Source organism: Zootoca vivipara, chromosome 7 (genome assembly GCF_963506605.1).
Source record: "Zootoca vivipara chromosome 7, rZooViv1.1, whole genome shotgun sequence".
Classification (NCBI taxonomy): Eukaryota; Metazoa; Chordata; class Lepidosauria; order Squamata; family Lacertidae; genus Zootoca; species Zootoca vivipara.
Window position 1 is genome coordinate 91,405,372 of NC_083282.1, and position 288,358 is coordinate 91,693,729.

The window sequence follows — 288,358 nt, forward strand, 5'->3', positions numbered from 1 at the left end:
TTATTGCTGATTCGTTCTAAGACAACAAATATCAGTAATCATTTTGCCTTTCTCCACTTCAATATTCCAGCCCTCCCACCGTGTCCTGCTCCCGACCAGCGTACATTACCGGGGATGCTGAAACAGCTTTTAACCCTGGGTAAAAATAAACTCAGATTTTTGCAGGGAAGGTCTGAGACGGGTTGAATGGGGGGAAATGAGCTCTTGCAGCATGGGCATACACAGGATCAAAACTAGGGGGGGGCACGCCAGCCACGCCCCCCACCCCAGCCACCCGATTGGCTGGCTGGCGATGACGTGGCTGGGATCCCCCAGGAGGCGTGGTCAATGTCCACACACCCCCAGAGGGGAGGGGGCCATTTCCAGCCATTGCCGAGGCGGCACACGGAGCCACCCACGCTTGTGCTTCTGCCTCGCCCGCTCCTTTACCGGCAGCGGTGACTAAAACAAGGCAGCGGCAGCGAAGCTGCCTCCGCCGAGAGAAACCTGGACCTGGACCTGGGCTAACTTCAGCCCACACTCCTTCAAGTCACAGCGAGCACAGCATAGAAAGTGCTGCCCCACAATGCTCCGCGGCACCTCATTTGCAAATGAAGTGCCGCAGAGCATTGTGGGGCAGCACTTTCTGTGCTTTGCTCGCTGTGACTTGAAGGAGCGTGGGCTGAAGTTAGCCCAGGTCCAGGTCCAGGTCCAGGTTTCCCTCGACGGAAGCAGCTTCGCTGCCGCCGTTTCGCTTCAGCCGAGCAGGCTGAGGCGGAGCACAGCTGGCAGCGTCCCTGCCTGTCGTGCTGTGCTCTCCCTTCTTTGCTTCGGGGGGGGGGCAGCTGCCCCCTGCCCCATGCTGGGTACGCCCATGTCTTGCAGCATGCATGGTGTGATGAGATTCTGGACGATGCTCTCTTTGGCTCAGCACTTCCCCTGCCACATTCCTCTCCTTGTCTCTTGTGCTGTTCTTTTGTGTGTACTGGGTTGCTTTGGGTATATTTTGCTCTCGAGTTTTCAAGGATCAATAAAGCACTTGGCTTGCCCAGCAACCGGCTTTGTTCTTTCTCCCCTTGTTCTCCTTCTCCATGATGAATAAAAAGGAAATATATCTGTGGCCTTGGATGATCTGTTCTTTACCCACTAGAAATGAACAAAGTGTTCCTGTGTGTTGATGGGGGTGTTTGTGGGTTGGTGGGAAGGAGTACTTTCTGTGCCAAGATTTGGAGGCACTCAGTGGCCCCTTCTTAACCTGGAACATCCAGGACATGTGCCGCCTCCACAGCTGGCAATGCTTCTTCTGAACACCGACTGCTGGAAACCACAGGAGGGGAGAGAGTGCTATTGTGCTCAGGCCTTGTTTGTGAGCACAAGGGCGCCCACAGGCTGGCCACTGTGAGAACAGGATGCTGGCCGAGATGGGCCACTGGCCTGATCCAACTCTTCTTATGTTCGTAAAGGTAAAGGGACCCCTGACCGTTAGGTCCAGTCGCGGACGACTCTGGGGTTGGCCGAGGGAGCTGGCGTACAGCTTCCGGGTCATGTGGCCAGCATGATTAAGCCACTTCTGGCGAACCAGAGCAGCGCACGGAAACGCCGTTTACCCTCCCGCTGGAGTGGTACCTATTTATCTACTTGCTTATCTACTTTGATGTGCTTTCGAACAGCTAGGTTGGCAGGAGCAGGGACCGAGCAATGGGAGCTCACCCCGTCATGGGGATTTGAGCAGACGACCTTCCAATCGGCAAGCCCTAGGCTCTGTGGTTTAACCCACAGCATCACCCGCGTCCCTTTCTTAAGTTCTTAGGACATGCAAAATAAGGCTATGTACACATGACCATTTACTCTGGCTCTGGCACACTCCCACGACTGGTGTCTGAAGCCACGTAAGCGCACATGACATTAGCAGCAATCAATACGTATCTTGTAGCTTCTTGAGAAATGCTGCTATTCAGTGCTATTATTTCTAGAAAAAGAGGGGCTGGAACTCGCTATGAATGCCTCCCTTGTTCTCTTAGAATGGCGATGTCACCCACCTGAGAAGGGCTGGAACCCACCTGGAAGGTGCTGGGACTGAGTTCCTTCTGGGGAAAAAGCCCTGCTCCTATTTGATACGTTTCCCCTCAAACCAGTTTCCATCCAATTTGAAAACATAATAATAATAATAATAATAATAATAATAATAATAATAATAATACTTTATTATTTGTACCCTGCCCATCTGGCTGGGTTTCCCCAGCCAATCTGGGCAGCTTCCAACAAATATTAAAAATACATAAAAATGTCACACATTAAAAACTTCCCTAAACAAGCTCATGTGTGCGCAGTCCAGACAGCTGCCATGCATGCACAACTAAGAGCACATGTGCAGATGGCTGCTTCATTGAACTGAGAGTTCAGCACAGGGAAGCAAATCAGGTGATGAGCATGGGGCGAAGCTATCCCCCCCCCCCGGTGGTCTGTACAGCTATGCAAAGCTACAAGTTGAAATGCAGTGGGTTGGGGAAATGACCTCACTGCATTTCAGGTCATTGAGACGCACATCACCTAAGAATTTTCGTCTTGCCCCTTGCCCTCTTAGGTGGTCGATGCAAAGTGTCTGTATGCTGTTTCCCCAGCAAGTTCCAGAGCTTGTTGGGCAGAAGGCAGGGAGACAAACAGTAGGTGGCGCCAGAGAGCCAATGGCAGGAAGAGCCACCTAATTCTGGTTTTGCCCCCATCCTTTTTCCTGCCAGAGTTCGACAAGGTGTTACTTATAAGGAGGAAGATGACGGGAGGCGTTACTCCTTGGAGGCAGGCAGGTGGGGGCTGGGAGAGGGCAGATCATAGAATCATAGAATGATAGAGTTGGAAGGAACCACGAGGATCATCTAGTCCAGCCGCCTGCAATGCAGGAATCTTTTGCCCAATGTGGGGCTCAAACTCCCGAACATGAGATCAAGAGTCTTGCGCTCTACTGACTGAGCTATCCAGGATGGGTTTGAGGTTGGTGGGGTAGTGCCCCATTTGCCCCGATGGGAAGCCTCCATTGCTTGCATGACTGAAATGAATCAGGTTTGCACAGGGATTTCTTTTAAGCAAGCACCCCCCCCCTCCTGCAACCTCATGCATGGGATATGAAGCCCTATCTCATACCAGCTGTGGAGGAGCTGGTTGAAATGTTCCTGGAATGTATATCACACCAGGCTGCAGGTGCTTGCAATGTGCGAGAGTTTTGCATAATTCAACCCTCCCTCGCATTAAAACACATGCATCGCTTGCAGATTGGATACCAAATGACAGGCAGAGGCATTCTAGTGCAACCTTTCCCAATATGCCAGGAAGCATTCGATGCTCCCTGCTGGAGAGCAGCTGCCTGTCAGTGTAGACAACACTGAGCTAAATGGACCACCAGTCTGGCTCGGTGCAAGGCAGCTTCCTACATTCTGAAGACTCTCGCCATGCAATCCTGTACATGTCTACTCTCACAAGTAAGCCCCACCGAACTCAGTGGGATGTACTCCCGTGTATCTGTGCATAGGCAGTTTCAGAAATCCGTTGCTTTGAAAAGGGCCATCCTTTGCTAGCAAGCTAGAGGGATAAATTGTCCAAGGCTGAGGGTAGGAATGAATCATGTGTGGCCGTGGCTGGGAAGCTGGTCTCCTGCTTCTATTCCCAGCCTTCCCCATGACTCACTGCATGTAAAGCTCACACTTTGCAAAAGGCCTGGCCTACGCAGGCCCCTTCATGCCCTCAAGCCATCTCCATGGGGATGAGGTTCGCCCCACAGTGAGCCTAAGTGAGCTACTTAGCCTGCCCTCCCATTCACCCCATGTGTCATTGCTGCCCAGCTGCAAGCGCTGGGACATATAACACAGAGCACCGTGCTCTGGGGGAAGACAAATGCCTCTGCCGCAGAAGCGTGAAGAGGAATGAACAAGGGTGTGTGTGGTTGCTTTATAGATTAACGAGGCTCAAATCCAATTGTGCACAAAGTCTCGGTTCTCAACCGGCTCAGCAATAACGAGGTGGGGTTTTATTTCGGTATTGAGAAGGAGTGTTAGGGTGCAGGCTGCAAAGTTTAGTCAATTAATCAGCTAGACTAATTGACCCTTTTTGGTCGATTCAAAAGGTGCTCTTGATTATTTAGACAGCAGAGTACTTAAAAAAAGAGAGTAAAATGACCAATTAACTATAATATAGGTACCTACAAAAACATGGCCATGGATCTGTCTTTGGACTAGGAGAGGTCTTCCTCTTCCTCCTCTTCCTCTGACGGAATCTGTCTTCCATGAACATAGGCAACTCTTTAGGTCCATCTAGCCCAGGACTCTAGTGCTGTGCCGAACACTTCAGTCACCTTCTTTTCAACCATTCTCCATCAGTTGATGAAAAAAGAAAATGCATTTAAAAATTGTCAAAGGGAAGAAAAAATGTTGGTGAAATTGTCATGGGTTTGTGTGCTTTCTTTAACTTCTGAGATGGCTGAGAATTTTTGTGAGGATTCCCCCCCCCCTGTTCTATAGATATTATCTCTAGTTGTTTGCATTCTGCAGCCTTCCCAGGTGCCATGATGTCATGGGCTGCACTTTCTTTCACTCTGCAAATCATCTCCCCGGTGGTCTGCATTCTACAGCCTTCCTGGGTGCCTGCTCTTCCTGTGAAAGCCCCATGTTGTCATGGGCCAGGCTTGCCTTCATTCTGCAATTCATCTCCACTGATTCTTGTGCTTCACTTAAAGCCCAGAGGAAGATGTCACGTTGAGGCAATTCCTCCTATGACTTCTATTCAGATCAGGAAGAGTGGGCACCTGGGGAGGCTGCAGAGTGCTGAGGAAATGTTTCGTGGAATGGAAAACACCCACCCACACCCACACACCCCACTACATTGGCCACCTTGTAATATTAAGGGAAACTCAACCCTGAAGGGGACGACAGAGGACAAGATGGTTGGACAGTGTTCTCGAAGCTACGAACATGAGTTTGACCAAACTGCGGGAGGCAGTGCAAGACAGGAGTGCCTGGCGTGCTCTGGTCCATGGGGTCATGAAGAGTCGGACACGACTAAACGACTAAACAACAACAACAACCCTGCACACAGCAAATTCAAAATAAATTCAGAAGCACCCTGAGAATGAGGGAGAAAAGCAGAAGCCTCTTTTGCAGGAGAAGCGAACTTGTGAGAAGCTGGATGGAAGGTTTTGCCGCCACATTATCTTCTGATGGGGAGAAGCTCTTCTTGGTCTCCAGCAGAGAGATATATTTTTCTAACTGGAGGATTGACTGTGGTGCTGTTTGCATGAAGATGCAACATTATACAATGGTCCTGTCCTGGCTAAAAATTAGCCGCTGTTTCTTTAATGCAAAAGGAACTGAGTCAGCATGAGTCAGAGGCCTACAATCAATCGGCAAAGCCTGCAAGGACTCCTGCAACCTTTCACCTAAGTGTACTGTACCTGTATATATAGAGTGGTCAATGTTAGTGTTGGGTGTGGGTGGGTTGGTGCATAGCTGCCAAGTTATCCCTTTTTTAAAGGGATTTCCCCTTATGCTGAATAGGCTTCCTCGCGAGAAAAGGGAAAACTTGGCAGCTATGGGTTGGTGATAGCTGGGAGTGTTGATGTGTGTACAGTTGGCCGGTTGCTTTGCGGATAAAGACTTTTAAGAATAAAAGCAGAAAATACTCTGCAAGGACACTCTTCTCGCCAACAAGGGTCCGAGGACCAGGCTGAGGAGACAAAGGAAGTCGGAACCTTTTCCTTTTCATAACTGACAGGTCCTTCCCATTCCAAGAGGGCGCTTGCTGTGATGCATGCATATGTCACCCAAAGGCCAAAGAATGATATGCCTTTTGCCATTTTTACCCTTCAGAATAGCTGCTTTTATTCTTGTTCAGCTTTGATTAGTTTGGCGAATCAACTGAAACTCATTTGATAAATTGACTAAGATTTCTGCAATGGTTTGACAGCCCCAGTACCGGTATGAATTTCAGCCTGCCAAGAGGCAACATTGATGGGCAATGAACCAAGAACATTGGGTCATGGAAATGATTATGTGTGTATGTAATTCAAGGAGGGTGAAATTTGATCTATTAGCAGGATGCTTTAAACCCTAACAGACTGTATCACATAAATAATAGCAGCCTGACAATTACCATAGTCAAAGGGTGAAAGGGAATCACCATTCTCAAAACGCCATGGATATGTTCCAGGGAATCACAGCCAACTGTGTTGCCACCCAGCGGATGTCCCCAAATGTATTGAGTAGGAGGATCTGTAGCCAAAATCACAAATGCATGATTGCTAGATAGTTACAGACATGGGACTCCATGATGTCATATCCTTTAGTCTAAACTTTTGTGGTGGGAAGGAAAGCAATAGAAGCTTAATCTCTATTTCCTTCTGTCACTACACACTATTTTCCTACCTGCAGTGGAGGAATACAGTAAATATATTTGTTCTCCTCCAGAGAACAATCTCCATTTTGAACTGGACTATGTATCTTTGTAACATTTAAGGACTATTGCCTGCCTGATTTTCATCACTGTAACTGTTGAATCCTGGCAAGACTTGGGATGTGAGTAATACTTGTATTTTTCATATTTACTTTTGAATCTGAGAGTGATTTCTTTGTAAAGAGGGAGACATAAAAAGGGAGAAGATAGTCTGAGTCTGCCTAAATTATCATGGGATATAATTGTTCTAGAACACGGGTGTCAAACTCAAGGCCCAGGGGCCAAATCCAGCCCGCCAGACCTCGTCATGTGGCCCGCCGAGCGCCCCAGCCAGCAGGACCCAGCAGCGGGACCTTGCTGCTGAAGCGCCGCGCCGACAAAGCGCCGACAAACAGCTGGGGGCTGGGGGGGTAGAAAGGCGGCCGGAGCAGCGCTGCGTGGAGCGCCCCGAGCCACAGCAGGAGAAGGAAGAGGCAGTGTGAGGGACAGGGGATATCGCGAAGTCCCTCCCCTCCTGAGTTCAAGCCCATCCCCGAGCACAGGGGAAAGCAGAGGGAGCTCCGATTCCAGTGAGGAAGCAGGAAGTCGTGTCCGAGGCTCAGGCAAGGTAGCGGAGCCAGGGTCCCAGGTGGGACAGGAAGGGGCAAATAAGGGGGGGAGACCCATCCCCCCAACTCCGGAATTGCGCAGAAAGAGGAGAGGAAAGAGGATGGGTCTACCAAGGCTTTTGTGCTGGAGAAAGACGCGCCAAAAGCCATTCGGAGGTTCTGAACCCGACTGAACACATAGCTCCGTGTAAATAGTAATGACTTCAGCACTGTAAATACGCAGCACCAATAAAAGAATAAAATGCAGAGCTGTGTAGAGTTGTTACTCTGAAGTAGCCCGCTCCGGCCCCTGTGACAGCAACCTCCGAATCTTTTTTTTTTGGGCTACTTTGGAGTTGCCGGGATGAGTGCGTCAGAGGCGGAGAAATGGCGGCAGATCGCGGAGAAAGCCCAACAGGACCTGCAGCAACTGGCGCTGCAGGCACAGGGGGAATTAAAGGCAGCTAAAGAAGAAACCAAGAAGGTCCAGGAGGACCGGCTACAACTTGCGGAACAGGTGAGAGCGCTTCAGGAAAAAGAGCAGCAATTAAGGGCGGTGGCGGTAGAGCTCCAAAACAAGTTGGATGCCGAGAAAAACAAGGCGGGAGGGGCCCCCCAACTCCAAGTGCTGCCAGGAAGGAGAGCGGGGACCCTAGTAAGCAAGTTCAATGGAGACCCGAGGGAATATCATGGCTTTGAGACTGAGATCGTGTATGCTCTTGAGCTGCACCACGATGAGTTCCCTGATGATGAGCACAGGGTAGCGTTTATTGTGGAACACCTTACAGGGGCAGCCAGGGAGTGGCTAAGACCGTTAATCACGACAAAAAATCCTTGCATGAAGAATGTCAAACTATTTCTAGAGGCTTTAAAAACTATGTATGCGTCAGATAGCCATATGGACCAGACTAAGGAGGAACTGCATAATTTAAGGCAAAGAACAATGACAGTTCGCGAATATTGGGCGAGATTCACCATGCTAGTGCACAGACTGGGGTGGGAACTGCACTCGCCTCCGATGGAAGCAGCGTTCTACCTGGGGTTGAATGAGGATGTGAAAGATGAGCTCTCAAGAGGTCCAAAGCCCAGTAATATGGATCAGCTGAGCAAAGCGGCTCTGGCGGTGGGGGTGAGACAGGAATCCCAGTGGAACGACAAGCAAGCAACGCGCGCAAAGCGGGCTTGGTTCCCACGGTCGCAGGAGAAGCCACTCCCCCAACAGCCATCTCACGCCATGCCAGGGGCCAGCCAGGACCAGGAACCCATGCAAATTGATAGCGCGCGCGCGCGGGCTTTTCAAACCCCAGCGGCGACAAGACGCAAGGAGGGAAGGGGCGGGAATTGCTTTCTCTGCAACTCCCCCCAGCATCTCGTCAGAGACTGCCCACATCGCAGGGAGTGGCAAGGAAAGGCGGGAACGGTTGTGCCCTCCCCCACTGAAGCAGCACCACAGCAGGGAAACGGGAAAGCCTGGTTGCAGGAGACAAGGGGCAGCAGCCAGGCGCAGTCAGCAGACAACAGCCCCAGCCCGCCCACCCGCACAGCGAGGAGCAGAGCCAGCCCACCCCTCCCAGAGCAGGAGTGGTTCTAGAAGTCACGCTAACGCTCCCAAATGGCTATCCCCTGACGGTCCTCGCCTTAATTGACAGTGGTGCCTCAGCCAACTTCTTCTCGAGAAACTTTGCAGAAGAGCACCAGATCCAGCTTCTGCAGTTGGACTTTCCCCTGCACGTAGCCACCATTGATGGCAGGGAGTTGCTGGGAGGGGCCATCACTCATCAACCCCCCCCCATGAGAATGACGGTGGGAAGGCACTCAGAGACACTGGCTTTCAACGTCACAACCATCTCAGACCCCCCCATCGTCTTGGGCATGAGCTGGCTGGTGCGCCACGACCCCTCCATCAGTTGGCACCAGAGATGCATCACGTTTGGGTCGGACTTTTGTCTGGAACATTGCATGCAGCACCAACCAGGGGAGGGGCCTCCAATAGCCACGGTGGCCTTCAGATTGGCACTACCAGAGGGCATGAGGGTGCATCCAGTGTTTCATAGATCGCTGCTGTCGCCGTACAGGGCAAGCAGCAGGCTCCGAGACAGCGACCAAACCCCCGAGGGAGGGGGGGGGAGAGGGAAGGCAGGGAGCAACTCAATGAGGCCACGGCCATCCTGGATTCACGGAGAGGGGTGGGGGGCCTGGAGTACCTCATGGCATGGGAGGACGCCCCGCCATCCCAAAATGAGTGGGTCCCAGCCTCTCAGATACAGGAGGAATTCTTGGTGGAAGAATTTCACGCCCTCTTTCCCCACAGACCCAAGCCCTGGCACATGGAAAGGGAGGGGGAGGGGGAGAGGGAGGAAGTACTGGAGAGCAGTTCACCATGGGGATGGGAAGCGGAGTTTGAGGAACCAGAGGAAGAAGTATGGGCGTCGCCGAGATCCACTCAGTCAGAGGAAGAAGCAGACTGGCAGCACATTTTTACCCCTACCAGCTCTGACGCCACGGACTTTTTGGGATTCCAGTCCTCCCAGGCGGAAGGGGGGGGGGCTTGCAGGACTGGGGGGAGGTGTTCACACCAACGGGCTCGGAAAGTACTGAGTTTTTAGGCTTCCAGTCGTCACCGACACCCGGGGGGGACCTGGGGAGGGGAGAAGGGGAGCTTGGGAGGGGGGTGGATGTGAGGGACAGGGGATATCGCGAAGTCCCTCCCCTCCTGAGTTCAAGCCCATCCCCGAGCACAGGGGAAAGCAGAGAGAGTTCCGATTCCAGTGGGGAAGCAGGAAGTCGTGTCCGAGGCTCAGGCAAGGTAGCGGAGCCAGGGTCCCAGGTGGGACAGGAAGGGGCAAATAAGGGGGGGAGACCCATCCCCCCAACTCCGGAATTACGCAGAAAGAGGAGAGGAAAGAGGATGGGTCTACCAAGGCTTTTGTGCTGGAGAAAGACGCGCCAAAAGCCATTCGGAGGTTCTGAACCCGACTGAACACATAGCTCCGTGTAAATAGTAATGACTTCAGCACTGTAAATACGCAGCACCAATAAAAGAATAAAATGCAGAGCTGTGTAGAGTCGTTACTCTGAAGTAGCCCGCTCCGGCCCCTGTGACAGGCAGCTTGCCGGGTCAGAGCCCAGCAGTGCTGCATGGAGAGTCCCGAGCCTCTGCGATGCAGCAGTGCTCCGTAGCACTTTGAATCCTCCTCCTCCTGCCACGGCTCGGCGCCTGGAAACGGCTGCTGCTGCTGCTGAAGCCCAGACAAAGCACCCAGCAGCGCCGCGTGGAGGAGGATTCAAAGTGCTACAGAGCACTGCTGCATCCCAGAGGCTCGGGACTCTCCGCACGGTGCTGCCGGGCACCGACCCGACAAGCCTCCTCCTCCTCCTCTTGCCTCACCTCGTCCTCCTCCTGCTGAGGCTCAGCCTCATGAACGTGAGCTCAGCAGCGGCTCAGCCTCATGAACGTGCAACTCTGAGGCTTTACGCACGTCTGCTAAAACGGACACCTGCTGCCTCACGCTGCACGGGAAATGCTTTTTGCTCCTGGGTCCCTTCGCGCTCTTTTCTGGCACTGAATCAAGGCGGCGACCCCCCCTTCCCTTTCTTTCTTCCTCTCTCTCGATCTTATTCTTTCTTTCCCTCTCCTTCCTTCCTTCTTTATCTCTGTCTTCTCTCCGTATTTCTTTTTCTTTCCTTCTTTATTCCCTTCCTTCTTTCCTACTCTTCTTTCTCTCCCCTCTTTCCTTCCTCTCTCCCTCCTGCTCCCTCTTTCCTTCCTTCCTTCCTTCCTTCCTTCCTTCCTTCCTTCCTTCCTTCCTTCCTTCCTTCCTTCCTCTCCCTCATTCTTATTCTTTCTTTCCCTCTCTACTTCCTTCCTTCTTTCTCCCTTTCCGTCTTCTCTCCCTCTTTCTTTTTCTTTCCTTCTTTATTCCCTTCCTTCTTTCCTACTCTTCTTTCTCTCCCCTTTCCTTCCTTCCTTCCTCTCTCCCTCCCATTCCCTCTTTCCTTCCTTCCTTCCTTCCTTCCTTCCTTCCTTCCTTCCTTCCTTCCTTCCTTCCTTCCTTCCTTCCGTCCTTCCCATCTTTCTTCCTCTCCCTCATTCTTATTCTTTCTTTCCCTCTCTACTTCCTTCCTTCTTTCTCCCTTTCCGTCTTCTCTCCCTCTTTCTTTTTCTTTCCTTCTCTCCCCTCTTTCCTTCCTCTCTCTCTCCTGCTCCCTCTTTTCTTTCTTTCTTTCTTTCTTTCTTTCTTTCTTTCTTTCTTTCTTTCTTTCTTTCTTTCTTTCTTTCTTTCTTTCTTTCTTCCTTCCTTCCTTCCTTCCTTCCTTCCTTCCTTCCTTCCTTCCTTCCTTCCTTCCTTTCGTCCTTCCCATCTTTCTTCCTCTCCCTCATTCTTATTCTTTCTTTCCCTCTCTACTTCCTTCCTTCTTTCTCCCTTTCCGTCTTTTCTCCCTCTTTCTTTTTCTTTCCTTCTTTATTCCCTTCCTTATTTCCTACTCTTCTTTCTCTCCCCTCTTTCCTTCCTTCCTTCCTCTCTCCCTCCCACTCCCTCTTTTCTTCCTTCCTTCCTTCCTTCCTTCCTTCCTCCCCTCCTCTCCCCTCCCTCTCCCTCTCCTTAGAAACATAGGATGCTGCTTTATACTTCTGGCCCTTAAACCCTGGAACCAGGAGAGCAGCTCCAGTGAGTCAACCTCAGCCAGTCCCTTTGGTGAAGGGTGGTGGCTCACTGGCAGAACATCTGTCCTGCATGCAGAAGGACCCCAGCATCTCCAGGTACCAGTAGCTCTGCAAAGGTCCTGCATGAAACCCTAGCGAGCCTCCACCACCCAGTGCAGTTACCAAAAATCATTTTTCAATAAATTGTACAATAATTGTACATTTGAATATCTACTTGCCATTATTCTGACTATGTTTCTGCTTTCAGAGCTAGTTATTACTTACATTATTACAAAAAAGTAATAATTGAATGCAGTTACAATAATTTATGATAATAAAGAGTGGACACATAGTCCTACAAATACAACCGGCCCTTTGAGGGTGACCAAACTGCTGATGCGGCCCCCGATGAATTTGAGTTTGACACCCCTGTTCTAGAAGGTTATGCAAACTTTGTCCTAATAGCTTCTAGAGATAAGCTGTGCATGGATGGTGATTTTTAACTCTGCTGAAATATATATTTGCATTCTCACACAAGTGAGAAAGAGGAAGGATAATTACTAAAGAATATATCCTCTCTTACTCATCAAAATCCATCCTGCACTGGGAATACGTACTATATGTTCCCCAGTACAGTCATACCTCGGGTTACGTACAGTTCAGGTTGCGTATTTTTTGGGTTATGTACTGCGCAAACCCGGAATTGTTTATTTCCGGGTTCGCCGTTTGCATGCACAGAAGCGTTCTGCGCAGTTCTGCGCATGCGCAGAAGCGCGTTTTCGCGATTTTCCGGGTTATGTACTTTTCGGGTTACGTGCCACACCTCGGAACGAATCAGGTACGTAACCCAAGGTACCACTATATTCGGAGTACTGTGAGACTGCAGAATACTGTGAGCTGGGCAGCCAAGTCAAGCACAAAGCATTCTTAAGATTAAGAGTTGCCAACTGATTTAAGCAGGCCTTGTTCCTGCGGCTTTAACAGCAGTTCCATCTGCAGGCATGGGTGGGCGCGCATACTTAACTCCATGCTGTGAAAAACTTAATTTGCTGGTTTCTGCAGATCCAGTTGCTGTTCAGGTCATAAGAGCTGGTCAGGCTACTGTTGTTTTTCCTGATGAGTTGGGGAAAGGAAGACTTTTCTAACCCAGACATAAATGGTCTTTCTTACATAGGAATAGAGCTGCCTTTTAGCAGGTCTGCCTAAGACACTGGGCTAGATCAGGCATCCCCAAACTGCGGCCCTCCAGATGTTTTGGCCTACAACTCCCATGATTCCTAGCTAAGAGGACCAGTGGTCAGGGATGATGGGAATTGTAGTCCAAAACATCTGGAGGGCCGAAGTCTGGGGGTGTCTGGGCTAGATCCTGATCTCTCCTGCACCTCATGGGTAAAATTTGACAGAAGGCAGCACTTGCCAATTGCTTTGCACTGGTTCCAGTCCTACTTAGATGGTTGTTTCCAGAGGGTGATGTTGGTGAATGCTCTTTCGCCCCTTGGAGCCTTCAAAACGGCTGGGGCAGAGGGGGATGCACTGGGACAACCAATCTCAGTGATCACGGGTCGGAGGAGGAGTTACGCTAAGACCAGACCATGTCACTACCAAGGAGGCAGGTTTAGTCGTTGTTTGAAGACTATCCCTGCCTCCGGGTCTGGTCTTGACCAGATGGATACTGGAATCAAGGGAAACCCACATGACTTGAAGGTGCTGCTGTGCAATGCCAGGTCAATGATTCATAAAAACACCGCCATCCATTGGCTCCCAATACGTTTCCAAGCACAATTCAAAGTGTTGGTGCTGACCTTCAAAGCCCTAAATGGCCTCGGTCCAGTATACCTGAAGGAGCATCTCCACCTTCATCATTCAGCCCAGATACTGAGATCCAGCGCCGAGGGCCTTCTGGCAGTTCCCTCGCTGCGAGAAGCCAAGTTACAGGGAACCAGGCAGAGGGCCTTCTTGGTAGTGGCACCCACCCTGTGGAATGCCCTCCCACCAAATGTCAAAGAGAAAAACATCTACCAGACTTTTAGAAGACATCTGAAGGCAGCCCTGTTTAGGGAAGCTTTTTAATGTTTAACAGACCATTGTATTTTAATATTTTGTTGGAAGCTGCTCAGAGTGGCTGGGGAAACCCAGCCAGATGGGCGGGGTATACACAATAAATTATTATTATTATTATTATTATTCATTGGGGTTCGATTTTATCCCCCATGCTGTTTAACATCTACTGTACATGAAACCACTGAGTGGGGTCATCCAGAGTTTTGGAGCACATTGTCAGCCATATGCTGATGACACACAGCTCTACTCTACAGAGCAATGGATTCAAACTACAAGAAAGAAGATTCCACCTAAACATTAGGAAGAACTTCCTGACAGTAAGAGCTGTTCGACAGTGGAATTTGCTGCCAAGGAGAGTGGTGGAGTCTCCTTCTTTGGAGGTCTTTAAGCAGATGCTTGACAGGAATGCTTTGATGGTGTTTTCTGCTTGGCAGGGGATTGGACTGGATGGCCCTTGTGGTCTCTTCCAACTCTAGGATTCTACTACTGCAGGTGTGGCAGTGGGAGTGCTGGGCCAGTGTCTTGCCTCGGCAATGGACTGGATGAGAGCCAACAAACTGAAGCCCAATCCAGATAAGTCTGAGGCACTGTTAGTGGGTGGTTCTCTGGACCGGATAGCTGGCAGTTGGCCTGCTCTTGGCAGGCTTACATACCCTCTGAAGGAGCGGGTACACAGCTTGGGGCTATTTCTGGAGCCATTGCTGTCACTTGAGGCTCAGGCGACATCGGTGGTGCGGAGTACCTTTCATCAGCTTTGGCTGGTGGCCCAGCAGTGCCCCTACCTGCACTAATATGGGATGGGGACAGGGAAGAATAACATTCCCTTGCTGCCTTGCCCAGCAAAAGCATGTGCTAAATTTCTTCTATGCAGTGATCTAAAGGCGGAGCTGCCTCTTTCGTAGCACACCTGGGTGTGGGAGGCTCTCCACTCAACAGAAAACTGGGGTTCTAGAGCACTGGCTTCAGGTCAGTAGTTATGGTTACAACTCTGAGAGTTTCCAGTGGGAGTTATTTTTTATCCACATCTTCGACGGCTCACCGAAGCCTCCATCTCAAGGTCATTCCCCTAATGGGGAGAAGATTCATCCTTCTCCTCTGGCAACCTTCCGATTCAGAGACAACAGCAGGCAAACAACAAACAGTTACTATGGTGACAGTTGAAAATTTATTTCCAGCTGGTGCAAATCTTAAAAGGTGGGGGAAGTTGGCGCCAGGACTTCGAGGGAACTGGAGCTACAAACTCATCGCCTTTGAGGTGGGTAGGGTGGCTTGCCCCAGCCTGCTGTTCTTCAGGTGTTTTGGACCACATCTCCCATCACCCTTGACCCTACTGGCTAGAACTGATGGAGTTGTTGGTCAAAACATCTGGAGGGCATTAGGTTGGGGGAGTTTGGTGTAGCACAGTGTTTCTTAAAGTTGGGTCTCCAGCTGTTGTTAGACTACAACTCCCATCACCCTTGACCACAGGTCCTTCTAGCTAGGGATGACGGGAGTTGTAGTCCAACAACAGCTGGAGACCCAGCTTTGGGAAGCACTGGTGTGACATGTTCCATAGAATCATAGAGTCGTAGAGTTGGAAGAGACCACAAGGGCCATCCAGTCCAACCCCCTGCCAAGCAGGAAACGCCATCAAAGCATTCTTGACATATGCCTGTCAAGCCTCTGCTTAAAGACCTCCAAAGAAGGAGACTCCACCACACTCCTTGGTAGCAAATTCCACTGCCGAACAGCTCTTACTGTCAGGAAGTTCTTCCTAATGTTTAGGTGGAATCTTCTTTCTTGTAGTTTGAATCCATTGCTCCGTGTCCGCTTCTCTGGAGCAGCAGAAAACAACCTTTCTCCCTCCTTTATATGACTTTATATTTCTCCTTGTTAAAATTCATCTTGTTTGCTTTGGCCCAGTTGTCTAATCTGTTAAGGTCATTTTTAAGTGTGATCCTGTCCTCTGGGGTATTAGCCACCCCTCCCAATTTGGTGTCATCTGCAAACTTTCCAACGCAAAACAGGGCCCTTACTAGGCGAGCCGTGCTAGAATTTGGGGAGGGAAGGTCCGTAGCTTAGCGGTAGAGCACCTGCTTTGCAGGCAGAAGGTCTCAGCCTCGATTCTTGGCTTCTCGAGGTAGGAACAGCCTTTCAGAGGTGCTGCTAGCCAATGTAGATGCTGCTGTACTAGATGGTCCAAAGATGTGACTCATGATTGAAGGAGCTGGGTAGGTTTAGCCTGGAGAAGAGACCAGGGATTGAGCATGGGACCTTCTGCATGAAAAACAGGTGCTCTAGCACTGAGCTATGAGGGAAGGCTGATTTTAGGCTGGTGAGAACTTTGTTTCTCCCACAGTTTCAAGAGGTTCTCTCCCCACCCCCTTAGGGTTTCTTCTGTCCTTTTTTCAATAGGACGGGGACGTGAGTGAGGGGGAAAGCAAGGATGGAATTGCCACAAAGGCAAGGAACCAGAGCAGCGTCGGAAGGGGTGGAGGACCACGGTTCATGCAGAGAGAAGTGATTCTGGGTCTCTCTCCCTCCCTCCCTCTCGCCTCCCATAGCTGGTGCGTGAGCGCCGCCTAGTGGTGGGAAGGCTGAATACAAACAAGCTGAGTGTAAAATCGAAAGCTGACATATATTAAAGGTATCTGATGGGACGCGTGTGGCGCTGTGGGTTAAACCACAGAGCCTAGGGCTTGCTGATCAGAAGGTCGGTGGTTCGAATCCCCACGACAGGGTGAACTCCCATTGTTCGGTCCCTGCTCCTGCCAACCTAGCAGTTTGAAAGCACGTCAAAGTGCAAGTAGATAAATAGGTACCGCTCTGGCGGGAAGGTAAACGGTGTTTCCGTGCGCTGCTCTGGTTTGCCAGAAGCGGCTTAGTCATGCTGGCCACATGACCCGGAAGCTGTACGCCGGCTCCCTCGGCCAGTGAAGCGAGATGAGCGCCGCAACCCCAGCGTCGTCCGCGACTGGACCTAACGGTCAGGGGTCCCTTTACCTTTACCTTTATAACTGATGGGACCACTTCAGACAGCTTTTTTAGTCATTAATGAGAATTTGTGTTCATGGTGGGATCAGGGAAGGTTACACACAAACCCACTTTCAACGTTGCAAATGTTTCGGGGAAGATACTTTGCTTTGTTTCCCATCACAGTGCATGTTGTATAACTTGCACCTGAAATCCTTTTTCTCCTCACCCCCCACTGATGTTCTGCAGCATTTTTTTTGGGGGGGGGTTCCTACTTTTGTTGTGCTCTAATGCAAGTGTCCCTCAAGATGGCATGAATGCAGTAACACTGGGGAAACACTGAAGAAAAATTAATAAAGTGGATTGGTATATGAATGGACCTACCACTAGTACACTGTAACGGCTAAATTAACATGTCGTAGGATAAATCTGCAAAAAGAAAGAAAAATGGCATTGGGGCTGGGAGTCTTCATTTGTGCACGGGGCTGCTCATCTGCTCATTCTCAATAGCTTCACTGGTGCAGGCCCCAGAGGCACCACCAAGAAAATGAAGGGGACAGGAAGTAATCTGCAGGGCCTGTGATCTGCCTTTCTTCAGAAGTTGGGGTACAAACATCTGGATGGGGCCAATGAACGAAAATAAGAAGAGCATCTTCTGGATCAGGGCAATGGCCCATCTAGTCCAGCATCCTCTTCTCTCAGTGGCTGACTAAATGCCTGTGGGATGTGGGTGGCACTGTGGTCTAAACCACCGAGCCTCTTGGGCTTGCCGATCAGAAGGTCAGCGGTTCTAATCCCTCCAACGGAGCGAGCTCCCGTTGCTCTGTCCTAGCTGCTGCCAACCTAGCAGTTCAAAAGCCCGCCAGTGCAAGTAGATAAATAGGTACCGCTGCAGCGGGAAGGTTAAACGGCATTTCCGTGCACTCTGGTTTCCGTCACGGTGTCCCGTTGCACCAGAAGCGGTTTAGTCATGCTGGCCACATGACCCGGAAAGCTGTCTGTGGACAAACGCCAGTTCCTTCGGCCTGAAAGCTAGATGAGTGCCACAACCCCATAATCACCTTTGACTGGACCTAACAGTCCAGGGGTCCTTTTTTCCTGCAGGCACCAGCACTTTTCTCTCCCTGAAGTTTCCAACAATGATATTCCAAAGCATTGTTGTCTCCATTGTTGTCACCATGGCTAGCAGCCTTTGGTAGCCCTGTCTTCCTCCATGAATTTGTCTCCTCCTCATTTAAAGCTATCCAAATTGGTAGCCGTCCCTGCCTCCAGTGGGAGGGAGTTCCACAGTTTAATGATGCGCTGAGTGAAGGAGGTCTTTCCTATATCTTCACATCTGAGGATGTGAAGCCGGGTCAATGAGGCAGAGCACAGCCATCGTGGCGAGGAGCCACTGAGAGCCGTCTCCTCCTTGAAGTTGTCCAATCCTCTTTTAAAGGTAAAGGGACCCCTGACCATTAAGTCCAGTCGTGTCCGACTCTGGGGTTGTGGTGCTCATCTCGCTTTACTGGCCGAGGGAACCGGCGTAGAGTTTCCGGGTCATGTGGCCAGCATGACTAAACTGCTTCTGGCGAACCAGAGCAGCACATGGAAACACTGTTTACCTTCCCGCTGGAGTGGTACCTATTTATCTACTTGCACTTTGACATGCTTTCGAACTGCTAGGTGGGCAGGAGCAGGGACCGAGCAATGGGAGCTCACCCCGTCGTGGGGATTCGAACCGCCGACCTTCCGATCGGCAAACCCTAGGCTCTGTGGTTTAGACCACAGTGCCACCCGCGTCCCAATCCTCTTTTAGATCCATCTAAATTGGCAGTCACCCCTGGCTCCCGGGTAGGTAGAAGTGTCGTTGGCCAATTGGAGTTGCCATTCCACAACATATGGATAGCCACAGGTCCCTCACTCCTGGCGTAGTACATCACCCCAAAGCACTGTTTCAGGATGTCTTGCAACATTGCAGGGATGCTCAGAGCTAGTGGTGGCTACTAGTCACGAAGGCTGTGCTCAGCTGGTGGTAGTAATGATTCTGAACACCAGTTGCTGGAAACCACAGGAGGGGAGAGTTGCTCTTGTGCTCAAATCCTGCCTGTGGGTTTCCCCGCCTGGCTGGCCACTGTGAGAACAGGATGCTGGACTAGATGGGCCACTGGCCTGATCTAGCAACCTCTTATGTTCTTAACTCACCCTGCTTTGAGATCCCATCCCTCAAAGCATCCGATTCCTGAAGCCGCCCTTTAGTTGTATTCTTCTGTCTGCTGGGCAGGGCATGGGCCAATGCCTGTCACCTCCTTTCTATAAGCTATAATCTGACCTCCCAGCATTTGACACCACATGCCCCTCTCCTTCATTTTAAAAGAAGCCAACTCTCAAGTTTTCCTTCAGGTGGGCATGCTTAGAACCTAGATCTAGCTCAGGTGTGCACCTCTAACACCTAGGCTGCCTCACCAAAGTTCGCAAAGTGTTTGTATGTCGATGGACGGCTTGGGGAGTTGCATTTTTGTGGTGCAATTTCATGGATCAAGGTGGTGTTTTTTATAACCAGCATCCTAACCTCCATGCTTGGAGAGACGAAAGGAAGAAGGCTAATCCAGGAGCAGATCCAAAGCATTTAAGACACACTGCAATTGAATTAGTCAATGTGTGGATAAAGAGATCGCGTTGACTCAAGACTAGACAAAGGAATCCTTTGTGCCAGTTCTACCCAACACGGGAGCCGTCAAAGTTAACGGAATCCAAGGTGTTAATAAATTTGTGTGCAAAATACCAGAAATGATTTCAGAAAGCCTCGTTGGCACCACTCTCGCTCTTCTCCTTTGTTCACAGTCCGACAGAAGCAGAATGCAAGCGTTTCAGAGGTTACAAGCCTTTTATTACAACCATGGCCTTTCCGAAGTCCTTTCAGTTCCTCAAACCCTTGATCAGGTTCCCACAGGCTTGTGACATGTGACAGCCTTTGGGGAGATGGGTTAAGGAAGCATGTTATTTCCTTTTCATGCCCAACACGTGCGAATCTGGAAGTTGGGTTGAAATGGCAGCTCTCTGGGACCAGCTTAGAGCTCACCTCCTAGTTTGCTTGGAACAGCAAGCAACTCGCTGGGGAGCTTTTATAGGAAGCCAGGGGATACCACCTGACCTGTCCAGCCTATTAGGATCAGGTTTCCTTGGTGGGTGTGGCTGATCTCCTTGCAATACTCTTCTTTGACTAGAGGTGGGGGTGTGCTACAAGATAGAGCCAGTAGTGGTTGGACCAGGGTTCAAATTGGTGCACTTAGCCTAACCTGCCTCACAGGGGTGGTTGTGGTTGCAAGGATAAGATGGGGTGGTTGAGTACGTATGCCACCTTGAGCTCCTTGGAGGAGAGGTGGAATATAAATGTAATCAACAAATAAACCAAATCCCCTGTGGTCATCAATTCAAGAATGGCCACAATTGAGTCAACACAAGATCTGGCCGAAGGGATTCCCTTATCCTAGCTGTTACCCCATGCCTCCTTGCTTTCTCTTATTCCTGGAAGTCCCATCTAGGACATCTTCACGGTGAACCTTTTCCCCATGATTCACCTCGTCTCCTGGCAGAGCAAGGCCCAGACGGCATCTATGTACGCGTTCAACTCTCATTAGTCTTTCTTGCCACCTCCCACTCCCAGTCTCTGCCTTCTGATGAGTTGTCTTTGCCCACTGTCAAAAATTAGACCCTTAAGCTCCAAGGGGCAGGGACCGGCCTTCACATCGCTAATTACTGAAAGTTGGAAAAGTTGCGTCAGATCGGCTGGCGCCATATGCATAACAAAATATGAAAATAACCTGCAATGCAAAAATCTATCAGTTCATAAGCCAGTAATTATGCAAACAGATGCAATCTACAATTATGTCAAGCTTTTGTATAAGCGCTTTTCAAAAAGACTCAAATCAAAATTGCATATTTTTTTGGGGGGTGGTTGGGTAACCAAGGCACGGCTCCAACTCAAACCACTGTGCATTCCATGACAGCAATGGCTGGTAGTCAAATGATTACGCCGCGCTCTAACACAGCTGTCGCCAAAGTCCATACAATAATAATTAGAATTATTGTTCTTCTCCAGCATGAAGAACAATCTGGGAATTGGACTTTCCATTCCTAATAACAGTCCTGTGTGATTGTAGATTACCTCTTTTGATAATTATTGCTTCATGCTTGGACAGATTATTTTTTTTGCAACACCAGCTATTTTCATATTTAATTGCTGCCTTCAAGTATTTGGGTGGGCCACCAATACTGGACTTTCCTCAAGTGCTAGCTTTCTGTTTTCCCAACAAGAGAGCCGGAGACATCTGATATTTTGCCCAAAAGACCAACCCGCCCGAAGCCAGTTCTATTATCACCACTGACACAGACGCGTGGCTGGTGCAGAACTTTGAATGCTTTTATTACAAAAATATCTTGCAAGCGAAAAACAAAAACAAACAACAAAAAAACCAAACGAACTTAAGGTGCAATTCATACAAACAGTCACCTATAATTTTTTTTAAAACCCACAACAAATATATTCCAATACGGCTTCATTTTTCTTCTTTCTTTCTTTTCCTGGTCCCATTTTCCTCCCTGCAAAACCAGGGCCAAGAGACTAGGCTCAATAGCGTGGTTTCCAGCTTCCCACTATGGGCTAAAGCTCTTGGCATGCCATCTTCCAAGCTATGGTACCACTGAACTTCCACACTTTCCCATCCAACACCGCTGAGGGTGGTGGTGGCAGTGGAGTGTTTGGAAACAGAGGAACCGAGAAGCTGGTATGACATTTCTGCCTTGACTAAGGGCCAAAGTAAATGTCAAGAGAAGCTGTGGAAGCCAAATATGGCAGCCAGAGGTCTTCCTTCCTCCCCATCTTACGAACATCCTGGTGTCATGGCAACCTGCATTTTCCAGCAGCCAATGATGTGAGGAACCACAGACCATCGTGATGTCAGGACAGGTCTTAAGTTGGAGGGGAAGTTACCGAGGGAGAGGAGAGCTATGAACGTGCGACCGCCATTTTGGACAGCGGCTGTTTGCCTCCTGAGCCATTGGCTTTGGCCTCGATGACTGTCTCAACAGCAGACGTCCTTATGCATGTTTTCAAAGCATGGTGTATGGAAGGAGCCAGGAGAATGTGGCTGAAAGGACTTGTCTTCTTTGTGACCTCAGAAGGGTGAGATGCCACCATGGCTTGCTGTTCCCAGAACCGTATCTGCCCAAACCACACTCATATCTCCCCTTTCTCATATTAGCAACACAAGTGGTCTTCCCTACTGGCATTTTTTTAAAAAAATTAAGCGCAATGTCATTAGTGTCCCAAAACTCTTCCCATCGCACATTTATTTTGAGCAAGGGTGAAGGAAACTGTGGACCTTCCGTTGCTGCTGGGCTGCAACTCCCACCAGCCCACTGGCTATATTGGATGGGGCTGATGGGAGATTTGAGTCCAAGTGCATCAGGAGGGTCACAATGATCCCCCATCCCTGCTTTACTGGCCCAAGGAGGAGTTGCTCCCATGTCCCGAAGCGTCATTGTGAACAGGCACCTTTTGGAAAAAGGAGAAGGTGCTCCACTTTGTGTCTCCGCCAGAAGACGCTGGCACATTTTTGAGACATGGGAACTGATAAGAGAGGCCTGCCCTGTGTCTTTTCAATGTGGAACCCATTGGGATTTGCTCATCTCGCTGAAGAATTAGCAAATCGGGCTAAACTCTTCCGAGTTTCGATTGCCTTCATCCTGGATCTCGCAATCCGCTTGGGTCAAACTTAAGGTGTAGGTGGAAGATCTGCAGTGGAGAATTTGGAAGAAGTCACTTCTCCGCAACCCTCGCCTCCTGTTCTTGTCCCCCCCCCACTTCCTTCTATTTCCGCAGAGGGCCAGTTAGTTCCTAAATTGCCTTAGTTTTGTTTTGAAAGGAACACAGAGCCACAAATAAAAGAAAATAAAAACGAGAAGAGGAATTTTGGTTACTGGCAGCAGGAGTCACACAGGGTAGGTTATGGTGGGTCAAGTCACCATGGGGGAGAGAGGACAAGTTTTAAGAGACGCCCCCCTCTCTTCCCCAACACTTTATCCCTTTTTAAACTTTGCTTTTGTGCTTTTCACACTAGTGCTAAGTACACAGTACTACACCCACTTACAAAGAACACACACAAATACTGGTATTTTTTCCTCTTTTTCTTTTAGTTCTAAAAGGAGTAAACAGTTATAATGCTGAACAGTCAACACAGGTGGTACGACGGTGTTTCGGGCAGGGTGGGGTGGGGGCAGCCCTACTTCCCATGGGGGGGGCAGAGAGGTGCTATTCCTTGTACCAAGTGCTCTCCCAACACTGCCCCAAAGGCTCTTTCGGAGAGAACAGTGAGCAAGGCCACCAGAGGGAGGGAGGACAACGGCAAGGAGTCGGCCAAGAAGGAAATACCGAAAGGCAAGAAGAGATTCTCTTGGTATGGCGGGTGGTGAGGTCATGTGGAGAGGGGAGCAATCTGGGCTGCCCAAAGGTATAAACTCTAAACTTGCAATGAGCTGCCTGTTTTAGTGCCTCGTGAGAGGTTTAGCCCCACCCGCTCCCAGTAAGGTGCCCCACAGGGGCATCAGCCTTGCCCAGCTAAGCCACTCTTCCACCACCCACCCCAAACCACCTTTCCTCTCCTCTGTCAACAGTCATTGCCCCAGAATCATTCACTGCTGTTCCCCTGTGGTCCTGGGCTGGGGCCCCACAATGTTTTCTTGGACTACTGCACATTTGTGCACTGTGCAAAACAACAATTATAACGAAACCAAAATGGCCGCAAGAAAAACGAGCCACGGTGGAGCCCAAGCAAAGCAGCAACTTGGGCTTGTGAGTGTGTTTGTGTGAGTGTGTAGTATTAGAGAGTGGCTTTGCAGGAAAGATACGAGCGGATGGAGATCTTCTATGATGGAGAATGGCTGGCTTGGAAGATCTCTCTTCTCCGACCATGCAAGACATCCTACACCCCAAAAGTGGTGGCGGTGGCAAGAATCAGCTTTCAGAAGCAAACACACACACACACACACACACACACACACACACTCACACACCTCTTGCAGGCCTTAGTTCTGTTGTGAAGGTTACTGCCCCTACTTAGCCAAATCTGGGAGAGGTCAGCCAAGGAACCAAGCAGAAAATGGCAGAGACGGTAGCTGACAAGGTTCTTCAATGTGGCTCCGTATTTCCTAAGGCCTATCACAGGGGCTGCAAGACACATCCCAGGTCACCCCTCCCCAATTCTAGACACACATAGGGATGAAATAAAAAAGGCGGATTAAAATAAAAATAAAAATGAGGAGCAGATTGAAACACCTAAAATGCATTCTACAGATTTGGCTTTGCCAGAGATCGGCCCCTGGGGTTAGGCGAGATGGATAGGTTGGCCTGGAAGAAGCCTTCACCAGCCTGCTGCCACCAGATGTGTTTGGACGGCAACCTCCACCAAGCTCAACAGGTGATGGGAGTCATAGTCCGAAACATCATGCGGACACCAGGTTGGCAAATGCTAGCCCAGAACAAGCTGCTGTATCTCCAAGAGGCACTGTCCCGAGACGTACTGTCAGGGGGAGAGGGAGGAAAATACATCTGTGGACTAGAGAGATACAAAGTGAATCAGATGCCATCATGAGCCAAAAAGCAGGCTTCCCCCTCCTCCTCTTCCCAGAGGGACCTGGGGAAGTGGGTGTTTCCTTCTCCTAAGGACCACCAAGTCTTGAGGTGGGTAGTGTCCACTTGCTTAATCCCACCCCACAGAGCTAGCTGGGGCTGCCAACTTGGTTTTGTTCAGCCTCCGTGGGGGAAAGAAAAGCTTCTCAAGGTGGCATCTGGGAGGATTTGGTTGTCCTAGAAGGAAGTGGAGAGAAGGCCTTCAGCTGGCCAAAGCTGAAGAGAGAGGCCCGCCTGCCTCAAAGGGTGACAACTCGCCACTTGCTCCGTGTGACGTGTTTGGATGAATCGAAAGAAGAGAGTTATGGTCCCCGTGATAAAAGCTGTGTTAGATCCTTAGTTGGTCTAGGCACCTCTCGTCCACCTGAGAACCAGGAGATGAAGAGGCGCCATGAACTAGCCCAAGTACCAGGATGCAATTGTGTGTGTAGCACCGATTAGTTTCCTCCTCAACCTTGGCTACGTACATTGAGTTCCACTCAAAGAAACTGCAGGAACTGCTCCTTGGCAGGCAGATCCCACTGCTCTTCAGTTGAGACCCAGTCTGGAGACAAGGCCAAGGATCCAAGCCCAGCAAGGGGGGTCTCCAACAACCCCGCAAGAGGGCCGGCAAGCAGAGAGCCGACGGCGGCAGCCAGAGATCACTTTCCCCGCACCTGTACGCTGGCATATTCTGAGCTGGCTTCCTCTGGCTGCGGGGCGGGTCTCTTGGGGGCTTTGCTTAGGTGGACCATGTCCAAATCTGCATAGGTAACGTTCTCGTCGTTGGGCGCTGGCGGGACAGTCTGGATGCTGGCATATTCAGACTGCTGGCTGATCTCGACCGCCTGCTGCGGGCTTTTCTTGGGCGCCTTTTCGAAGTTCAAGTCTGCATAGGTGACATTGTTGGGATCAGGCTCCTGAGGAGGCAGGAAAGAGAGGGAGAAGTCAGTAAGGAAGCATGAGAGAAGGCCTGCGGGATCATGGGAACCTGCCGCAGCGTCGTTGCAGAGCACCTTGCTTTGCAGGCAGGAAATCTCAGGTCCAAAGACAGAAGCACGGTTTTGGATGATACTCAGCTCTACCTCTCCTTTAAAGGGAACCAGTGGATGCGGTGATTGTCCTGTGTGAGTGTCTAGAGGCAGTTGGAGGACGGATGGCGGCTCGCAGATTGAGGTTGGATCCCAGCAAGACAGGGGACAGGCAGGTGTGCAGGACTCCCTGGCCCTGAATGGGGTAACTGTGCCCCTGAAGGACCAGGTGTGCAGCCTGGGAGTCATTTTGGACTCACAGCTGTCCATGGAGGCACAGGTCAATTCTGTATCCAGGGCAGCTGTCTATCAGCTCCATCTGGTATGAAGGCCGAGACCCTACCTGCCCGCAGACTGTCTCGCCAGAGTGGTGCATACTCTAGTTATCTCCCGCTTGGACTACTGCAATGTGCTCTACGCGGCGCTACCTTTGAAGGTGACCCGGAAACTACAACTAATCCAGAATGTGGCAGCTAGACTGGTGAGTGGGAGTGCCCCCCCCCCAGACTATATAACATCGGTCCTGAAAGATCTACATTGGCTCCCAGTACGTTTCCGAGCACAATTCAAAGTGTTGGTGCTGACCTTTAGAGCCCTAAATGGCCTCGGCCCAGTTTACCTGAAGGAGCGTCTCCACCCCCATTGCTCAGCCCAGACACAGAAATCCACCACCTTTGCAAGTTCCCTCAATGGAAGAAGCGAAGTTACAGGTAACCAGGCAGAGGGCCTTCTCGGCAGTGGCGCCCTCCCTGTGGAACGCCCTCCCACCAGATGTCAAGGAGATAAGTAACTATACCGTACAACCTTTAGAAGACACCCGTAGTCAGTCCTCTGTTGGGAGGTTTTTAATGTTTTGTGATGTTTTTATATGTCTTGGAGGCTGCCCAGAGTGGCTGGGGCAACCCAGTCAGATGGGGAGGGTGCAAGTAATAAAATTATAATTATGATAATTGTTGTTGTTAAATCCCTGGCGTCTCCAAGAAGTGCTGGGAAAGATACCCTTCCTCAAACAGCTGGAGAGCTGCTGCCAATCAGGGAAGGCAATACCAACCTAGATGGACCAAAGGTCTGATTCACAATGCAGCTACTTCCTATCAGGTCAACAAGACCTTCTAGCCTGGCATCCTATTTCTGGCAGTGACCAACCCCAGGAGGAGCGGCTGGCGAGCAGGGTAGACTCTGAAGACCCGTCTTCCTGGCAGCCTAGTTTCTACCATCTACTTGGACGGTGAGACCGGGGCTGGTCCAGGACGTTTTGCTGCTTCATGCGAAACACAAGACGTTGTCTCCCGCCTTGTCCTCCTCTGCATCCAGCCCCCCTGCCACTGCAGCTGCCGCCTTCATGCCTGCCTGTCGCAGTGGCCAGGAGAAGGAAAGAAGGGGCAGGTCAGTGTGGTTCTAGTGCAGCCATGGGAGTGCCAGATGGTTTGTTTCTGAACCACCCTGTCCTTGCTCGCTCAGCATAGCTGTCAGCTTTCGGATTTGAAAATAAGGGATCAGCAGCCTCACTTGTCCCTGCTGCCAGGCCAGGTTCATCTCTATCTGCCTGTGTCTTAATTCAATAGGTGTCAATAACTTTCAATTCAGCAGGTTTATTTGTTTTAATTGCTTAATTGTTTAAGAGTCCGCAAGCTTTAAAAACAACAACAACATTTAACAAACTAATTAATGGAATGGCAAAATTAGTTTCACATCGTCTGATTCAATTTAGACTTTGCAAGCCACAAAGGTCCGTATAGTTAAAGCTATGGTTTTCCCAGTAGTGATGTATGGAAGTGAGAGCTGGACCATAAAGAAAGCTGATCGCCGAAGAATTGATGCTTTTGAATTATGGTGCTGGAGGAGACTCTTGAGAGTCCCATGGACTGCAAGAAGATCAAACCTATCCATTCTGAAGGAAATCAGCTCTGAGTGCTCACTGGAAGGACAGATCCTGAAGCTGAGGCTCCAATACTTTGGCCACCTCATGAGAAGAGAAGAATCCTTGGAAAAGACCTTGATGTTGGGAAAGATGGAGGGCACTAGGAGAAGGGGACGACAGAGGACGAGATGGTTGGACAGTGTTCTTGAAGCTACGAACATGAGTTTGACCAAACTGCGGGAGGCAGTGGAAGACAGGAGTGCCTGGCGTGCTATTGTCCATGGGGTCACAAAGAGTCGGACACGACTAAACGACTAAACAACAACAACAACAACAAGCCACTTTTTAAATATTTAACAAAGCAATTTGCAGAGTGGTGGAATGTGCTTTTCCTTAATCAGAGATGTAGGGGACGGCCTCCCGTTTTAGCCTCCTCCTCCCCTCACAAGCTAGATATCTAGGTGCAGGGATTTCTTCCCCTTTCTCCAAAGGGGCAGCACCACATGCCTGCCGCCCCCCCCGCCCCCCAACCTGTGGACTAAAAATGGTTCAGCTCAGGAACAATTTCACCCACGTGATCTGTTGTTTGTGCAAGACTGGCTCCAAAGGAAAAATAAATAAAAGGAAGCTTATTGGGGATGCTGGGAGATGCGAGAACAGCTGCTATGAATTCAGAATAATAATTAAACACACACACACACACACAGAGAGACAGAGCCGTGTGAGCATTAGACTGGGTTTGGGTTTTTTGGCAGCCTAGATGAAGCTATAGACATCACTTCTCCCTTTGTCCCAAAGGAATGACATCTTCCCGATGCAAAGACAGCTGCGTACGTACGTGAGCAGCTATGAGGTTGGAAGAAAAACAGCCACGCGCAGGGCGGAGGGGGCCTGGTTTGCTCAGCGAAATCGCACAATCGCGCCACACAAAAGGGGGCCTCTAAAAATAAGCCCTCACTCGGCTGCTGTGCAGCTGGGCCTTTTCAGAAGGGAGCGACACTTTGTGATTATTTTGTGAAGGAAACAAACAAGAACGTCAACAACAAAAAAGGCTGGCCGTCAGCAAGTCTTCAAGGGCGGTTGTTACAATCCCTGTTGTAAGGCGGCGGGAGGGAGACTCTGGAGCAAACAAAGCAGGATTCTAGTCCTTATTGTCTAGGGGGTGGGAGCGCAAATGTTGTCGTGGAAGTCCGGGATACAGATGTGGGGACACTGAAGCACAGTTTTCCAGAAAAGAATGACGCAGGGACAAATTCCTGCAAACAAGCCAACGGAGGGATGAAGCTGCCAGAGTCAGAGAAATAATCCACTGAGCCCAATAAAGGTTGTTTCGAGTGGCACCGGGTTCCGGAAGGGGGTTTTACCTGAAATTCTTTAACTGGAAAAGCCACGGATTGAGCTGGGGGCTTTCTGCAAATAAAAACAGGGGCTCTGCCATGGAATGGCAGGCAGGACCTCCTCTCAAACCCTGCTGTTTTGGAAAACCCTTTCCTGATTGTGCTATGGGTTGTTATTGTCGGGATTTTTTTGGGGGGGTGCTATGCTAGTCTGGATGATGCCCTGAGTACCTTCTTTGTCGTGGGGGGTCCTGTACCCAGTGAGGTTAGAATCTGACAAGTGGAGTTTGCTGACCTAGTAAGAGAGGTTTCTTCGTAAGAAAATGACCTTTGCTGGCCACTTATGTGTCGTCATCAGCATCCCAAAAGAATGAGCTGGGTTTCAAGAGTGACAACTGAGTGATGGACAAAGAGGTGTCTTCACCTCACTTAGCTGCCAGGTGGAGACAATGGTGTGTGAACTACTAGGAACAGGCTGGAAGCTGGAGACACAGAGACCTGCTTGCTCTGTGCTGGATCCAAAGCCGTAAGAAACAGGATCTGTTGGGGTGTTAATGTTGCTGGCCCCTCCATCCCACGCTCTGGTTGTATATATGTGTAAATAAATAAATTATTTATACCCTGTCCATCTGGCTGGGTTTACCCAGCCACTCCGGGCGGCTTCCAACAAAATATTTAAATACAATAGTCCTTCAGATATTAAAAGCTTCCCTAAACAGGGCTGCCTTCAGATGTCTTCTAAAAGTCTGGTAGTTGTTTTTTCCTTTGACATCTAGTGGGGGTGGGACATTCCACAGGGTGGGCGGCACTACCGAGAAGGCCCTCTGCCTATTTCCTTGTAACTTTGTTTCTCATAGTGAGGGAATTGCCAGAAGGCGCTCAGCGCTGGACCTCAATGTCCGGGCAGAACGATGGAGGTGGAGACGCTCCTTCATGTATACTGGACCGAAGCCGTTTAGGGCTTTCAAGGTCAGCACCAACATTTTGAATTGTGCCCAGAAACGTACTGGGAGCCAATGTAGGTCTTTCAGGACCGGTGTTATGTAGTCTCGGTGGCCACTCCCAGTCACCAGTCTAGCTGCCGCATTATGGATTAGTTGTAGTTTCCAGGTCACCTTCAAAGGTAGCCCCACGTAGAGCGCATTGCAGTAGTCGAAGCGGGAGATAACTAGAACATGCAGCACTCTGGTGAGACAGTCTGCAGGCAGGTAGGGTCTCAGCCTGCGTACCAGATGGAGCTGATAGACAGCTGCCCTGGTCACAGAATTGACCTGCGTCTCCATGGACAGCTGTGAGTCCAAAATGAGTCCCAGGCTGCGCACCTGGTCCTTCAGGGGCACAGTTACCCTATTCAGGACCAGGGAGTCCTCCACACCTGCCCGCCTCGTGTCCCCCACAAACAGTACTTCTGTCTTGTCAGGATTCAATCTTAATCTGTTAGCCGCCATCCATCCTCCAACTGCCTCCAGACACTCATATGGTAAATAAAACCATATGTCCCAATGACAGTGCAGTCTCCTCCGACCTTCATTCCAAGGACACCAAACCTGGGCAAGCACCCGGAATCCCTGGGTTTCTCACCCCTCAGAGATTGTGTAACATTATTATTGTTTGTGCATCCTTCACCCTAAGGCCTCAGGGCGGGTTACAATCCCACTGCACAAGTAGAAGGCCAATAGAACTTCCTTTCCCTGGTGCGTCCGTCCCTTGCTCAAATCTGCTCTGGGAGGTTGGAGGAACCGTTCCCCAGGGGCAGATTTTTTGGGGGGAGGGAGCAGGGGTGGAGGAGGAGAGGAAGCGAAAACCATTCTGGTGGCACAATGACTTAAATGGGTATAGGAATGGACTCCCTTCAAAGCTGGTGGACTCTCCTTCATTAGAGATTTTTAAACAGCATTCAGACATGGATTCTTCAGCTGAGATTTTTTGCATTGCAGGGAGTTGGACTAGACGAGTCCCTTTAAACCAGGCATCCCCAAACTTCAGCCCTCCAGATGTTTTAGACTACAATTCCTATCTTCCCTGACCACTGGTCCTGTTAGCTAGGGATCATGGGAGTTGTAGGCCAAAACATCTGGAGGGCCGCAGTTTGGGGGTGCCTGCTTTAAACTCTACCACTCTATGATTCTAACCCTATAAGCCCGTGATTGCTATAGCAAAAGGGTGATTGTTTTTGGTGAGCTTTTTGGAAAGTGGATTCAAAGTTTTTAAAAATATGAAACCTTCAGGGAATATTCTCATACCAGCTGGTTCAACATGGAACCCCTGTGCTTGGCAGAGAGTTCTGGCCTTAGTCTCTTGGAGAGTGGACTTCAGAACACACCTAGCACTCCTCCGAGGCTGCGGGAGAAGCAGAGGAATTCGGATTGGTTTACATGTCAATGTGAACCTCCCTAATCTTGCACTTCCTGAAACGGCAAGCACACCGAAAGGCGTCTACCCTGTGAAAGTCGCACTTCTCTCCAAATATTGCGATGCATTCCTCCAACAAAAAAAGCCTGCATAAAGATATTAGGGGGAAAGGGTGTATAAAAATGTCTATCACCAGTTAAGACTGCTTTGCAAAAGTGTGTATGCCAGCAAATTGCCATGCAAAAACGGGCATATTAGGATACAGTGGATGTCATTATCATGCACTATATTATTATGTGCTCTCATATTAGGATAAAGTGCGAATTAGGATAGATTAGAATAAATGAGCACTAAAGAGTTGATGAATTTTAGTGAGGGATTCACTGATGAGGAAATGTGTTTTCCTACAGGCATCTGGTCGCCACTGATCCAGCAGATGCTCGCTCTTTCTTTCTTTCTTTCGTCTGTCTGTCTGTCTGTCTGCCTGTCTTTCGCTCTTAAACTGAATTTAGTACAGTGGTACCTCAGGTTAAGAACTTAATTCGTTTTGGAGGTCGTTCTTAACCTGAAACTGTTCTTAAGCTGAGAAGAAGAAAAAGAAGAAGAAGAAGAGGAGGAGGAGTTTGGATTTGATATCCCGCTTTATCACTACCCGAAGGAGTCTCAAAGCAGCTAACATTCTCCTTTCCCTTCCTCCCCCACAACAAACACTCTGTGAGGTAAGTGAGGCTGAGAGACTTCAGAGAAGTGTGACTAGCCCAAGGTCACCCAGCAGCTGCATGTGGAGGAGCGGAGACGCGAACCCGGTTCCCCAGATTTCGAGTCTACCGCTCTTAACCACTACACCACACTGGTACCACTTTAGCTAATGGGGCCTCCCGCTGCCGCCGCACCACCAGAGCACGATTTCTGTTCTCATCCTGAAGCAAAGTTCTTAACCTGAGGTACTATTTCTGGGTTAGTAGAGTCTGTAACCTGAAACGTCTGTAACCTGAAGCGTCTGTAACCTGAGGTACCACTGTATCAGAAAAGTTACAAAACTGAAATTGACAAATCTGTCCAAAGGGTGATCTAGACGATCAGTGGTCTGGAAACCAAGCCTTATGAGGAACGGTTAAGGGATGTTTAGCCTAGAAAAGAAGAGCCTGATAGCCACCGTTAAATATCTCAAGGGCTGTCACAGGGAACAGGGAGCAAGCTTGTTTTCTCCTGCTCTGGCCCCAAACCAATGGATTCAAGAAAGGAGATTAAACATCAGGAAGAACTTTCTGACAGTAAGAGCTGTTGGACTCTCCTTCAATGGAGCTTTTGAAGCAGAGGTTGGATAGTCACCTGTCCTGGATGCTTTAGTTGAGATTCCTGCATTGCAGGGGGCTGGACTAGATGACCGTTGAGGTCCTTTCCAATCCTACAGTTCTATGAATCTATAATTACCTGCCTTGTCTCTCTGCACCAAAGCTGCCATCTATGCATGTTCTCTAACCTGCTCATGTGCAATGGCTATCTCAAATGGACACGCCTCAGCTTCACTGCGGCTTCGGCTTTTAATCAGATGGAAGTTCATTGGACGGCAAGTGCACCAACCAGAGGCATTTCTCAAGAAACTATAATGGCTAATTTCATGTGTACTTGGCTTCAAACACCAGCAGTTCTAGCACCAGAGTGGGAGCAATAGCTGTGCCATCCTCAACCATTGCCTCCGCTCAACATCTGAAGAAATTTAGAGGAACCTACCTGATTTGCTCCCCCAGAAGCCTTCTCAGATTCATGCAGCCTAAAGAAAAATGGACAAAGAAAGTCAAACAAATCACCAGAGAGTAAAAGGCAAGCCTAACACAGTTGTTTCTTCAACAAAATAAAATAAATGGCGCCACTTCCTGCTTCTCGAGACCTCTACTGAGGCCTCTTGGGCTGAAAAATTCTCCTGCAATTTCCTTCCCAATGGGAATTCTTCCCCCACCTCTCAGTTTGCTCAACGGAGAAGAGGAACCTTGATGTGAGTTTGTAAAATAGCCAGAGGAAGGTTTTGCTAAATGGAGCTGGGAGACACAACCAGCTAGCCACCCAAATTCTAACTGTTGCACTAGTTTGTTAGTTTCCTGTTCAAAGCAGAAGCCCAGACTTACCTCACAGATGTGGGCTCTTTATCTAGAGAAAAGAAGAAGAAAAATCCCGCATAAGATGGAATATATATTTTTACCTGGGTTCCAAGCAATGCCTGTTCCACTATAGATGCAGACCCTGCCAAGTGTGTGTTTGTGTGTATGCGTGGGCTTCTCCCAATCATTTAACAACAGCGACAACAAAACAACCTCCCCCTGCCTGGGTTAAGACTCCCTGTTCTGCTGTGTCTCATAACTCAGAAGGTAATTTTGTGCTTTTTAAAACGCAGCTCTTCTCAATTTCGTAGCTCATGAGCTAGAGCAGATAACCGAGTTTGCCCCATTTTATATTTCGGCCTACCACGTCCCAGTTCTTACTTTGGACCTGGCTTTGTTGCTGCAGCTCTCAGACAAGGTGGGAGGGAACAACCAAGTCGATTCAGGAAGCTTGAAGTCTCTCCATGCTGGTTGTAGAGGTGGAAACCACTCTCTGAGCTCCACGACATAGTGATGGAGAGAGGAGGGAGGCTGAGGAGGTGGTCGGCTGGCTTGGACCACTACTTCTGGGGGTGTATGTGCAAATATTGCTGGTGCTTTAGAACCTATCTGCACTATTGGAGGATGTGATATTGGGTGTAACTCTTTCACACACTGTTTACTAAAATAAAATCTCTCCCACCTTCCACCATGCAAGGAATTATCGCCCAGCAGGAGAAAATAAGAGACAGGTACAAGTAGTGATACCTTTCCCTTGCTGAGAAGGGCTCAGAAGACCACCTGACGAAGCTGAGTGTTGGAAGATCCAGGAGAGATAAAATAATAATAATAATAATAATAATAATAATAATAATAATTTATTATTTATACCCCGCCCATCTGGCCAGGTTCCCCCAGCCACTCTGGGCGGCTTCCAACAAAACAGAAATTCTAAAATACAGAAATCCATCAAACATTAAAATACAGAAATCCATTAAACATTAAAAGCTTCCCTAAACAGGGCTGCCTTGAGATGCCTTCTAAAGGTCTGGTAATTGTTGTTCTCTTTGACCTCTAGTGGGAGGGCATTCCACAGGGTGGGTGCCACTACCGATGAGGCCCTCTGCCTGGTTCCCTGTAACTTGGCTTCTCGTAGTGAGGGAACCGCCAGAAGGCCCTCGGAGCTGGACCTCAGTGTCCGGGCAGAACGATGGAGGTGGAGACGCTCCTTCAGGTATACCGGACCGAGGCCGTTTAGGGCTTTAAAGGTCAACACCAACACATAAAAGGAGATGCTTCATCACATCAGCCCTTTGGCACTTAGTCAAGCTATGAAACTGAGTCTGCCAAGATGATGGCCACCATACTGGCTTTAAAAGAGGATTGTGCTAATTCATGGAGGGCAAGGCTATCAACTTTGCCCAGTATCACAGAGAGTATGACTCTGAAGACCACTTGGTGGGAATCACAGGTGGGGAGAGAACATCCTGCATGTGGGTCTAAGGCTGGCCCCTGTGAGAACCAGATGGTGGACTAGGTTGTCCTTTTGGCCGAACTAGCTGCCAGAACATAAGAATGGCCTGCTGGATCAGGCCAATGGCCCATCTAGTCCAAGATCCTGTTCTCACAGTGGGAAACCAGCAAGCAGGACCCGGGCACAAGAGCTCTCTCCCCTCCTGTGGTTTCCAGCAGCTGGCATTCAGAAGCACCGTTGCCTCCAACTGTGGAGGCAGAGCAGAGCCATCCTGGCTCATAGCCCACAGCCCTCTTCTCTACAGCCCTCTCCTCTCCTCCTGACTATTCCTCTGCCCCAACAGCCCCCTAATATTCTCTGACCGTCAGTCCCTTTCAACCACCACCTTCCTCTGTACATCTGTATCAAACAAAGCCAGGTGACCATAACATGATCTTCAACAGATGCCAGGGTGCCAGTTAACCCAACCACGAGGCCGCCTGCTCCCTCACCTCCCACAGCATCAGGAAGAGCACCTTCACAAGTCTCTCCATCCTCTTTGCCACTAGTTAAATACTCAATAATTAGAACTGCCAGATTCTAACTTTTCCCCCAACACCTTCCTTGCCGACACTTTCAAAAGAAAACCTGTATTTATTTGTATGGGCAACGTACAACTCAGCAAATTCTTATCGGATGCATAGACTCAGAGAGACCTCAAAGTCCAGTTCAGCCACTCAGTGGAATGAACTTGAGCCCACCGCCGATGGGATCACAAGGCCAAGGGTGGCAAGTGCCACGACACAGTGAGCATGTTGTGGGAGCACTTATCAATTGCATAAACTTAAATCTGTGAACTGATCCGACCCCCAGGGGCTCCTCCCCACACTCGCTGCTATGGGTCCCACAACTGCAAGCCATGGCATTGGGGGCAGGGACCCCATGCAGAGCCACCAGTTCATCCAGTTTGTGTGCCTCTATGTACCCTGTGAGTGATCTGAAATGGACCCAATTGACCCAATGGCATTGCAGGGGATTGGACCAGTGGACCCCCTGGGTCCCTTCCAGCTCTCCAATTCTTCAACACAAATGCAACAAATATTCTTTTTACCCTTGTTATGCCTTGCTTGGATGAAGTAGATGATAGTCACCACCAAGACCACCAGGAGGGCGCAAACCACGGCACTGATGATGAAGATTTTCTTCTCATCTGCAAAGAGATTGCATTGATTTAGCTGGCAACTGGCGTCCTGCCCCCTCATCTCCGTAGCTCAGTGGTTTAAAGCATCTGCTTTGAATGCAGAAGGTCCCGGGTTCAATCCCTGACACCATCTCCAAGCAGGGCTGCGAGAGACTCGTGCTGCAAACAGAGCCACTGCCAGTCAGTGTCGACAATACTAAGCTAGAAGGACCAATCCCTTTATTGGGGGTGGGGGAATTACAAACTGCATAATAACAACAACAACTTTGGGGGGGGGTTCATTGGCACCTGTCTGTCTTGAGAAACAATGGAGTTTGCCTCCGGGACTGAAGTCAGACCGTGGCATTAGCAGCACCAAAGTGACCTCTCCGGGGCGCAAGCCTGGGCAGTGTGTATAGAGGTCCTGGGCTGCCCAGATGACAAGACCCCTCTCTCAGCTTCACTGATGGGGTCCAAAGGAAGCAGAGCAAGACACTCAGCACCAGCTTTGCTGCTGGAAGGAGGCGTACAAGGTGCCAATCAACCCGTCTTAGGGACTCCACTCCAGATTTGTGTCGGGTTTACTCCTTGGCCTTTTCTTCTCCCGAAGGCAGGTGTACATAAAACAATATAAAGCCACTTAGCAGCAACGCACAGAGAAAATAAAAGAAATATTGAAAACAAGCACACGTAACTGAATTACGAGTCTGGAAAGCCCTGCTGACACAAAAGAAAAAGGTTTTAGCAGACATCTGGTGGGGTTTTGCAGGGGGGACAGGAGAGGAAGTCTATATAGGAGTATATGAAGCAGCTTTAGACGGAGTCATTTCACTGGTCCCGCCAGGCCTGGACACTCTACATCAAGAGTCCTCCAAACCTTTTGGGCTTAGAGCAGTGTTTCCCAACCTTGTGCCTTCAGCTGTTTTCGGACTACAATTCCCATCATTCCTGACCACTGGTCTTGCTAGCTAGGGATGATGGGAGTTGTAGTCCAAAAACAGCTGGAGGCACAAGGTTGGGAAACACTGGCTTAGAGCCACGGAAGTGTGCAATGGGCACAAAAAAACACATATTTCCCCCACAAAAAAATGCTGGCAATGCTCAGGTCCCCCCTCCAAAACAGGCAGGACACCTGTCCTACAAACAAACAAACAAACAAACAAACAAACAAACAAACAAACAAACCACTGACAGAAAAGCAGCAGCAAAACCCCAAACAGCCCCCCTGAAAGCTAAACAAAATCCTCACTTTTTAAAGCCTTGATCTATCCCAGGTGTGGGGAACCTTTGGCCCCCTAGATGTTTCTGAACTACAACTCCCATCATCCCTGGCCATTGGGGGTGCTTGTTGGGCAGGTGGAAGCTGTAGTTCAGCAACAGGTGGAGGGCCAAAGGTTCCTCACATCTGGTCCACATTCACTGGCAGTGACTGTCCAGGAAGCCCATGACTCTACCAGGAAACGTCGGGGGTTGAAACTTGGATCTATTGCATGCAGAGTGGCTGCTCTTCCTGTAAGCTATAGCTGCTGCCCGTTAGGTGTGAAGAGGTCTCAAGACAAGAAGGACACAGAAGGCAAGAAAACAAGACAAGAAGGACACAGGACAAGACACAGACAGACAAAAATGAGAAATTGAAGTCAACATGGATCGAGGGGCAGAGGACAGGTGAACACCTACCTGGCTCCATACTGACGCTTTCACTTCCTTCATTCGGCACCCTGATGTTCAGCACTGACGTTTCAGTCGCTACAGGCTGAGAGTTTTGCATAACCAGGCAAGTAAATGCAGACTGGTTCCTGTCTTCCGTGGCATTCAGCTTCAGGGAGCTCCTGAGGGTGAATGTCCCATCCGCATTCTGGGCCATGGGCTCAGCCGTTCCTGTTTCACTTAGGCTGCTGTTCAGAGTCAAGGCCAAGGTTGTGTCTTCTGGGTAAAATCCTTCTGCGCTGCAGCTGAAGGTCACCGATTCGTTCAGCAGGACGGGGTTGGCTGGGTTGGCTTCCAGCTTCACTCTGGGTGGAACTGGGTGGACAAAGGCAAAGAAATCAGAACGAGGACCTTAATACCCCCGAGGGGAAGTGCTTGCCAGACTCCAGTCTCCAGGGCTAGAATTGCATTCCTGGTAGATATTCCTGGATATCATCTCATAACACTAGAACTTTGGGGCATCCAGTGAAGCTGAATATTGGAAGATTCAAGACACATAAAAGAAAGTCCTTCTCCACACAGCTTGTAAACTAGGGAATTAATTCCTGCAAGAGGAACGGATGGTCACCAATTTGGATGGCTTGGAAAGGAAATTAGACAAATTTATGGAGCATACGACCACCAATGGCGACAAGCCACAATGACTTTGTTCTCCCTCCCCTCTTGGAGGAAGGAGGTCTCTGAAGAACCAGCTGCTGGGAATCTCAAGTGGGGAGAGGGCTGTTGTCCTCATGCCCAGTTTGTGGGCTTCCCACTGGGGCATCGGGTTGGCCCCTAAGGGAAGAGAATTCTGGATGAGGTGGGTCTTTGGTCTGATCCACCAGTCAGGCTCCCCTTATCGCCTGTGCGGTTTTGATTTGCAGTACATATAAGGGGGAAGGGCTAGATGTTCCTCAAAAGCAACCTCCTAACCCCGCCAGCTCAAAATTTTGTCCTTTGATCCTATTGGGTTGTCTCCAACGTTAGTGCAGACCCACCGAAATTAATGGACATGGGAAAACTTCAGTCCCTTTTATCCATGGGTCTACTCTGAGTTTAGGGCTCCTCTCAGATTTCACTATTAGTTGTTCTTGGTTGGACGCTGGTGGGCATGTGGACTGCGGAGACTGGACAAGCATCAAACACACATCTGATCGCCTTCAAAACTGGTGTGTGGCTGTGTCTTGGCTTCCATCTTAGTAGCAGGAAATGCTTTCCCCCTTTAAATTAATATACCTAAGGGCCAAAGTGAATGCTACTTATGTACCAGTGGCAATTTTTTTCTTGGAGCAATTGAGAGTGAAGCAGCAGCATGGTGGAGGCAGAAGGGGCACCTGCCCCTTGCCCCGCCACCTGCCCCTTCCCATTTGTCCCCCTCCAATGGAGGCTTCTCCAGCAAAGGGACCAGCAGGTGCCTGCATGTAATGTATAAAAAGGTAAAGGTAAAGGGACCCCTGGCCATTAGGTCCAGTCGTGACCGACTCTGGGGTTGCGCGCTCATCTCGTATTATTGGCCGAGGGAGCCAGCGTATAGCTTGCAGGTCATGTGGCCAGCATGACAAAGCAGCTTCTGGCGAACCAGAGCAGCACACGGAAACGCCGCTTACCTTCCCGCTGTAGCGGTCCCTATTTATCTACTTGCACTTTGACGTGCTTTCGAACTGCTAGGTTGGCAGGAGCTGGGACCGAGCAACGGGAGCTCACCCCGTTGCAGGGATTCGAACCGCCGACCTTCTGATCAGCAAGCCCTAGGCTCTGTGGTTTAACCACAGCGCCACCTGCGTCCCCATTACATTATGCATGTAATGTATAGCTTGACTCAAAGTTGCCACCTCTCCTTTAGAGAGAAGGTTCATCTCTGCATGCTGAAGACATGGAGAAATCCCTTTGCCAACAAAGTCCACCAGGAATCATAGAATCATAGAGTTGGAAGAGACCACAAGGGCCATCCAGTCCAACCCCCTGCCAAGCAGGAAACACCAAGTCTCCAAGCCAATCAACTCCAAGTCATTGGTAAGCCAGGCGAACCCATTCATACGTGCTAAAACCCTCCAAGTTATACCTGGATATACTATTCTTAACCCTACCAAGAAGGAAAGCAAATCAAGCCACAAATGAGAAGCTGGATCTTAGCCTTCATGCTGCCCTTTTGTCAAATCTTGCTCAAACTTTTAGTAGACTCTTAAACACCCTTGTTGGATCAGCCTTCGGAAGCATGGTAATGCATTAAAAAATGGTAAAGGACCCCTGACAGTTAAGTCCAGTCGCAGATGACTCTGGGGTTGCGGCGCTCATCTCGCTTTACAGGCCGAGGGAGGCAGCGTTTGTCCGCAGGCAGTTTTTCCGGGTCATGTGGCCAGCATGACTAAGCCGCTTCTGGTGCAACAGAACACTGAAACCAGAGCAGCACACGGAAATGCCGTTTACCTTCCCGCCAGAGCGGTACCTATTTATCTACTTGCACTTGACGTGCTTTCGAACTGCTAGGTTGGCAGGAGGTTGGGACCAAGCAACAGGAGCTCACCCCGTTGTGGGGATTCGAACTGCTGACCTTCTGATTGGCAAGCCCAAGAGTCTCAGTGGTTTAGACCACAGCGCCACCCGCGTCCCTTATGGTAATGCAGAGTGGAGATCAATTCAACTAATAAATTAATGGTAATGCATAGTGGAGATTAATACATTAGTTAAATGGATCTCCTGCCCTTTCTCCCCAAACATCAAGGAGCGTTAAATCCCTCTCCCAATTTCTTCTCCCTGGCATCCCAGATCTGCAGCCCATTCCCCACCCTTGCATGGTAGCAATGCAGCAGGGGAAGCCCTGCTGATCTGCCTTCCGAACACTGAGCACTGCAGCTGCTTCTGGAGAGGGAGAAGCGCAAGGTGCAGGGGGAAAGTGCTGTGGGGCAGCAGGAGTGCTGGATTGGCTCCACCTGGATGAGCCCCATGAGCACTTGCCTTATTCTTTTATATATATATATATATATATTTTGAAATAATTTTTATTTGATTTTACAAGTCTAAAATTACAACACTAAACCATACGTACCCACATTTGTAGATTCCTCCGAATCTCTGGCCTTCCCACCTTCCCCTCCACGGGTCCTATTGTTAACCTTTTCAACTGCATATTATTCAATAATCCATGTTTGATATTACACTCCATTATCTCCATAGTACTTGCTACATTAAAAATGTTATTGTGATCCTGCTAATGTTTTCATCTGCTTACAAGATAAATTATAAATTATTCCCATTCTTCTTTTAAATTTTGGTCTTCTTGGTTCCACAATTGAAGGAACGTTGATGTAGGAGAAGGTTCTGAAGGTTTCAGCTCCCGACCTTCCTGGTTTGTTTTACTCTGATTTATACTGTTTTAATTTGACTTATTTCTTAACCTTTTAGCTTAGTTTTTAGCCTAATGCATCCTACCTAAACCTAAATGTTTTAAAGGAGTCAAAGTTTAAGGAAGTTGTTTTAAACTACTGATTCTCATTTGGATACGAGTCAGAGAAGCACCGAGGCCTTCAGCGTTAATTGGAGAAGAAAGCCTCATATCTTGTGGCTGCTTTTATTTTATCTATGCTTGTCTGCACTCCCTACCATTATCATCCGGCTAAGGAATTGCAGTGAGACTTTTAAAGACTTTTTTAGATTTTTCAATTCTAAGCAAAATAATGGTATCGACCCGGAGTGGTTGTAAAACCTCAAGGTCTTCACCTACTTCCAAGAAAGTGCAAACACCTACTTCCAAGAAAGTGCAAACAAAAATAACTTCTTGCTATCCAAGCAAGGGCAAAGTGGGGGTGACAAGGAAACGGCAGAACCCAGACTCTATCCCCTCCCTCGCCAAGCCTTCTAACAAACATAACGAAGGACCTGCTGTGCAGAGAGAAGATTGCGCAGAGGGAAGTTATACCAAGGGGACAAAGGCAATTGTTACAACTGCTGAGTCATCTCCGAAAGTGAGCCCTAAATCCCGAACACCCCATGAATTACTCCAAGTCCAAAAAATCGAGGAATTAATGTTAAAGCAAATCTCAGAACTGTCCTTGGGAAGTGTTAGTACAACTAAAGATCCTAATCCTCAACTCATTGAGGCAAATGAAGAGGATCTATCAATTATTAAGTGGCTTGTGCTTTTAACTGAGAACATTGAACACATAAAATCCTTTCTCAGTATTTGTACTAAAACTCTTACCATTGTGACAGATACCTGCAAAACTTTCTGGGAAAAATATGGCAGTGTGATCACAGAACCCGTAAGTAATAATAACCCCCCGCCCCCCTTCTGCAAAAATAAACTACTAAAGAAGACAAAAAGAAGCTGCAGGGCTAATGTCCATAAAAGGAGAGTCACTAATGTAAAGAAGAGCAAAAATGTTAAAAACGGTAAGGCAATGAAATATGAAAAAATGGATTTTAAAAAGCTATTTAAACTTCTTGAGAGTCCCTCAAATAGAGTGAACTCTGTGACATCTCCAGTGAAGAAGCCACCCAAGCAAAAGAATACCTTAAACTCTTGCTCAGACCATGCATTGGAACTCTCGGACTCCGCAGTATCTCTACATACACCAAATCCTAAGCAAGATCCCTTGATCCAAGATCCATGGGCCTACGTCTTATCTGCAGACAAACCCAAATTCTACAAGAAGAAAACTCCCTCAGATAATAACTGGAAATTGGTTCTGTCTCAAGACAAGCTTGTTTTATCAAGATACCCTAAGCCTCCAGGATTTCTATCACAAGAGGAACGTAAAGCTCACCTATGGAACCTTTTAAAGGCATATATGCCAGGTATTTTTATCAATCCTACTGACCTAGTTCACGTCGAATATTTATATTTTGATGGCTTTTATGCTAGGGTGGTGGCCTCATTTCGAGACCAGAGATTGGCAAAAACAGTGTACAAATGCAGAGACCGCCTGAAGATAAGTGGCGTAAGAATATCAAGATATTTCAAAAATGAGGCGTCTCCAACACCTCTTTTTCCTTATCTTGCAACTCCTTTAAAAATCCCACAATACAAGATTGACCAACCTGCCATAATTGATATAAATCCTTCAGATGGAAACTCTAATCACCCGACCAACTTGACCATCAAAGAACACCAAAAGATGGACTCCTATGACCCTATGCACGCAACGAATCAAGGAAACGACCTGGATAGTTTTGAAAACAACTTATTATACTCCTACCAAGCTCTCCCTCAAGAAGCCCAGAACGAAATACTCCACAAACTTGATACCCTGTGCTCCTGTCTTATAACCCTAACGAAAGATCAGTTGGGGCCACTTAAGCAAAACCTGCCTGACTGTGTCTCAAAATCTGCTCCTCATCTATACCATCACGAGCTAGATTTGTGGGTTGGAAAACCATCTGCCCCTCTGTGCCAGCAGGTAGATGCAGAGATGAATCCACTCTCCAACAAACCGGAGGTGAAAAGCTCTCCCCAAGCCTCAACCTCCATACAACTTCCCTCCGAGGCAAATATAGCTACTTCATTAGCCTGGGATAAAATGAGAGAACTTAATGAGTCCGAACTGGGTACCTCACATAAAGTGCCTTTCACGGACATGCAGGTATCCAATTGTATTAATCCATTCTCTTCTAATGTGAGTAAGCTGAATATGTCCTCAGATATTATTGCTGAAGACCCGATAGATAATCCTTCTGGCGATGTAAACAAATTTAATGGAAATGTGCTCCCCTTATCGGATTGACCATTAGTATCCCCTAATCAAAGATCTCTCCAAACCTTTTCAATTATGTCTTGGAATGTAGCCGGACTTTTGTGTAAATTAGCTGATTCTGATTTTATAAATTTTCTTACTCTACATGATATAATCTTCTTGCAGGAAACTTGGTCCCTCAAACCTTTAGAAATTCCAAATTTTACCACTTATAATTTACTTGCTACCAAAATCTCAAGGAATGGACGCCCCAAAGCCGGTCTGATCTGTGGTATTAAACAGTCTTCTAACCTTAAATTTAATTATATCAGAAATATTGGGCAGTATGCTCAACTGTTATCATTGTTTAATGCACATAAAGAAATCTTTCTTCTAAATATATATTTCCCTCCCATAGAGTCGGAAGCTAAATCAGATTCTGGTTGGAATACAGTCTCAGAAGAGCTGTATTTAATACGCAGTAAATTCCCCAATGTCCCCCTGATTATAATGGGAGACACCAATGCTCGAATTGGATCAGACAATACAGTTCTCTATAAACGCTATGTCTCAACTTTAGCCGAAGATTCTCCACTTCCACTGAGATTAGGGAGAAATTCGAAAGATAATATTATTAATAAAGCCGGAGGGAAACTTTTACAATTGGTTTTGGAATTTAATCTTACATTTTTGAATGGTTCAATATGGCCTGATATCCCAGGAGAATTTACCTTCTGCTCCAAAAGGGGCAGGAGTGTAATCGATTATTCTCTAGTTTCTGTTGAAATCTTAGATGAAGTTTCCTCTTTTACAGTTGTAACCCGCTCAGAGAGTGACCACTTTCCAATTGTTTTAGAGATGTACAGAAATCCCAGAAACAATGATACCTGTCCTCCTATTAGTGCCGACAAGACTATCTATGCGAAAAGAATTTATATAGGAGATAAAAATAGGGAGGATCTATTAGCAGTATTTGAAAATAACCCAGTTATTTTTGAACCTTTGGCCAACCAAAATCTGATGCCTTTGGCAGACAATGATTACTATTATAATACTATACAGGAATTATTCTCTTCTTTTTTAAATCTTCAACTCAGCAACAAACCTTCAAACAAGTATAACTGGTTTGATAAATATTGTATCAACCATAAGAAAGAACTTAGAACTTGCCTAAAAGAAGCTTCTGTTACCAACTCCCAAGATCTTTGGAAGATCTACTTTGAAATGAAAAATGCTTTTAAGAATATGCTCCTAGAAAAAAAATTCATGTCTGCACAAGCCAAATGGTCCAAAATTGTGGCTGCACTAGAAATTAAAGATTCTAAAACCTTCTGGTCACTTCTCTCAATAAAAACTACTACTGATTTCCCCAATATAAGGGATGAAGCTTGGGTTACGTATTTTAGCTCTGTTTTTTATGATCCTCAAGCTTTTACAAAGAAGAATTTTAAGTCTCCTGCGGCAAGAACCATACAATTTCAAATTACTGAAGAGGAGATGAAAAGGATAATTCTTTCGTTTAAACAGGGAAAATCCCCGGGTATGGACGGCATCTCAATAGACTTGCTGAGACTAAATGTGGAATGGTGGGCCATTAATCTTGTCCCGCTTTTTAACTCTATTTATCATTCAGGCCTTGTACCAAAATCGTGGAATAACTCAATAGTGGTGCCGATCTTTAAAAAAGGCGATAGGAACTGTCAAGAGAACTATAGACCTATTAGTTTGTTACCATGCATAAGCAAAATCTATGCTAAATCCCTGCTTATTAAACTGGAACAATGGATGCTAACCAAAGGTCTGCCTGGTAAGGAACAAGCTGGTTTTAAGGCAGGCTCCTCAACACTTGATCAATGTTTAGTGTTAAGTCATCTTGTAGATAAATATGCCATAAAAAACAAGCGAAGACTCTTTGTGGCATTTGTAGATTTAAAAAGCGCTTTCGATTCAGTCGATCGTAACAAACTGTGGACCAAACTGGAGCACCTTGGTATAGATCCACATCTACTGACACTGATACAAAATTTGCACTCTAATAACCAAATATATGTTAAAGTTACAAAAGATGGTAGACTTGCAGGTCCAATCTTCAACAATCGAGGAGTTAGGCAAGGCTGTGTCCTGGCACCCACTCTATTCAATCTATTCTTATCTGATTTACCATTATTTCTTCAAAATGTAACCTCTCATATTCCTTATTTAAACAATATCCCACTTTTTTATTATTATATGCAGATGATGCAGCAATTATCTCACTTTCTTCTTTGGGTATTAAAAAATTACTTAAGAGCTTTTCAAACTTCTGCTCCCTTAATAATTTAAAAATCAACTATGACAAGACCAAAATTATGCAGTTTACAAAAAGAGGGAACCCAAAAAACTATATAATCAATGGACATCTAATACAGGAAGTGAAGCATTTTAATTATCTGGGGATTGTATTTAAAAATAATATGAACTGGAACACACACATCTGTGTGGCAATAGCTAAGGTTAAAGGGACAGCCCACCATATCAAATCTTATTTCTTTTCTCCTGAAGGAAACAGATACATTCCAGCAGTACTGCAAGTAATTGACATGAAACTTTGTGCCCAACTTTTATATGGCACCCCACTGTGGATTTCAGGTGACCTTAAGATGCTGGATAAATTCCATGCATCCCTTCTGAGGTCATTACTAGGACTCGCAAGTTCTGTAAAATATGAATCAATATGCTGCGAGCTGGGAATATTGTCTTTATCAGCAAGAGCATGGCTGAGGACCATGAAATATTGGATCTTCCTGCATTACAGATCCCTATCCCCTAACTCTCTCCTGTATGATCTTTTAAGTGATAATATAATTTACAATCTATCATTGATTTGTAGGAGAAAATTGAATTCGATAGGGCTTAACTTAGTTGACTTTGAAAATTCTGATCCCAAAGACATCTGGGAAATTATTAGGAAGACTCTTATAGGAAAAAGTGTTCTCTCCATGCTTGAGGTTGCAAAGCACAGCACCTGTTCTCCTCTCCATTTAAATCTCCCTCTGTGCAGAGATTTTCAAAAGGGATACATGACAAATTTGAAAAACCACGAACTGTGTAGGCTGTTTATGCTGGCCAGATTTAATATGTTCCCCTCGATGATGGTGAGAGGAAGATATTTGGGTCTCCCAGAATCAGAGCGTCTCTGCAAATGTAGTAAACAGGAACCTGATACTTTGGAGCATATTTTCTTTTCCTGTGAATTTGGAACTCAGGCCAGAAGACAACTATTAGAGGCCTTGCAACTCAATTGGCTGATTTCCAAACTACCAACCGTTCAGGTCCTACTATCGGACAGGGATGATCAAATTACTACAGCCGTAGCTGAATTTTTGAGTGCTGTCCATGCAGAAAGGCTGGGCCATTACAAAGAGAGTTAGTGCTCCTTAATTGGTAGGTGGTGTGGCAGTGTTTGGTGTAGTATTTATATATATCTATACTCTTCCTGGAGTTAAGGAACTGACTGGGATAAGCCTTGCTCAACTGAGTCTGTATTTTATATAATCTGTATATAAATTTTATGTGATAATGTGTGGTTTGATATGCCTAATAAAGGATATTTTGAACGTTAAAAAATTATTCCCATTCTTCTTTTAAATTTTGGTCTTCTTGGTTCCTGATCTTTCCGGCCAGTTTTGCCATTTTGGCATAATCCAGCAGTTTAGTTTGACATTCTTCTCTGGTAGGGACCTTGCCTTCTTTCCATCTCTGGGCTAGAAACATCCGTGCGGCTGCCTGTTCTTCTATAATGGCAACTAGCTGGCCCGGCCATGCGTTGCTATGGTTTTTTGTGTTAAATGGACCTTTTCCTGTTACATGGACCTTCAGAGTCTCCTTTCAGAGTCCCCTCACCTTACCTGCCCTGTCCCAACCCTGACTCCCCTACTGTAAGTTTCAAGACTCCCCCACCCACGCATGTTCCTGAAAATGTCCCCACCCCCCGCTGCTTTGGCTGACTCAGGGTCCTACCCCCCCCTCATGGCTATGTGTCCCCCCCTTGTTGTGCCTCATCCCTGTGACCCCCACCCCGGTTGTGAAAGTCCCTTTTCTGTTTGTTTTTGCCTGTGGCCTACTGAATGATGTGGCCTACTCAGTTTTCCCTGCTTGGCAATGTCGTGGCCTATTGAAAAAGCTGGGCCTTGTTGCTGCAAAAGGACTGTTTTCAGTTGGTTGCTGTGGAATTTTGTGGTGTCATCTGGCGGCGCAGCTTTGGAGGCGGCAGCGTGCAATCTGCCTTTCTATTGGATGCTGCTGGAGTCTTCAGAGCTTCTGGTGGTGACGTCTAATTTGGGCACCACTTTTTGTGTTTAATCATGATATTAGGTATGAAAGGTGTGGGTTTTTTTGGGGGGGGGAATTATGCCAGATCCCTCCCTGATGGGCAAGGTACGTTGTGGCCAAATTTGTTACATTACGGTTCAGCAGTTACGGAGAAAGGCTGTGAGCTCCGCGCGCGCAATGCCTACATTTTTATATATATATAGAAGATGGCGTCCACCACTCTGGCAATGGTGCCAGAATGGAGTTCCAGTGATTTGTGGCTGAAAAAAAGCTCTGCTTGTTCCCTGCCCCCTCCCTCTCAGGAGCCAGCAGTGAAGTTTGCTGCTCAGAAGGCAGGTGAGAAAAACCATGATACCTCAGCCACCCTATCAAATGCTAGGATCTGCCGCCCCACAGCCAGAGCCCCACCAGTCCCCGTACCTCGTAGGATATCTCCAAGTTGGAAAACCTTCCGCAGGGGACTCGGCAAGGTCTCGTGTTCAATCTGGCAGATGAGCTGGGCCTTCACATCGTCTCTTGCAAGTGGCACCTGCACGGTGCTCAGCATTTGGTAGGAGATGCTGTCTCCTTTTGGCAGGATGGTGGGCTGTGGGGACGTGATCCGGGTGTTGTCTTTCAGCCAAGTGACTTTGATGACTCGGGGGGAGAACCCATCCGAGGTGCAGTTGAAAGTCGCCGAGGTCCCAGATAAGACTCTGCTCGTGGGACCCTTGATAGATGGCTGGGATGGCGTAGCTGCAGGAGGAAGCATCGACACATCACCTGGTGACCCTTGCAGGATAGGACCTGTCAGAGGTTGTTATGGCTACTCTTGAGTAATGACTTTCCACATACTTGTCTTTAACAGAGTCTTTATTGGTGCACGTTATTTACAGTGTAGTGAGCTGTCGGTTTCATGTCCTCTCATTCCGTTTCAGAATCCGGCACTGCCCCTTTTCGCGACTTTGACCAACATAACAGCCTCGGGACAGTGAATCTCCTCCCCTTTCTCCTCCTCCTTAATTCCGGTGCCGGGGGAAAGGGTCTACGCTCCGTCTTTTCCCTGTCCCCCCCCCTTTCCGCCTCTCTCTCTCTTCCCGCCTGTGGAGCAGGGGCTCTCCCATGCTGCCGGAGACCTGGCACTCTCTCTCCGCTTCCTGACTAGCCCCTTCAGACCCCGCGCTTTCATGGCTGCTTGGGGACGAACTGCTCCTGATGAGAGGAGGAGGTTCTCTGTAATCTCTCCCCCTTACAGGACCCGACCCCGACCCTAAGGGAAATCCTTTTCTGGGCCAGCGGGCGCATTTGGAATTTTAAGAGAGTGCCACGGGTGCCAGTCACAAAATGGCTGCCTTGGGGTTTGTGAGTGGCAGAACATGAAACGCCTGCCACATCTAGAGAGAAGAGCAAAATGGTGTGGACACCCCCCTCCCACCATTGGTGGCCCTACATCAGCCACCACTGCGCTTGATCCCAGTGAGAAGCTCTTTGCACTCCTCCCTCTTCCCTCAACTGCCCAGATGATTAATTGACCGACTAGGAAATCAGACCAGGCTGGGACAGAGTCAGGCGGCCCACCTATTCCCTTGGTCCATATTCCTGGCATCCAATGCAATGTGGTTCTGTGTAAAGGGGTGTATTTAATGTGGGAGTAGCCAAGGCAGTGCAAACAGAAACTGAGCAGGAAGAGCCAAAGGTCTTATTGCAGCCTTTTGAGAGAATACTTATCGTGACCTTTCATCATAGCTGCCAAGTCTCCCGTATTCTCCGGGAAATCCCCGTTTTTCCAGCTGTTCTTAGCTGAAAAAACAGATTTTTTTTTGCCCCCCCCCCGGTTTATTCTGGCGCGGTGGCCATTTTGGAACTGGGCGGAGCATGCTCAGAAGCGACTTTTGATGCGGCCCTGCCCAGTTCCAAAATGACTGCAGTGCGACTTCTGGCGCGGCGGCCATTTTGGAACTGGGCAAAGCAGCATCAAAAGTCACTTCTGAGCATGCTCCGCCCAGTTCCAAAATGGCGGCAGCGCTACTTCCGGTCTGCTACTTCCGGCCCGGTCCCTTATTTTTCGGACAGCAACTTGGCAGGTATGACTTTCATGGCACCATAGGAGGTACTGGTTGATTCACTGATGCCTCCAGGTACTGCCTTAATAAATAATAATAATAATAATAATAATAATAATAATAATAATATTTATACTTCGCCCATCTGGCTGGGTTTCCCCAGCCACTCTGGGCAGCTACCAACAAAATATTAAAATACAATAGTCCGTCAAACATTAAAAGCTTCCCCAAACAGGGCTGCCTTCAGATGTCTTCTAATAGTCAAATAGTCGAGAAGGCCCTCCGCCTGGTTCCCTGTAACCTCACTTCTCTCAGTGAGGAACTGCCAGAAGGCCCTCAGCACTGGAGCTCAGTGTCCGGGCTGAATTATGGGGGTAGAGATGCTCCTTCAGGTATACTGGACCGAGCTGTTTAGGTCAGTCACCAACACTTTGAATTGTGCTCGGAAATGATGTATCCTGTGCCACAACCTCTCTGCTCCAGATGAAATGAATAGAGAATAAATTCCATTTCTGCAGCCCAGTCCAAGGGCTCAAGAAGAGTCCTGGATAGCTAGAAAATTCCCAAGTGATTAACTGAGTTGTCCCATTCCCTGGCAGATCAAATATTCCCATCCCTCTCACAACAGGCTCTCCGCATAGCTGAGTTACCAAAGGGGTGAATCTGTACACATTACAGATAAATGCTTATAATGACATCCAGGTTTTCAAAGTATGAAAAAAAGCAGCTTTTGGACCCTGTGGGAGGAGGGAGAAAAGAGATTTTGAGCAGGATATTGCCCAGCATGGAAAGAGTTATGCATCCTTTCTCCTTCCACTGCTCCACTACTCAAACATGTGACCCACAAGGCTATTTTTCACTTTTTAAAAAAGCTCAGAGCCTCATTAGATTCCTTTGCATTTCTACATAACACGGAGCTTCTGGGGTGAGGGGGGGGGGAAGATTGTCCTCCTAGGAAACAAAGAGAAATTGTGGGATACTTACCAATCACAGAAACCTCAGTGCCCCCTCCTGATTTAAATTCTATGTCTTGGGCTCCTGCCCTGTACTTCACACAGTAATAGGTTCCGGCATCCTCAGGTCGGATGTTCCTGATGAGGATGGTGAAGTCTGTTTGTGACCCAGGAACAACCCTGGTCACGTGGGAGGAAAATTGTCCTCTTTCACTGTAAATGGGAGGCTGCCTTCTGTCCAACCCCTTGTGCCATTTCACGCCTCCTGGTGGACCAGATCCGTTTACTGTACACGTCAGAGTGAGGGTCTCTCCTGCTGACACAGACAAGGGTCCTGGGGGCTGCAGAACTTCCAAATCTTGGCCTTTGGCACCTGCAGCAAAAAACAAATTGTTATAGGTTTCCTCTAAAGAGTAGTCACCCTGCTCCTTGTGGCAAATGCCTGGCTCAGGACCTCAATGCCTTAAGGATCGCCTCTTGACATACAAACCGACCCAGATCCTGCACTTGTCATCCAAAGCCCTTCTCTGTGCCCCTCCCTCCCCATGAGGTTTGGAGGGTGGCTATATGAGAATGGGTCTTTCCTGTGGTGGCTCCCCGTCTGTGGAATGCTCTCCCCAGAGAGGCTCGCCTGGTGCCATCATTGTATGTCATAGATTCAAAGAATCATAGAGTTGGAAGGGACCCTGAGGATCTTTTAGTCCAACCTCCTGCATTGCAGGAATATGCAGCTGTCCCTTACGGGGATTGAACCTGCAATCTTGGCATTCTCATCACCGCATTCTGTGTTTAGGTGCCGGATGAAAACATTCCTCTTTACTGGTCTTTGGCCATTAAACAATCCATGGCCTTTTAAAAGTGGAGGACAACTGTCATTATGGTTCCCCCCCCCCGGTGATTATTTTATTGGTGGTGGTGGTGGTTGTTATGCTATGCAAATTAAATTGTTAACATCAGGCATCCCCAAACTTCGGCCCTCCAGATGTTTTGGACTACAATTCTCATCGTCCCCGACCACTGGTCCTGTTTGCTAGGGATCATGGGAGTTGTAGGCCGAAACACCTGGAGGGCTGCAGTTTGGGGGTGCCTGGTTAACATTGTACACCATCCTGGGATTTTCAGATAAAGAGTGGTATATAAATTAAATAAATAAATAGTAAATTAATAATAATAATAATAATAATAATAATAATAATAATAATGCAGTGCTGCTTCCCTTTCTCACTCAGTGCAGCTTTCCAAAAAAGTGCAACTCAAGGGCCAGTTGCCCATTTATTGTGTGTTCCATTCCATAGCATGTAGGAAGATAGAGACCTGGGCCCGCCTGCCCATAGGTGAGGGGAGACTGTGGCCTCAGGGAAACAGCCTCTAGACAGCTAGGATAGGCTGCTCCACTGCACATGCTTGGAGTGGCAAAACATTCTGAGCTGGCCCTGAGCTGCTCCTTCATCCATCAGTGGAGACAGGAGGTGATTGTGGAGCACAAGACTGACAAGGAAAAGAACAGGTCAACGCCACCGATGGGGCTGGATGGATGGCTATGTTCTATCTAGCCCCATAGTCAGAGGGGAGATGCCTCTTAAGACCAGTTGCTGGCAATGATTATTGGGGGAGAGTGCTGTTGCCCTCTGGTCTGGCTTGCAGGCTTCCCATATCGGCATGTGGTTGGCCAGAGTGAGAATCAGGTGTTGAAATAGATGCACCCCCTACGGTCTAATCTAGCAGGACTCAATTCTTGTGTTGCTATGTTATGTTCTAACCATAGCTGTCAAGTCTCCCGTTGAAAAATCCGGGATCAGCAGTGGCGCGGCACCGGAAGTCGCTTCTACGCATGTCTGGACATGAGTAGAAGCGACTTCCGGTGCCGATCTGCCCGATTGCCGGTGCCCAGACATGGGCAGAGCGGCACCCAAAATCGGTTCTGCGCATGTCCAGACATATGCAGAAGGAGCATCCCTGGCAGGTAGGAAATTGGGGGATTTACGGGAAAAATTTGTATTTGGGATAACAGCGGGAAACAGATTAAAATCCGGGGGCAAACGGGAGACTTGGCAGCTATGATTCTAATATGGATATTGGTGAATGAAGCTTGCAGAGTGAGCACACAGCTTGGAAGCTGGCTGTATACTGAATTCTTGCTGTTGAGCACTCTTTAGCCCTAACACAATCTCACTGAGACTTTAAGTATGAAATAGAAGAAATACATTGTGGTTATTAATTAAATCTGTGAATCACACTTTTTTTTTTGCCATGGCAACTCAAAAGTGACTTGCAACACATGCTTAGATGGTAAAGAAATCCTAGTTGTAGCTAAGTTGGAGATGCAAAGAGCCATTTTTGCTCTTTCATCTCTTCAGGAGAGAGACAGACTCCTAAGGTGGGACCGAGAAGGAGGGAGGAACAGCTAAGGAGGTCAGCAACCCTTAGAGGTATCAATCTAACATCAGAAGAAAGGTCAGCCCAGGTTAGAACAGAAATACAGCCTAGGAAGTTTGGAGTCCGTTCTCTCTACTTTCTCCCCATGCAAACCACACCTGCTACAAACTGAGTTGCACCCCAAGACTTCCAACAGATATAGGAACATGAACAACTGGAGTTGCAGACTTTTGTGGCCATCCACTCCACAATAGCTGATCTCTGATTAGTAGTACCTTGGGCAGGTATCTTTCCCATCTCCTGCTGTACAGCTTGACCCTAATTCAAAATGTAGGGGCCCTTTGCTTGCACCGCACATGGTCTCCTACTGAGCAAATATACCCCTCTTTCCCCAGAGAGATGGGCTTGTGTGAAAATTGAGCCCAGGACCTCTCACAGTGAGACTCATATCCATGACACCAACAAGGTGCAATCAGAGCACCAGCAGATGTGTTTTTGAAGGAAGTGAAGCTTCTGGGCCATCTTCAAGGTTGGCCCCATATTGACTGCATGTTAATTATTTAATTGACACTAAAATGCAAAATAACTAAATGTTTATTGCTGAAAAAGGTCCATCTCTGGGGAAACTGCACTGCAGTATTCTAAGGGACTCTGAGCTTTAACTGAGTTGATGATTAACTGGTGTTGTTCTCTGCTAGCTAACACTTGAGTGTTTAACCTTAGGTCAGGCAACAAATGTATTTGGTTGCAAATCTCCCTTTTGAAGGGAGTTGACTTTGAGTCTTTGTTCTCAGACTCTGTGAAAGTGAGGATGAAGCTCTCCAGGCAAACAGCCTCAGGCAGGATGCAGGTTGTGGGCAGAGACAGACCTCTGCTTTTAGGTCTGTTTTGAGTATTTCAAATTTTCTAAGATGCTGAGCCTGTGCTGGACAGCACAAGATGTCATAGAATTATTTGGATGTATGTTTTTGTTTTGAAGTAAACTTTTAATTAAACTTATAGGCCCTGCCAATGCTTTATTTCCAAAAAGAAGTCAGTTTTCATGCGTCCAATCGCTTTAAATTATGCAATATTAACATCTGCTATATTGCAGTACTCTAATATGGAGTGATTAAAGCACACAAATGGCTGAGGCCAGGTCTAGTTGCTTCTAGTAAGTTCAAAAGTGGCCACTTATTCTTCTTATTCATTAAATTTTTAAACCACCCTTCATTCGAATATCACAGGATGGTTTACAACACAAAACACATGCCATAATAACAAATGAAAGCAATACCCCCCCCCCCCACATAGCTTAAAAGGTCATAGATTTTATTATTGCTCATGGTGCAAATGGTAATCTAAATCCGCCCCAATTCTGGGGAACGCAGAAGGGAAGCCATTTCCAGAGTTTGGGTCCCCGTTGCTGATACTTTCCTAAGTGTCAGCAAGGCAGCTCCCTCTGGCTCCTTGCAGAAGTGGCATTCAAACGGATCGTAAAATTGATTCACAGTACCCTCTTTAAAAAATCTGACAGATCCCTCACCACCACAACCTTGAAATGCAAAAGTCTTTCTCAGACGGCTGTACTCACGCAAGCAGTAGGATAAAAGAACCTACAGAAATTGGCCAGGCATTTGAACGGGAGGTTTTTACTTTTCCTTAAGTGACATACAGTAATATGAATTCGAGTTTCACCTGTCAAAAATGCAGCACAAACTCAAGTAACAGCCTAATTTTGTTGCAGCCTGGGTACTTCTTGAAGGCTGCTGGCTGGGGCCTGTTACATGTCTTCGTTCATTCCCCCCACGCCTATCACCAGTCTTTTTTGCTCACTTTACATCCAATATGATAGAAACACACACAAATTACTCCTTGCAATGAAACAATTTTGGATGTTGATTTCTTAAAATGCTCATTTGTGGTTTCTCTCCCCCCCCCACTAAGGACAGACTTCACGAACCAGGTGCTCTCCAGATGTTGGCCAGGGCTGATGCGAGTTGTAGTCCAAAAACATTTGGAGGGCACCAGGTTGGCAATGTTTTAACACGTACTCCGATGCAGGAGAACACAAATGATTTATGCACAGCTGATACAAGCTATTCTGGGCATATTGTTTGGTACAAAAAAAAAAATTGCACACCTTAATTGCAGGTAAGTGTACAATTTTACTGTCTAACACCTCAAGCTTCCTGTTTCCTCACTGTGTAATGGATGTTCATTTTTCACTATTAAGTGGCTTTTTTTGAAACTCATTTTTAAAATAAAAAAAATAAAAAGGAGTCATGTCAGTTTAGCTAATGTGGCAGATATCATCACCTTTCTGGGAGGGAAGGCAGGGGACTGGCAGAAAAAGAAGAGACAGTTGCCTAGAAAATTGATGCAGAAGCCTAGGAAATGTGATATTTTGCTGGCTTTGCCCTGAATACACATCTATACCCTCTAGGCTGTTGCCTAAGTAAAGACGAAGCTGAAATTTCAGAATTTGGGAACCCACCCCACAAAAAGAAGTCTGGTTCCCTTTTGCTCACACATATCTACAATCCAATCTGATGACATTTTTTTTGGGGGGGGGGACGCTAGGCTAGCGGGATGCGAGCTCTCCAGTTTTGTATACACTGAAAGCATAATTGCTTTTACATCCCTTTATATTAAGCTAATTGCTTGGGAGCTAGACAAAAAAAAAATCTATAAAAATAGTTCACAGCTGTCTCCCTAATATTACCACAAGCCAAATCCATAAAGATATGAAACAGAACTAAGGGATATTTCCCCCCTTTTTTCTTTTTTCAAGCAGTTTTCACAGCCAAGAAAAACATGGAATATCTTGAGCCAACTCTGCTAATAGGCAGGGTGTAAATGGAAACAGGAGAAGCTGCAGAGAGACGGCTACAACACTTTCCACTTCCTAATAATAATAATAATAATAATAATTTATTATTTGTACCCCGCCCATCTGGCTGAGTTTCCCCAGCCACTCTGAGCGGCTCCCAATCGAGTGTTAAAAAACAATACAGCATTAAATATTTAAAACTTCCCTAAACAGGGCTGCGTTCAGATGAGGGAACCGCCAGAAGGCCCTCGGCGCTGGATCTCAGTCTCCGGGCTGAACAATGGGGGTGGAGACACTCCTTCAGGTATACTGGAGCGAGGCCGTTTAGGGCTTTAAAGGTCAGCACCAACACTTTGAATTGTGTTCGGAAATGTACTGGGAGACAATGCAGATCTCTCAGAACCGGTGTTATATGGTCCCAGGAGCCACTCCCAGTCACCAGTCTAGCTGCCGCATTCTGGATTAATTGCAGCTTCTGAGTCACCTTCAAAGGTAGCCCCACATAGAGCGCATTGCAGTAGTCCAAGCGGGAGATAACCAGAGCATGCATCACTCTGGCGAGACAGTCCGCGGGCAGGTAGGGTCTCAGCCTGCATACCAGATGAAGCTGGTAGACAGCCGCCCTGGGCACAGAATTGACCTGCACCTCCATGGACAGCTGTGAGTCCAAAATGATTCCCAGGCTGCGCACCTGGTCTTTCAGGGGCACAGTTATCCCATTCAAGACCAGGGAATCCCCCACACCCGCCCGCCCCCTGTCCTCCAAATTTCTGTCTTCTCAGAATTCAACCCCAATCTGTTAGCCGCCATCCATCCTCCAACCGCCTCCAGACACTCACACAGGACATTCACCACCTTCACTGGTTCTGAATTAAAAGAGAGGTAGAGCTGGGTGTCATCTGTATTCCACATAGAGGGTTAAAAAAAAATCTTTACAAGAGGCATAACCATAGCCACAATAACATGTCTGAAAAACCCTGTAGCTATTTCAGAAAAGAGGTAGGAAAAGAGATAGCAGGTCACTACCTACAGCTGTGGAGTGAATATTCAGAAAAGGCCTGGATAGGAGAGGCTTTTACCCATTGGGTGAAAGGCTGGGAGGCCTACAGTAGGTGGCGCCAGACCCAGCAACAGGCAGAGCTGACTAATTCTGGTCCCCATCCCACTCTCCTGCCTGCTGAGTTCTACAAGGGAAGCGATAGCTCAGTTGGAAGAGCACGAGACTCTTACCCTTAGAGTTGTGGGTTTGAACTCCACCCTGGGCATCGCAGGCGGTCGGACTAGACGGCCATCATGGCCCCTTCCAATTCTATGAACACTGCGGCCGAGGGCTCATCTGCGCACAGGCTTAATGTGAGCAGGAAGAGCCTGTTGGGTCACGGCAATCTAGTCCAGCATCCTGTTCTCACAGGGGTCAACCAGATGCAATCCAAGCATGAGAGCCCTCTCCCCTCTTGCGGTTTCCAGCAAGTGGTACTCAGAAGCTTTGCTACCCCCGACTGTGGAGGGCAGAGCATGGCCGTCGTGGCTAGGAGCCAACAATAGTTCTCTCCTCCATGAATCTGTCCACTCCATGTTTAAAGCCATCAAGGTTGATGGCCACCACAGCATCTTGTGGGAGGGAGTTCCATAGTTCAAATATGAGCTGTATGTCGGGAAGGAGGGTGTCTAAGTGAATTAAATACCCTCCTGGCTCTACCACACCAGCTCAACACAAAGAAAGTGCTCCCCCAGTTGGCTCAATGACCAGTACCACTACTTTAGAGCAACAAAAAATTATTTGGAGTAAAACACAAAGCGGGTCCTAAGACTCATTAAGATATAAATTGGAACATGTGTCCCTTGTGCATCCTTTAATTCCCTCTCGCCCATACCATGTTCACCGGCTGTTGTCCCAAACTTTCTCCCTGCTGAATCTTAGATAAGATAAGATAATCTTTATTGTCATTGCCCCCCTGCGGGAACAACGAAATTGCTTGGCTGCTCCATCCACTCAGATAAGGCACATAAATTTAAAATAACTACAAAACATTAGTTAAACAATACAATACGAAATGGCAAGTAAAAATAAGATGGCTTCAAAGTCCAGACTTTCCATTTAAGGCCAAAATTGCTCTAGGGAAGAAACTGTTTTTGAGACGGCTCGTTCTCGCTTTCATTGTTCTGTATCTCCGTCCCGATGGCAGGAGCTCGAAGAAGCGGTAACCAGGATGGAATGGATCTCTTGATATGTCTAGTGCTTTCTTGTGGCACCTGGTGACATAGATTTGTTCTAAGGTGGAGAGTGAGCAGCCAATAATGCTCTTCGCTGTTTTGATAATTCTGCGCAACCCTATCCTATCCTGGGAAGTACAGCTTCTGTACCACACGCATAACCCATAAGTGAGCATGCTCTCAATGGCACAGTGACAAAAGGCAAGCAGCAGCTTTTGTGGAAGATGGTTTTTCCATAGAATTCTCAAGAAGTACAGTCTCTTCTTGAAAAGACCCCACCCTAATCATGAAAATAAAAACAAAACTAATCATTTACTGGCGGCGGCGAGGATTGGAAACCCATGCGTGATGGACCAGAGCTTCCATCACCTTTCATCAATGGCCAAAAACACCTGGAGAGTCACAGACCTCCTGTCCCAGATTTAACATAGGTTGCATGCAACATTAGTCAAACTCACAAGTAGCTCTATGAGGATTAATGAACATAGGGAACATAGGTCATTAACTTCAGAGGTACCTCAGGTTAAGTACTTAATTGGTTCCGGAAGTCCGTACTTAACCTGAAGCAAACTTTCCCACTGAAAGTAATGGAAAGTGGATTAATCCATTCCAGACAATGAAACCCCCCCCAAAAAACCCAGCACTTTAAACATGAATTTTACTGTCTAATGAGACCATTGATCCATAGAATGAAGGCAATAATCAATGTACAGTGGTACCTCAGGTTAAGTACTTAATTGGTTCTGGAAGTCCGTACTTAACCTGAAGCATATTTAACCTGAAGTGAACTTTCCCATTGAAAGTAATGGAAAGTGGATTAATCCGTTCCAGACGGGTCCGCGGAGTACTTAAGTTGAAAGTACTCAACCTGAAGCGTACTTAACCCGAGGTATGACTGTACTCAGGATAAAACGGCTCAGGACCGCAATAACTCCAGGACCGCCTCTCTCCATATAAATCGACCCAGACCGTGAGATCATCTCCTGAGGCCCTTCTTTGTGTGCCTCCTCCTTGAGAGGTTTGGAGGGTGGCAACACAAAAACAGGCCTTTTCTGCAGTGGCTCCCCATTTGTGGAATGCTCTCCCCAGGGAGGCTCGCCTGGTGCCTTCATTATACATTAGGCACCAGGCAAAAACATTCCTCTTTAACCAGGCCATTGGCTAATTGACATCAATGTATTTTTAAATGTTGAAACAAAATAAAAAAATTCCTTCCAGAAGTCCCCAGGCGCTTATGTAGGGAAAGGCGCTTCAGTGTATCTGAAGAAGTGTGCATGCACATGAAAGCTCATACCAAAATAAAAACTTAGTTGGTCTTTAAGGTGCTGCTGGAAGAAATTTTTTAATTTTGTTTCGACTATGTCAGACCAACATGCCTACCTACCTGTAACTATTTTTAAATGTGTTTGTAGAAGGGCGGTTATTGGTTTGGTTTGTTCTTTTTTATTCTTTTTTGTTTATTGAAGAAATTTTAGCATAGTCAAACATCCAAATTGCATTTTACAATTTCAATCCCCCCCCACGACTTTCCCTAACTTCCTTTCCTGGTTTATAACATATTTATTTCTTCTGCTTATACTTTTATATACTTTATGTGCTAAAATTAGAGTTGTATCATTTATCTGATCTTAACATTTTTACTTCATATTTATATTTTCTACTTATGTTTATGCATTGTAAGTGTATTACTCAAATCCTGCAAGTGAGTTCATTTCAATGCATTGTTTCTGAATGTACGTAGTAAAGGGTTCCCAATCTTTTTTAAAGTCATTATTATATTTATCTTTGAGTCTCTCAGTTAACTTTGCCATTTCAACTTTTCTTGCCATTGTTCTTTCGTTGGTATTTCATCGCTTTTCCATCTTTGTGCTAATAGATTACTGGCCACTGTTGTTGCATACATAATTTTTTTTTTTCTTGTCGTTAGGTATATCTTGCCCTAGGTTTGGTTTGTTGTTATCCTTACTTTCATTATGTATTTTTGCATTTCTTTTACATCATAATTTTATGTTGCGAACAGCCCTGAGATCTACAGGTGTGGGGTGGTGTACAAATTTAACAAATAAATAAAACTTAGAAACAACCAAGTGGATTTCAGGCCACACAACCTAGCTGAAGTCAAATCTTTTAAGCTTGGATCTGGAAGTGGGAGGGGTTAAGCACTGCTTAAATCTTCCTCACTGAAACCAATAGGGCTTTAAAATGAGTAACATTTGACCTGAAGCAGCGTCTCCACACCCATCATTCTGCCCGGACACTGAGGTCCAGTACCGAGGGCCTTCTGACAGTTCCCTCGTTGCAAGAAGCCAAGTTGCAGGGAACCAGGCAGAGGGCCTTCTCGGTGGTGGCGCCTGCCCTGTGGAATGCCCTCCCATCAGATGTCAAAGAGAAAAACAGCTACCAGATTTTTAGAAGACATCTGAAGGCAGCCCTGTTTAGGGAGGCTTTTAATGTTTAATTATTTTATTTCATCTTTCTGTTGTAAGCCGCCCAGAGTGGCTGGGGAAACCCAGCCAGATGGGCGGGGTATGAATAATAATAATAATAATAATAATAATAATAATAATAATAATAACAATCTGTTCTCTCTGCAAGCACTGCCAGGACCAATCCTGCTGAAAGCCTGGTATCAACTGGGGCTGCAAAGGGATAGTTTATGCAAGTATTCCTAGCGCAGGAAGAGTAATGCAGGTTATCTACAAAATGCCGGAGGAAATTGACTCATCTGGGGAAATGATGGGATATTCGTTAATTAGGAGTGAGTGGCGCGTCCATTGATCGCCTCCAGGAGATTTCACATGCCTGCGCCTCGTCATTAAGGGACAGTTCCAAAATGGCTAAATGGACCAGAATGCCATAGAGCAGTTGAGTGGCTCACATTTTCAGGGGAGCTAGAGAAAGTTAAATGTGTTTTTCAAAAGGGTGATTGTATATACACATCATGAAATGTATCCTTTGTTTCATTAAATCAATGTGATACACTCATGAGCATCCTGGAAGTCTTCCCCTGGTGAAGATTACACACACACACACACACTGGGCTGGCCATGAGGGGGTGAAGGCGATGACGCTCTCCCACAAAAAGAACAGATTAGACAACTGACCTTAACAGATTAGACAACTGGGCCAAAGCAAACAAGATGAATTTTAACAGGGAGAAATGTAAAGTACTACACTTGGGCAAAAAAAATTGAAAGGCACAAATGCAGGATGGGTGACACCTGGCTTGAGAGCAGTACATGTGAAAATAATCTAGGAGTCTTGGTAGACCACAAACTTGACATGAGTCAACAGTGTGATGCAGCAGCTAAAAAAGCCAATGCAATTCTGGGCTGCATCAATAGGAGTATAGCATCTAGATCAAGGGAAGTAATAGTACCACTGTATTCTGCTCTGGTCAGACCTCACCTGGAGTACTGTGTCCAGTTCTGGGCACCACAGTTCAAGAAGGATACTGACAAGCTGGAACGTGTCCAGAAGAGGGCAACCAAAATGGTCAAAGGCCTGGAAACGATGCCTTATGAGGAATGGCTTAGGGAGCTGGGTATGTTTAGTCTGGAGAAGAGAAGGTTAAGGGGTGATATGATAGCCATGTTCAAATATATAAAAGGATGTCATATAGAGGAGGGAGAAAGGTTGTTTTCTGCTGCTCCAGAGAAGCGGACACAGAGCAATGGATTCAAACTACAAGAAAGAAGATTCCACCTAAACATTAGGAAGAACTTCCTAACAGTAAGAGCTGTTCGACAGTGGAACTTCCTGCCAAGGAGTGTGGTGGAGTCTCCTCCTTTGGAGGTCTTTAAGCGGAGGTTTGACAGCCATCTGACAGGAATGCTTTGATGGTGTTTCCTGCTTGGCAGGGGGTTGGACTGGATGGCCCTTGTGGTCTCTTCCAACTCTATGATTCTAAATCCAGATTCCTTGGGAAAGTGAAGTGGTTTAAATGTGTAGCTGTTGTAATAATAAAAATAAAATAATAATAATAATAATAATAATAATAATAGTAGTAATAATAATATTATTTATACCCCACCCATCTGGCTGGGTTTCTTTATTGTATATTTCTTTATTCCCTGCCCCTTTCCCTGACGGAACCAAGGCAGCTTACAGGTAAAAATGAGAACGACTAAAAACATTGGGGGGGGGGAGAGAACCATTAAAAACAATTAAATACACCTTCTCTCATTTTGTCTCTCCAGGAGGGGATCATCTGGGGAGAAGAGAAGTGGCCAGACAGAGAGGGGCGGGTGCCCATAGCACTACATTAAAGAATCCCCAGTGAGCCCACTGGCCTAAAAAAGATGGCCACCACTGCATTAAAGCATATTTTCTAAGAATATAATTAGTTCTCTAGAGCTTGCTTCTCTCTTGTTATGAACCACTGAACTCTCTCGCTCTGGGTTGAGATTGGCAAATCTGTCCGTTTTGGTTGCTCTCTGTTTCTCATCGCTCCAGGTGCAAATTCTGCAATGAAGTACAATCATTATGAAAATTCACCCGCATTTTAGTGTGGCCTAATGAACATAATTTCGTATGCAGTTTAGTCCAGCGGTGATTGCATGGGATTTCTCCCAATAGAGTGAATTTATTTTTGCTCGATATTTTCACTAATAACTGCATTTTAATGCTACCGTACTTTCTCCCTAAAGTATGCATTTTCATACACACGGGCCAGAAAGCTGCAATGCAAAATTCAGAGAAGTGTGAATTCCAAATTTCACAGTTATGTTTTAGTTCATGTATCAGTTTGAGAAGTGCAGGCTGGGCAATTTCTCACTGAAATGTAAACAAAAACAAATCTCAACCAATCCGTGTTTGTTTGTGTATGCGTGTGTGTGTATCTTTCACAGTGCAAACTTGAGGAACAAATTCCCTAAGCACCAGAGGAACAAAAAAATCCTCTTAGCGGCTCTACGTTTTTGAAGGTTACCTTGCAATTTAGTTTCCAGTGCCTTGGGACAGAAGAAGCTGTGACGTCAAACTCAGTTTGCCATCAAAAACAGAAAGCCCCGCTTCATCCAGTTCTCCCTCTTCTCCCAGGAATGTCTAGTTACCAAAATGCTTGATGATACACCCCCCCTCCCCAGTGTGCATTCTCCTCCTGCCTGCTTCTCTGGCCCAGCAGCAGCAAATAACACAGAGCAGGAAAAGGGAACACAGACTGCGAGGGCTGGGCAGGAGCCTGCAGCCCTCTAGATGTGTGGGGTGTAATCCACTGAGAGCAGTCAAGTACAACATTCCTTGTTTTCCTAGAGTGGACATGCAAGGGAATGTTTGGTCCAGCCAGCTGAAACTTCCTGTTTCTCCTGGCCTTGAGCATCCTTCCTTGCATGTGACTAGTGGGTGGGCGTGACCTTTCCAGACCTTGTAAAGGGGAGATGCTGCTGCGGGTGGGGAGTGATCTGGGGGTGCTGGGTGGTGGCGTACAGCTTCTCCCGATGCAGCAGTGAATGGGGAGCGATCTGGGGGTGCCGGCTGGCTGGAGCGCAACTTCCCTCGATGCTGCTGCGTAAGGGAACCACTCCCTACCTGCATGTGGGAAATGATCTTGGGAGTGTTTCCTGCCCACAGCTGCGTGGGGGGAGAGGCTCAACAACTTTGGGCCATCTCCCCTCATTTTCTTAAAATCGAGTCCCCCCAAAAGGGGTGTGTGTGTGTGCGTTTGTCTAATACCCGGGTGCGTCTAATAGATGGAAAATTAAAGTATTTATTGTGCATTAAATTAGTATACCAGCCTTCATCCAAAGATTCACAATATAAAAATACCAAATGAGAACACAAAAATGCAATAAATAGAAAAACAAACCAATAACCCCTCCGCCACAAAGACCAGGCTCCCATGAGCGGGAAACGTTTCTTCAAATAAAAGAGTTAATTTCATGTACTCCGTGCGATTTATTGCTGGCTGGCTCCCTGACAGAGGGCCCTGTGACAGGCATGGGCGGGGCCAGAACCAAGTGCAAAAACCAGGGCCCCCCTCACACAGATCTCTTTATTGAAGCAAACAAGAGGCAAGGTCACTTTTCAAGGTCACATTTCAGCCACACAAAATCAGTTGAGCAGCTGCAGGAGAAGAGTTTGGATTTGATATCCTGCTTTATCATTACCCTAAGGAGCCCCAAAGTGGCTAACATTCTCCTTTCCCTTCCTCCCCCACAACAAACACTCTGTGAGGTGAGTGGGGCTGAGAGACTTCAGAGAAGTGTGACTAGCCCAAGGTCACCCAGCAGCTGCATGTGGAGAAGAGAAGATGCGAACCCGGTTCCCCAGATTATGAGTCTACCACTCTTAACCACTACACCACACTGGCAGAGAATTCGGCATGGCCTAGGGAGAGTGTTGAGGGCTGGAGGGAGAGGACATATAGAGGAGGGAGAAAGGTTGTTTTCTGCTGCTCCAGAGAAGCGGACACGGAGCAATGGATTCAAACTACAATGGAACCTTGGTTTACGAACACCTCAGGTTACGAATTTTTGGTTTATGAACAATCGTAACCTGGAAGTAAGTAACCCGAGGTTTCCGAGGCCTACGGAGGCCTCCACGGAGGCATGGGAGCGTCCGCAACTGGGATGCAGCCACGGAAGCGCTCTGGTGCCTTCGCGGAGGCCTGGAGAGAGAAAGAGGACGGGCCCGGAGGAGCTGGCCCGGACTGTGCTCCATCGCCCGCCCCTCACTCTGCCCGCGCTGCATTGCTGTTGCCGCCGCTTGCTCCCGCCGCCACCCGAGCACCCCTCGCCTCACTCACCGTAAGGAGAGGCAGCGGCACCCCCCTTCCTAGCCATGGTTGCCCGCCGTCTCCACAACTGCCCCACAGGATGCCCAGCAGGTAGCTTCCCAGCCCCAAAGTTAGGTAAGGAAAATAAATATTAATTTTTTCATCTACAATACTGTCTTAATTATTTTATAGTACAGTACATTGATTATTGCCTTCATTTTATATATCAATGGTCTTGGTAGACGGTAAAAATTGTGTTAAATTTCTGCTTTAGGGGGTGTTTTTCATCGTCTGGAACGGATTAATCCACTTTCCATTACTTTCAATGGGAAAGTTCGCTTCAGTTTAAGTACGCTTCAGTTTATGAACAGACTTCCGGAACCAATTGTGGTTGTAAACAGAGGTACCACTGTACAAGAGAGAAGATTCCACCTCAACATTAGGAAGGACTTCCTGACAGTAAGAGCTGTTCGACAGTGGAATTTGCTGCCAAGGAGAGTGGTGGAGTCTCCTCCTTTGGAGGTCTTTAAGCAGAGGCTTGACAGGCATATGTCAGGAATGCTTTGATGGTGTTTCCTGCTTGGCAGGGCGTTGGACTGGATGGCCCTTGTGGTCTCTTCCAACTCTATGATTCTATGACTGGTGGGTCACATTCAGTGACTGGCCCAGAGGCTCCTTACCCCAGGGTTTGGGTAGGGATTTCTGGTCCTTTCCAGCACCTATGAATCTTTCATAAGAGGAGGGCTGCAGCCTGTCAGACCCGCAATTAAGACAAAATGCATTTCCTGCTCCATTTGGTACACCTGCTCAGGAACTGAGCATCATCAAGAGGCTATAGTAGGAAAGCACGGGAGCTATTTTTAAAGTGACAGAAATCAGTGCATTTAGAATGGAATTTTAATTAAGGCAGCGCTGCAGGTTGCATTCCAATAACACTGGGGGGGGGGAATGATGCCTCCCTGGCCCAGAACAGCAAACTACTATACAAAGCCTCCCGCAATGCGCACGGTTCCCCAAAGGTGTGTGGTTTTGGGGTACTGCTGTGGTCTTTGAGACCTGAAGCACAACCAGGTGTCCCAACTGCACAAAGCCCCTACATGTACGCAATCAGAAACTGGCACACACCGAGCTTTCTTCTCAGAAATGGGCATACCCTCCAAGCGCCCCGATTTTCCAAGGACAGTCCTAGAAGCACAAAAGTCTGATTTGATCCTGGAATAATCAGAATTGCATGAAGCTGTCTCTGAGTGAGAAGTTCCACATGAGGACGAAACATATTGGGGTGAAGTACCACTGTATTCTGCTCTGGTCAGACCTCACCTGGAGTACTGTGTCCAGTTCCGGGCACCACAGTTCAAGAAGGATACTGACAAGCTGGAACGTGTCCAGAAGAGGGCAACCAAAATGGTCAAAGGCCTGGAAACGATGCCTTATGAGGAACGGCTTAGGGAGCTGGGTATGTTTAGCCTGGAGAAGAGAAGGTTAAGGGGTGATATGATAGCCATGTTCAAATATATAAAAGGATGTCATATAGAGGAGGGAGAAAGGTTGTTTTCTGCTGCTCCAGAGAAGCGGATACGGAGCAATGGATTCAAACTTCAAGAAAGAAGATTCCACCTAAACATTAGGAAGAACTTCCTGACAGTAAGAGCTGTTCAGCAGTGGAATTTGCTACCAAGGAGTGTGGTGGAGTCTCCTTCTTTGGAGGTCTTTAAGCAGAGGCTTGACAGGCATATGTCAGGAATGCTTTGATGGTGTTTCCTGCTTGGCAGGGGGTTGGACTGGATGGCCCTTGTGGTCTCTTCCAACTCTATGATTCTAAGTACCACTACACTCGCGAAATGATTCAGGGTGGACTTGTGGAACCTTCTTATTGCAGCACCAAAGAGATGACTCCTGACATCCTGACAAAGCCCCTACCAAAAGAGTGTTTCCAGAATCTACGCGTCAAGCTGGGACTCTGGGTGGTTGATTAACATTCCTACAGTGGACATGTTAGGAGATGTTTTGTATACCACTCAGGAGAAGACTTCCTGTTTCCTCCTGAGCTGGGGCAGACTTGAAGAGGGGGTGGTCTGTTGTACTAGCATGGAGGACCACACGGCCTCCATGTTCTGACCAGTGTGTGTTCTCCATTTTGTATGCTGCTGCTGTGTATTGGCTCCCAATACTTTTCCAAGCACAGTTCAAAGTGTTGGTGTTGACCGTTAAAGCCCTAAATGGCCTCTGCCCACTATACCTGAAGGAGCGTCTCCACCCCCATCGTTCAGCCCAGTCACTGAGGTCCAGCTCCGAGGGCCTTCTGGCAGTTCCCTCCCTGCGAGAAGTGAGGTTACAGGGAACCAGGCACAGGGCCTTCTCGGTGGTGGCGCCCGCCCTGTGGAACGCCCTCCCATCAGATGTCAAGGAAATAAACAACTATACAACCTTTAGAAGACATCTGAAGGCAACCCTGTATAGGGAGCCTTTTAATGTTTAATTATGTTTTTATATTTGTTGGAAGCCACCCAGAGTGGCTTGGGCAACTCAGCCAGATGGGCAGGATATTATTATTATTATTATTATTATTATTATTATTAGTGCAAGCACTGCGGAAGAGCAAAAATGTAGCATAGACAGCCAAGCAAAACCACACTTTCGGCTTGCCAACTTTAACAAAAGTGCCGACTCTGCCGATCTGAGAGGTAGGCTATTGCTGTTGGGGACTGATCTACCATCTCTTTATTTGCTTTTGTTTCTATCTCAAGTGCAGCCAAGTATTTCCTTTCTTCTTGAGGTTTTCCTAAACAACACTAATTGCCAATTAAGTATTGCAAGCACTGAGCTGCTAGATCAAACCAAAGGCCTTGCAAGAGCTCTGCGTGTTTAATTAAGATAAACAAGATAAGCTTTGCCAGAAGATTAGCACTTAAAGCAAAACAAAAGAGTCCAGTAAATATTTCTGTCCCCAGCAATATGAAGCAGCGTAACATTTTTAGCTTTAATATACATCTAAGGATGTGATCTGGAAAAGCTTGTGATCATTAAACTTCTCTTTGCTCAGTGTATTAAGGGCGGGCCAAATGCATGCCTGTGTGGCCTACTTTTAGGTTTTTGCACTAAACTCATCAAGCACTTGAAAATTAGCATAGCAGGAGCTTGTACTGTACTTGGATCACTTAACAGCTGAGAGTCAAAAAGCCAGGACCACTCCATCAGTCCAGCCAACAGAGGGAGTAGTGGCTATTCTGCCTGGCTCAGGCATGTCAACTTCTAGGGGCAGAGCTGTCTTCAGTCCCCTTAATATCTTCTGGCAGGGGACTTGTTGTTGTTGTTTAGTCGTTTAGTCGTGCCCGACTCTTCGTGACCCCATGGACCATAGCACGCCAGGCACTCCTGTCTTGCACTGCCTCCCGCAGTTTGGTCAAACTCATGTTCGTAGCTTCGAGAACACTGTCCAACCATCTCGTCCTCTGTCGTCCCCTTCTCCTAGTGCCCTCCATCTTTCCCAACATCAGGGTCTTTTCCAGGGACTCTTCTCTTCTCATGAGGTGGCCAAAGTATTGGAGCCTCAGCTTCACGATCTGTCCTTCCAGTGAGCACCCAGGGTGCTCCCTGGGCAGGGGACTGAGCCCCCTTAATACTGACAGGGTGTTGGAGGCTGTTTGCAGAGCCGTTTGCAGCGTGGTTCGGTGGCTGGCTCCTCCTGAGAGTGACAGAGGAAGCTGCGCCATGTCTGGCTCTGCCATTGGCCTCCTCCCGATGAGCCGTTGCGCGTGTTTCGTGCACATGTCACACACGTGCAACGTGCGCTTAACGCCGTGCTTGTGCTGTGTGCCGTTCCCCCAATCTTGGGCACAAGGCAGCGCCTCTGGCCTGGCTCAGGGTCACCCAGGGAGCTTTGTTGATGAATCATAGAACTGAAGATTTGGACCCTGAGGAACATCTCGTCCAACCCCTTGCAATGCAGGAATATGCAGCTGCCCCATATGGGGATTGAACCTGCAACTCAAGCCAACTGAGCTATCCTCCCTTATCGAGGAGTGGGCATCCGAACCCTTGTCTCCCAGGTCGTAGTCCAAAACTCTAACGACTATAACAACCAGCTCTCTTTAAGGGTTCTTTACGCCAGATTTGGTCCAGACAGCTGCCACAAATCTCAGAAACTACCCAGACTAGCCTTTTACATTTTCTATAGGAGATGTCTGGAATTGCAGACGCTGTCTGCTAATCATGTCTTTCCAGTCACGTACCAAGCCAGCACTTCTGACTCCACATCTCTGCCGGGCAGAAAATCCTAGCCTTCTCTGCTTCCCACTTCTCGCCTTACAAAGGTGCCTTGCCAGCAATAATTGCTTTTTCTTCCAGCAGTTCCTGCCCACAGGAGTCGCCTCCAAACTTCACTGAGCAACTGCCCTCGAGCTGACAGCCATGATCACCCCCAGATAAAATGAGGCACCCTGGCTTGACATTTAGTTCCTCATCTTTCAGCCAACTCCACAGTAGCGCTGGGGGAGAAATTCAGATCAGTTCACATTGAGATTAGAGTCCATCAAATTCTCACCTTCTGAAACAACATGAGAACCAAAACACAGCCATCCTTCAAAAAATTCGCACTCATCTGAATTTCACTATGAAGTTCTCCAGCCAGCCAATTATCTCTCTAACCGGAGAAAATGTGAGCATAATAATGAATCGAACAAACTCAGCACCTCTGTCCCTGCTTCTTCTGGTCTCCCAGAACCGGAAGAGGCATGAAATGCGAGGAGCAAAGGCAGGGGCGTAGCCAGGATCAAAACTAGGGGGGGGGGAGCCATGGTCGTTCAGGGGCGGGGCCACAAAGTGGGAACGTGGACGGGGCTACAGGGCCAGCTGGCCTGACGACATTGTGGATAGCGGCAGTGGTGGCAGCGGCGGCAGCTGCCACCTTGTGCATCTGGGGCTGGCAGCGGCGGCGGCTACCCTGCTTGGCTGGAGAGGACGGGAGGGTTGGGCAGGCGAGAGGGGGTGACAGGGTGGGCGAGGGCGAGGCAAGGCACAGCCGCAGTCACGATGGCTTCGAGGCGTTGCTGCATATCAGCATAATATTTCAACCATGTTGTGGGTTCAAGTCCCACCTTAGGAAAAAATTCCTGCATTGTAGGGGGTTGGACTAGATGACCCTTGTGGTCCCTTCCGACTACAATTCTATGATTCTATTGATATATTGCCATAGCATATGCATCATTCTGCTTTCTTGAATTGTCCTACTCCTAGGCATAGCAGCCAACTCCTAGAGGCCTAGGTGCCCCTCCCCCCCAATTACTGGTAAATACCGTATTTGAAAGAGTCAACCCCCCCCATTTTGATGGGCTTTCTATGTGGGGCTTATCTGCCCCCCCCCAGTATTTTATTGAGGATGGAAGAGGGAGGGAAGGAAGGAAGAATAGAGAGAGGGATACCTCATATTTGTGGGTGCCTCTGGGTGACGCTGTGATGCTGGAACTCTGCAGCAAGAGGACGGGAGGGTCGGGCAGGCGAGAGGGGGTGGCAGGGCGGGCGAGGGCGAGGGAAGGCACGGCCGCAGTCACGACAGCTCCGAGGCGTTGCTGCATATCAGCATAATATTTCAACCATGCCGTGGGTTCAAGCCCCACCTTGGGGGAAAAATTCCTGCATTGCAGGGGGGTGGACTAGATGACCCTTGTGGTCCCTTCCGACTACAATTCCATGATTCTATTGATATATTACCATAGCATATGCATCATTCTGCTTTCTTGAATTGTCCTAGGCATAGCAGCCAACTCCTAGAGGCCTAGGTGCCTCCCCCCCCCAATTACTGGTAAATACTGTATTTTAAAGAGTCATTCCCCCCCCCCAATGTTGATGGGCTTTCTATGTGGGGCTTATCTGCCCCCCCCCAGTATTTTATTGAGGATGGAAGAGGGAGGAAAGAAGGAAGAAATAGAGAGAGGGATAACTCACATTTGTGGGTGCCTCTGGGTGACGCTGTGATGCTAGAATTCTGCAGCAAGAGGAAGATACCGGTACACCTGTACAGGAGCCTTGTAAGCAGCTTTCTCTCTGCTTGATTTACAGCAAGCACGTCCAACAGGTAGATTGTGATCTACCAGTAGACCACTGGATGTCTGTGGTAGATCACTGCTAGATCACTGGCACCCCTAAAAAAAAGCTCACCCCAAATTTTCCTCCCCCCTAAAAAAAGCTGAACTATGACCTGAAGCCCTAAACAAAAATGGGCCTCCCTCCCTCCTAAAATAAGCTCAACAAGTTTGACCTAAACCCCCCAAAACAGGGCTTCCCTTCCTTAAAAAAACTCAACAGCTTTGACCTGAACCCCCCAAAAGGGGGTAGATCACTCCCAGTTTTTAACTCTGTGAGTAGATCAGAGTCTCTTGGGAGGTGGCCACCCATGATTTACAGTATACAGATGCAGGAGGAGGGGCAGACTGGAACACCACTGTTTTTTATAAACATCACTGTGTCTATCAAAGCTACAGCCCCCCCTTTCTTATTCACTTCCTTTTAGCCCTGCAGGGCCACCTTAGTCAAATTGAATCCTCTGCACCCTCATTAAATCGCCAATAGAACTGTTAATGCGATCCCTGAATGCTCATTAACAACTCCCACTGAATAACAATAGGGTGAATAGGGTGGACCTTGCCTGAAGGGATATTCTGCTCCATTGTCTTAACTGCTTAAGTACCGGTAGCCACTTTGCTTTATTTATTTGATGTGTTTTTATTACAGCTGTGTTCCCGCCCCCCCGCCCCCCGCCGCCCCCAGCAAGTGGAGAGCTGCTCTTGCTAAAGCAAAGCCCTTTCCACTTCAGTTTTTGGAGGGGGAAAGTGCTGGTTATGGTCTGTAAAATACAATAATTTTTTGCTTCTGGGGGGGCAGCTGCCCCCTCCTGCCCCCCCTGTCTACACCCATGAGCAAAGGCACACAGACACAGTCTCTGATTGCTTGGAGAGACCCTGGAGAGGAGGAGATATAGATGGCTGCGAGGAGGCAGAGACCTTTAGCCTTGGCAACTGATCCATGGGGACAAGACCGAATGGAGAGGAGTTCCTGTGCTCATCAGGCCTGGCACTTTTCCAAGCCTGTGCAGATCCTGTTCTCCGATATGCACGGCACGATTTACTGCTGACTCTTACTGTATCAAGGTAGAAGTCACATTCATTGCTCCAGCCTCTTGGGCTTCTGAGCCTTCTCCACCATGACATGTGCATTTGGGAGGGTTGCCTAGAATGGAATGAGGTCTTTGGGCTGAAGTTTTCCCGACCGTGTGGGGTTGTGGTATGGTAAACAAAGTCACCATCACTGCAGGCACTGGCGGAGGAAGAGGAGGGCGGGGGGAGCGCACCGCCCCCCGGCAGCGTGATCCCGGTGGGGTGCCATCGCAGTTCCTCCCCGCCCGTGCTGGGCGCCACACCCCCGCAGGCCACATACCACACCCCCAGGACATGCCCCCTTGGGATGCGCGCCAGCCCTGCCAATGCCTGCTCTCCGACCCCCGGTGCCGGAGCATGAAGCTCCGCCACTGACTGCAGGTGGTTCCTCTCTCAGCATTGCAGGGTCTCTAAGGGACGACATGAACGGCTAAGCGAGCATGAGAGTCTGCTAACCTGCTTTATCAGGAAAGGACATATTGAACCCCTTTTCAAAAATAATAAATAAGATCAATGGTGAGTTGTTTATATTTTTAGTACCTTTTGAACAACCACAATCAGATCTAGATTGATTGAGAGGTTGTCGGAAGGCTGCAGTGCTATAAACAGAGATAGGAGCAAAGGATTCTGGGAGTAACGCCAAGCAGTAGTAGGGACCCTATTGCCTCATCATTCAGGCAATGAGAAAGAAAAGAGAGGAGGTGCAGAAAGAGTCAGATCCAAAAAATGCAAAGAAATGTCGTGAGAGAAAAGAAATGAAGAGCTTGGAGTGGACTGTTATTGATAAAAAACAGCAGAATATGTTGAAGGGAAAGAAGGATAAAGAGAGTGGTGGTTTTTTTTTTTTTTTTTTTGTTTGCTATATATTTAATGTGTACTAGAAGGTTAAGCATAAATGCAACAGAAGTATGCTTTTGAAAACACAAGCATCGCACCAGGATGGGATGCGACTCACTGGTAGTACATGTTTTGCGGCAAACCCAGGTTTGTTGCTGTGTAATGTGTGAAAAGGCCCTTTAAATAATAAACACAGCCTCTGTTTTGACATTTCTCTGGCGCACCATCAAGCTGCTAGAAGAGGCTGCCCATTTGTATCTTCCGGAGGGTTACAAGGTACTTGCTGAAAAATTGCTCCTTGCAGGATTTTAGACTAGACGGCGGCGTTGATTCATTATTAATAAATCAATTAAGCCTGGCTGAAGTCATCATTATTAATGACCTAAAGAACTTTACTCAACACACACACATTCAACCGTTTCTCTTCCCCACCCCCCGAAGCTCTGAATTAAACAAAAGGCTAACAACACTCGGTGATGATTGAAATCCCATTCCTAACCTCTCCTGCGACAATGCCCAGTCGATACTCAGACTGCGGAATATTGCAAAGGACTGGAGAGGCAGGGCTGCAGATCCGTAGTGGCAAAGAAACAAGAGGCTGGGATTCCACCAGACAAAAAAAATATGTAATAATTTTATAAAGCAAGCAAAAAATAAAAACAAAAGACCTTGTAGGGAAACGGGGGCAAAGGACATGCCGAAAGCATCCTGATCTTTTAGCAAGGCACCCGCCAAAGTCTAGGCACATCTCGCTTGATGTATTAATTTTGGCACAACTTGTCAGGTTTGTCATGCCAATGGAATTATTGAATCTGAACTGAGGAAAATTCGTATCGATGTTCTAGCTCAAGGTTATGCACTGAAGTGCCGGCTTGCTGGCTGGTGGGTGCGTGATGCCTGCTCCTTGTTTCCCGAGAGGCTGGCAAAAAAATGTTTGGTTTTGCTTTCAGCGTGTTGTTTTGCTTTTATAAATGGGGCCGACCGGCATTTGGTGTCTATTGGGCCTACAGACCTGCAGACCCCAAATGCCAGTTAGGGCCATGAATATGTTTTGCTGTTGAATGCAGTTATCCAGGCAGAGTTGGGCTTTGTGCCTGGGATCTGTAGCTCAGGCATAGGGCATCTGTTTTGCATGCTGAAGGTCCCGTGTTCAATCCCTGGGGTCTCCAGGTAGCATTAGGAATGTCTACTGCCTGAAATTTTGAATTATGGTGCTGGAGGAGACTCTTGAGAGTCCCATGGACTGCAAGAAGATCAAACCTATCCATTCTTAAGGAAATCAGCCCTGAGTGCGCACTGGAGGGACAGATTGTGAAGCTGAGGCTCCAATACTTTGGCCACCTCATGAGAAGAGAAGAATCCTTGGAAAAGACCCTGATGTTGGGAAAGATTGAGGGCACTAGGAGAAGGGGATGACAGAGGACGAGATGGTTGGACACTGTTCTCGAAGCTACGAACATGAGTTTGACCAAACTGCGGGAGGCAGTGCAAGACAGGAGTGCCTGGCGTGCTGTGGTCCATGGGGTCACGAAGGGTCGGACACGACTAAATGACTAAACAACAACAACAACTGCCTGAAACCTTGTAGAGTCATGGTTGGTTTGTGTAGACCAGGGTTTCTCAAACTTGGGTCTCCAGCTGTTGTTGGACTACAATTCCCATCATCCCTGACCACCGGCCCTGCTAGCTAGGGATGATGGGAGTTGTAGTCCAAAAACACCTGGAGACCCAAGTTTGGGAAACCCTGATGTAGACAATCCTGAGCTATTTGACAAAATGTACGGTATATATCGTTTCATTGGGGGGCGGGCGGACCTCAAAGTGCTCTATAGGCAGATGGACCAATTTGTGTGAGCAGATACGATTCTGCTCCCTATGTTCTAGGCTGGGGAGAACTAAATCCCACTCCACGTACTGAAGAAAAACAGGCCACTGGAAAATTGCACCCTCCGACTCCCAGGAAGAACATCATGGCAAGCGGGAAGTTAGCTGGGCCCCATCCATTCACCTGAGAAAGAGTGCTCTAGAGCAGTGTTTCCCAACCTTGTGCCTCCAGATGTTTTCTCACTACAATTCCCATCATTCCTGACCACTGGTCTTGCTAGCTAGGGATGATGGGAGTTGTAGTCCCAAAACATCTGGAGGCACAAGGTTGGGAAACACTGCTCTAGAGCAGTGTTTCCCAACCTTTGGCCTCCAGCTGTTTTTGGACTACAATTCCCACCATCCCTGACCTTGGTCTTGCTAGCTAGGGATGATGGGTGTTGTAGTCCCAAAACATCTGGAGCAGGCATCCCCAAACTGCGGCCCTCCAGATGTTTTGGCCTACAACTCCCATGATCCCTAGCTAACAGGACCAATGGTCGGGGAAGATGGGAATTGTAGTCCAAAACATCTGGAGGGCCGAAGTTTGGGGATGCCTGATCTGGAGGCACAAGGTTAGGAAACACTGCTCTAGAGAGCTTCCCTGACAAAGACAAAACCAGTTGCCCTGGGACTGCAGGGCAAAAGAAGAGCCTGCTGGATCAGGCCAATGGCCCATCTAGTCCAGTATCCTGTTCTCACAGAGGCCAACCACACGCTTCCACAGAAAACTTGCAAGCAGGACCTGACCACAAGGGGTCAGCCTTCTGTGGCTTGGTTTTCACAAGCATTACTGCCTCGGACCATGGAGGCAGACAATACCTATCAATTGCCTTCTCCTCCACGAATTGCCCCACTCCTCTTTTGAAGCCATCTAATGCAGGAATCCCAATGGAAGCATCCATATAGTTTGCTCTAAGACACAAGTCTGTGGATGATTTACTTCAACATTTTAGCAATGATGGAATGCATTAGAACAGTATCTGTGAAAGTTTTTCTGAAAACATTGGGGGGGGGAGTATGCCACATGCCTCTTTGCTTACCTGTATAATACTTATTTACATACTTATTATTACAGTCTACCCTTCAAGACCAGACAGTCCCGGGGTGGGTAACAAAAATATCAGGTTTCAAATAAGTACAATTAAAATGGTAAAATAAAACCAGAATACTTTAAAACGGTGAAATAAAATCGGAATGCATTAAATACAGAATACATAAAATACATTAAAATTGTAAAATAAAATCAGGAAAAAAACAACCATTATTGGAACAGCGGTACAGAACAATGCAGGAGGAGGGAAGATTTCTGCCCTGGTTAAAAAGGTGTGTCCTGAGCAATTGTCGTTTTATCATCTTAAATTGGGCTCGGTGGGGAAGAAAGGTCTTCATAGCTTTTAGCAGCCTGCATTTGTTTTATTCTGTTTTGCTTTCATTCTGTTTTGCTTTCATTAACCTTTCATCAAGAGACTCCTCTGATCTCCATTATTAATTTCTTAAATTCAAATAAAGATGAAATTGGTTGTATAAACAGATGCCATGCAGTTGTCTGCATACAAGGACTCTGTCATTCACATGCCTAGGACAGTGTTTTTCAACCACTGTTCCGCGGCACACTAGTGTGCCGCGAGATGTTGCCTGGTGTGCCGTGGGAGAATTACTTTATATATAGTCAATATAGGCACAGAGTTAATTTTTTTAACATTTTCTAATGGTGGTGTGCCTCGTGATTTTTTTCATGAAACAAGTGTGCCTTTGCCCAAAAAAGGTTGAAAAACACTGGCCTAGGAGATGTACGGTTAACAGAGCCATTACTACTTCTTTCCTCCCCAATAGCGAATGTCTCAATAGGCAGAGCGCAAATAAAACCATCACCAATAGTGGGGCAACCTGGTTGGTCACTCCACTTTTGCATCCGTTCCTTAATGTTGCTTCCAGATAAGAATAAGAGCCCTGACAGGTCAGTTGAATAGCCTGTCAAGTCCAGCAACCAATCAAATAAAGCAGGACCTGGGTTCAACAGCACTCTCTTCTCCCTAACCAGAAACTGGCCTTCAGAGACATACAGTACTGCCTCCGTTCGGGGTGGTGGTAGTAGGACCAGGGTCCGCAGTGCCTTCCAGTGAGATCTCATGAGATTTCAGGAAGATCTTGGCAGAACTTGCCATGCTCACATGACCCAGGTCTGGGAGGCTTTTCCGGGGGCGGGGCGGGCGGTTAACATGGCACATTCTCATTTTACTTCAAGTGGGTTGCCCCGGGTAGAATGTAGTCGTCATGGTCAGTAGGTATCGGTAGCCTATGTCTCCATGAATTTGTCTAATGCCTCTTCTTGTGGGAACAAAAGGCAGTTCTTCCCAGACTTTTAAGAGGACGGGGCACTCTGCCATACTCAGCATCAAATCATGGAAAAGTATGGTACTCCATTTTTGTTCCTGATTAAACCTGTTGTGCCCAGACACCCATACAGTGAGGAAAGGAGCCTCTGTAGAAATGCAGTCTTCTTGACAAGGCAACCCAACTCTCCTGAGTTTGGGGTGCACTGAGCAGGTAAGCTGGGCTCTTGCTGAAACTGGGAAGGATCCACCTGGCAAACTCTTGACATCTGGGGGTGGTGGCATACCTGCCAAGTTGCTGTCGGAGAAATAAGGGACCGGGCCAGAAGTAGCAGACCGGAAGTAGCGCTGCCGCCATTTTGGAACTGGGCGGAGCATGCTCAGAAGTGACTTTTGATGCTGCTTTGCCCAGTTCCAAAATGGCCACCACGCCAGAAGTCGCACTGCAGCCATTTTGGAACTGGGCAGAGCAGCATCAAAAGTCGCTTCCGAGCATGCTCTGCCCAGTTCCAAAATGGCCGCTGTGCCAGAATAAACCGGGGGAAAACAAAAAAAAATCTGTTTTTTCAGCTAGGAACAGCTGGAAAAACGGGGATTTTCTGGTGAATACGGGAGACTTGGCAGCTATGGGTGGTGGGGGTGGAATAAGCTGGGCTTGAATCCAAGCAAAACAGGGCCCCTGATACCATTTCGAGCACTAATCATGAACGTGCGATATAAAGAACACACGAAGGACACTTGGACTTGAGCGTCTTGGAACGAAGCTGGACACTGTCTGAAAGCTAAAGGAGGCCGAGCCAGAGATGCAACCATTAGTGGTCTTTGCTTCCAGATTCATTCATAATGAAACACGACGGTTCAGCCAGACTGACAAGAGAAAGGTTATATACAACACTCTGGAGAAAAACCATCTCGCTCTGACCTCTGATTAATTGCAAGATCACAAATCATTTCCACAACTTCCCTCAGCTGAATGAGGACAACTATTAGATCATGTTTTCATTCAAAAACAACACCAGGTTGCCCCAGCCTCCACATCCCTTCCGGGCGCCCTCCATTGCACACACACCATTTTAATGGCAATGCTCATCATTACTGAGGTGGCCTGCCCCCCTCAAATATTTTATGCCCCCCCAAAGGAACCTTGTCCCCTAGGAGTTGGCTCCTATGCACTTGTCAATGCCTGAAAGAGTGCAGCGAAGTTGCCTGTCTGATATCAACATGCAGGGAGTTCCAAAGTGAGGTGATGCCACGCTAAAAGATTCAGTTCGTTCAAATTCAGTGGGCATTATGTGGCACCTGTGACTGCCAGTTCCGCAGGTGGACTGACAAATTAGTGTTGCTTATATTTTCTTATAAAGCAAAAGAGAAATGAAATGAATAATAAAACATAAAAATAAAAATGCAACTCTGTTTTATTTTAATAGAAGGGAGGTAACAATATAACGTGTCCAGAAGAGGGCAACCAAAATGGTCAAAGGCCTGGAAACGATGCCTTATGAGGAACGGCTTAGGGAGCTGGGTATGTTTAGCCTGGAGAAGAGAAGGTTAAGGGGTGATATGATAGCCATGTTCAAATATATAAAAGGATGTCATATAGAGGAGGGAGAAAGGTTGTTTTCTGCTGCTCCAGAGAAGCGGACACGGAGCAATGGATTCAAACTTCAAGAAAGAAGATTCCACCTAAACATTAGGAAGAACTTCCTGACAGTAAGAGCTGTTCGGCAGTGGAATTTGCTACCAAGGAGTGTGGTGGAGTCTCCTTCCTTGGAGGTCTTTAAGCAGAGGCTTGACAGGCATATGTCAAGAATGCTTTGATGGTGTTTCCTGCTTGGCAGGGGGTTGGACTGGATGGCCCTCGTGGTCTCTTCCAACTCTATGATTCTATGATTCTAATAATCAGAAAGCCCTGCTTCTCAACCCCTTTCCCTCTAGGCAGCGCCAACCACCCAACGGTCCACGTGAAACACAGAGAGCCAAGGGTGTTGTGCCACCAAGGGGATGGTGAGGGGCAGAGGTGGCACACCGCAGGGTTTCATGCATCTACCGTGCACCCAGGAACCATGGCAACGAGGGCACAGTGATTACATAAAAAAATAAATATTAAATTTGGGCCTTGGCAGACGGTGCGCGCCATAGGCTGTGAGAAAAAAAAAGGGGGGGGAGAAGGAGCTGTCATTTGCTAGCACAGCTGTTCCCTTCCAGGAACGTTCAGGGATAACAAGAGAGAAGCTTCTGTTGCGGCAAAGAAATTAAGAGCTTTCCTCCAACCAGGTTACCGCAGCTTTGAAAAATGCATGGAGCCGTAGTGTATATGTACGGCAGTCACTTTGTACTCAAGGAGTCCGTGGCACCTGGGGACATGGATTATCCAGGCTCTGGGACAGGCATCCCCAAACTGCGGCCCTCCAGATGTTTTGGCCTGCAACTCCCATGATCCCTAGCTAAGAGAACCAGTGGTCAGGGATGATGGGAATTGTAGTCCAAAACATCTGGAGGGCCAAAGCTTGGGGGTGCCTGCTCTGGGACCTGCTGAATTAGGATGCTCAGGGGTTAGGCGAGTCAACTCTCTTTTGGCCAGGCCTGCTCCCATGGGGTTCTGGGAAGAAGAACATGGCGCCAACACTATGGACAGGGCCATCTTAAGCATATCCGGCGCCGTGGTACAAAGATCCCTCCGGTGCACCCCCTTTCCCAGAGTTGACCTTTTTTTAGGACTGGAGAAGGCGGGCAGCGACTGGAGGGTGGCTCCTCTGGCGGAGAAGAGGCGGAGGCTGGACGCAGCGCCTCCTGGCTCAGCTGGCGACTTCGTGCCGCAGTGGCCACGGCAGGCAGCACACCGAGTGAGCGGGCCTGCGCTGAGCGAGCGAGGGCAAGTGCGCCACTCCCGCCAAGCGTCGGCTCAGTTTTTCCCCTTTTAGCCTTCTGGCACCCCACAGAATACGGCGCCTGCAGGCTAAAAGGGGAAAAAACCGAGCTAACGCTCGGCGGGAGTGGTGCACGCACCCTCACTCACTCAGCGCACTCGTTCGGTGTTTCCCGGACTCTCGCCTGGTGCCCTCCAGAACTTGGCGCCCTGGCACCCTGTGCCACTAGCCTCAGTGGGTAAGGTGGGCCTGACTATGGACAGGCAAAGCATGTGGGGGGTGAACGTCCACAGCCAAGTGACATAGTGGTTAGCGTGCTGGAATAATCTGATCCGATACAAAAAGTCATAATAAAACGTAACTTTAATAGTCATCATAAAACGTAACTTCAAAATGTAACGACTTATATCAAATGAAGTAATATTCAATAATCTATTAGAATACAGTAGTACTCATTGACTCTCGAAACATCAGCAAATAATAATTGAACAGAAACTCTTAACAATCACTGTAAATAATTACTCAACTACGACCAATAAAAATAACTACCTCACAGGGTTATTTGGGGGATTAAATGAGATGGGGAGCGAGGAGAGAAACATGTACCCCCCCTTGAGTTCCTGGGAGAAAACCGTGGGGTATAAATAAAATGCACACATTTTTACAGGTCCTCCCCCAATTCTGATGCATGTACTGTAACTGATTTTTGTCTAAATTCATCCTTTCGCTCAGGGAAAGGGAACCTGATCTGACTGGCGGGCTTACCTTCCAAGTTCCGGACTGCAGAATCCGGGACCGGCAGCCATTTTACACCGGAAGTTGCGTCGATGTAACTTCCGGTGTTGCTTTGCCCTTCTATGGCCACCCAAAATGGCCGCCGTCGGCTTCAAAAGTCGCTTGTACGCATGTCAAAAAGTGTGCCGACGCAACTTCCGGTGTCGCTTCGCCCATCTATGGGCACCAAAATGGCCGCCGCCAACACCGGAAGTCACGTCTATGCACTTCCGGACATGCATAGAGGCGACTTTTGAAGTTGGCGGCGGCCATTTTTGGTGCCGATAGAAGGGCAAATCGGAAAGAAAAAAAATGGCCGCCGGCAGGAGAAAATAATGGAGAAAAACGGGTTCCGGTTTCCGCCTGCAGGAATGGCGGACCTGTTTTCCATCTCTCTGACCTTCGTAAGGAATTTGGCGGTTGCTAGGGGAGTAAATGGCAACCCCCTACCCTCTCCGGGGGTTACGGAGAGGGGCCGCTGGCCCGCGATGCCCCCAGACCCACTCCGACTGTTTTTGGAGTGGGGGGAGCTTGGGCTGAGCACTTACGAGGGCCAGGACTCCCAGACGCTAATCTGCATGGCGGGGATTTCCATGGTTAAAGAAGATAATTAGGCTTAAATCTATGGACATACTTCAGAAGGAGGGGAAGAAGCGCTGTTTACTGCTGAGAAATTTATGCTGCTGAGGGAGAGGAGTCAAAGATTGTACAGCATCTGGAAGAAGGATTGATGGGGACGGAGCGATAAGGGAAGTGAGTTTTTATTTATTTTTCTTCATATTGTTGCCTCGTACCTTCCCGGACGCGATGTCCTGGCTTGTTTGGAGTGAAAGAGAAGCAAAAGACTGTGTGAGTTGAACTTTATAACTGTTGTTACTGAGCATATTTTTTAAAGATGTGGAGTTGCCGATGAGAAAAGCCCCCCCCCTAGTCGGACGGAAGGAGTTCTGGACGCGTTCGGAGGATTTATGAGCTGTGACGCACTTTAAATTGGAGCAGCGACCTGAAGCTAAGTTCAGCTATAGGGCAAGGAGATCCATTAATTTACCAAGAGTTTATGGTTTGATGTTTGGGTCTCCTGCCTGGAAAAGCTGTAAATTCTATAATGATCGTAAATCTTCATGGCTATGAGAGAAAACGAAAGTGATTTGAGCTTTTTAAGATGGCGCTGCTTCGTGCTGCTTCGACGCAACAGGGAGCTCCATTAAGAAGATTTATGGGGAGGCTGGACTGATTAACTCACACAGGAGAAAGAACATCTGTGAAACTTTGTTTGATATTTATCTCAGCAGCTGGGAAACAATCGGATGAAAGTGGAAAACATCTATGTGACTGTAAGGGGAAGATCTGGATTATTATGAACTTGGAGGACGATTTGAACTTTAGAAAAAAGACGGCAGTGGACAGTTGCGAGGAATTCCCAATTTCTTGAAGCATGGGAACCCAAATAAAAAATTCTTTAGATGATTTGGCATAACATTCGGTTTGATTGATATATATATGTGTATAATTTGAAATATTGAATGTGATATAATTGGTTTTAATTGGAAAATTAATAAAAATATATATTTTTTTTTTAAAAAAGAAAATAATGGAGAAAAACGGGAGACTAAGTGATACGGGGGACCACCGGGAAAAGGTAAGAAAAAAGGGGTTTTCCCGGGGAAAACGGGAGACTTGGCAGCTATGCTGGCGGGCCAGATCCTTTTTGTTCCTGCACACCTTTTTGTTCCTGCACAAATCTGGCAGGTTGGTGGGGTCAGCTACCTGTCAATCATTTGGCATCACAGTGATGTCAGGTGATGGCTGTTGAGACATCATAGACGCCTGCGTGGTGTTTTGAAGTGTAGTGTAATGGTTAAGAGCAGTAGACTCGTAATCTGGGGAACCGGGTTTGCGTCTCCGCTCCTCCACATGCAGCTGCCGGGTGACCTTGGGCTAGTCACACTTCTCTGAAATCTCTCAGCCCCACCCACCTCACAGAGTGTTTGTTGTGGGGGAGGAAGGGAAAGGAGAATGTTAGCCGCTTTGAGACTCCTTTGGGTAGTGATAAAGCAGGATATCAAATCCAAACTCCTCCTCCTCCTCCTCCTCCTCCTCCTCTTCTTCTTCTTCTTCTTCTTCTTCTTCTTCTTCTTCTTCTTCTTCTTCTTCTTCTTCTTCTTCTTCTTCTTCTTCTTCTATTGGTTGGCAGGTTTGGAATCAAGCCCCGCCCCAGCTGATGGGTGGAAGCATCAAATCTGCTTTCTTGGTTGCACAGCCAATCCAGCTACATCTCTTCCAGCCTCTCACCTGACATTGCATATAATGTCCAGTATGGGATGGGTGGGCGTGAAAGTGTCTCACTGCCCAAATTTCTCCATACTGCCCTATACCTGTATATCTCAGGGCAGTTCAGAGCATAACACCACAACGTATTATTTAAAAAAATAAATCATAAAAACAAAGACTAAAAACAGTGAAAGGCGAGAGCAGATTCATACCTCTCAACAGAATTGCTCTCAAAATGACCTGCCCATTTTGCTTCATAAATCTCATTCTAAAGGGGCTGGAGATTTACTTATACCCGTCTGTAATCCATTCTGGAAGACCACCCGACTTCCGAAATGTCCAAAAAACCGAAGAACGCATTTCCGGAAGCATTTTACGTTTGGAAAACTCAATACTGTGTGGCAAGTTTGGCTTCCGAAAAGTGTTCGAAAACTGAAGCAGTCACTTCTAGGTTTTCGGCATTTGAAGGCCGAAACATTCGGCTTCTGAGATAACCGAAAACCAAGGTACCATTGTATATATATGAGTGTCTGCCTCCCCCTGCTGGTTCTGGGTCTTCATTGTGGTACCCCCTACCTACCCTCTGGAACCGGGTCCCCAAACTAAGGCCCAGGGGCCGGATGCGGCCCAATCGCCTTCTAAATCCGGCCCACGGACGGTCCGGGAATCAGTAGAATGTGTCCTTTTATTTAAAATGTATCTCTGGGTTATTTGTGGGGCCTGCCTGGTGTTTTTACATGAATAGAATGTGTCCTTTTATTTAAAATGCATCTCTGGGTTATTTGTGGGGCATAGGAATTCGTTCATTTTTTTTTTCAAAATATAGTCCGGCCCCCCAAAGATCTGAGGGACAGTGGACCGGCCACCTGCTGAAAAAGTTTGCTGGAATGTCCTACTTTTGAATATTAGACAGGTGTTACCACTTTTTGACCTTCCTCTTCCAACAAGGCTTTTAGCGGTTGAGTTCTTTCCCAGTCTGCCTTGTTTTAAAGAGTTTTCCTTTAACCACCTGCTGTTTGCTGCCCCCAGCCTTCCTTGGGAGGAAGAACAGATCATAAATTTAATAATAAAAACTAATAATTGATAATAAATTGTTGTTGTGCATGCCACCGTTTGCTGGTTTTGCCTCGGGCAGCAAGATCCCTTGGACTGGCCCCGTCTGGCAATTCCTTTAAAAGCTGTTAATAAACCCGACTTGCTACATATGCCAGCCTTTTGTTCTCGACATTTATGGATCACCTTGCTACTCATAGACACAAAGCCGTTGCACGATTATCACGTAAATCAATAACACCATAAAAGCAAACAGATTAGAAAAACGCACCCAATTAAAACAGCAAACCTAAAAACAGAATGAAACAGAAGGACTGAAGGGTAAAAATTGCTTTTGTTAACAGCTTTTTTATGATTAATTATTGTTCATTTATACAGCACCATAAGCTTACATGGCTGCTTTGATGTTTCATGAGTCAACTAAATACATACATGGGTCTCTGTTCACAAGGAACCTACAGTCAGGGATGGAGAAGGAATTTGCTTTGCCCATTTTTATTTTTTTTGCAGTGCATCAACACAGTTTGACATTCCTGAACTCGGTTATGGACCAGAAGGCTCCCAAGAGTGATTCAGGACAAAATAAAGTACTTCTTCACTGCTAAGCTATGGAACTCCCTCCCACATGAGGCAATGGTGGCAACCAACCAAGATGGCTTTAGAAGAAGATCAGATGCATTCATGGAGGAGGAGATTATGGGTGACTACTAGCCAGGATGACTGTGCTCTGCATAATAATAATAATAATAATAATAATAATAATAATAATAATAATATCAATAATATTTTTATTATTTATACCCCGCCCACCTGGCTGGAGGCAGCAATGCTTTTGAATACCAGTTGCTTGAAACCACAGGAGGGGAGAATCGTAGAATTGCAGAGTTGGACGTAGGCACTACACAGATTAACACCCCCCCCCAACTCACATCTCTCTCCCTCACTCTGCACACACCAGTAAAAATTATATATTAAAAAAACCAGTAAAAATTATATTAAAAAAAACCAAGATCATGGCCACTGGTCCCATCACCTCCTGGCAAAAAGAAGGGGAAGAAATGGAGGCAGTGAGAGATTTCACCTTCTTGGGCTCCTTGATCACTGCAGATGGTGACAGCAGCCACAAAATTAAAAGACGCCTGCTTCTTGGGAGAAAAGCAATGACAAACCTAGACAGCATCTTAAAAAGCAGAGACATCACCTTGCCGACAAAGGTCCGTATAGTTAAAGCTATGGTTTTCCCAGTAGTGATGTATGGAAGTGAGAGCTGGACCATAAAGAAGGCTGATTGCCGAAGAATTGATGCTTTTGAATTGTGGTGCTGGAGGAGACTCTTGAGAGTCCCATGGACTGCAAGAAGATCAAACCTATCCATTCTTAAGGAAATCAGCCCTGAGTGCTCCCTGGAAGGACAGATCGTGAAGCTGAGGCTCCAATACTTTGGCCACCTCATGAGAAGAGAAGAATCCTTGGAAAAGACCCTGATGTTGGGAAAGATTGAGGGCACTAGGAGAAGGGGACGGCAGAGGACGAGATGGTTGGACAGTGTTCTCGAGGCTACGAACATGAGTTTCACCAAACTGCGGGAGGCAGTGCAAGACAGGAGTGCCTGGCGTGCTGTGGTCCATGGGGTCACGAAGAGTCGGACACGACTAAACGACTAAACAACAACAACAAATCTCTGGGTGATGTCACTCAGCCAATTTTATGTAAAAAAGCACGAGAGATAAGATAGAACCCCATATTCATGCATACCAAAGGGATGAGCAGCAGCAGATAGAAATTCAAATGAGAGAAGAGTTTGGGTAGCCTAATCATGGAATCGTAGCTGCTGGAAGGAACCTTAAGAGTCATAGAAACATGCAGCTGAACAGCTGGAAGGGACCCTGAGGATCATCTAGTCCAACCCCATGCAATGCCGGAATGTCAGCTAAAGCAGCTATAACCTCTGCTTAAAAGCCTCCAAGGAAGGAGAATCCACAACCTCCCGAGGGAGATCATTCCAATGTCAAAACAGCTCTTACTGTCAGAAAGTTTTTTCCGTATGTTTAGTCAGAATCTCCTTTCTTGTAACTCGAAGCCACTGGTCCATGTCTTACCCTCCAGCGCAGGAGAAAAACAAGCTTGTTCTCATGTGAGAAAACCTCGATATATTTGAAGACTGCTTTCTCCTCTCCGTCTTCTCTTTTCCAGGCTAAACATACCCTGCTCCTTCAACCGCTCTGAAGAAGTGTGCATGCCCACGAAAGCTCATACCAATGACAAACTCAGTCGGTCTCTAAGGTGCTACTGGAAGAATTTTTTGTTGTTGTTGTTCCGCTCCTCAAAATGCTTGGCTTCCTGAGAGTTGTTCTTGTACTCAGATTCTGCTTGTGGGTTTCCCACAGACATCTGGCCAGCCACTGCGAGAAGAGGATGCTGGACTAGGTGGGCCATTCTTATGTTCTTATGATGGTACCCTGTTTCTCATATTTTAAGACATACCCATAAAATACGCCATAGCAGGATTTTTAAGCATTCAAGGAATATAAGCCATACCCCGAAAATAAAACATAGTGATAGGCGCAGCAGCAATGCCGGCCACGGCAGGAGGAGGAGGAAAAAAATAAGACATCCCTTGAAAATAAGCCATAGTGTGTTTTTTTTTGGAGGAAAAAATAAATATAAGACGTGTCTTATAATATGAGAAACACGGTATAGAACAGATTGCTTTCCTGTAACCGCTTTCCTCTAAAGTCCATTGCTGTAACTGGCCTTGTCCATCTTGGATTCCAAAGGGGTATGGCTGCTGAGCTCTACAAGGGCAACTCCAAGACTCAGGAGGAGGGGAAAACTGACAGCAAGGGTCACCCCCTAGACTGGTTGTAAGGAGGTTGATGGGGGGGGCTTGGGGGGAGTATAGCCCAATCGCCCTAATGACCAGTCTCCACTGGGCTGCCTTAAAAGAGGCTGTTATTTGATCACTCTTGAAAAAGCCCACCTGGGACCCCTTAGTTCTGATCAGGCAATTACTGCCCAGATCAAACAAGTACAGTGGTATCTCGGTTCTCAAACGCCGTGGTACTCAAACAACTTGGAACCCAAATGCTGCAAACCCGGAAGTAAGTGTTCTGGTCTGCAAACTTTTTTTTGGAAGCTGAACGTGCTCCGTTTTGAGTGCCACACCTCCATTTTGAGTAATATGCTTCCAATTAGACTGAAAGCATTGCAAGTTTCTTTGGTGGAAACAGATCATCTTCACCATTCCAACTGAGTTCAGCCCTGGTCGCCCTGATGTTTCACTCTGATCAGAATCATAGAATGGTAGAGTTGGAAGGGATTCAAAGGGAATTTAAAGGTACCGCTGACCGTTAGGTCCAGCCGTGGACGACTCTGGGGTTGCGGCACTCATCTTGCTCTATAGGCCGAGGGAGCCAGCGTTTGTCTGCAGACAGCTTCCGGGTCATGTGCCCAGCATGGCTAAGCCACTTCTGGTGAACCAGAGCAGTGCACGGAAATGCCGTTTACCTAATTGCACTTTGATGTGCTTTTGAACTGCTAGGTGGGCAGGAGCAGGGACCAAGCAACGGGAGCTCACCCCGTCGCAGGGATTCGAACTGCCGATCTTCTGATCGGCAAGCCCTAGGCTCAGTGGTTTAGACCACAGCGCCACCTGTGTCCTTTCAAAGGGAATGTAGTCCAGTCCAATTCAGGAATCACAGCTAAAGCATCCAGGACAGATGGCCATCCAACCTCTGTTTAGAAACCTCCAATGAAGGACAGAGGGAGTACAATTCTGCACTTCTTACTCAGTCTCAGGCTTTACATACCATTGACCATATTATCCTCCTGAACTGATCTGGTTTATTATTCTTATTTTTTAAAGAAAACACAGGTTGAGGTGGGGAAAGCACAAGAGATGATCTGCTGAAGGCACCTGCTTTCTGCTGCGGAAGCTAAGAGATGCTCAGGCCTGCAAACTGCCGAGATGGAAAACAACCAACTTGCCTCCTGCAGGAACCACCCTAAATTACCTGGGAGGCATAGCAGAGCTGTGTAAATATGAATGAAAAAGTGAGGCTACCCTCTTTTGCTTGGATGGCTCCATCACTAAAATTACAGCATATAAAGCTGCCTTGCATTGAGACAGCTCAGTAGTCACCCAACACAACTGTTTATTTTGACTGGCATCAGCTGTCCGAGGTCTTAGTTGCAGACTTCCCCCCTAACCCTGCTGAGATATTTTACCTGGAGATGCCAGGAATTGAATTGGAGCCCTTCCACGGATAAAGCAGGTGGTCCAACATTGAGGGTGGTATCCGATAAAGTAGCTCTGCTGGGACAAGGATTCCTGCCTGTGCAGCAGAACTTCTCCTCCCTTTCATCTTCCTGGGTGCCCTCTCCAAATCTGTTCCCGAGGGCTTGCTGAAACCCCCAGAATGGATTTGGAGTGGCAGGAGGAGAGGGAGGCGAAATTCCATTGCACAGCCGAAAGTCCTACTACTCTGTTGGATACAGCCCTGACCGATGCGCAGGTGACTCGAAGCGACTTAATGAAATCAATAAGCCCCACGCCTTCAGCTTTTAGCAAAATCACAGCCCACCTGTAGCTTCTAAAAACAGCAGCAAAAGCCAGCCAGGCTTGTAATTCAAGCACCACTGAGATGCAATACTTTGAATTTGGGAAGTATTTTACAGCCTTTATTTTGTCCAGTCTTAACAACTCTGCGAAACAATGCCACTTTTACCCCCATTTTGAAGAAAAGGCTGACAAGATGTTAATAGCCGTGAATTTCCCACTGTAACAGCAGCAGCAGCAGCAGCAACAACAACAATTTATTATTTATACCCCGCCCATCTGGTTGGGTTTCCCCAGCCACTCTGGGCAGCTTCCAACAAAATATTAAAATACAATAGTCCTTCATATATTAAAAGCTTCCCTAAACAAAGTGTTTTGAATCTAGATCTTTGCTTGCCCTTTGGTCCACAAAGGAACATGTGTACCTGAGGACATGGGGAATCCTGCTGTACCATTAATTACCCTTGCAGACAACCGCAGGGCCTGGAGGGAGTTAGTCAGGCTGTGTATCCACAGCAGTGACCAGAGGAGGAATGACTGCTAGGAGGAGCACAGAGAGAAGAAAAGCCATGGGGCATCTGCAGCAGCACAACTGGATGCCTTCGTCTGCCCCAGCTGCAACGAAACATGTCTCTCCTGTATCGGTCTCTACAGCCACAGCAGGTGCTGTAACTCTCCAACTCTATGACATCTTTATCAATGGCTTGGATGATGGGCTTGAGGGCATCCTGAGCAAGTTTGCAGACGACACCAAATTGGGAGCGGTGGCTAATACCCCAGAGGACAGGATCACACTTCAAAATGACCAACAGATTAGACAACTGGGCCAAAGCAAACAACATGAATTTTAATAAGGAGAAATGTAAGGTACTACACTTGGGCAAAAAAAAATGAAAGGAACGAATACAGGATGGGTGACACCTGGCTTGAGAGCAGTACATGTGAAAAGGATCTAGGAGTCTTGGTAGACCACAGACTTGACATGAGTCAGCAGTGTGATGCAGCAGCTAAAAAAGCCAATGCAATTCTGGGCTGCATCAATAGGAGTATAGCATCTAGATCTAGGGAAGTAATAGTGCCACTGTATTCTGCTCTGGTCAGACCTCACCTGGAGTACTGTGTCCAGTTCTGGGCACCACAGTTCAAGGAGGATACTGACAAGCTGGACCGCTGGACCGTGTCCAGAAGAGGGCAACCAAAATGGTCAAAGGCCAGGAAACGATGCCTTATGAGGAACGGCTTAGGGAGCTGGGTATGTTTAGCCTGGAGAAGAGAAGGTTAAGGGGTGATATGATAGCCATGTTCAAATATATGAAATGATGTCATATGGAGGAGGGATAAAGATTGTTTTCTGCTGCTCCAGAGAAGCGGACACAGAGCAATGGATTCAAACTTCAAGAAAGAAGATTCCACCTAAACATTAGGAAGAACTTCTCCTGACAGTAAGAGCTGTTCGGCAGTGGAATTTGCTACCAAGGAGTGTGGTGGAGTCTCCTTCTTTGGAGGTCTTTAAGCAGAGGCTTGACAGCCATCTGTCAGGAATGCTTTGATGGTGTTTCCTGTTTGGCAGGGGGTTGGACTGGATGACCCCTGTGGTCTCTTCCAACTCTATGATTCTATGATTCTATCATCCCTAAAGACTCACTCTTCCACCGTCTCTCGAGACAGATGCCCACCAATTACCACAGCCCCTTTTCCCACACACCTGGGACCAGGTGCAGGGTTTCCAGTTCTATGGCAAGACTACCAGGTAGACCCCAGATCTGGAGGCTCCAAAATAAGTTAGCAGCCCTAAAACTTGCAGTTTCTATTTGGGCATGGGTTGCAGAGTCTTTTGAAGAAGCTTTGAGGAGGAAGCCTCTTAAAGTTCAACATCAGCACCAGCACAACAGCAGAGTAACTCAGTGATGGGACTTAAAAAAGACCCCCACACCGCACAAACACAAAGAAGCTATAACCAAAGAACCCCAATATTGAAAGCAAAAACTTTTGCATATTCAGAACTTCAAAAGCACAACAGCTTTGAAAAGGTGAGAACCCAAAGTCGTCCTCAAATATACACATTTCAAAGATGAAAACATGCAGGCCGATTTAATTTTGCTAACTCAGAATTCATGAATTCAAAATTTACTCCTTGTGCTTAATTTACTCCCATTATTTATGAAATCTGCAGCAGCCTCTGCCGTTACCCTGCAGGGCACGTTGCTTGATTAGTGAATGCCCTACTTGTCCAATTATTTCCAAATCCAGGTAATTTGGCTCCTGTGAATTTGAAATTTTGATTCACTGTGCACGAATACGGGAGAGGGGGGGGGGAACTGAAATAATTCCAAGTTAATTTCAATTCATATGTCAACGCTGCCTGGAGCTGTGAATATTCATCCAAGCAAAAACAGGTGCTCAGATCTGGGCTGTGGATTTTTTTTGGGGGGGGGGGGAAGCACTGTTTGTTTTTCCTTCAAACACTCCGGCACATGGAGTTTAGCAATAACAAGACTCACTGCCCACGTTTTCGCCTACAGAAGTTCACCCAGAGGGTCATTTGCCCCCCCCTCCCATCACCCACTTGCAACAACAGCGGTATTTTAATTCAATAACATTTGCATAAAACAAATAAATTGCAAAGCAGGAGGGGTGGGGTGGACCATCCTTATTCCGAATAAGCCATAAAGGAAGTGGTAAAATAATGGTGTTCATATCCCCCCCAACCCCACCCCACAAGCCCCTGTTAAAACCTATTTGGAGGACGGACTCCCCGGGAGAGGTACGGATCCTGCTGAATGCATCAATCACTCCAGGCAGCGCAAGTGTGTAGGCAAGGCAGAGTGTACAATGCGTAATGGATTTCAGAGCGTGCTACCCTTCCTCGCTTCCTCCTCTCCATCTGTCAACTGCTTATGGGGGGGAAAGCTGCACAGAGATGGGGGCGGGCAGGGGGGGGTGGAGATGGAGAAATATGCAAAGCCTGGTGGGTGCTGGGGGACACGGACGCTCCTCAGGCAGGAGCGGCGATGCTCTGGTTGACATTATTAAACAGGGTTTGATTTGTAGCAGGAAACCTATGGGGAGATAACGGATCTCGGAGACTCTGGACTCGGAGCGCACTCAAGCGCCATCTCCAAAAGCAGAGGGCTCGCTTCTTCGCAATCTTTCCTCACCATTTTAATTAACTTATTGGAATTGTGAATACACACACACACAGAGAGAGAACGCCGCCGCAGCTTCTTCAACAATGGCAAAGAAATCAACTTTACAGAAACAATGAGAATGCAATAGCATAATTTCATACTGTCCGGGTAGCTGGACACCCAAACAATACCCACTGCGCAATTGCGTTCTTAGCTTGTGAAGATATCCCTTTTCTTCCCTATATCAAGCCCTTCTTTGTGGCAGGGTCTCAAACTCCTCTCATGATGCTTCTAGTCATGGAAGTGTTTGCACAGAGCCATCGAACAAGGAAGCGGGGAGGGGCAGGGGCGGAGGAAGGGGGGTGCGGTGGGGGCGTTCTTCTCCGTGTGTCACCACTGAGGGGGGTGACAAAATGCTGGGTGGCACTCACCATGCATCTCTCCTGGGAGTGACGCAGTGGTTTGAGCGCCCGTAGGCTCCCCACTGCCCAAACGGTCCGCCCGCTGCCTCCCCACCCAGCTGTAGGGCGGCTGAGTGGGTGGAGGCAGGGAGACTCCTCGGAGGCCCCATGGAGCGTCCTGCCCCGGCTGGCCCTGCCCCTGGGCGCAGGGCACGCACGCCGCCCCAGGCGCCCGATCGGTTTGCTCCGCCGCTGGGGAGGGGAACTGCTCAGTGTAGACATTCCACTGCAGGGCAAGGACAGCTTTGCAACCGAAACGGCAGGTTGTATTCTCAGGGCCGGCCCTGCCATGTGGGAAGTTGGAGCAATGCCCACTCTAGGAAGTAGCATGAATGGGGTGCCGAGGCCTGGCTGCAGGATTGAGGGCTTGCAAGAGAGGAGGGAGCAGTGGCTGTGGACTGGCAGCTGTCCAATGCCACTGACTGGGTCACCAGCCTCATGCAGCAGGATCAAACCCCATTACCTTGTTGGTTTCTATGTTGTCCACCTTCCAAAAGCACCACACAAAGCTTTGGGTGTTTCTTATCCATTCATAACACCTTTTGAGTCTCTGACAGGGTGAGTTTTCCTGCTCCTGAGAGGGAGGGCCCAAATGAATGAATTCAAGAAAGGCGATTCTGACTAAACATTATGGAGAACTTTCTGATGGTAATAGCTCTTTGACAGTGGAACAGACTCCCTCGGGAGGTGGGAGGCCGGACTATATTTTGGAAAAAATATGAACGAATTTCTATACCCCACAAATAACCCAGAGATGCATTTTAAATAAAAGGACACATTCTACTCATGTAAAAACACCAGACAGGCCCCACAAATAACCCAGAGATGCATTTTAAATAAAAGGACACATTCTACTCATGTAAAAACACGCTGATTCCTGGACCGTCCGTGGGCCGGATTTATAAGGCGATTGGGCCGCATCCGGCCCCCGGGCCTTAGGTGGGAGACCCTGCTTTAGTTGAAATTCCTGCGTTGCAGTGGGTTGGACTAAATGACCCTGGGGGTCCCTTTTCAATCTCTACAAGTCCATGATTCTATAAAGTGCTTTTCAAGTAGAAGAGGGCAAATGCTTCTTCCCTGTTGCCCCAGATTAGAGTTAATGGGTGGAATCCATCTAAATATTTTATTTATTAACATATATTTACAATGTGAGAACTTGCAAACACAGAAATATCCAAAAATGTAACAAAGAAAAAAATTCATATCCGGAACAGATAACAAATTGGATATTAGAAGTATGTATGCATTGAAATCATAATGTTCTGAGTAATATGAATAGATTTACATTGTCTTGAATCTTATTGCGCCAATAATTTATGATGAAGAAACTCTTTTTTCCCCTAGAAGGAATTGATTGCATCGCTTGGCTTCTCTTTTATCCATAAGCTTTACCATACACACAATATCCCAGATTTTAATTATCCAGTTCTTTAGGAATACTGTCCTCATTTTCTTGCAATGCTTACAAACAGACGCTCGTGCCTCTGTCAAGAAATGCTGAATTAACTCTTTATCCTTTTATAATACCATACTTTCGATATAACCAAATACAGTGCAATCGACACTTAGATGGGGGTGGCATTCCGGGGGATCGCATGTAAAGTCAGAATGACCCCAGAACTACCTCCGCATAAGGGCTGCCATATTTTGGAAAGCAAAAAAAAGGGGGGGGGAAACACATTTGCCGACTTCTCCTTTTAACTGTGGATTGTTATGACGACTCTCATTTTACATACCCATGAAAAAGAGGACATGTCCTGGAAAAAGAGGACATATGGCAATCCAACCCCTACATTTCTGGGGAATCTGTTGGGCGCTCTGGACAGCCTGAGAGTCTCCTGCAAGATATGATGGAGCTCTCTGAAATCCTGCAGGGAACTCCCAGGACCTTTCAGAGCCTGTGTCCAACCTCCAGAGAGCCTGGAAAGCAAGACGGAAGGCTTGAAAAGTTCTTTCCATGCTGGGTTTTCACACTGCTGAAAGAGTTTTTAACCCTCCACATTGCTTACCATGCTCTGGAGACTCTAGCAACATCAAGTACGTTTCCGAGCACAATTCAAAGTGTTGGTGCTGACCTTTAAAGCCCTAAATGGCCTCAGTCCAGTATACCTGAAGGAGCGTCTCCACCCCCATCGTTCTGCCCGGACACTGAGGTCCAGCGCCGAGGGCCTTCTGGCGCTTCTCTCGCTACGAGAAGCCAAGTTACAGGGAACCAGGCAGAGGGCCTTCTCGGTGGTGGCTCCCACCCTGTGGAATGCCCTCCCACCAGAGGTCAAAGAGAACAACAATTACCAGATCTTTAGAAGGCATCTCAAGGCAGCCCTGTTTAGGGAAGCTTTTAATGTTTGATTTCTGTAGTTTAATGTTTTGTTGGAAGCCGCCCAGAGTGGCTCTGGGAACCCGGCCAGATGGGCGGGGTATAAATAATAAATTATTATTATTATTATTATTATTAAGCAAAATTACCTATGTCATTTTAAACTGTATTAAGGCTGTATTCATAGTTTTAGATTTTGATTCATGTGGAAATTGTTTTCCATTTGGTTGTGTATTTTTTGATGTGGTTTATGTATTGCTTGTGACTTTTGTAATTGTGCTAATGCTGTATTGTTTTAATATTCAATTGGGAGCCGCCCAGAGCGGCTGGGGAGACTCAGCCAGATGGGCGGGGTACAAATAAAAATAATAATTATTATTATTATTATTATTATTATTATTATTATCTCAGATGGCCCCTTCGGATGGTTGCTTCTCGCTCCTGCCCCCTTTTGTTTTTTTATTTCTTTTTCAGCCACACACATGGAGCTGCGATCGCGTAAGCAAAATCGGCATAAGTTGTGATCGCACTGTAATGGAATTAAGGGAGCCACAGATCCGCTCCTGAAAGGACATTTGGCAGCAGAAAGCATTATAATAATTGCAAGGTGTCATAAATAAATTGAATGTTCATTAAGGGCCCAAGGTAAACAAACATGCTAAGTACCTAAATCACATGTCTGAAATAGTACAGGAGAATAATAGGGAAGCAACCTTGACTCTTAACCACTCCAAATATTTTCTGTGCAGAAGGAAATCTTGGGGAAAAAACCCATCTTTCTCAATCGTTCTTTTCATTTACAAATGCTTTAAATCCACTCAAAAGGGCACATTTTTGTGTATGAATAGGGGAGATCTTTGACAATGGTTTCAGAAACCAGTGCATTTACCATTTCAAAATAATGGCATAGACTGGCCAGGATAATGCAATCAGAAAGCATTATCAGGTGTCTTGATAAACAGGAGAGAAGCCACACTCTCAAATTTCTGTTGTGGACTACCTTTTTCTGTGATGCTTGTGCGATGTTTTTCAAATCGTGTCGAGACCTGGCAACCCAGGGCCGTCTTAAGCGCCCCTGGCGCTGTGGAGCGACGGATCCCTCCGGCGCCCCCCCCCGCCCCGTTTCCCAGCGCGGTGGGCGTGCGCCGCGCACACCGCGGCTGCCACAGGCGCTGCTGCGCGGTGGGCGGGCAGGCACAGCGCGGTTGCCATGGGCGCAGCTGCGCGGCGGACCGGCCGGCCAGCGGGCAGGCGCAGCTCGCGGCGCCCTCCTGCCGGGCTGGTGCCATGGTGCCCTGCGCCACCCAGCCTGGCCGTAGGGCCGGCCCTGTGACAACCAAACCCTTGTGTTGTGGGTGGGTACGATTGTATAGCCACAACACCCTATTGGTAGGCCCCTTGATGCTGGGTTCAATCTGACCAATGGGACGCTAGCCAAAATGGATCAAGGGACCTATATATGCCTATGCACGTCACCCTGAGCTTTCTCTCTTGGTCAGTGCATCGGGGCACCCGCCCACCTCTCCCTATATTTAGGGTTTCCTGGCTTGACCTTGCTATATGTCGTCGTGTGCCGCCTGTCGTCGGGACAGGGGCACGGCAGGAATTTCCCCCACTTGGCTGATTGGCTGGTGCCATTTGGGTTTCGCCTGCCGTGTAGCAAATCGTCACAACTTGTTCAGGTGATAAAGATGGGGAACGCTCTCGCCATCCCTATGTGAAGGGGTATTCCGTTAAAGGAATCCAGGGACTCAATGCTTTGGTCAACCCTGCGAGGGGTTGTGCCCGTGTCGGAGTCCAGGGGGACATCTGGGTGGTGGACATAGCATGTCCCCAGCTTTCCGCCATTCCAGGTGTTCACCCTAGGCTGACCTATGGTGGTGCCCTGGGTCAGCGCTACCTGCAACGGTGCAGGGAGCTAGTCGAACCCAGAGCCTATGCAACCACTCACTTGCTGTAATCAATAAAGTTGTGGCCTAAATTCTGCCAAAAACCAAACCAAAATTTGAGTCTTGTGTGAATTTCTTTAAGGGGGAGGTTTAAAGGTCTAAACACGCAACAGAAATAAAATAAAGGCCTCTACTGGTTCCTGCCTCCATCCATTCTTCTTTGACCAATCATGGTCTTGGAGGGCTCCCAGTCCCCTGTAAAAGCAACCCCCCAATTTTTTTATAATACCATGCTGGGGTTCCCTGCCACTGAGAGAGTTTTTAAACCCTCCGGCTTGCCTACCAGGCTCTGGGAAGGGCTTATATGGGCTCTGGAGATTCTCACATACTTTGGATAGCTGTTTCCTGCTCTCCTGCCCGTTTTATTTTAAAATTTATTATTCAGCCAAGCGCACACAGGTGTGATCGCGTAAGTAAAATCAATGCAAGTTGTGATTGCACTATAATGGAATTAAGGGAGCCACAGACCCACACATGCAAGGACATTGGGCTCCACAAAGGAAAAACTTCCCACGAGCACACACACCCTCCCCACTTAAATCTGTACTGTGTTTTCCCCAAAACCTTTGGAGCAGATTTGGGGAGGGTAGGGAGGAGGCATGTAAGGAGAGAGAGAGGAGACGTTGCATTGCACAAGTGAAAATCCTCGCACTAGCAGATCTATTTAGCTGGATAACTGCCCAAGTTACAGCAAGATAGATTTCAGCTGACAATATATGTAGCGGCGCCTCCGGAAAGTCTGTGTTTTGCGAAGGGATTGAAGCCCATTCTGGGAAATTTGAGTTCTTGCAATGAAAGACGATTAAAGCGCTTTGCGACCCTCGCACAACAAATCCACTTGAAAACAAGGGGCATACATTTTGCGGTTTAGAAAGCGATGGGGACACGCACTGAACAGTGTGGAATGAACAAATGATTAGCAGGAACACAGTGTGCGCACCTCGTAAGCAGATAAGGATAAGTGCAGGATTAATGCTCACTGCTGTATAACCTCCCCACAAACAAATGATCCAATCTAACTTCCACAAAAGCTTTGTGCAAGCAAATCAGGATGAATGCTCATTACGCAGGTCATTTGGAAAAGTCGCAGGAGTCATTTCTCAACCGTAAGGACTGGATGACAAGGGAACAAAGTGCTATAGCAGGCTCTCACTTGCTGCAGGTGTTTAGAGAGGTTGGACAGCTGAGGATGCACAAGCACTAAATTTGGGGGTTGGACTAGATGGCATTTAGAGTCCCCTCCACTTCTATGATTCCACGAGTCTCCCCCTCATTGGTCCACTGATTAACCCCCAACTAAAAAAGGGGGTGCGGAATCTAATCAAAATCGATGGAGGAAAGTGCTATTGGCAGCTACTAATTCATGATGGACCCAGGTGGCACTGTGGGTTAAACCACAGAGCCTAGGGCTTGCTGATCAGAAGGTCGGCGGTTCGAATCCCTGCAACGGGGTGAGCTCCCGTTGCTTGGTCCCAGCTCCTGCCAACCTAGCAGTTCGAAAGCACGTCAAAATGCAAGTAGATAAATAGGAACCGCTACAGCGGGAAGGTAAACGGCGTTTCCATGTGCTGCTCTGGTTTGCCAGAAGCGGCTTTGTCATGCTGGCCACATGACCTGGAAGCTATACGCCGGCTCCCTCGGCCAATAATGCGAGATGAGCGCGCAACCCCAGAGTCGGTCACGACTGGACCTAATGGTCAGGGGTCCCTTTACCCTTTACCTAATTCATGATGGCAATGTTCTGCCTCCACAGTTGGAGATGGTAAAACTTCTGACACCAGTTGCTGGAAACCACAGGAGGGGAGAGGGCTCCTGTGCTAGAAACCTACTTAAGGGTTTCCCGTATGGCCTTTGCTGGCCATTATGAGAACATTATGAGAAATTTGCTGACCATAAAAATAAGTATTTTTTATCAAGTTGCAGGTGTCGAGTTTATCTGTGATATGAACTGCTCACTTTAGGAAACCTGGAAGGTGAACGGTATAATATTATGTATCTGCCAGTGTGAGAATCTCTCATATTTTTTAGCAGAATCAGGGAGAGAGAAATTGCATGTCACTGAGATTAAGGAGCAAGGGGGGGGTGGGGAATAACACCTCCCCAAACACAAATCCGTGCTCAGCCTCGAGATTGCCAGAAAATTTCATCCCTATTTATTGGAGGCCAGTCCTTGCATGCAAGAGGCAAATGACAGAAAAGGAGTAGTAAGGGGGGGGGGGAGCCTGAGAGGTAGAATTAACTTAAATAGAGTACAGCTTAAACAGCAAGCTGGAGATATCCACCTTGTTATTGGGATTTCACACACCTTTCTGATGATGCCAGGATTTTCTGGCATCTAATTCCCACCGCCGTCACCTGCGTTTCAAAAGGGCAGACGGGGCTGCAACAAGACATTTATGCGCCCAGGGCATACCGGTATGTAAAAATAAAGGAAGAAAAAGCCCTTCCTTTCCCTCTTCCATTTTTTAAAAAATATACCCAAACTGACAATTATCCTTTTTGAACACTGCGTTTCAATTCTGTCCCACATATGAACTTTACAAGATGCTTTGAAAAGTCTATTATTTCAACCATCGGTGACAGGAAAGCAATAAAATAGGACATGGGCAATTCCCCTCACAGTCAGTCAAATGCTCACGCAGCTCCATCACTTCAGCCCTTTCCTGTCCCCCCCCCCCCGCCCCCCAATGAGTCACCCTACTTGAGCTGAAGCTGTCGAGAGACATGCCAGCCCCACCCTGGGGCAGGAGCCCAGATGCCTCGGTTCCAAAAATCCCGAGGCACCGCTAATGCACCTGTTTGTGATTGCATCTATTCACAGGTGACTGAAACGCCATGTCAAGCATTAAACATGAATTTGAAAAACCGATCTCCAAGTGCAGCTCTCGACTGAGCGAGGAGTCACTCTCTAGTGCATGATATGCCACATTAGTGTCACTCGAAAGGGCTGTGCAGGGAGGCAAAGGGGGGGGGGGAAATAAAAAAGGGTTTAAGTTTGGCTTGTGAAAATGCCCACGGGAAGGAAGAGGAAAAGCAAGACAAAGAAAAAACCCTCCCCTCTTTGTCAACAAAGCCCTTCGTGTAGGGTTACCAGACGTCCCCGGTTCCCGGGACTGTCCCCGGATTTGCAAATCTGTCCCCGGACAAATTCTGTCTTCGGAATGTCCCCAGATGTGCAAATCTGTCCCCGGGAAACGTGGCAGCGGCAGACTCAGCAGCCCGGAGTCAGCCTGGTAGCGCAGTTGGCTCTGGCTGGCTTCAGGAGCTGCTTGCTGCCGCCGCCGCCACTGCCAAAGGGGAACCGGGGACCGCGTCTGGCGGTACAGGTCTCCTGCCCCCTTCCCCCTTTGTTTTGACTGATCGGGGGAGTCTTGGGAGTCTTGGGCGGGTGGCCATTGCCCAGTTCTTTTTATAAAAAACTATGCACATTTATGTTTCACAGGGGGCGAAAGAAGGGTTTTGCACCTTGCCTGGCAGAGAAACTGCGCTCCTTGAGCCCCTCCTGGCCAATGGCCACCCACCCATGACTCCCGAGCCTCCCCCAATATGTCAAAACAAAGAGGGGAGGGGGCAGGAGATTGGGGAAGGCTTGGGAGTCACAGGCAGGCGGCGCGCCGTTGCCCAGTTTTTTAAAAAACTGTGCATTTATGTTTCACAGGGTGCAAAAGAAGGGCTTTTATACAATACTAGCTGGCCCTGCACATGTTGCTGTGCGTTAGTCTGTGAAATGCAGGTTAATAGCCCCCTTCAGATCCCCCTGAGCCTCAGAGTCCCCCTGAGTCGAGGCAAGATACTGTGGAGAGGGCAGGTTTCATCCCTGTGTCTCCCCCCACCCAGTTCTGACCCATTACGTATCCCTGCCCCCTATTTGGCCCCCCACCCCACCCCCAGGCAGGCCCCTACCTCCACTTGGCAATGTTGGGCCTTGTTGCTGGAAAAGGCCTGTTTTCAGTTGGTTTGGTCTGGATGGATGGATGTGAGTGGTGGATCTCGTGGTGGAGTTTGTGGGTGTGGTGTAGATTTCACAGGAAGGGAGGGGGTGTACTGTGGGAGGAAATCCACTTGAGGGTGCTGTTTTACTTTGTTAAAAAAAGGTTTGTACCTGCGGAGGTGTGAGTTTTGAGGGATTTTTTTTTCTAACAACGCTCGGGGAGTGGCCTGAATCATTGTGTCAAAATTTCAGGACGATCGGTTAAGCGGTTATGGAGAAAAGTGGATCCCGCACTTTCATGATTTTTACATTTATATATATATATAGATAGATAGATGCATGTGTGCTTGGGCCCAGGCTCTTTTGCCTCACCATCCCCACTACTGACTCCCTGTTGCTACTCAGCTTCCAAAAAAAAAAAAAGAGGGTCCCCTGATTCAGGGCACTTCCTGGAATCAGCCACCACCCTCTTTTGTACCACAAGTCCCAGCTGTGCTGGCCAGGGGCTGATGGAAGTTGTGGTCAAGAGCAGCCGGAAGACAGCGCCGCACCAGGTGAGAGTTGCTTGCCAGAGATTGCACATCAATTCCTGTAAGTGTGGCTTTGTTTAATCTGGAAGCTGCAGTTAGTACAGAATGCTGCGGCATGAGTGCTCACAGGAGTGAGGTCTTGTCAGCATGCAACACCTGGGCTCAGAGATCGGCACTGGTTGCCAATTTGCTACAGGGCAAAGTTCAAAGTGTTACTACGTATTAGTACAGTGGACCCTCAGTTTTCGAACGTAATCCCTTCTGGAAGACCGTTCAACTTTCAAAATGTTCGAAAACCGAGGAGCAAAGGGCGGTCTGCAAATGCAATGGAGAAAATTGAAAAGAAAAGAAAACCGCGGCAGAAGCCGTTCGACTTCCAAGGCGCGTTCAAAAACAAAGCACTTACTTCCGGGTTTTTGGCTTTCAAAAACAAACTTCCAGCCTCAGAGATGTTCGAAAACCGAAGTACCACTGTACATAAAGCCCTTAACAACAGGGGACCAGTTTACCTGAGAGACCGCTTTATCCCATATGTGCCCACTGAACTGCTTCGATTGGCGGAACTGGCACTGCTACAATTGCCACGTAATATCTGTAGTGTGGCAGCACGTGCAGTTTCGAACTCCCTGCCTATTTGTAGGGCTGCCATGTTAGCAGCCTGTGTTCCTTTTCTCTCTGTGTGTATTCCCAATGAACAAATCTCCTTTGAACTTCCAACAGGCCAAGCGCTTGGCTTTCCAGCAGGAAATCAGCTCCTTTGCCATCCCTGCGTTTCTCAACGCCACGCCCCCCCTCCAATGTCCCACTCCTAGCTGACTCACCTTTCAGCACCATTTAGTCCTGCCATTCCTTGAAGTCCAGCCTGTCTCTAGACCAGCTGGCTGGCTTTGGAGATTACACAATATTTTGGAATGGCTGCACAGGGGAACGCGTCTCCAGCATAAGGAGACGTGCTAAGAGGAAGGCACGCTTGGCAAATCCACACCATGATCAACTCCTGCCCAGGAATCAATGTCCCCACTGTGGAAGGACATGTTGGTCCAAAATTGGCCTCCACAGTCACTTATGCACTCATTGTGAAAACCGTGTTTACGGAAGACAATCTTACTCAGCTACGAGGGATCACCAAAGAAGAAGACGACGTAACACAAGTGTGACCTGCAACAAAATGTTGCAGCATGGGAATGCTGCTGCTCCAATATTCCATCCATTCCGTTCCATTCCACTTCCCCAGAGTTTTCTGTTTCCCCTCTCGCTACACTTAGTTGCCATTTCATGTCCACTGAACACACTCAACCCATATTCAACTGTTCTGGAGTCTCCACCCGCTTTTCGATTTTCCTTAAAGTTTTTTTTTAAAACAAAACAAAAAAATTCCTTCCAGTAGAACCTTAGAGACCAACTAGTTTGTTATTGGCATGAGCTTTCGTGCGCATGCACACTTCTTCAGATACACTGAAACAGAAGTCACCAGACCCTTATATATAGTGAGAGGGTGGGGAGGGGTATTACTCAGAAGCGTGGTGGGAATGGGTGATTGGCTGATAGGAGTGGTAAACCTGTTGACGACTGTTAATGACTGCAATTGGTCTTGCAGGAAAAAGCAAGGAGTGAGATGGCTAAAAATATGGCTTTATCATGTATAAATCTGCTAGATTTATGGCTTTATCATGTATAAATCTGCTAGATTTACTCCCATCTGTACATCGCTACAGGTCTTCATATATATAAAATCGGCCAGGCACAGGAACAGTTTTCCCCCTTGTGCCATTAAATTGTTAAATTTGTAGATGTGTAGCTGAAGGGGAGGTCAATTATGGGTGGGTTTCTTTGCTTATTTGTATTGTGAGTGGAACAGTGTGTGTATGTTTACATTGCAATGTAGCCGAAACAAATTCCAAGTATGTTGGAAAATGTACTTCGCCAATAATAAATTATTCTTATTCTTATAATGAGGTAAGAATCCAATGTCTCTATTCAGACCAGGTCTCTCCATGGTTTTAAGTTTGGTAATAAGTTGCAATTCAGCAACTTCTCTTTCCAGTCTATTTCTGAAATTCGTCTGTAATATGACAGCTACTTTGAGATCTTGTATAGAATATCCTGGGAGATTGAAGTGTTCTCCTACTGGTTTCTCTGTCTTGTTTTTTTTTTAAAGTACTTCTGCAAACCTTGTGGTTTCCCCCAAGCCTGCTGACACTTCCCTCTTGTGTGTGGGTTGGTGCCGTTTTGCCTATGTAAGTAATGGTATGCACAGCTGAACACTAGAAATGGAACACAACTAGAAACACAAGATGGAAGGAAGGAGACCTTTGTTTCTGTCTCTCCCGCTCCACCCCACCAGCTACTTCCTATTTTCTTCTCATAATCAATGCTGCGTGCATGGCAAGTAGCACTTAATAGTCATATCTCGCAAAGTAAGATTTGCTTTCTAAAGCCCTTATACGAAAAAGCATAAAAGGCGGAGGGGGGGGGAAACACATGGAGAGGAGGAGGGGGAGTGCGATCAAATGCCCCTCCTCAAATATGCTGCAAAATGTTTTTTAAGTGGTAGGGAAACTAGCACATCTAGATGGTCTGATGTGGCCTAAAGGTAAAGGGTAAAGGGGCCCCTGACCATAAGGTCCAGTCGTGTCCGACTCTGGGGTTGCGGCGCTCATCTCGCTCTATAGGCCGAGGGAGCCAGCGTTTGTCCGCAGACAGCTTCCGGGTCATGTGGCCAGCATGACAAAGCTGCTTCTGGCGAACCAGAGCAGCGCACGGAAACGCCGTTTACCTTCCCGCCGGAGCGGTCCCTATTTATCTACTTGCACTTTGATGTGCTTTCGAACTGCTAGGTGGGCAGGAGCTGGGACCGAGCAACGGGAGCTCACCCCATTGCAGGGATTCGAACCGCCGACCTTCTGATCAGCAAGCCCTGGACTCTGCGCTTTAACCCACAGCACCACCTGGGTCCCTTTTCTGATGTGGCCTAATGTGGCCCAATTTCAGTAATGACAGATTTTTGCACCTGTCTATATAATCCTTCAAAAGCTGTTCCTCCGGAGGCAGCCCAACTGGATCCCATCCCAGTGCTTGCTACCCACAGAATTGGAGTTTGAAACTCCTGCTGTCGAGCCAGAGGTCTTTCCGAGATGCTCCGAGTTATTATGCATCTATGCACTTTCTCCATGGACACAAAGCTGAAATTGCACCACCCGCCACCGCCTTTTCTCTCCAGGCTTCTTTGGTCCAGTAGCAGGGGGGGGGGGAGAATAACAAGGATGGATCTTTGCCGCAGCTTCAGTTATGGGTATAATGTTTCCATTCATGAAACATCAAGCAAAGGGGAAGGAAGTTGCATGAAAGGGAGCCACTAAAGAGGGGTGGAATAAAGCGAAGCTCCTGAGAGATTGCTCGAGACTGCCGGTGTCTTGCAGGAGAGACTGAAGTGCACACTGGAACGTTAGGTTTTCACGATTAAAGGGCCCAGTCCGCTAGCACAGCAAACCCACTTATAAAAGACCCGGAAACTTTAAGAAGTGAGAGATGCCTGAACAATTAACAGCAAGATGTGTGGACACCCGGCAATCAAATCAGGATGAACACCCCGCAAACAAATGCTCAATAAAAACTAGACATAATCTAACCTCCACATATGCTTTGTGCACGCAATTCAGGAGGGATGCTCAAGAAACAGGTCTTGGAATCAGAGAGTTGAAAGAGACTCTCATGATCATGGAATCAGAGAGTTGAAAGAGACCACAACTGTTATCGAGTTCAGACCCCTGCAATGCAGGAATCTTTTGCCCAATGTGGGGCTCGGACCCATAACCCTGAGATTAAAAGTCTCACGCTCTACTGACTGAGCTACTCCAGAGGAGCCCTTGTATAGAAATCATACTGTGGGCCTATCAAGCTTATTACAGTCATACCTTGGTTCTCGAACGCCTTGGTACTCGTACATTTTGGCTCCCGGACGACGAAAACCCAGAAGTAAGTGTTCCAGTTTTTGAACGTTCTTTGGAAGCCGAACATCCGTCACAGCTTCTGCTTGAGTTGCAGGAAGCAGCCAACCGGAAGCTGTGCCTTGGTTTTTGCTTGGTTTTTGAACGGTTCCGGGAATCAAACGGACTCGCGGAACGGATTAAGTTCGACAACCAAGTTACCGCTGTACAGTATTGTCCATACCTGCCAAGTCCTGGACTGCAGAATCCGGGACTGGCAGCTGCGTGACACCGGAAGTTGCATAGACGCAACTTCCAGTGTCGCTTTGCCCATCTATGGGCACAAAAAATGGCCAGCGCTGGCAACGGAAGTTGCATCTATGCATGTCCAGAAGTGCGTAGACGCAACTTCTGGTGTCGCTTAGCCCATCTATGGGCACCAAAAAATGGCCGCCGCCAACACTGGAAGTCGCGTCTACACCCTTCTGGACATGCGTAGATGCGACTTCCGGCGCCGGCCATTTTCGGTGCCCATAGATGGGCAAAGCAGGAAAAAAATGGCCGTCGGCAGGAGAATATAAGGGAGAATAATGGGAGACGAAGTGATACGGGGGACCGCCGGGAAATGGCATGAAAAAAACGGCAGTTTCCCGGGGAAAACGGGGTACTTGGCAGCTATGGTATTGTCTACTGCACAGCTTGGCCTGGTTTCAAGGATTCAGGCAGAGAGGACTTTCCTTGCTCTACTTACCCGAAGGTGCTAAAGAATAAACCTGAAGGCCTTCTTCATCCAAGCTTGCACCTTGCCACTGAACTATAGTCCTTCCCAGCCACAGATTGGATGTGGGGGAGAGAGAAGGAACCTAGGAAATTGCCTTATACTAATTACAGGTAGGTAGCCGTGTTGGTCATCCCGTTACCTCAGTGTTGAAAATGACTTTTTTACATGCAAAGCATGCTCTGTACTACGAGGTAAGCGCCCCTCCTTTTTAAAAACCTAATTGCATATTTGCCTATTTGATAACAGTTTTTATTCAGTCTTGGTTGCAATGGCTCTTGCTTTTCCTGGTGCTAGCTAGCAAGCACCACTAAAGCCTGATGCAACCAAATAATAACAATTATTATTATTATTATTATTATTATTATTATTATTATTATTATTATTATTATTATTACCCCGCCCATCTGGCGTTCCCCCAGCCACTCTGGGTGGCTTCCAACAAAACATTAAAATACAGAAATCCATCATACATTAAAAGCTTCCCTAAACAGGGCTGCCTTGAGATGCCTTCTAAAGATCTGGTCATTGTTGTTCTCTTTGACCTCTGGTGGGAGGGCATTCCACAGGGTGGGTGCCACTACCAAGAAGGCCCTCTGCCTGGTTCCCCTGTAACTTGGCTTCCTGTAGTGAGGGAACCGGCAGAAGGCCCTCAGCGCTGGACCTCAGTGTCTGGGCAGAATGATGGGGGTGGAGACGCTCCTTCAGGTATACTGGACCGAGGCCATTTAGGGCTTTAAAGGTCAGCACCAACACTTTGAATTGTGCTCAGAAACGTACTGGGAGCCAATGTAGGTCTTTCAGGACCGGTGTTATGTGGTCCCGGCGGCCGCTCCCAGCCACCAGTCTAGCTGCCGCATTCTGGATTAGTTGTAGTTTCCGGGTCACCTTCAAAAGTAGCCCCACATAGAGCACATTGCAGTAGTCTAAGCGAGAGTTAACTAGAGCATGCACCACTCTGGTGAGACAGTCCGCGGGCAGGTAGGGTCTCAGCCTGCGTACCAGATGGAGCTGATAGACAGCTGCCCTGGACACAGAATTGACCTGCGCCTCCATGGACAGTTGTGAGTCCAAAATGATTCCCAGGCTGCGCACCTGGTCCTTCCAACCAAACTGCAAGCACATTCAACTTACAGTTCAGAGCACAGCCTTAGTCCGTGGCTCTCGCATCCCATAACAGGAATGTACAAGCATCCTATTTAAGGTGCACAATCAATCTCTAGGCACAAACGACGCCTGTGCAAACGATTATACATGTGTCAACTAAAATCTCTGCACAGATCAACAAATACTTCTTGCTTGCGTACTTGGAAAAATTCACCAGAAGATGGAGCATGGTTTTTTGAAATGAAATCACTCCAGACTACACAATTTCTACTGGGACACATTCCAGAAGCCAGCAAATAGAGATGTGGCCCCTTAAAGAAAGATTTATTGAAGCACAAGTTTTTGTAGGCAACAGTCTACTTTATCAGCACTTTGTCTCGGTGCCTACAGGCAGGCTTACAAACATAATTTTATTTTAGCTGAGTGTTGCTCCTTACATTTTTGAAGGGAAAGGCATTTGCCACCCTTCCCTACAGCTGCAGGAGTGATAAAAGGGGAAGAAGTACCTCCTAAAGAAGGAACAGTCTTCTGGTGAATTGATATAAAAATAAATGTCTAAGAAGGACTAAGAGAAGTGAGGAACTCTCATGTGGTTTCTTGGGCAACACAGGGCCATATGTCTCAAAAAAGGAGGCTGACAAACCCCCTTCGGGTTACACATCCTGTTCTCACAGTGACCAACCAATTGCAGAAACCCACAGTTTAGTTCCAGCTAAGGGTACGGTTGCTGTATTTCAAAAAGTAAAACCAGGACACCCCGGAAGTTGAGTTGTGTTGCTTTTTTACGTAAACGCCAAAAAATGCAAAGATCCAGGGCAAATCGCCACCTTCCAGAAATACGCCCCCCCCCCCGTCGGACGTCACTTCGGCCTTTGAAATCTTGGACATGTGGCAGCCTTATCTAAGGGTGGGTTCCAAACGAAGGGCTTTCTAGCTAACGTTTGAGTCTTTGTTCCTAAAGCTGAACTCAAAACTCGCTCAGATGTACGATGCCAACATATTTTTTTTTAAAAAAATCTTATAGCATTCTGGACTAAGGAAATTTTAGAATCTTTCTCCCAGATTTGTTTAATGTTTCCCTCTCCAAACAATTACAAATATTGTATGGCCACACACTCACACAGATCCCATACCCTCCAACATTCCTTAGATGTAAATAAGGGACATTTCTCTCCCTCCCCCCGAGACTGAACCTCCTTGGGCCCCCCCATTTTTTGTCCACCCCCTGCAGAGCATTTCCCATCAGAAGAAGGGCGAGTGCTGACACAACTACATAAAAAAAGTAAAGGACCCCTGGACAGTTAAGTCCAGTCAAAGGCGACTATGGGGTTGCAGCGCTCATCTCGCTTTCAGGCCAAGGGAGCTGGTGTTTGTCCACAGACAGCTTTCTGGGTCATGTGGCCAGCAGGACTAAACCGCTTCTGGCACAACAGGACACCGTGACGGAAATCAGAGGGCAAGGAAATGCCATTTATCTTCCCGCCGGAGCGGTACCTATTTATCTACTTGCACTGTGTGCTTTCGAACTGCTAGGCGGGCAGGAGCTGGGACAGAGCAACGGGAGCTCACCCCGTCGCGGGGATTCGAACCACCGACCTTCTGATCGGCAAGCCCAAGAGGCTCAGTGCCTTAGACACAGCACCCAAGCGCTGGGGTATAACCGGCATTCTGTGCCTTACTGAAATGAATGGGATTTGTGCAAGTCCTGTTCTTTCCAGTAGACTGTCTTGCACTGCACATTTCTTCTTTCAGTGTTCGTACAGCAGTGACATTTTTTTAAAAAAATAAAACCCCGAAAAACAAATGGCTTCATTATTATGCAAATCTCATGCAACTTATCTTATCTGCCGGATGTATCCTGGTCACGGAATTGGGATTTGCCTGCATGGAATGCTAGGCCCCCGTGAGTTATTTTCTTCTGGCATTAACTGTTCTGTTCAATCAATTCAGCAAGAATCATGCAGATCCCTGCTCCATTAAGAGAGTGAGCGAGCATGTTTCTTCTTGAAGGCAGACCACAGAGGTCGCAATGCGACAGATGTGATGATGTGATCTGGTAGAGGATATCACGGTTTAGCGCTTCGTGCCGATCCTTCAATCACGTCTGGTGCAGAGCAGACTCTGAAGTCCTGGTGTAATGGGTTCGCAATGATCTGCCAACATCACTTAGGGAAGCGCCGCCAGATGCCTCTCAGAAGTGTTGGAGAGCAGCCATCTCTATAGGCTGCTTCCAAATAGGGGAACCCTAGCACCCATAAATCATTGCTCTTGTGCTGTAAGATATATGTAGAACGGTGCTCATCTCGCTTTCAGTCCACAGACAGCTTTCCAGGACATGTGGCCAGCATGGCTAAACCGCTTCTGGTGCAACGGGACATTGTGACGAGTGCCAGAGCGCATGGAAACACTGTTAACCTTCCCGCTGCTGGGGTACCTATTTATCTACTTGCGCTGGTATGCTCTCAAATTGCTAGGTTGGCTGGAGCTGGGACAGAGCAACGGGAGCTCACCCCATCGTGGGGATTCGAACCGCCTGCCTTCTCATCGGCAAGCCCAAGAGGCTCAGTGGTTTAGACCGCAGCGCCACCCGCGTCCCTCATAGTCCCGCAACCTCATAATCACCTTTGACTGGACTTAACTGTCCAGGGGGCCTTTACCTATGAGAACGTCAATTGGACTTCCCACACAAGCAGGGATAGAATCCCTTTTTCTTTATTTTAAACCCGATCTCTGCAGTCCATAATATTGGGCAGGGCCTACCTACTGTACATAGGGAAGAGGGAGGTCCCATTCATCCCAACAGCCATTTGAGTTTCTAAAAGAAACCACACAAGCCTGAATTTCCAAAAGAGTAATTATAGATTTACGTAGTGCTAAACACTTCGTTCTTTTAAACACAGGTCACCCGTTGCTACCTATGAAGCGTCAAAAACACCCACTGTGTTGGATGTTTGCTTTGGACCAGACGTGCTGAATGAGGAATAAACCACCTTGCTAAAATGGCGGAAATGTTAATTTTCTTCATTTTAAAAAAAAGCAAGTTCGCATTTTATAGCTAGCGATAAAGTGTGAATAGCACTGTAACACTGTAAGCAGCATTTTGCTAATATTATTGTGTGTGTTTTCCCTAAAAAAGATACAAGAACTTGTGGACAATGAATGAAGCTTAACATTGGAAGATAACAGGACAATTCTTTTAAAAAGTACTTCTTTGCACAACGCATAGTTAAACCACGGAACTCCCTCCTGCAGGAGGCAGTGATGGCCACGAACTTAGATGGCTTTAAAAGAGGATTGGACAAATTCATCAAGGAGGAGAGGGCTCTCGGTGGCTATGTGATCAAATCCTGTTTTGGGGTTTCCCACGGGGATTTGGTTGGCCACTGTGAGATCAGGATGCTGGACCAAATGGGCCGCTGGCTAGAGCTGGGTGATATGTGGTTTTCAACTTCGTGATATATCACCAGCTAAACACTGCAATAAACCGGTCTTGAAAGACCTACGTTCAGGGCCGTCTCAAGCAGGTCGGGCGCCCTGGCGCTGAGGCGCGGAGATCGGTCCGGCGCCCCTGACCTCACAACGCGCAGCGCGGCTTCCATGCGGCTTTGCCGCACAGCGGCCTGGCGCCCTGGTGCCCCGCGCCACCGGGACTATACCTAGAGCCGGCCCTGCCTACGTTGGTTCCCAGTATGTTTCTGAGCACAATTCAAAGTGTTGGTGCTGACCTCTAGAGCCCTAAATGGCCTCGTCTCAGTATACCTGAAGGAGCGTCTCCACCCCCATCATTCAGCCCGGACACTGAGGTCCAGCGCCGAGGGCCTTCTGGCGGTTCCCTCGCTACGAGAAGCCAAGTTACAGGGAACCAGGCAGAGGGCCTTCTCGGTAGTGGCGCCCGGCCTGTGGAACGCCCTACCACCAGATGTCAAAAAGAAAAATAACTACCAGACTTTTAGAGGACATCTGAAGGCAGCCCTATTTAGGGAAGCTTTTAATGTTTAAGAGATTATTGTATTTTGATATTCTGTTGGCAGCCGCCCAGAGTGGTTGGGGAAACCCAGTCAGATGGGCAGGGTATAAATAATAAATTATTATTATAACTGATATATCACAATGTCTGAAATAAGGATGGAGCTATGAACTGGCTGGCTTCATGGTTTTCCCCACATTGTGATGTTAGCATAACACACAAACACGCAAATCATGATTTGTGATATATTGCCAGGTCAAAAGTTATGAATTCAATATCATTATATGGACATGAAACCGGTTTTGGACGATATATTGCCCAGCCCTAACACACATTATGATTGGTAGACCACCAGTGATCTAATGAGTTTCATTCAGGAAATACATGGCATTTCAGTGGGTTTGTTCTTGAAAATGGGATACGGCCTATCCATCATACTGGGTAGTATTTTAAATTGCATTTTAATTGCCCTTTTCACTGCTTCCTTTATTTCTTACATTGTGTTTCACCGTCTTACAATCTGAACTATGTGGAATGCAATATATAGGAAATATCAGAAGCAATAAAAAAGAATCAAGAAGCATACACAACATCTAGTCCAGCGCATTGCAATCGCTACCACCTACTCGCTGGATCATCACCTTGTTGTGGCGAGTGGGCTTGCATGTTCCTATGACCAGGCCTGTCTTATCCACATCGAGCGCCGTGGCGCAAAGGTCCCGCCGCCCCCCCCAACTCACCGTGGACGCAGAGGAGGGACATGGCATGGGCGGGCTGGGCGCTGAGGGTGGGCAGGGCTCAGGGGCGCTGCAGCGGGTGGGCTGGGCTGCCTGGTTGTCCTCCAGGGCGCCAGCGCCTCCTCCTCCTGTGTGGAGGCCTCTGCTGGGGGGGCGGTGCCGCGCAGCGCCCGGCCTCTTGTCCTCCTCATGCTCCCGACCCGACCCACCAGGCTGAGGCTGGGATTCGAACCCGCGGAGGGCGGGCGGGCAGGAGGCAAGGAGCAGGGTGAGTGGGAGGGTGGCCGGGCTGCCTGGCGCATTGTGCCACCCAGCCTTGCCTTACGGCCGGCCCTGCCTATGACCCTTGTGAGCGAAGCCGTTGGGAATCTCGTACTCCCAGCAGGGTCACCCAAGGCAGTAAGGTAAACCAAAGTGCTGCACCAACAAGTACAAAATAGCCCCTCTGCAGTGCCACAAATCCAACTCAATGGTGTAACGTTGGAAAATGTTGATCACTTCTCTTACCTAGGCAGTTACCTTTCCACAAGGGCCAACACTGATGCAACCCTGCAACAATATCACACTCTGTAGCTACTCTCAGTTACTGTGTACGTAACACAATGCCAAAATCCAGCATCGCCTGAGCTCTGCGAGTGCAGCTTTCTCCCAATTGAAGTGCAGAGTGTTTGAGGACCGGGACATTCGCAGGGAAACCAAAATGCTTGTTTACAAAGCTATTGTACTACCAACCTTACTGTATGCTTGTGAAACATGGACCACTTATAAACGCCATCTCCAACTCATCGAAAGATTCCATCAACGTTGTCTCCGACAAATCTTACACATCACTTGGGAAGACAGGCGAACTAATGCCAGTGTACTGGAAGAAGCAAAGATCACCAGTGTTGAAGCAATGATTCTTCAACATCAACTTCGTAGGACTGGTCATGTTGTATGGATGCCTGATGATCGTCTTCCAAAGCAACTACTCTATTCCAAACTTAAAAATGGAAAGCGTAATGCTGGTGGTCAACAAAAGAGGTTTTAAGACTGTCTCAAGGCAAATATTTTAAAATGTAGTATAAACACTGACAACTGGGAAACACTGGCCTGTGAGCGCTCCAGTTGGAGAACAGCCTTAACCAAAGGTGTCACGGGCTTTGAAGAAACTCGATCTCAGGACGCAAGGGAGAAATGTGCTAAGAGGAAGGCACGCTTGGCAAATCCACACCGTGATCAACTCCCGCATGAAAACCTATGTCCCCACTGTGGAAAGACGTGTGGATCCAGAATTGGCCTCCACAGCCACTTACGGACCCATTGTTAAAACAGTCTTTATGGAAGACAATCTTACTTGGCTACGAGGGATCACCAAAGAAGAGGAGAAGAATCGCTACCAACGTCCGGAAAGAAAACTACTGCTAGAGGACAAGAATCCCAAGACTACATTAAATGTAGCCAAATTCTGTGTGTCTGCAATCAATCGCAGGAAGCAAGTGGTATCCCATAATGATCAAACCCCTAAATGTTAACTACAGGGGGTACGCTAATAATTAATTTTAATTTTTATATTTAAATCCTTGTTATATTCACACTGTCCTTTGTATTTTTGATGTTTTATGATCTGTGATATTGTGCATGTTGATGCTGGTCTGCAACCGTATTAATAAATTCAATTCAATTCAACGTCCGGAAAGAAAACACTGAGACAGGGGTATGCAAACTAAGGCCTTTTAAATCCAGCCCGCGGATGGCCCGGGAATCAGCGTGTTTTGACATGAGTAGAATGTGTCCTTCTATTTAAAATGCATCTCTGGGTTATTTGTAGGGCATAGGAATTTGTTCACCCCCCCCAAATAGTCCAGCCCCCCACAAGGTCTGAGGGACAGTGGACTGCTGAAAAAGTTTGCTGACCCCTGCATTAAGGGGTCTGCCAAGACCCTCTGAAATTCCAAGTGGTCCGTGGGGGCGGACGTTTGGGAACCAGGAGATGATACTAAGTTAGATGGAGCAACCGTCTGATTCAGTATTGAGGCAGATTCCTGAAGCAGGATTCGCCAACACTGGCATGTGCAAAGTGGGAGGTGGGAAGCCGGCATACACAAGCGCACACACATACACATGTCATCAGTGTCACTTGACAGAAGATGACAACACACTGACTAGAGAAGGGTCCTCTATTCAAAACAACCCTTCCCACACCTTGCTCCAGAGTCTGGGGGAGGTATCCTTCACAAGGCATGACAGATCTCAAAGCCAAGCTGTTTCTGGAAGCTGCTTTACATGGGAGTCAAAGCACTTGGACCACCTCTCCCAGTGGTCTCTCTCTCCCCCCCCCCCCGGTAGCAGCTCTTCAGGGCTTTAGGTGAGGACGTTTTCCTGGTCCTGATACAGAGAGATCTTTGGGAGATGCCAGAGATCAGACCAAGGGCACATAGGACATGCTCTGCCCCCGACACCCCCTGCATCACACTCTCAGGAAGAGGTCACTTGGCCATCGTTGGGGACCTGATCCTTTTAACTGAAGATGCTTGGGACCTCTGATGGACAAAGCGAATGTCCTGGTGAGCAAGCCAAGAACTTCCCCACCCCTCCCCCACCCATTAAGACGAGCTCCTCTTTTTGCAGAGTTCTACAAAAATGGAAATCCAAATTCTGTGAGCAGGTTGCAAATTAAACACAGATCTCTCTTAGCTGTCGTGTTCCAATCCTGCCTAATTTAACCAATTTCCAAAATTTACCAGCCCTATATATGTATGTGTGTGTGTGTGTGTCTTGAATCATCTGGCAGAGATTTTGGGAAACGGGAGAATGGCTAAATCAAGACTCACTTTCCAGAGCACCCAAAATAGTCACAGAATATGAAAAAGCAAGGGAGGGTGCATTTATTTATTTGGTGCATTTCTTACCCGCCCTTCAGGGTATGGTACAACAATACAATGAAACAATAAAGCAACAATGATAATATAATAGAATCATAGAATTGGGAAGACTCCCAAGGGCATCTAGTCCAACCCCTGTAAGGCAGGAATTGCTGCTAAAGAATTCCTGACAGATGTCCAACCTGTTTAAAAAGCTCTGAGGAAGGAGACTCCATCACCTTCCGAGTTGCTCTTACGATCAGAAAGTTCTTCCTAATGTTTAGTCTCCTTTCTGGTAACTTGAATCCATTACATTAAAGCTTCGGTTAAAGAATAAACAAGGACAGTAAGAAAAACACCACCATCAGACTTCCATTTCTCTGCAGAAGGAGTTATAAGGTCTTACATAGTCAACACTTGAAGTAAGAGTAGTAAAATCGCAGCCAAGAAGCTCAATATATACCACATTTTTCTGTGTATAAGATGCCCCCATGTATAAGAAGACCCCTAATGTTTTTTAACCCAAAATTAAGTTGTTTAGCTTTTGGGGTGGGGTGGGGCGGGATAGGTCACTTCCACCAATCGCTCACCTGCCTGCCCGCCACTGCTGATCGCTTGCCACAGCCACTGCCAATCACACACCTTGCTGCAGCTGCCAATCGCCTGCCCGCTTGCCGCCACCAACAGCCCACCCGCCCACTTGCCGCAGGCGCCAATCGCCTGCCCAATTGCCACAGCCAATCGCCAGCAGGCCTTGCCACAGCCACCAATCACCCGCCCAATCGCCACTGCCAATCTCCCGCTTGCTGCTGTCATTAATCACATGTCCCTCCTCTGCATTCACTATCCGTGTATAAGATGACACCCAATTTTTACCTATTTTTTTTTTTTAGCAAAAAAAATATACACGGAAAAATACAGTATATGTGACTGATACTTTTTTGGGGAAACTAAACCAATGTCCAGACTTTTAACATTCAAAATCTTTACATGCAGAAACCTATAGTTATAGATGAATTAAAATATAATATTTACAGTCACATGCTGCTCTGAGCATGGGCTTGCAATCTCTTCTTCTAACTTCCAAACAACTGTATTTTCCTCTCTTTCCAGAGCTCAGCACTCAGCCTTCTGTATCTCAGTTAGGCCATGCCTTGCAGCTCCTAGGAGAGATTTCCACTTTCCTCTTCTCCTGCAGCTTTGCTCTGTTTTCAAGCAGAGAAGAAGCGCTCCAACACTCTATTCAACTTAGCAGTGTTCACAGTGGATTCTAAAACACAGTGGATCTTGCTTCACATAAAACCGAGCCTCTCCCTCACTGGATACCTCCCATGTGACCAACACTAGTCGAGCACATGAGAACGTCTAGAGAACTCTACAATTCAGCTACCAACCCATCAGATTTAAGCACACAGTAATACGTCCAAGCATTTACAATTTCAGCAAATTAAATTACTATATTTAACACACCCAGTCAACAAAAAAAGAGAGGTCTGGCAAAGAGGTATGTTTGACCTGCCAATGGAAGGTATACAGTGATGGTGTCAAGTGCATTTCTTGGGGGAAATAGATCCAAAGTCTAGGGGTCTCCAATGAACAGGCCCTATCATATGCCACCACCCTTCAAACTTGATAGGCCAGAGGCACAACCATAAAGTCTAGTTATCTCCCGCTTGGACTACTGCAATGCGCTCTACGTGGGGCTACCCTTGAAGGTGACTCGGAAACTACAACTAATCCAGAATGCGGCAGCTAGACTGGTGACTGGGAGCGGCCGCCAAGACCACATAACACCGGTCTTGAAAGATCTACATTGGCTCCCAGTACGTTTCCGAGCACAATTCAAAGTGTTGGTGCTTACCTTTAAAGCCCTAAATGGCCTCGGTCCAGTATACCTGAAGGAGCGTCTCCACCTCCATCATTCTGCCCGGACACTGAGGTCCAGCACCGAGGGCCTTCTGGCGGTTCCCTCGTTGCGAGATGCCAAGTTGCAGGGAACTAGGCAGAGGGCCTTCTCGGTGGTGGCGCCTGCCCTGTGGAATGCCCTCCCAACAGATGTCAAAGAGGAAAACAACTACCAGACTTTTAGAAGACATCTGAAGGCAGCCCTGTTCAGGGAGGCTTTTAATGTTTAATAGATTATTGTGTTTTATTTTTCTGTTGGAAGCCACCCAGAGTGGCTGGGGAAACCCAGCCAGATGGGCGGGGTATAAATAATAAATTATTAGGTATAAATAATAAATTATTATTATTATTGTTTGCAGCCAAATAATTTGCTTCCTCACTGTTTGCTACATATTGCATCTCCTTAAAGGTGGGTCCCCGAGGATGGTCTATGTGTGCCTGGTTGGTGGGGCACAGGATTTGCACTTGCCATTTAAAGGTCACTGTTCCTGCAGGACTGCACCACGCCAATCAAAAAATGCACATTCCCCATAGCTGATAGACCTCTTTCACCATCATTCGGAGGGAAATGAAGAAAGCTGTTTCTTAGCTTCAAAAAGATCCGGCTGCCATTTACAAAAGCAATTTCTCTCTGTCAATTTACGTAGCTAGCAGCCTAGTACTTACAGAATGTTTTCCCCATTTTGGAGACATATAATCTTGGGTCATTACAGCACAGCCTATAACCCTGGCGGTTCAATGCGTCACATCTTACAAGTGAAACATACCAATCATCTAGAAGTTCAACTTATTTGCAACTGCTTTAAGTGCACGCAGAATTTCAACGGCGGCGAATTTCTTATTTTCCTCAAGCTGAGCACCACTTCTGATGTGCGATCAGGGCTGCGTTATGATTGGCCAGCGGCTCTACTTCCTCCCTTGTGGGTCGGAAGGATGACCTTAATAATTCTACAATTCACAATTCTATGATTCTGTGACTTTCCTTTGGCATCATAGAGGCCAGTCTTGCAGGCCCAAACCAGAATATGCTCCAGCTATTGCGTCATACTGAGGGCAGTTCCCATTTCCTTTCTTTGCCATTGTCTCCATTTTGGGGGGTGTCTCGTTAAAAACTGTTAGTGCGGTCAACTTGCCATTCTTCAGTGTGTCTTCCCAGGGCTCCTGAATCTTATCTCTGAATAGAGGAAGGAGTGTTTGGTGCCCCTAGCACAAATTCATGTCAGTTGAAACACTAAAATACCACACAACATGCAGTCTGCCAATACACATGCTGGCCCTGCACAAATCCACACACATCATTAATGCGCATGCACACTAAAGCAGCGTTTCTCAACCGCTGTTCCGCGGCACACTAGTGTGCCGCGAGACGCTGGCTGGTGTGCCGTGACGTGCGGCGACAAGAAGGGCGATTTTGCAGCTGCAAACTCCACCTCCCTGGGCGTCCTATTTCTTCGCCCCTTCTAGTTTCCACAGACCAATCAGCTTTCATTATTTCCATTTTCCCCATGCCTCACGTGACAGGATCATCCCAGAATCCTTTAGCCAAGATGGCAGCCCCCAGCAGCTAATAGTGCCGCACGTGTGTCTCTTTTTTGGAAAATCGAGCGGACTTCAAGTAGCTACTTTTAAAATATTCAATCTCCATCATTCAAAAGGTAGTTTGTTGCTAATTCACGAAGGCATGAAGACCAAATCGTCCTCTCACAAGTCCGAGAACACGCACAGGGTAAGATACGGGACGGTGGGGTCGGGTGGGGTGGATCAGAAACCCGGATCTTTTAAGAACTCGGCAGCGCTGACCCGCCGGAAAGCAATATTTGGCAAGTGTTTCTTACAGTCATAATTATAATATAGGGCGGCACAGAGTTAATTTTTTAAACTTTTTTAATGGTGGTGTGCCTCGTGATTTTTTTCACGGAACAAGTGTGCCGTGGCCCAAAAAAGGTTGAGAAACACTGCACTAAAGCACCATGCAGCACATGTTGCAGAATCTGCTCCAGGATTAAATCCATTTATGGTGTGTGTGTGTGTGTGTGTGTGTGTGTGTGTGTGTGTGTGTCTATATTCTGTCCGTCTGTCTGTCTGTCTATCATCTATTTATCTATCTATCACCCCCTATTAAAGTAAAAAGGAGAGTTCTCTGGGTGACCCCAAAAACATGCATAAAAATAACAAATTGATTACAAAAAAATAAAACACAGTTTCAAATGGAAAGGCTCAGACAGTAAGAAACTGTGGGCAGCAGCGGAGCAAGCTGATCGGGCATCTGGGGCGGCACACGTGCCCTGCGCCCAGGGGAGGGGCCAGCCGCCCATGAGGGGAGGTGCCAGCCAGGGCAGGATGCTTCGCGGAGCCTCCGAGGAGTCAGCCTGCCTCCTCCCACTCAGCTGCCCTACAGCTGGGGGGCGGCGGCATCGGGCGAACCATTTGGGGCAGCGTGGAGCCTGTGGGCGCCCAAGCCACTGCGTCACTCCCAGGAGAGACATGTGGCTTGGGCGCGCTGCAGGCCCCGCGGTGAGTGCCACCCGGCATTTTGTCACCCCCCTCGGTGGTGACACACGGGGCGGACCGCCCCCACTGCACCCCTTTCCTGCGCCCCTGACTGTGGGTTCCTTTCCACTTCCTCTTGCCCCAGTGCTTTCTGCTGGGGGAAATTGTTCTTTAGTGTTCAGCCGGAGCAAACGGCAAGTCTATAAGGCTTGGGACTGTGACATGCACACGCAAGCAAGCTGGGGTTTTCCGCTGTGTAATGTGCGAAAGCAGCCCCCAAGAGACAAGGAAGTAAATTCAAGCCAGCAAAAGTGGCTGGATGCCAACGTCCTTTTCGTGAGCAGTTACAGCACAGGGGTCACAGAAGGCAAAATTCAGGTCCAAATCTTGTCTCAGATAGTAAGTAGCCAGGTGGCCTTTGACAAGTCCCTTTTCTCAGAGTCGTGGAGATAATATTGTCAGTGCACCTTATGCAATTATTGCAAGGACTGCCAGAATAAAGCAGGTGAAGCGCTTTGTAATGCGAGGTCTGCATCAGATGTTTCCCCATTTTGATTTGGGGAGCAAAAGGAACAGTCGGGATGGTGGAGGAAACATTTCTTATTCCATGAAACGAATGCTCACTCTTTTATGTGTGTGTCTGAATAATTCACGAGAGAGAAAGCAGAAGACAGGGCAGGGTTAAAAATTGCTCCAAGATAATTGGGGGGTTTATATAGGATAATGTAAGATTTGTGCAGGGAGAGAAAGAGAGTTTCTGCACCAATCAAACCCAAACCGGAGATATTCAGCAAAGCATTATCTAAGACTTTGCTCTGGAATACTTAAGTGGGAGCCACATTTCAACATTGTTGACAAGCCTGGAAATTGTTTAGACGAAGAAGAGTACAATATATCCAGGAGACAAACTTCTGTGAGAGAACTCTGAAGAAACAGGGTGTATTTGGCCCATAGAAAACGAGGTGTATATAAAAAAGGGGAAATTTACTGTCACTTTTTAATATATGCAAAAGAATGTGGGAGGAATGCATTCACCAAAGACAAAGCAAGCAAGCAAGCAAGAATAAATGGCTTGGACAGGAAGGCAGATTTAGGATAGATATTAGGAAAAGCTGCCTAATTGAGGACAGCCTCCAACATTCCTCAGAGGAAAACAGGGACATCATATACCAGGAAGCTCCTCCTGTGTTTGATCTCGCCATACACAGATACGTCATATGCACACCTGTCACCTTGAGCCAAGGACAACCTCTCCGCCAAACCCACCTCGCAGGGTTGTTGTAAAGGGAAAAAAAGTGCAATGGAAGGGATCATGTACAGATAAATGGAATGAAATAAAATTTCAGCTGTAAGCTGCCTTGAGTCCCTGACAGGAAAAAGGGCAAGAAATAATCATCATAATGGAAACTGTGAGAACGATCAGGATCATACCAGAGGATCAGTGCTGGATTTACGTATAAGCTAAACAAAGCTATAGCTTAGGGCCCCACTCTCTTGGGCCCCCCCCCCCAAAAAATGTAAAGGAAAAACACCTGGATGTACAATTCCAAAATACAAGATAAAAAACAAATAAAATAAAATCTACATACAGCAATGGTGTTTTGTGTTGTGAGGCTCCTACGATGTCAGTAATGGGCCCCGCCTGCTAGCCTGCTCCCTCAAATATCCCTGGTTTGCTCATTTCTCTATATAGGGTGCCTACATAAAATATGTATTTTATGATAAAATACATACTTTGTTTTGTGCAAATGACTTTAGATACCTACTAGGTCCATAAATTACCATATAGCATATATTCAACACAAAAAACAGCAACAATTTGTTGTTGACAAAGGACAGCTGGACATACAAAGGGCGCTATTACCTTCAGCAGCTTAGGGCCTCATCAAATCTAAATCTGGCCCTGCAGAGGATAAATCATATTTGACTAATTGGACTTACCGTACTTCAGAGGAAAATGCTTAGGATTGCAGTAATGTATAAGACTGCAAGTCTTTATACCCAGTTACCTGGAAAGTTCTAGTCTACACTATAGATAAATGATCTTAAGAGTGAATCCTGGGGAACTCTACTTCTGTAGGAGTAGAGATTTCCAACTGAGGGTTCGTAGCACTCTCACAAAAACTTGAAACTCCCAGGAGTCTTTGGGGGAAGCTACAGTCCTTAACCGAGTACAAAACTGATAGACCTTTCACTGTATTATATGCCCCAAGAGCATTTAACAGCCAAACATGCAGCCTTGAATACCCATTAGCAAAGGTATGGTGGAAGATACCTGTTACCTTGTAGGCAAAGATTTCTGAAGCAAAATGACACGGCCACCTCTTTCATTGACCCATTTAACAGGGCATTTCAGAATCTGGAGGGGGGCAGGATTATTCAGGAGTCACAGCAGGATGAAACGCACTGCCAAAGATACCCACCCACCCCTGCATGATAAGGTAAAGGTAAAGGGACCCCTGACCATGAGGTCCAGTCGTGGACAACTCTGGGGTTGCGGCGCTCATCTCGCTTTACTGGCCGAGGGAGCGGCGTACAGCTTCTGGGTCATGTGGCCAGCATGACAAAGCCGCTTCTGGCGAACAAGAGCAGCGCATGGAAACGCCGTTTACCTTCCCGCCGGAGCGGTACCTATTTATCTACTTGCACTTGCTTTCGAACTGCTAGGTTGGCAGGAGCAGGGACCGAGCAACGGGAGCTCACCCCATCGCGGGGATTTGAACCGCCGACCTCCTGATCGGCAGACCCTAGGCTCAGTGGTTTTGACCACAGTGCCACCTGTGTCCCCCCCCCGCATGATACCAATGTCTTAAAGAAAAAAGAAGTTAGCACAAAAATATGTCTGACGTTTAATTCAAATTTCTATGATTATACACAGCTTTGTATGCAAATTTGCCTGATGAGCACATTTTTACAAGCATTTCTTTCCAATATAATGCACTGTATATGCTGTATGCCTCAGAAATATTTGCCTTTTTATGTATGCTTCCCCCCAATACATATATTTTTGTACATGTTATTTGTTTGGGAAACTGCATTACTCTATAACAGGCACCCCAAACTTCGGCCCTCCAGATGTTTTGGACTACAATTCCCATCTTCCCCGACCACTGGTCCTGTTAGCGAGGGATCATGGGAGTTGTAGGCCAAAACATCTGGAGGGCCGCAGTTTGGGGGTGCCTGCTCTATAACCTGAGCAGGAAGGATGGCAGGGGATACTGAAAGTGGTGTGCTCTGTACATCAAAGAGAGCATTGGTTGAACTAGTTATGAATCCCAAAAAGTGCAGAATTGTTGTGGGACATGCTATCATCCCCTGATCAAAAATGTTCAGGGAGATCTTAAGGTGAAGAATGAAAACAAGGAGGTACACCAAAGAAATTTTGTAATAAAGGGTGAGCTCAACTTTCCTCAGACTGGACACAATAAAGAGGTAAAATTTCTAGACACAGTCGTATCTTGGATCCCGAATGCCCCAGAACTCAAGACGTTTTGAACATTGCAAACCCGGAAGAGATTGTTCCAGTTTGCAAACGTTATTTTGGAACCCGAACATCTGACGGGGCTTCTGTGGCTTCTGATGATGATGATGATAATAATAATAATAATAATAATAATAATAATAATAATAATAATATATTTATACCCCGCCCATCTGGCTGGGTTCTCCCAGCCACTCTGAGCGGCTTCCAACAGAAAAATAAAATACAGTAAGCTATTAAACATTAAAAGCCTCCCTAAACAGGGCTGCCTTCAGATGTCTTCTAAAAGTCTGGTACAGTAGAACCTTGGTTTATGAACACCTCGGTTTATGAATTTTCGGTTTACGAACGCCGCGGACCCATCTGGAACGGATTAATTCACTTTACATTACTTTCAATGGGAAAGTTCGCTTCAGTTTATGAATGCTTCAGTTTATGAACAGACTTCCGGAACCAATTACACCCGTGCTTCGGATTAAGTACGCTTCAGGTTGAGTACTCCGCGGACCCATCTGGAACGGATTAATCCACTTTCCATTACTTTCAATGGGAAAGTTTGCTTCAGTTTATGAACAGACTTCCGGAACCAATTGTGTTCATAAATCGAGGTACCACTGTAGTTGTTTTTCTCTTTGACATATGGTGGGAGGGCATTCCACAGGGTGGGTGCCACTATCGAGAAGGCCCTCTGCCTAGTTCCCTGCAACTTGGCTTCTTGCAACGAGGGAACCGCCAGAAGGCCCTCGGGGCTGGACCTCAGTTTCCGGGCAGAACGATGGGGAGAAGCTCCTTCAGGTATACTGGACCAAGGCCATTTAGGGCTTTAAAGGAAGCTTCCTGCAGCCAATCAGAAGCCATGATTTGGCTTTCGAACATTTTGGAAGTCGAACATACTTCCGGAACAGATTCTGTTTGACTTCCAAGGTACAACAGTATCCTCAATGACTGTGCCTTAGAATAGTTGGTCTTGGAATCAACCGGAGAGGTGGTGACCCTAGGTTAATCTTGAGTGTTCCTGAGCCACTTGGGAGCTGTGATCATGATGCTGTTAAAATACAGTGGTACTTCTAATTACGAACTTAATTCGTTCCGGAGGTCCGTTCTTAACCTGAAGCTGTTCTTAACCTGAAGACCACTTTAGCTAATGGGGCCTCTTGCTGCTGCTGCGCTGCCAGCACACAATTTCCGTTCTCATCCTGGGGCAAAGTTCTCAACTCAAGGTAACTCTTCCAGGTTAGCGGAGTTTGTAACCTGAGGCGTTTGTAACTCGAGGTACCACTGTAAATGTACTTGTTTCAATGGTCCATTGCCAAGAAAATCCAACCCGGTCACATTTGATTTCAAAAGAAGAAACTTCTCCCAGTTGAGGTGAATGGTAAAAAGGAAATTGAAAGGCAAAGTCACAAGGGTCAAATCACTCCAAAACGCCAAGGAGTTGTTGAAAGACACAATATTCGATTGCTCAACAGGGATGTATGAGACAAACCAGGAAATACACCATGAGGGTCACCAGCCTGAGTCAAAGAGGCTTCCTTCAAACTATGCAAGTCATGTCCAAATAAAGAGATAAAAATAGGAACTTAGGCAAAAGAAAAAGTAAAAGGAAGCAGACATAAGGCATGCAAAAAAGAATGTGAGGAGCACATTGCTAAAAACATCAAGCCCAACTGTAACAACTTCTTTAAACATGTTAGTTGCAGGAGTCCGTCTAGGGAGGCAGTTGGACACTGGGATGATAAAGGAGTCAAAGGTGCTAACTTGCAGGGCGGGATTTAGGTTGGATGAGGCCCTCAGCTACTGAAGGTAAGAGGCCCTTTAAATGTCCAGTTGTCCTTTGTCAACAACAAATTGTCACTGTTTTGGCTGCATATATGCTATATGGTGCTACATGGTGCTGCAAGAAGATCAAACCTATCCATTCTGAAGGAAATCAGCTCTGAGTGCTCACTGGAAGGACAGATCCTGAAGCTGAGGCTCCAATACTTTGGCCACCTCATGAGAAGAGAAGACTCCCTGGAAAAGACCCTGATGCTGGGAAAGATGGAGGGCACAAGGAGAAGGGGACGTCAGAGGACGAGATGGTTGGACAGTGTTCTCGAAGCTACGAACATGAGTTTGACCAAACTGCGGGAGGCAGTGGAAGACAGGAGTGCCTGGCGTGCTCTGGTCCATGGGGTCACGAAGAGTCGGAGACGACTAAATGACTAAACAACAAATGCTATATGGTAATTTATGGACCTAATAGGTATCTAAAGCCAGTGGCAAAGAAATACAATTAAGAAGAAGTATATTACAAATAAGGGACCCAGGTGGCGCTGTGGGCTAAACCACTGAGCCTAGGGCTTGCTGATCAGAAGGTCGGCGGTTCGAATCCCTGTGACGGGGTGAGCTCCCATTGCTTGGTCCCAACTCCTGCCAACCTAGCAGTTCGAAAGCTCGTCAAAATGCAAGTAGATAAATAGGAACCGCTACAGCGGGAAAGTAAATGGCGTTTCCATGTGCTGCTCTGGTTTGCCAGAAGCGGCTTTGTCATGCTGGCCACATGACCTGGAAGCTATACGCCGGCTCCCTCGGCCAATAATGCGAGATGAGCGCGCAACCCCAGAGTCGGTCATGACTGGACCTAATGGTTAGGGGTCCCTTTACCTTTACATTATAAATACAATTAAGAAGAAGTATATTATAAATACAATTAAGAAGAAGTATATTATAAATACAATTAAGATGAAGTATATTAATAGTAAAATAAAAAAATTCCTTCAGTAGCACCTTAAAGACCAACTAAGTTTTTATTTTGGAACCCTCCTGCTACTGAAGGAATTTTTATATTTTACTTCGACCCAGACCAACACGGCTACCTACCTATATTAATAGTGTTTTTTATCTAATATTTTGGAAATGTACATCCAGGTTTTTTCCCCTTTAAATTTTTTGGGGGGCCCACAAGAGAGTGGGGCCCCAAGCTATAGCTTGTTTAGCTTATACGTAAATCCGGCACTGGTACTAAGGGAGGATAAGGAAATTGCAGATAAGCTGGATGATTCTTTGCATCAGTTTTCATGGCTGATGATATACGGCAGACCTCAGGGCAGACCCCAGCACCAGAGCTAACTTTTGTAGGATGGGAGGTCTGAGCAACAGAGGCAAATAGTGATTATGAGAGATAAAGTTTTAAGCCTAATAGAAGAAGAAAAATAAAAGCTGACAAATCATCGGGTCCAGATGGTATCCACCCAAGAGTTCTCAAAGAACTCAAATGTGAATTTGCTGATTTTCTAACAAAATTATGCAACTTGTCCCTCAGATTAGCTTCCATACCTGAAGACTGGAATGCAGCCAATGTAATATCTTTTTTTTTTTAATGGGATGATGGGGATCCTGGAAATTACAGGGTGGTTAGCATAGGATCTGTCCTGGAAAAACTGGAGGAAGGTATTGCTAAAGATAAAATAACCATGCATACAGAAGAACTTTGCTGATGCATGGCATCTGCAAAGGAAGTCCTGTGTCATGGACACTCTCTTTGAGAGGGTCAACAAGCATCGAGATAGACGTGACCAAAAAGCTTTCAACAAGGCACCCCACTGACGACTCTTGTGTGAACTCCGCTTTCATGGAACAAGAGAAGAGGTCCTCTTGTTGATCAGGAATTGGTTAGGCAGGAAGTAGAGAGCAGGAATAAATGGACAGTTCTCTGTATGAAAAGATGTAAAAAGTAGAGCCCTTCCCCGAAAAGAGGATTGGTACTGGGACCTGTGCTTTTCAATTTTCCCATAAATGATCTTGAGTTGGGTTTAAACAGGGAGGTGGCCCCATTTGCTGAGCATGCAACATTGTTCAGGCGGGCATTAAAACCACGAGAGATTGTGAAGAGCTTAAAAATGACCTCTCCAAACTGAGTGAATAGGCAATAAGATTCTACCTGGACTACAAATCCCATCAACCCTGACCTGTGACCATGCTGGCTCGAGGCCTATGAGAGTCCCATTCCAATTTTAAGTGTTCTTTTATTATTCTGTATTGTATTATTTTGTTTATTTTATGTGTAGCCCCCACCCCACCTTGGGATCCACAAAGATAACAGACAGCCCCTCAATAGTTTGAAAAATACCGCTGTGCTCTCAGAGGAACATTGCAATGGATTATACTATTAGTTTATGTTTCAATGATACACTGAAATACCAGTGCACTTTTTATATTATATGGTTGACTGACTGGCGACGGCGTCTGGCTAAGTAGAGAAGACCTGCGTCTGGCTATCAGCATGCGGTGATAGGACGTCTGGTGTTGATTGACAGGAAAGGAAGCTTACAGGAGAAAACAGTCTGGAGCAGCATAAATTACTGAGCCTCTGCCCAGAATCATCTGTGAAGCATCCCGGGTGTTAACTGCGTTTAAAGTTAAGTGTCCATCTCTGCTTCTGTTGCAGACAAACCCAGTCAAAACATTTTTAGTAATTCCGAGAGGGGCTGCAGCTACGATGAGGAATGAGGCGGGTCGACATTTGCGAGGTTTGGAGGCAGGTATGGCTAGCCTGTGTGCACTTCTGACATCTGGAAGGATGTCAAAGCAGCGTGCAGCAGCTGTGAAACAGGGGAACAGTCCGTGCTAGGGATCATTAGGAAAGGAAGGGGAAATAGATCTACGGCATGACTGCATTTGGAATACAGCGAACAGCCCTGGTTTCCTCACCTCAAAAAGGACATTGCGGGGTTGGAGAAGTTTCAGAAAAGGGCAACCCAAATGAACAAGGGGGTGCAGCGACTCCCCCTGTGAGGAAAGGTTGCGGCATTGTTATTATTTTTAAATAGGTTTTGTTGCAGCATTTAGGGCTTTTTAGTTTAGAGAAGAGCTGGCATCGTATATGGCCCAGAGAAAAGTTCTCCTGGCTTGAGAGCAGTACATGTGAAAAGGATCTAAGAGTCCTGGTAGACCACAAACTTGACATGAGTCAACAGTGTGATGTAGCAGCTAAAAAAGCCAATGCAATTCTGGGCTGCATCAATAGGAGTATAGCATCTAGATCTAGGGAAGTAATAGTACCACTGTATTCTGCTCTGGTCAGACCTCACCTGGAAAACTGTGTCCAGTTCTGGGCACCACAGTTCAAGAAGGATACTAACAAGCTGGAACGTGTCCAGAAGAGGGCAACCAAAATGGTCAAAGGCCTGGAAACAATGCCTTATGAGGAACGGCTTAGGGAGCTGGGTATGTTTAGCCTGGAGAAGAGAAGGTTAAGGGGTGATATGATAGCCATGTTCAAATATATAAAAGGATGTCATATAGAGGAGGGTGAAAGGTTGTTTTCTGCTGCTCCAGAGAAGCGGACACAGAGCAATGGATTCAAACTTCAAGAAAGAAGATTCCACCTAAACATTAGGAAGAACTTCCTGACAGTAAGAGCTGTTTGACAGTGGAATTTGCTGCCAAGAAGTGTGGTGGAGTCTCCTTCTTTGGAGCTCTTTAAGCAGAGGCTTGACAGGCATATGTCAAGAATGCTTTGTTGGTGTTTCCTGCTTGGCAGGGGGTTGGACTGGATGGCCCTTGTGGTCTCTTCCAACTCTATGATTCTATGATTCTCTCCTAACACGAGAACTTGTGGGCATACAATGAAGCTGAATTGTTTGGTGACCCCGGGAGAGGCAAAAGAGAGGACTTTTCATGCACTGCACAGTTAAACTGTGAACCTCACTGACAGAGGAGGCAGGGAGAGCAACCAACCTGGATGGCTTTAGAAGAAGATAGGACCAACTCATGCCTGTTGTCTTTGTCCATGGAGTTTTCTTGGCAGGGATACTGGAGTGGCTTGCCAGTTCCTTCTCCAGGTGGATCACGTTTAGTCAAAACTCTCCACTATGACCTGTCCATCTTGGGTGCCCCTGCATGGCATAGCTCATAGCTTCTCTGAGTTATTCAAGCCCCTTCGCCATGACAAGGCATTGATCCATGAAGGGTCCATATAGTTAAAGCTATGGTTTTCCCAGTAGTGATGTATGGAAGTGAGAGCTGGACCATAAAGAAGGCTGATCGCTGAATAATTGGTGCTTTTGAATTATGGTGCTGGAGGAGACTCTTGAGAGTCCCGTGGACTGCAAAGAGATCAAACCTCTCCATCCTGAAGGAAATCAGCCCCGAGTGCTCACTGGAAGGACAGATCCTGAAGCTGAGGCTCCAATACTTTGGCCACCTCATGAGAAGAGAAGGCTCCCTGGAAAAGACCCTGATGTTGGGAAAGATGGAGGGCACAAGGAGAAGGGGATGACAGAGGACGAGATGGTTGGACAGTGTTCTCAAAGCTACAAAGCGGGAGGCAGTGCAAGACAGGAGCGCCTGGCGTGCTCTGGTCCATGGGGTCACGAAGAGTCGGACACGGCTAAAAGACTAAAGAACAAATGCTATATGGTAATTTATGGACCTAATAGGTATCTAAAGCCAGTTGCACATAACAAAATATGTATTTTATCAAAGAAATACAATTAAGAAGAAGTATACCGGTATTATAAATACAGTTAAGAAGAAGTTTATTATAAATACAATTAAGAAGAAGTATATTATAAATACAATTAAGAAGAAGTATATTAATAGTGTTTTTCATCTAATATTTTGGAAATGTACATCCAGTTTTTTCCCCTTTAATTTTTTGGGGGACCCCCCAAGAGAGTGGGGCCCCAAGCTATAGCTTGTTTAGCTTATACGTAAATCCGGCACTGGTACTAAGGGAGGATAAGGAAATTGCAGATAAGCTGGATGATTCTTTGCATCTTCCAACTCATGGAAGACTATCATGACTACTAGCCATAATGGCTACGTTCTCTCTCCGACTACCACTATGCCTCCAACTACCAGTTGTGGGGAATCGCAAGTAGTTATCGAGTGCTGCTGTGTTTGTGTCCAGCATGAGCATTTCCTACAGGCCATTGTGATAACAGGATGCTGGACTAGATGGGGCACTGGCCTGATTCAGCAGAGCCCTTCTTCTATTTTCAGGTGTTCTTGGGCCTGCAAACCCCATCATCCCTGGTTGGCCATGCTAGCAAGGGCTGATGTGAGCTGGAGTTCCCAAACACCATTCTGGAAGGCCACGGGTTCACCCGCCCTGTTTGGAGGATCTCCCACACACAAACACACTGGAAACAATTGTGCAAAACCACAAACCCTTCCACTTTGGAGAGGCGCTGCTGTGTAGTCGCTGGAACAGCAGTGGGGAATCTCTCGTCTTCTAGCCTAATTTGAACCAGGGGTCCGGATTCGGCCTCTAAGTCCATTTTCCCCGAGCCGCACCCAACCGCCCTACACCTGACTTATCTATGGCATCAGGTGTGGGGCAGATAAGGGTGTTGCACCTTGTGGGAGTGGGCTTTGGTTCCGGGGTTTGAAGGCATTGCCAATCACCAAAGTCATGTGCTTTTGCATGTGTGGTTTGATTCAAATCCTTGCTCAGCTTTGAAGCTAGCTAGCCCATCCTTACTCACAGGGTAGTGGTGGTAAGAAGTGCAGCTCTATACACACTATTCAGAGCACCTTGGAGTCAGAACAGGATGCAAATGAATTGAGATGTGTGGTGTTGGTTTTGGCCCAGCACCGCAACCCCACTCCCCGCATTCCCCGTTTTATTTCTTCGCAAAAATCTCTATATTGCCAACTTTAATAATGCCGCGGCGGGGAACAGCTTCAAAACTAACTACAGCATACTGTAACCAGCTGGTAGCATTTTCAGCCCTGTTCCACCCTCAAAGCCCAAACCACAGACATTATTCTGCAGCAGAAACAGCAGAAGCAGAAGCGATTTAGCAGAACAACAGCACACCCTTTTATTTTGTGGCATGGTAATTTAACAGAACAACAGGGAAATTATTAAAAAATTGTTCTGCCTTTGTTCTGCCCAATCCACAGCCTCGCTTTGTTTTTACAGAACGCAGCCAACTTCGAAAGCAGACACCTCACTCCTGCAAATGCCACCCGCCTCCACCCCTTGGCAGACGTCTCCTCCGCCGCCAACTTGATCTCGGTTCTGCAGAGTCACGAGACAGCTCAGAATAGAATCCCGAGGGCACAGACCTCTGCTCTTGCAGGTGGCTCCAAATTGATTTGGGGGAGCTGAGCTAACGCATCGTCATTTAATAGGAGCGCACCGCATTAAAATGCCACAGTGGGAAGGGGGGGGGGGAAGGAAAGCAGATCTGCAAATCACAACCACACAAATAGGTCCTTGGAAAGAGAAGAGGAATTGTTAGGGGCTAAAGTTTGGAGAGGGAAGGACGTGGGAACCGGGGTGGAGATCAAAACAGCAACCTTCGTCAAGCTGTATGCTCCAGATATCATTGGGTTACAACTGCTGCTGGCTTGGGCTAATGGTAGTTGCAATTCAACCACATCTGGAAAGCATCAGGCTGGCAATGGCTGCCATAAAACATTGGCGAGCTTCTGCCAAAAAATCCCTTTTTCGTCAGCCTCCACTGCAGCATGCAAACCTAGCCCAGGAAAGAAAGTTTCGGAGTCCATTAGATCGAGTCCATTAGAACATTGCAAATGATATCGGTGCTTCACTGGAAGGTCCATCTAGCCTAGCACCTAATTTCTAACAGTGGACAGGTGGACGCTTCTGGGAAACCCACAATCACAGAGATATCAGTCCTCCCCCAACAACTGGTGTTGAGCGGTAAAAGTGCCCTTGCCTCTGGATTTTTCATTAGTTCATAGCTATGGAGGAACCGATCTGTGAGGTCAATATTGCCTTTCTGTCAGACCTGGCAACACAATCTACAGCTACCTTTAGGGGACACACACAGATATTTCCAAGTGCAGGATCAGGCCCTAAACATGCTCCCCAAACCCACCACTCAGAGCCCAAGAATTTAGCCAAAGCCCTCTCTCCATGGACTAGTGTTTTCGAGACTGGGGAAAGAGGCAACAGCTGGAATTTGGGAAAGTAACTCGTCTTTCATTCCCTCTAAAATAGACCCTGGGACTCTTAAGCACTAAATCCTGATCACCCCACACTTGTCATGATGTAGAACGCCCAACCACCAAGGCTTGGGGGGAAAGGACATATTATTTTCTTTAAAAAAAGAAAAATGTTTCCTCTGTTATGAAATTGATTGCACCCATTTCTGCTACTTATACTATTCTATTTTTCTTCCTTAAAGGTCAATGAAGTGTAAAAGTAAAATTGCCATTAAGGGCTCCTACAGACGAATTGTTTGTTGATCATTTCTCCTGATTTGCTTGCACGAAGCTTATGCGGAGCTTAAAACTATATCCAGTCTTTATTGAACCTTACTTCCAACTTGTTGACAGGGCGGTTATGTGAGAACAAGCATTCATCCCAATTTGCTTGAGGAGGGGTTTACATGTGTGTTCCACTTAATCATTCATTCATCCCACATTTTCCAAGGCATTCCCCCGTCCCTGTCAAAGCACGGAAAAGTCTGTTGGCTTTTTTTAGTGAGGATTTGTTGCACTAGAGCGACAGAGCTCCTTAATCCACTTTAAGTGTGAAAAGCTAAAGTTCTGCTATTCGCTCGAATCCCTCTCACAAAACACCGGCAGTCTGAAGACACTCAAAATCCCATACATAAAGTTAAACATAATATAATTTTTGCTCAAATATAACAACAAGCCAGCAATTAGCTCCTTCCCCAGGCACTCTGGGTTCACCTTGAAACATCATGCATGCTTGCCTAAACACCCTCTTCTGCAAGCTTGTTTGAGTTAGGTTCCTGCTTAGTGGAATGGGGCTCACTCCCTAACAGAACCGCACAATTCCAGGGTTCTATGGGACACAGGTGATCACGGAGATCAACTCTTGCTCAAGGCAGGAATCTTGCAACCCCTGAAAGATGATTGATTATAACAGGTACAGTTCACATCTCCTCCAAGAAGCACACATGCTTCACCCTCTTCCCCATTACGACCTCACAACAACCCTGTGAGGTAGGCTAGGCTGAGAGTCACTAACTGGGCCCAAGGTCACCCTGCAAGCTTCGTGCAAGAAGCGGACACGGAGCAATGGATTCAAACTACAAGAAAGAAGATTCCACCTAAACATTAGGAAGAACTTCCTGACAGTAAGAGCTGTTTGGCAGTGGAATTTGCTACCAAGGAGTGTGGTGGAGTCTCCTTCTTTGGAGGTCTTTAAGCAGAGGCTTGACAGGTATATGTCAAGAATGCTTTGATGGCATTTCCTGCTCGGCAGGGGGTTGGACTGGATGGCCCTTGTGGTCTCTTCCAACTCTACGATTCTATGATTCTATGTGGCTGAGTAAGGATTTGAAGCCTGGTCTCCCAAGTCCACCGCTCTAACCACTACACCCCACTGGCTCTCAGAGATGGTCAATTTCTGCTTAACCCTCCAGTAATGGAGCGCTAACCACCTTCTTGGAACAATCCATTTCGCTGCTGGACAGCTCTTCCTGTTAGGAAGTTTCTCCTTAGCATTTAACCAAAATGTGTTTCGTTGCAACTTTCCTGCCTGCTGGTTCTAGTCTAGAAAGAGAAAGCAATCCACTCCATCTTCAACCTGTCGGATTTCCAATATTTGAAGACCCCTGTTCTCTCCAGGCTAAACAAACCTAGCTCTTTAAACTGTTCCTTACAGGATTTCGTTTCTGGACTACTCCTCATCCTGGTTGTCTGAACGCGTTCCACAGTTTAGGATTGCATCCGTAATGTTCGAAACGTGGCCACGTTTTTGCGCTCTGCCATTCCCATCATTTTCTACCACAGGAGAACCAAGATGCTGGCATCAGTATCCACCAGACACCAGCAATTCAATTAGGCCCACCTTTTAAGACCAGGACCAGGAGGTGCCTGCCTGATTACTCTTACTTAATAGCTGAATTTCCAAGTGTTATTGACCGCTTTCCATTTTGCCTGCTTTGCATGTGCTTTGTTTTTGCCAACATTTGCAGCAAAAGAAAAAAGAAAAAAAGGAGATGTATGCATTAGTCATGCAGTCACTTGTCTCCACTGTGTGTCACGGTCTGAATTTCACCACTGCATGCTAAAAACATAAGCCAATTGGCCATCTAGCCCAGAATCCTGTCTTCACAGTGGCCAACCAGATGCCCGTGGGACACCTAGAAGCAGGATCCAAGCCCAAGAGCCCTCTCCCTTCCTGCAGCTCTGAGCAACTGGGATTCAGAAACATTACTCCCCTCAACAGGGAAGATAGCACCTGGCCAACATAGCTAGGAGCCACTGATAGCTGGATCCCCCGTGAATCTCTCCAATCCTTTTTTAAAGCCATCTAAGTTTCCAACAAGTGGCTCCTGTCCAGGTTTGTAAATTGTCTTTACTTTAAATGTTGTGAGGACCCTATGCCCTTTAAAAATGTGTTTTGGGGGTGGGGGGTTATTGTTGTTGTTGTTTAGTCGTTTAGTCATGTCCGACTCTTCGTGACCCCATGGACCAGAGCACGCCAGGCACTCCTGTCTTCCACTGCCTCCCGCAGCTTGGTCAAACTCATGATTGTAGCTTCGAGAACACTGTCCAACCATCTCATCCTCTGTCGTCCCCTTCTCCTAGTGCCCTCCATCTTTCCCAACATCAGGGTCTTTTCCAAGGATTCTTCTCTACTCATGAGGTGGCCAAAGTATTGGAGCCTCAGCTTCACGATCTATCCTTCCAGTGAGCACTCAGGGCTAATTTCCTTAAGAATGGATAGGTTTGATCTTCTTGCAGTCCATGAGACTCTCAAGAGTCTCCTCCAGCACCATAATTCAAATAATAATAATAATAATAATAATAATGGGGGGTTATTAGGTTGTTTTTATTTTGAGTATGTATTTTGTGGTTTTATATTTTGATTTTGATTTTATTCTGTGAACGGCCCTGAGACCTCTGGGTATAGGGTGGTATATAAATTCAGTGAAGAAGAAGAAGAAGAAGAAGAAGAAGAAGAAGAAGAAGAAGAAGAAGAAGAAGAAGAAGAAGAGGAGGAGGAGGAGGAGGAGGAGGAGGAAGAAGAAGTTGTTATGGGTGGCCATCACTGCCTCCTGCAGAAGGGAGTTCCATAGTTTAACTATGGCTGTGTGTAGAGGTTCTTTAGTCTTCCTTTCTTTCCTGAATCTTCCAACCTTTAGCTTCATTGGAAGTCCATAGGTTCTGGTGTAGTGAGGGAAGGGAGCCCTCTCCACTTGCTCCACACCATGAATAATTCTATGCAGTTCTCTCACGTCTGCTGTTAATTGTCTTTTCTCTAAATTAAAAGAGTCCCAATACTGCAACCTTTGTTCATAGGGGAGTTGCGATATCCCCCTTTCCCTCTTTTTGAGACTTTTCCAGATCTACAATACCCACTATGACTCCAAGGTCTCATTCTTGGTAGTTGCCACCAGCTCAGACCCCACCAGCATACCTGTTAAATGCTTTTGTTCTGACATGCACCTATTTACACTGGTTTACCTGGAGCTCTGGAGCTGTGGTCTAAACCACTGAGCCTATTGGGCTTGCTGATCGGGAGGTCGGTGGTTCAAATCCACGCATCAGGGTGAGCTCCCACTGCGCTGTCCCAGCTCCTGCCAACCTAGCAGTTTGAAAGCACGCCAGTGCAAGTAGATAAACAGGTACCACTCTGGCAGTCGTCACGGTGTCCCGTTGCGCCAGAAGCAGTTTATTCCTGCTGGCCACATGACCTGGAAAGCTGTCTGCAGACAAATGCCGGCTCCCTCTGCCTGAAAAGCGAGATGAGTGCCACACCCCATAGTCATCTTTGACTTCTATCCATTCTGAAGGAAATCAGCCCTGAGTGCTCACTGGAAGGACAGGTCCTGAAGCTGAGGCTCCAATACTTTGGCCACCTCATGAGAAGAGAAGACTCCCTGGGAAAGACCCTGATGTTGGGAAAGATGGAGGGCACTAGAAGGGGACAACAGAGGATGAGATGGTTGGACAGTGTTCTCGAAAAACGAACATGAGTTTGACCAAACTGCGGGAATCAGTGGAAGACAGGAGTGCCTGGCGTGCTCTGGTCCATGGGGTCACGAAGAGTCGGACATGACTAAACGACTAAACAACCAACAACCTGGAGTACTGTTTCCAGTTCTGGGCACCACAGTTCAAGAAGGATACTGACAAGCTGGAACGTGTCCAGAAGAGGGCAACGAAAATGGTCAAAGGCCTGGAAACGACGCCTTATGAGGAACGGCTTAGGGAGCTGGGTATGTTTAGCCTGGAGAAGAGAAGGTTAAGGGGTGATATGATAGCCATGTTCAAATATATAAAAGGATGTCATATAGAGGGGAGTGAAAGGTTGTTTTCTGCTGCTCCAGAGAAGCGGACACGGAGCAATGGATTCAAACTACAAGAAAGAAGATTCCACCTAAACATTAGAAAGAACTTCCTGACACTAAGAGCTGTTCGGCAGTGGAATTTGCTACCAAGCAGTGTGCTGGAGTCTCCTTCTTTGGAGGTCTTTAAGCAGAGGCTTGACAGGCATATGTCAAGAATGCTTTGATGGTGTTTCCTGCTCGGCAGGGGGTTGGACTGGATGGCCCTTGTGGTCTCTTAAAACTCTACGATTCTATGATTCTAACCACCCAGAGGTTCTTTAAGTTTACTTTATATTTTATGTGGAGCTGCACTTGCCATTTTACTGCCCTTTCACTCAGTTTGGAGATCCCCTTTTTGCAGGTCTCCATAATCCTTTTCCCTTCCTTTTAACAACCTTGAACGTGTTCAATGTGTAGTGCCCAAAAGTAAAGCAGAACAGTTTTTACACAGAAATGGCAGTTGTGCAATCAAAGCATGACTGGCAGATTATCAGCATTTTGAGGACAGGAGGAAACAGGAAACAAGAAGCCAGAATAAGACGCGAGCTTATCAGGCAGTGATGCATTTTAAAGACCTAATTTGGAAGAGAATGATATGAAGATTCTCACAAAACAGGCGATGAGGCAGGATAAACCTAGAACTGGACGGCACTCGCTCTTCTTTATTTTTAGTCCCTTTTTTATATACTACCCTTGAACAAAGCTTCAAAGGTGGTTTACAAAAGCAAGATAAAGAGAAATAAAAACACACAAATATCCCTGCAGACAGCTGAAGAGACTAGACTAGCCTTCTCCTCTCTGACATGGTAGTTTTCTATGTGCAAAATATGTATCTAAGGGACCTTCCAGCCTGGCACTGTTTGGGGGTGAGATTCAATCACATGCTGCGAAGAATCAGATTGGGCAATTATAATGCTTTGCAGGATCCTAAACAACAAACCCAATTTCTCCCAAAGGCTAGACTTTTTGCAATGAGGAAGGTGAGGGTCAGGTTAGGTGAGATAAGACCTGCTTTGATGCAACATCCCAGGCATAGGCAAACTCCGGCCCTCCAGATGTTTGGGACTACAATTCCCATCATCCCTAGCTAGCAGGACCAGTGGTCAGGGATGATGGGAATTGTAGTCCCAAACATCTGGAGGGCCGGAGTTTGCCTATGCCTGCAACATCCTCTAACTCAGTGATTCCTAAAGTGAATCATCAGCCGGGGTGGGGTGGGGGGAGGCTAAGAAGCAAGCGGGTTTCAGAGGAACACTGGAGGTCTAAATGACTACCATGCTTTGAAAATCTGGTATCAGGTTCATCAATTTTGTTTAATTCATTAAACTAAATAGTTTTAATTGGATTTGAAATAAATGTGCAGTTGATCGTTACTGTTTTGAATTTTATTGTGCTATTATCTTCCTTAGTGGGCCATGTGAAGCGCTATTCTGAATGATGTTTTTATAGGGGGGGTGCTGGGGATGAACTTATGGAACCAAGGGGCGGCAGTGCCCCAAACAAGTTTGGCAACCACTGATCTAACCCCCCCCCCCCCCCGCAAACAGATTCATGAAAATAGTGCCATCTAATTTCCCTACAAACCAACCAGGGTAAATAAATGCTGCATAATCTGGTCGTTTGGAAACACCTGATCCGGGGGGGGGGGGGAATATTCTGCTTTACTAACCCCTCCTTCTTCCCAGTCTGAAATGGTACTACCCTGACACAGGTCCATCAGGTTATTTACGCTAACCTGCTCTGCACCTCAGAGAAGGTGCCGCCCCAAATCAACAACATGAAATGATGGGAAGCGACTTGCTTTTCACACAGGCATGTTTTTTAAACTCAGGCAAGCATTTCATTGATTGCATTTATATCTCACCTTTTCCTCCAAGGAGCTCAAAGTGGTACAAATGGTTGCTTGGGAGAAAGGCAAGATGTAAACACGTTAAAGAAATAAATGCTTCTCCCCCCCCCTCAGTTATTCCTCACAACAACCCTGCGAGGTAGGCTAAGGGGAAGCAGCTGGCCCAAGGCCACTCGGTGAGCTTCATGGGCCAAGTGGGGAACTGAACTCTCATTGATCTCAGGTCCTAGTCCTAACCAATTCATCACTCTGGGAAGGGTCCAAAATGAAGCATCACTGGGAGGGTGTTGACACTAGATAGGGCTAGAAGGGAAAGGATGTTTAACCCTTTCTCTGCTTGGTGTTTTCAGGACCAGCTCAGAATCCTTCAGCTGCTGCCGCTGCTGTAGGTTTGGCCACCCTTTTAGTTCCATGTGCAATGAGTTCTTGGGGGAAATCTGAAAGGTGGCTAGGCCTCACCTCCTAGAGCTGCAATGGGTGCAGCCTCTAGAGCAGGCACCCCCAAACTGCGGCCCTCCAGATGTTTTGGCCTACAACTCCCATGATTCCTAGCTAAGAGGACCAGTGATCAGGGATGATGGGAATTGTAGTCCAAAACATCTGGAGGGCCGAAGTTTGGGGATGCCTGCTCCAGAGCCTGGCAAACCTGCCAGGATCCTGTTGGTTGTGTTGGCATCCATTTGTCTTGAGAGACAATGGAGTGTGCCTCCAGGGGTGAAGTCAAAGCCCTGGGTTAGCAGCACCAGAGGAAAGCAGAGCAATAGGTTTGGCACCTGCGAGGCATGCAAGGCTCCACCCAACCACCTTAGGGACTCCACTGTGGATTTGTGTAGGCCCTGGAGGGTTTCTCCTTAGCGCTGTAATTAGGGTCATCATTATACTTATTTGTGCCCTGCCTTTTCCCCAGGCAGCCCAGAACCTCCACACACACTGCCCAGGCTTGTGGCCCAGAAGGGTCACTTTTGCGCTGCCAACGCAGGCGGTTGACTTCACCCCAGGAGGCGCACTCCATTGTCTCTCGAGACAGATGGATGCCAGCAATGACAACAATTGCAGAGTGAGGGGGAAATGAGCCATGAGCCGATTCCACAGGCTTGTCCTTTGCCATAGCATCAGTTGGTGACTGGATGCCTTGCAAAGGATTGGGGGGGGGGGAGAGTCAGCCTTGCCCCACCCACAGAGCTTTCCTTTACAACCGAGCCAGTTCGCACACTTGGCTGGGAGTCGCTGTGTGAGTGAATCAGAGGGGATGATGGAGCAAACCATACGAGGAACGCCCGTGGATGCGCTTAGCCGACGGAGAGACTAGATTAAAGAAATTATGTTGACAGTTTGTGGCGACGTGGAAGGGATGGGGAGGGGGCGGCTGTCACGGAAGAGGCGGAAGGAAAGGGAAAAGCAAGAGCAGCTCTCTGCAGGCCGGAGAGCAGCCCTTCATCAACCGGGTGCCAGACGGATGCTTTGAGCTGCGACACCTTTGAGTCCCAGCCTGCGGCAAGTTGTGGGCACAAAAGATCTGCAGGGCATTTAGGTTGGCAAAGGCTGGCATAGGGTGATGGAGGGAGCTGTTGCACTCGGGTCCTGCTTACAGCCTCCCCACAGGCATCTGCTCGGCTGCTGGGCATAAGAACATAACGAGAGCCTGCTGGATCAGGCCAATGACCCATCTGGTCCAGCGGCATACGGTGAAATTTTCCAAAGGGGGAACAGTTAGGGCCAGAGGCGCCAGCTTGCAAGGGCGATTGGGGTGGGGTGGAGAGTTGACGTCATTGTGTCCTCCTGATGTCACCTGTGTGAGCATCTTGTCTTCCTCCATAAGCCGGACAGAAGCTTCCCAGGCTTTGGGAAGGAGCCAGCAGGGCTCCTGGACCCATTGGAGCATCACATACCCCTCCCTAAGCCAGACAGAAACTTCCTGGGGTTTGGAGGCACCAAGGGAACATTTAGGGGACTAGCCTAGTCCCCCTAGTCCAACGATTCTGGTCCCTGCAAACAGGACCTGAGCACAAGAGCAACTCTCTCCTCCTGTCATTTCCAGCAAATGGTATTCAGAAGCATTGCTGCTCCAACTGGGGAGGCAGAGCAGAGCGCCTCTTTCCATGAATTGGCTCAATCCTCTTTTAAAGCCACCTAGGTTGGTGGCCAGCATTGCCTCCTGTGGCAGGGAGTTCCAGAGATTAACCACACACGGCCTGCAGAAGGACTTCCTTTGATCCTCCAACACTCGGCTTCATGGGATGTCCACATTGCACTAGATCAGTGTTTCCCAACCAGTGTGCCTCCAGATGTTTTGGGACTACAACTCCCATCATCCCTAGCTAGCAAGACCAGTGGTCAGGAATGATGGGAGTTGTAGTCCCAAAACATCTGGAGGCACACTGGTTGGGAAACGCTGTACTAGATGCCCCTTGGCCTGATCCTGCAGCCAAGCACTGCTTATGAATCACCTCAACTATGAATTCGCCGAGGGGAGTGGGGAGGGTTAAGCAAGCCCCTCTTTCGTGGCCTCCTCCCCACGTTATGCTGCCTTTGTCGGGTTGCTGGTGACAATGAGAAGGTATAGGGAAAAGGTGTAAAACACAGCAGCTTTGTTGCATGATATGAAAAGTCCAAAATCTTTATTAGGCCCCTGCTTTCCAGCAGGATAACCAAAAACATTCACAGCATGGTTGGTCTAATACAGGCACCCCCAAACTCGGCCCTCCAGATGTTTTGGGACTACAACACCCAGGATCCCTAGCTAACAGGACCAGTGGTCAGGGATGATGGGAATTGTAGTCCCAAAACATCCATAGCTGCCAAGTTATCCCTTTTTTAAAGGGATTTTCCCTTATGCTGAATAGGCTTCCTCGCGAGAAAAGGGAAAACTTGGCAGCTATGAACATCTGGAGCAGGCACAGGCAAACTCGGCCCTCCAGATGTTTTTGAGACTACAATTCCCATCATCCCTGACCACTGCTCCTGTTAGCTAGGGATCATGGGAGTTGTAGTCCCAAAACATCTGGAGGGCTGAGTTTGGGGGTGCCTGGTCTAATAAAAGGCATAAAGATTTTGGAACAACAAGCAGTTTGGGGAGTTGGAAGTGCAAATAAATGCACAGCATTGTTCTCACACATTACAATGGGTCCCTGCAGGATACTTACTACCAGTAGTGAAGTGTGGACATGTTTAAGCAGCTGGGTAGATTAGTGCAGCTGGGAACCCCGACCTTTGTCTGAATTCTCACATACATGGGTGTGCAAAGGCTGCGGGCATTCACTGTACGTACATGCTAACTCTTTGCTGCTTCACAGGTTGCCATTGCCGCGGAAGTCACAAAAGAGAGCATAGCACTTAGCACCTGTTTGGGAATGCTGGCTCACAGCAAGCTTCCCAGAAAACATGCACAGTCGGGCTACAGTCATGCGCTGCTTGCGAGGGTCCTGTGCAAAACACTGGCTGAAGCACACACATTTCCTGCAGGAACGCTCATTCGCGGCGCTGCCTTTGCACTTCAGCGGTAGAAGATCTGCAAGCAGGTGGTCTCATATTTGGTTTCGGGCATCTCCAGGTAGGGCCAGGAATGGCTTCTGCCTGAAACCCTGGAGATTGTAGATCACACTGAGTGAGCTACAGGAAGCAGCGTTCTGCATAAGCCGCTTTCTCTGTTTACATAGGGCCTTGATTCGTCAGTACAGCATCTGCTTTGCATGCAGAGGACAACAGATTTGATCCTTGGCACCTGCACTTAGGGCTGGGAATGTCTCTTGTCGGAAACCCTGGAAAGAGGCTGCCAGTCAGTGCAGAAGATACTGAGCTTCGTAGAATCACAGCACTGTAGAGTTGGAAGGGGTCTGAAGGGTCATCTAGTCCAACCCCCTACAATGCAGGAATCCTTTTGTCCGACATGGGGCTTGAATCCACAACCCTGGCATTAAGGGTATCTTCTGCTCTACCAACCTTGCCTACTGTAGGCTATGGACCTATCTTCATATAAGGCAAGTCTCTATGTATTCTGTCCCTCCCTACGGTTTAACCAAAAACTTCAACTTTTAAGCAGCATCTAAGCCACAGAATGGAGCTGCCTACGATGGCAATTAGCAAAGGTTGGAGGGGCACCTATCAGCAAGCCAGGGAGGCAGCAGAACCTCCTTTTTGAAAACTTTCCAAGAAAAAGGTTGGGCAAGGACACGCTGGGGATGTATAGGATATCCTCTTGCCTTCGGGCAATTGTTGCAGTACACAGCCAGCTGGATCCTAGCCAGCTCTCCAATTAACCTGCCGTTACAAGTGCCACATCAAAGCCAGACCAGTATTCCCATTGTAAGGATGAGAGGCTGAGACTTGGAGAGAGGTTTTGATAGTGTGCACAAATGCATTTAGATTCTCCTGGAAAATCTGGAGGTCATCTTCAAAGGGGCAGGACTGTCTTTTGTAACTATCACTTTCTAAGAATCAAAACCTAAATAGGGCTGTGCTTTTAGACATCTATTGGCATTATTCAGGGTTGCCCCCCAAATATTGGCAAGGCAGGATCTAAGGCAGCTCGGCCGAGACATAATTCCAGGGTGGTGGTGACAGGGGGGCATTCAAGACACACCCTCTTCAATCTGGCAGCGTCCATCTGTAAAATGGGAAGAGGAACTGACTTCAAGGAACAGTTGCTAGAGCAAGAGAGAGCTGTTCAAGCTGAGAAGCGGTGCCTTGCAACGTACGGTTTCTATCCCTTCAGGTAAAACAGCCAGCAAGTCAATAACATAAATGGGATAAAGACACACGAACACACAGAGCTCTTGCTGTTTCCATCACTCAACGCCTGCTGGAGCACACAAGCTGCCCACAGCCTCCAGAAAGATGCCCCCGAGCCCAGACTTTGGTGACCCTCTGGTGAAAAAGAGGTTTGGCGAAGGCAAACCCACTGGAACATCATCTCCCTTTGCCAATAGGTCAAGCCACATTCCAGAGGGCATTACCAGCGAACCCAAGTTTGCAGTAAACGTCGAAGTATGAGCAGTAAACGTCGAAGTATGAAAGACCTGAGCAGTTCAGGGATTTATTAAGGTAGAACTGTTGGCACACGCGCACACACACACCACAATCACTCTTGCTGCTAAACACAGTCCATATAAATCACACTGGGACAGTACTGCCCCGCCTTATAGGATTGTTGTAAGGAGATGGCAGGTGCTTTTGAGTCTTTAAAAAGTCACACAAGTGCTAAATCACACCAGCAGCAGCACAACCCCCTCACTCTGCAAGCAGACAGGCAGTGAAATCACAAGATACCCATCTAATCTCCAAAGCTCTCCTCTCCTCGGGCACCTCATTGTGCATGCCAGCCAAATGCCAGGCAGACTCAGCGCCTCCTGCAATAGTACCACCACCTTCACGAACCAAGCTCAACATTATATCAGTCAGAACCCTTTGCATATCTCCAGCTTTTTAGGGAACATTTCCTGAGCGTGCCCTTGCACAACGTATCTAGAAACCGTACGTAGGTGGTGTTTGGAGGGGGGGAGGGGATCTTGCAAGGAAGGAGAGGGATCAAGGTCTTTCTCCTAACCAACTCATCAGCCCTGCAAATGTTCCCTTAAACCAAATAAGAAATACTGTAATAACAAAAACACAAATCTGTCCTTTGGCTCTGCTGAGGAGCTGCGACAACCGAAGACGATGCCAAGACCAGACAACTGGTTTTTGCATGGATAAGGGGGGGGGGGGGAGCGAACAGATCAAAGTCAAAACCCAGACATGTCCTTTAGCAGAAGATGCCCTGGATGGAAAAGGAAACAAGCTCTTCTTTCTTACCTGAGCAGCTACAGAAGAGCAGCAGGGGAGGCAGGAGGCAGGTCAGCAACCCTCTGGAAGAAAGCCCGGGAGCGTCCATGGTCATTTGCTACTGGAGGGAAGAAGGGAAAAAAAAGAGTTTCATGAAGAGGAAATCAGAGGGTGCTTCTAGCAGCTCTCTCTCTCTCTCTCTCTCTCTCTCTCTCTCTCTCTCTCTCTCTCTCTCTCTCTCTCTCTCTCTCTCTCTCTCTCTCTCTCTCTCTCTCTCTCTCTCAGAGAAGGGCAGATGAAGCCAAGAAAGATGAAAACAAACCCCGCATCGCTCCATCCCCAAAATGAGGAAACCAACCTGACTTCCTCGTCTACAGACATCGGCAGGGTGGGGGTGGGGGAGAGCCCAAACCCAACCTATTTTTCAGAGCCGATGAGTTATATGCCCCCCCTCCATCTCCTTCCTCCTGACACATCCCCAGCTAAGAACGGTTAAAGGGAGATGAATATTTTACAGAGAGGACATCAGGGCAGCGGCGGGGAAAGCGGCAGGGAGAGGGGAGGATGGCGCACCAGAAAAAACAAACAAACCCCACAACAACTGTGCAACAACATCCTTTGCGGGGTGCCGGGCAAAGCACGTACGCAAACACAGCCACGCACCCGGGCACAGACTCACCTGGCCAGCATCCGCTGCAGCGCGCAGCGCCCCAGACACGCAGACAAACGCGCGCACCTCGAGAGCTCGCTCGCCCGGGGACCGCCGGAAAAAAAAAATCGCCACTTTTTGCTCAGGCAGGCAGTCACATGCCAAGGCTGCTGGGGTGCCCCCCTCCCTTCCCTTCCCTGTTCCTCCTCCTCCTCCTCCTCTTCCAGGCCTTTCCACCAGTCGCACTAGGAAACCTTAAGAGTCACAACAAGAAACCAGAAGAAGAAGAAGAAGGGGAGATTTTCTTTCTTTCTTTTTTGCAGAGGAAAAACATTTCCTCGGAACGGGGCTGGGGTTTGCGCCCCCAAGCAGCAATGCCAGGAGGAGACGGGGCGGCAGCATCTGCGGGAAAGGGGGAGAAGGAAAACCCCTGCGGACACAGGGGAGGTGGGCTCTTCGGTGTCACCTTTGCAGCCCTTGGACCCTGCCTAGCTGCGCTTGTCAGTCTGGCTGTGTCTCTCTGCAGCGCCTTCTGCTCTCCGCTGCTGCTGGTTCAGCGACATCCCACCCCCCCTCCCGTTGCCTAGCATTGATGGGGCTCTGTTTTTTCAACAATGTACCAGTTCAGGAGAAAAAGAAAGAGTCTCCCCCCTCCCCACCCCCTGCTCTCTCTCTCTTTCTCTCTCTCTCTCTCTCTCTCTAGTAGGCAAGCCAGCACGCAGTCCTAGTTTTCTTTCCCCCACAGCTAGCTTTTCACAAAGCAAGCTGGACAGAGGCGATCGGAAGAAAAGGCTGGAGGTGGTTTGGGGGGGGGGAGAGAGAAAGAGCACAAGGGAGGCTGTACCACTACGACTGCCTGCCTGCCTCGCTCCAAGCCAACTTGCTTTTTTTGTGTGTTTCGTAAGGTCACCCCTGCCTGCCTGGAATCAGCCACACATTGTTTTTCTTAAGGTGGGCTGGGAGAATTCAGAGGCTTCCTCCCCTCCCTCCCTTTGCTTGCCCTTCCCTTTGCAAAGGAAGGGGCAGCTTTGTCTCCTGAAAAACACTCCTGGATTCTTCCCCCCAGGCTTTCAAAAGAAGCCTGAAAATGAGACAGGGAGGGAGGGAGGGGTCAGTGGGAGAACTGAAGACTCCCTGTTGCACAAAGTCTGGCTTCTGCAAAGTGCTTCCGTCTGCGAACTCTCTCCTCTCCCCCACCAACCTACCCCCCCCCCTGCTCCTCTTGCATTCCCAGCTACCACTCCAACTCTTCCCCAAGGAAAATACAAGAGAGAGAGAGAAAGCTGATAAAAGCTTCAGTGAAATGAATGGAAAGCCTGCCCGGGGAATAGTAGGATGGGACTGTCAGACAAGGGATGCAGGAAGGAGGTGAGCTGATGGTGGTGGCAGGAAATAAACAGGAAGCACAGAAATCAGGAAGGATTTCATTCCAGGGAGGAGGAGGAGAGAGGGGCTAATAGATATTTATTCCTGAACAAGAAGAGAGGGATCTACCTTTGAAGATAGGGTCCTGAACCAAACCTTTCTAGCTTAGTAGGGTCTACTACTGCGACGATGGAGGGGCCTCCCGAGGATTTAGGCAGGCAATACTCTCCACCAGCCCTCCCATCTCGGCTCCTTTCTGCTGGAAAGTGCTGGGGAATGGATCTGGGCTTCTGTTTGCAAAATGCATACCATCTCTTTTTAGCTAAGGTAAGGAAGCCTGGTAGGACTGCACTGCCTGCAACCGGCCTAGGGTGGTACATTATTCAACTACACAGAGGAGACCTATGGAAATTAATGGACCCCATTTAGTCATGCTCATTCATTTCAGTAAAATGTAGCTGAACACCACAGCCACAGTCTTCATAGCACAGTCCACTGTCTCCACGCAAGTACCGAGCTAAACTTTTAGGAACCTGCTTTAGATGCTAAGCTTCAGACTTGGAAATGGGGGGGAGGGGGAGGGGAGAGTGCACCTGAGCATGTACAGAATATAGGAAAGAAGCAACTGCAGTCAGATCCTCATGCGTCTTGGAGAAGGATTGGGGGGAGGGGCAGACCAAAATGTCCAGGTCAGGAGGCTGACCTGACCAACATCTACCCCCCTGCACCGAGGTTTCAATAGAGAATCAGGAATCACAGGTCCAAGGATAAATTCAAAAGCCAAAGTGGCGTGTTTCTTTAAAATAAATAAATGCAACTTTTGGAATTTGGTTCTCGGCTTTGACGCTATTTAAGGACCCAGGCAGTGGGCCCTCCTAACCTTTTCCTCCAACACCTATTTTTATTGCAAGAGTGATATAAAGGGAACCCTAGTGGATCAGACCAAAACTTCTAAGTTCTGTACCCCCCAGTTCCCAGTCACTTGTCTCTGAGAAGCTGCCTCCCCCCAAATTCACAGCCATTGCACCATCTCCCCGTCCCCACTCCACGCAGTGCTAGGCCATCCATGTTTGCCCCTTCCTTGCATACATCAGTCTGCTCCTTTACGCAGTTTAGTGTAGAAATTTACGTCAGGGGAGGTCAATGGAGACACACTGCTTCAAAACCGCAGCAGGGCACCCCAGGTTCGATCCCCGGCATCTCCAGTTAAGCTTTGGAAAGAGCCGCTGCCAGTTAGTGCAAAAATACTGACCTAGATTTATGCATTTACATATTTACACTTTCAAAACAATATATATCAAGGCACTGTGCAACATGAAAGAATAAAACCAGCAGAAAGCATTCGTACAAACATCAATAAACGCCAAATGGCTACAAAGAGAAAATTCATGTCGCAAAGGCCTTAACAATATAGTTTTCAGACACTATCAGAGGGAAGGGAGGGATGGCTTTTGCTGAAATGCTCTACTCTACTGGCAGGCAATTCCACAGGGCAGGGCATGCTGCCTGCATCAAGAGCTCAGTCCCTGGTGAAGGTCCACCAAGCCACATGGGGAACCACCAAAAGTGCCCCATCAGAGGATCCCCGGGGAGGGAGGTGGAGCACAATTAATCAGACAGTCCAGAGTAACACGTTGCCAAGAATCTGCTCCAGTGAGCCATCTGGCTGCTGCATTCTGCACTAGTTGAAGCTTCTGGACCAGATACAAGGGCAGCCCCATATAAAGCATGGAACAGTAATAAAGCCTTGGGGTTGCCAATCAATGAACTGCTGTGGTCGGGCTGTCATGGTCCAAGAATGGTCACCTCTAGTGTACTAGTTGGAGCTGGTAAAAAGGCACTCCTGGCTGCAAAATAATAATACTAAATAATAATAATAATAATAATAATAATAATAATAATAATAATAATTTTATTATTTATACACCAGCTACTCTGGGCAGCTTCCAACAGAATATTAAAATGCAATAAGCCCGTCAAACATTAAACGCTTCCCCAAACAGGGTTGCCTTCAGATGCCTTCAGTCTGGTAGTTGTTTTTCTCTTTGACATCTGGTGGGAGGGCATTCCATAGGGCGGGTGCCACCACCGAGAAGGCCCTCTGCCTGGCTCCCTGTAACTTGGCTTCTTGCAGTGAGGGAACCGCCAGAAGGCCCTCGGCGCTGGACCTCAGTGTCCGGGCAGAACAATGGTGTGGGGGGGGGGGGACGCTCCTTCGTGTATACTGGACCGAGGCCACTAAGAAGTACCCTCCAAACAGCATGGCTGCTCCACCAGAGGAGAGTTCAGCCCCTTCCAGAACAGGCAGTTGACCTGTCTCCAAGATACAGGAACCACCACCCACAAGGCCTTCATCTTTCCAGGATTCAAGTTCAATCTGTTCACCCTCAGCCACTCCACCAATGGCTACCAGAGCTACCCTCATTTCCCCTCTACTGCTTCCCCTTCCCTTTCTTGCTGGTGGTTTTTAAAAAAAAAAATTTTCAGAAACCACTTTCAGACACTTGTCTCTTGAGAAGTCTGTGGGTGGTGTCCCATTGGGGAAACTGGTTTGCCAGCACGAGAACAGGATGTCGGACTGCATGGGCCACGGGGCCGATTCAGCAAACACCCCACTCCTTGTGTTCAAATGTGAAAGTCCAGGGGCATTAGACCATCATCCCCATCAAGCAAGATGCTAGAACTTGGGAGTCGTCCAATGAATCTGAGTGTTGGACGATTTGGGCCAGGCAGAACAAAGTTCTCCACAAAGCATGTAGCTGAAACTATGGAATTCACTCGCACAAAACCCAGTGGTGGCCACCAACTAAGGTTACCAGATTTTTTTCAATGAATCTGGGGACACTTTTCAACTCCAATGGATTTTGTATGGGGACTGATTTGTAAATCCGGGGACTGTCCCCGGGAAAAGGGGGTGTCTGGTAGACAAACTCACAGAGGATGAGGCAGACTCTGCCTGCAGACTTTGTAGAGGCATTGGGTCAGCTGATGGGAAAACAGCTGACCCAACAGTGCACTTTTCCTTCCTTTAAAGTTTTATTTTAAACACATTTATTCAAAAGCCACCCTACAGCTTTGTCCAGTGTCATAATACCACACTCACGTAAATCCACTTTCAGGACCTGGGAAACCCTGTAACGAAGCCTGCATGCATTCCGGTGGGATCCAGAGGCGCATTTTACAACATCCCTTTGGGTTTGTGCTAGATGGGCTGCTGTGTGTGCCTCTTAGAAAGCCCTCCAGGCCCCCTGAGATCTCTCAAGATGTTCCTCATTGGGAGAGTTGTAATGATGAGAGTCAGAGCAGGTGGCCCCTTAGTCTCAAGTCTGAAAGCCACAGACAGGAAAATGAAGAGGCAGCAGCGGTGTGTGTGTGTGTGTGTGTGTGTGTGTGTGTGTCCACTGCTAGCATTATGAGGAAGGGTTGAGGAAGTTGGGTATGTTTAGCCTGGAGAGGAGATATGATAGCCATCTTCAAATATCTCAAGGGCTGTCCCATGGAAGATGGTGCAAGCTTGTTTTCTACTGCTCTGGAGGGTAGGACCCGAACCCATGCATACAAGTTCCAACTAAATGTTTTAGGGTGAACTTTCTGACAGTGGAACACAGGGCCGTCCCTAGGCCCGGGCTGGGTGGCACAAGGTGCCAGGATGCCTGGCCATCAGGGGCACGGAAGGGGCTCCGAACGCTGGTGTCTGCCTCCGCACGCCTCTGCTGTTGAGCGGCTTCAGGCAGCTCTCCAGAGGCGCACAGGGAGCGCGAGCCTGGGGCTGCCTCCTCCGCGCCTCTCAGCTCCCTGCGCGCCCCCCTCCTGCCCGCCTCACTCACGGGGGGGGGGCGCCGGAGGGATCTTGGCACCAGGGCGCCAGATATGGTTAAGAAGGCCCTGGTGGAACAGAAACCCTTGGAAGGTCCTGGACCTTCACTGGAGATTTTTAAATGGAGGTTGCGTGCCCGTCTGCTATGGACGCTCCTCCCATTGCAGGGGGCTGGACTGGATGACCCTTGAGGTTCCCTTCTGTCTCTACAGTTCTATGATTCTATAATAAAATGGGAGGGAGAGGTTCTGCAGCTAAAAGGACCTCACAACAAGCAGATCGCCTAGAGCCATTTCCCCCCCATCCATTGCCACTTAAAACAGCTGTAGCAACATCATCCAGCAGAGAGCCTGCATTGATGGTACTTGCTGTTATAATAATATTTGTTCGTTGCTTTTTACAAAAAAAGCCTCAAAGCAGCTAATGCAAATGTTAAAATTCAGAACAACCTACGAGACGTTTATAATCCATAAGAGACAGAAACAAGAATAGTGAAACTGTTCATCCATCGACACAAAGGACAAATCCCACCCCACTCAAAGGCCAGAATACCACCATATTATAACTGAATTAAGATCCAAGCACCTGGGTAAAGAGGAATATTTCTGCCGGGCGGCTGAAGGCTAACAATGTTGGTGGCAGGTAGATTTCCCTGTGGAGAGCACTCCTAAATCTGAGAGCCACCACGGAAAAGGACCGTTCTCTTGTAGCCGTCTTTTGCACTTTCCTTGGAAGAGGCAGCTGGAAAAGGGCCCCCGATGACAACCATAGGGACCTGTTAGGTCCATATGGCAAGAGACAGACCTCTGCAATGCACACTGATGAAAATCACTTATGCTCGGACCAACTAGCCCAACTCAGGAACTTTCATAGGGGGCTAAGGAACACCACATTGCCAGCCCCAGCCTATTGGTGCAAAGATGCTTTTTTGGGTAGGCATGGCTACCCTCCCTGCCCATCCTCCCTTTGGCCAGAGGTGGTTGTGGCACCCAGGCTGAATCCCCAGGCAACAGATATTCCTCCTCTCCGCGTCCCAAGTTTGACACCCAAAGCTGGCTGAAGTTCTGACAGCGCTGCAGGCATTACATGACACTAGAGGATCCATCTAAGAAGCGATTTCAGAGCAGTTAGACCCAAGATTGCCACTTTAGAACCAAGACAAGCGTTTGGCAGAGAAAGTCTATCCCCCACCCCCTCCCCAGATGCAAAGGGCACACTCACCCTGCCAACACATCTCTCAAGCTCATCTGACAACACGGGTCCTTAATAGGGGCTTGTTTGCTGGGTGGTACCAACTCCCTCCTTGGTTATGCGGGGATGAGAAGGCAGCTTTGTCTAGCTAGAGGAACAGGCAGAAATATCCCCCCCCCCCCGCCAGCAGAGCATCCCCGGTACGTGATTTCCATCGCAGACTGCCCCGCGATTGTGCAAATGGGCACGAGTGACTGGGCGCCGGTGTGTGAACTAGCAGGAGGCAACCCATCGCAGAGGTGCAGCCACAGCAAACCATCTTACGCGTGCCATGTATTGTTCGGGCATTTATCCCAAGGCGAAAGAGTTTTGTGCAAAGGATGGGGATCATGGGACTGTGTGTTACACGAGACCAGGAGTGGGGAAACGTGCAGCTCTCTAGACCAGGCACCCCCAAACTTCAGCCCTCCAGATGTTTTGGACTACAATTCCCATCATGCCTGACCACTGGTCCTGTTAGCTATGGATCGTGGGCCGCAGTTTGGGGATGCCTGTTCTAGACTAAGGTGACCATATTTTTTCAATGAATCCAGGGACACTTTAATTAATTAATTACTACACATTCAGGACGTTGATTCTACAGCGATGGGGGGGGGGGCAGAGGGGTGGCCACAGCCTTGACCTCAACTGCCACTCTTCCCCTTCCTCCGAGGCTTCTGTCTCCTTTCTCCATGAGTCTGGGCAGCCCGAGTTCTTGGTTCTTCAGGGGTGGTGGTGGTGGTGGGGAAGTGGTGTATTGTGGGTCAGGCATGGAAGGCAGAGAAGGAGGGCCGAGAGTGGCGAGGCTCGGGCAGCGTGATGCCTCCCTTCCCATTGGAGCAGCCCCAATCCCATTCCCACTTGCGTGCAAGCAGGAGGGGGAGGGGACCCCTCAGCTGGGAAGGGAGGCTTCCTGTTGCCTAACTGATAGATCCCTACCCCCTCCTACTTGCACGCAAGCTCTGATAGGCAGCATGAAGCCTCCCTTCACAGCTTAGTTGCTGGGGTCAGGGAAGGTGGACCATAACTTCTAACTCCCGGTTAGAAAAATCCGGGATCAGCAGCGCCGGCACCGGAAGTCACTTCCAGACATGCGTAGAAGCAACTTCCGGTGCCGGCGCTGCCCGATTTCTGGTGCCCAGACATGGGCAGAGCGGCACCGGAAGTCGCTTCTACGCATGTCCAGAGCACCTGAAATTGGTTCTGCGCATGTCCAGACATGCGCAGAAGGAGCCTCCCTGGCAGGTACTGAAATCTGGGGGATTTGCGGGATTTTTCCCAATCCGGGCTGCCAGCAGGAAACTGTTTAAAATACGGGGGTTTCTCACAAAAAACCAGGAGACTTGGCAGCTATGAGGTGGACACAGCCCAGAAGCTGCCTCTTAGAGCCCCTGCACCACCATCATATGGGGACTTCCAAGCAGCTCCTGAAGCCAGCCAGAGCCAACTGCTCCAGGCTGCTGAGACTGCCGCTGCTGCTGCGTTTCCCAGGGACATTAGATGAAATCCGGGGACATTCCGGGGATGGAATTCGTCCAGGGACTTGTTTGCAAATCCAGGGACTGTCCCCGGGAAACGAGGATGCCTGGTAACCCTACTCTAGTCTACAACTCACATAATCCCCAGCTCTTGAAGCATGCCAGCTGGGGCTGACAGGAGCTAGAGCCCAAAAGCAACTAGAGGACCCACATTTCCCACCACCATGTTAGAAAGAAGGTTTCAGCTACTTTTAATGCCAAAGCGGATCAATGGCACTGATTTTTTTTTTCCAGCTGGAGCATGCTGGAACGTAGTTCATCTTAGAATTTTGAAGTGTCAGGCATAGCTCTAGTGCCTTTAGCCCAACGTAGCAGAGTTTTCCTGCACAGCACAGAAGCTAGTTGAGGTGGAAATGACTAGTCGGCTAGACGCAGAATAACTATTTACAGGATTTATTAAAAGAAAATAAAACCAGCAGAGTTTCTGCATACAAAGCAAAGCAAAATAATTCCTCTCTATCTCCCTCTCTCCAACCATACGCAGCACTCCTACTCCTAACACCCAACGAGAAACAACTGTGCTAGCATTCCTAGATAACAGAGTTCAGTGCTGGTCGTTAACCAATCAGAGAGTAGTTTCCAGGCCAAGCAGACCTAGGCTTCCTGCCAAGAGTAAATTGACACTGCCTTGAGTTAATTGTGTGAAGCAAGAATCTGTAAGTTTCCCATAAGAACCAATTAACAGAAACCGAACAGTTCAGGCACCCCCAAGGCAGGAGCCATTGTGAACTGGCGTTCCTCCTGCCTGCTTCTTGCCTTTACATACTTCTGAGGAGCCCAAAACGGACATTTCAAGTCAAAACGGAAGCTGGCTAGTGTGTGAGAGTCTACTTCTTCTTCTTCTTTAGACCTGTGATTCTACCTAGTTCATCCTGGCCATGATTGGTTAAGCCGTGGGACAGGGTCAATTCTTGTCTGTCCAGGGCTGCCATGAGTCACCCAGAGACTTAGGACAACAACATCCTGGTGAGTTCCAGCACCCATTTTTCTTGGGGGGGGGGGTTGCACTGCTAGATGGCATCCACCTTCGGCCACCATTCCAGGGGGTGCATGACAGTTATGGCTGTGGCGAAAAAGCCCACCTCCAACACATTGTGGACATCCATCTGTCTCAGCAGACAATGGAGGAGTGTGCTTTTGGGGGTGAGGTCAGGCAGGTGGAAGATTGCAGCACCTGCTGTGGCTGCAGAGACCGATATGGGAGAGACATGTTTTGTTGCAGCTGGGGCAGAGGAAGGCTTCTGGTTGTGCTGTTGCAGATGCACCAAGGCGTTTCTTCACTATGTGCTCCTCCCAGCAGTCATCCCTCCTCTGGTCACTGTTATGGATGCCCGACCTCACTGTCTCCAGGCACTGCGCTTGTCTGCCAGGAAATCCCGCAGATCAGCAGTGAGAGGATCATCACCCACTCCCCTTCTGACAAATTACTGACCTGATGATTGGAGCACCCAATACCCTAAGATGCTTAGGGTACAACTATGTCAATTTGGGGTTTTCCCTTCATTTCCAACCTTAGCCCTTCTGCACAAGTTTGCAATTTTTTTCATGAAAATCCACCAGCCTTTTGGTGCAAATTTGCCCAGATGTATATACAGTGGTACCTTGGTTCTCGAACTCAATCCGTTCTGGAAGTCCGTTCGACTTTCAAAACATTCACAAACCAAGGTATGGCTTCTGAATGGCCCTGGAAACAATGCCGATGGCCGAAACGGACGTTTGACTTCCAAAAAACATTTGCAAACCGGAACAATTACTTCCGGTTTTGCAGCGTTCAGGAGCCAATTTGTTCAGGAGCCAAGCTGTGTGGGAACCAAGGTACCAGTGTATTTTGCTATACAATATAACCCGATACACACCACTGTAAGCAGTTTCCCCCAATATAATGCATGTATATATGCTGTTCTCTGAAACGTACAGCTTCTTAGGCACCCTTTCCCCTAGCCCCCACATTTTTCAGCTGGAGAACTACATCACAAAATTTGGAGAAGCGAGCATTTCAAAGAGTGGATGCCAACCCTATCGGAGCAGGAAGCTTCCTGTAACATAGAACAGAAGCCAAAGCAATTAAAAGCTTTGAGAGATCCAGCTGGTATTTTTTATTCTTTTTTTTTATAGTCAAGACAAGCTGAAGATGCCGTGGGAGAAGAAAGCAGAGGAAAAATGACACCAAAGAAGAAGTCAGGTGTTTTCAAGAAGATAAAAGGCCTCTTTGCCTATTGCAGCCTTTTCTTACGTCTTCGGTTTAAGCAGAGTGGAGATTCTTTCTGGGTACCAGACCGACTGCACCAGGGACTCAGCGGCCTCCACATGGCATACTGATGCGTTTCCATCCAGACACAACAGGCCCCCCTCGGGAGAAGGAACAAAGAAACACTTGCAAGCTCTATCCCTGCCCTTTCGCGATAAAGGAGCTGCAAACAAGGGGTCTGGTCACAGATCTGATTCCGGAAAAGAAACGGCCAGCAAATCAATTAATTGAGCGGCTAACGGCAGGCAGCCACTTTGGGGATACTCTGATGTGTGCATCTGGAGAGAGACCAGCGCTCCCTGCTTTACCTGGAGGTGATGTGGAAGCTGGCAAGGAGCAGGATCAACACAGACCAAAAATAAGCCCTAGGGAAGGGAGGGAAGTTGAGATGCGAGTGCTTATTGATTGCGAGAAGGGCACGGGCGAGGATGTGGCTGCAGAAATTATGGAATTAATATCCAGCGTAATCTTAAGGGGCAAAGTGCCCAGTTTTCAAACCAGGACACTGTTCTCCCCCAAAGAATCCTGGGAACTGGAGCCCCCCCCCCAAAGCAACAATTCCCTGCACCCTGAACAAACTACAGTTCCCAGGATTCTTAGGAGGAAGCTATGTGCTTTAAATGTATGGTTGTGTGTGTGTGTGTGTTTGTGTGTGTGTGTGTGTGCAGGAATGTCAAGTAGTGCTAGGAAAGGAACGTGCATCTGAGCATGTGCAAAGAACATTTTTGCTCCACTACCAGTGAACAACCAGAGCTAGCTGCCCAGAGCCAGCCCAGGACATTTTACTTCCTGAGACGAAGGTGATTCACGTACCTTGTGCCACATACGAAAGTTGGCTGGACTGGCAAGCTTATTTCAAACTGCTCATGGGAAACTGACCTCCGTTGCTCCTGAGGGGAGCTGGCTAGCTTGGGGAGGGGGGGTGCAGGGCAGGCTACATGGGAGGGGTGCTCAGTTTTGGACTCCAGAGACAGAGAGATAAATGGGTGTAGAGCTGCCTCTGTTCCTACAGCATTTGCCGCCCGAGGCAGTTGCCAGTTGCCTGACTCTACCAACTGGTAGGGCTGGCCCTGCTCCCACACAGCTCTTGATAGAAGTGGACCCCGGGCCAGGGCATGGCGCTAATAACTGTCTTGTTAGAAGGGTAGCTTTTCTGAGATCCCTCAGGTGGAATTCAACACAGTGCTAAGCAAGGCACCCATCTACCTCTGTATTGTTTATGCTGACTGCCAGGGGCTTCCCAGGATTTGAGACTGAGGTTTCTCCCAGCCCTGTCTGGAGGGAGCCCTGGGGATTGAACCCGGAGCCGTCTGCATACAAATGAGGTGCTCTAGCTCTGAGCTATGGTCCTTCCGTGTGAATGATGAGAGACAGCAGGAGCAACAGCCACAACAACGGCAGAAAGGGTCCCAACAAGGTGAAAACTAAAATAAAACCGACGTAGGCCTCGGAGCTTGGCCACCCTGCAGAAGCAACAGACTTCCTCTCTGAAGCCTCGCCTCCCGTTGTACCACTTGGCCACTGCAAAATAAAATAACAAACCTTGCTTCCCTCCACCGATCCCTTCCTGCAGCTCCTTTGTGTCCGTCCATTCGTCATGCTCCTATTCCTCTTGGAAGTGAGGCAGCCGCGAATGAGAGCGTGACACCATTTCCATTTAAGCAAGAGTGGAGCATTCAATCCTCCCTGGGGTTCGGATTGTACCAACACTGGGGAGCCAGGAAAACTGGGGGCTCCTCCAGACAACCCAACAAGCACTTATCCTCATTTGCTTGCACAAGGATTCAACAGACTAAAGCCACATTCACACATTCAGGTAGTTAAAGAGTTACGATATCCATTTAAACAGCCGTGGCTCCCCCCCCCCCCCAAATAATTCAAGGAGCTGTCATTTGCTAAAGGTGCTGAGAGTTGTTAGGAGGCCCCTGTCCCCCTCCAAGAGCTGTAATTCACAAGAAGAGCCTGCAGGATCAGGCCAGTGGCCCGTCTGGTCCAGCATCCTGTTCTCACGGGGGCCAGCTGGATGCCTGTGGGAAACCCGCAAGCAGGATTCAAGCACAAGACAAGAGCAACACTCAAGACAAGAGCAACACAACAAGCACAAGACAAGAGCAAACATTAGGAAGAACTTCCTGACAGTAAGAGCTGTTCGGCAGTGGAATTTGCTGCCAAGGAGTGTGGTGGAGTCTCCTTCTTTGGAGGTCTTTAAGCAGAGGCTTGACAGGCATATGTCAAGAATGCTTTGATGGTGTTTCCTGCTTGGCAGGGGTTTGGACTGGATGACCCTTGTGGTCTCTTCCAGCTCTATGATTCTATGATTCTTTTCTAACACTCTCCCCATGTGGCATTCAGAGGCACTGCTAGGGTTGCCATACGTCTGGGATTTCCCGGACATATTTGGAATCCAGGTGTCTGTAGCAGTGTCTGGACGGAAATTGGGAAAGCGTCTGGAAAAACCCGGATGCATGGCAGCCCATGTCGACCGTGCCATTTTTGCCTAGGTTGTTTGAAATATGGCAACCCTAGGCATTGTTGCCTCCAAGTGTGGACGCAGAGCATAGGCATCCCGGCTAGTAGCCATGGACAGCCCAGAATTCCCTGTGAAGAGAGACTGATTGTAAAACCAATTAAGAGTTCTAACTCTGTGTGGGGACAGGGGTCACAGAACAACTCTCAGCACCCTCAACGAACTACAATTCCCACAGTTCTTTGGAGTTTAAATGACTGTTTAAAGTAGTATCATAGCTTTTTAAATGTATGACGTGAATGTGGCCTGTATTTGACCCACCCTGTGGAATGCCCTTCCATCAGATGTCATGGAGATGAGTAATTATATATCTTTTAGGAGACATCTGACGGCAGCCATTACTATGTTTTTATATATGCTGGAAGCCGCCCAGAGTGGCTTGGGCAACCCAGTCAGATGGGCAGGGTACAAATAATAAAGTATTGTTATCATTATCATTGCTATCTTACAATTGCTCTGATTTGTTAACAGAGCAGTCATATGGCAATGGATATTCCTCTTGATTTGCTTATAGGGCATGTACATGTCTTCCTGTTGGACATTTGTGCATCACACACTTTCAGTACATTTCTCCATCACTTTCCTAACTGCAAAAGTCTGTATATGTATATATAGAGAGAGAGAGGAGATTTGCACCCCCAGGGCAGTGCTTTCCCTCCTGGCTGCTTTTGGACTACAACTCCCATCATCCCTGGCCACTGGTCCTGCTAGCTAGGGATGATGGGAGTGTTGGGAATTCCATTCCTCCCGCACTGCAGATGTGTGGGATTGTTACATGTTGGAGTCTTGTGAGCGGAACATTGTGTTCTCACTCTCCGAGAAGAACGACAAGGAGAGAAGCCATGTTTTCTTTGTCCCGATTTATGTAAAATAAACGTAGCCTCGTATCCACACCTCCAGCCAGATCTGTTGTGTGTTTACTCTGCTGAGTAACATGTGCTCATGCACAGCAGCACGAGTTGTGGACGAATGTCGGAGGATCACTGATGGATCTCCGCAGCGGCAAGGCTGAGAAGCGCTCCAGCTGGCTTTCCATCCCATGGTTCCGACAGGGAGTTATAGTTCAACAACAGCCGGGAACCCAAGATTGAGAAACACTGCCCTAGGGCGACAGAGAGCTTTCACTAACTTTAATCACACAGTCCGAAAGGTCTAGTATGCATTGGAATCCCTTCCTGTAAAATACTGACAGCCTGGAAGCAGTCAACATTGCAGTGCATCAGCCATACCTATTTTGGGATGTCAAAGGATTCTGATGAAAACAGAAACGGGAGAGGATATTGCCAATGGTCGCTTATTTGACACATGTCTGTAATGAAAACCAATCCTGAAAATATGTTCAGTGTTTGATGCTGCTGCTGTTTTCAGTCTGCAAACGACACATAATTTATTGGCTCTGTGGTTCCTTTGCATTGAAGCAAATGGAGCGCAACAACACAATCACATTTTAATCATGTAATTCTGCTGCAGCAGCAGGTCAGACAAATGACCTAGTTTTGGGCAGAAGGCAAACTGCAGCAGTACGGGAACAGTGCTGCTTGCAACAAACGTAAATGGACGACAATGCCTTCTCACATCCCTACCGGTTGCTTTAAAACGTCTCCAGCAGGCAACCAAATGCAAGGAGGCTTGCTAATTCCCCAGATGGCTGCACTGCGTGGCTTCAAGGAGGGCCACTAATTGCCCAAGCAAGGCCTGTTCGATCCATCAGTCCTGTGAGCAATGTATAAGATGCCGAGTATAAGACGCCCCCTATTTTGGGGACTCCAAATTAAGAAATTGCGGGAAGATTGCCCAGAGTTTTTGAGCTTTTTGGGGAGAGGATTGCCCAGAGTTGTTGTTTTAGAGGGGATGGCCGAATATCGCTCACCCGCATGACCTATGCTGCCACTCACACATGTAGAAAAAGCCACCTATCGTCTGTCCCCGCACCAGCAGAAGCCGGCAATCACCCGCCCTATTGCTGCAGCAACAGCCAATCAACAACAGCCCTTGCCACAGCCACCATTAACACGGCAAATAGCCGCTGACCATCTCCGACTCGGGGCAGCAACCAATCCCACGCCCCTCCTATACACTATCCATGTATAAGATGACCCCAAATTTTAAACCAAATTTTAAAATAAAAAAACCTCGCCTTATACATGGAAAAGCACGGCACCTCCCAAGCCAAACATGCACCTGAGTATAGTGGGTGAACATGAGAAGCATGCGCTTGTGCAGACACTTCTTAAGAGGAAACCAGAGGAGCATATGTTGGGGGTGGTTTAAGGGGGGTGGCTCAAATGACAGGCTCAGCGCAAGGCAGTGACAGGGAGCTTTCTTCCTAAGTAGGATTACCAGGTCTTATGAGATAATAAAACTTGTGCGTCTTTAAGGTGTCCTCTTTGTTGCATTTGCTGCAGACTCAAGGAGGCTACCCTTCCCAAAGCCCCCTTTCCTGGGGTTCTCCAGAGGAAAGGAATTAAATCCCAGAGTGAGAAATTAGAAGCAATAGCGGGGCACTATTCCCACAGCATACCTCCCATATTGGCCGGAATATAAGGCACACTCCCCCCCAAAAAATTCCGATTGTGAAAAGTTAAAGTGCGGCTTATATTCGCGACCTTACGGTATCGCTGCTGAAACAGCTGTCCACAAGGGCCTTCCATCCACGGGGTCCATCCCAAGCCTCCTCCACCACTGGCAAAGTGGTGCGGCTCCCCCCTCCCGAAAGGAGCACGGGGCAACGGCACGCAGCCCACCTGCTGCTTCCAAGCCTCCCCTGGCGCCGGCTTGGGAGGCGGATGCGCAGTGCCAGCTTGGGGAGCAGGGCACGCCCCCCCACACACACACCGTTCACGGCAGTAGTGCCAGGAGGTGGGCCACACCTGCAAATAAGCCATGAATTTTAAAGGTGCGGCTTATTTGCAGGTGTGCCTTATATTCGGGCCAATACAGCATTTCCCAAACTAGTCTCCTCTTTGTAAAGTTTCTTCCACCCTCTTTGGGGAGGGCATAGTCCTGAGAGGAAGGTCCCGGGGTCAATCTCTAGGTTGTCTTGAGAGGCAATGGAGTGTCCCTCCCTCCGGGGGTCAAGTTAAACCGCTGTGTTAGCAGCACCAGAATGACCTCCCTGGAGTGCAACTTGAAAGCCTGGGCAGTGTGTCTGGAGGCCCTGGGCTGCCCAGATGACAAGAACCCCCCTCTCGGCCTCACTGATGTGGCCCAAAGAAAAGCAGAGCAATGCGTTTGGCACCAGCTTGACTGCAGGAGTTGCCGGAAGGAGGCAGACAAGGCGCCATCCAACCGAGTCGCATGCTGACAGCTTCTGGGAGCCACAGGTGAATGCAGGGTGGGGCCCAAAGGTGGACAAACTACCCCAGAAGGATCCCAATGTGTCTCCCACCAACCCTTCCCCTAACATCCCATACACCCCAGGTAGGGTTAAGAATATCCCGAGTCTAAAATATGCTTACCAGACGTCCCCGTTTCCCAGGGACAGTCCCTGGATTTACAAATCTGTCCCCGGACAAAATCCGTCCCCGGAATGTCCCCGGATTTCATTTAATGTCCCCGGATTTATATTTTAAGTGTTGTAAATTTATTGGCAGGGAATGAATGTTGCGTGATTGGTTCAATGGCACAGGACACATCATATGGGGACTTCCGGCAAGGCAAAATGGCAGGCGCCACGGCAGCGAGCAGCTCCTGAAGCCAGCCAGAACCAACTGCGCTACCAGGCTGGCTCCGGGCTGCTGAGACTGCGACCGCTTCCGCCACTGCCGAGGGGGAACCAGGGATGCCCAGCGCATCAACTGGGGGAACCGCTGACACACACACACACACACACACACACGTGACCCAAATTGAGCTGGGAGTGGGAGCACCCGGCCGACTCCCCAGCGGCGCTCCAGGGCCAGGAAAACCCCCGGAGCTGACTCAGGGAGAAGGAGGAGAGGAGAAGGAGAAGGAAGAGAGAAAGAGGAAGGAGAAAAAAAGAGGGGAGCGCTGACCTTTCCGCGCCACTGCCGCAGCCGAGGTAGAAGAGCACCTAGTGTCCATCACGGCATTGTTTGGAAGCCAATCCCATCATTTCAGGAAAGAAGCATAGCCAAAAAGGCAGGCAGAAGAGGCAAGAAGAGGGAGGGAGGGAGGGAGGGAGGGAGGGGTTGGAGGAGGAGATGGCACTGTAAGATCAAGACCAACACTATCTGCAAAATCACCCTCAAACCAATTTGCCACTGAAGCAGCATTTCAAGGCTCTGCCTGATACGGGAAGACGGTATTAACATCTCAATTGAAAATTTTCAGAAAATGATGCTGGCATCGTCTCTATATGAATAGAGCTGCGAGTCCTTGACATCCTGTCTGTAATTTCCCAGTTTCAGGTTCCCACCATAGCATCCCCCCTTTGTTGTTTCACATATTACTATTCAATGTTATTGTTATTCAAAAAAAAACCAGTGAATATTTTTTTTACGTAAAAAAAGAAATTATACTGCTATTCTCCGGGAACTCAAAGCAATCATAATTCAGCGTAATAAATGTGACTAACCCGAAGATTTAATAGAGGTGGGTTGGATAGTGAGCGCAATGCATAGAATAGGTTTGATTCCACACCGCTGTTTATTCTGGAGTTACTTTCTGTTTACGGAGAATCCAAATTCCTTGTTGTTGCCATTTCCTTGTGGTGCAAAGCCAAAAAGCAGCACATGGAGCCCTGTCCTTCTGCAGCCATTAGTGAGGCATTCGGGGCTTCTGTGCTTTTACTTAGAAGCTTCCTCCTTACAGTTCCTGCTCTTTGAATTTTTCTTGTTCAGCAGGAACACAGCCAATTCCTGCCCCCAGGAGGGACCTTTATTTACAAGCTCTCTCTTGTTTTTCTCTCTGCTTAAAAAAAAAATCAGACATGGCCTATTTTTCTATTCCACCTTTTATTTTTATTTTTTTAAAAAGGAAAGACATAATTAAAGACCTTCCAGCAGTACAGGAACTGACTACCGTGTTTCTCATATTATAAGACACGTCTTATATTTATTTTTTCCTCAAAAAAACACACTATGGCTTATTTTCAAGGGATGTCTTATTTTTTCCTCCTCCTCCTGCCGCGGCCGGCATTGCTGCTGCGCCTACCACTATGTCTTATTTTCGGGGTATGGCTTATATTCCTTGAATGCTTAAAAATCCTGCTATGGCTTATTTTATGGGTATGTCTTAAAATATGAGAAACAGGGTAATTAAAGGACAATTTAGGAATGCCCCATGCCCACTGAACAGAAAGCAATTACTGGGGCAAACTCCACAAGGAGAGAGAGCTTCTAGTTCATTTGGCTTCGCTATACGAGACTCTTTTCTGAGTAAACGTTCTAAAGGGATCTTGTCCATGGAACAGGTGTTGCCAGGTAACGCAGAGCTATATTAACAACCATAAAAATATTTCTCCCAGCTGCTTGTGAAAATGCAGTGCTAGAGGGCTCTAACCTGGAACCCTTTATCAAGTGCAGGTAAGCCTGAATTAGTATTGCTGTAGGATAAGCCACCTTTACAGGATGTAGTTTATGAATTTACACAGATTCTGAAAGGCAGATTTTCAGATTTGCATTCGGACTTAAGTTACAAACTACTTGTAAGTGTCATTTTGGCCAGGGGATATTTCTATGGAAGCCCAAGGGGCAAACTACTGAATATAACTTTATCACTGTTCTCAATCCTTTTTTAAAAAGGGGGAGGGAGGGGAGAACGAATTTCAGGGTGAAGCCCTCCTTTTGCAATATTGCCTGATCTAGGCAGAAACCTGTCAGAAATACTGCGCTTCTGAGTATTTCCACAGGCAGAGGCAGCATGCGTTTCAATGCCAGTTGCTGGGAATGAGAATGAAGAGAATGGTTTCCCCCCCCCCCTGCTCTCAGGCCTTGCTTGCTTGCTTGCGAGCTTTCAATAGGCACAGAAAGAATAGGATGCTGAAGTAGATTGGCTTTTTGTCTGCTCCAGTAAAGTCTTCTTGTTATCAAAGAAAATGAAATGGATAAGCTTATTCAAGGATTGGCTAATGATGGTAGCTACAGAAGAGTAGTTGGTGGGTACCAATATTAGCCCGACTCTTGCAATAAATGCTAAATCCCTTTCCACAGGAGATGAAGTGACAGAACCAGGGGACCTTTTGCACACAGAGCAAGTGCTCTATTCCTGAACTGCGCTGTGGTGCCTCCCAGTTTAAATGAGAGTCTGTGAATCTCCCAGTGATCCCCGCCAGGTACATTAGTCCTGTCTGCTCCAGTTAGCAGCACGTAGTTCACCAGGGGATCAGATAGAGGTCTGCCCCCATTGCGTGCTACCTGATCTCTTAAAAAGTATAATAACCTGGAGATTCCAGGGAGGGATTGAATACAGGACCGTTTGTATGCATAGCATGTTCTCAGCCATCCCTCAAAAATAATAATAGGGATGTCAAAAAATTCCAATAGGAATGAGAACAGGGGAGGAAATTCCTGCAATTTACACTTTGGCCAAGGCCAAGACTGGAAATTACGCAAGGGAGTATGAGCAGTAGTCATCGTTGTTTTTGTTTTTGTTTAGTCGTTTAGTCGTGTCCGACTCTTCGTGGCCCCATGGACCATAGCACGCCAGGCACTCCTGTCTTCCACTGCCTCCCGCAGTTTGGTCAAACTCATGTTCGTAGCTTCGAGAACACTGTCCAACCATCTCGTCCTCTGTCATCCCCTTCTCCTAGTGCCCTCCATCTTTCCCAACATCAGGGTCTTTTCCAGGGAGTCTTCTCTTCTCATGAGGTGGCCAAAGTATTGGAGCCTCAGCTTCAGGATCTGTCCTTCCAGTGAGCACTCAGGGCTCATTTCCTTCAGAATGGATAGGTTTGATCTTCTTGCAGTCCATGGGACTCTCAAGAGTCTCCTCCAGCACCATAATTCATTGCTTTAGGCTGCAAATATTATGTAAATTATTTTCTGCACTGGTTGTGAATATTCCCTTCTACTTAAATGCAATGTTTCGGCCATAGCAAGATAACAAGACACGTAACCAGGGCCAGCTCTCCCATGAGGCAAGGTGAGGAAACTGCCTCAGGTGGCAGAATCCGCAGAGGCAGCAGATCCTGATACAGATCTTTATTCCTCCCTTGTTCCTTATGTAGATCGTCATTCATCCCTTCCTCCCCGACGGTGAGGGGAAGCCATTTTGTGGTTCGCCTCAGGGGCCGAAATGTTTTGGGCTGGTCCTGCATGTAACATAGGTTTTAGTGGAAGCTGAAGTATTGCAGAATGGCAACGGCACTGATTGAGATGAATCCAGGATGGGACAGAAGTCACCGCCTCCTTATACATTCCCACCCAAGTTGGATTTGACAGAAGTCAAGCCAAAACAAGCCTAAGTTTCATCAACACCTCCCTTCCCAACACCAGTCCAAATTGCTTCCTCCCCCTGAGGTTGATTTTATGCAACTCAAAGAATTGTAGAGTTGGAAGGGACCCCAAGGGCCATCTAGTTCAACTCCCTGCAATGCAGGAATCACAGCTGACGAATTTATGACAGGTGGCCATCCAACCTCTGCTAAAAAGAAACCTCCAAGGAAGGAGAGTCCACCACCTCCCAAGGCAGTCCGTTCCACTGTCAAACAGCTCTTACCATCATAAAGTTCTTCCTAATATAGAGATGGAATCTCCTTTCTTGAAATTTGAATTGATTGGCTTGGGTCCTAACCTATGCAGGAGGAGAAAACAAGTTTGCTGTATCTTCTGAGCAACATTCCTTCAGATATTTGAAGATGCTTATCATGTAAATTCTCTCTCTTCTTCTCCTCCTCCTCCAGGCTAAACATACCCAGCTCCCTCAACCATTTCTCAGAAGGCTTTAAGATGGATTTAAGATGGATTTTAAGATCCAATTTAAGATGGATTTTGACAAGCTGGAATGTGTGCGGAGGAGGGCGACCAAGATGAGAAATTCCCTGGCCCAGGATTTGTATGCAGATCAGCACTCAGCTATCAGTTGGATTGGGTTCATCTCCAGGTTATGCAGTTGCCATTCAGAAAATGCACGCAAATATGTCTATTTTAGTGGGTGAATGTGCACAATTTTTAGAACCGAAATGCAATTATTTGCACCTGGCCTGTAAAAAAAAATAAAAATCTGCCAGGCGCCCTCTCATCTGGGTCACCCTCCACTGCAATAATAATAGGACTGAGAAATCTGATAATGGATTTCTCAAGTTTGGCCCAATTTGGCCATAACTGGAAGGGTTGGTGTGCCATCGGAGCAGAACACCAGCTGTCTCCAACCCTCCCAGGGTTATATATAGAAAGGGAGCGCAATCGAGAATTCCAAGAGGGAGGCCCGTTTGTCTCCGGCATGTCTGGGCCATTCTCTGCATGCCACACTGAAAGTTTCAGACAACCTGTGCTGCAGCAATTAGAAAGTGGGGAGATGGCGCTGCAGGGCGACGATTTAGAAAGGGAATCTCACGGAGCGCAGGAGGGTAGGGGAGCTCCAGGGAATATTGCTTGCTAACACTCTGCAAGATAGGGTGGGTGGGTGGAGGGAGGGTTGTGGGGCTTGTGCAAAAGCACTTCTGCGCAGAAAACCTTAGCGGAGAGATTCTCATCTGCTAGGGAGAGTGGAAAGGCAAGGTGATGACAAGACAGATAGGAAACACATTTAAGACAACTGTCTCTAGCCAAAGAGAGTTGAAAGTCATCCAGGAGTTGAAAGTGAACTGGAAATGTTCCGAGAGAGTCTTCACTGCCTAGAGTGCGTGCACATTTCCTTTCATTCCACTCTCATCCCTGCTGAAAACGGGCTTCGCTGACTATTGAAATAATGCAAAAGCAAAGAAACTGGGGACAAGACAGGACCAGAAAAATTGTTTTGCGCAGGACAAAGGTGTGTATTTTTCATATATATCCACACCGCACCAAACAGACACAGCATGATCACATAATGCGGGTGAAATTGCACAGGTTAAATCCAAGGCAAGGCAAAAGAAATTAAAAGCTCTTTCTGTGCCAGGTCCGCTCTGGGTTACCTAGTGCAAAAAGAGCTTTTAAGCTCTCTGCTTTGCTTACGGGGAAAGGCCCACTTGGGACATGAAAGCTCTCTCCCTCTAGCTACCAGCCTCGTGGTTTTCATGTCTATGCAGAACCATTCAAATCTAACCCCCACATAAGATGTGATCATTATGGGCACTGGCAGAGGAACAGGGGTGCGGGGGGTGGGGGGGGGTTGCGTAGATCTACAACCTTTCCAAGACAATGACAGCTCCCTTTCTCAAGCTCTTTAGTGCTGTTTTCACCAATACGTACATTTTCCTGCACCCTTTACTCCGGAATATACATCCTTCCTCATGTAACTTGGCTGGAAAACTGCAAAAGCCAGAAAAGTGCAGATCTGGGAGGATAGCAGACTTTTGGTTTGCGTACGGTTCCGGGAAGTGCAAATGAGTCGAGTTCACCCTTAAATGCGAACAGAACCCATTTCATCCCCTGTCCATGGTGGGAACGTACAAGCAACTGAGCTGAAGGATCAAGACTAAAAGCGCCCTGCTTTTGCATTTATAAATAGAAAAAACAGCAATCGAAAAACCCACCCCCAGCGCCCCAGGGAGCCTTCGTCGATTCCCTCTCTGCCCCTCCCTGACTTAAGAGGGCAGAACTCAAGCCTTCATTTCTAGATCTCTTGCTCAGTTTGGGAGGCTTCCCTGCCCCTTCTTAATAAGCAGTTCGAGATGAAAGCAGAGTTCTTTGGTGAGCTGCACCAGAGAGGAGTATGGCGTCTTTCAGGAGATATAATGCCATAATTAGTACCTTCCCCCAGGAATCAAACACCCACAGCTCGCAAGCGACTTGCTCTTGCATTCAGTATCAGGGTGGGTTCGCACTGCCAGATGTAAAATACTGTTATCGGCCTAGCCAGGCTGCATGGAGCAACCATTCATTTAAAGGCATTCTCTGCCCAGGTCTGCCTTCCTCCTTCTGACTGTAGTCTTCGCCATCTGTACACCCAGCTGGGGAGAAAAGGCCAGAGCTCAGTGGTAGGGCATCCGCTTCATATGCCGAAGTCCCAGGTCCAATCCCTGGCATATTTTGGTTGGGGTGGGAATTGCCCCTCCCATCTTAAACCCCAGGGAACCACTGCCAAGTCAGCGTAGACAGTACAGAGGTAGCTGGACCAATGGTCTGATGTAGGACAAAGCAGATTCTTATGTGCCTAGGAAGCTCTGCTTTCTCTTTTCCTAGAGGCAGGACTTCATTATGGGGGTCACCAACACCCAAATTAAACATTCCTTGCCATGTTACTAGCATTACATGTGAAAAGGATCTAGGGGGTCTTAGTAGACCACAACTTTAACATGAGCCAACAGGGTGATGCAGCAGCAAAAAGAGCTAATACTATTCTAGGCTGCATCAACAGAAGTATAGTACCCAGATCAAGGGAAGTCATAGTCTCCTGCTCCGGAAACAAGGACCTGAACCAATGGCTTCAAGTTGCAAAAAAGGAGGTTCCGACTAAACAACAGGAAGAACTTTCTAACAGCAAGAGTGGAACAGACTCTCAGGAGATACTGAACTCTCCTTCATATGTAGTTTTCAAACAGAGGTTGGATGTCCATCTGTTAGGGATTCCCAGCTAAGCGGGGACTTAATGGGCAAAACAGCCATGGGCAAACTCCCATGCCTGTTCATATGCACCGCAAGGCTTCGATCGTAAAATCTGGACTTGTGTCACTGCATACTAGCGTGTAGCGTCAGATCAGATTAGGCAGCAGCGCCACGGTGACGCATCTCATGCACTGCAAGTCTGTCAGAGCAGGGTCGTCTCAAGCATGTCGGGCGCCCTGGCGCCGTGGTGCGGAGATTGCTCCGGCGCCCCCACCCCGCTCCGTTTCTTGCCGCGGCTAGTGGGCGGGCCGGCGCCCTGCGCCACCCAGACTACCTCTAGAGCCGGCCCTGTGTCGGAGCCACAAGTCTGGTGCCAATGTTTTTTTTTTTTTTTTTTTTTTAAATAGACTTTATTAGAAAATTTTAAAAGATGTACAGACACCAAAAAAAAAAAAATTTAAAGTAACTTAATAACATAAAATAACTTGGCAACTTAAATACTATAGTATATCAAGTAATATAAATAACATAACTACATATTTAAGCCACCCAACGTAACTTAATCAACATAAGTAAACAAATCAAGGTTGGTCTAAATAAATTAAATCCATCAGACTACAAATAATATACAAAATCAACTTAGGCAAACCTATCATAATATAACATAACATAACATAGCATAACATAACATAACATAACATAACATAACATAACATAACATAACATAACATAACATAATAATATAACATAACATAACATAACGAAAAGGGAAAGAAAAAAAAAAAGGAAAAAAGAAAAAAGAAAAAAAAGAAGAAGGAAAATTAGCCCCAGCTTAGATCTTAACACATGGGCCTATCTCCATCAAATCCATTCATTTTAAATTAAAATTGGCTTCCAATCGCCAACATATCGCTTCTCTTGCTATTATTTCCCTCTTTAGTTTGCTTTCCCTCTTGTTAAATCCAACTAAGTTTTTCCTACATGTTTTCTCTATTCCAGACAAATCACTAGCTCTGTTTTGATATTTTCTTTTTTGAAAAACTCTTCTACGTATCTCCATTCTGTTATTATTCTCTGTTTTGGTATATTCCTAATTGCCGCCGTCATTCTTGCTAAGTTCATAAACTCTACTACTTTAATTTGCCACTCTTGGATTGTTGGCGTTTCTGTTCCTTTCCATTTCTGAGCTAGTACTAATCTCGCCGCGGCACACGCATATAAGAAAATATTAATTCTATCTTTAGGTATACTTTCTGGGATTAAACTTAATAGAAAATATTCAGGTTTCTTTTCAAACGTAATTTTTATCATTTTCTTCATTTTTTCATATATCTCACTCCAGAATTTATATATTTTCTTACATTCCCACCAACAGTGAAAATACGTACCAGTTTTTTCCTGGCACTTCCAGCATTCTTTTGTTTCTGTCTTATAGATTTTAGCTAGCCTTTCTGGCGTCAGGTGCCATCTATATACGAGCTTCATCATATTTTCTTTAATTCCTGAACACGCTGTAAATCTCATTGTCGATCTCCACAATTTATCCCATTGCACTTTATAGATTGGTCTTCCTACATCCTGAGCCCATTTTATCATTACAGATTTTATCTCCTCATCTTTTAATTCCCACTCTAATAAAAATTTATACATCTTAGACAGTGGTTTAGCCGTATTATCAATCAAAATTTCCTGTAATTTAGATTTGCCCTCATTGAATCCTATTTCTTTATGTTTTTTAAATAAGCTTTGTATTTGTAAATAATGTAGCCAACTTGTACAATGATGTTTAATTTCTTCATATGGCTTTAATATAAGTTGATCCCCTTCTTTTACTGTTAATTCCTGGTAGGTTGGCCATTTTCTATTTTTACCTCGGCCACTCATCGTTGTCATTTCTAATGGTGACGCCCACCAGGGCGTCTTTGCTTCTAATAGGTTTTTATATTCCTCCCAGATTTTAAATACCGATTTTTTAATTATATGATCTATAAAACTTTTATCTTTTCCTTTGTTTTCTTGCAATAGGTACGCGTGCCATCCTTTATTATTCCTAAACCCTTCCAATTCCAAGAGTTCACAATTTTCTAGTACTATCCATTCCCTCATCCAGCAAAAACATGCGGAGGCATAATATAGTCTGAGATCCGGGACCCCCCAGCCACCTCTCTCCTTGCTGTCTGTTAATAATTTATATTGTATTCTCGCTTTTTTCCCTAGCCAGATGAACTTGCTTAGGTCTTTTCTCCACGAATCAAAAATTTCTTTCTTTCCTATGATAGGTAACATTTGAAACAAAAACAGGATCTTCGGCAACACTGACATTTTGATCACTGCTATCCTTCCTGATAGGGACAAGTTTAATTCTTTCCAACGGTCCAAATCTTTTTTAATCTCCCTCCATACTCTAAGATAATTGTTCTCATACAAATTTATATTATTGGGGGTAACAACAATTCCTAAATATCTAATTTTATTAACTATTTCCCAATTTGTAATCTTCTCCAAATCCATTATTTCTTTCTTCCCTATATTTTTGACTATCATCTTGGTCTTTCCCATATTAACTCTAAAGCCTGACACTTCCCCATATTTTTGCAATTTCTCCTTTAAATTAATTATCGAATCCAATGGTTCTTCCAACATTAAGATCACGTCGTCAGCAAAGGCTTTAATTTTATAAATATTCTTCCCCAATGTTATCCCCTTGATGTTTTTGTCTCCTTGGATGTCTTTTAACAGAAATTCAATTGACAAAATGAATAACAAAGGAGATAAAGGGCATCCCTGACGGGTACCCTTTTGGATTTCAAATTCTTCCATTATTTCTCCATTTAATATCAATCTTGCCTTCTGTTCGCTGTAAATTGCGTTTATCCCCTCTATAAATTTGCCCCCTATTCCAATTTTCCCCAATGATTTTTTCATAAATTCCCATGTCAAGTTATCGAAGGCTTTTTCGGCATCCAAGAAGATAAAAGCTGCTTTTTTGCTAGGCATCCAATCTAGATATTCAATTAAATCTAGGAAAATTCTCATATTATTTGACATTTTTCTCCCTGGTAAAAAGCCTTGTTGGTCATGCCCAATGATCCTGTTTAGTATCTTTTTTAATCTTCCGGCTAGGATATCACTGAAGATTTTATAGTCGACATTAAGTAGAGAGATCGGCCTGAAGGATCCCACCTGGTCGTTCTCTCCCTCCTTCTTTGGTATTAATGTTATAAATGTTTCTCGCCATGATTTTGGAAACACTCCCTTTTCTAAAATTTCGTTCACTAACAATTGGTACCCACCACCTATCTCCTCCCAAAACAATTTATAATGCCGGCTTGATAGACCATCTGTTCTGGGTGACTTACCCAATTTCAATCTATTAACAGCCTCATACATTTCTTGTCTTGATATCGGTTTGTTAAGTAACTCCTTTTCTTCTTCATTAATTTGACCTATATCACATTTGGTAAAATAGTTTCCCAATTTTTCTCCATCAATATTCTCTTTTTTATACAGATTTTTATAGAATTTGACAAAACATTTCTGTATATCCTCTCTATTATTCAACCTTTTCCCTTTATCTACTATACTTGTAATCATTCTTTCACTCTGCCTCTTACGTATCTGCCATGCTAGAAGCCTTCCTGCTTTCCCCCCATGTTCGAATGTCTTCTGTTTCATCCATTTTATTTTGTTCTCAATTTCGTGGCTCGTCAATGTGGATAATTTATTTTGTAGGAGTCTAATCTGCATTACCAAATTCCTATCGTCTGGTTTTTTAGCTAACTCCTTTTCCTTCTCCTCCATTTCTCTCCTAACATCTTCCATATTTTTCTCTCTCTCTCTTTTAACCCTATTTTTTTGTTGAAGATATATGCCCCGAATAAAGGCTTTGCTTGCATCCCATGTTGTTGTCAAATCTATTTCTTCTGAAATATTATTTTTAAAGAATTCTTTCAACAAACCTTTAACCTTTTCAACAAATACTTCATCATTTAAAATTCTCTCATCCAATCGCCATCTTCTAATCAATCTGTTATATTCTCTTATTCTCACCATAACCGGGTTGTGGTCCGTTATAGATTTTGCTAGTATTTCACATTTTATTACCTTAGACATTAATTTAGATGACACCCAGATCATGTCAATCCTTGACGCCGACTTCTTAGCCCCAGAATAATATGTAAATTTCTCTTCTTCGGGATTTCTTACTCTCCATCCATCCTTTAATTCATAATTACTTATTATATTGAAAAAAACGTCCGGTAATTTACCTCTATTTTTCCCTTTTCCTTTTGTTCTATCCAGTTGCGGTAATACAACTCCATTAAAATCCCCTAGTAAGATTACCTCTTCCTCATCTATATATTCTTCCATCTTCTTCCCTAATTTCTTGAAAAAATCCAATTTACATCCATTTGGTACATAAATATTAATTATTGTCACATTCCCTGTCGGCAACGTCAAGCGCACTCCCAACATCCTTCCCTCCTTATCCTGGAATATCTTTTCGGCCTTTATACTAGATTTCACATACGTAACCACCCCCCTTTTCTTTTTCACGTCGGATGATATAAATTCTGTACCTAACCTCTTATTAATTAATACCCTTTCATGATCTTTGGATACATGCGTTTCCTGAAGACATATAATGTCCCAGGAATCTTTTTTCAATATATGCTCCGTCTTATTTCTTTTAATTTTATCATTTAGTCCATTAATATTCCATGAAATAATTTTTAAATTCATAACTTTATTATGTCACTCCAGTTGTAGGCTATCAATGCCGGCTTAATTTTAAAAAAACTCTTAAGGATAAGAAAAGGAGAAGAAAAAAAAAAAAGAAAGGGGGGAAGGGGGGAGAGAGGGATAGGAGCAACCAAAAGGGGGGAGGAAGGAAGAAGAAGAAGAAGAAAAAGGGGGGAGGGGGGAGGGAAAGGGAGGGTGAAGAGAAGAGGGGGGAAGGGAAAGGGGGAAGGGAGGGATTAAAGATAAAAAGGGGAAGGGGAGAAATTATGTGTGGGGGGGAAGCAATAAGGGTGGGCAACTATTGTTTACAATTCCATCATGTACACGAGAAATAAATCAAAAGTTGGTAACTAAATTATCCGCCTTTGTAAATTAGAGTCAGTTCGTCTTAATTCTCTTCTTCTTCCCCAAACAGTTCTTTCTTTTGTCTGTTATAGAATCTTTCCGCTTCTTCCGCCGATCTGATCGTTTTCCTTTTACCTTTGAATGTAAACGTGAGCCCTTCTGGGAACTCCCAGACATACCACATGTTCTGCTTCGATAGGGCATCCGTCAATACTTTATAATTCTGTCTTTTCTGCCGAATCCTCTTGGGAATTTCTTTATATATAGAGATGATTTTCCCGTCTATTATCAGACTTTCTTGTTCTTTCTTTTGCAGTATTTTGTCTCTGAGTAACATTGAGTTAAAAAAAACCATGCAATCCCCGGGGCCTCTGATGTTCTTTGACCGGTCTAATCTGATTCGGTAGATCTTATCCACATCCATCAATAACTCCTCCTCATTGACGCTCAACCATTTTGACAATTCCTTAATTATTTTTTCTTCTATTTGCTCATTTGCTGACTCAGGAATGCCCCTCATCCGTAGAGTCGTGGACTTCTGTTTCATCTCAAGTAATGAAAGTTGGTCTGCTAGGTCTTCTTGTGCTTTCTTTATTTTTTTATTTTCCTCCTCTTCTTTCTCCTTTGTCCTCCTTAATTCTCTATTTTCCACTGTCATTTTCTTAATTACTTCTTCTTGCTTAATTACTTTGGCATTTAGATCTTTAACCGATTTCTCAAGTTCTTTGTTTTTACAATGTAGATCTTTTATTTGTCCTGTCAAATCAGCAATCATTTTAGAATTTCCTTCAATCTTTGAGTCCAATTTTTCAATTTTTGAGTCCACTGTATCCAACTTCTCATTTAATGCTTTGTTCATTTCAGTTATCAGCTCTTTTAAGTCAGCCAGAGCATCATTTTCATTATTCATTGATTGTCTTCTTGGTTGGTTACCTGCTGTCACTGTTGAGTTTGTTGTATTCTGTCGTCTGCCTGCCATTTTCACTTTATATGTTCTCTTTGTGTTTCAATTCTCTTTAATTCTCTTTAATTTCTTCAATCCGGATACCTTGTTTCCCCTTTTAATTGGGAGTTCCCTTATGTTCTTCCTTAAATGGGTCTCATCTCTCTCTCTCTCTTTTTTTTTTAAAATAAAGGAAATAAAATTTGAGTGGGTATTTGTCTTATAGCTGTCTCATACACAGTTTGCAAAATGTCTTTAAATGAGAGCAGCAAAGAAGAAAGAAAGAGCCTCAGTTACCACTTCAATCCACTGGGTGTCGCTGTGTATCTTTCAGAGATTAACTCTGCTGGTCTCTCCTCTCACCGCTTCTATTGCTGCTGTTCCTTTATCTTCACTTCCGCAATGACGCCGGAAAGGAACACACCGACATGAGTCAGCTACTGGCAAGTCTCCATCTTTAATGACAATTCTTATCTGTCCTTGCAGCGTCTATTTTAATTTTCTCTCACTAATATTCCACCACGCTGTCTTGGTGATTGCCTCCCTTCTCAAAATTTCTCCCCACACGCAGGGCTTTCAAAGCAAGTCTATCAGCGGTATATTAGGCGTTCCTTCGGCTTAACCGCCCGCCCGGAGTCTGTTTTAAAAGTCCAATAAAAGCAATCTCAACACTCACGGGTCGGTAGCTCTTGTTTAATCTCCAAGCCGAAGAGCTCTGGTGCTCGCCAGGCAGGGTCTAGGGCGCCGCTGCAGCGTCGTCTGTTCTTTATTTTGCGCTGGCTCCTCTCCGTAGCTCCACCATTCAAAGCGGTGCCGCTACGCAGTTCCGCCGTTTCGCGCCGCTTTTTCACTATATTAGCGGGAGACCCGTACTCCCGCTTTTTTCGGGGGGGTGTTTAGCGCCACTCCCCCCCCTCGAAGACAAACGCTATCGAATTTAACGCTCCAAGTTGAGCGGAGCGTCTTAAACGCAGCCTGCTTCTGGCGCACCTTCACCGGAAGTCCGTCTGGTGCCGATGTTATCTTGTGTCGGTAGAGCTTAGGTAAGAATGAAGCGTGCAGAATTAGTTTTGCAAGCAATGGTACTCAATAAATTAGTGTAGAATAGACTGTCAGTACAGTAGTTCTTTAGAACTTCATTTAAAAAAAAAAAATCCCCAGGTTTATCCGAGCTACCTTGCCATCTTTTGTAACCAGACCGGCTTCTTTTTTGCTTGAGTTTATAACTTTATTCAGGGCTTTTTTTTCCCAGCCAGACCTTGCTGGAACTCAATTCCGGCACCTCTCAAGTGGGCACCCTTGCCATTCTATGGGAACTGAAGAAGACTCCCCCTCCAGGCCTCAGACAAGCTGTGTGCAAGGGTCTGCCTTTAAGTATCTTCTAGCCTTCTGTACTTTACCTAGGAATCATAGAATCAGAGTTGGAAGGAAGCCCATGGGTCATCTAGCCCAACCCCTCTGCAATGAAGGAATCACAGCTAAGCGAATAAGAGGAGCTCAGGTGGGTCAGGAAAAGGACCTACGGTATTGCAAGGTTGAGGGAGCTGTAGGCCTCCAGGTGTTGCTAAACTGCATCACCTGTTCTCCCTGACAGTTGGCCAGGCAGGCTTGGAGGTGGTACTGTTGACTGGTACTAATACTATACTTCCATTGATGAACTCTAGAAGAGCATTAGTCTATTTTGCTGCTGCATTACACAGTTGGCTCATGTCTACTAAAAGCCCTGGATCCTTTTCACAAGGGCTGCTGTCAAACCAGACATTCCTCATCCTGTATTTGTGGCAGAAACCCTCCTCTCAGCCATTTCTGACAATGGGAAAATCGAAGACCAACAAAAACAACAAGTTAAGAGTCCAATTTCGAAAGCCTTAAACTTTTGAAGTGGGGTTCTGATTATCATTCTCTAGTCAGCCAGCCAGGGGCACACCGACTTCAGCTTGAAAGGCAATCACACATTGCAGACGTACAGATTTAAAATGGCACGTACAGTAAGAACTCGTGGAAGCTTTCTATTCTCACTCAGCAGGACCCGAGGAGCATAATTTATGGCAAAGTTCGAGCACACTTGAAGTGGCAGAAACTCTCCAGAAAATGAAACAGTTCTGATCTCTCCCTTGCCATTGGTTTAACTCCCTGATTACAGAACGTACATTTCCAACCCCAAAGCAAAAATATACATGCATTTCGATTTCCAAGCCAAGCTAAAGTTAGCGTTCAGGCAGTAAGCAAAACAACGGGCGGGTGAAGAGCTGAATGACCATTTTAGGACTCCCTGCCTTCTGCAAGGCGCTTCCACTCTGTCATCATTTTTGGGTGGGATTCTGTCACAAAGCAACATACAGTACAAGCAGTGCCGGATTTACGGATAAGCTAAACAAGCTATAGCTTAGGGGCCCACTCTCTTGGGGGGCCCCAAAAAAATTAAAGGAAAAACCCCTGGATGTACATTTACAAAATACAAGATAAAAAACAAATAACATAAAACCTACATACAGCAATAGTGTTTGTGTGTTGTGTAGGTTCCTATGATGTAAGTCATGGGCCCCGCCTGCTAGCCTGCTCGCTAAAATATCACTGGTTTGCTCCTTTCTATATATAGGGTGTCTACATTCTGCATGGACTGGTTGCATGGCAATGTGTGCAACTGGCTTTAGATACCTATGAGGTCCATAAATTACCATGCAGCATATATTCAACACAAAAAACAGCGACAATTCGTTGTGGACAAAGGACAGCTGGACATATAAAGGTCCCCATTACCTTCAGTAGCTTAGGGCCTCATCAAACCTAAATCTGGCCCTGCATATAAGGTTGTACAATCATAATTGTTTGGGGGGATCTTGCGGAACAAAGCCAAAGACCGGACTTATCGCAATACAAGGAAGGGGACAGGAAAGTGAACTAGGATAGTGCAACTTCATCTAACCTTCCTGCAAACAAATCAGCATAAATGCTCATTAAGTAGGCAGCGTCATCTAATCTCCCTGCAAACAAAAGGAGGATGGGTTTTTCATCAGGGATATAAACAAAACAAAACAAACAAGAAACAGGCCACCTGGAAGCATCCCTAGTCAGTGTCAAGGCAGCTATGTCTCTTATTTTACAGAGGATTGTCCACTATTTGAAGGAATTTTGGGTCTAACTCCAGGTTAAAGATAATGAACCCTAAGGAAGGAGAGCTGGGTGGTGGGCTGCAAGACACCTATCCGAACTGAACACCTGGACAGTGGACCGAGCAGGTATCCACATTACCTGGTTGCAGTTTTCCACGCTATTATGAGACGTGGTGCATTTCTGCTTTAAATTATATTTTTTTCTAGAAGTCAGAACAATTATTTTCATATCTCTATTGCGCTGTGTGTGTGTGTGTGTTTCCTCCTTTACAAACAAATGATGCATTTTCTTTCTTACTTTCTGGTGATGCATAAGTGGCCCCTTGGGACCATAGAGAAATTCAGTTTGGTTTGCATTTAAAGGCAAACCGACCAAATTTGCACTTCCCAAAAGAATATGCCAGCAGCCGCCCCTTTAAATTTACGCTTCTCTGAATTACAATGCAGTTCTCCAGCCAAGCAATGTGTACAAAAATGCATACACCAAGGGAAAATGTGCACAAATGTGTGCCTATATTAGTGAAAATAGCATGCAAAAATTTATTGTATTAGGGGAAATTACTTGCAAAAATCGGGCTTCCAGACTTTGGAACTCCCTCAGAGAAGCTGGACAGGCTCCATCATTTCTCTCCATCTGCCGACAGGTAAAAGACTTTCTTGTTCTAACATGTTTTTGAGAATGGACTCTAATTAAAAGTCTGTGCCATGCTGTTTTCAATGTAATTATTGGTAGGTTTTAAATATATTTTTTAAATATGGCTATAGTTTTAAGTCTATTAATCTTTAATTGCATTTTAATCATTGATCTTTCTATGTCTTTAGTGAGTTTTGTTTTTAAAAGGGAAAAAGGAGGGGTATAAATAAATACATAATTATAATATTATGGGGCAATTGTGCCAAAATACTAGTGAATTTTTCTGAGGACTACAATTGTTTGTAGTAAAGGTAATACTATTAATGCCACAGCTAATGGAGACCCCCATGACCCCCAGGAAACCCTTGGAGAAATTCCATGAAATTATCTTCCCAGTTTCTCTACCCACAAATAGGATTGAGAGCTTTGCAAAGCCATTTTTGCACATAGCCCTAGCAAAGACTTGCAACTACAGTGGTACCTCCAGTTGCAGATGGGATCCATTCCGGAGCTCCAGTCGGATCCTGAGGTTTCCGCAACTGGAGGGACCGCTTCTGCGCATGCGCGCAGTGAAACACTTCTGGGTTTGCCGCTTTCGCAACCCGAAGTTTGCATTACCTGAGGGTAATGTAAGCCAAGGTGCTACTGTACTTGTTGCCAATCTTTCTTCAAGCTGGTGCAAAGATACAGTTGCTATGTGGAAGCCTCCTCTTAAAATATTCCACATAGCAAGCTTCTTTGCGCACATGAGCACGAGTTGAAAGCATGCGACTCCAGCCTCATTAGGGACCTTGCCAAGCTCAAATAACTGATGCTTGGGGTGTGCAGAAGGTGCACAGCTTAAATTAGTTGCTGTGGTGGGAGCACGTACTAAACAATACGTTACTTGATGAGAAAAATTGCCCTTCTGCCAGATTTAGAAAGCAGAGAGAGAGAGGTGCCAATTACGATGGAGCCTCCTGCATCATTTGCAGGAGCAGTTGGGGACCTTTCATATACTATCTATGCAATGCTCATTAATCCTGATCAGGATTAAACTAAATCCACGGGGGCAGGAGACAACATTACAGAGAACATGGAAACACCTGGTACTGGGGATAATTGCTTCATTATGCACAGGGAACTGAGGTAGTGCTACCGAAACCTACTAAACGGCCAGAAACTACAAGGAGGCGGCAGCTGGAGGGAATGACTCATGGTATCAGTTGTCTCTGTACTAATGCACAGAGTATGGGAAGCAAGCAAGACAAATTTGAGCTCTTAATACACAGCAGTAAATATGACCTAATAGGCATTACTGAAAGCTGGTGGGATGAGACTCATGACTGAAATGTAGAAATTGAGGTGTATAACCTGCTCAAAAGGAATACAGCAAACAGCCGGGGAGGGGGGGGTAGCATTAGATGTAAAGGATGCGTACAGTTGTGAAGAGATCCATGACCGGGAGCATGGAAGGCAGACAGAGTATATAGGTAAACATTGTAGGAGAGAGAAACAAAAATGATCTTACTGTGGGTGTCTGCTATAGACCTCCAAGCCAGATTGAAGGCTTGGATGATTGATGTCTTGCTAGAGCAGATTACCAAACATTAAAAAAGGAGAACTATAGTAGTCAGGGGAGACTTCAACTACCCTGATAGTTGGAACTCAACAGGGCCGGCTCTAGGTAGACCCCCGGTGGTGTGGTGTACTAGGGTGCCGGGCCGGTAGGCAGGGCGTGTGGAACCCATGCTGCGCCCTGCAAGGGCGGGGGCGCCGGAGCGATCTCCGCCCCTCAGCGCCAGGGCGGCCAACCTGCTCGAGACTGCCCTGGAACTCAAACTCTGCCAAGAATGTAAGGTCCAACAAATTTTTCCATTGTGTTGCTGACAATTTCATTTCATAGAAGGTGGAAGCAACAAGGGGCTCATCTAAAGGAGCTTGTGAATCTAATTTCAGAGTCTAACTACTGAGTGGTCATTGATCATACCAGCAAAGGTCCTAGAACAGGCATCCCCAAACTGCGGCCCTCCAGATGTTTTGGCCTACAACTCCCATGATCCATAGCTAACGGGACCAGTGGTTGGGGAAGATGGGAACTGTAGTCCAAAACATCTGGAGGGCCGAAGTTTGGGGATGCCTGTCCTAGAACAAATAATTCAACAGGTAGTCTGTGAGCACCTAGAAGAGGATGCTGTGATTACTGAGACCCAGCATGGGTTTCTCAAAAACAAATCCTGAAAGACAAATCTAATTTCTTGTTTTGATAGAAGCTTGGTGGATCAGGGGAATGCTGTGGATGTAGTGTATCTTGATTTCAGGAAGGCTTCTGACAAAATTCCCCATGATAATCTTGCAGAGAAGCTGGTAAAATGTAGGCTGGATGATGTACCGGTAACTGTTAGGTGGATTTGTTAGCTACTTGACTGACTGTATCTATAGAGTACTCACTAATGGTTCCTCATCATCTTGGAAAAAAGTAAACAAGTGGAGCGCTGCAGGGTTCTGTCCTGGGTCTCTTGTTGTTGAAACTCTCTATAAACAATTTGCATGAAGGAACCGAGGGGGTGCTCATCCAATTAGCAAATAACACCAAACAGGGAGGGGCAGCTACTGCCTCAGAAAACGAAACCAGAATTCAAGGTGACCTGAACAGATTGGAGAATTGTGCCCAATCTAAGAACATGAATTTCAGCATAGCTGCCAAGTTTCCCGTATTCCCCGGGAAACCCCCATTTTTCCAGCTGTCACCAGCCGGAAAAACTGATTTTTTTTGTTTTTTCCTGGTTTATTCTGGCGCGGTGGCCATTTTGGAACTGGGCGGAGCATGCACAGAAGCGACTTTTGATGCTGCTTTGCCCAGTTCCAAAATGGCTGCAGCGTGACTTCTGGTGCGGCGGCCATTTTGGAACAGGGCAGAGCAGCATCAAAAGTAGCTTCTGAGCATGCTCCGCCCAGTTCCAAAATGGCGGCAGCGCTACTTCCGGTCTGCTACTTTGGGTCCAGTCCCTTATTTCTCAGGCCGGAACTTGCCAGCTATGAATTTCAGTAGGGACCAATGCAAGTTCTACAGTTAGGCAGGCGGAACCAGCTGTACAAATTTAAGATGGGGGACACCTGGATCTAGGGATCTTAGTAAACCACAAGCTTAACATGAGTCAACAGTGGGATACAGCAGCAAAAAAAAAAAAAGCTAATGCTATTCTAGGCTGCACCCCAGAAGTATAGTGTCCTGATCAAGGGAATTAATAGTTCTGCTTTATTCTCCTTTGGTCAGACCACACCTGGAATACTGTGTCCAGTTCTGGGTACAACAATTTAAGAAAGATATTGACAAGCTGGAACGTGTGCAAAAAAGGGGGGGCAACCAAGGGTCTGGGAGACAAGCCTTATGAGGAATGGTTGAAGGAGCTGGGTTTGTTAACCTGGTTAAGAGGCAACTCGGGGGAGATATGATAGCCATCTTCAATTATCTTAATGGCTGTCACATGGAAGAGGGAACAAACTGGTTTTCTCCTGCTCTGGAGGGTAGGACTCGAACCAATGGCTTCAATTTACAAGAAAGGAAATCCTGACTAAATGTCAGGGAGAAATTTCTGACAGTAAGAGCTGTCTGAAAGTGGAAAGGTCTCCCTCGGAAGGTTGTGGACTCTCCTTCCTTGAAGGTTTATAAACAGAGGTTGGATGACCAGTGTCTTGGACGCTTTAGCCGAGATTCCTGGATTGCAGGGGGTCGGACCAGATGACCAACTCTACAGTTCTACGATTCTATGAATCCAGAATCACCCTCATCCTTTTCTCCCACGCTCACAATGACCAGCATAGACGTATTTCAAATGTTCAAAGCAATTTGCCTTCATTCCCTCCATAATCCTTGCAATAGCCCTGAAATGTAGGCCAGGATTACCCCCCATATCTCCTGGAGGAAGCGAGGTCTGGTGGCAAAAGCAAACACAGGCTTCTTTGGGTTATACCTAGCAAACACATAGCTGGAGACAAGATTTGAAGATTGATTGGATTTTGTGCCGAGTATTGATTTTTGTGATTTTATGGGTTTAGGTTGTATTGCTGTTTTATGGATGGTAACCCGCCCTGAGATAATTTGATATAGGGCAGTGACTGAATTTTATGCGGAGTGCCAAGTTTGGCGGTTTTATAGTTTGCGTTGTATTTTCACTTTATGGAGTGTAACCTGCCCCAAGATCATTTCTAACCAGCCTTGTATCAAATTAAGTCATCAAAAGAACAACACCCTCCCCTGCTTAATAAGATGCACCGGAATCCCCTATGGCAGGCACGTCCAACAGGTAGATCACTGGTGGATCACTGGCTCCCCTCAAAGAAGCTCAACAACTTTGACTACCCTAAAAAAAGCTCAACAACCTGAACCCCCCCAAAATGGGGTAGATCACTGCATCCTTTTAACTGTGAGTAGATCTCAGTCGCTTGGGAGTTGGCAACCCCTGCCCTATGGCAAGGGCTGAGGGGAAGGAAACAGACCCACCCATTCACTGCTCTCGGTAACCACATTGTGATGTCACCACTTATGAACAGATGACATGGGTCATTCATGGAGGCGAGGTCCATCTTAACAGCTCTTAGCCAAAATGATGGAACAGAGGTCTGCAACCATTTTCAGCCATGGGCCAGCCCACCGTCCCTCAGACCATGAAGTGGGCCAGACTATTTTGGGGGGTGGGGGGGATGAACAAATTCCTATGCCCCACAAATAACCCAGAGATGCATTTTAAATAAAAGGACGCTTTCTACTCATATAAAAACACGCTGATTCCCAAACCATCCATGGGCCGGATTGAGAAGGCGATTGGGCCGCATCCAGCCCACGGACCTTAGGTTGCCTACCCTGGGATGGAACCTCCAGGTCCAGTACGCCACAAAACATGAATTTCTGGAGAGCAACTACAGGAGAAGGATATTGCCTTCATGTCCAAGCTATGGTCAGGGAAGCTGGGAATTGTAGTCTCAAAACATCTGGAGGGCAGAGGTTGAGGAAGCCCGCTATAGACAGAGGATAGCTCAGTCAGTAAGAGCACAAGACTCTTAATTTTGGGTCGTGGATTCGAGCCCCTTCTTGGGCAAAGAGATTCCTGCATTGCAGCAGGTTGGAGTAGATGACCATCGTAGTCCCTTTCAACTCTACGATTCTCTGGAGAGTTCAAGGTTAAGGAGACCCAACCATTCCACACCTGATCTCTCCAGCACCCAGGCACCTTTTTGCTCAGCCCAGGTTGCATTGTGGATGGAGCTGGAAAGGCCATCCAAGACACCGTGCTGCCTGAGGCAAAGGACAAAATGGCGCCTCCTCCTCTTCCACCACCAATTCCCCATACAAAACCCAAGCGGGCTGGCAGTTGAATCTCACTTCCACGCTGGGCTTTGGGATAACATTGTTCACTGTGCCCAAGGGTAGTGGGCAAATGTGGCAGGCACAGGGCAGGCCAAATGGCACACAAAGCTCAGTCTGCTCCTCAGTATCTGCCACCTGAGGCAGTTGCCTGACCCTGCCTCATGTTAGGGCCGGCCCTGGCAACGGGGGAAGAATTATTCAGGCAAGCAGCTGCAAGAAACTATGGTCTCCTCTGCTGCGTGCCCCACTTGACGTGAAAATTCAGAATTCTTTCCCCACACACAACCCAGGTTTTAGACACAAACAGGCACATTCAATAAACAAGGCTGCATCGCATGGGTTCTGGAATGGCGGTGGCTGCTCTTCAGTTTCTGCCTCTCCGGTGATTCTCTTTCGATTAGCAAGGAAGGCAGCGGGGATTGTGGCGCCGGCAGCAAAGGGCACCACCTGAGAGCAGGGAATGTGCTAGTAGTCATTTGCTTGCATTCACCAACAGGTGTGCAAAAGAGGTTCTCTGGTGGGGAGATCAGGGCGATGACAGTCACTATTTTGGCTGCTATTTTGGCTGCTCTCCCCCTCACCCTCCAAACGGTCAGAAAACCTAGCCCCTTCCTAGAGCACATTTTGCAAAACACCACTCGCCTACCCCATTTTGCCAATCGGGTACGGAGTTTTGCGCAGCTACGGCTCTAGTGGCACTCCTGTTCAGGTGGCCGGCCAGCAATCTGTGCCCTGTTCCAGAATACTCCATTCCCTCCCCGTCAACAGGGCATTCTGTCCTCCCTGCCTGCAGCCAGCCATTATTCTGTGGCCACTGAGCCAGCTTGGTCCCCACAGGGGTGTTCCCTCACCGACTTAAGAATTTTACTGAGGTTTTTTTGGTCCTTGCAAAACTCGGGCTTTTCCCCAAGCCTGCTGAGAGCTCCCTCTAGTGCACGGATGGCGCCATTGTGGCCAGATAAGGAGCAACACAGAGAGAATTGAATTCCCTATACAGTACAGTACACTGAAACTGCTGCAAAAAAAACTTCAAATGCTGATTTGGGCAGGAAAGCTGCTGTTCACAGCAGACTAGATTCCCATCCCCCCACCCCAGTCATTAACAGGTCAAGTGCAATTCAGTCTTTTTTTTTCATTTCAAAAAGATAATATGCCGTTTAACTTTATATACTTTTAGTCATTTCTGATTGTTCTTTACTGCTACTACTACTAGTAGTAATAGCTGTAGTAAATTGCTGCAAGAATTGTGTGAGCCAGTGGCAGCCTACTCATTAAATTCACAAAAGTACACATTTCCTCCTAACCAAGGAAGTCCATCTTCCCATTTTTGGTTGGCACCCCCGCCCCCCCCCCCCCCAGGTGAGAAAAGCACTTTAAGATTTTTGAAATTTTAGGAAGTTAATTACATGCCAAAAGTTTGGGTTGCCAACTTTTTGGGAGAGGAGGTGCTCCTGAGCCTTTAGCAACTGTGCAACAGAAAACCCATTCAGCAGTGCAAATATAATTAAATAACATTTCATCCCCCTGCAGAAGATTGGGTATGATCCACATGCATGTTTCATGCACCTGCAAATTCTGTCCTAGGTAGGCTGTTGAGAAAAGCACCCCACCCACATGGGTTGTATTCATAACCAGGATTGGCAAACAACTTTGTCTTTTCTCAGTTTCTTATTTTTCAGTTCCTTAGTTCAGTTATGCCCACATCAGTTTGCAACACCCCCCTCCATGCCCCCCGTAAAAAAAACCCTCATGAAAATACATTAGCATTTTAGTACTAATTTCTTCTAAAACACATTTTTGCAAACTATTTCCCCCTAATAAAATGCATTCTTGTGCGTTACATTCACAAACATATGCAATTTTATGCAGACTTTACCCCGGTAAATGCATTTCCATTCACATTACTTGGGTAGAGGATTGCACAACAAAATTCAGTTAAGTGCAAACGCCTAAGGTAGGCAGCGTTCCCACCCTCTTTAAAAAGTGCGATTTAGGTCCCCCTTTCAAAGCAAACCCTTATTGGCACGTTAACAAATATCTCCACCGCCCTTGTGGCTTGCTTGGAAAAATGGCCTCATCTCCTAAAGTTCTCCTCCTCCTCCTCCTCCTCCTCCCCACCGAGTAAGCCCAGCCAGCCCCTAAACCACCCAGAAGGTCTGGCTGCCAATCTTGCGCATCCGAGAAAAGCCTAGCTCCGAAATAAGCTCGAGTGTGTCAGCGCCTCTCATTTAATAAGTCTGGCACTTCTCTCCCCATCTCGGAAATATAAAAATGCGCACAGCCCCCCAGGTACGGGAGGAGACGAGATACTTTCATCGCAACCACAAAATAGAAATAGCTTCTGCTGATCACACTTGCCTTGATTTCTTTAACAAACCCCACAGTGCGCGATCCTAGCTCCACTTCCAGCCCCCTTTGCGCAACCCAAGGAAGGCGAGGCGGGCGGCATCTATTTATGGACCGCCGTCTCCGAGAGCCATATAGGGTTAATCAACTGCAGGGAGAGGCAGCCGTCTGCGTCTCTCATCAAATACAACCCCAAAAGCCTCACCTGCCTATTAAAGGCAGCTCTGCAGGAGCCTGGAGCCAAAAAGCAGTCAGATCCGTTTGATTATGACTTAGCTCAGATAGGGCTTTTTCTTAATGCAGCACTCTCCCTATAGGGGATTTCATCGCTGGTCTTTCTCCTTCTATATTTACCAACGATAAGCCGCTGTAGAGCAAAGTTTCTGGGCTGAGAGTTCTGCTTTTAGCAAGGAAACTCCGAAAGAAACTTCGTGGTGTGCTTGGAGAGGGGGGAAAGTTCTGCGCTATGTGTAGCAGGTGTGGGTGGGTTATGCTTGGGGTTGCCAACTTTTTTTTACCCACTCTGCTCCTCTGCCTTTAATGGCAGGTCATAAAGTGGCCATAGGCATAGTCAGAGAACTGAGCAAGAGAATCCAGCAGAGGCTAGATTCTCCTTGTCTTTGATAGGGTCCTTGTAAGTAAAGGCAGGATTCTTATCTCAGGGCAAACCATTTTTTTGGAAAGACAAAGCCACCCAGTGTTTCAGTTTGCTCGCTGCTTCTGGGCCTTTAAGAGCAGCCTAGCATGTACAAACATATGCAGTGATATTATCCTTATTATTATCCTTATTACTATTATTATTTTGCTAGGGACATTTGCAAATATTGAAAAGGAAAAACAACCACCATGAATAGGACACTCAGGTGCAAAAGAGGGCCGGGGTGGGGTGGGGCCCCTGGACCTTCAATAGTTGCACAGAAGAGGGGATTTCAGCAGATGCCACTTTCGTGGTGGGCTTCACCTGCTGAGATTTCCCCTCTTCTATGCAGTCATTAAAGGTGCAGGATTCTCCCCCTGTCCCCTTCTGCACCTGCCCGCTCTAAACATGTGGGATTGATGAAAGGTGAAAGCTGAGTGCTCCTCTTACCACATTTTAAACAGTCTGGCTAGCCCTTCCCTAATAATGAATTTGGAACTGATGAAAGGAGGGTCTAGTTACAGAAGAGGAAAGCTCTCACTCTATTTCCTGTAAACAGCAGTGCTGCATGCAAATTACGTGGGCTGCTGCACCTTTGCCCAGTAGGCAGGAATGCAAGTGGTGGAGACAAATGAATTTATTTATATTTCAAAGGGCTGCGTTCTCGCCTTCCTAGTTAGTCGGAGAAGATTGCAACAATGGAAGCATCCTTCTCCATAATAAAAACAATGCCTAGGCTTTTCCCAACTGCTGCATTGCCACACTGTGTTGTTGCTGCTCCTGTGGCTGTTTAGCTTTGTAGTTTTAATTTACGGTGCTAATTAATTGAATATTGTTTTTAAATGGTGAGATTTTATGTCACACTTCTCTCCCCCCCCCCGGTGCATCAGGAGCACTCAGTGGAGGGGAGGTCTGTAAGAATGTACGAACAAACAAATAAACAAACAAGATTATATAGAAACAGGAGACAATGAGCCTGAAATAAGCTTTGCCGTCTCACATCTCATCTGCCTGGCACAACAAAAGCTTGCCAGAACAAACAGTTTTGCATAGAGTTGCCATGATGAACAAAAATCCACATGAGAACCTGCTGGATGAGACCAAAAGCCCATCTCTGAGCGCTCAACCAGATGCCTGCAGGAAAGAAGCAAGATAGGAGTATTATCATAGAATCACAGATTTGTAGAGTTGGAGGGGATTCCAAAGGGTCATCTAGTCCAACCCCCCTGCAATGTCTCGCCAGAGTGGTGCATACTCTAGTTATCTCCCGCTTGGACTACTGCAATACGCTCTACCTGGGGCTACCTTTGAAGGGGACTTTGAAACTATAACTAATCCAGAATGCGGCAGCTAGTCTGGTGACTGGGAGCAGCCGCTGAGACCACATAACACCGGTCTTGAAAGAACTACATTGGCTCCCAGTACGTTTCCAAGCACAATTCAAAGTGTTGGTGCTGACTTTTAAAGCCCTAAACGGCCTCAGCCCAGTATACCTGAAGGAGCGTATCCACCCCCACCATTCAGCCCGGACACTGAGATCCAGCACCAAGGGCCTTCTGGCAGTTCCCTTCCTGCGAGAAATGAGGTTGCAGGGAACCAGGCAGAGGGCCTTCTCGGTGGTGGCGCCCGCCCTGTGGAACGCCCTCCCATCAGATGTCAGGGAAATAAACAACCACCTGACTTTTAGAAGACATCTGAAGGCAGCCCTGTTCAGGGGAGTTTTTAATGTTTGATGTTTTATCATATTTTTAATATTCTGCTAGAAGCCGCCCAGAGTGGCTGGGGAAACCCAGCCAGATGCGTGGGGTATAAATAGTATATTATTATTATTATTATTATTATTATTATTATTATTATGGAATTGCAGTTAAGGAATCCCTGACAGATGGCCATCCAACGCCTGCTTGGAAACCTCCAATGAAGAACAGTACAGCACCCTCCGAGGGAATTCCTTTAGCTGTCGAACTGCTTTTCTTGTCAGAAAGCTCTTCCTGATATTAAGTCGGAACTGACTTTCTTGTCATTTGAATCCATTGGTTCAGGTTCCTCCGTCTTATTATTTCTAAATATTATTAATTATCTTTATTTGTCACTTAATACAAAAAATGTCTCAAATCGGCTTATGATCTCTTTGAGGAAAAAACATATAATACCAAATTAAAATACATCAAAAGATTTAAAAGCATCATTAAATAGAGAGAGCTTATCCTGCGATAACAGAAAAGTGGCACATCCTATGCCAGCCAGCTAAAAGATGGACACCAACTGAGAGCCAAATGCCTGGCTAGATAAAAACTTCTACACGAAGGCACCTAAAGGTTGGTAGCGATGGAACCAGGGACATCTCTTGGGTGAGCCACTGCAGTGGTACCTTGGTACTCAAACGCCTTGGTTTCCAAACACCGAAAACCCGGAAGTAAGTGTTCTGGTTTTTGAATGTTTTTCGGAAGCCAAACGTCTGATGCAGTTGGCAGCTATTGTTTCGGGGGCGCCTGCACCAATCAGAAGCTGCGCCTTGTTTGGCGCTTTTGTTTCTGCTATTTATTTTGTGGAAAAAAGCCCTCATCCAAGCAATGACTATCATCAGTACAGGTAAGATTTATTTTTTATTTTTTTTAAATATCATCTACAGTACTACCTTATTTATTTTGTAGTACAGTACATTAATTATTGCTTTCATTTTATGGATCTCATTAGATAGTAAAATTCATGTTAAATTGCTGTTTTAGGGGTTGTTTTTAAAAGTCTGGAATGAATTAATCTGTTTTGCATTACTTACTATGGGAAAGCGCGCCTCGGTTTTGGAACGCTTTGGTTTTGGAACGGACTTCCGGAATGGATTAAGTTTGAGAACCAAGGGACCACTGTACTGAGAAAGACTGGTTTTGTGCTCACTTCAATAGCGGTTTTGTGTTCAATAGCTGGTTTTGTGCTCACCTCTGGCGGTTCTGGTGCTTGTCAAGGTTTCTGTTTCATTGGAATGAAGGTCAGTGGATTTTGTGGCGTCTTTAGGATATATGTTTTTATTTACACATATATACAACCGGAGCATAGGATGGAGTGGCTTGCACCATGAGCACCCCAATGGTTCTCGGTTCTCTGTTAGCCAGAGTTTTGGATCCAGTGCAGAGCAAGCATGTCTCTGTATCTCCACCTTCCAGCCTGCTTTCTGCTTTTTCACGCACCACTCTGGCTGCTGTTCTCCTACATAGCAGATAGGGGAGGTGATGGAAACCACACCCATTTGGCACAGAGCAACTTCTTTGGATATGCTAAATCGTGGTAGTTAACCTGCCAGCCAAAGAGACCGGTTTGACATGCTTGCTCTTATACATTCTGCCCTCACAGATAAAGGACCCAAAGAATTGGAAGGGACACAGGGTATCATGACCCTCCCCCCACAAACTCATAACAGTATTGGGTTAAGAACATGCTACAAAACACATCTGCAACAAAACATCAAAGCCATTACGAGACACTTGCCTTTAAAGGGTCTTGTGTGTGTTTTCTAAGCAAGGGCTGTGTCTGATGCCTGCCTGCGGAAGGACGATGGTGGTGATGGTGATGGTGGTGGTGCTGGTGCTGGTGATGATGATGATAATAATAATAATAATTTTATTATTTATACTCCACCCATCTGGCTGGGCTTCCCCAGCCACTCTGGGCGGCTTACAGCATACAGTCATACCTCGGTTTAAGTACGCTTTGGTTTGAGTACTTTCAGTTTAAGTACTCCGCGGATCCATCTGGAACGGATTAATCCACTTTCCATTACTTTCAATGGGAAAGTTCGCTTCAGGTTAAGTACGCTTCAGGTTAAGTACAGACTTCTAGAACCAATTGTGTACTTAAACCGAGGTACCACTGTATATAAAACAGTAAAACAATCAGGGCCGTCTAAAGCATATGTGGCGCTGGGGTGCAAAGATCCGCCTGGCACCCCCCCCCCGGTGGCCCAGCCCCAGGCGTACAGGAGTGCGCAGCCAGCTGGTCGCTTCAGCATCTCGCTGGCTCGGTCGCCCCCGAACTCGTGGCCCAGAGCCACCCCCAGCAGAAGAGCCTATCACAGCGCTCCGACCAACGGGCGGGCTCTTCCCTAGACTCAACTCTTGGGCCCTAGACTCTCGACTTGGTGCCCTGAGAGCCCGGCGCCCGGGTGCCCCACACCCCTAGCGCCTATGGGTAAGACGGCCCTGAAAACAATGGCAGGTCAGCTGCTTGGCAGACAGAATGTCCTGGGTTTGATCTTCAGCATTGCCTGTTAGATGGATTTTCTGCCAAAGAGTTGCAAAAGCCCCCCCCCCATCTGAGAGCTAAAGTGGACTATCAGCGATGCCCTCCTGAGGGTTTTTGAGAAGGTAAATGCAGCCACGTGGGGGGTGAAATTCTGGATACGAGCTGCAGCGCTGCAACAAGGGGAGTTTAACCCCCACACTCGCCATTTTCTAGATTAAAATCCCCTGCGACGCAAGCTATTGTTGCCCAGCAGGAGAAAATAGACTGGTACAAGTAATTATGTAGTGTTGCCATATTTCACAAAGTAAAATTCCTGACACCCGCAAAGAGCTGTTGAGCTTTATTTGTTGGGCTTTTTAAAGAAACCCAACAGAACGGTTAAGCTGTTTTGGGAACAAACCCAACCCCAAACTAGTGATTTAAAGCTTTTTCGGCTTCTTCCATCGTGTTGCCATACATCCGGGTTCCCCCTGACATTTTGCCAATTCGGTAAAATTCCCCCGACACCATTCTTTACACCTGAAAACCAGGACACGTTTCCTGACGTATGGCAACCCTAAATTACGCCTTTCCCCCGCGGGGGAAATAACAGCTGAAAAGGGCCCAGGAGACCATTTGATGAAGCTGAATGTTGGAAGATCCAGATCACACGGCACATAAATAAACTACGGGATTCATTCCCCCAGGGGTGGCAATGGCCACCAACTTGGATGGCTTTCAAATAGGATTATGCGTATTCCTAGGGACCAAAGCTATCGGCTGCTAGTTACGATGGTGACCTTCTATATCCAGTGTTGGAAGGCAGCCTTCCTCTGAATTCCAGTTGCTGAGCTTATGGCTTCCTGGGGACAGCTGACTGGCCACTGTGTGAAGCCGGGTGCTTGATTCTAAATCACCTTTCACAGAATCATAAAATTATAGAGCTGGAAGGGACCCTGAGGATCATCTAGTCCAAGGTTCCCCAAACTTGGGTTTCTAGCTGTTTTTGAATTACAACTTCCATCATCCCTGACCACTGGGGTGATGGGAGTTGTAGTCCCAAAATAGCTGGAGACCCAAGTTTGGGGAACCCTGATCTAGTCCAGCCCCTGCAATCTGAAGGAGCGTCTCCACCCCCATCGTTCTGCCCGGACACTGAGGTCCAGTACCGAGGGCCTTCTGGCGGTTCCCTCGTTGCGAGAAGCCAAGTTGCAGGGAACCAGGCAGAGGGCCTTTCTTGGAGGAAAACAACTACCCGACTTTTAGAAGACATCTGAAGGCAGCCCTGTTCAGGGAGGCTTTAAATGTTTAATAGATTATTGTGTTTAATTTTTCCGTTGGAAGCCGCCCAGAGTGGCTGGGGAAACCCAGCCAGATGGGCGGGGTATAAATAATAAATTATTATTATTATTATTATTATTATTATTATTATTATTATTATTATTCAGGAGCATGCAGCTGTCCCATATGGGGATCAAACCTGCAACCATGGCGCTATCAGCACATGCTTCAACCAACTGAGCTATCCTTTGGTCTGATCTAGCACGGCATAAGAACTTAAGAAGGGTTTGGTGGCTGGATCAGGCCAATAGCCTATCTTGTCCAGCATCCTGTTCTCACAGTGGCCCACCAGATAACCCCGTGGGAAACCTGCAGGCAGGATTCAAGCACAAGAGCAGCCTTCTCCCCTCCTGTGGTTTCCAGCAACTGGTATTCAGAAGCATTGCAGGCTTCAACTGTGGAGGCAGAACATAACCATCTTGTCTAGTGGCCATCAACAGCAGACCTTCCAAGGGTCCCTATTTTCCAGGGACACCCCTGATTTAGAGAAGCCGTCCCAGTTTCTGATTTCATCCCGGAATGTCCCGCTTTTCCGTAGGACGTCCCTATATTCATTGGAGAAATGTTGGAGAGGATGGAGTTATCTGACCCCCGAGCCGTCTGAAGGCAATCCTGTATAGGAAAGTTTTTTTAAAAAATGTTTAATGTTTTATTTTGTTTTTATATATGTTGGAAGCTTCCCAGAGTGGCTGGGGCAACCCAGTAAGATGTGTGGGATATAAGTATTTTCATCGGATAAATGTTGGAGGGTATGCAATAGTTCTCTCTTCCATAAATTTCTCCAAGTTGGTGGCCATCACTGGCTCCAGTGGGAGGGAGTTCCACAGTTTAACTCTGTGCTGTGCGAAGACTTTCTTTTATCTGTCTTGAATCTTCCAATGCTCAAGGAGGATGTCCAATGAGGAGATGTGGCTTGGTAAAAGTTCCAAGGGCTGGTCAGAGCATCCAGGGGCCTCATTTCACCTGCCCCCACTTCAGAGTCCCAAGTTCCCTACCCCTGGGTTAGACACTCTGCCATTAGTGGTTATCATAGGCTACACAAAGAGGCACAATTCAAATGATGCTCAGGTCAGCTTATGTGAGCACCAAAACCCTGCTTAGCATCTGTTCGTGGGGCGATAAGTGGAGATTTTATCAAGCAATTGCTGTCAGAAATGCTTTCTGATTATTAGAACGGACATTGCCAACTGACCGGCGGGAAAAATGGCCAGGGCCGCTCTTGTGCCTTTGAGAAATGCAACACTGTAATGAATAATCGGATTATCATCCTGCGCTCTGCATGAAGCGACCTCTGAAAAGTGTCCAGAAATGACTGGCCAGATTGTTAACTGGTGGGCACCATCTGGAGCACATAAAACCAATTTTCTTCCACCTTCTGAGGCCGCCTGTTTCTTCCCAGGCTCACTTAAGAGTGCTGGTATTGATCTTTAAAGCCCTAAAATGTTCCTCCATGACCAGAATTTCGAAAGCACCACCTTCTCTTGCGTAAAGAAACCTGAACATACTCAACGTAATGTGATAAATTGAGGTGGAGGACATTTAAATCATAGGATGTTCTCCCCAGAAAAGCCTGCCCCCCCCTCACGCTGCCCCAAATGCTTGCTTTTTGGCAAGCAGCAAAAATGCCTTTTCTGTGATCTGGCATTATTTATTAGTTATTTCATATAATTTATACACGGGGCCACAATACCTCAAGGACCACGTCTCTCCAAATGAACTGACCTGGACCCTGCGATCATCATCTGAGGCCCTTCTTCATGTGCCTCCTCTGTGAGAAGTTCAAAGTGTGGCAACATGAGAACGGGGACTTTTCTGTGGTGGCTCCCTGTTTGTGGGATGTTCTCCCCAGGAAGGCTCGCCCGGCACCTTCCTTACATATCTTTAGGCACCAGACAAAAAACATTCCTCTTCTCCCAGGTCTTAAACAATTCATGGCCTTTTAATCTTTTAATTTTTATGACCTCTAAAATGGTTTTGCTTGTTATTGTGGCACATATTTTGTGTTTTTATATTTTATATTTATATTTCATATTTATATTTCATATTGTTTTGTTTCAGATTTATATTCAGGTGAAAAATTTAACTATAATAAATAAATAAATAAGGGGAGGGGACCTCAAAGAGGCTTTCAAAAAGGATAAAACAATAAAATCATCACTAAAAAAACCTACAACCATAATTTAAAACATACAAAAAGTTAAAACATACGAAAAGTTAAAACACTAAAACACTAAAACAAATTAAAACTCACACAAATTCTCTAAACATCTGGGAAAAGGTAAAGGTAAAGGTAAAGGGATCCCTGACCATTAGGTCCACTCGTGGACGACTCTGGGGTTGCGGCACTCATCTCTCTAAGCCTTGTATAGAATAAAGGTAAAGGTAAAGGGACCCCTGACCATTAGGTCCAGTCGCGGACGACTCTGGGGTTGCGGCACTCATCTTGTTTTACTGGCCGAGGGAGCCGGCTTTCAGCTTCCAGGTCATGTGGCCAGCATGACAAAGCCGCTTCTGGCGAACCAGAGCAGCACACGGAAACGCCATTTACCTTCCCGTCGGAGCGGTACCTATTTATCTACTTGCACTTTGACGTGTTTTCGAACTGCTAGGTTGGCAGGAGCTGGGACCGAACAACGGGAGCTCACCCCGTCCCGGGGATTCGAACTGCCGACCTTCTGATTGGCAAGCCCTAGGCTCTGTGGTTTAACCCACAGTGCCACCCGCATCCCTAAACATCTGGGTAGGCTTGCCTAAATTAGAAGGTCTTCAGCAGGCACCAAAAAGAATACAGCGAAGGCCCTCATAATCAACAGGCAGGGAGTTCCAAAGGGTCTGTGCTGCCACACTAAATGACCAAGTTCTTACAAATGCGGTGCAGGTATTATGTATAAAAGTGGCAATTCTGCTAATCGAAGCGGTCAAGTGGGTGCAAACGGGGCGAGGCGATCTCATAGGTCAATGGTCCCAAGTTGATAAGGGCTGTATATATACTAATAGCAACCCTTTGAAATCAGCCTGGTAGCTGTTTTTAGTCTTTGTTTATCTTGCTTTCATTTTCACTGCTCATTTAAAGCAGGGTGGGGATCTTTTTTCAGCCGGAAGCGGTGCGTAGCTGAACTCTGGAACTCCCTCCTGCAGGAGTTAGTGATGGTCCCAGGGGCGGAGGAAAGGGGTGCAATGGGGGTGGTCTGCCCCGGGTGTCACCACTGAGGGGGGTGACAAAATGCCAGGTGGCACTAGCCGCAGGACCTGCAGCATGCCCGAGCCACGAGTCTCTCCTGGGAGTGACGCAGTGGTTTGGGCACCCGCAGGCTCTGCGCTGCCCCAAAGGGTCCGCCTGGCGCCTCCCCCTCAGCTGTAGGGCAGCTGAGTGTGAAAAGGCAGGCAGACTCCTCAGAGGCCCCATGGAGTGTCCTGCCCCAGCTCGCCCCAGGCGCCCGATCGGCTTGCTCCACCGCTGGGCGGCCCCCAACTTGAGTGGTTTCATAGAATCGTAGAGTTGGAAGAGACCACAAGGGCCATCCAGTCCAACCCCCTGCCGAGCAGGAAACACCATCAAAGCATTCTTGACATATGCCTGTCAAGCCTCTGCTTAAAGACCTCCAAAGAAGGAGACTCCACCACACTCCTTGGTAGCAAATTCCACTGCCGAACAGCTCTTACTGCCAGGAAGTTCTTCCTAATGTTTAGGTGGAATCTTCTTTCTTGTAGTTTGAATACATTACTCCGTGTCCGCTTTTCAAAAGAGGACTGGACAAATTCATGGACTTATGAGTTGGAGGCAGCTGCGCTTCTAAATACCAGTTCCTGGAAACCGCAGGAGGGGAGAGGGAGAGGGGTGGGGAAAGGTTGCAAAGTCTCCCAAGGAATTGTGCCACCTTTGTGTACACCTTGGGAGCCAGAAAGCCTCCACTGCCGTTTGATTCTGTTTCCTGGACTCAAGCATGAGGGGAATTCCTCTCGGCCCTTGTCACAGCAGGAAAGGGGGCCATATCCTGCTCAGTGCTTAGCTAGCTGTTCTGTCCTGACCCATACATGGCAGGGGGGAAAGACACAATAAAGGGGAATCCCACAGTCGTCAGCAGAAAAGCTGCCAAGGGAGAAGAGGAGGTTCTGCAACCTTTGCAAACTGGGCTTCTCAGCTGATTCCTTCTCCTTTTGAAATTTCAGCAGGGAACTGCGACTCAAGAGCATTTCCAGGCAATCGCCAAGAGCTTTCCCCCAGCTACACCATAGAGCGCATTCCTACACGTCTACTCAGAAGCAAGGTCACACGCACACCATACATTTAAAGCCCACGGCTTCCATGGGAACTGTAGTTTGTGTTGTGGGTGCTGGGTCTGTAAGGGGTAAACTATAGTTCCTGGGATTTGGGGGTGGGGGGGAGAGAAGCCATGCATATCCTCCAACATTTCTCTGATGAAAATAGGATTGGCCTATTCAACAACAGCAACAATTTTACTATGAATACCCCACCCATCTGACAGGATTGCCATAGCCACTCTGGACAGCTTCCAACATATATAAAAAAACATAATAAAGCATTAAGCATTAAAAAAAACCCTTCCCTGTTCAGATGGCTTGGGAGTCGCAAAACTCCATACCCTAAACCAGTGATGGGCAACCTTTTGATCTTGGTGTGTCAAAATTCGCCCAAAAACTGAGCATAATTCAGGTGGTGTGTCACTTTGAGGGAAAAAACCATAATTTCATGATATTCATAGTTTAAATAACAAAAATGTATAGTTGTAATATATAACTGTATTTAACAAACCCAAAACTAATTATTTAACCAAACCAAACCAAAAACCCCTTATTTATCACAAAGTGCCCAGAGTTGTTGAGCTGTTTGGGGGGAGCTGCTGACCAACGTTTTGGAGGTTTTGGGGGGAGTGCAAAAGTTGCTTTGCTTTTTTTGGGGGGGGGGGATGCCCCAAAGCTGCTGCGCTTTTTGGGGGGAGGGGGGAGAGAACAGAAATAAATGACGAATAATACCTTCGCTGGAACTAACATGCAGCACCGACATAGTCTGCCAAAGCGCCAGCAAAAACAGCACAGAAAGGGTTAAAAAACCAATCTCTGGCTACCAGCAGCAACAACAACAACAAAGGATCGGGTTTTTACAGACAACAACAGCGCAAATGAGCCAATGGGGCGCGTGCCAGCAGTGAGGGCTCTGCGTGTCACGTCTGACACGCGTGTCATAGGTTCACCATCACTGCCCTAAACGTTTCTTCTATGAAAATAAGGACATCCTAAGGAAAAGCAGGATGTTTTGGGATCAAATCAGGAACTGTCCCTGAAAATTGGGACACTTGGAGGGTCTGAGTCATGTGCTATAAATTGCTGTGTTCTTTCTGCCCGGGAGGGGAGATGGGGGACCTCCTTGCCCAGCTGGGGCAGTTGTCTCCCGAGAGGGTGAAGTACTCACTTTCCTCAGCTTCTGCTCCCTTCTTTCAACTTCTTCCTTTAAGTCACCCTCCTGTTTGCCCTCATCACGAGCCTCTGGTCTCAGGACAGCTGCCTTTATCTCTGGAAGTTAAATCTCTCTTTGCGTGTGCACCTTGTCTCCTGGGCACATGCATGGAAACGCATGCCCAAGACCCTGGTCATATCACACAGCGCCCAGCCTGTCATTCGACACACAGGAGCCGCCGGGGTTCCTTCTGAACTCTCCGTAACCTGCTGTAGGACAATTAAGTTTCCCTAGTATATATTTAACTAAGAGAACAATCGCCCTGCTGGCCACTGCAGAGTCAATGAACAGTAGAGGGGTGAGGCTTGTGAAATAATCCCAGACAGAATAGGTGTTTTTATGGATGTGTCCCAGCGCTTTCACCGCAAAGAAGGCTCATGTTTCACTCCACGCTATGAAAAAAGTTTCACTTGTTGGTGTCTGCTCAAAGCTATGTTAAAGGGACAGGATCAAGTCCCTCTGTGTGTTGTTGAACACCAATTCCCATAAGCCCCAGCGGTATGGCCAGCAGTGAAGGATTATGGGAGCAAGCATTTGATGAGCTGCAGGCTCTCCATTCCAGTTATTGTCTCCGAGTTTCACTGGTGCCCCCTACTGGTGGCCTCCTTATGCCGCCCTTCCAGTCTCGATGGGCACCAGCCTCCACTGTTATCCAGACATCATGGAATCATAGAACTGTAGGGTTGGGAGGGACCCACGGGTCATCTAGTCCAACCCTCTGCAATGCCGGAATCTCAGCTAAAGCATCCCTGACAGAGATCTGTCCATCTTCACCCTCTTCTTGCCTCTCACTCTGCATACTTCTCCCTCCGGCCCTGCTCAGAGTGAAACTGCCAAGGCTGCATACAGAGAAGTGGAGGAAAGAGCAACTGCTGAACCAGCCTGTGAAAAAGAGGTCATGGGTAGGGTAAATTTGCATGCACAGCCCTGGGAGAAATGCTCTCTGAAATATACTCGGAGTTGAGAGTGAATTTCATGCTCTTTATTCAGCTTGTAGTCATCAAGGAGAAGAAAAGAAGAAGAATACCCTTTTCCCAAAACCATCTGCTTATATACATTATTTACACAATGGGCTTTGTGTGATTGGCTACTTCAGGGCTACACCTGTGGGCCAATCAGTTTGTGGATTGACTTCTGCCAGCCGCCTGATTGGCTGCTCCTGCAGGCCAATCAGGTTGCGGATTCACTTCCACCTGGAGTTGGATTGGGTGGCTCCTGTGGACCAATCAGACTGCTGATTCTGGATCCTATTGTTCTATGATTCAGCTCAGTACATAACACTCTCTTTTGCAGCAAGGTGGGGAGGAAGAGATCTGTTGCCTAATATATGCCCCCGCTGTCTGAGGTACGGTGGGTGGGGATGCAGAACAGGGCAATTCTTACAACCATGGGGAACTCTCTCCCTATAAGAACATACCTACAGAAGAACATCAACAGAACATCAACAGAAGTATAGTGTCCACATCAAGGGAAGTCATAGTACCACTCTATTCTGCCTTGGTCAGACCACACCTGGAATCCTGTGTCCAATTCTGGGCACTACAATTTAAGAAGGATGTTGATAAGCTGGAATGTGTGCAGAGGAGGATGAGGAAGATGATCAAGGGTCTGGATGCCAAGCCTTATGAGGAGAGGTTGAAGGAGCTGAAGAGGAGGCTGAGAGGAGATATGACAGCCACCTTCAAACATTCTCAACGGCTGTCACAGGGAACAAGCTTGTTTTTTCTGGTTCTGGAGGGGTAGGACTTGAACCCATGGCTTCAAGCTACAAGAAAAGAGATTCCAGCTAAACATCAGGAAGAACTTTCTGACATTAAGAGCTGTTTGACAGTGGAACGGTCTCCCTCGAGAGGTGGTGGACTCTCCTTTCTTGGAGGTTTTTGAGCAGAGGTTGGATGGCCATCTGTCATGGACGCTTTAGCTGAGAGTCCCGCATTGCAGGGGGTTGGACTAGATGACCCTTGAGGTATCTTCCATCTCAATGATCCTATGATTCTATAAGAAGAGCCTGCTGGATCAGGCAGCATCCTGTTCTCACAGTGGGAAACCCACAAGCAGGATCTGAGCACAAGAGCTGTCTCCTCTCCTATGGTTTCCAGCAACTGGCATTCATCTATGACAGGGGTTGGCAATTTTTTTTAGCCGTGGGCAGGTCCACTGTCCCTCATACCTTGCACTGGGCTGGAGAAGCAGCACCGGGGGGGGGGCTGGAAGAAGAGGCGAGGGGGGCAAGTAGTCCTCCTCTCCAACCCCAGCCACTGCACTTATTTTCCCAGGGGCCGCTGCCACCACCACCACTGCCGCTGCTTCTTCTTCTTGTGGGTAGGCAAAGCAAGCTCGTCCGCTCCGCTCTCTGGCCCACAGGAGCATCAGGGCAGCGGTGGGGGCGGCGGGAAGATGAGCGGTGCAAAAGGGCTGGCTCCGGAGAGGGGCTGCTTAAAATGGTACTCAGCCAGCTCAGCCCAGCCTCCTCTAGGCAGGGCAGGGAGAAGCCGAGAGGAGGGAGGGAGGAAGCGCTACCGCGGTGTGTGTGAGGGAGAGGGGAGAAACAGAAGGGGGGAAACAGAATGGTGCAGCCCGAACGAACAGAATCCCCACGTCAATCCATGGACAGTCTGCAGGCCAGATCCTGAAGGCAATTGGGCCTGATTCGGCCCACGGACCTTAGTTTGCCGACCCCTGATCTATGAGGACAGAATGCTGGAGGGAATGAGACCTTTGGCCTGAACTATTTTTATGTTCTTGTGTTTAAGTAACAGCAGCAGAGGAGACGGGGTGACTGAAATGGACGGAAATGGCTGTCGATGCCGAGTCTCCCAATTAAGTAGCAGATTTAACGATTTGCAGGGGAATTGACCGGTTGCAACTTGTAACCATCTTGGCATTCTGTGAGGGGAAAGATCTGCATTCGGTGCTTAATTACCAAAACGGTTTATTGTCTAACAAGCCAATGAGGGGAGCAGATGCCCCTTCCATTCCTTCCCAGCCCGTAAAAAGCACACTTTCACATTTAGGTTGTCATCTACTAGCACATCTTTATTGACACATGCCTCACTTCTGAAATGCGAAGGATGCTCAAAATTCAGTGCATGCTAGGAACCATGACCTCATCATGCTGCACCCCCTCGCCAGCAAGGCTTTAAGAACTCATCGAGAGTCCTTCTGGATCTGGGCCCACCTAGTCCAGCATGGTGCTCTCACCGAGGCCCACCAGATACCTGTGGGAATCCTCCAAGGAGGAGATGAGCACAACATCCTTCTGCGCTCTAGCTCAGTAGAACTAGAAAGAGTCAAAGGTGACCCAGTTCAATCCCCCTGCTGGGACAAACTGTCCACTACAATCAGTTACTTGCAAGTGAACTGAAGCCATCTGGGTGAGAGCGCTTTCCACAGCCGGAGAACAAATAACTCAGAATGACGTGAGCAAGAAAATCCAGGTGTGTCTTACAGAGAAAGATGCTTGAGGGGGGGATGTTTTCACAATTGGGAGGCAGCCTGCCCCAACCTGGTGCCCTCCAGCTGTTTTGGAATACAAACCCCATCAGCTCCTATAATATATTTTAGTCCTCTGTTGGGAACTGCCCAGGGTATAAATAATGAAAGTAATGGAAAGTGGATTAATCCGTTCCAGACAGGTCCGCGGAGTACTTAAACTGAAAATACTCAAACCGAGGCATACTTAAACCGAGGTATGACCATACAGGATGTGAATTGTTTTTTCTTTTGTTCTTTTTGTGGTGAGTGGATTCAAAATTTAAAATCAATCACCATCATTTGTTTATTACGGTTATAGACCAGCTCGAAAAATCTTTTACCATATATTTGCATGGTGACAGCTCTCCTGCTGTGACCCACCCTGGGTCAGGCCAAGACCCACTAGTGATTCCCAACCCACCAGTTGAACCCCAATGGCTTATTAGAGGAAAGAGTCTCAAAACCTGACAATCTACTGGAGTACTTACCTGTTTTGGAGACACACTGCCCAATTTACATGCTAAAATCAATAAAGATTAAATTGCAAAACACACAAACACACAAATCCCATCAGCCCCAGCTACAGACCCTCCAAGTGTCCCTATTTTCCAGCGACAGGCCCAGATTTACAAAAGCCTTCCTGGTATCTGATTTGATCCTGAAATGTCCCGATTTTCCTTGGAGAAATGTTGGAGGAGCATGCTGGCTGGGGCTGATGGAAGTTGTAGTCCAAAGGGCACCAAGGTGGGACGCAGTCTACAAAAGTGGCAAGACCAACCACGGATATTTCATGATTTCGTAGAACTAGGTGGGGGTGAGTGGGCATCTATCTTGTGGCACCTGAATCTCAGGGAACTCCTTCCACAGCTTCTCCGTGAAGCCCAGGTGTGGGGCCTCTGGGAATTTAAGTCCGTTGGACATCGTATCAAAGCAAATATTTACAGTCATTGCTGGAGTGCTTCTCTGCCCAGTCTCTTCTGATTTATGTCAAGCTCATTATAGCAACACACACACACAAAACCCAGCAGCGTATAAAAATATATTCCTCTGTCAGTGAGCAAGGCTCAGTACAGCCTTTAAGGGAATGAGGTGTCAGTCTTGGAAGTGTTCCCTCCCCTCCCCCCACAATCTTGTCCCTAGCAGTGAAACTAGGCTTTTCTGAACTATTTGTTCAGAGTTTGGGAATGGCGCTCTCTCAGAAGCTTTTGAAGCAGGGACTATTTGATGTAGCCCAGTCAGAGCAAACTTCACCAGTTTCTAAAATAGTGGCACTGCGCAGGGAATCTCCTTTACATCTTCCTCGCACTGCCTTGTTGCTTCAACATCCAGAGAGGCACACGTGCCGAGCCTCCCGCAGCAAAAACAACACAGAGTCATGCGACACCTTATGAAGACTAAAAGACTTATTATGGCATTGCCTTTCATGTGCTCCAAGCCCACATCATCAGATGCGATGGCTTGTCATTTGAAGGCTTTGCAGAAATTGAGAAAGAGAATGTACTTTACTGAAGTCTAAATAAATCCGATGCCTCCAGGTATTGTCAGCCCAAACTAGATTATATCTTAACTCTGTACCTGTATGCTTAAGGGACACACACACAAGCACACACCATCCCAACTTCCAAGGAGTGTGAAAGTCCAGGCGTTCCAGGGAATGACGGACAGTGGAAGCTGGCGTCTTTATGGTATTTGGTTTTACAGTCCAACTTCGGTTCCCGAACACCTCTGTTTTGGCTCCTGAATGCCGAAAACCTGGAAGTAACTGCTCCAGTTTTTTAACGATTTTCAGAAGCCGAACGTGCTGCACGGCTTTTATTTTGAGTTTCCCTATTTGAATTATGGTGCTGGAGGAGACTCTTGAGAGTCCCATGGACTGCAAGAAGATCAAACCTATCCATTCTTAAGGAAATCAGCCCTGAGCGCTCACTGGAAGGACAGATCGTGAAGCTGAGGCTCCAATACTTTGGCCACCTCATGAGAAGAGAAGACTCCCTGGAAAAGACCCTGATGTTGGGAAAGATGGAGGGCACTAGGAGAAGGGGACGACAGAGGACGAGATGGTTGGACAGTGTTCTCAAAGCTACGAACATGAGTTTGGCCAAACTGCGGGAGGCAGTGGAAGACAGGAGTGCCTGGCGTGCTCTGGTCCATGGGGTCATGAAGAGTCGGACACGACTAAACGACTAAACAACAACAATTTCTACAAAGATTAGTCAACTGTATTGAGACAGGAGTGCCTGGCGTGCTATGGTCCATGGGGTCACGAAGAGTCGGACACAACTAAACGACTAAACAACAACAACATTGCATTGAGGCTTCCGCTTTCAGTTTTCAGTTGTCGAACATTTCAGAAACCGAACTGTTTTCCGGAACAGATTAGGTTCGGCAACCGAGGTTTGACTGTATTTACACATCTATGCAACCTGAACCAAACGTAGAGGGGCTCACAGCATTAACATCCCAAAAGGACTTGCTTCGCTCATAGTCACAGCCTTGGAATCAAGCAGAAATCAAGCATGGCTCTGTTTCTATAGCTGCTGCCTGCAACCCGCTCCCCATCACTCAAGTTTTTAATGTTTGGTGTTTTATAGTATTTTTAACATTCTATTAGAAGCCGCCCAGAGTGGCTGGGGAAACCCAACCAGATGAGTGGATTATAACAACAACAACAACAACAACAACAACAACAACAACAACAACAACAACAACAACAACAACAACAACAACAACAGTTCTCAAATGACACTCCAACATGGAGATTGGAAGCAGGGTAATGTAGGCAGCAATGAGAACTGCCGCCCCAAGGAACTGCTTCATGTTCCTTCATGGGGAGGAACAAGACACTCCGGCTCTGCAGAGCCTGCTAGCCCCTCTCCCCTTCCTGTAATTTCTCTTGCACAGTTGGGAAGAAGGTTGGCGCGCCCTTGGCAGATGTTGAACCTCACGCCTGCCAACACCGACAGCGAGACACTTCCTGAGATGAACAGGCGCAGGCGAATGAACTTGCCACAGGTTTCAAGCTGCTCTCGCCTCACACACAAGTCCCATCTCCCGCAAACGGCTCTTAATTGTTCCTGATGCCTCGCTGAGCCCAGCCTGCCTTCGCCAGAGTGTGTTTCTTTGCCGTTGCTGCTGCTGCAACAGCAGCTGCCGCCCTGTGTTTTGGTTTTTTCTCTCTCCTTCCAAGCTTAAGATGAAGAGGAGGGGGATCCTATTATTAGGCACATGAGATCCTGTGAGCCCCAAAAAACACAGAGGAGGAGGAGGAGGAGGAGGAGGAGGAGGAGGAGGAGGAGGAGGAGGAGGAGGAGGAGGAGGAGGAGGAATATCAACCCAGGTGGTAATTGCAAAAATAAGGCACAAGCTCTCTGATGACAGCAAGGATGCAGCGGGAGACAGATATTGTCTGGCGAGCAGGCCAGTGTCTGCCCATGGGCATTCGCATGCTGCTATGGCATGTTGGGTGACTCCTGGCGTGCTGCTCAATGAACACGCCTGCCTAGAGGCCACAGGGCTGCCTCTGAGGTCTTGGCAAGGAAGGAATCCTGATTCTAGAATTTGGGAGGATACAGGACTGAAGGCTGCTGGCTCGATGCCCGGAGATTGGGGGATGGGGCATGCCTTGCTATTCATTCATTTATTTCATAAAATTTTTGCACTACTAGGTTCAGACACCCCTCCTCAAAGCGGCTTACAAGAAGATAAAGCAAGGAAACCAAGAGAGAGATGCGCAGTATTTTAAGACGTACGAAAAGTACTGAAAGCAGGTCAAAATTCACGCCAGCATTTCTAAGCAACCGGGTAGGCTTGCCTAAACAAGAATGCTTTTCACAGGCACCAAAAGGAGTACAGCGAAGGGGCCTGCTTGATCTCAATCGGCAGGGAGTTCCAAAGTGTCGCTGCTGCCACACGAAATGACTGAGTTTTTACGGGTATTATGTGACGCCTTTGTAGTGACAATTCTGCCCATCGAAGTGGTGGAATGGGCGCATTTGGGACGGGGCCATCTCGTGAGTAAACTGGTTCCCAAGTCATTAAGGCTAACAAGGCCACCTAGTCATTTCTTTTCGGCGACCACCGAGCTTTCGAAGCAATTGGGGGCAGTCAATTAAGGCAAAGTGCCACATAGCACCTGTCTGACCCGGCTGCAGAGAGCAGGAGGAGAGTGAGAAGCAGCTTCCCCGGCTCCTCTCCTACCCTGAACTGTGGTACGTGGGAGGGCACCCTTCGCCGCCCCCCCTCCCGGGAAGAGCGCCCGCCCCGCAGAGCGCAGGCATATGCTCCTCTGCTAGGGAAGGAGACAAGCATGTGGGGGCAGCGAAGATGAAATCCAGGGCTGCTCACTGACCAGTGATCTCCAGAAGCGTCTTACCATGAAGCTCCCATCAAAATGGCATGGGGTGGGCGTATCTCAGGGTGCAAAGCTGACTAATGTGTCTATGGAGCCCGAGGAAAGTGACAATTACATTCTGAAAGTCCAGCAAATTCTGGAGGCAGACTGGTTGACAGCGTTACAGCCTCTGGAAACTAAGATTGAAACTTTATGAGCTAACATAATAATAATACAGTGGATCCTTGGCCTACGCTACCTTCAGGTAACGTAACTTTCGGGTTGCAAACGCAGCAAACCTGGATGTGTATTCTTCCAGGTTTTGCCACACACGCATGCGCAGAAGCGTTCTGCATGCCTTGCACAAGCTCAGAAGCACTCTACCACGCCGCGCACGTGCATAGAAGCGGTGCCTCTACTTTTTTCAGGGTACGTACGGACCCCCATAATGAATTACATTCATATCCAGAGGGTCCACTGTAATACTATTATTATTATTATTATTATTATTATTATTATTATTATTATACCCTACCCATCTGACTGGGCTGCCCCAGCCACTCTGGGGTGGCTCCCAGCATAATAAAAACACAGCAAATGTCAAATGTTAAAAACTTCCCAATGCAGAGCTGCCTTCAGATGTCTTCGGAAAGTTGCTTATTTCCTTGACATCTGATGGGAGGGTGTTTTACAGGGAGGGTGCCACTACCGAGAAGGCCCTCTGCCTGGTTCCCTTTTGCTTCACTTCTCGCAGGGAGGGAAGGCCCTCAGAGCTGGATCTCAGTGTCTGGGCAGAACGATGGGGGTGGAGACGCTCCTTCAGGTATACAGGGCCAAGGCCGTTTAGTTAAACTATGGAACTCAGGAGGGTTAGACAAATTCGTGGAGGGTATTGCTATCAATGGCTACGAGTCATGATGGCTGTGCTCTGCCCCCATGATCAGAGGCAGCAATGCTTCAGTACATCATTTGCTGGAAACCCCAGGAGGAGAGAGGGCTCCTGTGTTCGAATCCTGATTGTGGGTTCCCCCCGCCCCCCCCCCCCGGGATCTGGTTGTCCACTGGGAGAACAGGATTCTGAGCTAGATGGGCCACTGGCCAGTTCTAGTAGCAGTGCTCTTCTGATGTTCCCACGTTGCCCAAAACAGCCAAGGAAACTATGGCACTAGGCACAGGCTTCCAGTCTGAAGTGGAACTTCTGCTACAACAGCGGCAAGATTACTACTAGCCAAGAACTGGAAATCTGGTGAACTACCAACAGTCGATGATTGGCAGATGAAGATGATGGAGTTTATGGAACTGGCTGAGATGACCGGAAGAATCTGTAACTGGGGGGAAGAAGCGACAGAAGCAGAATGGAAAGATTTTAAATTATATTTGGAAAAATATGCTAAAGTTACATATTAAGATCAGAGTTAGGAAAGAAAGAAACTGTGGAAAGAAAAGTTATGTAAATTTGACAGGAGTGAAATAAGTTTAGAAAAATGTTATTATAAATGTGGTGGAAATTGCTAAATTCTAAATTGGTAAGGAAACGCAGTAGGAGGGAACCCGAGGAGGTCCCTATATATAATGTGAAAAGAAAAGAATTAATTAATTAGAATTTTATGTTTTCTTTGTTCTTTTTGCTGTTGTTGTCTTGTTCTCTTTCTGTTATATTCTGTTTGTTTGTTTGTTCATTGTTGTTACTATTGTAAAAACTAATAAAAATTATTTTTTTAAAAATGAAGTGGAACTTCTGAAAATGGCAGTTGACAATCTGAAGTTAAAAGCTCAAAGCTCAATCTAATCTGGAGCATCACAAAATGAATCGTTTGAGGGGAGTCCTGGGGGAAGAGGAGCAGGAACCGTTTATTTGTCAGTTGGCTTAACAGCATGAACCTCAGTTCATGCAGTTCAATGTCAGAGGACACTGAAAGGATGCACAAAGACACAGGTCTAGTGGGGTTATTCTTCCCCGGACATTGTCATACATTTTGAGCGTTATCACACTCAAGATCATATCATTAAGGCACTCTGCAGTTTTAGTGAATTGAAATATGGGGAGGCAAACAGAGAAGTTTTCCAGGAAGTTTGCCCTGAAACGTGAAAGAAGTGAAACGTGAAATGTGAAAGAACGTGCCTTATGAGGAATGGCTTAGGGAGCTGGGTATGTTTAGCCTGGAGAAGAGAAGGTTAAGGGGTGATATGATAGCCATGTTCAAAAAAGATAAAAGGATGTCATATAGAGGAGGGAGAAAGGTTGTTTTCTGCTGCTCCAGAGAAGCGGACACGGAGCAATAGATTCAAACTACAAGAAAGAAGATTCCACCTAAACATTAGGAAGAACTTCCTGACAGTAAGAGCTGTTTGACAGTGGAATTTGCTGCCAAGGAGTGTGGTGGAGTCTCCTTCTTTGGAGGTCTTTAAGCAGAGGCTTGACAGCCATCCGTCAGGAATGCTTTGATGGTGTTTCCTGGAACGTGTCCAGAAGAGGGCAATCAAAATGGTCAAAGGCCTGGAAACGATGCCTTATGAGGAACGGCTTAGGGAGCTGGGTATGTTTAGCCTGGAGAAGGTAAGGTTAAGGGGTGATATGATAGCCATGTTCAAATATATGAAAGGATGTCATATAGAGGAGGGAGAAAGATTGTTTTCTGCTGCTCCAGAGAAGCGGACACGGAGCAATGGATCCAAACTACAAGAAAGAAGGCTCCACCTAAACATTAGGAAGAACTTCCTGACAGTAAGAGCTGTTCGACAGTGGAATTTGCTGCCAAGGAGTGTGGTGGAGTCTCCTTCTTCGGAGGTCTTTAAGCAGAGGCTTGACAGGCATATGTCAAGAATGCTTTGATGGTGTTTCCTGCTCAGCAGGGGGTTGGACTGGATGGCCCTTGTGGTCTCTTCCTACTCTACCGTATGATTCTAAGAAGTGTGCATGCACACGAAAGCTCATACCAATGACAAACTTAGTTGGTCTCTAAGATGCTACTGGAAGGGATTTTTTTATTTTGTTTCGACTACACCAGACCAACACGGCTAACCTACCTGTGCCCTGAAACAGCGAAGGATTGCCTATCATTCACAGAGGGATTGCTTATCATTTTAAAAGAGGCCGGAATCCCCTCCTGTCGGGGATTCCCTTTTAGACTGCTGGCGCAGCGCAAAGGCAAGTTCCTCTCAGTGAGTGATGTTCAACAAGCACATCTCCTATTTATTTAAGTTTCCAGACTCTGGATGACCGTGATTCAGCTGAAGAGAGACCTGGGAGTGGCCGCAGCTTCCCCCCCATATGCGGAAAAGGGGGGGAGACGAGAAAAGATAAGACCCACTCAGCATAAACAAGAGTCAGACATGCTACTGGAATGTACACACAAGATTGCCGAAAGTTCTTCATAATTATTCTTGTGGCTAAGGATTCTTGTATTAGTGAATCTAGCTCAGTGGTTCCCCAATGTTTTGGCGCCTCCGCCCTCTTGGTTCCATGAGCTCACCCCCAATGCTCCCCACCGTAGCATATAAAAATCATTATTCAGAATAGCAGTTTGCTAAGTGTCCACTAAGGAAAACAGTAAAATTCAAAACATTAACAATTAATTTATTCAAACTCCAATGAAAACTATTTACAATGGGACCTTGATTCTCAAAATTAATTCGTTCTGGAAGTCCGTTCCAAAACCAAAGCGTTCCAAAACCAAGGCGTGCTTTCCCATAGAAAGTAATGCATAACATATCAATCCATTCCAGACTTTTAAAAACAACCCCTAAAACAGCAATTTAACATGAATTTTACTATCCAACGACACCATTGATCCATAAAATGAAAGCAATAATCAATGTACTGTATCATAAAATAAATAAGACAGTATTGTAGATGATAAAAATTAAAATTAATTTTTTTTCTTATCTGCACTGATGATAGTCATTGTTTGGATGGAGGGCTTTTATCCATTTCCACAGTTACACAATCAATCAATCAATCAGTAGCTGAACTGGGTTCCACACAGTCACAAAAAGAAATTAACTGAAAAAGCCTCAAAAACAAAAAAGGCAAAATAGCAAAAACAAAAGCGCCAAACTTAATCTGTTCTGGAAGTCTGTACGACTTCCGAAATGCTCAAAAACCAAGGCGCAGCTTCTTATTTGGTGCAGGTGCCCTGGAAACAATAGCTGACAGCCACATGGGATGTTCGCCTTCCGAAAAACGGTCGAAAACAGTAACACTTACTTCCGGGTTTTTGTCGTTTGAGAACCAAGGCGTTTGAGTACCAAGGTACCACTGTAGTACAATTAATTCAGCAACACTGATGGAACTTGATCCTGTGATTCTGGCTATTACCAATAATTGGCTACTTTGTGACTTAGGATAACTTAGAATCGTAAATACATACAGAATGACCAAAGGAAATCGCTTTGAGAATGATAACAGCTGTAAATCTTTAAATACAAAGTGAGAAAGGGGATTTTGCTCCAAGGCACTGGCCTGGTCCATTATAATCAAGCGATCAATGCAGGGGCCCAACAAAAGGTAGAGTGAAACGAGAATTCAACGCAATCTCCTTCCCGTTTCTAAGCTTTATTATAGACTCATAGGATTTGGGGTTGGAAGGGAACTCAAGGGTCATGCAGTCCAATCGCCTGCAATGCAAGAATATTAACAAGAGCAATGCAACTTTCTGTTGTGACGTGGGGTTTGTGATTTCAGCTCTCTTGACATAATATGCTGGTGACAGTTCTCTAGTAACACTTCTTTATTTATTATTGTTTGGAGGGAACAATATCAGGCAATCACAGTGCTGCCTTTTGGAGGAAACCAATAAGACAGAGGATCCAAATACAGCAGCTTAAATGAACCAATAGTAGCTGTACCCTCTGGAACCAAAAGGCAGTTACTTTATCCTAATGCAAATACAGACAATAATAATACAGATATAAAATCCTTCGACTAAATACACAACACTTTCCACACCGCTGCTTTTAACTATGGATTGCTACTATGGCTCTCATTTTACATGAAAAAGAGGGCATGTCCTGGAAAAAGAGGACATATGGTGGCAACCCTTTAGGGTGTAAGCATTTTCATCGGGGAACCAGGCCAAAGTCTAGCTCAATAGTATCTACACAACAGGGACCAGACTGGAAAATCCACAAGCAGGCTTTTCTGGAGAGAAACATTTGCCAAGGCCCAGTGCATGAATATTGTTCTAAACATTGTAATTAGCTATATAGAATGACCTTTAGAATTAATTGATTACTAAATGCTCTTTACCAATAGCCTCTGGTGGTTCGAAGATGCTTACTTTCAACAAGCACTGGTGGCTGGTGGCTACTAGCTATGACACACAGGGCTAGAAAGAAACAGTGGAGAAAGATGAAGATTATGAGTCCAGGGCAGCTGGAACCAAGCAGGTTTGGAGCTGCTCCATTCTTGGACCCTCTCTGGCAGCCCAGTGCATACCACTTTGAGCTCCCTTAAATAAAGATACAAATATCATAAATTCCGCTAAGCTTGAGTTTGGCAGCCCCTGCGAAGAGCTCCACATGGTTCTTGCTCTGGGGCAGAGGGAGTGATGTTTCTTTAAAAACTAGCACTGTCAGAGTGAGTGTTTGTCTTTCCACGATCAACTTTCATATCTGCACAGAAACACATATTGCAAAGCTGCCAGCACAGGCTCGGCGGAGGCTCCCCGCTCCATCCCTGAAGCTTCCTACTCCTGAAAGAGACGGGAGCTGTGAAACAGTATAATTTGCAGTTTCTATTCTAGGCTGCCTGTACCCACACCACAGGGACAATCGCACTAACCAATCCATACATGAAAAGCCCTTTGGCTCGTCTGCCGTAAAGATGCATAAAGGATTCCTGCAGAAGCATTTGACCTTGTGCAGCACACAGGCCTTTTACGAGAGAGATTTCGGTGCAAACCCAGGAGCTCTGTTCTCTCCCCCCCCTTTTTTTTAAGGACAGGGCCTGGGGCGCAGACTCAGATCCTTCTGGAATCTCCACCCTCTGCCTCCCAGCTCCAGGTGTGTCAAGGCTTGCTGCCCCATTGCTCCGAGTTTCAGTTTATTAAATTTATTTATTGCTCCATGCATCCGAAAGGGGTTGGTTCCAAAGGGATTTGCAAGAAATGTAAAAGAGAAATTTGCATAATAAAATTTCCACCGACGCAATGCAAATATAATAAAAGTGTTTATCCCAAAATATCCATAAACATAATGAAACTATAATTAAAGTGTTTATCCAAAATTAAGGAAGACATGAATTTTTGCCCCCACCCAACGTTAGGAGGAACACAAGAAACAGACATTAAAAACGGATAATACTGTCCAAAATGCCCAGGAAAATCACCATCATTACTGCTGCTTCTCAGGTTAATGTTGCGGAAAGAAGATGCGAGGGAAAAGGCCCTTCATTGAGTTGTTAAGTTGCAACCTTTTGTACCTTTTAAATTCACAATTGAAGCAGCAGGCTTCCACCCAGATTTTGCAATCTGCCCCTCTCCCACCTGTTGTGAGGAGAGTCGTGGTTGGTATAACAAGCAGAAGATGAAAAGACTGAGAAGAGGTTTGGAGGGAGAAGCCACAGGAAGCCTCCTCTCTCACTTCTAGGCATGGGCAAATCTGTCAATTTCAGTTTCTTCCAGTTTCTCACTTTTTCCATCTTAAATTTAGTTCTCTGCATTGTTTTTTTTAAAGTCCTCGTGAAAACCTTTTGAGTGGAAGCTTCGTATTTTGGTGTTAAATTCTGCACATTTTTGCAAAGCCATTTCCATAATAATAATAATAATATTTCCTCAGTCATTCTGGGCGGCTTCCAGCAGAATATAAAAGCAAAATAAAACATCAAACGTTAAAAACCTCCCTGTACAGGGCTGCCTTCAGGTGTCTTCTAAAATTTTTGTAGTTCTTAATCTTCGTGACATCTGATGGGAGGGCGTTTCACAGGGACCCTTCTCATGCATCCTTCTATGTTATTTCCACTTATATGCATTCCTATGCACACTTTACCTTGGTATATGCATTTTTGTGCACCTTACGCGGCTGGAGAACTGCACTGCAAAATTCAGAGGAAGCCTGAACTTCGAAGGATGGCTGTGTTTTGGTTTTGTGCATTGTTCTGGAAAGTGTCGATTAGGGTGGTGCCTTTAAGCACAAACTATTTTTAATTCCTCTCCCATCACAACTCAAGTTTGCGGCTAGTAGTCACAGACAACCTTACGTTCCATACATCTCCCACGGGCAGGAGATCTAGAAGCATGATAAACTGCACCAACAGGTTAAAGAACGGTTCCTACCCGTGGGCCGTGAGGCTGCTGAATGGAAGACAGCAACATTGCAGCCGACGTTCGGAGTTGGTGGTAGTGCGACAGCACACAGAGTGTAACAAGGACTGAGAGATTGTTGGGGGGGGGGGGCTCGTTTAATCTCACTGTAAACAAGTGGTACAGTGACAATAAAGTATTTCTATTTCTACATTTCTCTAGCCCCACTTTAAAGCCACGGAGGGAGGGGGTTACCACATATTGTAGTAGCAAATGCCATAGTTTTCTTCTTCTTCTTCTTCTTCTTCTTCTTCTTCTTCTTCTTCTTCTTCTTCTTCTTCTTCTTCTTCTTCTTCTTCTTCTTCTTCTTCTGCAATCACTCGTGGCCGAATAAGATTGTCTTCCATAAACACGGTTTTAACAATGAGTCCGTAAGTGACTGTGGAGGCCAATTCTGGAGCCACAAGTCCTTCCACAGTGGGGGCATTGGTTTCCAGCTGGGAGTTGATCAGGGTGAGGGTTTGCCAAGCGTGCCTTCCTCTTAGCATGTTTCTCCCTGCATCCTGAGTTCTAGTGTCTAGAACAGTGGTTCCCAACAGGTGGTCCGCGGACCCCCCAGGGGTCCGCGAGCTATGCCAGAGGGTTCCGCAAGATGCTATTAGAATAAAAAATATATTAAATATATTTCGTATGATAACAGATTTTTTGTTTTGGCTGCTTCCTGCATGAGCAGAGTCTAGCGCAAAACTAGAATTAGATAGAGGCAGTAGTTCTGCTGTATGCCGTTAGGTGGCGCTTTACAAACACTACTGTTTTGCAAAGAGGCAGCGTGCGCATTCTACTAACGCTCACCTCCCCAAGATGCTTTGCGCGCGTCGGCTTCATTTGTGCGCTACTGCGCAGGTACCCTGTCTTCTCCATTCCCCTCCCTCCTCCCTGGCGCGCGCTGCCTCTTTGCAAAACAGTAGTGTTTGTAAACAAACCTAATATTTCAGAAATAATGGACTCAAAGGACAGATTTAACTCATCTCATTAAGAACTGAAAATTAAAACTAACTGTATACTGATGGAGTACTCTGTTGTAACTGTAAAAAACGTATAAATATAAAATATAAAAAGACTCTTAATTTGGCTCTCACTTTTTAATTTTAGGATTAGGAATTAATGGGGGTCCTTGTCACAATAGCGGCTCGATGAGGGGTCCTCGAGAAAATTTTGTTGGGAACCCCTGGTCTAGAAGACTTCTGAAGGCAGCCCTGTTCAGAGAAGTTTTTAATGTGTGACATTTTAATGTATTTTAAATCTTTGTTGGAAGCCGCCCAGAGTGGCTGGGGAAACCCAGCTGGATGGGCGGGGTACAAATAATAAGTTGTTGTTGTTGTTGTTGTTGTTGTTGTTGTTGTTGTTGTTGTGTCTTCAAAGTCCATGACACCAACTAGAGCACTCGCAGGCCAGTGTTTCCCAGTTGTCAGTGTACATTTTTTTAAAGATTTGCTTTGAGAGAGTCTATAAACCTCTTTTGTTGACCACCAGCATTACGCTTTCCATTTTTAAGTTGGGAATAGACAGCATCTTAAAAAGCAGAGACATCACCTTGCCTACAAAGGTCCGTATAGTTAAAGCTATGGTTTTCCCAGTAGCGATGTATGGAAGTGAGAGCTGGACCATAAAGAAGGCTGATCGCCAAAGAATTGATGCTTTTGAATTCTGGTGCTGGAGGAGACTCTTGAGAGTCCCATGGACTGCAAGAAGATCAAACCTATCCATTCTGAAGGAAATGAGCCCTGAGTGCTCACTGGAAGGACAGATCCTGAAGCTGAGGCTCCAATACTTTGGCCACCTCATGAGAAGAGAAGACTCCATGGAAAAGACCCTGATGTTGGGAAAGATGGAGGGCACTAGGAGAAGGGGACGACAGAGGACGAGATGGTTGGACAGTGTTCTCGAAGCTACCAACATGCGTTTGACCAAACTGCAGGAGGCAGTACAAGACAGGAGTGCCTGGCGTGCTATGGTCCATGGGGTCACGAAGAGTTGGACACGACTAAACGACTAAACAACAAAGAGTAGTTGCTTTGGAAGACGATAACCAGGCACAACATGACCAGCTGGAAGAAGTCCTTCTTTTTGTGTGTCCTGAATCTTTTGTCGGGTGGGCTCAGGTTTTTCTAGTATGAGAGAGGGAGAGAGAAAAACCTCTTCTCTGCCCATTTCCTTTGCACCACGCCCAATTTTACATACCTCTACCCTGCTGCCCCTTCCTCACTCTTTTTCTAAACTAAAAAGCTGTTTTGCTGCCGCATGAAAAATCCACCCCATTAAAGGCCTTGCACTTCTGAGGCCACTCAGGGACAATTACCTAATCATTCCATTAAAAACAACAACGCAGTCTGGCTCCTCAGTTTATCCAGGGCATTAAAAGCAGAGGCTCAGGCCTGGGAAGTCCTTGGGTGGTGAGGGCAGATGAGATCGACTAACAAACCAGTCCTACAGATATAGGAGCAGGAAGGGTCTGGGCCTCTGTACACAGTGCTGGAGTGCGTGCTTTGCATGCAGAATGTACCTGGTTGGGTGTCTGGCATCTCCAGCTAAAAGGATCTCACACGGGAAATGATGTGGGAGATCTCTGCCCGCAACCCCAGAAAGCCGCCTTTCAGAACAGGCATCACTAGACGAGGTTTAACAGTGGTCTTGTTATGGCAACCACATGTGATTGAATGATTTGATTTATAAACCGCCCTTCAACATAACATCTCAAGGCAGTTCATAGGGTGGAACTACACACAGGGGGGGGGGGAACCCGCTATAAATAAGTCAGAAATTAAATTGTTATAATAAAAGGGGAAGAAACCGCTATGGAAAAACCTTAAAGAATTTTTTTTGCTCTCCAGCGCCACCTGCTGTTGCATGTTTATAATGTATTCAAAACACTGTTTTCTTGACTGACATACAGTGGTACCTCTACTTACGAATTTAATGCGTTCCGAACACACATTTGTAAGTCGAAAAAATTTGTAAGTCGAATCCCATAGGAATGCATTGGGAGAAAAAATTCGTAAGTCGAAGCAACCCTATCTAAAAATTCGTAAGTAGAAAAAATCCTATCTAAACCGCATCCAAGATGACGGACGGAGCTCCGTTCGTAAGTAGAAACATTCGTAAGTAGAGTTATTTGTAAGTAGAGGTACCACTGTAGCTGAGTTCCCATTCAGGATAAAAACATGAAAATAAGTAAAAGCAAACAGCAAACCAATAACGCCCCCCTCCCACAGACATATTTAAAAGGCTGCAGCCTGGTTGAAGAGGAACATTTTTGCTTGGCACCTTGTTGTTGTTGTTGTTTAGTCGTTTAGTCATGTCCGACTCTTCGTGACCCCATGGACCATAGCACGCCAGGCACTCCTGTCTTCCACTGCCTCCCGCAGTTTGGTCAAACTCATGTTCGTAGCCTCGAGAACACTGTCCAACCATATTGTCCTCTGATGTCCCCTTCTCCTAGTGCCCTCAATCTTTCCCAACATCAGGGTCTTTTCCAAGGATTCTTCTCTTCTCATGAGGTGGCCAAAGTATTGGAGCCTCAGCTTCACGATCTGTCCTTCCAGGGAGCACTCAGGGCTGATTTCCTTAAGAATGGATAGGTTTGATCTTCTTGCAGTCCATGGGACTCTCAAGAGTCTCCTCCAGCACCATAATTCAAAAGCATCAATTCTTCGGCGATCAGCCTTCTTTATGGTCCAGCTCTCACTTCCATACATCACTACTGGGAAAACCGTAGCTTTAACTATACGGACCTTTGTCGGCAAGGTGATGTCTCTGCTTTTTAAGATGCTGTCTAGGTTTGTCATTGCTTTTCTCCCAAGAAGCAGGCGTCTTTTAATTTTGTGACTGCTGTCACCATCTGCAGTGATCAAGGAGCCCAAGAAAGTAAAATCTCTCACTGCCTCCATTTCATCCCCTTCTGTTTGCCAGGAGGTGATGGGTCCAGTGGCCATGATCTTGGTTTTTTTGATGTTGAGCTTCAGACCATATTTTGCGCTCTCCTCTTTCACCCTCATTAAAAGGTTCTTTAATTCCTCCTCGCTTTCTGCCATCAAGGTTGTGTCATCTGCATATCTGAGGTTGTTGATATTTCTTCCGGCAATCTTAATTCCGGCTTGGGATTCATCTAGTCCAGCCTTTCGCCTGATGAATTCTGCATATAAGTTAAATAAGCAGGGAGACAATATACAACCTTGTATATATATAAATATATAATGAAGGTAAGAGTATGCCACAAATGGGGAGCCACTACCCTCCAGCCCTCATGTGGAGGAGACACATGAAGAGAGAGATGGTCCTTGAAATATTGCGGTCCTGAGTTGTTTAAAGCTTTATAGGTCAAAACCGGCACTTTGAATTGGGCCCGGAAACTAGCTGGCAGCCCTTGCAGTCAGGCCAGGATTGGTATAATATAGATTCCATCAATGTCTCCGTCACACATCACTTGGGAAGACAGGAGAACTAACGCCAGTGCACTGGAAGAAGCAAAGATAATCAGTGTTGAAGCAATGATTCTTCAAAGTGAACTTCATTGGACTGGTCATGTTGTTCGGATGCCTGATTATTGTCTTCCAAAGCAACTACATTGGTGCCTCGACTTACGGATTTAATCTGTTCCGAAGGCACATTCGTAGGTCGAAAAATTCATAAGTCGAAAAGCGCCATTGGAGACGCGATTCCCCATAGGAATGCATTAGAAATTGAAAAAATCGTAAGTTGAAGCAACCCCATCTAAAAATTTGTAAGTTGAAAAAACCACTAAACCACTGTGGTTTCTGTTTGGATGTCGAGAAATTCATAAGCGTGCGGCCATTTGCCCCATTCGTAAGTCGAAAAATTCGGTTGTCGAGTTGTTCGTAAGTCGAGGTACCACTGTACTCTATTCCCAACTTAAAAATGGAAAGCGTAATGCTGGTGGTCAACAAAAGAGGTTTAAAGACTCTCTCAAGGCAAATCTTTAAAAATGCAGTATAAACACCGACAACTGGGAAACACTTGCCTGCGAGCGCTCCAGCTGGAGAACAGCCTTTACCAAAGGTGTCATGGGCTTTGAAGACGCTCAAACTCAGGACGCAAGGGAGAAACGTGCTAAGAGGAAGGCATGCTTGGCAAATCCACACCATGGTCAACTCCTGCCTGGAAACCAATGTCCCCACTGTGGAAGGACGTGTGGGTCCAGAATTGGTCTCCACAGTCACTTACGGACTCATTGTTAAGACCGTATTCAAGGAAGACAATCTTACTCGGCTACAAGTGATCGCCAAAGAAAAGAAAGAAGACGGTATAATATGCTCAAGCAGATGGAGACAGGAGTTGCCACCAGGTCTGGTCTGGTGTTGTGAGTCCCAAGATCATAACTGTCCTGGGTTGGGGTAGCAGTTGCTGCTGGATGGTGATAATGGGGGGCTGGAGGATGCCATTGGCCCCTGCCCCTCTGCCATCAGCAGCTTGGGTAGGGCAGGCAATAATAATAATAATAATAATAATAATAATAATAATAATAATAATTTATTATTTATATCCCGCCCATCTGGCTGGGTTTCCCCAGCCACTCTGGGCAGCTTCCAACAGAAAAATAAAACACAGTAATCTATTAAACATTAAAAGCCTCCCTGATCAGGGCTGCCTTCAGATGTCTTCTAAAAGTCTGGTGGTTGTTTTCCTCTTTGACATCTGTTGGGAGGGCGTTCCACAGGGCAGGCGCCACCACCGAGAGAGAAGGCCCTCTGCCTAGTTCCCTGCAACTTGGCATCTCGCAACGAGGGAACTGCCAGAAGGCCCTCGGTGCTGGACCTCAGTGTCCGGGCAGAGTGATGGAGGTGGAGACGCTCCTTCAGGTATACTGGACCGAGGCCATTTAGGGCTTTAAAGGTCAACACCAACACTTTGAATTGTGCTCGGAAACATACAATTCAACGCAGTCCCCCTGTCTCCCTGTCCGGCTGTAACCATGGAGCAGAGAGGTCCCCTAACCATGAGGGAAGAATGCATTGATCAGCCAGGAAGAGAGACTCAACAGCTGGAGGGGGTGGAGGAGCCAGAGCGGACTGACCTCCATCCCATTACCAAGAACTCGATGGTGCCTCCGTTATTTGGGAATAGGCCCAGAGATGGAAAGGAGATAAAGTCCCAACCAGAGATGAATGGCTGATGAAGATGATGGACTATGCCGAAATTGCGAAAATGACTGGGAAAAACAGAAACCAGGAAGATGGAAATTTTAAGAAGGAATGGGGATTTATATATATATATATAATTTATCTAAGAGAGCACTGTAAACAACTAAAAACTTTGGCAGGATTTGAGTAACGGTTGTGATGTATTAAAAAGGAAGATAAAAATGGACTATTTAAAGAAAAATGGAGAAATTATGTGATGCAGCAGGAAAAGTCTGATAATGGAAACCATGGAGGGGTGGGTGGGAAATCTAAAGATTCAGGGAATCCTAAATGTTGATGATTAGGATTAATGTGTGGATTCAAATGGAGAATGAAAAAACTGAATAAAACAGGTGTGTGTGTGTGTGTGTGTGTGTGTGTGTGTGTGTGTGTGTGTGTGTGTGAACTTGATGGTGCCTCTGTTTTTGGGAATAGGCACATCTCCCCATTCGAGAAAGCACATGTCTCCGAGCGCACCAGTCTCATAGGGCCAAAGATCTAATGAGCGAACACATCACGTCTCACCTTTGAAAACTAGCAGAAAGAGTGTGAGTATTCTTTTTCTTTTTTAGCTTGGTTTTATTGAAAGATTTTCATGGATAACAAAGGTATATATGACGTCTCTGTTTTCAAGTGCTTGTGCAGGTCAGTTACAATCGGTGTGAGCCACTTTTGAGAGAGGCAGCGCCCAAGCTGCAAAGATATTTCTTCCCCCAACCTCACAATGCCTATTGTGAAGTTGTGAATGCATTTACTGCTTTCTTCTGGTTTAGACTGTAGCCTCTCAAAAGTAGAAGTGTTTATAGGTATGTACAATAATCTCCAATGTGCTTGTGTGTAGGATAGCCTTAAAATAGGGCATGGGAAACAGGTAGAGCCCTCCAAAATTGTGTTTGTTGCTCCCATCAGCCCTCGCTAGCATGGCCCATCAGCGGTGGTGGCAGTTAGAGTCCCCAAAACATCAGGAACATAAGAAGAGTACTGCAGGATGAGGCCCATGGCCCGTCTGGTCCAGCATCCTGTTCTCACAGTGGCCGGCCAGATGCCTGTGGGAAACCCACAAGCAGGATTCGAACACAAGGCCAACTCTCTCCTCCTGCGGTTTCCACTGCTATAATTGGGGACAGCAGTCACGAAATTAAAAGACGTCTGCTTCTTGGGAGAAAAGTAGTGACAAACCTAGACAGCATCTTAAAAAGCAGAGACATCACCTTGCCAACAAAGGTCCGTATAGTTAAAGCTATGGTTTTCCCAGTAGTGATGTATAGGAAGTGAGAGTTGGACCATAAAGAAGGCTGATCGCCAAAGAATTGATGCTTTTGAATTATGGTGCTGGAGGAGACTCTTGAGAATCCCATGGACTGCAAGAAGATCAAACCTATCCATTCTGAAGGAAATCAGCCCTGAGTGCTCACTGGAAGGACAGATTGTGAAGCTGAGGCTCCAATACTTTGGCCACCTCATGAGAAGAGAAAACTCCCTGGAAAAGACCCTGATGTTGGGAAAGATTGATGGCACAAGGAGAAGGGGACGACAGAGGACGAGATGGTTGGACAGTGTTCTCGAAGCTACGAACATGAGTTTGACCAAGCTGCGGGAGGCAGTGGAAGACAGAAGTGCTCTGGTCCATGGGGTCACGAAGAGTCGGACACGACTAAACAAAATTGGTATTCAGAAGCATTGTTGCCTCTAACCACAGTGGTAGGGCAGAGCCATCGTGGCTACTAGCCATAAATAGGCCTCTTCCCCTCCATGAATTTGTCTAATCCCCTTTACAGCTAGTTCCTGGCCTGCACTGCCTCCTTTTTATTTTAAACATAAAGGAAGATTTATATTCCGTTACCATTTTAAGGCTTTTTTTTCTTATTTCTTTTGCTTCCTTTGATTTTTGCTGCTTCCCCACCCCCTGCTAGGCACACAGTGCCCCCTGTTATTGACTGAAACCTTTCTTAAAGTATATCTATACATTATTTATTCTTTTTCCTGTAAAATAAATCCAGAAACATCCCCCAAACTGTGAAAATGTACAGGTGTGTGTGTGTGTGTGTGTGTGTGTACATACACACAAACACCTTTTGTGTTCGTTCTCTAGTCAATCTCTCAAGCACATCAGTTCACACGTCACTCTCTTGCATGCGTTCACAAACACACCCAATGCAGCTGCTTACATTTCTTGACCAGCTGAGCAGTCTGCATACAGACTTCTGACTGTGCAATTAAACATCCCTTTGCTGCGTCCCTATTACATCTGTTCCGGGGGGGGGGGTTCCTCAACCCTCTGGAGCAGATTTTGGGGGTGGCAGGGGGTGCACAGGAAGGGGAGAGCAAGGGGAAGTTCTTCTGTGTCGATGGGAGTCCTTGCCCAAATGGAACTACTTTCACGGGCTGCTGCGCTCTGTTTTGTTTCTGTTTATGGTTTATTGTATTGCTATCATCGTACGTCACCTTCATATTTTATGTGTTGGCAGCCTCTAAATGTTTTTAGTAAATAAACAGGTAATCAAATAAATCCCATCTGTGTACCATTCAGAATAACACAGGGACAACCAGCTTACTCTAACCCAGAGTTTCCCAAACTTGGGTTTTCCAGCTGTTTTGGGGCTACAATTCCCATCATCCCTGACCACTGGTCCTGCTAGCTAGGGATGATGGGAGTTGTAGTCCAACAACGGCTGGAGACTCAGTTTTTGGGAAACCCTGCTCTAACCCTTGGGCATCATTGTGCGAGAGATGCCTCCTTGGCTTCCCTTCCTACCAACTGCCCCATATGGGTTGCATGCTGGAAATCTTCACCTCGAGCCCATAATGTTGGGGTGAGGAACCGGTGGCACACTAGATATTGCTGGCTGCCAGCTCCCATCAACTCTGACAATAGGCCATTGCTGCCTCCAGCTTTGGATTCAGGTAGGTAGCCGTGTTGGTCTGACGCAGTTGAAATATATAAAAAAATTGTCCAGTAGCACCTTAGAGACCAACTAAGTTTATTCTTGGTATAAGCTTCCGTGTGCATGCACACTTCTTCAAATACACACAGATACCAGATGTGGAGGCAAAGCATAGCCATCCTGGATAAGAGCCATCAATAGCCCTCTCCTTCTCCACAAATTTGTCCAATCTTTTAAAACCGTCCAAGTTGGTGGCCATCACTGCCTCCTTTGACAGGGAGTTCCATAGTTCCATTATGCACTGTGTGAAGAAGCAGAGGCATAGGAAGGGGGGGTGCGGTGGGTGCAGCTCGCACCGGTATCATGACTGAGGGGTGTGTGTGACAAAATGGCAGGCGAGTGGGCGTGTCACCTCGCACCCAGCGCCAGCAGCAGCTCTCCTGACCCGGCGGCAGAGAGCAGCCTTCCTCAGCCGTGGCTGTCCACTTTCTTCATGCCATGCATGCTTTTCATAAACCTCTATCATGCCACTTTTTAGGGCTTGTTTTTTCTTATCCTGTGCCTAGAAAACACAGGTTTGAGTGGCTTTGCATTTGCCTCACAGCTTTCCCCTGGAAAACACACTCTTTTCTGCTGAATCGGAACAAATGGCAGTCTGCGGAGAAGAACCCAGTTGTCATTTAGTCAGTGGTAAACTGGGTCACCCCAGAGGGGTGGACGAGCCCTTGCTCTCCTTTTCTCTAAATTACAAAATCCCGAACGCTGCAAATATAGTGGAGTTGCTCCATCATCCCCTTTATCCTATATCCCTGGTTGCCCTTTCCTGAATCAGGAAGGCCACAGATACCTGATCCTGCAATAACACGTCATGGATGGAGCCCATTGCCTCTTTTCAGTCAATCTTGAAGCCCTGCCTGCCAATCAAAAAGAGGGATTTCAAACCCTGCAGATGGGCTCTGTTTCAGTCCCCCCCCCCTGCGTTGTCTGTTTTACTTGATTCTGGGTGCAAACTGTGAATATATGTGTCTCTCTAGCTGGTTATCCAAAGCTGGCTTTGGCTTTAAAAAGAGAGAAAGAATGGAGAGAAAGCGTGAGATGAAAAACACCACCAGTAAACACAACGTGATGTAAGCGGTTGTTGGACCAGAACAACGGACAAGAAAAGAGACTTTGGTGCAAGCGAGTGGCGATCGTGGGCTGCTCTCTGCTCACTTCCCCGAGCCCCAGCTGGAGCCCACAATACACAGCCAGGCGCCAAATCCTCAGTCCTGTCACGTCCCTCTCCTTTGTTTTACAGGTGCTAATAAGAGGATGGCTGTACCGCCTGACATATTTATCACGATCTCTCCGGCAGCTGCAGCTGAGACCCTCGGTGCCGTGTCCACTGAGAGGGGGGCGGAGGTGGGAGGGAATGCCGAAATCGTGCGCTTGCTCGCTCGCTCTCCTGCCGTGCAGAGACGTGACGGAGAAGCGATGACGCCCCCGTGGATCCGCTGATGCAGGACACCTTTCGCCCTTCGGATTTCTCCCAGGCAGACGCAATGTTCAGACGCGAGATTTCACAAAGCAGATACAGCGCCGAACAAACAGCCCTGCAGACCAGGGCTCAGTTCCCCATGCAACAAGGGCTGCTGGTTTTGGGCTGCAAACTGCCGCTGGGGCAGTAACACTGAAGGCTAGGAGGCCCCTGGGAAGAAGGTGATGCCAGAAAGCCACACACCCTACCTGCCTTGCGGTCAATAAATCCATAACCTCAAACAGGGGTCAGCTTGTTGCTCTGGACAGCAGCCAGGGTCTTCCTCTGGCCGGCCGGCCGGCCACCCAGCCTGCCAATTGCCCCCTGTGCTCTTTGTTGCTGTTGAGCATCAGTTGTCAGATGCTGTCAATCCGGTCTTGATTGTGCCTTCGTCTCGGTTGTCAGAGACCCTTGGCTGCTATTGCAAAAGCACTGAGTGCTCCGTGCCAGTCAAAGGTGACTATATCAAATGTTTGGCAGGTATTCGCACACTTGGGGAATATGTCTATCAATATTTGCAGAGGAGGAGAACTGGAAGTGATTGGGAGGAGATTCATCTCAATTCAATATCCCCACCCATCCTTTGGGACTCTTAACTTGCTCCACTCTTCCTTAGTCCAGTGTTTCCCAACCTTTTCCCGACCGTGGCCCTCTTGCGACCTTGTTTCCTTCCTGTGCCCACCCCTCCGCCCCCATGGACATAGGCAAGTGGGGGGGGCAGCTGCCCTCCCAAATAAATAAAAATACAAATCTGAGGTTCTACCCTCCCCTAACAGAAGCCTGCCCCCTAACAAAAATCCTGGCTACACCCATGCCCCCCTCCTAGTGGGAGAAAGGTAAATATTTAAATGTTTTGTTTATAAACAGAACCTGCTTTATTTATAATTTTTATAATTTATACAAAATACAATTACATAAAATGATAGGTTACAGGTAGGTAGCCGTGTTGGTCTGGATCGAAGTAAAATAAAAAAATTCCTTCAGTAGCACCTTAAAGACCAACTAAGTTTTTATTTTGGTATGAGCTTTCGTGTGCATATCTGAAGAAGTGTGCATGCACACGAAAGCTCATACCAAAATAAAAACTTAGTTGGTCTTTAAGGTGCTACTGAAGGAATTTTTTTATAAAATGATAGGAATGTAATGAAATATTGTTGAAGCAGAAAAATACAGACTCATAGAGCTGGAAGGGACCCCAAGGGTCATCTTTCTAGTGCAACCCCCTGCTTTGTAGGAAACAGAGCTAAAACATCCATGACAGATGGCCATCCAACCTCTGCTTAGAAACCTCCAAGGAAGGAGAGTCCAGACCCCCATGGAGGAGATCCATCTCCCATGTATTATAAAAAGTAAACAACACTTATTTGACCCCAGTTATTTGGCACAGAGGGAGGAACCTGTAGATACAGTCCAAAAGGCACACAGGGAGTTCTGTATATATGGGCTACAGTTGTACTTCTGGTTACGAACATAATTCGTTCCAGAGGTCTGTTCTTAAGTTGAAATAAGCCGTTCATCAATCAGACATCATGGCAGAAACCTCGGACGGATCTCACTTTCTCCAAACTCCGAAATTCAATTCCGCAAGTGAGCTCCATTTCCCAGCTCCCAGTTCATGTTTTTCTGCCCTCCCACTGCTTGATCTACTCCCATCAGAATGTCAGGGCTCTGATCCTGCACACCCTCAGCAGCCCTAAAATACAAGGTAGCAAGGATGGGCAGATTTGTCAGTTTTGGTTTCTCTCAGTTTCTCATTTTTTTTGGTTTCTCTCAGTTTCAAATTTTCTCTTCCTTTCTTTTCTTCTGTTAAAAAAAGTCATTGGACTCAGCTACATTAGTAAAAAAATATGTTTTGAATGCTTTATATTCAACACCAGATGGTGCTGGAGAGCAAAGAAAAATTCGTCATGAATTTCCATAGCGTTTTTTCTTTTGTTATAACAATTTAATTTCTGACTTATTTATAGTGTTTTCCCCCTGTGTGTAGATCCACCCATTATGAAAACTCTTAATCTGCACATTTTTGCTTGCATTTTTGCTTAACACATTTTTGCAAACAATTTCTCCAAATGCAATGCATTTTTTTTCCTTTCCCCAAATCACACATTGTTGCACATGTTATTTGGCTGGAAAACCTAACCACAAAATCCAGAAAAATCTGAATTTTGCAGGGTTGCTGCTTATTTTGCTTGGCTTATTGTTTTGAGACACGTTGGTTCAGTGGGTTGGCAGCAAAATGCAAATGAGTTCTTCCTCCATCCCTGCACAGATGCACCTCGAACTATGCATCCATCTATCTGTCAGCTGAAGCTGTGATGCACCAAGGGAAGCCCAGTGCCTTGTCTGTGTGCAACACCTTGATTCCTTTTTCCTGAATTGCAGAGCGTTATCTCGAAAGTGCTTCCATTATCAACTTTGTAGATAATGCTCTTTTCCAACTCCCCCTTGACTTGGCCAATTTTAACTTACTCCTGCCAGGTTTGGGGCAATAAAGGTTTTCAGCTAATTCCCAATTCTGCTGCAGTTACCTAGGAACATAGGAGTCTGCCTGAGTCAGGCCGCTGGCCAATCAGTAAGGATGGGCAGCAGCTGCAGGCAGGGAATCTCATGCCAGCCCTTTCTGGAAATGCTGGGGACTGAACCAGGGACCTTCTGCATGCGAAACAGATGCTCTACCGCTGAGCCACAGCTCTTGGCTGGCTGATGTTGATTGCACAGAATTATCAATGTCTCGCCACCTCCTACACAGGGATGCTTTTTCTGTTAGCGGCAACAGGGGGGTATCTAGGAAAGCAAATTTACTGCTTGGTATCCCCCCCCCTCCAATATAGGCAGCAGTATCTTGGATCTGCGTGTGACAGCTGTTGATTGGTCCATGACAAGTGAGAATGGTGAAATTATTTATCCCAAAGTGGCTCTTCCGGGGCGCCTGCACAGCAGCCCAACCTTTTGCCCAGCTGTTCAATTGGGCACTTCTATAGCTGCCAAGTTTTTCCTTTTCTCGCGAGGAAGCCTATTCAGCATAAGGGAATTTCCCTTTAAAAAAGGGAGAACTTGGCAGCTATGCACTTCCAACAAGAGCAACGTTGGTCCCCAGTCAATCAGGGCCGATATATTTATTTCCTGGCAGAATTTCTGTGATTTTTAACAGCAATTGCCCAGACCATGGTGACAGAGGTCTTTTCCCAAGAATAAGGAAGAGGCCTTTATAGGGGAAGAGGAGACTTATGGGCTCAGAGACAGGTAATGAGTCAAAGCAGCTGCTACACTCAGGCAAGATCATTGAACCATGGAATTGTATGGCTGGAAGGGACCATCAAAGGCCATCTAGTCGAACCCCCCTGGAAAGGTGAGGCTAGCTGGGCTGAGGGCAGTGGTCCAAAGGATGTTCAGAACTGCACAGAAGCAATAGAGCTGTCCCAATGAGTGAGGTATACCCACGTGCCAAGCATTTAAAGATATGCTTACTCACAATATTCCCTTGCTTCATGAGATTGCCAAGTGTGCAGATGCTCACTAAGACTTTCTTGTTCCATCAGGCCTTTAGGAACTGAGTGTATTTTAAGGAAAAGGCTGTGTTCTTTTTATTAGCTGTATTTTGATAGATATGGTTTTCTTTACAGTATATTGTTTTAATTCTGCTTGAGTTTAATTGCTTTTCAAAAATTATCTGTAATATGTTTTTAGCTTTTGTGTATTATCTGTGTTGTTTTAATTTCTGGAAGCCACCTTGAGTCCTGGTCTGGGAGAAAGGTGGGATATGGATAATAATAATAATAATAATAATAATAATAATAATAATAATGCATCTGTTTCCAGTGATGGGAACCCTGATGGATGACCAGGCTGTGCCTTCTCCTTCTCTCTGGTTCCTGCACCCCTTCTTCTCATCTCTTCTTTGGCGATGACTCGTAGCTGAGTAAGATTGTCTTCCATGAGCATGGTCTTAGCGGTGTTTCCCTAAGTGACTGTGGAGGCCAATTCTGGATCCACACGTCCTTCTACAGTGGGGACATAGGTTTCCGTGCAGGAGCTGATCATGGTGAGGGTTTGCCAAACATGCCTTCCTCTTAGCACATTTCTCCCTTGCATCCTGAGTTTGTGCTTCTTCAAAGCCCATGACGCCTTTGCTAAAGGCTATTCTCCAACTGGAGCGCTTGCAGGCCAGTGTTTCCCAGTTGTCGGTGTTTATACTACGGTACATTTTTTAAGATTTGCCTTGAGAGCGTCTTTAAACCCCTTTTGTTGACCACCCACATGACGCTTTCCATTTTTACATTTTGAATAGAGTACTGTAGTTGCTTTGGAAGACAATCATCAGGCATCTGCACAACATGACCAGTCCAACGAAGTTGACGTTGAAGAATCATTGCTTCAACATTGCTGATCTTTGCTTCTTCCAGTACACTGGCATTAGTTCGCATTCGCCTGTCTTCCCAAGTGATGTGTACAGTTTTTTGGAGACACCGTTGATGGAATCTTTTGAGGAGTTGGAGATGGCGTTTATAAGTGGTCCATGTTTCACAAGCATATAGTAAGGTTGGTAGTACAATAGCTTTGTAAACAAGCATTTTGGTTTCACTGTGAATGTCCCGGTCCTTCAACACTCTATGCTTCAATTGGAAGAAAGCTGCACTTTCCCTTCCTAGATTCTGTTGCTGTGGTGTCTCCCCTGGGAGCAAATAGGGGAGATGGGAATCCTCTTTCTCCCAGCTGCAGCAGCTGTATCCTGGGAGGGGTAATTACCTGTCTCCTCCAGCCTCAGGCCCACCCCCATGTCATCATTCTGTTCCCCCTCCTCATTCATCCAGCTGGCAGAAATTCAGTATCCTTCACTTTTCCAGTGTCACAGCAAAAACTACGTTGGTTGGATTTCTGCCTAACACAAATGTTCTGCGTAGGTGGAATTCCACTAGATTGCTCAATAATTCTGCTTCTGCCTTCTGGCATTCTAGTCCAAGAGGTCAACAGCACGGGGACAATTGGCAAGGTCTTCTTCTTACCTTAATTAAGACACATTCTTACTGGATCCTGCCTGTGGCAATTTGCTTCCACCTCTCTCTGTTTCTCATCTGATTAACAAGATGGGGAACCCAAATCAGAGACTCGGACAAAAGAGTCCAGGGACTTTAACCAATCAATCAATCAATTTAACCAAAAGACCTCACAAGAAAGCTTTACATGAGTTAACATACAAAGATAGGAGACAAATTATTAACTATATTAGCAAATGGGGAAGCACGAATACATTTATTAGGATTTTGTTACTTTTGTCTCTTCATTGCTCTCAATTTGTGACAGCTTCTGTAATAATCTTAGGCAGGTGCCCTTGCTAAATTGTATTAGACACCTGCTGAAAACTTGCTTATTTCAGCATGCCTACCCAGGCAATTAATTTAGGGATATTACATAACATATATATTCATTTAAAAAGTTATATTTGCTTAGAAAGGTTTACCGTATTTTTTCATTTATAAGAATTTTTTTTGGGGAACTCCAAATTAAAAAAACACCCCTCAGCACTACCCGTGTATAAGACAAGCCCCAATTTTAAACCCTTTTTTTGTATTAAAAAAACCCTATTCTTATACACAGAAAAATACAGCACATTTTATCTGTGAAGGATAATTATTTAATGCATAGGCTTTTTAAAAAATAGTGTAGTGGATTTAAGATGAATTTTATCTACAGGTTTTATTCTATACAAGGGACACGGGTGGCACTATGGGTTAAACCACAGAGCCTAGGGCTTGCCGATCAGAAGGTCAGTGGTTCGAATCCCCGCGACAGGGTGAGCTCCCGTTGCTCAGTCCCAGCTCCTGCTAACCTAGCAGTTCGAAAACACGTCAAAGTGCAAGTAGATAGATAGGTACCGCTCCAGCGGGAAGGTAAACGGCGTTTCCGTGTGCTGCTCTGGTTCGCCAGAAGCGGCTTAGTCATGCTGGCCACATGACCTGGAAGCTGTACGCCGGCTCCCAAGGCCAGTAAAACGAGATGAGCGCCGCAACCCCAGAGTCGTCCGCGACTGGACCTAATGGTCAGGGGTCCCTTTACCTTTACCTTTATTCTATACAAGGCTTAGAGAGCTCCTTGGTGCAGCAGATTAAACATTTTTCTAAAAAATTGTAATAATAATAACCTTCCAGAATTTCTTTGCGTAACTATGTCCACCACATATGGCAAAGTGTTCCATTCTGCTTTTTGCACCTCCAACGTATTTTTGAATGCAATTTATTTATTGCTCCAATGATTACAGGAGTCAGATGCCATCGTACCATAACTGTGAAACAATTTTGTCTTATATTTGTGTTCAGAGAAAATGTACGGTATCTTCTCCATGATTTCTCACACATGCCCATGCTTATTTCCTATGTTCTGAGATCAATTTATCATGGAATCCTTTGCTCATTCCCTTTTGCGATGAACTTTAACAACACATTTTAGGTAATTTCTTCACGCTTACATTTTCAAAGTCTGGTAATTTTCTCAGCACCCTATTCTTCCTTATAAAAGTTAATACTGTATTTTAGACTTGTAAATATTCACAACAACGTATCTTATCATTCTGCATTGCTTCTTCTACCACTGGAAATTGAGTAATATTTAATCAGTTCTCTGAATCCTTTATTCCCCAAATATGAAAACTATAATCCTGCTGAACTCCATCGAAGGCTGGTAGAAGAGAAGAGATTGCCAGGCTTATTAACAGCTTATAACGATCTCAGATTTGTAACTAAATGAATAAATAAATTTGGATCGAAGGAGAGGAGGAAATATCGAATAGTCCGACAATCTTCAAGGACACAAGGTTGTTAATGCATTGATCAACTGCCGGGGGGCAAAGATTGTCCCCATTTTCAAAAACAGGGAAAATAAGACCAACTACCAACCAGTCAGCTTGACATTAATGCCAGGAAAGGTCTTAGAACAGATAATTAAACAGTGGTCTGGGAGCATTAAGGAAAGGTTGCTGTGATTACTAAGACCCAGCATGGTTTTCTCAAAAACAAGTTATGCCAGATGAATCTCATTTCTTTATTTGATAGAGTTACAAGCTTCGTGGATCAGGGAAGCACTGCAAATGTGGTGCGCTTTGATTTCAGTGCGGCTTATGACCAAGTTCCCTGTGATATTCTTGCGGAAAAGCTGGTAAAATGTGATCTAAATGAGGTGGCTGTTGGGTGGATTTCAAGCTGGCTGAGTGACCAAACCCAAAGAGTGCTCAATGGTTCCTCGTTGTCAGGGACTGGGCAAAGGAGGAATGGTGGAGATCACCTCCCCATCCTGACCCTTCCAGGGAGGGAGAAGAGGAAGACAGCATAGATTTACAACAGGGGTTTGAGGGAAGTAGCAGCTCAGAGGGGAAACGCTGGGAAATTATGGGATAGCCAGAACAACACACAGCTGACACGTTGTCATTAGAAAGCATTCCAAGCCCTCCATCTCTCAGAACCTGGTGAGTAGGGTGATGACTTTTTCATTTTTTTCTCAAAAATTATTTCCTGTAGCACAAATGGATGAACTTTTGCCTATTAATGACTAAAATGAGGTACTGTATATTCCATTGAAATATTAAAAAAGGTTACACACAAACCGTTTTTAATTTTTTTGTATGCCGTTTTACCATTTCATAAAATTGTATTAAGAATTCTATCTATATTTCGTATCAAATCTGGACACAACACCACATTCCACAATGGGGAGTGTTCTTAGCGACTTAGGGTATACAAATGTCACACCTGCGCAAGGTAAAAGCCCCTTTTTGGGACCTCAAAACTCAGCCAGCAGACCCTGCTGGACATGCTGGGAAAAGAACCTACAGGAGAGGTAGCAAAACATCCTCCTCTAGCGGTGTTTATACTGTTACTGCAGCTAAAAAAGCTTCCTTGTGTGTTTGATGACCCTATATAATGTTGTATATATGTGACTCTAAAGCTTGGGTTCAATTATATATCTGCTTACAGTGACTTCAAAAATGGTCAAAAAACTGATAAATAAAATTTTTTAAATAATTTTGTGCGTGAGGTTTTTTAATCAAATCTCTTTGAAAGTAAGATTTTATCTAATCTTTAGTGAAAGCTCATCAAATTATGATACAGGGAAATGAGGTTGTAAAAAAAGTTATCACCCTACTGGTGAGCCTTGAAAGTAGGAGAGCAAAGAGCTCAAAGACAGCACCCGTAGAAGAGATGATGAGAATGACAAACGAGGTAGTGGGAGAGATGGGGGGTGGTGAAGGTGGAGATTCACTCGGGACAATGTCATTATCCAAGAGCCTGGGTTCTATAGCCTCTCTCTGTAAAGACTGAAATGAAAAAGGACGGTAAGAAACTTTCCCTTGTCTTTATACTTTCCCGGGCAATCAGCCGGGAGCCGCTGACAGCATCCTGATACCATCCTGGAAAAAAGTGACAAGTGGGGCGCCGCAGGGTTCTGTCCTGGGCAGAAGGAAGGTGGAGACCTTCAGTCCTTGAAACTGCTTCTCTGGGGCAAGACCTCCTGGGAAGAGTTGCTGGGACCACTAGACCCGAGCTGTGCTTTTTTCCTTCAATAAGAGTTAACTTCACTGGCCTTGGGTGTTTTAGTGTTTTGCTGCGGACAAATGCCTGACTCCAGCCCCGACACTGGCTGAGACCATTTTGGAAGCCCTTGCTACTGGAGACCCTCAGCTGGGATCGAACCTGGCACCTTCTTTCCACACAGTCAAGCTGGCAAGGTGACCAAGGAAGGATGTAGAAATTTGTTTGTTTGTTTGTTTCATAAAATGCACACCACACTTGATTGTAAGACAAAAAAAACCCCTCAGAACGGTTTATGAATACAGTGAAATTATCAGTAAGAAGTATCAGCAACACTGATTTAAACTTTTAAAAAGTTAAAATAACAACTACAAACCTTACCTTCCAAGTCCCAGACTGCAGAATCTGGGACCAGCAGCCGTGTGACACCGGAAGTTGCGTCGATGTAACTTCCGGTGTCACGTTGCCCTTCTATGGGCACCAAAAATGGCCAGCGCCAGCTTCAAAAGTAGCTTCTACGCATGACCGGAAGTGCGTCAACGCAACTTCCGGTGTCGCCCCGCCCATCTATGGGCACCAAAAATGGCCGCCGCCAACACCGGAAGTTGCGTCTACGCACTTCCGGTCATGCGTAGATGCGACTTTTGAAGCTGGCGGTGGCCATTTTTTGTGCCCATAGAAGGGCAAATCAGGAAAAAAATGGCCGCCAGCAGGAGAAAAAAACGGAGAAAAACGGGAGACGAAGTGATGCGGGGGACCACCGGGAAAAGGTAAGTAAAAACGGGGGTTTCCCGGGGAAAACGGGGTACTTGGCAGCTATGACTACAAACAGATTAAAACTTGCACCAACTTCCTAAGCATCTGGGCAGGTGAATGGTTTCAGCAGGCACTGAAAAGAGGACAGTGAAGGTGCCTGCCTGGTATCAGTAGGCAAGGAGTTCCAGCATGTAGGTGCTGGCAGGGTCAGACTTTGGCAATATGGTGCCAGTCCCAGGTTTGTGAAGGAGGCATGAGGGCTCTGGCAGGGTCCTAGAACCTTCCCGTCTCCTTCCTGAAGCTGGAAAAGTGCTTACCAGGATTTGGGAAGGAGGGGGACAGCAATCCCCTTGGCTCGGCACCCTGCCATGTCACCCTAATATCTGCCTCTGGTGCTGGCACACTAAAAGATCAAATGCAGATATGGGCATCATGCAGAAGCTGTAACAGTGCCAGTTCCAACGATTGAAGCAGTTAAGTGGGCGCATATGGGGCAAGATGATCTTGTAGGTGAACTAGTCCCTTGCTGCATTGCAAGAGGGTTGGACTAGATGACCCTTGGGTTTCCCTTCCAATTCTATGATTATAGGGTCCGCAAGTTGTTAAGGGCTTTAGAGCCTAATAGTAACCCTGCCCAGTGGCTGACATGAAATTCTGGAGGGTGGGGAGGTACTGGGGTGAAGAGAGGAAGATGAGTCCCTTTCCTTTTCACCCTCACTTCTCTCCTGCCATCACAAAGGAGGCAAATGAAGGCCAGCGACCTCCTCCCCACCCCACCCCACCCTGAAGAGTGTACCATTTCGCTTCCAACTTCCGCCTGGCCATCAAATGACATGGCTGACGCTTGAGTGAACCTGGGATTGGCACGGGGTGTTTTGTCGCCGTGTCAGATCGTGCACTCGGGATTATATTAGCAGGGGACAGCAACTCTATTACTGGCAGAGATAACAGTCACAGACGTTGGGTGCTCAGCCTCCGTATCTAATATGGTGTTGTTAAGAATGCAATTATGCAGTAACTGGGGCGTCTCTGGGAGAAGCAGCCCAAGTGACAGCTGGGCTTGTTTGCAACGCGGAGAGCGTCGGCGTGCCGTCAGATTCCCCTATGATCAAATTGGAGAGTTAGATCCGATGTGGTTTCCCAGCTCTCTCTCTCTCCCCCTCTCTCTCCCTCTCTCTCCCTCTCTCTCTTTCTCTCTTTCTCTCTCTCTCTTTCTCTCTCTCTCATATCACATGCAACCCATCAAGAAAGGCGAGGGGGTGGCAGCTCTGAACAGCACCACTTCGCTCCTCCGCATGGCTAGCCTTTGACACACGCCAAGCAACTCCATGAGAAGAGAAGACTCCCTGGAAAAGACCCTGATGTTGGGAAAGATGGAGGGCACAAGGAGAAGGGGACGACAGAGGACGAGATGGTTGGACAGTGTTCTCAAAGCTACAAACATGAGTTTGACCAAACTGCGGGAGGCAGTGCAAGACAGGAGTGCCCGGCGTGCTCTGGTCCATGGGGTCACGAAGAGTCGGACACGAATAAACGTCTAAACAACAGCAACTCCAGGCAGAGTGGTTTGCAGAAGATAATTCCACAGATGTTGACCCACCTCGGATAGGTGGTGAGCTAATGAGAGGCAGGGGGTCGAGCAATGGCTTTCAAAAGCCGCTGGACATGTTCATAGTGGCCTCAGGCAGTCAGAGCAGGTAAAGTCTTCGTTTTCTTCCTTGTGGAAATCCTCCTTCAAAAGATTGACAAGACACCATTTCCCCTCATGCTTCAAATGCATGAGGGTTACCTGTTGATTAATATTGAGCGATTACACACCCAGTCACGCATACACTTGCTACGGTTAAGTCTCCTAAGGCAAATGCTATTCTAGGCTGCATCAACAGAAGTCTAGTGTCCAGAACAAGGGAAGTAATCGTAATAGTACCACTCAATTCTGCCTTGGTCAGACCACACCTGGAATACCATGTCCAGTTCTTGGCACCAGAATTTAAGAAGGATGCTGATAAGCCGGACCATGTGCATTGGAGGGCAATGAAGATGATCAAGGATCTGGAAACCAAGCTTTATGGGGAACAATTGAAGGAGATGGGTATGTTTAGCCTGGGAAAGAAGAGACTAAGAGGAAATATGAGAGGCATCTTTAAATATCTCAATGGCTGTCACATTGAGGAGGGAACAAGCTTGTTTTCTCCTGCTCTGGAGAGTAGGACTCAAACCAGTGGCTTCAAGTTGCAAGGAAGGAGATTCCGACTAAACAACAGGAAGAATTTTCTGACAGTAAGAGCTGTTTGACAGTGGAACAGTCTCCCTCGGGAGGTGGTGAACTCTCCTTCCTTGGAGGTTTTTAAGCAGAAGTTGGATGGTCATCTGTCTTGGATGCTTTAGCTGAGATTCATGCATTGCAGGAGGCTGGACTAGATTACCCTTAGGTCCCTTCCAACTCTATGATTCTACGGTTCTGTGTTCTCAGGCTTTGCTCAGCATCACGTCACATCATCATGCAAATAGGACAAAATTAAATAAAAAATTCCTTCCAGTAGCACCTTAGTTTGTCCAACTAAGTTTGTCATTGGTATGAGCTGAAACAGTGTATCTGAAGAAGTGTGCATGCACACGAAAGCTCACACCAATGACAAACTTAGTTGGTCTCTAAGGTGCTACTGGAAGGAATTTTTTTTATTTTGTTTTGACTGCGGCAGACCAACACGGCTACCTACCTGTAACTACGTAGGACAAAATTAATTTGCTTTGCTCAGACCACGGCATGTGACGTCAATGAGTACATACAGTAGCATTTGGGTGGCCATTTCCCGAACCTTTCCTAACTCTCAATATCATTTTTGTGCTGAGGTTACCAGAAAGGTACAGAATATGCCCAGTGGCAACCCACCATAAATTTGTAAATGATATTACAATATTGGCAGTGCTATTTTCAGTTACTTTCATAATGATCCCAAGGATGGAATTCACCTTTTCTTTCTTTTTTAACGGCTGCCACACAATGGGTTGCCATCTTCATTGAGTTATCTGCCACCATCCATTAGGATGGCCAAGGCTGATTCAGTCCCAGAAGCACACCTGAACCCAGACTGAAACAGATCAAAGTAATTTGTATCATCTATGAACTTCTTTACCACCCCACCCTATCAATCGCCTTATCACAAATACAACTATTAAAAATACTCAGTTATATCTTACACGGGTTGTGTAGCCATGTATTTTTAGAATTTTTTTATAGTTTATGAAACACATCTTGCAATCAGGTGACTGGTGTTCTCGCATTCCCATTTAAAAAAACTAAATATTTTTGTAAGCACTATAAATATTCCAACAAATCCCGCATTAATAGGAGTGTTAGGTAATTTTTTGCTTTGATACCTGAAGTAATGGTTTGTTGTTGTTGTTGTTGTTTAGTCGTTTAGTCGTGTCCGACTCTTCGTGACCCCATGGACCATAGCACGCCAGGCACTCCTGTCTTCCACAGTCTCCCGCAGTTTGGTCAAACTCATGTTCATAGCTTCGAGAACACTGTCAATCCATCTCGTCCTCTGTCTTCCCCTTCTCCTTGTGCCCTCCATCTTTCCCAACATCAGGGTCTTTTCCAGGGAGTCTTCTCTTCTCATGAGGTGGCCAAAGTATTGGAGCCTCAGCTTCACAATCTGTCCTTCCAGTGAGCACTCGGGGCTGATTTCCTTCAGAATGGATAGGTTTGATCTTCTTGCAGTCCACGGGACTCTCAAGAGTCTCCTCCAGCACCATAATTCAAAAGCATCAATGGTTTAAAAACAGGCAAACATCCATGCAGCTGATGACTGCCAAAGACCTGAAGTCCAAATTTCATGTGATGATAAATTGATGGGTCATCATCACAAGTGAATTTGGACTTGTGGGTCACCATACAAAAAAAGATTGGGAACCACTGCCATAGACCACGGTGTCCTCCTGGACCAACTCTGTGGGATGAGTATTGGAAGCGGTGTTTTACAGTGGCTCCACTCCTTCCTAGAGGTTTAACTGTCATTCAGACAGGATAACTGGCAACCAGTTCCAGGGGTGCAGATCTGGCTTAGACTTTGTTCCCTTTGGAAGCACATCATGGGTGGCTTATTGCATACCCTCCAATGCTTCTCCAGTAAAAATATGGATATCCTATTCAATAATAATAATAATAATAATAATAATAATAATAATATTTATACCCTGCCCATCTGACTCTGGGTGTCTCAGCCACTCTGAGCAGCTTCCAACTAATAATGATGATGATGATGATAATAATAATAATAATAATAATAATAATAATAGGTAATAAACATTAAACTTCCTGATACAGTGCTGCCTTCAGATGTCTTTGCTAATCTCTTTGGCTCAGGGGTTGCACAACTCCATACCTTCCAACATTTCTCCAATGAAAATAGGGACGTCCTAAGGAAAAGTAGGACATCCCAGGATTAAAATAAAAAAAATTCCTTCAGTAGCACCTTAAAGACTAACTAAGTTTTTATTTTGGTATGAGCTTTCGTGTGCATGCACACTTCTTCAGATACACTTGAAACAGAAGTCAGACCCTTATGTATATACAGAGGGTGGGTGGGTGGCATAGCTGCCAAGTTTTCCCTTTTCTCGCGAGGAAGCCTATTCAGCATAAGGGAAAATCCCTTTAAAAAAGGGATAACTTGGCAGCTATTGGTGGGTGGGTGGGTGGGGAATGGGTGATGGGCTGATGGGAGTGGTAAACCTGTAGATGGCTGTTAATGACTGCTGATGACTGCAATTGGTCAACTGATGACTGCAATTGGTCCAATTGCAGTCATCAGCAGTCGTTAACAGCCATCTACAGGTTTACCACTCCCATCAGCCCATCACCCATTCTCCCCCACCCACCCCACCCTCTGTATATACATAAGGGTCTGACACTTCTGTTTCAAGAGTATCTGAGGAAGTGTGCATGCACACGAAAGCTCATACTAAAATAAAAACTTAGTTGGTCTTTAAGGTGCTACTGAAGGAATTTTTTTATTTTGCTTCGACTCAGACCAACACAGCTACCTACCTGTAACTAGATCCCAGGATTAGTAAACCAGAAACCGGGACGGCTTCTTTAAATCTAGGACTGTCCCTGGAAAATAGGGACACTTGGAGGGTCTGCTACTGGTGTTTGGTAATATTTGTGTTTACTTATATGTTGTACATACTGAATCTACGCAGCTTAAACACTTCAACGCTCAGCCAAAGTCTACTGCCCCTACTTCAGATCTTGAGGGTCCCTGAAATGTTTACAGAGCCCAGGTTCAGGTCATGGTGCCTCTCTCAGTCAGCCTCTCAAGCTGCCATCTCTCTTAATGCAGAGAAACTTGGATTGCATCCTTATCTGGGCAGTGGGGGGGGGGAGAGGAGAGGTTTTTGTTTAGGCCCCTTTCCAGGTACTTCCTAGCCATTCATGGAAATGGCCTAACAGTTCGTTCCTATGGAAACACCAGGCTATTAACGCTCTTTTGTCAAGTCCAGGTATTGCCTCAGAGCAGCCCACACTAACTGCACCTTAATTATCTGAGCGTTGCTGCTCCAGGAAGGGTGTGGGGAACTATTAGCCAGCCAGACACTGCAGAACTACAGCTCCCATCTGCTCCAGCATGCATGGCTGAGGGATGTTGCAATTACAGGTAGGTAGCCGTGTTGGTCTGGATCGAAGTAAAATAAAAAAAATTCCTTCAGTAGCACCTTAAAGACCAACTAAGTTTTTATTTTGGTATGAGCTTTCGTGTGCATGCACACTTCTTCAGATACAGTGAAATGGAAGTTTCCAGGCACTTATGTAGAGAAGGGGTGGGGAGGGGTGGGGATGGGGAGGGGGGATCACTCAGAAGGGTGGTGGAAATGGGTGATTGACTGACTGATAGCTGTTGATGACCGCAAACGACTGCAAATGGTTTTGCATGAAAAAGCAAGGGTTGAGATGGCTGAAGATCGCTTATCATGTATAATGAGATATACATGATGTTGCAATTGTCTCTTTTTTAAAAAAAAAAAAGTGGAAACTGATCCCTGCATTGCAGGGGGTTGTACTAGATGACCCTCAGGGTCCCTGCCAACTCTACAATTTTAGGATTCTATGACTGGAAGCAGCTCTCCAGGATTTCAGGCGGATGTCTCTCCAAGTCCTGCCTGTGGGATGTAATCCATTGGTGCAGTCAAACACAACATTCCTTATTTCCCTATAGTGGGCACAAGCAGGGGGACATCCAGTCAGTGTATAGAATCATAGAATCGTAGAGTTGGAAGAGACCACAAGGGCCATCCAGTCCAACCCCCTGCCGAGCAGGAAACACAATCAAAGCATTCTTGACATATGCCTGCCAAGCCTCTGCTTAAAGACCTCCAAAGAAGGAGACTCCACCACTTTCCTTGGTAGCAAATTCCACTGCCGAACAGCTCTTACTGTCAGGAAGTTCTTTCTAATGTTTAGGTGGAATCTTCTTTCTTGTAGTTTGAATCCATTGCTCCGTGTCCGCTTCTCTGGAGCAGCAGAAAACAACCTTTCTCCCTCCTCTATATGCCATCCTTTTATATATTATAAACTTCCTTTTCCACTGATCTGGAGCTTCCTCCCCCTGCATGTGAGTGGGAGACTGGCATGACCCTGGCTGACTCCACAAAAGAGCCGAGTCACGCAGCCATTTTCTTACTTGTCATCGAGTTGCCTTTTGTTCTCTCTCTTGCCTTCTTGTTCTTTTGCTGCCATGCTGCTTCTCCTGCAGCCATTTTCTTGTCTTAATGTAATTTTGCTGTCTGCTGGCTCTCAGCCAGCAGCACATGAGTTCCGTCTCCATATGAGACGAACTCACAGTTTATTGTGCAACTATTAGGAAAAAAGCCTGCCTTTCAGGAATCATACTGTGAACTGAAAGGGGAGTTAACTTTTTGTTTCTTTGCTCAGAAAGATTCTTGTGTCTTTATTCATTTAAGAGGGATCAAAGGGGACAGCAGAAAATCATCTTAATTAGGAGATTCAAACGAATCTGCAAACTAGCTTCCAGCTATATTGAGGGGAATTTGCTCTGCTACGTCACTCATTAGCATGAAAGAAGGAAGAATGATACTGTACTTATTCAATATATCCTTCCCTACTATCCTTAAAAAATAAAAATAAAGTAAAAAGTAAAAAGTAAAAAGCAAGGTGATGTCTCTGCTTTTTAAAAAGCAGAGACATCACCTTGCCTACAAAGGTCCGTATAGTTAAAGCTATGGTTTTCCCAGTAGTGATGTATGGAAGTAAGAGCTGGACCATAAAGAAGGCTGATCGCCGAAGACTTGCTGCTTTTGAATTATGGTGCTGGAGGCGACTCTTGAGAGTCCCATGGACTGCTAGAAGATCAAACCTATCCATTCTGAAGGAAATCAGCCCTGAGCGCTCACTGGAAGGACAGATCGTGAAGCTGAGGCTCCAATACTTTGGCCACCTCATGAGAAGAGAAGACTCCCTGGAAAAGACCCTGATGTTGGGAAAGATGGAGGGCACTAGGAGAAGGGGACGACAGAGGACAAGATGGTTGGACAGTGTTCTCGAAGCTACGAACGTGAGTTTGACCAAACTGCGGGAGGCAGTGGAAGACAGGAGTACCTGGCGTGCTATGGTCCATGGGGTCACGAAGAGTCAGACACAACTAAACGACTAAACAACAACAACTGTCCTTAACATTCCCACAGTACCTTGAGAATCCGGGGATTGAATACGAGATTTTCTGCATTTACAGCAGATGCTCCACCACTGAGCTATGGTTTGTCCCCAGGTTCCATTGTTTCCTGAGCACTCGGGAAACACTGGAGCAAATGGGATCTTTCTTCCTGTTTCCAGAGTGAACGATGCTCCCTGATGGGCAGGAAAGCAGCAGCTGGGAATTGTCCTCTTCTGGCTTTCTCCTGATTTCATATTAAGAACAGTGTGCAGTTTCGGGTGCTCCAGCCAGACCATTCACATGTCAGGAGGAACTGATACACAAGGTGCAAAATTCCAGGTAGCAGGTCTAATTGAATCATTACATTAAAAAAGGGTGTGTGTGTGGAAGGGTCGCACTCAGGGCTGTCACCAAAGGCCTTGACTTCATAGGTGATTGGTAAAAATAAAGGAAGGCAATGGGGCTTAAGGAAGGAAGGTGAACTGAAGCAATTGTCCTCCAATGGCTCTTTTTAAAATAATTGTATGGAACAGGCAGCCAAAGAGAAAAGGTAGGAGCCATACTGTTTGACAAGTATTTTTGGACTTGAAAAGCCCATCACCCACAGAGGATGATATTTCCATCTAAGAAATAATACTGCTCGATACGTGCTTGATCTTTATTTATTTTTTTAATCGCTACAAGCATGGCTAATGAAATCGGGATTCCAATCAGCTCCTGGAAGAAAGAGGGTCAGTAGGTGAAGAGGGAACAAGGTCTGCTTTAATTAGAAAGCATACCTGCTTGCTGTATGGTGCGGAATGGCCTAATAATATGTGGGACAGGTCAGCCCACCTCCTAACGCAGGCCAGCACAAATTGCGACCTGAGCGCAAGAAAAGGTGGATATTGCATCCCTCGCCCCCAAGTTCTGTCATGGTAACGGGGCAGAGTTAGGGGATGGGTGGACCAGTCTGTTTCCGTTCTACATCAGCTTTGCATATGCTAAACCATAGGAACTTTCCTTTGTGGCTTTGGCAGATTTTATTTTTTTATTTTTTTAAAAAGAAGACCAGGTGCAAAAAAGAGAAAAAAAACGCATTTCGGTTAAAGACACAGAGTACACATTCTTCCCCTAAAATACACATCTTTGTATGCATTTTCTGTGTGTTTTCCAAACGGCATTGCATAACCTGGGGATTATAGAATTGTAGAATTGTAGAGTTGCAAGGTACCCCCAGGGTAATCTAGTCCAACCCCCTGCAATGCAGGAATCGAGATGAGCAACCCAACCCAACTGATAGCCGCATGTTGATCTGCATACAAATTCCGGGTCGGGGAATTTGTAATCTTGGTCGCCCTCCTCTGCACACATTAAAGGTAAAGGGACCCCTGACCATTAGGTTCAGTCGCGGACGACTCTGGGGTTGCAGTGCTCATCTCGCTTTACTGGCCGAGGGAGCCGGCGTACAGCTTCTGGGTCATGTGGCCAGCATGACAAAGCCGCTTCTGGCGAACCAGAGCAGCGCACGGAAATGCCGTTTACCTTTCCGCCGGAGCGGTACCTATTTATCTACGTGCACTTTGGCGTGCTTTTGAACTGCTAGGTGGGCAGGAGCTGGGACCGAGAAACGGGAGCTCACCCCGTCACGGGGATTCGAACCGCCGGCCTTCTGATCGGCAAGCCCTAAGCTCTGTGGTTTAACTCACAGCGCCACCCGCGTCTGCACGCATTACAGCTTGTCAAAATCCTCCCTAAACTTTGGTGCCCAGGAGGCTCTTCACAAGTTGGAAGGTGTGCAAAGGAGGGCAACTAAGATGATCGAGGGTCTGGAAGCCAAGTCTTCTGAGGAACAGTTGAGGGAGCTGGGTATGTTTAGCCTGAGGAATAGGAGACTGAGAGGTGATAGGATAGTCATCTTAAATTTCTGAAGGAATGTTGCATGGAAGATGAAGCAAGCTTGTTTTCTCCTGCTCTGGAGGGCAGGACCAGAACCAGTGGATTCAAATGACAAGAAAAGAGATTCTGATTAAACATTAGGAAGAACTTTCTGAAAATAAGAGCTGTTCGACGGAGGATTGGACTCTCTAGGAAGATAGTGGACTCTCCTTCACTGGCGGCTTTCAAGCAGAGGTTGAATGGCCGTCTGTCAGGGATGCTTTGGTTGAGATTCTTCTATCGCAGTGGGTTGGACTAGATGACTCTTGGGGTTCCCTTCCAATTCTGCAATTCTATGAATTAGGCTGGCACCTTTTAACCTGATGGAGCAAATTTCCCTTCCGTCCCTAACCAGAGCCAAAACACTTCATTTGAAAAGAAAGCACACCTGTCAGCTTCTGTGCCACAGATTCCTCTTGTTACGCAGCGAGAGGTTTACTGGGCTGACTGGCAGATTAGACAGATTAAAACTCATTTCAACACGAATCCTCCGGCGGAGGACTCATGAAACAGGTCTTGCACAGAATCATGCCTTCATGCCACTGGGTACACACGTAGCATCACAGACGATTCGCTTTTGTTCTTGCCTGGGAGCTCTGACATTTCAACGCTTCCCTCGTCACTGTGAGAGAGTCACTTCTTGGGCTGCAATCCCAGCAGTGACTAATAAATGGGGTTAACTACTCACGTTCTGCAAGAGTGACTCACTTTAAGCCAGCGATAATTTCTTTTCCTGATCCTCCGGGCTACTCAGAGTTCTCATGTAGCTAACTGGGCAGATATCAGCCCTGCGCATGGCTAGCGTCGGCAGCTTAAAGAGGCCACAGAACTGTTGCGCCATTGAGATTCCTGGAGGTGATGCCCATGGCCTTTGGGTCTTTACCTTGCAAGTGTATTATTTTGGCCGGCGGCTCCACCAGCTCCCTACAGACTCCTTTCAAAAGAAGCCCCTGCATGTATTTGTGCAGCAAGCAGGGATGAAGGAGAGAAGCAGTGTTGTGTAGTGGTTAGAGCGTCGGACTAGGACCTGGGAGGTAAAGGTAAAGGTAAAGGGACCCCTGACCATTAGGTCCAGTCGGGACCGACTCTGGGGTTGCACGCTCATCTCACATTATTGGCCGAGGGAGCCGGCGTATAGCTTCCAGGTCATGTGGCCAGCATGACAAAGCCGCTTCTGGCAAACCAGAGCAGCACATGGAAACGCCGTTTACCTTCCCGCTGTAGCGGTTCCTATTTATCTACTTGCATTTTGACGTGCTTTCGAACTGCTAGGTTGGCAGGAGCTGGGACCAAGCGACGGGAGCTCACCCCATCACAGGGATTCGAACCGTCGACCTTCTGATCAGCAAGCCCTAGGCTCTGTGGTTTAACCACAGCGCCACCTGGGTCCCCTGAGGACCTGGGAGACCAGGGCTCAAATCCCCACTTGGCCATGAAGCTCCCTGAGTGACCTTGGGGGCCAGTCACTGCCTCTCTGCCTAGCCTAGCCACAAATATCATCCATGGGCCAATAAATCATGGCATATGCCCCCTACGCTCAGCAGACGGTACCACACTTCTAAAAGATAAAGAAGCTATTGCACTGCGCTGGAAAGAACATTACCAACATCTCCTTAACCGCAACTCCCTCGTAGCTGCTGAGGTCCCCTCACAAATTCCGCAAAACCAAGTTAGAGATGAGGTTGCCGTATCTCCAAATCTGAGAGAGTTGTATACAGCTATTAACCAAATGAAAAACAACGAAGCCAGCGGACCTGATGGGATACCTGCCGAAGTCTTCAAAGTGGGTGGAATTGAACGTACACAACAAAAAATCTGGGAGAGAGAAGAGATCCCAGCAGACTTTAGGGATGCCAAAATTATCAATCTCCTTTAAAAAAAAGGGTGACAGAACTGATTGTGGAAACTATCTACGAGTGATCGCCAAAGAGAGAGAAGACGCTAGCCTACCTCACAGGGTTGCTGTGGGGATTTAACTGAGGTGGGTGAGAACAATGATCTCCTTGGGTGGTGGGAAAGGTGAGATAAATGCAATGAATGAATGAGCATGAGTTCATCAGTACTCTCCTCGCTTGTGATTCTCACCATTCAGAGGCCCAATGCAGAAGCAGAATGTAGTCATCATGGCTAGAAGCCACTGACAAGGCAGGGAACAATGATTTACCCAGTTCCCAAATCTAGGGACTGTCCCTGATGAATAGCAACAATTAGAACAATGTCTGGTGCGTATACAGCCATACACAACCTGTGACCCAGAAAGCAAAATGTACATCATCCCTTCAGCCACGTACTGAGACCTGCCAGGTGTTCGATAATCCCTCACTCCCACTCCCGTTCTGGCTGTTTCAGTCAGGCAGCGGAAAAAGAAGATTAATCAAAGGCCTTGCTGAACCAGCAGACGTGTCAGGGACTGGCAGGACACTGACAAGTGTGTATCAGAGGAAGCAGGGCTGGAGTCAGAATCGGGAGAGGGGGCCAGCAATTTGTGGGGACATGTATCGGCTGGGAGGCAAGGGTTGGAGGCAGGGGACGCTTCAGAGCTGGAGGGTGGAGCACAGGGTGGGCTGGAAGAAGAGGGGGAAGAGGCAGGTCAGGCAGGTGAAAGGTTGGGAGCTTCCCCACCCTCTCCTGCACTGTCTCCCAGAACCAGGAGGGGACTGAAAAGGGATGAGCAGAGGCAGTTTCCACGCAGGCGCAGTCTCCACCTGCATGTGCGCAGCCCGTTGGAGGAAGGTACATTACTTGGTGAAGAGAGAGGGACCCCTGTTGCTGCAGCAGCTCCAACAGAGCACAGCCCTGGGAAAAACTGTCTACAGGTAGATGGTAGATTGGCATGCACAGAAATGCAGAGCTGAAAAAGTGACTCTAAGTGTTAACTTTGACAATAAAGAGTCCATTCTCAGCCGTGTGCTTTCCGTTGGCTAGGAAGTGTCTTTGACAATACAGTGGAACCTAGGTTTTTGAATGTCATCTGTTCCGGAAGTCCGTTCGACTTCTGAAAAGTTTGAAAGCTGAGGATCAAAGGTCTTCCAGCAAGTTAAATGGGGAAAACTGAGTAACGCGCCTCGGAAGCCATTCGACTTCCGAGGCACGTACAAAAATGGAAGCATTCACTTCTGGGTTTTCAGCGTTCGGTTTCCGAAATGTTTGGCAGCCGAGACGTTCAAAAACTGAGGTTCCACTGTATTAGGGTTGCCATATTTCAAGACATAAAAATCTGGACATGAAAGATGGTTGAGCTTTCTTAGCATCACTGCCACTGGGCCTGAGTTGCCCACACCAGAGCCCAAGCCTGAGCCACACTTTAAAAAAACAAACAAGCCCAAAATCCAGGGCATTGCTTCAAAATGTAAAATTCCCCTCCAGATGGGCATGTAGGACTCCCCACCCCCACCCCCAAGGTTGTCTAGGCAACCCTAGACAATACGAGTTGAGTGATAAGGGCTGTAGGTACAGGATGGAGCACCTATTTTGAGTGCAGAATGCCCCAATGCCCAATCACCGGCATCTCCAGGTGGGGCTGGAGTTGAATGCCCCTCCCTATGTGCAACCCTGGAAGGTTGCAGCCAGTCAATGTGGGCTAGGGATGGGGATGCTCAAATGAGGCCCTCCAGTAATCTCTATCTGGCCATTGGGACTCTCCCCAGGTCATATCCCTCACCCATCTTGTTATGTACTGAGCTGAATCCTAGAACAATAGGACCCAGAATCAGCAGTCTGATTGGTCCGCAGGAGCCACCCAATCCAACTCCAGGTGAAAGTGAATCAGCAACCTGATTGGCCTGCAGGAGCAGCCAATCAGGCTGCTGGCAGAAGTGAATCCGCAACCTGATTGGCCTGCAGGAGCAGCCAATTAGGCTGCTGGCAGAAGTCAATCCACAACCTGATTGGCCCACAGGTGTAGCCCTGAAGTAGCCAATCACGCAAGGCCCATTGTGTAAATAATGTACAGTATATAAGCAGTCGTTTGGGGGAAGGAGCCATTCTTCTCTTCTTCTCCTTTGATGACTATGAGCTGAATAAAGAGCATGAAATTCACTCTCGACTCCGAGTATATTTCACATCTTGATTTGCATGCTCCTTGAGTGGTTTGCCTATCAACGGGATGGGGAGGTGTTTGTGCAAAAACTAACCCGCCATGCAAAGGTAACATTCACATTGGTTGCTCTGTTCCCTCTTGCCTCTGGCCTTGCATGCGGCTGCCATGCACCCCCTGGAAGAGAATGCTACCCTCAGTCTAGGCAAGGCTGACCTGGATCGATGGTCTAGCTATAATAATAATTTATCATAATGATTTATCATTTATGCCCCACCCATCTGACTGGGTTTCCCCAGCCACTCTGGGCGGATCCCAACAGAACACTAAAAACAGAATAAAACATTAAAAACTTCCCTAAACAGGGCTGCCTTCAGATGTCTTCTAAAAGTCAGAGAGTTGTTTATTTCCTTGACATCTGATGGGAGGGTGTTCCACAGGGTGGGCACCACTACTGAGAAGGTCCTCTGCCTGGTTCCCTGTAACCTCGCTTCTCACAGTGAGGGAACTGCCAGAAGGCCCCCGGAGCTGGGCCTCAGTGTCTGGGCTGAACGATGGGAGTGGAGACGCTCCTTCAGGGATACTAGCTCTAAGGCATCTTCCTGTGTGGGCCACTGATCTCCCCATAGCTCAGGGGAAGGGCGGGTGCATTGCATGCAGAAGTTCCCAGGTTGTCGATTCCACTTCAAATAATCTCAGGGCCAGAATAATTGGCCATCAGCTGCATGAATGCAATGAAGGTGTTCCTGGTTTTGTAAAAAGCAGCCATGGGGAATGTTATGTACTGAGCTGAATCATAGAACAATAGGACCCAGAATCAGCAGTCTGATTGGTCCGCAGGAGCCACCCAATCCAACTCCAGGTGGAAGTGAATCCGCAACCTGATTGGCCTGCAGGAGCAGCCAATCAGGCTGCTGGCAGAAGTCAATCCGCAACCTGATTGGCCCACAGGTGTAGCCCTGAAGTAGCCAATCACACAAAGCCCATTGTGTAAATACAGTAATGTATATAAGCAGATGGTTTTGGGAAAAGGGCATTCTTCTCTTCTTCTCCTTGATGACTAAGAGCTGAATAAAGAGCATGAAATTCACTTTCGACTCCGAGTATATTTCAGGGAAGCTCTGCAGCTAGAAAGGAGCAGAAAAGCATAATATTGGACAAATGAGGAGGCACCGTGATGTGAGGAGTCCAGGAAGTTATCCTGGGCCCGAGTTGTTTAGGGCTTTTTGAATGAACACAAGTACTGTGAACATTACTGCTGGTCACAGAGTTCATTTTGGTCTCTAGCGACAGAGATGGATGAAGGAGTACAGAGAAGGGAAGTAAGGGACTGTGTGACCAGCAGCATACAAAAAAGCAAAGTGGTTGAGGAAAACGAGTTCTTCTGGCACAAAGGGTAACTGTTTCAACTGGCTTTGGGGAAACTTTAGAAACCCTCCTTTTTATGTGCATCAATTCGAACCCTGAGGAGATTTGGCGCAGCGCTTGCAATGGAGCAAAAGAACACAATCTCATGTCAACCACAGAGCAAATGAAAACCTCCCACCAGGGGAGCCCCCTGACTCCCAGCTCAAGAAATAATAAGCACGACCGAAATAATCTCTATGTTGTTGCTGCTTTGTGCTGTTGTTGGTTTTTCTAAAATTTCTCCAAGGGTAAACAGCCAGATTTTTGCCTCCCAGTTTATGAACAAACCACCTTCCTTGACAATTCTGCTTGGCTACAACATTCCAAAATAAATTTACACATGCATAAACTGCAGCCAAATGTTACATTAGCCGGGGAGGGAAGGAGGGGAGAATGAAAGGCACCCCCCCAACGCATAAACAACTTGCTCTTTTCAATAATTGCTTCTGACAGATCCATTTCTTCCACAAGGTTCAAGCATAATTTTGTAATAGTATTGGTAGCTATAGCAACGTATACGGGGAGGGGGAAGTATCCTGCAGCAAAGTGAATTTGCAGTAAACAGCTCTTATTCTGATGAGCACAAAAAAATAGGGAAAAGGAAAGAAAGGAAGGATAAAGCAGTGGGTCTGTCTGACACAGCAAGGATGTAGAGCCGGCAGTAAAATACTGTCTGTCCTCAGCTGTGTCCGTGATCAGAACAGCCCATAATAATACCCCTGGGGAAGACATGCTTGCTGGCGCTGAGCAGGTTAGCAAAAATAAAAAATTACACCTTTCTCCAGCTCTGCAAGCGGTCTCAGATGTTCCACATTCCTGCAAAGGGACAGAATCAACCACATGGTGATCCAGGAAATATGAACATGTTACTTATTAAAATTTGAAGCTGCCTTGTAGCTCATGCTAAGTCCATAGAACTGGTCAACAGTGGAAAGCTTTCCCTGGGAAGGTGGTGGACACTCCTTCATTGCATGTTTTAAAGCAGAGATTGGATGGATCTGTCAGCTGTGATTCCTGGGCTAGGTGACCTTTAGAGGTGTCTTCCAACTCCACAATTCTGTGATTGGATTGTTACAGAAAAATCCAGGTGCGAGGCTGCTCAGCCACCTAGCTCGTTGGGCAGAGCCCGCGGGTCAAAGTTTATTGCGCAACAGGTTCAAAGAGGAATTTGAACCCCGAGAAAGGGGTGGCAATAATTTTAAAACTTCCCACCACATCCCAGGATACAGTTCGCACAGCATCATTGATACATCATCTTTACATCACCAACATGTCACCAAAGGGGAGGGGCCACACTAGTTCAACCATACCTGCCAAGTTGCTGTCGGAGAAATAAGGGACCGGGCCGGAAGTAGCAGACCGGAAGTAGCGCTGTCGCCATTTTGGAACTGGGTGGAGCATGCTCAGAAGTGACTTTTGATGCTGCTTTGCCCAGTTCCAAAATGGCCGCTGCGCCAGAAGTCGCACTGCAGCCATTTTGGAACTGGGCAGAGCAGCATCATAAGTCGCTTCTGAGCAAGCTCCGCCCAGTTCCAAAATGGCCGCCGTGCCAGAATAAACCGGGAAAAAACAAAAAAATCTGTTTTTTCAGCTAGGAACAGCTGGAAAACGGGGATTTCCCGGGGAATATGGGAGACTTGTCAGCTATGGTTCAACCTTGGCAAACATGTCCAGATAAGTCCTTGGTTCAAGATTAGCATAAGCAGACATGTCAGGGCAAGACCCAGGTATAAGATTCGTATAGGCCAGGGGTCCCCAGACTTACCGCGCAGCGGGCCGGTGCCCGCCGCGCCGACCGCGTGGCGGACCGGAGGGCAGGGGAGTGCGCGCGCAGCGGGCTGGAGGGCGGGGGAGTGCTCGCCCGTGCGCATGTGCACACGCACACGGTCGGGGAAAAAATCGCCCAAAGTCGCTTGTGCGCATGCGTATGGGCCTCCCCCGACCCGGAAGTGCATTGGAAATGACCTCTTCTGGGTTGGGAGAGGCCCATACGCATGCGCACAAAGGATTTTCGGCGATTTTTTGCTGATTTTTAGGATCGTCGCCGCGCCGCGCGCCGTAAGAGCGGGCGGCGACAGCGGGTGGCGGGGGGCGTCGCGGGCCAGATTGGGAGGCCAATTGGGCCGCATCCGGCCCGGGGGCCGTAGTTTGGGGACCCCTGGTATAGGCAAACACCTCTGAAGCTCCACCACCCAAAGTACAATAGAATTTCCTTTGCATGTCTGGACCCCTTGGCAAGTCTGGTAATGGGATTAAGATTTCTTTGGCCAGCAATCAGCTCAGCAATTGTCACCTCTGGGCACTTCCTGGAGTCACTTCGTCAAGGGCAAAATAGCGTTGGAATGGAGAAACTGGCAAAGGAGTTGATTCTATATGATTTTTAAAGCTAGGTAACTTTCCTGAGCTGTCCAGTCGAAAGGATACATTTATGCATAATATTTGTAACATCTACTTCTGCTTCATCGACTATGCAAAAGCCTTTGAGTGTGTCGACCACAACAAACTATGGCAAGCTCTTAATGAAATGGGAGTGCCTGATCACCTCATCTGTCTCCTGAGAAATCTCTATGTGGGACAAGAAGCTACAGTTAGAACTGGATATGGAACAACTGATTGGTTCAAAATTGGGAAAGGAGTACGACAAGGTTGTATATTGTCTCCCTGCTTATTTAACTTATATGCAGAATTCATCATGCGAAAGGCTGGACTAGATGAATCCCAAGCCGGAATTAAGATTGCCGGAAGAAATATCAACAACCTCAGATATGCAGATGACACAACCTTGATGGCAGAAAGCGAGGAGGAATTAAAGGACCTTTTAATGAGGGTGAAAGAGGACAGCGCAAAATATGGTCTGAAGCTCAACATCAAAAAACCCAAGATCATGGCCACTGGTCCCATCACCTCCTGGCAAACAGAAGGGGATGAAATGGAGGCAGTGAGAGATTTTTCTTTCTTGGGCTCCTTGATCACTGCAGATGGTGACAGCAGTCACGAAATTAAAAGACGCCTGCTTCTTGGGAGAAAAGCAATGACAAACCTAGACAGCATCTTTAAAAGCAGAGACGTCACCTTGCCGACAAAGGTCCATATAGTTAAAGCTATGGTTTTCCCAGTAGTGATGTATGGAAGTGAGAGCTGGACCATAAAGAAGGCTGATCGCCAAAGAATTGATGCTTTTGAATTATGGTGCTGGAGGAGACTCTTGAGAGTCCCATGGACTGCAAGAAGATCAAACCTATCCATTCTGAAGGAAATCAGCCCTGAGTGCTCACTGGAAGGACAGATCGTGAAGCTGAGGCTCCAATACTTTGGCCACCTTATGAGAAGAGAAGAATCCTTGGAAAAGACCCTGATGTTGGGAAAGATGGAGGGCACTAGGAGAAGGGGACGACAGAGGACGAGATGGTTGGACAGTGTTCTCGAAGCTACGAACATGAGTTTGACCAAACTGCGGGAGGCAGTGGAAGACAGGAGTGCCTGGCGTGCTATGGTCCAGGGGGTCATGAAGAGTCGGACACGACTAAACGACTAAACAACAACAACAATTTGTAACATTTAACAACTTTAAAGATGTGCCCCCCCCCAGTAATTTCTGTAACAGGATGCATGTGACTCAGAGCACACCTCCAAAGCCTCCTAGGTATGCTACCTGTTGTTGTTCTGCAACTTTCTGTACCTCCAGCCAGCCAGATGTTTGAAGTGGACTGAAGCACACAGTCACTCCAGCTCCACAAATCTGCTTTAGAAAAGGAATCGGGGTTTCGTTTGGGTTTGGGGGTTGTTGGTTTTTTTGGGGGGGTTGTTGCCCAGTTTCAAAAGCGACAAGGAAATGGCCCGGAAAGTGTTGGGGGTGAGCAAATGATGAATGGGGAGATGTTTAAAAGCGGCCCATGAGCAAATCAGGAAGAATGCTGATTGCTGTATAAGCGCCCTATAAAAAGATCAGAACGGATGCTCAGTAAAGACCAGATATAATCAAACCTCGGCATAAACAGTGTGCAAGCAAATCAGGATGAGTGTTCAATAAATGGGCTGTCTGGGGGAGCCATCTATTTATTTATTTATTTATTTATTTATTTATTTACAAGTCCGCCTTTCGATAGTAAGCCTTATTTGTCCCCTGGCTAATGCCGGTTTGTGTTTTCCTTTGCTTTTGCAGTGCCGGGGCAATGAATCATCATAATCATCATATTTGTTAATCATATTTGTCAACCCAAAGCAACTTATGTGAAAACCAATTTAAACCTAAAAAGCACAACTGTGCAAATCAAAGGCAGGACTCACAGATCCTGGCCCTGTCAAAAGAGGCCACCAGGCAAATTAAAGGCTTAAAGCCCAGGTAAAAAGAGAAGCCTGGTGCCTAAAACTGGGTAAGGATGGGGCCAGCAAGTCTCCCTGGGGACAGCATTCCGTAACTAGGGGGTCACCACTGAAAAGTCCCATTCTCGTGTAGGAGTCTGAAGTTTTTACGAATGCTTTTTACTGATTTTTAAAAAATAGATACAGTAAGGGTTAGGGTTAGGGTTACAAATTATAATGTAAATGTGCAAATAAATAAGGACGGAGATGACAAGATAGAGAAGGTGAGTAAAATGATCAAACCAAGCCTTAGTAGGAATGTTTGCGGGAGCTGGGCATATTTAGCCTGGGAAAGAGGAGACTGAGAGATGTGGTTGTTGTTGTTTAATCGTGTCCGACTCTTCGTGACCCCATGGACCAGAGCACGCCAGGCACTCCTGTCTTCCACTGCCTCCTGCAGTTTGGCCAAACTCACTTTAGTAGCTTTGAGAACACTGTCCTCTGTCGTCCCCTTTTCCTTGTGCCCTCAATCCAATCTTTCCCAACATCAGGGTCTTTTTCAGGGAGTCTGCTCTTCACGTGATGTAGCCAAAGTATTGGATCCTCAGCTTCGGGATTTGTCCTTCCAGTGAGCACTCAGGGCTGATTTCCTTCAGAATTGATAGGTTTGATCTTCTTACAGTCCATGGAGATGTGGTAGCCAAATACCTAAAGGGCTGTCGCATAGAAGACGAAGTCAGTTTGTTTTCTACTGCTCTGGAGGGTAGGACTCAAACCAATGGCTTCAAGTTGAAAGAAAGGAGATTCCAACTAAACATCAGGAACAACTTTCTGACAGTAAGACCTGTTGTTGTTGTTGTTGTTGTTGTTGTTGTTGTTGTTGTTGTTGTTGTTGTTGTTGTAGTATTTTTATACTGACATTCATCCAAGGATCACAGGACGGTTTGCAATATAAAAACAGAAAAAGAACATTGAGCTCTATTCCTACAGTTATTCCTATTGATCATCCCTATTAAACATCAATTTGATATTTTATTGTGTTTTCCATATTTTGTTGGGAGCTGCCCAGAGTGCCTGGGGCAATGCAGTGAAATGGATTGGAACAACAACAACAACAACCATACAATTCAGTTAATATAGCACTGTCAGTGTGCCAAATGATTTTGCAACGAGTAACAAACAAAAGGAAGAGGAGCTCACCATCTAAATTTTCTCTCAAGGGAGGTAAGAGAGGAAGATGGAAATAAACAGGGGAAGAGCCTACATTTAGGCCAGTTGTTTATGTAGAGCCCCTCTGGACTGGTTTTTTAAAATAATAATAATAATTGGTGGGTGTATTTTGCAACATGTCATTGACACAATAAAAGCACACTAGTAACAGATTTATACTGGGCTGTCCACACACCATTCCAATTTATTACTTGCTCTGCAAAGCTTCTCCAATGCCGCTGCATTATTGTAATCTCTGGATGGGTACGGTTGCCCTATAATGGATCTGTGGGGTTTGGACCAGATGGGAAGGGGTGAAGGAGACCCCAGCCCTGCCTTGATTTAAAAATAGATTCCTCAGCAGATTCCATGCTCCTTCAAAGTCCCAGCTTTGGAGGCCAATGCCAGGCCTCCTGATTTCAGGTGAGATTGGTTCCACTTGACATCCTGTGACGTACTTTGATGGGCAGGTGCGTGGCCCCATCCACTTGCCAAATGTGGCCTGCGGAGGGTTGGCCACTATTTGACCTGACCCTCTGGCCGCAAGAGGTTCCCCATCCACCATCGCTGCTGAACCCTGCCTTGAAGCTACCTTAGTGCACAGCACAGATTTCCGGATATTCCAAGAGAAAAATTGTGCTTCTCAGCAGCGCGCACCACAGAGAAACCTCAGAGCGGAAACCTCCGATCAGTGAGCCACCAGTGCATACGAAGCCTAATGGCTGGAACAGATGGATGTCTTAACGAGCTACCAAGGGAGGTTGTGGGTTTTCCATTTTTGGAAGCCTGACAAAATGAGGTTGCCTCAACATCTGCCAAGGTTGGCTAAAACTGATTTCATATTGTTACAGGAGGATGGAGAGGATGAGGGTGTCAGATGTAGATGGTATGAACTCCTGGATCAAGTGGAAGAGCTGAGCTAACAGGGGTACCGCGGAGTCTGCAACATTTTCACCTGTGCTAAAATTCCTCATGTGTGGCCACAGCTGCAAGGAGGGGCATAATGCACAGGCTGAAGGGGCATTGTCTGAGCATGGTGGGTAACAAATGGATAACATAGAATCATAGAATCATAGAATCATAGAGTTGGAAGAGACCACAAGGGCCATCCAGTCCAACCCCCTGCCAAGCAGGAAACACCATCAAAGCATTCCTGACAGATGGCTGTCAAGCCTCTGCTTAAAGACCTCCAAAGAAGGAGACTCCACCACACTCCTTGGCAGCAAATTCCACTGCCGAACAGCTCTTACTGTCAGGAAGTTCTTCCTAATGTTTAGGTGGAATTTTCTTTCTTGTAGTTTGAATCCGTTGCTCCGTGTCCGCTTCTCTGGAGCAGCAGAAAACAACCGTTCTCCCTCCTCTATATGACATCCTTTTATATATTTGAACATGGTTATCATATCACCCCTTAACCTTCTCTTCTCCAGGCTAAACATACCCAGCTCCCTAAGCCGTTCCTCATAAGGCATCGTTTCCAGGCCTTTGACCATTTTGGTTGCCCTCTTCTGGACACGTTCCAGCTTATCAGTATCCTTCTTGAACTGTGGTGCCCAGAACTGGACACAATACTCCAGGTGAGGTCTGACCAGAGCAGAATACAGTGGTACTATTACTTCCCTTGATCTAGATGCTATACTCCTATTGATGTAGCCCAGAATTGCATTGGCTTTTTTAGCTGCTGCATCACACTGCTGACTCATGTCAAGTTTGTGGTCAACCAAAACTCCTAGATCCTTTTCACATGTACTGCTCTCAAGCCAGGTGTCTCCCATCCTGTATTTGTGCCTTTCATTTTTTTTGCCCAAGTGTAGTACTTTACATTTCTCCTTTTTAAAATTCATCTTGTTTGCTTTGGCCCAGTTGTCTAATCTGTTAAGGTCATTCTGAAGTGTGATCCTGTCCTCTGGGGTGTTAGCCACCCCTCCCAATTTGGTGTCATCTGCAAACTTGCTCAGGATTCCCTCAAGCCCATCATCCAAGTCATTGATAAAGATGTTGAACAAGACTGGGCCCAAGACAGAACCCTGTGGCACCCCACTAGTCACTACTCTCCAGGATGAGGAGGAGCCATTGATGAGCACCCTTTGGGTTCGGTCAGTAAGCCAGCTACAAATCCACTGAATGGTAGCATTGTCTAGCCCACATTTTACCAGCTTCTTTACAAGAATACCATGGGGCACTTTGTCAAAGGCCTTGCTGAAATCAAGATAGGCTACATCCACAGCGTTCCCTTCATCTACCAGGCTTGTAATTCTGTCAAAAAATGAGATCAGATTAGTCTGACATGACTTATTTTTCAGGAACCCATGCTGACTTTTAGTGATCACAGAGTTTCTTTCTAGGTGCTCACAGACTGTTTGCTTAATGATCTGCTCTAGAATCTTTCCTGGTATTGATGTCAGGCTGACTGGGCGGTAATTGTTTGGGTCCTCTCTTTTCCCCTTTTTGAAAATAGGGACAACATTTGCCCTCCTCCAGTCTGCTGGAACTTCGCCTGTTCTCCAGGAATTTTCAAAGATTATTGCCAGTGGTTCTGAAATCACCTCTGCCAGTTCTTTTAATACTCTTGGATGTAGTTCATCTGGCCCTGGAGACTTGAATACATCTAAACTAGCCAAGTATTCTTGTACTACCTCCTTACTTATTCTGGGCTGTGTTTCCCCTGCTGAATCATCTGCTCCATATTCTTCAGGTCGGGCGTTTTTTTCTTTCTTGGAGAAGACTGAGGCAAAGAAGGCATTGAGGAGTTCTGCCCTTTCTCTGTCCCCTGTTTGCATTTCACCATCTTCTCCTCTGAGTGACCCCACTGTTTCCTTGTTTTTCCTTTCGCTACGGACATACCCATAAAAGCCCCATAAAACCATAAAACCACATGCTCTTTCAAACCATAAAACCACATGCTCTTTCAAGCTGTGGTTGAGAAAATGTCGATCACTTCTCCTACCTGGGCAGTTATCTTTCCACAAGGGCCGACGTTGTTGGCGAAATCCAGCATTGCCTGAGCTCTGCGAATGCAGCTTTCTCCCAATTTAAGTGCAGAGAGTTTGAGGACCAGGACATTTGCAGTGAAACCAAAATGCTTGTTTACAAATTCAGGTAGGTAGCCATGCTGGTCTGACACAGTCGAAATTAATAAAATGAATAAAAAATTGTCCAGTAGCACCTTAGAGACCAACAAAGTTTTTTTTTCTGGTTATGCATGCACACAAAAGCTTATACCCAGAACAAACTTAGTTGGTCTCAGGTGCTACTGGACACTTTTTATTTCTTTATTTACTTCACTTGTTTACAAAGCTATTGTACTACCAACCTTACTGTACGGTTGTGAAACATGGACCACTTATAAATGCCATCTCCAACTCCTTGAAAGATTCCATCAACGGTGTCTCCAAAAAAAATGTACACATCACTTGGGAAGACAGGCGAACTAATACCAGTGTACTGGAAGAAGCAAAGATCGCCGGTGTTGAAGCAATGATTCTTCAACATCAACTTCGTTGGACTGGTCATATTGTACGGATGCCTGGTTATGGTCTTCCAAAGCAACTACTCTATTCCAAATCTAAAAATGGAAAGCGTCATGCAGGTGGTCAACAAAAGAGCTTTAAAGCCTCTCTCAAGGGAAATCTTAAAAAAAAAAAGTAGTATAAACACCGGCAGCTGGGAAACACTGGCCTGCAAGTGCCCCAATTGGAGAACAGCCTTTACCAAAGGTGTCGTGGGCTTTGAAGACGCTTTAACTCAGAACGCAAGGGAGAAACATGCTAAGAGGAAGGCATGTTTGGCAAATCCACACCTTGATCAACTCCCGCCTGGAAACCAATGTCCCTACTGTGGAAGGACGTGTGGATCCAGAATTGGCCTCTACAGTCACTTATGGACTCATTGTTAAAACCGTGTTTATGGAAGACAATCTTATTCGGCTACAAGTGATTGCCAAATAAAAGAAAGAAGAAGGTATAATATGCTCAAGCAGATGGAGACAGAAGTTGCCTTCTGCTGAATCCACTGGGTCTGGTCTGGTGTTGTGAGTCCCAAGATCCTAATGTGATCACCAAAGAAGAAGAAGAATTCCTCCAAACATAAAGCATTAAAAAGTCCCCAACTATTTAAGCACAACTGTGCATTCCTACCCACAAAGTATATCCCCAGCAAAAAGAGAGCTTATTGTTTGTTTTTCATTGGAAGTGTGGACTGGAAGTGTTTAATTGGGAGAAAAAAACACATTGCTAAAAGGGCGTTGACTATAGAAACATTTTTAAAAGAAAATTTTTTAAAAATAGCGTTATGGCGTTATAGTACTGTGACACCCTTTCGTTTAAGTAGTGTTTTGCAAGGATTTTAATATTCTTTTTAAAAAACAAAACATTGTAGCAGAACAAGTTTTCGCACTAATTAAAATTTGATTAAAACTGGCATCAGGGTTATCAAACAGTTATGGGGGATGTGTGCCAAGCTGAGATCAGTTCATGTCCCTGGGACAGTGGAGGTTCGGGTAGCAAATGTGATCTGTACGGGAGGCATGTTCGCAACCCGCAACATTTGCTACCCGCAGTGCCGTGTCTGCGCACACGCGGATCACAATTTGGCACTTCTGCTCATGCGCAAAGCGTGATCTAGCGCTTCTGTGCATGCGCGAGCGCCGAAACCCAGAAGTAACCCGTTCCAGTACTTCCGGGTTCGACGGGGTGCGCAACCCAAAAATGCGCAACCCGAAGCGTCTGTAACCCGAGGTATGACTATATATCACTGCCCACTTCGTAGGCACAGCTCCTTTGAAGACGGAAGAGGAGTTCAAAGGGCCTTGGTGGAAATGGCTCGACTCTTTGGCCCTTCTTAGAAAAGTGGTACGTTCCGCAGCAGGAAAAGAGATGGGAGTCACACCAGAAACCATACGAGAGGCTTACAAATGGGTGGTGATGATATGTGGAGCCCACAACCCCGGAAAATACGGGTGAACCGCGCATGCCCCAACTAAACACTTAGGTCTGTGGCCGCAGAAGGCGCTGCAACCTTCCAGCAGTTTGACTTCACCCCCCAAAAGCCCCCTCTTCCGCCCCCACCCTCCCAAGACAGACAGATGCCAACAACACACACATTCCAAAAGAAAAGAAAAGAAATATTGCAAATAAGGTGTTTTTAGTGTTGCCCCAAATTCCAGTTATTCTTTTGGGAAAATGTAAAAAGTCTTTGGGAAAGAAACCAATCTCTTTCCACCCAGATTTAATTCTTTTCCTTTGCCTTCAGAATGCCAGCTTTTGTATCAGAATCACATTTCTAAGAGGTTAGGGAACCAGATATAATCATCTTTTTCTATTTCCCGCACCGCATGGAATCACAATGCGATTACATTTACTTCCTTTACGGTGAAAACTGCAACAGCCGTGCATTCACCGTCTTAGAGAACGGCATTTTCAAACTTCCTACCCTAATGGATAGCAGTTGCTTTTAAAAAAAACCTCCCCTCAAACAAACCAGAATGGATGCTCATTAAATCCAATTTAATGCTTTTAAATGGTTTTAAGAGAGCTCAGTCCCATTTTTAATAGGGTTACTTAATTATTTGTTGTTGTTGTTGTTTTTAAAAAGAAAACATTGATATTTATTGTGAGTTTTTAGGTGTATTTCATTTAATTTACATCTTGGGTCCTGCACTGGGAGAAATGTGGAAATAAATAAAATGAAACAAAATAAACACTGGCGGAGGAAGAGGAGTGCGGGGGGAGCGCACCGCCCCTGGCAGCACGATCCTGGCAGGGTACCATCGCGGCTGCCCCCCCACCCGCGCTGGGCACCATGCCCCCACAGGCGGGGCCCCCCCCCGCCCCCAGGATGCGTGGCAGCCCCACCTGTTCTCCGCTCCTCCCCCCCCCCCCCCCGGTGCCGGAGCATGAAGCTCCGCCACTGAAAATAAATAAACATAATCAGTAGGCCAGTGTTTCCCAACCTTGTGCCTCCAGATGTTTTGAGACTACAATTCCCATCATCCCTAGCTAGCAAGACCAGTGGTCAGGAATGATGGGAATTGTAGTCCGAAAACAGCTGGAGGCACAAGGTTGGGAAACACTGCAGTAGGCAATGCCATCTAAGCACCTAGAAAACAAATCAGGACAAATGCTCAATTAGCAGCCTTTCTAAGGGTCCTTGTTTTGCAGTCACTTGTTAATCTCAGGGGTGGGGAACCTTTAGCCTGCAGGAATCATCAATCTCTCTTGTTTTCAAAGGTTGTCCTGTTTTATGTCCATCTTTCCTGGGCCTGATAGAATTTCAGGGTGCAACGTGAAACCTCAAGCCTTTTAAAAAGAAAAAAAAATGAAGTGTGCTCCTGATTCTTCCTTTGCAGGCAAAATAATGCCGCTTTTTGAATCTGGCCAGTGTCGGATTTATGTATAAACTAAACAAGCTATAGCTTAGGGCCGCACTCTCATGGGCCCCCCCCAAAAAAAAATTAAGGGGGGGACTGCATGTACATTTCCAAAATATAAGATAAAAAGCAAATAAAATAAAACCTACATACAGCAACCATGTTTGTGTGTTGTGTAGGCTCCTATGATGTAAGTCATGGGCCCCGCCTGCTAGCCTGCTCCCTAAAATATCACTGGTTTGCTCATTTCAATTACTCATATCACTGGTTTGCTCATATCAATTACTTTGATAAAATACAAATGGCTTGAGACACCTTTTAGGTCCATAAATTACCATATAGCAACACAAAAAACAGCGACAATTTGTTGTTGACAAAGGACAGCTGGACATATAAAGGGCCCCATTACCTTCAGTAGCTTAGGGCCTCATCCAGCCTAAATCTGGCTCTGAATCCCATCGCTCCTCACAGCAAGAGAAAAATGGTGTACAGTTGACAGGGCACCAAACCTCAAGTGTACTTAGAACCATAGAATCATAGAATTGTGGGATCCTCTTGTCGAACTCCCTGCAATGCAGAAATATGCAGCTGTCCCATATGGGGATCGAACCTGTGGCCTTGGTCTTATCAGCACCACTGACCAGGTGACCTTACAAGGTCTGCAGTGATTGGAAACAAAGCTGTATCATCTGCCCTGAAACTTTCGCAGGTGGAAACAGTATGGTAAGCGAAATTGCGTATAACCACCCTGACATCATCATGAGCGCAAATCATCGTGAATGCACAATAAAATGAACACACTGCCCTGATATTTTATGATATAGGTAAAGGTAAAGGGACCCCTGACCATTAGGTCCAGTCACAGACGACTCTGGGGTTGCGGCGCTCATCTCGCTTTATTGGGCAAGGGAGCCGGCGTACAGTTTCCGGATCATGTGGCCAGCATGGCTAAGCCGCTTCTGGCGAACCAGAGCAGCACACAGAAACGCCGTTTACCTTCCCGCTGGAGTGGTACCTATTTATCTACTTGCACTTTGATGTGCTTTCGAACTGCTCGGTTGGTAGGAGCAGGGACTGAGCAACGGGAACTCACCCCGTCGCAGGGATTCGAACCGCCGACCTTCTGATCAGCAAGCCCTAGGCTCTGTGGTTTATGGTGGTATAGAAATATTTTTTAAACAAATAAATATTTGGAGGGTCCCAAATTTTGCTTTGGCAGCAATGACATTTGAAGCTCAGTATTCAAAAGATTGTGGGCTGCCCGGCATCCTTGGTCATCTTCCTGGGCGGCTTAATATTTCGGAGGTTTTGCTGAGTTGTAAATATTCCGTTTTATCTCTTGTAAAGACAGGGAAGGATTTATTTTATTTGCTTTTAGCCCGGGTGGGTGAGGAGAGCTGGCTGATAGCGGTACTGAAATGGCCACATTAGACGTCAGGTTTTCTATATTAGTTTGTGGGCGTTCTGGCTCCTTTTACCTTTGAATTGCTGTGCCCTTTGGCTCGAAGCAATCAAGTTCACCCACAATTCTTACGACTATATTGAGAATGCACAGTGCAGGCATTTAAAACTGCAGGCTCTGCAAGACGGATAAACCACAAACACAATTTATTGTGCTGCTAAAAACTTTGACCTGCTGGTGAGTAGCAAGAACAGCCTGTTTTCCTTTTTTCCTTCCTCTCTTACATTTTAATCTTCCAGCCCCTGTAAAGTTTGTACGGATGCTCAGGGCTCCAGAGCAATGCCTGCATGGTGGTGCCCAAGAGGCATCAAACTCTCCCCCCCCCATTGCCTTCCCCCCTTTTTGCACTGAGTGCATTTTGTGGTCATTCACAAGCAAACAAAAGCAAAGTTGCTGCTACATCCGTCTGCATTCAGGAATCGCTTGCAATACCAAGCTTGGCTTCCTCTTCCGACTTCTGGGGTTTCTTCTCTCTCTCTCTCTCTCTCTCTCTCTCTCTCTCTCTCTCTCTCTCTCTCTCTCTCTCTCTCTCTCTCTCTCTCTCTCCTGCCCCCCCCCTTCATTCTTTGCTTGCACTTTTCTAAATATTCCCCCCCTCTCCACAGTCTCATCAGAAGGGTAGCTGTGACTGCACTGGGAGAGGGTGCCAACTGCACGAGGCGTTCATCCAAGACAGAGCCAAGTTTTAAGGAGGTTCCATATGGAGCCGCTCTAATAGCTGCTGGAACAATCATGCTGTGATGTTCTTGTGTGCACAAAGGGACTTCACATCGTCTCCTCTCCAGAAGCTGGCATTTATTTGTTTATTGGGGGGGGGGAGGCGAGGACCAAAGCGGAGCGTTCGCACACACATACACGCAAACACACTCCGGAACGCAGAGAGCGCCCCATTTATTCAGACTGCTGGCATTCCACCAGGCTTACTCGGAAAGGGGCCTAGATCAAGTTATGCCATTACTGTCTATCTCCACTATTTTCTACACTGGACTGACTCATTCTGCCAGTGCAAGGATGCAACCCTTGCCCAATGGAAACTCTCCCGCTTTTCTTCCTCCTCCAAATCTGTTTTAAGGGTTCCCCCAGGGCTGGATTACCAAATAGGCAGAGTAGGCACCCGCCTTTGGGCCCCACAAATTTTCGGGGCCCTGCAACAGCGGATCAGAATAATATTGATTTGATCTTGAAAGAAAATGGCAATCAAGCTTACTTAGTTCAATGACCATCACAGGGTTCAACCCAGCACTGGGTTCCCTCAACCTTCCAGAGCAGGGTTTGGTGAGCTTGGATGGTGCATTGGGGCAAGGGAGGAAGTTTCATTGCACAACAGTAAATCCTTGCACTGAAGGGACACGTCATTTGGGTACCACCTACTGACTAGCCATTGCTCTGCAGAATTTCAAATGGGGTGCTCCCAGCTCTACCTGCAGTTGCTGCAACCTGAGGTGCTCTGCCCCTGTATATTTTGTTGCTGTAACCCGCCTTGCATATAGTAACATAGAAAGGCAATATACAAATTAAAAGTGAAATGAAGAAATGAAATGACTGTCAGGTCTTATTGTTGTTTAGTCGTTAAGTTGTGTCCGACTCTTCGTGACCCCATGGACTAGAGCATGCCAGGCACTCCTGTCTTCCACTGCCTCCTGCAGTTTGGTCAGACTCATGTTGGTAGCTTCGAGAACACTGTCCAACCATCTCGTCCTCTGTCGTCCCCTTCTCCTAGTGCCCTCCATCTTTCCCAACATCAGGGTCTTTTCCAGGGAGTCTTCTCTTCTCATGAGGTGGCCAAAGTATTGGAGCCTCAGCTTCACGATCTGTCCTTCCAGGGAGCACTCAGGGCTGATTTCCTTAAGAATGGATAGGTTTGATCTTCTTGCAGTCCATGGGACTCTCAAGAGTCTCCTCCAGCACCATAATTCAAAAGCATCAGTTCTTCGGCAATCAGCCTTCTTTATGGTCCAGCTCTCACTTCCATACATCACTACTGGGAAAACCATAGCTTTAACTATATGGACCTTTGTCGGCAAGGTGATGTCTCTGCTTTTTAAGATGCTGTCTAGGTTTGTGATTAGTTTTCTCCCAAGAAGCAGGCTTCTTTTAATTTCTTATAGGCTGCTTTAAAAATTACTCCTAAGACCTTGTGGCAGATCCATTGGAGATCAATTTTCAGGGGCCTTCTGAAGATCCAACAACCAGCTGATGGCTCCACAAGTCTTTGCAATCTTTCCTCGCATGTTTGATTTTAAGCCATGCCGGCCCAGAGGCCACCCAATGTCATTGGGACATCAAGTGATTGATGGATGTGTCAGCCCACCTGCCAAATATGGTCCATGGAGGTGATGGAGATAATGATCTGGAGCTCTCACTAGATCTTGTTCTCTGACCTGGCTCTAGATGGAGGTGAAGAATGGGCATAATTATGGTTTTCCAAATTGGATTCCAGGGCAGCCTTCCCCACACTGATGCACTTATTTTGGACAATAACTCCCATCAGTGCTGAACCCTGCTCTGCCCAGGATGTTTGAGAGCTCAAACCATCATTGGGGATCTAAATTATGGTTAGTACAACCAAAGCAGGTTTTGGCATAATGGCAGATTTTTTTTCTTGGTACGTTGGGTCCACCCTACTCAGTGTGATATGACAACTACAGAACTGGATGCAAATAATTCATTTCAGCTTTCCTCCCACTGAGCTCTTTATCTCAATGTCAACCAGGAGGCAGGACAAGGATGCCAGCTTTGTGTTCTGGGCCTTGCATTGCCTCGACAAGCAATTTGTCATTTCTGATGAAGATAAGGCCTTCTATTCTCCCCACAGCTGATACGAGCCATGATCCCTCCTCACTGATCAGCATGGAAATACCCGAGTCACAGGTGCCTCGGAGAAATCTACCATCTGAGCAGGACGGATAGGATCAGGCATGATGTGGAATTTCTCGAGACTCAAGTCCGGAGGTGGGTGCAGCCATCTCCCAGGATTAGCATTAGGGGGAGAAACCAGTCTTGTCTCGAGTTCTCAATCCCCATTAAAGAGAAGAGAAGGGATCCTGGTTTGAACCCCACAGCTTTGTCTTCGCTGGTTGCAGGAGATAGAGGGCGACATTAGATGCAAAGGCTACCAATGCCGTCGGCGCTGTATAGAAGCCCAGGCTCCTCCCTCCTGCAATGCGCCCCGGCTATTCCATCAGGCTCTGCAGCAGGAGAGACGAGAAGCAGGTCCACTTCAACTTCTTAAATTTGGTTCTCCGCATTGCCATGACACAGAGGTTTTCGACCACGGCTCCCTTAACCAACTACATTCTTTCTGCGGTAACCCTGTGGGGCTCAGGAGCCCAGTTATGCCACCCCTTGCCTGCAGAGCTGGCAGCCCCTCACCCTTTTTCAAACACCCTCCCTTGTGGAGGGTTCCCTCAGCCTCCTCCCCTCAACTTGGGAGTCCTCTGGGCAGCTTCAGCTGCCGCCCCTGGTCTCTGAGCTGCCTCCCCCCACCCCAAAGAGAGGTGTCTTCTCCCACTGCCCCACAGGAGCCTGGGAAGCACCCCCTGGCCAGCCCCAGAGGCACCATTCACCTGCAGAGCTTGTAGCCAGGGCTGCTGCAACAAAAGCTATGCAATCCTTTCGGAGGCAGAGAAGTGAGAGGGCATCAGAGGAGGGAGGGAAGGAAAGAGGGATAGAGACCAGTGTTGCCCCATGGCACCCCTGACCATCATTCAAGGCACCCCAGGGTGCCATGGCACACTGGTTGAAAACCACTGCCATAGCATATAACATTTTTTTAAAAAAAACAATGAAAATTTGACAGCATTTCAGTGCAAATTTGGCATTTCTGCAAATGATTCTAGTACAATGGGTTTATGTATGCTATTTTTTGCAACACATGGATTTTGGGGTACATTTTGGTGATGGAGAACTGCATCGCAAAATTCAGAGAAGTGTTCCAGTCTGCAGATTGGTTCCAAAAGGGTATATTGGGAGAAGTGTTTCTTGTGGAAAAATACTACCTATTTTCTTTTGTTCCATTTTTCTGCAGAAGAGTTTGCTTCTAAAATTAGCCATTTGAAAGAGTCATTTTGGAATCTGAGGAACCATGGCTGTAAAGAACAAGTCGGAAGTGATACGTAGGAACAAGACACGTCACTTGGAATACCTGGAGCTAGGAAGGAATTAAGTTCCCTCAGGAACATAAACCACCCCATGGGCAAGGTAATCACAGGTGCAAGGTCAAATGAGATTTGCGGCACAACAATGAAACTGCTAGCACATTCTAAAAACTAAGCAGGGTCTGGTATGGTTTATAAATGGGTTGGGAATCACACATTGAAGTTCCTGCACTGCAGGGGGTTGAACTAGATGACCCCCTGAGGTCCCTTCCAATCCTACAGTTCTATGATCCTATGAAAACCGAATTTCCTCCCCACACATTCCTAATCATCCCACTTGCCAGGACTTGTTCTTCCACCCGCCTCCCAGAGGCCACGGTGCTTCAGGGAAGCCATGACACAGCCTCATAGACTCCTGGACTGAGCCTCACACAGAGCATTCTGGATCAGGCCAGACATTGATCTAGTCCAGCATCCTGTTCTCTCTCTCTTTTTAAATATTTTTATTGAAAAATTTCCATGTAAAATGCAGCAAAGGTCAGGGTAGTCTACAGAACAGGAATAACAAAGTACACATACAAAAATAAAAAAGCGAGAAAGTAAAGAGAAGAGAGGAAGAGAAAGAGAATATCCATATGGCCCTTTACCATACAGTGGTACCTCGCAAGACGAATGCCCTGCAAGACAAGTTTTTCGCAAGACGAATGCGTCTTGCAATCTGATAGTGACTCGCAAGACAAATTCATTCTGTGAAAAATTCGTCTTGCGAATCGCGGTTTCCCATAGGAATGCATTGAAATTTAATTAATGCATTCCTATGGGCAAAAAAAGAAATTTCAATGCATTCCTATGGGAAACCGCGATTCGCAAGACAAATTTTTCACAAAATGAATTGACTCACGGAATGAATTAAATTCGTCTTGCGAGGCACCACTGTATTTATTATGATATATATTCTGTCCTTTATCCACATACAGAGAGGTAGACCCTCCCATATGCCAACTGGGAGCTTACTTCTTCTCCCAGTCTCTCACCCGGGGAGACCCATTAAACCCTTTCTTCTTCTTCTTCTTCTTCTTCTTCTTCTTCTTCTTCTTCTTCTTCTTCTTCTTCTTCTTCTTCTTCTTCTTCTTCCTCTCCCTCTCCCTCTCCCTCTCCCTCTCCCTCTTCCTCTTCTTCCTCTTCCCCACCCGTCTGGCTGGGTTTCCCCAGCCACTCTGGGCAGCTTACAGCATAAACTTTATAAATGTTTCCAATACTGAATAATAAAAAATACAAAGAGAAAACAAGAGAAATAGAAAAGGGAAAAGAGAGAACAAACACAACAAAGTTAAAAAGATGAAAGAACGAGGAAAAACAAAGAAGGGGAAAAACTTCTACATCTCTGTTGGCCAACTGTTTGTATTACAATTATTCAAAATAATTAGCATATACAGTGCAGAATAATTTCTCGCTGTAATCAGCTTTTCTCCCAAAGTGCTACTGGGATCTTCCCTAGTTTCCTTCACAGCTCATCCTGTTCTCACAGTGGCCAACCAGATGCCCATTATAGTAAACCCATAAGCAGGGCCTGAGCTCAAGAGCTCTCTCTCTTTCTGTGCTTTTCAGCAATTTGGGATACTGAAGTACAGTGTAACCTCGTGTTACAGACGGGATCCGTTCCGGAGGCCCGTCCGTAACACGGAACTGACGCAAGCCGAAGCGCCATGTCTGCGCACATGCGGAGCCCAATTTAGCCCTTCTGCGCATGCGTGAAGCACGATTTAGCGTTTCTGCACATGCACGAGTGGCGAAACCCAGAAGTAACCCATTCCGGTACTTCTGGGTTGCCGCAGGACGCAACACGAAAACACGTAACCTGAAGCGGACGCAACATGAGGTATGACCGTATTGCTGCTTCCAACCGTGGATGCAGGGCGCAACCATCATGGCTAGCAACCAACAAGAGCCCTCTCCTGTGCGAATTGGCCTAATCCTCTTTTTAAAGCTATCGCTGCCTCCTGTGGCAGTGAGTTCCATAGTTTAACTTACTGCCCCTCACCTGTCTTGACTTCCTTTATTCTTAGCGTGCCGAAAACGGAGCCCCAAATATTTGATCACTGCAGCAGCCGGACAGCCTGGCTGGCAGAAGGGTTGCCTCTTTGTGTTTCTGAAACGTCAGATGAAGGGGGGCACGAAAACGGAGGCACCCCCCACCTGTCTGCTGCAGCCCACAGGTTTTGGCTTGGTTCACTGCCTGCCGTGCAATGGGAGGCTTTGGGAGAGGCGGAGGTCCTCCCCTCTTGCCTTTGGAGCAGGCGGAGGCTGAGGCGCTGGCAGCCTGAGCCTCTTCCGGCTGCTGCTGCTGCTGCCGGTGACACGGGAGCCCAGCATGAGTGACAGCGAGAGCCACCCCCACGCTTTTCTGAGAGGGAGGGGGGAAGCCTGGTGCCGTGCTGAGCCTCAGAAGAGGAGGAGGAGGCAGCCGCCGCCGCCGCTCGCTCTGAAGCTCAGCGTGATGCGCAGACCTCTGCAACCTGCAGAGAGAGGAATGGCTGTGCATCCTACTCGATGGAGGGTCAGCAGCGTGGATGTTCCAGAACCTCCTCACATAGACAGCGCAGTGCTGGAAAGTGCAGAAATGCTGCTTGCTGCTGCTGCTAATACAACGCCAATAATATCATTATCAGTATTTCTCTTGCCTTGCCTCCCGGAGACGCAGCAATAAAACTTCTAGCACGTTTGCAAAAGCTATGCAGGGTCCGGTGCTCACTGGAAGGACAGATCGTGAAGCTGAGGCTCCGATACTTTGGCCACCTCATGAGAAGAGAAGACTCCCTGGAAAAGACCTTGATGTTGGGAAAGATGGAGGGCACTAGGAGAAGGGGACGACAGAGGACGAGATGGTTGGACAGTGTTCTCGAAGCTACGAACATGAGTTTGACCAAACTGCGGGAGGCAGTGGAAGACAGGAGTGCCTGGCGTGCTCTGGTCCATGGGGTCATGAAGAGTCAGACACGACTAAACGACTAAACAACAACAACAACAACATGCAGGGTCCAGTATGGTTTCAAATTGGACGGGGGACTGCTACAGTAGTAGCTATGGGTACCCTTCTCCTGCATTGCATTGAAGAGACAGGGGCACACATAGAAACATGTGTTGGGTAGGGACACACGGAGCTTTTTGCTCCATGAGTTTTCATTTCCAATGCCAGTAAGCGAACCAAAACACACCTACCCTTTGAAACTCGCCCTTCACCGAATTTTGCAATGCAGTTCCACAATCCAAGAAATGCAGACAAAATTGCTCATATTACTGAAAGCAATGTCCAGAAATGCATCAGGCAGCCGTTGCCAATCTGGTGCCCTCCAAAGGTGCTCATTTTTGGCAGGGGACAATGGGCAAGTCCACGCTATACATTGAAAGCACATTCAAGACATATTTAAAGTCCACGGTTTTCCCCAAATTGTCCTGGGAGCTGTGGTTTGTGGGCAAAAGTGCCGGACCAACCTGAAATTGCCGTTACATGATTGAATCCCACCCGAAAATAGTGACAGTCTGGAAACGTCCCCTGCCTCACTTCACACGGCAATTCTGTCTCTAAGCTCTTGGGGGGGGGGTGGCGGCTCCGTTTCAAATGAGGAAGAAGGAAGTCCCCAGATGGCAGATAGCATTTACGGACATTAGATCCCATTGCTCAAAAAACAACAGATTGTCTTGGTCAATTAGCAAGCCGTCGCCTAAGGAAGGAGGGTCCCCCACCCCCCTGCCCTCTGTAATTTACAGTGTTGTGGGCTGAGAAGAGGCAATGATGGCCCCGAAGCTGAATGTTGCAAAATTCAGGACAGATTTTTTAAAAAGGACTTCTTCACGCAGCATACAGATAAACCACGGAACTCACTCCTGCAAGATGGCCAACGACTTGGAAGGCTTTAAACCAATTCATGGAGGAGAGGGCTATCGATGGCTGCTAGCCATGATGGCTACGCCTCTGCCCAGTGGCATAACGTGGGTTGCCAGCACCCGGGGCCGTGCAGAGGGCTGGGTGGGAAACAGATGGAGTTCGCATGCACATTCAAGCATCTGTGTCACCCAGGAGATCTCAGCCACAGAGGTAAGAAAAGAAGAGTTGTTCCGTTGTCTGGAGAGGTCACTTCCTGGTTGGCATGGAGAAGCCATTTTCAGCGGAGCCCAGCGACAGACATGCGCAGCTGTATTGAGGCAGCACTGGGTGTTGAAATTTTGCACCCCTAACAATTTTACACCCAGGGCAACCACCCCTGTGTTCCACTATGCCACTAGCTCTGCCTCCATGGGAACTGGAGGAGGAGAGAGTTCTCTTGTATATTCAGATCTTGGTTGGCCGCTGTGAGAACAGGATGCTGGACTAGAGGGGCCATTGGCCTGATCCAGCAGCCAGCTCTTCTTGGGTTCTCATGTTCTTAATCCCTTGTGGGAGGGTGTCTGGATGCCATGCGGTAAACAAGCAATCACGCCCATTTACTGCACATTTTAAAAGTGCATGCCGGAAGAGCCCAGGGGACCACAAAAAAACTGTCAAAAATATATTGCGTGCATTTACACAAGTAATTCTCTCTTTAACCTGAGAAGGTATTTGTCTCCCCGAAGTGTTCTTCTTTTCCAAAGCTATTATAGAATTTTACACCACTAGCTGTGCGAAGCCTCCTTGGGAGAGTTTGCGGAAAATTGGATTATGAAAATATTCATTTTTTCCCTCTCTCGTTGGTCTGGAAGCTCCCTTTGCGATGAAAGTGGAAACTTAATAGGCTTGGCCTGCTGGTTACAAATGCTGTGTGCTATGGGGACGGCCGGAGCTCAGTGGTAAATCGTCTGCTTCCCATGCTGAAGGTCACCAGTTCAATCTTTGGTATCTCCGGGTAGCGCTGGAAGAAGTCCCTGCCTGAAATCAGTGTCGACAGGAGTGACCTGACTTGGTATCAAGCCATTTCCTAACTTCCTAACACATCTGTATGCAGGATTCGGTGTGTGGCTTCATCATGAAACCCATTTTTTAATGGGAAGGCTCAGCGATGGAGACATAACAGCAGGCCACATCTGAGGGACAAGACCCTGCGGAAAAACCCACATCCCCATAGGCTGGTCTTTGCAACAGCATGACGGCACTTTCCTCCTGGCGCCGTTGGGCCTGCCGCCTGCCCTCACTTCAATATAATGCACCCACCTCACAGAACACCAATGCCATGAATTCTCTACAAACTACCCCAGATTATCTTGTGGGGGACTTGCGTGAGGGAAAACTTCATAATTTGGAGTGTCAGGCAGGATTTGATCAAATAAACAAGAGAGATTTTATTTAGCAAAGGAAGTTTATGACACAAAGTGGGTAAAACATAGGATACTTCAGATTATGTTATTTTCACAGTTTCTCAGTTGTTGCACAGCTGTTGCCGCTTAAACAAGGTGGTACTTCCTGTCCGTTACACACCCCTTTGACAACCCTACTCCTGAGGTACTCCAAGCAACAGACCCGAGGGATCTCTACACCCCTCTTAACTGGTGTCAGGAGTATGGGCAGGAGTCAGGCTCTGGGGCCTGTAGTGCCTTGCAGGACTGGGGCCTGCCTCAGCTTGTGCTGGGGAAGCAAGGCGTGGCCACACAGGTGAAGACCTCAGCTTGTGCTGGAGAGGCAAGGAGTAGTCACCCAGGTGAGGCCACTTGAGATCTCATTGCACCTGGTGGCAGGAGCTGGGAGGGATAAAAGCCCAGCATTTCCCTTCAGCTCTTTGCCACAGCAACGCTATCCCTGCCTGGTTGCATCTGGCTTCTTGATCCTTGCTCCTTGGACCCTTGCCTTGCCGACGCCTTGATCCTTGCTCCATGGACCCTTGCCTTGCCGACATCTTGATCCTTGCTCCGTGGACCCTTGCCTTGCCGACGTCTTGATCCTTGCTCCGTGGACCCTTGCCTTGCCGACGTCTTGATCCTTGCTCCGTGGACCCTTGCCTTGCCGACGTCTTGATCCTTGCTCCGTGGACCCTTGCCTTGCCGACGCCTTGATCCTCGACCCTTGGACCTTCGCCTTGCTTCTTGTTCCTTGAACCTTCGCCTTGTTCCTTGCTCCTTGGACCTTCGCCTTGTCAACGCCTTGCTCCTTGACTCCCAGACCTTCGTCTTCACCTCTGCCTTGCTCCCTGACCCTGTGACTGCCTGCTGCTGGACCCTCAGCCCTGCACCTGTTCCTGCTTCTGCTCCACCATCTTGCCTCTGGTCCTGACGCCCGCCGACCGGACCGTGACAACTGGTTTGGGAGTCTTCTCTTTTTGTAGGAGAACCTCCCCCCTCCTGACTGGAATGGGACCTAAGTAGACTGTATCTTTCCAGTGACTACTTCTCCTGGCTCAGCCTCAGCCTCCTAGTTAATTCCTGGCCCATTACTTTTACAGGACACCACACAAAGTCCTTCACCCTAAGCTCAGAGACTCCTTTCTCTAGCTTGTGATATATTCCTCAGAGTGGATGTTTCCACCCAGAATCAACTGTCTCCCCTCTCACTCCCAATCTCCCAACCTATCTCCCAACCTATTCTCCCAACCTCTATCCCAGGGGTCAGCAAACTTTTTCAGCAGGGGGCCGGTCCACTGTACCTCAGACTTTGGGGGGGGGGGCGGACTATATTTTGGGGGAGGGGAATGAACAAATTCCTATGCCCCACAAATAACCCAGAGATGCATTTTAAAGAAAAGACACAATATCTATATCTATATCTGCAATATATAAATGACTACTCCAAAATCCCACCAACCCCCTAGACGCAATAAAAAGACAATGGGAGGATGACATAGGATATGAAATCAACCCTACCCAATGGACCAGAATGTGGTCTAAACCCCCCTTTAAATCTATATCAATGAAAGGAAAATAACTTACCCTAAAACTCACCTACAGGTGGTACCTAACACCAAGAAAGCTAGCACTAATACTCCCAGGAACCTCACGAAAATGCTGGAGAGGATGCACTTCCGCAGGTACATACCTTCACATGTGGTGGGAATGCCCCAAAATCCAATTATTCTGGGCAACAACCATACGAGAAATATGTAAAATAACCGGGCAAGTATTAGAAATTACCCCAGAATTGGCCCTACTAAACATCTTTCAAGATAATAATGCCCATTTAGACCACAAAGACCTCATAACCCACCTACTTTCAGCAACCAGGAGCGTCATAACCAGGCATTGGAGAGACCTATCAGGAGTAGGCATGGACCAGTGGTACCAAGTAGTATGGGAAACAGCCTTACTAGAAAAACTAACCAACAAGCTGAAACTGGCACGGGGACAAATAGAAGAGGATGCCTTCACCCCGGTATGGTTCCCCTTTATCACACACACAGCCCAACAAGATAATGACAAAAATTTGCCGCCAGCATACAAATCAGTATGGCTAACCTGACCCAAAAATACCCACCCACCCCACTCACACATGAAAACAAAGACCATCATAGCCAATCACAAATGAACAACCACACCCTTGGCCAACCCCAATCTCTCTCACCATCAAAAGAACACAAGCGAATAAAGGAGTACCAACACAAACAAAGCTGACATCAAGCCCTACATATATTAAGCAAAACAGAAACACTGTCACCTACTCTCACCCCCATCCACCCTCCCATCCCCTATCTACCTCGTTTTCCCTCTTTCTTCTTAGTGTCTTAATGAATGAAAGTGATTTGCAAAAATGATACATGTTAAAATATGAGAGACACTGCACACACCTTTGTAATTCAAGAAATCTTTAATATTTTTTTTTAAATACACATTCTATCCATGTAAAAACACACTGATTCCCAGACCATCTGCGGGCCGGATTTAGAAGGTGATTGGGTCGGATTTGGCCCCCGGGCCTTAATGTGCTCTATCCCATGACCAGCTCTATCCATGCTCTATCCCAACCTACCAATTTGTTGCAACTGCCTGCCAGCAAAACAAACTTTTCCGTCACAGCCTTCGCTTCAAGAGCAAAAGAGGAGCCCACTGGATCAGGCCAATGGCCCATCTTGTCCAGAATCTTATTCCCAGGGTGGATGAGCAGATGCCCTTTATGGGAAACCAGCAAGCAGGATCCAAGCACAAAAGCCCTCTCTCCTCCTGTGCTTTCCAGAAACTGGTATTCAGAAGCTTTGCTGCCTCCAGCTGTAGCTAGCAGCACATCATGAACCCTCACCGCCATGGGTTCGTCTAATTGTCTTTGAAAACCACACAAGTGGCTACATATAGGGAGCTGCTAACTGAAGTGGAACAAAAGGTGAAACTGAAAGATTTCAAGGAGATGAGAGATTTACTAACGGATTGGTTACAGTTTTGCCAATTGAATGATATTTTTAAGGCAGACAAAAAGTAAGGTTTCAGTTACGAGACCTCAAGATTTGAAAAGGATTTATAGTATTAGAAAACAAGATAAAACTACTGTCAAAAATGTATAGGTTGCTCTTGGAGTGGTATACAAAAGATGAAGAAGTTAAATTTGCAATGATACACTAGGCAAGGGATTTGGGGCATAATATACAACTTTCAGAATGGCAAAGGTTATGGAAAGCCGATTTAAAATTCTCGGCTTGTTGTATGCTGAAAGAAAACTACATGAAAATGGTGTATCTAACTCCCAGTAAGTTAGCAAAAATGTATAAGACAAGTACAAAGACCTGCTGGAAGTGTGAAGAGAAGGAAAGCACCTTCTATCACATGTGGTAGTCATGTAAGGTAATGAAAGCTTTCTGGGAAATGATATATAATGAATGAAAAAAAATGTTTAAAATAACTTCTGTTGTTGTTGTTTTTTTAAAAAACAACCACCCAGAAGCTTTCCTATTAGGAATTGTAGGTACCGATATTCCAAAGGAGCATAAAAGACTTTTCATGTTCGTGACAACAGCCGCACAGATGCTACTAGCCCAAAGATGGAAAGAAGACAAAGTCTCCACAAGGGAGGAATGACAAATTAAGCTGTTGTATACGCTGAAATAATGGGACCCAGGTGACGCTGTGGTTAAACCACTGAGCCTAGGGCTTGCTGATCAGAAGGTCGGCGGTTCGAATCCCTGTGACGGGGTGAGCTCCCGTTGCTTGGCCCCAGCTCCTGGCAACCTAGCAATTCGAAAGCACGTCAAAATGCAAGTAGATAAATAGGAACCGCTACAGCGGGAAGGTAAACGGCGTTTCCGTGCGCTGCTCTGGTTTGCCAGAAGCGGCTTTGTCATGCTGGCCACATGACCTGGAAGCTATACGCCAGCTCCCTCGGCCAATAATGTGAGATGAGCGCGCAACCCCAGAGTCGGTCACGACTGGACCTAATGGCCAGGGGTCCCTTTACCTTTACCTTATACGCTGAAATGGCAAAACTGACCGGGAAGCTCAGGAACCAAGAAGACAATAACTTCAAGAAAGAATGGGGGAAATTTATAATATATTTAGGAGACCACTGTAAGCAGATGAAAACATTAGCAGGATTTTAACAACACTTGTAATGTAACGAATACAATGGATAACATGGAAAGCTGCCTCCCTAGTTGGTTGGGGGTCGCCCCTAGTTCTGGTGCAGGTCAAATAGCTGTGCCTCAGTCTCCCATGTTCTCTTAGATTCAGGAGGATGGCTAGCGCAGCTCAGAAGGGTCCTTGCATAACTGTGTCCATTAGAGGCCTGGTTGGAAAACGTAAAGCCCACCATCACTACATGGAAGATGGATTGAAGCAAAATGAGATATGAATTGGCCTCGCCCCATAGCTTGACAAATCGTGGCTCGGTGCGGCTAGGAGTCAGGTGGAGTCATAGATCTAGAAAGAAGTGCAGATTTGCACATGCTGGCCAGCTTGAAATGTTCGTTTTGGGCTTCTGGGAAGTACGTAAAGGGACAAAGCAGCAGGGGGGAGCACCGGTGTGCAATGGCATCCACCTGAGAGGTGCCGGAACTGTGCTCCAGCTGGAAAAAAATGCACTGATAGAAAGGTGCTATCTCAGAGACAGTGGGGTTGTCAGACCTCAGATGATAGACAGGCGCAGTGTGGCCCCGCACACACCTCAAATTTGACCTGCGGGATATGGTGCAGGTTAAGGATCTGGTCCGCTGGGCAGATCTAGTTCCCCACCCTTGGTCTGGACAGAATACTGTAGCCGTGGCTCTCTGGGATTTAAGACTATGATCGATCCCAGCCTTACTGGAAGATGCCGGGACTGAATCTGGGACCTTCTGCATGCAAAGCAGATGCTAATTCACAGAGCGATGGCCCTTTCCACAACTGTTGGGGACAGGCTTTCCTCTGAATAAATACTTTAAAACATAAGAAAGGTTGCAGCGCTTGGGACTTTTTAGTTTAGAGAAAAGTCAAGTAAGAGGCAACAGGATAGGTGTTTACAAAATTATGCATGGCATAGAGAAAGTGGCTTTAGAGGGGGGTTTTTAGATTCAGGATAGATGAAAGTGCTAATCCAATCAAAAACTTAAAACAGGAATGGAAGTGAGTTGATGACTACATGGTAAAAAGTTGCTCCAACAAAAAATTATTGATTGTGTATATATGAGTGCATAAAGCTTACATAAACAGAATATAAGATTGTATGTTTAAGTAAAAAGAAATAAATGTACAAACGCAATTTTAGAGTTAAATTATAAAATTAGGAAGCCACGTACGGGTGGAGGGAAGGTATAGGGAACACAAGGAAAGATGTAACAGGATGGTTATATGATGGTATAAAAGGTACAGTAATGGAAAATATGTAACCAAATGCAATCTGTACATGTTATACTATGCCAGTTTTGGAATATGTAATGTGATACCAGTATAATAATAATAATAATAATAATAATAATAATAATAATAATAATGGAAAGTACTTTTTGCATGGTCAAACTGTGGGACTCACTGCCACAGGAAGCAGTGATGGGCACCAGCCAAGATGGGTTTAAAAGGGGATGAATCCAATTCATGGAGGAGAAAACTATCAATGACTACGGTACTAGCCAATATGGCTTTGCCCTGCCTCCTGAATACCAGTTGTTGGAAACCGTAGGAGGGGAGAGTGTTCTTGTGCTTGGATCTGGTTGGCCAGTGAAATAACAGGATTCTGAATGTTCTTATAAATCATAGAATTGTGGAGTTGGAAGGGACCCCCAAGGGTCCTCTAGTCCAAACCCCTGTAATGCAGGAATATAAACTAAAGCATCCGTAACAGATGGCCATCCAACCTCTGCTTTAAAACCTCCAGGGAAAGAGATTCTGCAACCTCCCAATGGCTCTTAACTGTCAAATAAATAGATTGTGCAGTTGTGGGCTGCCTCTGCCCCGCAACCTGTTGCTCCCTCTGCCGCAGCTGAAACTAAACCCCAGAATGAGCCATTTAGTATTTCCCCAACTCCCCATTCTCTGATTATGTTTTACAAGGGGATATTTAGTTCGACAGTTCTGCTGATGTCGGCACTTGCTCTGAGTTCCCAGCCCTTGAAATGGAAACCCAGCCATGCATGGCTCCTTCCCACAGAAACACACATTTATAACATCAGGACATCCTTGTAAAAAGGGGAGAGAGAGAGAGAGAGACCTTGAGTCGCTGCCATTTGCCTCCTTCCAAAAATGGGCACTTTTAATTGCACGGGCCAGGCAGAGAGGGACAAGAAAATACTTCATTTGTGCGAGGGACACGGTGCCCTCTCCACGCACACCCCCTACTGCTTGCCCTCAAATCACCAGCGTAGAACCAAAACGACAAACATCTATTGGGAGCCAGAGAGTTACTGTCAGAGAAGTCTGTTCCTATGACAACCCCAAATCCCCAAACCCAGTTATCCTTCTTCATCAAAATTTGCAACAAGCCAGTTAAAAGGGAAAAAGAGAAAACGGGGGTGGGGGGTGGGGGAAAAAATAAGATTTTAATAAATGGAATGTATAAAATAGATCAATGGGATGATCACACAGACTTCCTGCCTGCTCTAATGGCACTGGTTTGTTTCTGATTAATTAAAATGCTCGGGAAGGAATGGGGGCAATTCCTAGTGAGCTGGGGCACTGAGCTTCAGAGTCACGAGTCCCCTGAGGCTGTGTGTTCATTTTGGAGAAGACAGCTGAAGCATGCATATCTGCCAGGGGTCTTTGTTTACCAGAGACCTGTCTCTGGTAAATCACTGGGTGGGTGGGTTTTGGAGGGCACTGAGTTGCCATTGACTCTCCTTCCTTTGAGTCTTCACTGCGTGGACACATCTATTGTGCAGCATGCTTATCTATATCTATCGATGTATCTATCGATCTATACATTAAGGCCACATGGAAGACTTCCTAGCCCAGAAAAGCGAGTTTCAGGGACTCGCGATGTTAATTTCACATATGAATTATTCAGATATGTGCAAGGCTGTCATGTCATGGAGGAGCAGGCTTGCTTTCTGTTGCTCCAGGGAACCAATGGGTGGAAATGTCATGGAAGCAGATTTTGGCAAGACCTTAGGGGAAAGGTCCCTGCTGCAAGAGCCGTTTGATGGTGGAATGGACTCTCGACAGGTGAGCTCTCCTTTGCTGAAGAAGCCAACACCTGGGCGGACATTTGTTCAGGAGGTGGCAGTTGCATCCTGCATCAAGGATCTTGCATTTAATTGGGGGTTGGGCCAGGTGACTATCAATGGTCCTTCCAGCAGCTATGCTTCTATGACTGTGCTACCCAAATTCTTCTCTGGTTTGAATTTGGGTCTATTGCTGCTCAGCCCCTTGGTTTGCATGAATATGAATATGAATATGAATAGAATAATTTATTGGCCAAGTATCAACCATGGGACTGCAAGGACTGCATGGGACCCATGGACTGCAAGAAGATCAAACCTATCCATTCTGAAGGAAATCAGCCCTGAGTGCTCACTGGAAGGACAGATCGTGAAGCTGAGGCTCCAATACTTTGGCCACCTCATGAGAAGAGAAGAATCCTTGGAAAAGACCCTGATGTTGGGAAAGATTGAGGGCACTAGGAGAAGGGGACGACAGAGGACGAGATGGTTGGACAGTGTTCTCGAAGCTACGAACATGAGTTTGACCAAACTGCGGGAGGCAGTGGAAGACAGGAGTGCCTGGCGTGCTCTGGTCCATGGGGTCACGAAGAGTCGGACACGACTAAACGACTAAACAACAACAACAAGTATCAACCATACTTGGAATTTTGCTTCGACTACATTGCAATGTAAAGAAAAAAAACATCTCATACAAACACTATTCCCCTCACAATACAACAGCACAGCAAAATAAAACCATACCACCAAACCCTTCCTCCCACAACTACAGATTCAACAATTTGATGGCACAAGGAAAAAAGCTATTCCTGTGCCTAGACGTTTTTGTATATAGAGTCCTGTACCGACGTCTGGATGGGAGTAAATCAAACAAATGATGACCAGGATGCGAAGGGTCTACAGCAGGCACCCCCAAACTGTGGTCCTCCAGATGTTTTGGCCTACAACTCCCATGATCCCTAGCTAACAGGACCAGTGGTCAGGGAAGATGGGAATTGTAGTCCAAAACATCTGGAGGGCCGAAGGTTGGGGATGCCTGGTCTACAGCAATTCTCTCTGCTCTCTTCCTGCATAAAGCGGCATAAAGTGTCTCTATTGGAGGCAAACTAGCACCAATCACCCTCTCTACAGTTCTTACTGCATGTTGGAGCATCTTCTTATCCAGCTTAGAGGCTGTAGAGGCTGTTCCATCTTACCTCTCATCTTACCTCTTGTTATGTACTGAGCTGAATCCTAGAACAATAGGATTCAGAATCAGCGGGAGCTACCCAATCCAACTCCAGGTGGAAGTGAATCCGCAGCCTGATTGGCCTGCTGGAGCAGCCAATCAGGCGGCTGGCAGAAGTGAATCTGCTACCTGATTGGCCTGTAGGAGCAGCCAATCAGGCTGCAGGCAGAAGTCAATCCACAATATAATTGGCCCACAGGTGTAGCCCTGAAGTAGCCAATCACGCAAGGCCCATTGTGTAAATGATGTATATAAGCAGATGGTTTGGGGAAAAGAGCCATTCTTCTTCTCCTTGATGACTATGAGCTGAATAAAGAGCATGAAATTCACTCTCAACTCCGAGTACATTTCACTGGCGACGAAGGTGGGATCCTGCTGAGCTGACCGCCACCACGCACTGCACCGCAGCACCGCCACCTGCTGCACCGCTGCATCGCACCGTGCATCCAGGCTTCAGCTCCAGGACCCAAGGAACCCAGAATGGCAACCGACAGCAGCTTCTTGCCATTCAAACCAGCATCAGGAGACTGGGAAGGGTACGCCGCCCGTTTCAACTTCCTCCTGCAAGCGAAAGAAGTCACCAACGATGCCATGAAGAGGGCGACATTCTTCAGCGTCTGTGGAGAGGAGACGTTTGAAATCGCCCGGGCTCTCCTTGCACCTAGAGATGTCGCTACCGTCTCTTACAAAACAATAATGGAACGGCTGAAGGAGCACTTTTCACCACAGCCCTCGGTGGTAGCTTGCCGAAATGCCTTCTACGCAAAGCGGCAAGCCCCGGGGGAAACCATAACTGGGTTTGTGACCTCCCTCCGCCAAGCCGCCCGGTTATGCAACTTCTCAGAGTTGGAGAACATGCTTCGTGACCGCCTCGTCGGTGGCCTGAGGGACGAGATGTTGCAACGACGCCTCTACGCCAAAAAAGACCTCACGTTCCAGATTGCTCTGGAGGAAGCCCTGGCAACCGAAGCCGCCGAGAGGTCAACGCAAGAGGCACGACCGGCCCCGCCATCCCAACCGAGGGTCTACCACGAAGACCTCACCGACGAATCCGAATCTGACAGGGAGGAAGTACACCGAGTACAGCGGCGCACTCACGCAGCACACACACCACAGCAGCCTCGACGAGAAGGAGGGAACTGTGCAAGCTGCGGGGAGAACCACGAGAGGAGGACCTGTCGTTTCCGCAATGCAGAGTGCAGGCAGTGCAGAAAATTGGGACACATCGCCCGGGTGTGTCGGGCTCGACTCACCCGTCGACAAGCATCAGATGACCGACCCAGGAGCCCCAGGTCACACGGCACCATGCACCAAGGCAACTCGACGGAGATCACGGACTACCAGGTATTCCAGTTGCCCCATCCCAGCACAGAGAAAATTTATATAGAGGTACAGATAGAGGGAGCCCCATGCCGCATGGAGCTGGACACGGGTTCAACTCTATCCATAATCTCAGCCCGAACATTAAGGGAACTGTGCCCTAATGGGGGTCCCAAACTAAGGCCGGCCCCATTCACCCTCCGGGACTTCCAGAAACGTAAGGTCCCTACAATAGGGGTGGGGACCTTCAGGGTGCAATATCGAGGGCGAAAGCAACAATTGGACTTGCTGGTAGTTAAGGGCCCCTACGTTAGCTTACTGGGACTGGCATGGTTTGGACCTCTGGGGCTAGCCGTTACTGGGGTGAACCGCACTAGCTTACAAGTGGACGTGGACGCCATATGCAAAGAGTTTCCAGGGGTTTTCGATGGGGCATTGGGACGATATACAGGACCCCCCATTGCCCTACAGCTAGACCCCGCCGTACGACCCATCAGGCACAAGGCCCGCCGGGTCCCGTTCGCCCTGAAACCCCGCATAGACGAGGAATTGGACCGGCTCGTGGAGCAAGGAGTGCTGGAGCCGGTGCCCAACGCCCCCTGGGAAACTCCAATTGTCACACCCGTCAAGCCTAACGGTTCGGTCCGCATCTGTGCAGACTACAAATGCACCATAAACAAGGCTCTCACGGCCCATGCATACCCAGTGCCAGTGGTCAGCCATGTCCTCGCCACCCTGGCTGGGTCAAAAATCTTTGGCAAACTGGACTTGGCCCAAGCGTATCAACAGTTGCCTGTGGACGAAGCCACAGCAGAGGCTCAGACGATTGTGACGCACAGAGGGGCATTTAGAGTAAAGCGGCTGCAATTTGGCGTTAGCGTGGCACCAGGCATATTCCAGAATCTAATGGACTCTCTCCTTAAAGGGATTCCTGGCGTCACCCCCTTCTTCGATGATGTACTGATCGCCGGGCCCACACCAGAGGAATTTGAGGACCGCCTCCGCTCCGTCCTGCACCGTTTCCAGACGGCGGGCCTCAAGGTGAAGCGGGAAAAGTGTTTACTGGGAGTGCCGCAGGTGGACTTTCTGGGATTTAAGGTGGACGCAGAAGGGGTCCATCCAACCGGTGACAAGGTACGGGCCATTTGTGAGGCCCCAGCGCCCAAGAGCAAGCCCGAACTTCAGTCATTCTTGGGACTATTGAACTTTTACCATGCCTTCCTTCCCCATAAGGCAGCGGTAGCGGAGCCCCTACACAGACTCCTAGATAAAAGGGCCCCTTGGGTGTGGGGCCAGCGACAAAGGGCCGCATTCCAGGCAGTCAAGGACTTGCTCGTCTCGAACTCGGTCTTGGCACACTTCGACGAGAGGCTGCCAGTGGTGCTGGCATGCGACGCCTCTCCCTATGGCATCGGCGCTGTCCTGGGACACCAACTCCCGGATGGAAGAGAGGTGCCGGTGGCATACTTCTCCCAGACGCTTGCTGCAGCCGAACGAAACTACTCACAGATTGACAAGGAGGGTCTGGCAATCGTGAAGGGCGTAAAAAAATTCCATGATTTCTTGTACGGGCGGCCCTTTACCATAGTGACTGACCACAAGCCGTTGCTTGGCCTGTTTGCCCCCGAGAAGCAGACCCCCCAAGTGTTGTCTCCACGTGTCCTCAGGTGGTCAATTTTCCTTGCCGGCTACCAGTATGCACTAATCCACCGCCCTGGGAAGGCGATGGGCCACGCAGATGCCCTCAGCAGGCTACCACTACCAGAAACAGGCCCCGACCCAGCACCTGCGCAAGAGGTTATGACCCTGGAGCTGCTTCCCGACTGACCCATTCAGGCACAAGAAGTTGCGCACCATTCCACAAAAGATAGGGTCATCTCCCGGGTCCTGGACTGGGTGTGGCGAGGATGGCCCAGCAGCAGCCCCGGGCCAGAATTCGCTGGCTACACAAACCGCAAACATGAACTGTCGGCCCACAAGGGGTGCCTGTTATGGGGAAGCAGGGTTGTTGTTCCCCAGCCCCTCGACAAAAGGGTCCTCACAGCCCTACACGAGACACACCCAGGGGTAGTGAGGATGAAGGCCCTTGCCAGGAATTATGTGTGGTGGCCAGGGATTGACAGAGAGATAGAGGCCTGGGTCCAACACTGCCAGACCTGCCAAGAATCCCGCCCGGATCCCCCAAGGGCCCCAGTCCAGCCCTGGGAGTCCGCCCGACATCCATGGTCACGCTTACACGTGGACTTCGCTGGCCCCTTCCAGGGAAAAACATTCTTCATAGTGGTGGATTCCTACACCAAATGGCTGGAAGTCGCACTGGTACCGTCCACTTCTACGGCGGCAGCCATCCGGGTACTACGTAAGCTGTTTGCAACCCACGGGCTCCCTGACACCCTCGTCTCGGACAATGGAACCGCATTCACGTCAGAGGAGTTCCAGACCTTCACAGCGCAGAACGCCATCCGCCACATCCGCTCAGCACCATTCCACCCTGCCACCAATGGCCAAGCGGAGCGCATGGTGCGGACCACCAAGGACAGCCTCCGCCGCATGACACAAGGGGACTGGGAATACCGCCTTGCCGCATTTCTTCTAGCACAGCACAGCACCCCAAGCACAACGACGGGCCGGAGCCCAGCTGAACTACTAATGGGCCGGCGCCTTGCAACTAGACTGGACCGACTTCACCCCGACAGAGCTCAGGATGAGGTAGTGGTGGGGAAAGGCAGGAACCCCCGGACATTTGTGGCCCAGGATCCAGTGTATGCAAAGAATTTTGGGGCAGGCCCAGCATGGGTACCCGCCACAGTCACCAAGGTGACCGGTCCCGTGTCGTACGAGGTACTAACGGAAGGGGGGCAATGTTGGCGCCGCCACTGCGACCAGCTACGGCGACGATTCCCAGGAGGAACCCGGGAGGAGAGCGGGACAGAGGGGTCCCAAGGGGACAGCAGGGCAGTGAGGCCTGTAGAGCGAGAGGGGTGGGCAGGGGAAGCAGAAGCAGTAGGCACAGAGGGGCGCCCCGAGGCTGGAAGGACACCGGAACCAGAGCCACAACCTAGTGGTTCAGTGGCGCCAGACCAGACAGCCCCGGCACAGCCAGCAGCCTCGGAACACGAGCCAGAACCAGAACCCCTGACCAAGGAACACCCCAGGCCACAACGCACACGGAGGCGGCCAGCAGACCTTGGGGACTACGAATGCAACTTCCCGGGCAGGACTGGAACTTAGAGGGGAGGGGTGTTATGTACTGAGCTGAATCCTAGAACAATAGGATTCAGAATCAGCGGGAGCTACCCAATCCAACTCCAGGTGGAAGTGAATCCGCAGCCTGATTGGCCTGCTGGAGCAGCCAATCAGGCGGCTGGCAGAAGTGAATCTGCTACCTGATTGGCCTGTAGGAGCAGCCAATCAGGCTGCAGGCAGAAGTCAATCCACAATATAATTGGCCCACAGGTGTAGCCCTGAAGTAGCCAATCACGCAAGGCCCATTGTGTAAATGATGTATATAAGCAGATGGTTTGGGGAAAAGAGCCATTCTTCTTCTCCTTGATGACTATGAGCTGAATAAAGAGCATGAAATTCACTCTCAACTCCGAGTACATTTCACCTCTCATTCCATATGGGGTTCCATCTTACCTCTCATCCTTTTGCTGAGGGAGGTCATCCAGAGATCTATTATGCCTGGAGTCCTATGTCCAGTCCCCACCCCCCACCCCCCAAATTTAAGAAGGATCTTGACAAGCTGCCCAGGTGTGAAGACGAGGGCAACCAAGATGACCAAGGGTCTGGAAACCAAGCCTTATGAGGAACAGTTGAGGGAACTGAGTGGGTATGTTTAGCCTGGAAAAGAGGAGACTGAAAGGAGATAGGAGAGCCGTTTTCAAATATCTTAAGGGCTGCTACATGGAAGATAGAGCAAGCTTGTTTTCTACTGCTCCAGAGGGCAAGACCGGAACCAATGGATTCAAATGACAAGAAAGGAAATTTCAACTAAACATCAGGATGAGCTTTCTAAGAGCTGTTGGACAGTGGAACGGTCTCCCTTGTGAGGTTGTGGATCCTTCCTTGGAGGTTTTTCAGCAGAGGTTGGGTGGCCCTCTGTCACGGATGCTTTAGCTGAGATTCCTACATTGCAGGGGGTTGGACTAGAGGACTCTTGGGGGTCCTGTCCAACCCTGCAATTCTATGCTTCTATGTTTGCTTGCATATCTGCCAGAGAACTTTTGTCATTGAGTGATGCAGAAAGACTGAGAATAAATGACATAATGGGGTGAGCCAAGGGACAGATTTCCAGCAGGCTGTGCCTCAGTGCACCAGGCAGATTAATTCCCTGGGAAAATGCAGCTTTCCCAAGGGTAACATCACAGGGGGCCTTGGGGAAACCGCATTTCCCTGGGGCTATGGGTGCCTGATGTGCTGCATCAGAGCACAGCAGGCACTGGAGGGGAGGTGGGGATACTTCTTTCCCACCCTCTCACTGCTGCCCAGGCACCTGCCACAGATGAGCTAAGTACGCAGAGAGGGAAACAGGGAGCAGATGTGTAGAGCCGGCAGGGGAGGCGTGGCAAAGATGGCCTCTGAAAGCGACTCACACTGCCTTGGAGACAGGCCAAGCCATTTCCCCATCTGGGGGCAGAAACGACTCACAAAGAGAATTCAGCAAATTCACAGCGCATAGAGCAGCCAATGGCTACCGGATACAGTGGCTAGGTTTTGTTTTGTTTTGCTTTGATAACTTTTATTGGGGTTTGAGCTATTTTTCTAGAGAAAGAGGTGCTGGAGCTCAACATGAACGCCTCCCTCATGTTCTTAGAATGGCAACAGTGCCCATATCCGAGAGGTGCCAGAGCTGAACTCCAGTGAGCTCTGGCTGAAAAAAAAAAGCCCTGGATTTGAGACCCATCGGCCAGGGGCATAGAGGGGTAGCAGGGGGGCCGTGCCCCCAGGCACACAATCTGGGGGGGGGCAGACCATGGGGGTGCCCTCCATTCAAAGATTCCTGTTGCACCCTGCCTGGCCCAGTGTGCAAGTGGCCGCCCAGTGGCACCAGCTGTGAGGGCTGGGTGGAGCACAAGATATCCCCCACCAGAGGGGCCAGCCCTCCCCTAACACCCCGAATTGCTAGTCAGTGTAGGCAATACTGAACTAGATGGGCCACTGGCATAAGGAAGCTTCATATGTCTCCTGGAGGTTGGCTTGATGAGATTCGGAGGGGCAGTATAACAATAACAATAATAATAATAATAATAATAATAATAATAATAATAATAATAATAATACCCCGACCATCTGGCTGGGTTTCCCCAGCCACTCTGCGTGGCTCCCAACAGAATATTAAAAACACAACAAAACATTAAAAACTTCCCTAAACAGGGCTGCCTTCAGATATCTTCTAAAAGTCAGAGAGTTGTTTATTTCCTTGACATCTGATGGGAGGGCGCTCCACAGGGAGGGTGCCACTGCTGAGAAGCCCCTCTGCCTGGCTCCCTGCAACTTTGCTTCTTGCAGGGAGGAAACCGCCAGAAGGCCCTTGGCGCTGGACCTCAGAGTCTGGGCTGAATGATGGGGGTGGAGATGCTCCTTCAGGTATACTGGGCCGAGGCCATTTAGGGCTATAAAGGTCAGCACCAACACTTTGAATTGTGCCTGGAAACGTACTGGGAGCCAGTGAAGATCCTTTAGGACCAGTGTTATATGGTCTTGGCAGCCACTTCCAGTCACCAGTCTGGCTGCCACATTCTGGATTAGTTGCAGTTTCCGGGCCACCTTCAAAGGTAGCCCCACATAGAGCGCATAGCAGTAGTCTAAGCGGGAGATAACCAGAGCATGCACCACTCTGGTGAAACAGTCTGCGGGCAGGTAGGGTCCCATCCTGCATACCAGATGGACAACTGCCCTGGGCACAGAATTAACCTGCGCCTCCATGGACAGCTGTGAGTCCAAAATGACTCCCCGGCTGCGCACCTGGTCTTTCAGGGGCACAGTTACCCTATTCAGGACCAGGAAGTCCTTCACACCTGCCCGCCCCCTGTACCCCAAAACAGGGAGGGTTTCCCCATCCTCCCCCTGCTGCTTCTTTCCACACCTGATGTCAGAAGTGCAAAGGAGCTGCATGGGGCAATTTCAAAAAGCAGTTCCATTGAATGGAAATGGCTTCACCCTCTTTGAGCAAGGCATGCTTGGAGTACCCTATGCTCCAGCAAAGGAACAATTGGGAGCACACTTGAAGTTTGACTGTTCCTTTGAACCCTGGTCTTCCTCCGTCCCATACCTGATATTTTCCCAAACCAGCCTTATAGGCCAAATGGGGATGCCTGGGGGGTTAAGACCAAAGTTCCCCACGCTTGCTTTTATGGTCAGCATTATGAGCCAACCAAATACAGCCATTATAGCAGGCATCCCCAAACTTCGGCCCTCCAGATGTTTTGGACTACAATTCCCATCTTCCCCAACCACTGGTTCTGTTAGCTAGAGATCATGGGAGTTGTAGGCCAAAACATCTGGAGGGCCGCAGTTTGGGGATGTCTGCATTATAGCATACCAGAGGTTTTCAACCTTTTGGGGTCCACAGCTCCCTTGACCAACTCCATTCTTTCTGCGGCACCCCTGTGGGGCTCAGGAGCCCAGTTATGTCACCCCTTGTCTGCAGAGATGGCAGCCTCTCACCCCTTTCAAACACCCTCCCTTGGGGAGTGTTCCCTCGGCCTCCTCTCTTCTCCCCTCTCCTTGAAAGTCCTCTGAACAGCCATTGCCCCTGGTCTCTGAGCTGCCCCCATCTGCCCCAAAGAGAGGTGCCTCCTCACACTGCCCCACAGGGGCCTGGGTCTTGACTGTCCATTCCCAACAGCAAGGGCTGGCAGACTGGCCAGCTGGGCTCCCTCACCCACTTGCTTGCTTACTCTGAGGCTGCCTCAGCTCCTGGCAACCAGCACCCCCTGGCCACCCCAGAGGCACCATTCGCCTGCGGAGCTTGTAGCCAAGACTGCTGCAATAAACAGCTGTGCAAGCCTTTGGCAGAGATAAGAGAGGGCATCCGGGGAGGGAGGGAAGGAAAGAGGGACAGAGGCCATTGTTGCCCGCAGCACCCTTGACCATCATTCAAGGCACCCCAGGGATTCACGGCACACTGGCTGGAAACCACTGTAGGATACTATCAGGATGTTAAGAGACTTTCATAGGGCAGCATTTTCACTCAACCAGGCTTTTTCTGATGCCTTTGCAGCTTCTGGATCTTGCCAAGAAAACGCAGGAGAAGGAAGAGAAATCCAATTACATTCCAATTTCAAAGCAAACCTACCTAATTTGCAATTCCCGAAACAATACACAGACTGAAACATGTCCACGAATTTTGCAATGCAGTTCGCCGGTGACATAATGAGCACACACACAAAAAATGTTTTACTGGGGTAAAGAATGGATAAAAATGCATATACTAAAATACATTATGTTACGGGGGAAAGGTATACATTATGGTGATGATATTGAAATGTGGAGGACTGAATTTAAGATTGGAAAAATGAGAAATGGAGAGATTCACCCTTTCTGGGCATTCCCTTCACTCCATTCCTTGTTTCCCCCAATTCCAATGCCAGCTTGTTGTTATTTTTGTTTATTACATTTCTCTCCCACCTTTTCTTCAAGAACCTGAGTGTGGCGCACCTGGTTCTCCAAATTTACCTTCACAACAACCCTGTGAGGCAGGGCAGGCTAAAAGACAGGGACTGGCCCAACACCATCCAATCCAACAGATAGGATTGCCGCCTTCCGTATGCAGTGTGCTTAAAAACAAAAAAATACTTTGATTCCCTCATCAGAAATAAACCTACACGGCAGCAAGAGTTTTTGAAGATGAAATTCCTCTCCACGTCCCTTCAAGCAAAGATTTCAGAAGGGTTCATCACGCTTGGTATACAGTAATTAAAATTAATTAACTAAAGTAATACATTATCAACTATATTACTGTTAATTTGGTTAACTGCATTTAGATTTGATTCAGATAAGCCTGTTTTTGTGTTGGGGTTGTTGTTGTTTTCTTTCTTTCTTTCTTTTTTTATAAAAAAAATCTAATTCAGACAGTTGGGGTTTGTTGCAGTTGCAGATCTGAATATTCATAATGAGCAAATGAATATTCAGACGGATGCTGTAAATTCAAAAACTGCTATTCTCGGGGCAGGTGAACTGGAAGATGGGGAAAGCGGTCACAGCACCAGGATCCAAATATAAAATTCAATATTGATAATCACTTCCTTTCTGGTCACCGGTGCAATTTCACTGGGGAGACAGTGTGTTGTAGTGGTTAGAGTATCAGACCAGCACCTGGGAGACCAGGGTTCAAATCCCCCACTCGGCCATGAAGCCCACTTGGTGTGACCTTGTGACAATCACTGCCTCTCTCAGCCTAACCTGCCTCACAGGGTTGTTGTGGGGTTTAACCGAGGAGAGGAAAACCATGTATGCCCCTTTGAGCTCCTTCGAGAGAAAAAGCGGAACATAAATGTGCTAAATCTCTCTCTCTCCCCGCCCCCCCATCTAAATTCATCATAATTCCAGGTTTGTGCCTTCTGATGGCCTCCCTCCTCCATCACTGGACCCTGGCAGGCTTATTAGACCATGGTGATAACACTCCATCCAGTCCTCAACAGCCTTGCCTAGCCCTCCCTTTCAATTTCCCACTAGGCTGGCCATGTAGGGAAGTTCTGCGACTGAGATTGAGACCCCCTCATCCAAAAACCTCGAGAGCTGCTGCCATTTCATCCCATGGGAAATCCCTGCTGTGAAAGTGAGCGCCATGTGTATGCTTTTTGCAAAGCAGTATGTCAGCCTTCCCCAACCTGGTGCCCTCCAGATGTTTTGGGCATTAGTGGTAAGAGCTGCTCTCCCCAAAAAAAATCTGCAGAGAACAGGTTGGGAAACAGCACAGTATGCCTCTTTAGTTCCACCTGAAATCTGCAGCCCACTGATATCCTTTGAGTGACCTTGAATTACAGCATTGCAGGAAAATCTTCTCCTTTGCCTCCTTTCTCCACACCATGCAGGATTGTATATTTTCCAGTTATCTTCCCTGTGCATCCCCCCGTGAGATTAAAAGCCTCAAAGGTATTGGCCACAACAATAAGCTAGTGGTTTGCATGGCAGGGACCCAGGTGGCACTGTGGTTAAACCACTGAGCCTAGGGCTTGCTGATCAGAAGGTCGGCGGTTCAAATCCTTGTGACGGGGTGAGCTCCCGTTGCTTGGCCCCAGCTCCTGGCAACCTAGCAGTTCGAAAGCACGTCAAAATGCAAGTAGATAAATAGGAACCGCTACAGTGGGAAGGTAAACGGCGTTTCCATGTGCTGCTCTGGTTTGCCAGAAGCGGCTTTGTCATGCTGGCCACAAGACCTGGAAGCTATACGCCGGCTCCCTCGGCCAATAATGTGAGATGAGCGTGCAACCCCAAAGTCGGTCATGACTGGACCTAATGGTCAGGGGTCCCTTTACCTTTACCTTTTTGCATGGCAAAGGGGTTTTCTGCTAGTGTTTGTGCAGCAATGGAGACCCTGAGTTTTAAGGTTATGCAAGAGAGCGAATCACCTTTCTCCATGGGCCAGCCCCACACCTTTTCCATTTGCATAGGGATTTGCATGGAAGGCCATTGGCCGAGTGGCGCCTGTCAGTCCACTTCTTCTACCAGATACCTCCACCAGGGCCAGCTCTAAGGCAAGGCTGGGTGGCGCAGGGTGCCAGGGCGGCGCCGCGTGGCTGCGCCCACCAGCTGTGGTGGGAAATGGGGCGGGGGGGCCGCCAGAGCGATCTTCGCACCATGGCGCCCCGGTGCCCGATATACTTAAGACGGCCCTGACCTCCATAGACTGACTATCTTGGTTGTGAGTCCTGGAAGACCTGCTGCCTGCTTTGCAAGCCTTTTCCCACCTGGACTGGGAGGTGGGGGTCCTGACTGACTCCAGCTACAAAAGTTGAGGCTGCAGAACAAAATCTGTTCACTAGGCTCCGTTGAAAGCAGCTTCTCCTTGCACACCAGGAAATAACCTCCCCAAACAACAGAACTACTTCCTCCCCCCTTATCTCTTCAGCCACGATCTCCTGGGTGACGTGGATGCTGTGGGGCAGTTGAATGTGTCCTACGTCCATTTCCCTCCTTCATATGCCAGTTTCCCTATTTCCCACCCGCCCCTTCCATGTGGTCCTGGCCACTGGCAACCCATGTTACACCACCGGTGAGAAGGAATTAAGTCAGAGCTAAGAGTAGAGAGTTGGTAGCGGGGATGTGAGCTAGAAGTGAAGCAGCAAGCGGTTG

The 288,358-nt window shown here is 47.2% G+C and overlaps 1 protein-coding gene across 4 annotated transcripts; it reads right to left on the bottom strand.

The window, feature by feature from the left end:
* Window positions 1-22,639: 22,639 nt before the first annotated feature.
* LOC118088930 (tyrosine-protein phosphatase non-receptor type substrate 1) lies at window positions 22,640-195,663 on the bottom strand. 4 transcript variants are annotated; one of them, XM_060277364.1, is made up of 9 exons: window positions 195,573-195,663; window positions 142,545-142,632; window positions 50,292-50,633; window positions 47,686-48,000; window positions 37,277-37,621; window positions 35,531-35,629; window positions 33,015-33,036; window positions 32,623-32,662; window positions 22,640-25,227 (listed from the first exon to the last, which is right to left on the bottom strand). In XM_060277364.1, the coding sequence occupies exons 2-9, from the start codon at window positions 142,627-142,629 to the stop codon at window positions 24,970-24,972; spliced, it is 1,506 nt and encodes a 501-aa protein (XP_060133347.1). In that variant the 5' UTR covers window positions 142,630-142,632; window positions 195,573-195,663; the 3' UTR covers window positions 22,640-24,969. The 4 variants fall into 4 exon arrangements, with proteins under 4 accessions (XP_060133347.1, XP_060133346.1, XP_034979049.2 ...); XM_060277363.1 differs by having other exon boundaries at window positions 142,545-142,635; XM_035123158.2 differs by lacking the exon at window positions 195,573-195,663 and adding an exon at window positions 143,194-143,263.
* Between the last annotated feature and the right edge of the window lie 92,695 nt (window positions 195,664-288,358).

Bases quoted from the DNA above. Each gene is read 5' to 3' on its own strand.
- LOC118088930 (XM_060277364.1), bottom strand. From the start codon at position 142,629: ATGACCATGGACGCTCCCGGGCTTTCTTCCAGAGGGTTGCTGACCTGC. The intron at 37,622-47,685 runs GTACGGGGACTG...TTGTCCACCCAG, and splicing joins ACTTGGAGATATCCTACGAG to TTCCACCCAGAGTGAAGCTG. The intron at 25,228-32,622 runs GTAGGTTCCTCT...CTGCCTCCTCAG, and splicing joins CTTCTGGGGGAGCAAATCAG to GAGCCTGATCCCAACAATGT.